At 37.5% G+C, this 240,665-nt stretch overlaps 1 protein-coding gene and 1 non-coding gene across 37 annotated transcripts; both read right to left on the bottom strand.

Annotated features, from left to right (window-relative positions):
• Positions 1–64,120: 64,120 nt before the first annotated feature.
• Positions 64,121–183,719, bottom strand: SNCA (synuclein alpha). Of its 36 annotated transcripts, none has more exons than XM_070612658.1 (8): positions 183,615–183,719; positions 180,823–180,973; positions 171,574–171,615; positions 166,172–166,314; positions 97,964–98,029; positions 68,111–68,194; positions 65,764–65,867; positions 64,121–65,343 (listed from the first exon to the last, which is right to left on the bottom strand). In XM_070612658.1, the coding sequence occupies exons 2-8, from the start codon at positions 180,941–180,943 to the stop codon at positions 65,274–65,276; spliced, it is 630 nt and encodes a 209-aa protein (XP_070468759.1). In that variant the 5' UTR covers positions 180,944–180,973; positions 183,615–183,719; the 3' UTR covers positions 64,121–65,273. The 36 variants fall into 36 exon arrangements, with proteins under 36 accessions (XP_070468759.1, XP_070468727.1, XP_070468730.1 ...); XM_070612626.1 differs by having other exon boundaries at positions 183,493–183,626; XM_070612629.1 differs by lacking the exon at positions 183,615–183,719 and adding an exon at positions 183,105–183,188.
• Positions 84,023–84,125, bottom strand: LOC139082687 (U6 spliceosomal RNA). The gene has a single exon (XR_011538898.1). It is a non-coding gene; the product is annotated as a U6 spliceosomal RNA (small nuclear RNA).
• Positions 183,720–240,665: the final 56,946 nt, after the last annotated feature.

The following is a 240,665-nucleotide window of genomic DNA, read 5'->3' as shown; positions in this document are numbered from 1 at the left end:
AAGTAAAAAATTACAGAAAAGCTTCTAATACCAATATGGTTTGAAAGGTCTCTTGGGAAAAGTAGAAACTTTGGTAAAAACATAAATTAAAAACCATCATTGGGTCGGCTCCATGGCTGAGTGGTTAAGTTCCAGCGCTCCGCTGCAGTGGCCCAGGGTTCAGATCCTGGGCGCGGACATGGCACCACTCGTCAGGCCAGGTTGAGGTGGTGTCCCACATGCCACAACTAGAAGGACCTGCAACTAAGATATACAACTATGTACCAGGGGGGATTTGGGGAGAAGAAGTGGAAAAAAAGAAAAAGAAAAAGAAAAAATAAAAACCATCAGAGGCCTGACTCAAAATGATAGACTGAGCACGCACATTGTCTATCCTGCCAGCAATTTTATTGATGTTACAAAAAGAAAAAAAAAACATATATGAAGCATAAACCTGTAAAACAAGAGTGAGTTTCAAAAATAGGCCAGATACTATGAAAAAATCTAGAAGATAGAAAGTAGATAGGATCAGATGGTAGAAAAACAGAGATAGAGAAAACCACAACCAAAACATGTGCAGAGATACGGTATTGGATGGGAAAGGGCAGTTTATCCCACAGAGCGCAGAGAAATGCCATGTTCAGAATAAACAAAAACATAAAGCAGGAAGGACATCTAGAGCAAGAATCAGGATGATTCAGTCAGGGCTGCCATCAAAACAGACTCTGCAGGCAGGGCTTTTTCCTGCTCGTGAACGTGGAGGAACTATGGTCAGCTCAGTGATGGTAGGTTTTCTGCACGAGTCAGTGTGATCCAGGAGAGAACAGAGAGAATGGAGGCAAGAAATTAATCAAAGAAATAGTAAGACAACATTTTCAGAGGGGAGAAAAGATATCTCTTTAGATTTACAGGGTCTGCCTCGTGCCAAACAGGATCAATAAAAGAAGAGTCATACTGAGACATAGCCTAGAGAAATTTTAGAAAACTAATGTATTAATTTCCTAGGGCTATCCTAACAAATTTCCAAGAACTGTGTCGCTTAAAACAACAGAAATTTATTCTCTCACAGCTTGGAAGGCTAGAACTCTTAAAGCAAGGTGCTGACCAAGGCATGCTCTCTTTAAAGGATCTAGTGGAGGATATTTTGCCTTTTCCTAGTTCTAGTGGTTGCTGGAAATCCTTGGTGTTCCTTGGCTTGTAGACACATCACTCCAATCTCTGCCCCTGTCATCACATGGCATTCTCCCGTGTGGGACTGTGTCCAAATTTCCTTTTTCTTATAAGGAAACCAGTCATTGGATTAGGGCCCACTCTAATCCAGTGTAAATTCATCTTAACTTGACTACATCTGCAAAAACCCTATTCCCAAGTCAGGTCACATTCAGAGGTACAAGGGCTTAGGATTTTAACATATCTTTTTGGGAGACACCATTCAACCCACAAGACCTAAAAATAATTTTAAAAAGAATCAGAATCTTCTACAATGATCATCACCACCAAGAAAGGCAGGTTACTAATAAAGAAATAAAAATAAAATTGGCAATGGTCTACTCATCGACAACACTGTATGAGAAAATAAAATTGAGTAATGTTTTGAAAGTATTGAAAAGATATAGTTGAAAACTCAAATATTATTCCCCCCAAAACTGTCACGCAAGTTGAGGACAAAATAAAGAGTTTTTCTAGTCATGTAAGTCTTCTAAAAGTTAGCCCCTTGGACAAAATGCTGTTTGTTGGTGGACCCAACCCCCATTCCCATCCTGTTTTCCCATAGTCTTCTTACAGCTAAGCTTGCCCGCATTATATAATTCTGGCCAATTATAAGTGGAATTTTGTCATGGATTTCCTTGGAAAGATTTTTATTTCTTGATGCAGATTCTACTCTTTTCCTTTCTTCTTCTTTCCTACTAGACAGCTTGCATGAGACCTGTGGCAGTAACTATTCTGTAACTATGAGGAAAAGAAAGTTGCAGAGATGTTGGCCTGATGTTTTATAGTCCTGAACCAAGCCTAGAGCCATCTACATCCAGTCTTCTAGTTATAAGACACAAATAAATCCTTATTTGTGTAAGCTACTGTTAGATGTGTATCTCACTTGCAGGCAAGGATATTCCATTAGATCCTTCTTGAAATGATTATTTGAGGATTCATTCCAGCAAAAGGAACAGAGAATCAAAGAGAAGATAAGATGCAAAGCAAGAAACAGTAATGATCAAAGAAATCAGTAAATTTATAGTTAATGGTATGTGTTGATGAAATTATGAACAATTTAGTAACCTTTTGAAACTTAAATCCAAGATGCTTTCAGGTGGTTATGCGGGAGAGCAGTAAAGGAAAGTATAAATGGGATAAGACTTCTGATGTATTTGAAGCGCTAAAATTAATTGTACATTTACTAACTGTGAATAGAACATAAGTTTAAATTTTTATTAAGAAATAATATGGTCACAAAAAGAATAAAAAAGAAATTATTTAACTTCTAAACCAATAGATAGAAAAACACATTCAAGGAAACACAATTATTCCAATGAACGGAAGAAAAAGCAAGACAGAAATGAAAAACAAAAGCATGATGAATAAAATCTTACAAAATAAAGTGCAGAAATCACTCTAAACATGTCACTTCCCAAATAAATGTTCAGTAAATTACTCTATTAAAAACGATGTTTAATCAAATTTAGCAGTGGATAAAATAAATAGCACAAGCTGTTTGCAGGAGGCGTACCTAATACAAAATGAATTAGAAGGCTGAAAATAAAGATGTAAAAACAGAAATCTCAGATAACTGGCAACAAGAACAGCAGAAATGGTGATATAAATAACGTACAACAGAATGTATTACAGCCATAAATCTTTGACACCAGATAATATAACATCAAGACAAATTAAAAAGGGATAGAAATATAAAGATAATTTAATATTTCTCAATTTCAATGGAAGACATAAACATTTTTCTCAGAAATCAACAGACTAAACATACAAGAATTAGAAAATGAAAGATTGAACAAAGCAATCATAAAGCTTTATTTATAACCATATATTAAACTTTATATCCAAGCAGGAGAAGCTTTCCTTTTAAATCATCCAAGGGATATTTATAAAAGTTGACCACACATTAAGTCACTAAGAAATTCGCCAAAGCATAAATTATATCAATATTTTCTCTTTATACAATATATTAAACTAAAAATTAAAAAGAAAAAGAAAGCAGGGAACAATTATAAATTAAAATTATTTAAAAAACTTGTCTACATTAGCATCAAAATTTAACAAAATATGTGTCATACTTATACATAGAAAATACAGAACATTGCCGGAAGAAATCGAAGACCTAATTAAATGCAGAGAGAATTAACGTTCATGGATTGGAAGACTCACCGTTGTTAAGATTTAAATTTTTGCCATAAATATATTTATTAATAAAACTGTTTAACATTAAATAAGCCAAGAGTTCAGAAAGTACATTAAGTTCATGTAACATAAGAGGAAAAAAATTGTGGAATATGTGAGGAAACAAACTAAAACAAAAAGTGATCTGATCAATAAAAACCAATGCTAGTTATCTTAGAAGATGAAGAAAGTAGACAACCATTGGAAAATGCAGTAAAGAAAAGGAAATGGGTCAAACACTAGGTATGAGAAAGGGAATATAGCTATTGATACATATTTACACTTTTTAATACAAAGGAATTTACATATAATTATTAGAGATTAGTTTGACAATCTAAATGAAATGGATGAAATCTTTGGAAAATATTAACTACCAATATGACTCAAGAGATAGAAAACCTTACGAATCCAATAACTGTAGATAATTGTATGAGTTAGGTATTATCAATATTATTTAATAATATCATAATATCAATATTATTTCCATTTTAAAAATTAGCATCCTAAGACACAAGAGGTTGAGTAACGTGCTTAGGTAACATAACCAATAAAAGGTTGAAGTCTGTCTACAAAATCTATGATATTAAGCACTATATTATGCTATTCAAATAAAATTTTGGTTTCATTCCTGCCATAAATAAGATTTTATACTTCAACTTAGGAAAGATCCCTGCAAGTTATACACAAAGAAAGAAAAACAAAGCTTTTTTATTTATACGTGTGTAAGTGCCATATTATGACCCATTTACCTTCAATCATCCCAGAAAATGCTAAACAATTCATTCATCAATTCAATAAGTACTTATCAAACATCTATTTACCTATCAGGCAAAATGGGCACTGGATATCCAATGGTGATTGAATCACAATTCTTGTCCTTAGGAATTCTCATTTTAAAACAGAGTTAATTTATATTGTCATGTTAATAATTTAATAACTGTAGTAAAATAGCAATAATGATTGAACAAAGTTCAATAAGTGGACAAAGAAAGGAATGACCATGTGTGGAAATCAGGAAATAGCCATAATTTTCTGAACATCTGCTGAGTTCTAGTCAAAATAATATAACGGTGGTAAAAACTTATCAGAAAACTAAAAATATTTAAAAATTATAAAGTATGCCATAACATCCCCCATAATGCCCAAAAACTACCACTGATGAAAACTAGTGACTGGAAATTGTCATTTTCCTTCAATTCATGGTTAGAACTAATTCGTTGTGAAGACTGGCCTCTCAACTATTTACCTGAAGGCACTTTATGTATGTTAATGCATTAATCTCCACAATGTTGTTATGAGGTAGACATTTTTACCCATTTCACAGATGACGTAACTGAAGCTCAGGGACACTAATTATCTTTCTCTAAAGAATCTAACTACAGCAAACAGAAGAACAAGAATTAAACTCCAGGTTATTCTTCTTGTGTCTGTGAGAAGATGGGGGCAGTGCAGGAAGATGATATTGTTCTAGCTTGATGATCCTGGAGAAAGATGTGGAAATTATGGGACGGGAGCTCCCTTAGAGTGACATCCAGACTGGACCAAATGGAGTATGATAAACAGACTACAGTAGGTAGAAAAGGTCTTGGAGGAAGTTGCAGATTCTGGGGTGTAAAAGGGGAAGAAATGGGATGTCTGCAGTTCCTAAGTGCACATTTTCTGTGAGAAGGGAGTTGAGCCTTTACTAAGAGTATTTGATATGTGAAAGAGAAAGCTGGCGGGAAGGCAGGTAAACAGAAGAGAAGGGTGCCCGAGGACAGGCCCAGAAGACTAGCTCCGCAGACATCCCTGCTTTGTCTAAGATTTGTGTTGCTTATCCTCACCTGGCGGTGGAAGCTGAGGGACAAGGCAATGCGGTGTTTACAGAAACTTTGTTGTGTTCAGATGGGAGTATAGGCTTAAAATCAGCCTTTATTATAGAGGTGGCATTTTTTCTGGGAGATGTGGTTGCTTGAGAAAATTATATTAAGCCGGAAGTTCTTAAGTTCTCGGGGGTAGTCAGGGTGTCTAAAGGGGGACTTCCTGGAGGGCAGAGTGGGAGACCTCCGGAGAGGAAGCTAGGGGCAGGATCAGACGGGCTGTCAGGGAGGTCATGGGGTTTCTCAGTTTCCCCTCCCTTATGGACCTTGGCCCATCAGCACACCACGTGGTGAGGAATAAAAGTTGGTTGAAACATGCTTTAATTCAGGTGGAAGGCCTGCAGGCAAAGGAGGGGTTCCTGCCTGTTGTGGTCCGGAATCTCCCTTTAATAATGTATTTTCTCTGAGATCGCATTTGAAACATTAATAAGCCCATTCCCCTTGAGATCCTTTTTACTTGTTATATCTCCTATTATATAACCTAATTTTCTTAGTTGTTTTCTACTTTCAGGGCAAGTGTCAGCTATAATGGCGAGGTTGGAAAAGCTTGGTTTGGGCTCTCTTTTCCCAATTCCTGTAACTTTCTTTCTCAGACCCACTCCTCCAAGGGCCTAGATTACTCATGCTGTCACTCTCAAATATACCTAGCCTCCTGTCATCACAATTGCTTGTCCCTTGTTCATTCCCTTACTAATCCTGTAGGGGAAAAACCCTTACCCATGTTGGAGGATGGTAAAGGTCGATGGATTATACCTACCAGGGCCGTTTGCATTTTAACGAAAGATACCTGAAGCCTGAAGATCCTTATCATGCGCAAATAATCTTTAAAAGTGGAATTTCAGATGCCCAGCCAGGCTGTGGCAGAGATTTGTAAAGTTGAAGAAAAAATTTTCCTTGTGTGCTTTTTTAAAAATCTGAGAGAACTGGACCAGAATTTCTTTACAGGTCCTATGGGAACTAGCACTGTTTTGATCTGCATTATGGAATACTGGAAAGATGCATTTCCTCCAGATGTACGCCTAATTCTAATACAAAGGATTACTACAAAGCAGTATACTTCATCCGTGCAGAAGGTGAGCTCTAGCTACTGCCATCGAATACATAATGCAAACAATGCCCACAGCTAATTTTACGACAATCTACCTTTAAGCCAAGTGAAGCCAGGTGATCCTCCATTATGGAGTTTTCAGAAGAGACGTGGGAACTTAGTTAGACAGACTGAATAGCTTTCCTTCGTTACATTGGAATAGCTTTTCTTTATCTTGGGAGGAAGTCTAGAAAGGTGATAGCTGTGACAACTCACCAGGTAAATTAAAATAGCCATCTGTTTCAAAAAATAAAAAGCATTTTTCAGAGGATCAGGCAGAAATATAATAATCACAGCCAGGGCTGGTATTTTTAGTAATTGTCATTCTTATTGGAATAATTCCTTTCTGTCACTCTTCAAAGCACAGGACATTCTTTTTTTTTATAAGCACATACATTTTTATTGGACCTTTCATAAAACATGACACATTTCTCTCCAACTCCCTTTGTTTTCCATTCTCAAACTAACCTCTGATGACTTCACTATTGATAACTATTTAAAGATAATTTCCTAATTGACATTCTTACCAAAATGGTAATTTCTCAATGACAGATGGTAGCTAGCTTAATATCAATTATTAATTGGGGATTTTTTTTCTTGTAACACAAATTAGGCCAAATCAACCAGTTATGAGCTTGTACTATGTGTTCACATTTGGATGACAAAATATAAAATGGAAGAAACGAATCGTTTCTGAGTGTCTACTGTAGTTTTAGCATTTAAACATAACCTCACTTGAAGTTCAGAGAAGCTAAGCAAGCTTCACAAAATTATGTAGATATATAGCTTTAACCAATAGATTCAGAGGTCAACTTCAAATCTGTATAATTCGAAGACTGAGAAACAACCCAGCAAAACACTCTGCCTGCAGGCAGAGAAAGACCTCTCCAAGCACAGAAAGCAAGGGGAAGACTAAAGAGCGAAGGGAATGCCTCCACAATCCAAAACGCTTCAGACGAACAGGTAAAAGGAAACGGATAGCCCAGTTGCCAATAATTCTGTGACAGGAAATATGGTGGAGCTTGATCTTCTAGAAGCAGAAGCAGAAGAAGGAACTTCCTATGGATCCGGATCCTGGGGGCTGGAGGTACGGAGATGTTTATAGCTGTAAGAACGGTTTCGGTATTGAGGTGCTCTGTATGTGGAAGACAACCCAGGAGTGAGCAAAACTGTCATTGAGTCTTCGGGATGCCCCTTGCCACCGCCTCACTCCCCATGATGACAACCCTAGGTTTAAGGTCGTGGTTAACTTCCAGCATCATAGAGTAATCTGCAAGATTGGTTCTTTGGACATGAGAAGAGTAGCACCCTCTCCCAGAGGCAGTAGGTAAGGGCTGTTTTGGAGTACAGCATGCGGATGGCATAGGTCATCCAACCTCCCCATCACGGTCCTTATGCATGGAGAAAATGGATGTCTGTGCACAAGAGGAGAACTGAAAACGTTGTATCTGTGAAACGCTCTAATACAGGGAGCTCAGGCCTGAGGTGGCATGGAATGAACACAGTTAGAACTCTGGGGAAGAGGGGCATCTTCACCTCCCTCTAACTAGTGAGAAACTACTGCTAGACCAGCAGCCTCAGTTTATGCCTCAGCTCCTGCCACAGATTGGTCAACCATTCTTGTCCCACAGCTGTAGCATGCAGCCTTGAGAACAAAACAGAAACAAGCAAGGAACACTTCCCTCCAGGCGGATGCTGGTTGGAATATCTGCTGTTCTGTTAGTGGGATGATGCTAACAAGGACAAATACCTTGGACAAAATAAATACTGAGTTCCACTATTTATCAGGGAATTGTAGACAAGATGGATGAGCATGACTATTGTTGATTGGAGGTTCAGAGTCATTTAGGTTTTTTTGTTTGTTTGTTTGTTTGTTCTTTGCTGAGGAAGATTAGCCCTGAGCTAACATCTATGCCAATCTTCCTCTATTTTGTATGTGGGTCACAACCACAGCATGGCCGCTGATTAGTGGTATAGGTCTGAGCCCAGGAACTGAACTGGGGCCACCAAAGCAAAGTGTGTCGAACTTAACCTCTAGGTCATGGGGCCAGCCCTGGGAGTCATTTAGTTTTTTGGGGGCGTTTTTTGAGCACCTGAGCTGACATCTGTTGCCAATCTTTTTTTTTTTCTTCTTCTTCTTCCCAAAGCGCCCCCAGACCTAGCTGTTTATTCTACTTGTAGGTCCTTCTGGCTCTCCTATGTGGGGTGCCACCTCAGTGTGGCTTGATGAGCGGTGCCAGGTCCATGCCCAGGATCCGAACCTGTGAAACCCTGGGCCACCAAAGCAGAGCATGCGAACTTAACCACTCAGCCACGGCACTGGCTCCTCATTTAGTTTTTATATATTAAAAATAACGTTTTGTATCCTAAGCTGGTAAGTGGAAAAAATCAGTTAAAATAGGTACATCCCTTTAGCATCCGTCTGTCAATTTCCCTATTCAAATACTATACAAACATGACTAAAATACAAGCTTTCAAATATTTCTGACCTTGAACTTAAAATGATACATTTATCTTACATTGTGAAGCAGAAAATACACACATATGTATAAAATGGAAATAAAACCTTCACAAAACAATGCTTTCCCTGATCACATGCAGTGCACTTTAACACTTTTTCTTATTTTATTTTATTTAAAAAAAAATTTGTAAAATAGATTGGAACCTGCAGTTAGAAAATCACTGGCTTAGATTAGTTCATCAAAGAGAAACTAAAACTGGCTGGATATGCTTTGACTGAAAGAATAAACATGCATTGGGTCCAAGGAATCACCCCATTTTCAAAGTGCTCAGAAGCATCTTTCTAATACACCATTTCAAAATTAGTTTTGGACCATTTTAATTATGCTTGTAATAAAATTAATATCTTCCTTCTTTAAACATCCAGTCTCTACGCCATTTCTACCTTCCTACAGGTTTCATATATTTCTTCAAATTTCACTAGCTCTCGTTCTCTGATAATGTCTCAGGTTTCTTTAATGCCCCATCTTATCTATGTATTTTATCTATGTGTCTAGACTTGGTCTCATTCAAAGAAGTTCCTAAGCTAAAATTTCGTTTTTTAGTAGACATTTTTTAGGCTGGTTTTAGGATGACAGCAAAATTGAGAGAAAAGTACAGAGGTTTCTCATAAGCTCTCTGCCTCAACACATGCATAACCTTCACCACTATCAAAATTCCCCTGCCAGAGTGGTACATTTGTTACAATTGGTGAACCTACATTGACACATCCTTGTCACCCAAAGTTGATAGCCTATGTTAGAGCTCACTCTTGGTGTTGTACATTCCATGGATTTGAACAAATCTGTAATGTCATGTATCCACCATTATAGTATCCTACAGACTAGTTTCACCTCACTAAAAATCCTCTGTGCCCTGCCTACTAGTCCTTCCCTCCCCCCTAACTGCCAGCAACCACTGACGTTTTTACTGTCTGCATAGTTTTGCCCTTGCTAGAATGTCAGATAATTGGAGTCATACCGTATGTAGCCTTCTCAGATTGGCCTCTTTCACTTAGTCGTATGCATTTAAGATCCGTCTATGTCTTTTCATGGCTTGATAGCTCATTTCTGTTTTAGCACTGAATAATATTCCATTGTCTGGATTACCACAGTTTATTTATCCATTAACCTACTGAAGGGCATCTTGGTTGCTTCCAAGTTTTGGCAATTATGAATAAAGCTGCTATAAATATTCGTGTGCAAGTTTTTCTGTGGAGGTGTTTTCAACTCCTTTAGGTAAACATCAAGGAATGCAATGCTGGATCATGTGGTAAAAGTGTTTTTAGTTTTGTAATAAACCACCAGACTGTCTTTGAAAATGGCTGTACCATTTTGCATTCCCATCAACAATGAATGAGAGTTCCTGTTGCTCCACCTCCTTGCCAGCATTTGGTGTTATCAGTGTTCAAGACTTTAACCATTCTAATAGGTGTGTAGTGGTATCTTATTGTTGTTTTAATTTGTGTTTCCTTGATGACATATGATGTGGAGCATCTTTTCAGATGTTTATTTGCCATCCGTATATCTTCTCTGGTGAGGTGTCTGTTAAGGTCTTTGGCCCATTTTTAATTTATTTGTTGTTTGTTTTCTTATTGTTAACTTGTAAGGGTTCTTTGTATATTTTGGATAACTCTTTTATCAGATATGTTTTTTGCAGATATTTTCTCCCAGTTTGTGGCTTGTTTTTTTATTCTCTTGACATAGTCTTTGTTGCTTTCTTTTTTCAATTAAGGTTATGAAAGTTAACATCCTTGTGAAATTACAGTTGTACATCATTATTAGTCATGTTGTAGGTACACCACTTCACCCCTAGTGCCCTCCCCCCACCCCCCTTTCCCCTGGCAAACACTGATCAGTCCTCTTTGTCCATATGTTAACTACCACCTATGAGTGGAGTCATACAGAGTTCGTCTTTCTCTGTCTGGCTTATTTCACTCAACATAATATCCTCAAGGTCTATCCATGTTGTTGTGAATGGGACGACTTTGTCCTTTTTTATGGCTGAGTAGTATTCCATTGTATATATATACCACATCTTCTTTATCCAATCGTCAGTTGCTGGGCACTTAGGTTGGTTCCATGACTTGGCTATTGTGAATAATGCTGCGATGAACCTAGGGGTGCATGGAACTTTTGGAATTGCTGATTTCAGGTTCTTAGGATAGATACCCAGTAGTGGGATGGCTGGGTCATAAGGTATTTCTATTCTTAACTTTTTGAGGGATCTCCATACTGTTTTCCATAGTGGCTGCACCAGTTTGCATTCCCACCAGCAGTGTATGAGGGTTCCCTTTTCTCCACAGCCTCTCCAACATTTGTCACTCTTGGTTTTGGATATTTTTGCCATTCTAACAGGCGTAAGGTGATATCTTAGTGTAGTTTTGATTTGCATTTCCCTGATGATTAGTGATGATGAGCATCTTTTCATGTGTCTATTGGCCATCCATATATCTTTGGAGAAATGTCTGTTCATGTCCCCTGCCTATTTTGTAATTGGGTTGTTTGATTTTTTATTGTTGAGTTGTGTGAGTTCTTTGTGTATTATGGAGATTAACCCTTTGTCGGATAAATAACTTGTGAATATTTTTTCCCAATTAGTGGGCTGTTTTTTTGTTTCAATCCTGTTTTCCCTTGCCTTGAAGAAGCTCTTTAGTCTGATGAAGTGCCATTTGTTTATTCTTTCTATTGTTTCCCTCACGTGAGGGGTTATGGTGTCCGAAAAGATTCTTTTGAAGCTGATGTCAAAGAGTGTACTGCCGATATCCTCTTCTAGAAGACTTATTGTTTCAGGCCTAATCTTTAGGTCTTTGATCCATTTTGAGTTTATTTTAGTGAATGGTGAGAAAGAATGGTTGATTTTCATTCTTTTACATGTGGCTGTCCAGTTTTCCCAGCACCATTTGTTGAAGAGACTTTCTTTCCTCCATTGTAGGCCCTCGGCTCCTTTGTCAAAGATTAGCTGTCCATAGATGTGTGGTTTTATTTCTGGGCTTTCCATTCTGTTCCATTGGTCTGTGCATCTGATTTTGTACCAGTACCATGCTGTTTTGATTACTATGGCTTTGTAGTATGTTTTGAAGTCAGGGATTGTGATGCCTCCAGCTTTGTTCTTCTTTCGCAGGATTGCTTTAGCAATTCGGGTCTTTTATTGCCCCGTATGAAATTTAGGATTCTTTGTTCAATTTCTGTAAAGAATGACATTGGAATTCTGATTGGGATAGCGTTGAATCTGTAGATTGCTTTAGGTAGTATGGACATTTTAACTATGTTCATTCTTCCAATCCATGTGCATGGAATGTCTTTCCATCTCTTTATGTCATCGTCGATTTCTTTCAAGAAGGTCTTGTAGTTTTCATTGTATAGATCTTTCACTTCCTTGGTTAAATTTATCCCAAGGTATTTTATTCTTGTTGTTGTGATAGTGAATGGGATTGAGTTCTTGAGATCTTTTTCTGTTACATCATTGTTAGCATATAGAAATGCTACTGATTTATGTATGTTGATTTTATACCCTGCAACTTTGCTGTAGTTGTTGATTGTTTCCAATAGTTTTTCTATGGATTCTTTGGGGTTTTCTATATATAAGATCATGTCGTCTGCAAACAGCGAGAGTTTTACTTCTTCATTGCCTATTTGGATTCCTTTTATTTCTTTTTCCTGCCGAATTGCTCTGGCCAAAACCTCCAGTACTATGTTGAATAAGAGTGGTGAAAGTGGGCACCCTTGTCTTGTTCCTGTTCTGAGAGGGATGGGTTTCAGTTTTTGTCCGTTGAGTATGATGTTGGCTGTGGGTTTGTCGTATATGGCCTTTATTATGTTGAGGTAACTTCCTTCTATACCTATTTTATTGAGGGTTTTTATCATAAATGGATGTTGGATCTTGTCTAATGCTTTCTCAGCATCTATTGAGATGATCATGTGGTTTTTCTTTCTCATTTTTTTAATGTAGTGAATCATGTTGATTGACTTGCAGATGTTGAACCATCCCTGTGTCCCTGGTATAAATCCCACTTGATCATGGTGTATAATCTTTTTGATATATTTCTGTATTCAGTTTGCCAAAATTTTGTTGAGGATTTTTGCATCTATGTTCATCAGTGATATTGGCCTGTAGTTTTCCTTCTTTGTGTTGTCCTTGTCAGGTTTGGGGATCAGGGTGATGTTGGCTTCATAGAATGTATTAGGGAGTGCTCCATCTTCCTCTATTTTCTGGAATAGTTTGAGAAGGATAGGTATTAAATCTTCTTTGAATGTTTGGTAGAATTCTCCAGAGAAGCTGTCTGGTCCTGGACTCTTATTTTTGGGGAGGTTTTTGATTACTGTTTCTATTTCTTTATTTGTGATTGGTCTATTCAGATTCTCTATTTCTTCCTGATTCATTTTGTGTAGGTTGTATGTGTCTAGGAATTTATCCATTTCTTCTAGGTTGTCCAATTTGTTGGCATATAGTTTTTCATAGTATTCTGTTATGATCCTTTGTATTTCTTCGGTATCTGTTGTGATTTCTCCTCTCTCATTTCTAATTTTGTTTATTTGAGATTTCTCTCTCTTTTTTTTTAGTGAGTCTGGCTAAGTGTTTGTCAATTTTGCTAATTTTTTCGAAGAACCAACTCTTTGTTTCATTGATCCTTTCTACTGTCTTTTTTGTTTCAATATCATTTATTTCTGCTCTTATTTTTATTATTTCTCTCCTTCTACTGACTTTGGGCTGTGTTTGTTCTTCTTTTTCTAATTCCGTTAGGTGTTGTTTGAGGTTTTTATGTAAGATTTTTCTTGCTTATTGAGGTGAGCCTGTATTGCAATGAATTTCCCTCTTAGGACTGCCTTTGCTGCATCCCAAATCATTTGGTACGGTGTGTTTTCATTTCCATTTGTCTCCAGATAATATTTGATTTCTTCTTTAATTTCTTCAATAATCCATTGTTTGTTCAGTAGCATGTTGTTTAGTCTCCACATTTTTGGCCCTTTCCCAGCTTTATTCTTGTAGTTGATTTCTCGTTTCATGGCATTATGATCAGAAAAGATGCTTGATATTATTTCAACCCTCTTGAACTTATTGATGCTTGCTTTGTTTCCCAAGATATGGTCTATCCTTGAGAATGTTCCATGCGCGCTTGAGAAGAATGTGTAACCTGCTGTTTTTGGATGAAGTGTCCTATATATATCTATTAGGTCCATCTGATCTAATTTTTCATTTAATTCTATAATTTCCTTGTTGATTTTCTGTCTGGATGATCTGTCCATTGGTCTTAATGGGGTGTTGAGGTCCCCTACTATTATTGTATTGCTGTTGATGTCTCCTTTTAGTTTTGTTAATAGTTTCTTTACAAATTTTGGTGCTCCTGTGTTAGGTGCGTATATATTTATAACTGTTATGTCATCTTGGTGGAGCGTCCCTTTTATCATTATATACTGCCCCTCTTTGTCTTTCTTTATCTGTTTTGCTTTGAAGTCTACTTTGTCTGATATAAGTATGGCAACACCTGCTTCCTTTTGTTCATTGTTAGCTTGGAGTATTGTCTTCCACCCCTTCACTTTGAGTCTGTGTTTGTCTTTGGGGCTGAGGTGTGTTTCCTGGAGGCAGCATATTGTTGGATCTTGTTCTTTGATCCATCCTGCCACTCTGTGCCTTTTGATTGGAGAGTTCAATCCATTCACGTTTAGAGTGATTATTGAAACATGGGGGCCTACTGTTGCCATTTTATCACTTGTTTTCCAGTTCTTTTGCATTTTTTCCTGATGAAGAGCTGTTACTTTGTGTTATTGTCCTTCTGCTTATCTCCTTTGTTCTGGATTTTGTAACCCCTTTCCTTTCTTTGATTTTTCAGGAATGAGGTTCGTCCTGAGCATTTCTTGAAGAGGAGGTTTTGTGGTGATGAACTCCCTTAACTTTTGTTTATCTGGGAAAGTTTGTATTTCTCCATCGTATTTGAAGGATATTTTTGCTGGATAGAGTATTCTTGGCTGCAGGTTTTTGTCCTTCAGAGTTTTGAATATTTCATTCTAATCTCTTCTAGCCTGTAAGGTCTCTCCTGAGAAATATGCTGATAGCCTTATGGGGTTTCCTTTGTAACTTATTTTCTTCTGCCTGGCTGTCCTTAGTATTTTCTCTTTGTAGTTGACTTTTGCTAGTTTCACTACTATATGCCTTGGGGTTGGTCTTCTTGCGTTAATAAAGTTTGGAGATCTATTGGCTTCTGTCACATGGAGTTCCATCTCTCTTCCCAAGTTTGGAAAGTTCTCAGCTATTATTTCTTTGAACAGGCCTTCTGCCCCCTTCTCCTTCTCTTCTCCCTCTGGTATACCTATAATCCTTATGTTGCATCTCCTAATTGAGTCAGATAATTCTCGGAGAGTTTCTTCATTTCTTTTTAGTCTTAGTTCTCTCTCCTCCTCTTCTTGACATAGTCTTTTGCAGAGTAGAAATTTTTAATTTTAATGAAGTCCAGCTTATCGATTCTTTCTGTCATGGATCACTTCTTTAGCAGTGTATCTAAAAAGTCATTGCCAAGCTCAAGGTCATTTAGATATTTTCCTATGTTGTCTTCTAGGAGTTTTACAGTTTTGTGTTTTACATTTAAGGCTATGACCCATTTTGAGGGGTTTTTGATGAAGTGTGTAAAGTCTGGGTCTAGATTTGCTTTTTTGAATGTGGCTATCCAGTTGTTTCAGCACCATTTGTTGAAAAGACCATCTTTGTTCCATTGTATTGCCTTTGCTCCTTTGTCAAAGCTAAGTTGACTATATTTATATGGTTCTATTTCTCGGCTATCTGTTCTGTTTCAGTAATCTGGTTGTCTATTCTTTCACCAGTACCATATTGTCTTGATTACTGTAGCTTTATAATCAATCTTAAAGTCAGAGAATGTCAGTCCTCCAACTTTGTTCTCCATCAATATTATATTGGCCATTCTGGTTTTTGCCTCACCATATCAATTTTAGAATCAATTTGTCAATATCTACAAAGCAATGAGCTAGGATTTTGAATGGGAAGGCATTCAATCTATGGATCAAGTTGGGAAGAACTAATATCTTAACAGTATTGAGTCTTCCTGTCCATGAACACAAAATATATCTTCATGTACTTAGTTCTTTGATTTTGTTTATCAGAGTTTTCTAGTTTTTCTCAGATACGTATTTGTACATATTTTGTTTTATACTGCAGCATTTCACTTTTGGGGTGCTAATGTAAATGGTATTATGTTTGTAATGTTAAATTTTACTCTTTTATTGATGGCATATAGGAAAGTGATTGACTCTTGCACATTTAACCTTGTATTCTGCAACCTTGCTATAATCGCTTATTAGTTCCAGGAGTTTTTTAGCTGATTCTTGCCAATTTTCCACATAGATGATCATGTCATCTGCAAACAAAGACAGTTTTGTTTCCTCCTTCCTAATCTGTATACCTTTTATTCCCTTTTCTTGTCTTATTGTATTGGCCAGGACATTCAGTAAGATGTCAAAAAGCAGTGGTGAGAGAGAATCTCTCTGCTTTGTTCCTGATCTTTGTGGGGAAGCTTCGTTCTCACCATTAAGTATGATGTTAGCTGTTGGTTTTATGTAGATATTCTTTTTTGAGTTGAGGATATTCCCTTCTATTCCTAGTTTACTTAGGGTTTTTATTATGAATAGGTGTTAGATTTTATCAAATGCTTTTTCTGCATCTATTTATATGATCATTTGATTTTTCTTCTTTACCTTATTGATATGATGGATTATATTAATTGATTTTCAAGTGTTAAACCAAGCTTACATACTGGAAGAAATTCCACTTGGTCATGGTGTATAAATCTTTTATGCATTGTTGGATCCAATTTCCTAATATTTTGTTGAGTCTTTTTGCATATATTGGTCTGTAGTTTCCTATTCTTGTAATGTCTTTATCTGGGTTTGGTATGAAGGTAGTGCTGGCCTCTACCTTCATACTGATTCAGAATGAATTAGGAAGCATTCTCCTCTTTTCTATCCTCTGAAAGAGACTGTAGAGAATTGATATAATTTCTTCCTTAAATTTTTGGTAGAATTCACCAGTGAACCCATTTGGGCTTGGTGCTTTCTGTTCTGAAAGATTATTAATGATCGATTCAATTTCTTTAATAGGTATAGACCTATTCAGATTGTTTCTTCTTGTGTGAGTTGTAGCAGATTGTGTCCTTCAAGGAATTGGTCCATTTCATCTAGGTTATCAAATCTGTGGTCATAGAGTTGTTCATAGTATTCCTTTGTTATCCTTCTAATGTCCATGGGATCTGTAGTGAAGTCTCCTCTTTCATTTCTGATATTAGTAATTTCTTCCATTATCTTCATTTCTCTTTTTTTGCTAGTTAACCTAGCTAGAAGCTTATTGATATTGGTGATTTTGGTTTAATTGATTTTCTCTATTGATTTCCTATTTTCAGTTCCATTGATTTCTGCTCTTTTATTTTCTTTCTTGTGCTTATTTTAGATTAAATTTGCTCTGCTTTTATTTATTTATTTGTTGAGGTAACATCGGTTTATAACATTATATAAATTTCAGGTGTACATCGTTATATTTCAGCTTCTGTGTAGACTACATCACGTTCACCACCAAAAGTCTAGTTGCCGCCCATCACTGTACAAATGTGCCCATAATATCTTTCACCCTCCCCTCATTCCCCTTCTCCTCTGGTAACTACCAATCCCTTCTCTATATCTCTTTTTATTTGTTTTCGTTCTTTTTTTATCTTCCACATATGAGTGAAATTGTACAGTATCTGGCTTTCTCCATCTGACATATTTCACTTAGCATAATACTCTTAAGGTCTATCCATGTTGTTTCAAATGGCAAGATTTCATCTTTTTTTATGACTGAGTAGTATTCCATGGTGTGTGTGTATATATGTATCTATAGAAGATGTAGTGTGTGTACATACACACACCATGTTTTATTCATCCATTCATCCATCAATGAGTGCTTAGGTTGTCTCCAGGTCTTGGCTATTGCAAATAATGCTACAATGAACATAGGGGTAAATGTATCATTTAGAATTAGTGTTTTCGTGTTCTTTGGATAAATGCCTAGAAGTGGGATAGCTGGATCATATGGTAGTTCTATTTTTATTTTTTTGAGGAATTTCCATACTATTTTCCATAGTGACTGAAACAATTTACATTCCCACCAGCAGTGTACAAGGGTTCTCTTCTCCACATCCTCTCTAACCCTTGTTATTTTTTTGTCTTTTTAGTAGTAGGCATTTTGATGGGAAAGAGATGATATCTCATTGTGATTTTGATTTTCATTTCCCTAATAATTAGTAATGTTGAACATCTTTTTGTGTGCCTGTTGGCTGTCTATCTTCTTTGGAAATATGTCTATTCAAATCCTTTGCCCATTTTTTAATCGGGTTGTTTGTTTTACTCTTCATTTTCTAAGGTGGAAACCCATTAGATGATTGATTTTAGATCTTTCTTTTCTAACATATGTGTTCAATGCTATAAATTTCCCTTAAGTACTGCTTTTGCGGCATCCCACAGATTTTGATGTTGTGTTTTCATTTTTATTTAGTTCAAAGTAATTTTTTTTTTCTTTTTTCTTTTGCTTGAGGAAGATTGTCGCTGAGCTAATGTCTGTGCCAATCTTCCTCTATTTTATGTGGGATGCTGCCACAGTGTGGCTTGACAAGTGATGCTAGGTCCATGCCCGGGATCTGAACCTGCAAACGCTGGGCTGCTGAAGAGGAGTTCATGAACTTAACCACTACACCACTGGGCTGGCCCCCAAAGTAATTTTTAATTTCTCTTGAGAGTTATCTTTGACCCATGTGTTATTTAGAAGCATGTTGCTTAATCTCTAAGTATTTTGGGATTTTCTAGCTATCTTTCTGTTATCGTTTTCTAGTTTAATTCCATTGTGGTCTAAGAGCAGACATTGTGTGATTTCTATAATTTTACGTTTGTTAAGGTGTGCTTTATTATCTAGAATGTGGTATATCTTGACGAATGTTCCATGTGAGCTTGACAAGAATGTGTATTTTGCTGTTGTTGCATGAAGCAGTCTGTAGATGTCCATTACACCCATTTGATAGATGGTGTTGTTGAGTTCAGCTATGTTCTTACTGATTTTCTACCTGCCAGACCTGTTCATTTCTAATACAGTGGTGTTGAAGTCTCCAACTGTAATAACAGATTCATGCATTTCTCCTTGCAGTTATATCACTTTTTGCCTCACATGTTTTGCTCTGTTGTTAGGCACATACATGTTAAGGATTGTAATGCCTGCTTGAGAATTGGCCCCTTTATCATTATGTAATGACCTGCTTTATCTAACTCTCCTTGCTCTGGAATCTGCCCTGGCTGAAACTAATACAGCTACTGATAAGTGTTAGCATGGTATATCATTGATTTACCTTTCGTTTTCTGGTGAGGAATATTGGCCCTGAGCTAACATCTGTTTTCAATCTTCCTCTTTTTGCTTGAGGAATATTGTCACTGAGCTAACATCTGTGCCTATCTTCCTCTATTTTACATGTGGGTTGCTGCCATAGCATGGCTTAACGAGCAGTCCATGCCCAGGATCCAAACCTGTGAACCCCAGGCTGCTGAAGCATGAGAACTTAACCACTATGCCACCAGGCTGGCCTCATCATTGATTTACGTTTAATCTATATACATCTTTATATTTAAAGTGTGTTTCTTGTAGACAACATATAGTTGAGTCTTGTTTTTTGGTCCACTCTGGCAATCTGTCTTTTCTTTGGTGCATTTAGACAATTAATATTCAACATAATTACTTATATAGTTGAGTTAATATCTACTATGTTTTCTGCTGTTTTCTATTTGTTGCCCTTGTTCTTTTCCCTCTTTTTGTCTTCCACTATTTTTCTGCCTTTTACTAAACATTTTCTGTGATTCCATTTTCTCTCCTGTCTTAGCATATCAGCTGTACTTCTCTTTTACTTTTTGTAGTGGTTGCTCTAGAGTTTGCAATATATGTTTACAATTAATCTAAGTCTACCTCAAATTATAGTATACTATTCATGGGAGTGCGAGTACCTCATAGTAACAAAATAATCCTAATTCCTCCCTCCCATCTCTCCTATCATTGCTGTCATTTCACTATCTTTGAGTATACAAAAGAGTGCGTGTGCATGCACACATACATAAATGCATACATAATCAAATACATTGTTGCTATTATTATTCTTAAGAAACTATTATTTGTTAGATCAATTAAGAATAAGAAAAATAAAAGTTTATTTTTTACCTCCACTTCTCCAAGGCTCTTCCTTTGTTTAGATCCATGTTTCTGACCTATGTCATTTTGCTTTTTTCTAAAGAACTTCTTTCACTATCTCTTGCAAGGTAGGTCTATTGGCAACAAATGCTCTCAATTTTTCTTTGTCTGGAAAAGTCTTTTTTTCTCCTTAATTTTTGAAGAATAGTTTTTCAGAGAGTAGAATTCTAGGTTGGTGATTTTTTCTATCAAGACTTTAAATATTTCTCTCTACTCTCTTCTTGCTTGTGTGGTTTCTGAGGAGAAGTCCAGTGTTATTTTTATCGTTGCTCCCATATAGGTAAGATGTTTTCTCTTCTGGCTTCTTTTAGGATTTTTCTTTATCTTTGATTTTCTGAAGTTTGAAAATAATATGTCTAGGTGTTAGTTTTTTGGTATTTATCCTGCTTAGTATTCTCTATACTTCTTGGATCTGTGGTTTGGTATTTGACATTAATTTGGGGAAATTCTCAGACTTTATTGTTTCGAATATTTCCTCTGTTCCTTTGTCTCTTTGTTTTTCCTTCTGTTATTCCCATTACACGTTACACCTTTTGTCATTGTCCCAGAGCTCTTGCATGTTTTGTTCCATTTTTTTCAGTATGTTTTTCTCTTTGCTTTTCAATTTTGGAGGCTTCCATTGAGATATCCTTAAGCTCAGATATCTTTCCTCAGCAATGCCCAATCTACTAATGAGCCCATCAAGGGCATTCTTCACTCTCGTTATACTTCTTTTGATCTCTAGGATTTCTTCTTATTTTTTTTCCTTAGAATTCCCATCTCCCTGCTTGCATGCCTATCTGTTCTTGCATGCTGTCTACTTTATCCAATACAGCCCTTAGCATATTACTTATAGTTGTTTTAAATTCCCAGTCTGATAATTCCAACAAATCTGCTGTATCTGAGTCTAGTTCTGATGCTGGCTCTGTCTCTTCAAGTTGTGTTTTTTGCCTTTTAGTATTCCTTGTAATTTTTTCTTGATAGTTGGACATGACATACTGGGTAAAAGGAACTGCTGTAAGAAAGCCTTTAGTCATGTGGTAGTGGTCATGAGCAGGGGTGGCGGTGGGCAGGAAGCCTTCTGGAGTCGTGTGATTAGGTCTCAGTCTTTTAGTGACCCTGGCCCTCTGGATCATGAACTTCAAACAGGCTTGTCAGCTCCCCTGCCTTAGGTGAGGTAGGATGGCTAGAGTGAGCTGAAACTGTGTATTTTGTTACATATTTTGTTATTTATTGGCTCTGATAAAACCCCAGCGGATTGAGCTCTGGTTAAATAGCGTCTCCTGAGGGCAGATTATGTTAAGAAGGACAGAATGCTCTAATGCATTTCAAATTGTTTCCTTTTTTGCTCCACCCACTGGAAGCATGAGGGGATTTTTCCCTAATATTCACTGTGAGAACCTGATAGAGCTTCAGGAGGTAAAAACTCAAATAAGTGTGGGGACATTCCCCCTCCCACACCAATGGCTGAGTCTCTTCAGAGGTTTTATCTCTCAGACTTGTCCACACTGAGACTCCAGCAATCACCAATTACAATTCAGTATTCCCTCTCGTGGTGCTGGTTCCCATGGAGGTTGCTGCTCATGAGTTTCTGCTCCAGTAAGTTGCGATTCTCTGTATTTGCCTGTTAGTCTTTCTAGTTTTGGGGGCAGCGGTTTTCCCTGTGTCCTCACTTCTCTTACAAATCTAAGAAAAGTTGTTGACTTTTGGGTTTGTTCAGCTTTTCATACTCATTGGGTAAGAAGTTAAGGCGTGTTGTTAGGGAGGAGTGGCAATTTCCAAGCCTCTTACGTGTGGAACTGGAAATCAGAAGTCTACAATTTCTTTTAAAATATGTTTATCTGTTCTTTCCAGTGCAAATTTGTCACTAATTTTTTCAAAAATAAAATATGTGATTTCACTTTGTCATTGGTGTATTTTGGACATTTTTCCAGATAACGCTATTTTTCCTCTCTCCAAGATTCTGCTGACATCTTTTCCAGGCCGCCCTCAGTAGCCACATGAGAATCCTCACTGAAACCGTCCTGCTTATTGTTCTAGACATTTCACTAAGCCTGGACAATAAACGTTAAAGCTTACCAAGAGTTGTTCGTCATTTAAACCTCTCATATTAAACTGTTATTTCTGTTCCTCTGAATTGTCATTCATGTAATTTATCCGGTAACTGCTGCTTTCTAACTATTCATAAATATTTACTTAACTTTTGTCACTTAATTTTGTGTATGCTCATGGTGCTGATATTCTAAATATATTTTAAAATTCTCAGATGAAGAATTAGCCTAATACCATTTAGTACAGCATTTTTAGGGATTTAAAAAATTGATTAAATTTTTATGTATTTATTTGTATCTGTTTTAAAATAAATTTATAATTTATAAATGTTAAAATTTATTTATTCATTTTTATTTACTTATTTCTTATAATTGATTATAATTTATGTTACATACAATAAATACATAATTCTTCTGTTTACTTTTGACAATTGTGTACATCACCCAAAATAAGAAATAGACATTTCTTTTCCACAGAAAGTTCCCTTGTGTTCCTTTCCAGTTAAATGTTTTTCTTCCCAAAGGCAATCACTTTCTGATTTCTATGTTAAGAACTGTGAAGAGTCTGTGATTTTGCTCTTCTTGAAAGATAGTAAGTTATCCTGCCACAGTTTCACAGATTCTGGCAGAAGACAGGAGTTATAATAATAGTGAAACAGTTTTGAATTGCAAGCAAAAAAAGCAAAAATAATTACAGCTATTAAAGCAAGGACAAGGATGAAAATGTCATAAGAGGTAGTGAACAAATAAGAGAAGCGTTCAAAGAAACATCATGTATTGTGTTATGGACAGAATGTTTGTCCCGCCCAAATTCTTATGGTGAAATCCTGCCTCCCAACGTGAAGGTATTAGGAGGTGGGGCCTTTGGGAGGTAATTGGGTCATAAGGGTGGAGCCTTCATGGATGAGACCAGTGCCCTTGTGAGAAGAGACCGAGGGCTCACTCAGGCTCTCTGCTTTCTGCCACGTGAGTAGACAACGAGTCAGTAGTCTGCCACCCAGACAAGGGCCATCGCCAGAATCCAACCGTGCTGGCACCCTGATCTCAGACTTCCAGCCCCCTGACTAAGCAGACTAGTTTCGTGTTTACCAAATAACTTCTAAGATCCTAAATTTCTTTCTTTGATTCTTATTCTTATTTTGAACTACATTAATTTAAAAGGCAAGAGTCCAATTTAGCATATCACAAAATTAGAAAGACATATGTGAGATGATTTGATGTTTTTTTCAGGAAAGTTTTTCCACTTACACATTAATATAAAAGCAGTCTATGAGTGCCTAAGGTTGCTAGCCCATGATGAGACCTAAGCCAGGGTGACTGTCACCTCAGAAGGAACCAATAGAACTTGAGGTTAGGATGATTCAACTGAACAAACCCTTAATAGTGCTTAGAAAGAGGGCATCTTTTTCTGAACACTTGGCTTTGTAAGAATTTTTCTCCAAATTTGGATTATTTTCTTTCAACCATATTTTTAAAAAGTAAATGTGATTACAGAATGGTAAGTCACAAAGCCAAGGATAATTCCATGTCTGAAAATTATACATGGTTATTAATAAAAAGATTTTAAGGCAGAGCGAATGATCTAGCCTCCAAGTTTATATTTGTTCATTAACTCTGAGTACCATTTTAAAAGTCAAGACCAGACAAAGATTCTGTGTCTTCCTTATTAAGCTCAAGGCCTTTTTTTTTTCTTGGTGAATGTTGATCACCATAATGGGCTCTAAGAATTGAGAGAACTTGTAGAAAATTTAGAAAATTTAGAGATAATTTTAACACTAAAAATAGAGAATACTGGGTAGGGAGAGGGCATGTGGGCAGACCTGAAACAATGGGCTGTGTTTGTGGTGGTTAGGTTTGTACAGCTGATTAAGCGATTATTTTAAAACTACACTATTTTTAATGTAATTTACTGTCTATATGAACGTAATCACTTGCTTCCCTCTTGGAAATTTTTTAAGAAACTAATTTCACGTTTCAATTTAATTTCTGTCAGTTTGATACTTTTTGATGACAGATTACAAAGTGCCCAATTTTGGGGAGACGGGTTTCACACACATATTTTTATGTATGTATGTATGTATGTATTTATTTTATTTCCCTGGGTTTATTGACCGATCTTGGTATTTTTATATTACAAAATAGGATTCGACCACCTTGGGAGAGAAAGTCATTTGTCCTTTAAGCCGAGAGCCATCAGGTGATGCAGTCCTGGCCCGTGATACATCAGTGGAAGTCAGTGGTTAGAGCTTTCTCAAAGCTTTTTAAAAGGATCTAATTTAGCTGGTTTATTCAAATGGAATTACCATCAGAGAAATAATTTTACCATCAGAAATTAATTAAAGAAGGCCAGAAGTCTCTCTTTAAGAAAAAAAATCAGCATTTAAAATGAAAATCTAATGATAAGTTGGAAAGAAACAGAAAAGAACCTAGGGAAAAATATCAAGTGATGGATCTGTGCACACTTACTAAGGCAGAGGATGGTCATTAGCCTTGAGGAAGTACATGGCGAAAAGTTTCTCCACACAGTAATTCTTTTTTTTTAAATTAATTAGTTATTTTAAAATTGAAGTAACATTGGTTTACAATATTATACAAATTTAAGGTGTACATCATTATATTTTGACTTCTGTATAACTATATTGTGTTCACCTCCAAAAGTCTAATTGCCATCCATTGCTGTACAAATGTGCCCTTTACCTCTTTCACCTTCCTCCCACCTCCCTTTTCCTCTGGTAACCACCAATCTAATCTCTGTTTGTTGTTGTTTTATCTTCCACAAATGAATGAAGTCATATAGTATTTGGCTTTCTCCATCTGACTTATTTCACTTAGCATAATACCCTTAACGTCTATCCATGTTGTTGCAAGTGGCAAGATTTCATCCTTTTTATGGCTGAGTAGTGTTCCATTATGTGTGTATATATACATATATATATATACGCCACATCTTTTTTATCCATTCATCCATCAATGATCACTTAGGTTGTTTCCAAGTCTTGGCTATTGTAAATAATGCTGCAATAAACATAGGGGTACATATGTCTTTTTGAATTAGTTTTCGTATTCTTTGAATAAATATCCAGAAACAGGATAGCTGCATTATATGGTAGTTCCCCCAGTATCTCCTCACTAAAAGAGATATTTTTTGAGGAATTTTTAATTTTTTGAGGAATCTCCATACTGTTTTCCATAGTGGCTGCACCAATTTACATTCCTACCAGCAGTGTAAGAGGGTTCCCTTTTTTCCATATCCTCTTCAACACTTATTATTTTTTGTCTTTTTAATAATAGCCATTTTACTGCGTGTGAGATGATATCTCATTGTGGTTTTGATTTGCATTTCCCTAATAATTACTGATGTTGAACATCTTTTCATGTGTCTGTTGGCCATCTGTGTATCTTCTTTGGAAAGATGTCTGTTCAGATCCTCTGCCCATTTTTTAATCGAGTTGTTTTTGTTGTTGTTGCATTGTATGAGTTCTTTATATATTTTGGCTATCAACCCCTTATTGGACATATAATTTGCAAATATCTTTTCCTGCTCAGTAGATTGTCTTTTCGTTTTGTTGATGGTTTCTTTTGCCATGCAGAAGCTTTTTAGTTTGATGTAATCTCATTTGTTTTATTTTTTCTTTTGTTTCCCTTGCCTGAGTAGACATTGAAAAAGATACTGCTAAGACCAATGTCAAAGAGCGTACTACCTCCGTTTTCTTCTGGGAGTTTTATGGTTTCTGGTCTTACATTCAAGTGTTTAATCCATTTTGAGTTAATTTTGTGTATGGTGTAAGATAGAGGTCTGTTTTCATTCTTTTGTCTGTGGCTGTCCAGTTTTCCCAACACCATTGTCAAAGAGATTTTCCTTTCTCCATTGTATGTTCTTGGCTCCTTTGTCAAAAATTGCTGTCCATAAATGATCACACAGAAATTCTTTCAGATGAAGTTTGTTAATTCTGTTTTTCAAATCTTATTCCATTATTTATTTTTCTGTGCTTTATACGGGCTCTTCCAGCTGAAGTTTGAATTTGCAGAGTCCATTTGTTTTCAGAATGGATCAGGAGTATCTCCTACCGTTCCCAAAGTTGTAGCCACAGCAACAATTACATTCCAGTCTGAGGACTGTGTTGAAGGGATTTGCCTCCACTCAGTATTGCCAGACTAGCTGAGTCCTAGCTCTCGTGTTTGATTTATGTATTATGTCTTCAGCTTGTGTTGTCAATTGTTTCTGAAGGCTTTTAGGCTTCTTTCTCACAAAAGAGGTGATTCGATTAAACGAAAGAAGTCAAAGCAATACATCTGTGTGACAATGATTAAATCTGGAATTCTTCTACTGGTGCCCTGAGAAGCTTTGGCAGCACTAGTTCTGCTCTGATGGCAACTCTGCTCTAAGGGGCTGGACTCCCTGTACTGCTACTCGATGCCTCAGTGCCTGCCACTTGCATCTAAAATTGTGGTCTAGTCAGGAGATACTGGGGAGAAACAAGAAATTGTGGTCTAGTCAGGAGAAACAAGTCAGTTCTTTCATCTAACGTGTTGACCCTAAAAGGGAACTGCTGCTTCTTCCAGTTAAAACCCAAGTGGTAATTTAAGATGAAATCAGGAACATTTCTTTTTTCATTTGCCAGTACACAAAGAAGCTGCCTAACAATTGCCATGTAACAATCAGTCCCAAAACATGGTGGCTTAGAACAACAACTATTTATTTAGCTCATATATCTCCAAATTAGCAATTTGGGCTTCACTCAGCTGGGGCTTTTCTGGGCTAATCATGGGTGAATAATCTATGGCCGGGTTGGTTAGGGGCTGGTTCGTCCAGGATTGCCTCAGCTGGGGCAGCTCCTCTCTTCACGTGGGCTTCTCTCATCTTCTCTCATATCCAGCAGGCAAGACGGCCTTGTACTCATGGTGGTGGCAGGGTTCTGAAACACAGTGTAATTTGCAAGGCCTCTTGAGCTCTAGGCTTGGCAATGATACACTCACTCCTACCACATTCTCTTCACCCTGCCAGCCAAGACACAGTGGTGAGGAAATAGACTCCACCTATTGATGGGAAGAGCTGAAAATCACATTGAAAAGGGCATAGATACAGAAAGGAGTGAGTAGTCTGATCCCTTTGGCAAACTACCATACTTGCTGTTGGCCAGGAAGATTGGTTGCAGGTCAACACTGGAAAAGCTGAGCTTTGTTGAGGGCAATGACTTAGCTAGTATCACATTCACGTAAGAGATTACTTACGTGGTGTGGCATGGATATGAGGTAGGAAAGTGCCTTCACGTCAATTTCATCTTTGTCAGCAGATTTTACTTTTAAACCACGTGTTGTTTTGTTGTTACTGTTTTACTGAGGGAAAATAAGAAATATTTCTAAAATGTGGCAGCATGCAACTATGCTTCAGTCAACACTTAATAAAAATTTCCTTGAAACAAGAGAAAAAGATGAGAGACAGACAATCGAGACTGTTCTGCTAGACTAGCTTCTTCATGTTGAAAAACTGTCAAGTCTTTGATTCATTCAGATGGCACTTGTTTTTAGTATAATAATGAAATTGTTGCTATAGTCTACTGGATTCTCTGCTATTATTACTTTGTTCAAGCAGGATACTGTGCTGAATTGAACCATGAGATGAATTATATTGAACAACATCAACAATGGAAATATTCTGAGGTGTCATCTGAGTTTTCTGTTTAATTCTCTTTTCAGTTATTACTTTGATACCAATGTAATGTTTTTCATTAGATGTCAAATCATAGAAGAAGACAATAAAGATGAGTTAAGTTAGTGTAGTTTAATATAATAAAGAAATCAGGGCCGGCCCATGGCCGAGTGGTTAAGTTCGTGCACTCCGCCTTTGGCGGCCCAGGGTTTCACTGGTTCGGATCCTGGGCGCGGACATGGCACCACTCATCAGGCCACGTTGAGGAGGCATCCCACATGCCACAACTAGAAGGACCTACAACTAAAAATATATAACTATGTACTGGGGGGACTGGGGGAGAAAAAGCAGGGAAAAAAAAAGAAGATTGGCAACAGTCATTAGCTCAGGTGCCAATCTTTTAAAAAAAAAAAAAGATAGTGGCCTCAGTAAAAGCAGTGGGCGCTACATAGACCTCCCAGGTCCATTCTTTGACAATGCAGAATGTGTTAACTGTTCTCGACACATTGCTGTGATGCGCAAGGATCATTTTTGAGCCTGAAAACGTGGGATTTGAGCATGACTTGAAGCAGGTAAAGGAGAAAGCCGAGCAGACAGCAGAGGGAGAGAATCCCAGCAGCTGGAAAAATCGAGTTGGGTGGGTTCTTGGTCCTTTAGGGACAGCAAGCTGATCACCGTGGCTGAAGAAATTGGGTTCGGGGAAAAAAGATTAGGTTGAAGGGGCAAAGAGGGGGCGGATCATGTAGATGTTGTAAGCTGCTGTAATGAGTTTGAGTTTCATACTGAGATACGGGAAGACAATTATAAGATTTTGAGTAGAAGACAAATGATTTGTTTTTATTTACAGAAGGAGCACTTTGCTCTGTTGGAGTAGAATATGTATGCGTTGGGGATGGTGGTGGATAGACAGCTATATAAGGAAGATGGGGACAAACTGGGAAGGGTCAGATCCATCCCCTGTCCTTCCTCTGATCAATTCTATATATTAGAAGTCTGATCCTTGCAAAGTGTTTTCCCGGGGCCCTTTGACAGCAGGTTGCAAGCTGAATTTGACCGAGGAGAAACGCTGTCATGAAGTTAAAGACAGGAACAAGGGAGAACCAGGGAATTGCTCCTTTTCTGCATTTGCTTTGGGTTGTACCTCCAGTGGCTGCTGCATATGCTCCAAGGCTAGTCCCTGCTGGGTAGACCACTCTGGTTGCCACTTGGGTTGCGTGATCTTGGCTCTGGGGTTCCACTACTACTACCTCTAGGCATAGGGTAGCAACTGCCTATAGTCACTAATATCTGGATTCTCTTAACTCTTCTGTTTGTTCTTTCAGATATTCTAACATTTTGTAACTAATTGACTTCTATTAATTTCCCAAAGTAGGTTCTGTTATTCCAATGATCTTGACTAATAGACTGGGCTATTACAATAATCTAGGTTAATGATGACGGTGGCTTAGAACAGGGTGGTAGCAATGGAAGTGATGAAAAGTCGTTAGATTAAAGATATATTTTGTAGGTAGAGTCAATAAGACTTCTGATAGGTTCTGTGAGTGTTGTGAGAGATATGAGTCAAAAATGACTGTAGTGTTTTGCCTGAAAAATTAAAAATAGTATAATTTCCATTAACTAAGATGAGAAAGATATAGATAAACTAAGAGTACAGTGGAGGAAATCAGGAATTCAGTTTTGCACATGCTATGTTTGAGATGTCTGTTACACACCTCATTGGAGATGTGAAATTTTCAGGTGTGTGTGTGTGTGTGTGTGTGTGTGTGTGTGTGTATGCTGTTCAGAAGAGGGGTCCAAACTGGAGATATAAATTTGGAAATGAACAGCTTTTATAGTTATCTATTCAAGGTTGAGACTAGAGGAGATCATCCAGAAAACAAGCATATATAAAAGAGAAGACTAGGAAAAGTGAAAGAGAGCTCCATTTACCACACCTTCAATTATTTAAAATCTTATAAATCAATACTGTCCAAAACAACTTCCTGCAATGATGGAAATGTTCTATATCCGCACTATCTGATATAACAGCCGTATTAGTTTTATATTTCTACCATAACAAATGATCTCACACTTGATGGCTTAAATTATACAAATGTAAATCTTGCAGTTCGGCAGGGCAGAAGTCCAGCCTAGTCTCACTGGGCTAAAATCAAGGGGTCAGCAGTTACGTGCCTTTCTGGAGGCTGTCATGGAGAGCCTACCTGTTCTAGCTTCTAGAGACCACCTGCATTCCTTGGCTCAGCTCTTTTCCTGCAACTTCAAAGCTGGTAAGCCTTGGTGAGTCCTTCTCACATCTCATTACTCTGAGCTTTTCTTCTGCCTCCTGCTTCTACATTTAAGGACCCTTGTGATTACATTGGGCCCACCTGGATAATCCAGGATACTATCCCTATCTCAATGTCGTTAACCTTAATCACAGCTGCAAAGCCTCTTTGACCTTGTAAGGTGACATATTCACAGGTCCTGGGGATTAGGGTGTGGACATAACTTTGGGGATCCCTTATTCATCCTAGCAGTGTGGCCACTATCACCGTATGGTGATTGGGCACTTGAAAAGTGGCTAGTACAGCTGAGAACAAGATTTTGTTGCTTTATTTAATTCTACTTAATTGAAATTGAAATGTAAGTACCCACATGTGGATAGTGGCTGCCTTATTGGCTAGCACAGATCTAGAGGGACAGGGGAGTGAGCAGAACAGGGAAATGAGTGCTATCACAGACCAGCATTAAGAGCCCACATGTGGTTCGTAGTCATGAATTTTGAGTAAAACTTCTGCATGGTTGTAGTTCTACAGCCATTGTTTAGCTAGTGATGGTAGCCATACACTTAACTTGAGGATACATTATCAGAAAAAGAACTGCAAACCAAGGAAGAGGAAAATTTTGGATATGAGAAATAGTGTTGAGCAGAAGGGCCAGAAAGTTCACAACTCTAAATAACTATTGAGCCTGCCACTCCAAGATTTAATATAATTCTTTTTTTTTTTGAGGAAGATTAGTCCTGAGCTAAATCTGCTGCTAATCCTCCTCTTTTTGCTGAGGAAGACTGGCCCTGAGCTAACATCTGTGCCCATCTTCCTCTGCTTTATATGTGGGACGCCTACCACAGCATGGCTTGCCAAGTGGTGCCATGTCCACGCCCAGAATCTGAACTGGCGAATCTCGGCCTGCTGAAGTGGAACGTGCGAACTTAACCACTGCGCCACCAGGCCGGCCCCAAAATTTACTACAGTTCTTAAAGGAGGATTCATAAAACAGAAGATCCATGATGAAATAAACAGTTACAATAATTTATCAAAATTCAAATGATTAATTCTTGACTGATGAAAAAATGAATTGAAATATTTTGTTCCAAATTTAAGGATAACTAATAGAATAATAGAAAGAAGATATAGAATTTGCAATTCATTAGAGAAAAAGAGGTAACAAAGTTAGATTAAATACAAAAAGTTTTTAAAAATAGCCTTCAAGGGGCCAGCCTGGTGGTGCAGCGATTAAGTTCCCATGTTCCACTTTGGTGGCCAGGGATTCGCCAGTTTGGATCCTGGGTGTAGACATGGCACCACTTGGCGAGCCATGCTGTGGTAGGCGTCCCACATATAAAGTAGAGGAAGAAGTATACGGATGTTAGCTCAGGGCCAGTCTTCCTCAGCATAAAAAGAGGAGGATTAGCAGCAGATTTAGCTCAGGACTAATCTTCCTCAAAAAATAAAGAGAAAAGAAAAAAGAAAGAAGACACTTAGAGAAACAGCTGTTCATAAAGACAATAGAACCCTGTGCCAGGGCCAATACCAATCAGATTAGTTCTCCATTTATAATGGAGGGAAAAAAATCCATCACCAGACATTTATAAAAAGTCAGTAACACAAAAGAGAAACACAACCAGATTATAACTTTTATTCAATGGCCTCTAAAAAGCTGGGTAATTTTGAGGATATGTTGCAAAAAAATATAATTTTGTTAGGAACAACAAAAAGAAAGATAATAAAAAATGCCAGAAAAAACCTTAAAGCTTCACGAAGAATGGTCCTGCTATTAAGCAAAGTAAAATGTGGCCTGATTTTGAGTTATCAAAGAAATGTAAGGATAAAGAGTCTATTTGAACTTGATGTTTTCAGAGTCACAAGGGTCATGGCATTAGACCCACTGAGAAGGAAATGTAAATTCTAGTACACTGCTTGGCTCAGGAGTGAACAAAGACATAATAATGAAATTACCATTTTTTTTTCTTTTTGCTGAGTAAGATTTGCCCTGAGCTAACATCTGTGCTAATCTTCCTCTATTATTTAGTTTGTGGGCCAGCAGTGCAGTGTGGCTGCTAACAGAGCGGCATAGGTCCACACCAATAGGTCCACACCAAGTAACTGAACGCAGGCTGCCAGAGGGAAGCGCTCTGAACTTGCCACTAGCCACCAGGGCTGGCCCCAGTTTTGAACATTTTGATCAAATTGTAACTAAGCACAGGCACATTAAATGTAATGTTATTGTCCTTTTGACGTTACAATAATGAAAGTATCTACATGGAAGTTTGAGATGAGAAGAAAATTAAATGGTAGGGTCAATAACATCCTCCCATCACCCAGTGGGTAGTTCAGATCCTTGTCTGAAGTTACTGTTCATAAGAAGAATTGGCTTAGGAATATTATTTAAAATTACTAAGGTAACCACAGAGGAGTTAAAAATAAAATATTGTGTGACAATGACAAAGGCAAGAAGAGACAGTGAGTAATGAGAGCAGATCCCGATCATTCAAAGAGAAGAGACAATAGATAATGTCTAAAACTGTTAATCCAAAAATTAGAGATATAATTATTTTATTCAGAAGGAATAAAAAGGAATATTCTGTGGTTAAGGAGAGAACCGACAGAATGGCACAAACAGAAGTGGAAAAAGAAAATAGTTGCCTCTGAGAAACGTGATTACGGATGTTATAATATTTTATAGTGTCAAAATCTGCCTTTAAGAAAGAGAGGATATAAGAAAAGCAACTTTTTATTTGAAATTTGTGTCCTCAGAGAATGTCAAGAAATTAACGTATCCAAAAAGAATAATAGCTGCTGTTTGAAAAGAGCTTTTCGGAAAGTTAAAAATATCATAGCTTTCTAAAAAATTGTTTTAGTTTTGATTTTCTCTTTATCTCAGAGTTATTTAGAAGAGTGTTTCAAATTAAGTAGGTTTATTTATTTTATTACTTTTTCTGTCTTTTCCCCGTTAAACCAGAGTTTTATAGAAATGTAATGTAATGCATTGAAGTTCTACTTTTGAGAACTTTTAGAGATTTTCTTTGTAGCTGAAGAAATTTTTGTAACTGTTCCATGGGATTTTAAAAAGAATGTAAATTATTCTTTTCGTCGGGTATAAAGATCTGTGAAACCTAGCTGTATTATGATACCGTATAATACTATAAAACGGTATTAATTTAGGTTATGTATAATCATTTCTTTTTTTTTCTTTTTCTGCTTGTTTTCTCCCCAAATCCCCCAAGTACATAGTTGTTTTTTTAGTTGTGGGTCCTTCTGGTTGTGGTATGTGGGATGCCGCCTCAACATGGCCTAATGAGCGGTGCCATGTCCGCGCCCAGGATCCGAACCGGCAAAACCCTGGGCCACCTAAGCGGAGCGCGCGAACTTAACCACTCGGCCACAGGGCCGGCCGTGTGTAACCATTTCTGAGAGTGGTATGTTAAAGCCTTGACCCTTGTGGTTTTGTCTGTTTCTCCCTCTACCTCTCTATATTTCAAAGGCATGTTGTTTGTAATACAACCATAGTTATTTCCTATTTAGTCAAAATAAAATATCTACTTCAGCCATTAGAGGTTTGCTTTTTCATATTTAAAGACTATTTTTTCTGAGCAGTTTTAGGTTCACAGAAAAATTGAGAAAAAAATACAGGGAGTTCCCATATACTTCCTGCCCCCACACTTGCATAGCTTCCGCATTATCAACATCCCCCACCAAAGAGGTACATTTGTTACAATTGATGAACCTATGTTGACACATCATAATTATCCTAAGTCCATGGTTTATATCAAGTTTCACTCCTGGTGTTGTACCTTCTGTGGGTTTGCACAAATGTGTAATGACATGTATCCATCATTATGGTATCAGAGTATGTTCACTTTCCGAAAAATCCTTTGTGCTCTGCCTATTCATCCCTCCTTCTCCTCAACCTCTGGCGACCACTGATGTTTTTGCTGTCTCCGTAGTTTTGCCTTCTCCAGAATGTCATAAGGTTAGAATCACACAGTGTGTAGCCTTTTCAGATTGGGTTCTTTTACTTAGTAATACACATTTAAGGTTCTTCCATATCTTTTAATGGCTTGATAGTCATTTCTTCTTATTGCGGAATAGTATTTCACTGTCTGAATGTACCACAGTTTATGTATCCATTCACCTATTGAAGGGCACCTTGGTTGTTTCCAAGTTTTGGCAATTGTGAATAAAGCTGCTGTAAACATCCGTGTGCAGGTTTTAGTGTAGACATAAATTTTCAACTCCTTGGACTAAATACTGAGAAGCATGAATCCTGGATCACATGATAAGAGCACGTTTAGTTTTGTAAGAAATGGTCAAACTGTCTTCCAAAGTGGCTGTATCACTTTTCATTCTCACCAGCAATGAATGAGAGTTCCTTTTGCTCTGCATCTTTGTTGGTATTCAGTGTTGTCAATGTTCTGGATTTGGGCCGTTCTAATAGGTGTATAGGGTATCTCGTTGTTTTAATTTGCATTTTCTTGATGATATATGATGTGGAACATCTTTTCAGATACTTATTTGCTGTCTGTGTATCTTCTTTGGTGAGGTGTCTGTTAAAGACTTTGGCCCATTTTTTAATCAGGTTGTTGTTTTATTGTAGAGTTTTAAAAGTTCTTTGCATATTTTGGATAACAGTCCTGCATCAGATATGTCTTTTGCAAATATTTTCTCTTAGTCTGTGGCTCGTCTTCTCATTCGACATCATCTTTTACAGAGCAGAAATTTTTAATTTTAATGAAGCCTAGCTTATCAATGATTTCTTTAATGGATTGTGCCTTTGGTGTTGTATCTAAATGCCATCACCATACCCAAGGTCATCTAGGTTTCCTCCTATGGTATCTTCTAAAAGTTTTATAGTTTTCTGTTTTACATTTGATCCAAGATCCATTTTAAGTTAATTTGTATGAAAGGTGTAAAGTCTGTGTCTAGATTTGTTTTTTTGCAGGTGGATGTGCAGTTGTTGCCATTAATGTTTTCACCTTAAATTTTATTTTATTGACTATAGATGCTGTCAGTTATACATCCTTTCATTATTATTAATTGCTAGATATATTTTCCTAATTTCTGTAATTGTTTTTAAATGAAAGGAAGAAGGAGAAGCTTTTACAGAATACTGGAGTAAAACTCTCTAAAACCATTCCTTCAGAAAAGAAGCAGGGTTGGGTAAGGGTTAGGGTTAGGGTTGGGTTAGGGTTAGGGTTAGTGTTCTGGTTCGGGTTAGGGTTCGGGTTTGGGTTTGTGTTCAGGGTCCAGTTTAGGGTTAGGGTTAGGGCTAGGGTTCTGGTTCTGGTTCATGTTCGGGTTCGGGTTTGGGTTCCAGTTAGGGTTTAGGGTTAGGGTTCGGGCTAGGATTCGGGTTCGGGTTTGGGTTCTGGTTAGGGTTTGGGTTCGAGTTTGGGTTAGGTTTCGTGTTCGGGTTTGGCTTCTGGTTCCAGTTAGGGTTTAGGGTTAGGGTTCGGTCTAGGGTTCGGGTTTGGGTTCTGGTTAGGGTTCAGGTTCGGGTTACCGTTCGGGTTCGGGTTTGGGTTGTGTTTTGGTTTCGGGTTACGGTTAGTGTTTGGTTAGGGTTAGGGTTCGGCTTAGGCTTAGGGTTAGGGTAGGTTTAGGGTTTGGGTTCTGGTTTGGGTTCCAGTTAGGGTTTAGTGTTAGGGTTCGGGCTCGGGTTGGGGTGCGGGTTGGGGTTGGGGTTCACGTTCAGGTTCTGGTTAGTGTTCGAGTTAGGGTTCGGGTTCGGGTTCGGGTTTAGGGTTCAGGTTCGGGTTTGGGTTCGGCTTAGGGTTAGGGTTAGGGCTGGGTTCGGGTTGGGGTTGTGTTCCGGTTTGCGTTAGTGTTTGGGTTCCTATTTGGGTTCAGTTTCCGGTTCGGGTTCGGGTTAGGGTTCGGGTTCATGTTAGGGTTTAGGGTTCAGGTTCTGGTTTGTGTTCCGCTTAGGGTTAGGGTTGGGGTTGGGTTAGGGTTAGGGTTAGAGTTTGGTTCGGGCTTAGTGTTCAGGTTCGGCTTCGGGTGTCAGGGGTAGGTTTTGGGTTCAGTTTCAGGTTCGGGTTTGGGGTTAGGGTTCTGTTTCGGGTTTGGGTTTGGGTTCGGGTTCGGGCTGGGGTCTAGGGTTCTTGTTTGGGTTCGGGTTCGGGTTTGTGTGCGGGGTCTAGTTTAGGGTTAGGGCTAGTGTTCTGGTGCAGGTTAGGGTTTGGGTTCGGGGTTAGGGTTAGGTTTCGGGTTTCGGTTCAGCTTCGGGTTCCAGTTAGGGTTTAGGGTTAGGATTCGGGCTAGGGTTCGGGTTCGGGTTCTGGTTAGGGTTTGGGTTCGGGTTACGGTTAGTGTTCGGGTTAGGGTTCCGGTTCAGGTTGGTGTTTAGGGTTCGGGTTCGCATTCGGGTTCTGGTTTGGCTTAGGGTTAGGGTTAGGGTTAGGGCAGGGTTAGGGTTTGGGTTTGGGTTTGTCAGGTTCCAGTTAGGGTTTAGAATTAGGGTTCGGGCTAGGGTTTGGGTTCGGGTTGGGGTTTGGGTTGGGGTTTAGGTTGCGGTTGGGGTTCCAGTTCAGGTTCTGGTTAGGGTTCAGGTTGCCCTTCGTGTTCAGGTTCGGGTTAGGGTTTGGAGTATTGGCATAAATTATCAACTTTTTTGGAACTCTAGAAATGAATCAAAAGCTTCCAACAATCAGAAAAAAATTTATTTTAGAAAAATTATTGAATCTTGGTATAAACTACGAGCTTTATGATGTTTTAGGAGCCTTATTCCCATTTTCCTCTCACTGGTTCCATGGTAGCCTTGAAAACCATAGACTTGCAATTGCAACCATGGTAGCTGTGAAAACCACCAGCATAGAAGTCAATGGAGGGAGAAGAAGGGGCTTGGAACTCCCCCCAAACCTCATCCCATATTATTGTCACCATTTGACCTTTATGGAAGCTGCTGAAGAGCTCCATTCTCAGGGCTTATCTTTATTTGACCTGGTTTAGAACTGGTTCTGTGAGAATAGCCATGACCACAGGGTATGTGTCTAAAACGATCATTGACAATTGTTTAAAATCACAGCTTCCTGAGGTGGATATACCACTTGGGGCTAATAAAAAGCTAACAAAGAAATTTAAAAGGGAAAACTGGGGAATGAGAGGACTCTAGAGGGCTTTGGAAAGCTCTATTTATTCCTGGTAATCTAGAAGACCAAACACTTGTGCAGAACTGTGAGCATGTCTAGGAAATGCCTGAGAAGGCTCAAATTTCTCATCTGTGGCTGACCTTGAGTCTCTGCACAATCAGGAATTGGAGGTTAAGGCAGAGTTGTAAATTTTCTTCTGGAGTGTTGAAGATGTCCTCAAACATAAACTCAGAGCCCCTCACAAGGGTTATGAGACATATTGGTCCAAGACATTTAAGGAAATCTCTGTCTAAACATTAGCTGATGAATAAACTAACCAAACAGAGACTTGAGTGGCTGCATGTAGTAAAGAAAACAGGCTAACTGAATTAGTTCAGAAAAGTCACAAATGAACAACAGGAAAGTCATAAACAAAGAGAATAAACAACAACAGCAATAGCAGCAAACCCTGGAGAGTAGAGGGAGTCTGATTTCCATCTGATTTCCAGAGTTTCCACAATGTGTTATTTTAAGTGTCTCATGTTTGAACAAAAATTATGAGACACACAAAGAAACAAGATGGAAGTATGGCCCATACATAGGAGGAAAACAGTCAACAGAAACTGCCCCTGAGAAAGGACAGACGCTGGACTTACTAGTGAAAGATTTCAAATCAGCTATTATAAATATCTTCAAGGACTAAAGGATCCTATATTTAAAGAATTAAAGAAAAGTTTGAGAATGATATCTCAAACAGATAATATCAATAGATAGAAATAACAAAAAAGAATGAAGTAGAAATATTGCACTTAAAAACTAAAATAACTGATATAAAAAATTTACTAGAGAGACTCAGTGAAAGATGTGGAATGGTGGAACAAAGAATAAGTAGACTTTAAGAAAGATCTTTTGAGATTATCCAGTCTAAGGAACAGAAAAAGAGAAAAAAATGAGTAGACACCAAGTGTACCAGCACTCATAAAATGGGAGTCCCAGAAGGAGAGGACTCACAGAAAGGGGCTAAAAGAGTTAGAAAATAGGTTAGTAGAAAGGAATTTTAATGAAAACACCAAAAATTGGTACTAACAGTTAAATGAAGAGACAAAATACAAAAGAAATATACAAAACCCAATAGTTTTCATATACACGTCATTACCAGTCAGATACTATCCTGAAAAAGAAAACATGTAATTCATATAGTATCCAGTAAGTAATGTTTGCAAATATTTGAAATCTATATAGTAGATTGTGTTAGTAAACATCCAATAGAAATAAGCATACAAGAAAAATGTTACTGATAAATCAGCAAAATAAAGACATGCAATACAATGGAAAAATAGCAAAGCATACAAATAAAATTTATTAGTTAAATAATTTAAAGTGGCAAACCACTTTAAAAGTGTGAAAGGTGATAATTTTGTGAATAAACAGGAAAATAAAAATTAAACCAGATCCCATTCTGTATATAACTATGCTATTCAATATAGTAGATACTAGTGACACATGGCTATTTACATTTAAAATAATTTAAATTAGATAAAATTTAAGATTCTATTCCCTAATTATGCTAGCCAAATTTCAAGTGTTAAATAGACATATATAACTAGTGGCTATTGTATTAAACAGCACAGATATAGGACATTTCCATAATTGCAGAAAATTCTATTGGAGAGAGCTGATCTATAAGATTTAAATTAAGGTGGGAAATGGACCCTGGTTTACTACTGGTGGGAGCGTAAATGTGTCTAGCCTTTTTGGAGAGAAATGTGGCAATATCTATCAAAGTTAAAAGTGGACTAAGTATGTTATTTTTTACGGAACTATACCATAATCATACTTTTACATATATACAAAAATTATAGTAAAAGGATATTAATACCAATATGTTTGTAATAGCAAGTATTTGGAAATACTGTAAATATCATTGATAAAAATTTAATTTATATAACCTATTGGGTGAAAAAAACAAGTCATAAAACAATATGAATAGTATGATATTGTGTGTGTGTGTGTGTGCTTCTGTATAACATCTGTGAGTATTTGGAAAGAAATAGGCTTTTAAGGACACCCAGTAAACTTTTATAAAGGTATAATGGTCAACCTTAGAGTTAAAGTTTAGAAGAGAGTGTCATGTTTTGCTCTTTTGCTGTAGTGTTAGAGTTTTATTCCTTTTATAATTATAAGAAAGAAAGAGTTTAAAGAAGGCAGGTGGTGTTGGAAGCAACGTCCTAAGTGTTTTTTCCCCCGCTGTAGAGATTTCATCCATATCAGGAAAATGGTGTTTGGTAAACTGCCTCATATGCTAAGAAATTATGAGTGTCATGCATCCTTTGTCCTCAAATATTTTTGCATTTAGATGTGCAATTCTCAATAATAAGGAATTGCACATGCTTGAGAAGAAACATAAAAGAATGCCTTCATATTTTCTAATGCAGTGCTAACTATGCTGCATTCTAATAGAATTCAATCAGTGGCTTGATTGTAGCTATAAGAAAACAGCAGCAGGTAAACTAGTATGCAGTGCTTCATGTCTGTTGTGCATGCTCTTAGCTGTAAGCCTGATTCATCTGCTGAGGGCTCAGGGTGCCGTACCCACTTATGCAGAGCTATTCTAGTACGCACTCAAGAGAATGGAAAAAGAATTTGAATTGTTTTTGTAGAAGTGAGGTATATATAGGTACTATTCTAGCTAGAACCTTAAGTCAACCAGTGGAAAAAAAGATTTCATTGTAACCTCAGTGCTTACAGTTGAGGCATTAAAAAATATATCCAGTTCTCCTTTAATATACACAAATGATTTCTGGTGGGAAAATATTTATATACTGTACCTCCCCTTCACTTTTCATATTAATTTTAATAATTTTAGCATTTCTTATGAGTCACACCTAATATTTGTGAGGGCTTTTATTTTACTATATACGTGACCATTTTTATATTTTCTCGATTAAATTCAATATTTAATTGAAATTCGATATTTCTCTCCGCATTTTGATTCACTACTTTCCCCCCACTCCACCCTTAACTCAGGTGTGCTAGTACATTTAGGTTCCCATCAAATTAGTCCGTAAAGACCAGCCCTTTCTTCTCATGGCTTAATGTTTCTTCCAACAAAATTTAATTATTCCATGTTTTATAACCTCAGGATGTTTGTTTCAGCTAGTTTTCTGTTGGGAAGTAATGTAAAACATTGGTGGTACCAAAAAACCTTTTCTGTGATGTTTCTATCTAGCTATAGCCAGTAGAAATAAAAACAATGACAAAGTTATAGAAAGAGAAGCCAGCCAAGGAGGTAGAGCCTTTTGAGAGGGGATCTCTGGAGTCCTTTAAGACATATAACACAAAAGCCCTTGTTGGCCCTGAATAATGTTCTAAATTAAGTATTAAACTTAGTACATCCAATGTGTTTTATTTGTAAATGTTGAGTTTACCCCATTCATCATATTTCAACAAATGAGAGGGTGGATATGTTACTAGGTACAGCATTATCCTTGTCCAGTTACTTATTTAAGCTTGTTTCCAGGATCTCAAGGTTATTTGCCAAAAGATGCTTTCTCACAGTACAACATGAAGGGATTTTGTGAAATTCTATATTAGTACTAAGAATCACAGATTGTTCAGAAAAAAATAGTCCTCTCTATAAAAGGCTGTAGATACAAAAACAGCAACCCCAGAGTTAGAACAGTAAAGAAGATTTAGATGTCAAGGAGTCCTCTTCAAAACTGTACTTAGATTCGTGTAATAAAACCAACCTGGGACCGGGACCCTAAGCACTTTTTGCTGGCATTGACAACAACTAGCTATGTGTTGTCCAAGTCGCCTAACTGTGTTGGGCTTCCTTACATCATTTGTAGGTTGACTCCTTATATCACTTATGAAATGATGGGGAATGAAAAAGTAAATTGCTAAAGTTTTCTCCAGCTGTACCACTGTATGAGTTGAGGTTCTCCTCCTTCTTACTAAAGACTTTTTTAAAATTAAACTTTTGTTTTGAGATAATTGTGAATGGACATGAGGTTGTAAGAAGTAATACAGAGAGATCCCATGTACTCTTTACCCAGTTTCCTCCAAAGGTGACATCTTGTGAAAATATAGCACGGTATTGCAACCAGAATATTTACATTCACTCAATTAAGATACAGAACAGCTCACTTGAGATTTGATTCCTTGATATTGATCAGGTAAAGCGATTAAAATTTTTGAGAGCTTACTGTGTGTGTGTTTTATATGCTTTTATTCATTTAATTCGAATTATAGGCTGCTTTTGAGATGAGGCCAAGTGGAAGAGTCAGGTTCAAGGTCTGTCTGACATCACAGTCCTCATTCTTTCCACTACAGTTTGCTGCCCCTGGAAAAAAATCGCCAAAATTTTATCCTAGCTTCACATGGCATTGAGTTGCACCGCACATATAACTGGGAATATCCGTGCATCTGTTTCCATCAGGGAGCCTTTCCTTGTGCAGCTTGCAGAGCCACGGATCTAGGGAGATTTAAAACATGTCCAGGTCTAGGTCGCCCAGCCCACCAGCCATTTAGTCAGGACGGAATCTGCAGCGTCTGCCTTCTGGACCCCTCCTATCTGTTCACCTTTTGTACCGTAAGAGCCTCATTCTCTGACTGATAAACGATGGCAGAGCACAGCAGAGAAAGAAACAAGGACACTTTGAAAGGAGTCGTTTGTATGTCCCAAAGGAAGAAAAGAAGTTTTACAATAAAATCTGCTCAGATGAGTTACTTGCTTGTGTAAGCAAACAAACAAACAAAACAACTCATGTACTTTACTATGAAAATATAAATGCAAAACCGAAAATCGTGTTGCTTGGACAGTCTTCTCCCCTCACCCTTCCAATCTCCTAGGGTAGCGAACACCAAAGTCTTTCTGAGCCTCTAGGATTCTCAGCCCATTGGTGCCCAGCCCTGAGAAGTACAATATTGGAGTAAGAATTTACACAACAAATATGTATTGAATGTCTACTAAGAGTCAGAATTAGAACAATGGGGACATATGACGGACCAGAAAGAAACAGCCCCTGTCCCCTTTGTGTGTGTAGGGGGAACGCCCAGAATTTTAATGAATAATTATACAAATAGACGTGTACTTATGTTCCATATGCTTTATGGAGGGAATCCACAAGGGATTATGATGATGTATAAAAGGGCAATGTAATGGAATCTAAGAGTTCAGAGAAACCTCTCTGAGGAAGTAACATTTAAGTTGAGAACTGAAGGGTGAGAGGATAGCTTTTCTGCTCAGAAAGAAGTCTTGTGGCCTGGGGACTGGTATCATCTGAGTGCTTGTCCGTTCACTTAGCAGTCAGTTCTGCTGTCCACTGAGTTCTTACCCAGGGTTATCAGCTGGAGCACTTACACGTGGCCTCTCCTTGTGGCCTAGGCTTTCTCACATCCTCCTGATAGTTAAGTCTCAAGTTGACTATATTAGTCAGGGATCTCCATAGGAACAGAACCAGTAGGAAAGAGAGAGATTTTTAGTAAGAGTTTTAGTAAGAGGAAGTTTTTTATAGGAATTGGCCCATGTGGTTATGAGGCTGCGAAGTCCCACAATCTGTCATCTGCAAATTGTAGAACCAGGAAAGCCAGTGGTATAATTCAGTCTGAGCCCACAGGCCTGGGAGCCAGGGGACCCAATGGTATCTCCCTCTCTGAGGCCAGAAGCCTGAGAGCTAGGGGACCACTGGTGTAATTCCTGGAACGTGAAGGCCAGAGAACCACGAGCTCCAAAGTCCGAGGGCAGGAGATGATGGATGTCCCAACTCAAAAAGAGAGAGCAAGAATTCACCCTTCCTTTGCCTTTTTTGCTCTATTCGAGCCCTCAAAGGATGGGATGATGCCAGCCCACGTTGGAGAGAGTGGATCTTCTTTACTCAGTCTACTGATTCAAATGCTAATCTCCTCTGGAAACATCCTTACAGGCACACCAGCCATAATGTTTTGCCAGCTGTCTGGACATCCCTTAGGTGAGTCAAGTTGACAAACAAAATTAACCATCACGTTGACCAAATGCCTATCATTCACTATCATGCCTTTGTCTTTGGGACCCAAGGTCAACCTGCCTCACATCCTTATTTTTTCAACCATCACTCAAATGTAGGCTCTTGGGACTAGTCTTATTCTCACATCAATACCACTTCATGTTTCTGTTTCCTGACTCATTCTCTCTCTCTTCTATTCTTACTAAACTTCTTCCCTAAGTCTACCATTCCATTATTAATGGACTCCAGAGGTTCTAAAACTCTTGACAAAATATTTTGTGTACCTTGGATTTAAATGAAATCTTATTTGCCTTAGAAGTCCTTGATTAACATTTTCTTCTTTCAAGCAAAGCTGCATGTTCTCTCTTTTCTTATCTTTCAGGGTTGAGAGGCAGCATCTGAACACTCTGTGCTCCTCACTGTCACTTTTAGACTCTTCGTCTTCTTCCTTCTTATAAAAATTTCATGCTCCTTCACGGCTCATGCCAATCAGCTCTATGATCTCCATCTCTATTAGGGCTAAAGAGCAACTCAGAAGCTCTTTTTTTAAATGGTGTTTATTCTCTGCTGTAGATACCATGTTCTAGCTCCAAAACCCTTGGGATTTATGCTGCAAAATTCCTACTGGGGCTTGCCAGAAATTCCACACAACATATTTTTTCCACCTCAAATAGTGGGTCACATTTTTAAGTTTGAAACTGTAAAGGACCTGAGATGTTGCTCCACTTGCAAGTTAACAAGTTAGCTGGCCTTTCTTCTGTCTACGGATCTATCTATCTATCATCTTTCTGTCTATGTATCTACCTACCTACCATCCATCTATTTATCTACTAACAGAAACTGTAGATCTCCGGATGAGAGAACAGGCAATTTATTCATAGAGCATCTTAGCAATGCCCTGACTCCCCTTGGGGCAACAGAATGAAGGCCAGATATCACTTGTGCATGCAGAGGTGGCACTACAGAAGAGGAACCCTGAAATTACGACAGCTAGAGCTAATAGGGTGGCTGACACATCTGCCTTCCTTCTCGCCAGAGGGAGGCTTTTGCTCTGAAATATGAACAAATCTTCTCCAGGGAGGAGAAGAAAAGGTCTCTAGCTTTTTTTCACTACTTTGGAATTTAAACAAATGGCTCCACGGGAGATCTATCTTTAGGGTTGCTATTCAATCATCCTCTATTCAGAAAGCCTGGACCATGCAGAAATGTGAAAATATTAATAGTTTCACAAGACTAAGGCCCAAGTAGTAGAACTGCTTTCATATCAGCCCGGACCTGCTGCAGGGCACTTTCCTGCCCTGGATCTCACTCAAATTTAACAGCCTTTCATGCCATCCACTAAAGGTCACAGCACTATGCCCTTCACTGGGATATTCTGCCACAGACCCAAAGATGCTTTCTTCACATCGAAGTCCTTTTAGGTGTGAAATGCAGTTATTTTCTAGGGGACACCCCAGCATTGTCCAGACCATTGGGCCACTCAAAATTTTACTAATGTAGTGGGCCCTGATTCTTCACAGGATTTATCTCCCATCCTCTGGAGTTCATGCGTTTAAACAAAACTCTAACATATTTGCGACTTCTTGTTCATCTGGTTCCATTAACATGATGTTATCCACAGAGTGTAATAATATGGTGTTCTGCAAATGTTCAGAGAGTCTGGATCTCTTCCAAATATATTATGTGAGATGACAGGAGAGTTAATGCAGCCATAGGGAAAGACCATTAAAGTCTACTGCTATCTGTTCCAAATCACTGCAACTTTTTTTTAATCCTCTTAGTGGAAATAGAAATGAAAACATTTGTTAGACCAATGGCCACACACTGTGTGTCTGAGTCTACGTTAACTGTCCATATTCCACACAGCAAACAGAATTCATCTGCTTGACTAGTGAATTAATTTAGGATATAATGGGGATGGTCACCTCTTCATTCTTTGAGACTTTAAAGGTGATACCCATCTCTGCCATTCCCCTCAAGATGTAATATTGTTTTTGATTTACTAACTTGGCCAGTGGGGGTGGGGTGGGATGGTGACAGTTTCAGATGTTTCCATGTGGCCTTCTCCACTGCAATATAATCTACTAATCAGGAGAAGGAACTTATGTGGGAGTTCTAAGCACAGCCAACAACATCCATACCAATGATATATTCAGGGCCAAGTACCAAAGAAATGACCACTGGGCGGTTCTGGGGACCCAGTGAACTCCCTGTGAGTCACCTTGGGATAGTATTACATTTATTATATGCTTCACATTCCTGAGCATCAAGCTAACTCGACTCAGTGTCCAGCCTTCTTTGAAATATTTTTGTATTCCATTCTTCTTAGTACATGGTCACTTGAGTAAACGGCTGTAAATCTCCGTAAGGAAGGACTGTGGGGATCATTTTTCTACACGCTTGCCCACTTTTATGGTTTTGCAGCGTCCTTCCTCCTGAGGATCTCAGTCAATGTATTTCAGGTCTGCAAAATGGCTCAGGTCCAGAACCTGGGCAAACATTTAAAATATTTTATTGGGCCTGGTGTCCTCTGCCTCTTTTCTTGATTTCTTTTGACTAAATGGATTGAGCAGTACTCTTTTTTTTTTTTTTTTTTTAAAGATTTTATTTTTTCCTTTTTCTCCCCAAAGCCCCCCGGTACATAGTTGTGTATTCTTCGTTGTGGGTTCTTCTAGTTGTGGCATGTGGGACGCTGCCTCAGCGTGGTGTGATGAGCAGTGCCATGTCCGCGCCCAGGATTCGATCTAACGAAACACTGGGTCGCCTGCAGCGGAGCGCGCGAACTTAACCACTCGGCCACGGGGCCAGCCCCTGAGCAGTACTCTTGTTGGTTACTCATCTTGGTTGCCCCTAGGGAAGCTATGTTTATGAACCATTTCCATGGTGCCCTGTGGTTCAGGTCCCCTTGGGCCACCCCAGCCTTGCAGCTGATTGAGTTCATTGTAATAGCCTAACGTTGAGTTCATTGTAACTTGTGACAGTTAAGTGCCGCCACCTAGCCTCTATTATTTTGGGATTCTGCCATCCCTAATTCTATTATTGAACCCAGTTGTAACAGAATCACCTGCTGTTTTCTCTCACTTACAGAGAAGTCACCACTAAGTTTCTTAATGAAGCTGATGCCCCTTTCCCTGGAGCATAATTTATCACTTTGGTAGAAGTGTCCTCCAATTCCACCCATGGGACAGGGTCAGCTGGTAGATTTTCTAACCTTACATAGATATCCATGTAGCAGGCCTGCATCCCCTATCTAGTATAGTTACTCATTTCTGCTTCACTTATGGTGAACCAGCGCTGTCTCCAAATTTCTAAGTGCCATCCAGATTAGAACTAGAACCATCCAATTAGCGTATTAAGAATTAGCATATTAACACCATCTTCATAGGTCCTTGCCAGATTATCAGATCCCATATTATAGGAGAATACTCCAATGTCAATAAACTCTTCATTATCCAGCCTTCTGTTCCATCCACCCCCTCCCCCCGCAATTCCATGGTCTGGCACCCTCAGGATCCAGTCCCATACATCATTTCAAGGCTCCTGCTGGTGTGTGTTGGCTAAATCATGCAGCTTTTTTTTTTGAGATATTGTCCATTTCCTCTCTTCCACTTCCAGCACTGCACTGGCCATGCTCTATTGTTGCTACTTCTTGGTCTGGTGGCCAGGAAGGGATGTGGGCCTAGAGTGTTATGATGAGAGGGGGTGCAATCTAGAGGCTGCTGCATTGTCTTCAAGCCAGGGAAACTAGAACCTTTTGATTCCTCCTCTAACAGGGAGGTGTGGAACCTTCCTGTGGATCCAGAGGGTTCAAGGGAATCTGAGGCTTCAATATTCTGTGTCCACACGGCCCCACCCACGTCTCAGAGTCCCACTGCTATCCACTTGGAGCCTTGACTTGATGTAGTTGAAACTTCACCTTCTTTGGACATCTGCTGCTGGCCCAGATCCTCTGCTTTTTCTGTCCTAGGCTATAAAAGATAAGAGTGACTTTCTATGCAGCCCAGGAAGACCTCTGACTTTCACATTTCATTTTAATTTGTGAGAGTACCCTCAGCCTTCCAGTAGATTTCTCTAATGCATCAATTATGCTCAGCCAGAGCCATCTGATTCTATTGTCCTTATAATTAGTACTGCCACTGAACCTTCCAAAAGCCTGATATGTCGTACCAGCCTATGCAGTTCCCTTTTCTGGTGTCTCATGCATTTCAGCTGGAGAAAGTTTAATAACAATCAGTTGCATGAAGCTTCGTTCTATCTACTTGTTTGATACCTTTCTTTTCCACTAAGCAAAATTCAAACTGAACTGCAAGCTCCTACTTCGGTGTCGGGCACAGCGTAATTACTCTACTTATTAAATATGTAAATGTTAGATTTCTTTTAAGGCCTAGGTGATGATTTTCACCAAGTCCAATAATTTATTCCTTTGTAATATAGTGCCAATAGAACAAAGCTAATTTTAATAGCTTCTATATTTTAATTGGGTTCTGTCTATTGGAATGTATCTGATGCACAATAAGAAATAGGTTGCAGCTAAGCCACTAGTTATCAGTGATCTAAAACTAGCCTGGTCAGGCCAATCTGATGTGTTGAGGTCTGATTCAGATGGCTCCAGGCCACAGCATTTGCTCAAGCTTGTTGGAAGTAGACACCAGGATCCTTCATAAAGGCCTGTCTGCATATAATGAAATAAACTCTAGGCATAGTTGTAGGTTAATTTTAGAATCAGCTGTATCAATATTAGTTGCATCAATCATATTACTCATATGGAGAAGTTAACAACATATACACACACACATATATATATTTCCTATTAAAATTGAATTGATTATGACTCGTAATGGATACGAGCAAAATTCTGGTAATGCTGCCTTAACCCGTGGAACATAATGGAATCAGTTTTCATAGCCTTCCTTATCTATACTCACAGAAACCTCTGCCTTTCGTTTCCAGTGCAATTCCTTTTGAGGCAGCATAGCATACCATCACAGAGGGAATGCCATTCTGGCTAGTTTGAGTCCTTGAGGGTGAAGGTCAAGGGCTCAGAGTTTAATTGATTTTCTTCTTCCGAAGAAAAAAAGGACAAGAAAGATGGAGCTTGTGGAAAATCTCTGGTGTTTCCACACATGCCATTTGCCAGCGTGCAAAACAGCAAGGCTCTCATCTCCTCACACACCTCCATGCTTGGTTCCCGTCTTCCATGCACTGCTGGTATCTGGCCCTGAATCTAACACACTGCTGAATGTACAAAAGGATCTGTTGTATTTTTTGTCATTTCTGTTCTTGACTGAGCCCCACTGATATTGCTCCAGCTCGGCAGTCAGCTGCTCAGACAATGAGAGCCTGTCTCTTCATCTTGCAATTTCCTACTTTCCGTTCTCCACTCCTATGATCCAACAAAAGGAATTCATTAAAGGAGTTAAGTGCTTGGTTATTATCAGAGGAGGGAAAACAAACTTAGCTATTTTTGACCACAGAGGTCTTTCACAGCCACTGAAGTCAGCTCTTCCCTCACTTACAGTAGTTGTAAGGATTCATCCACAATTTCTACTGGTCACCTCATTATGCCACCTTAGAATGGGCAGACAAGTAACTATGATTTGCTTTGTTTAAAAATCAAGGGCAGATTGTGTAATCACTTGAAGAACTCAGTGTTTTGTTCTTTTCTTAAGTGCCACTTGTATAGTCACTGAATTTCTTAGCAAGTTCTGAATGTTAATACCAGTAAGGCTGATACATGAGTATTAAATTTCCTGGAGAACAAGTGAAAAAACTTCTCTACTAACACCATTAAGTACGGTCAGTAACAGAGTAAAATTATTTAATTTAAGAGCAGTCAGAAGCTCTCATGTTTTGTAATGCGCAAAAGGAAACCCTAGCTTATTTCTGAAAAGGGGTCAAACCCATGTATTTTTGACATATGCATTATTATACAGAAAAGTTACTTTATTCTTTATCATACCTTCAAGTTTTCAACTTTCTATAAAATTTAACAGTTGTATGATTACATTTTACGTCTAAGACTTTGCAAAAGCACAAAGGGGAAAAAAGGAACATGAAAGCCCACTGAGCCGAGATTTCTTTTTTATCTGAATTTACTTATATAAACAAAATTGAATGCATTTTGTGATGTTTCTCTCTGTGCACTACGAAGAAAGACTGAGCACTTATTTTAGCTGTGTTGCTGAACTGGGGAATAACCTGCCCATAACTGGTGAACAAATATTCTTAAAGTTACAGTGACCAACTTTAATAATCATTAAAATTAATTTGGTAAACTATCACACTCATTTCTTTTTGGCTGTAGGAAATAGCTCTTGCATTCGTGTCTAGCTGACAACCATTCTCCCTCTCTGGAAATGGCCCCTGATACAGCAGACGGTCTCCATCAGTTGTGGCTGTGTCATAGTCCCTACTTCATCTGCTACGGTTGATGGTGTCCGAGGTGGACACCTCATTTAAATAGTGGCCATCACAGGATCCCAGGAACTCAGGAAGTTGAGCTGAGAGACACAGAATCTGGGAGCTTCTGGTCATTGAATTTTATGAATGTAGTGCCCTGAGGCCTATGAACTCCCGCAGCTGGAACCTGCTCTGAGGTCTGCTTACCCGAGATCCAGTTGTTCAGCTCCAGCTAAGCTTCTGTGAGATGTGCCAGTATCTTCCTAAAAGTATGTTTGTTTACTCTAGCTTCAGTTTGTGTCTACTACTTGCAACCAAATGAAACTCGACTAAGAAGTCTATTTTTATCACCAATATATACTTGTTTTCACATTGTAAACACTGTGATCTTACATTTTTCCCGCTTAGTAACGAATGTATGACAAATATTTTTCACTGAAAACTTGTTCTCAATTAGAATGTTTGTATTAACCCTAATGAAACAAAATTTCAAGGATATCCATACTAGAAAATCCATGCTTAATATTGCAGTTTACTGAAATAATATTAACAGAATATGCCCTTAATCCAGTATACAGAGATAGTCAGTCAAAAATCTAATGAATTTAAATAAATTCAGTTATTGTATTTTAGACAACTATATTCTTAGAAAGCTCATTTCTACTGCTCAGCACACCACATTAATTTTTGATAATTCAATGTTCTATCTAATGATAGCAGTATAAAAGATGGTTGTTAAAGGACCCAGTGTGATAAAAATCAGCTCAGCATTTTAAATATTGTTAATGTCTAACATAGAGCTGTTTAACATAGATTCTCAAAAAATAGTCGTGATTCTTTTTTAATTGTACAACCTCTTGACATTTTACAAATGAGGAGTAATATCAGCTTCCAAAGCAACCTTTCGGCCAAATTTAAAATAGCATTTTACGAATGAGGAATCAAATAAGTGATTCCCTTTCTCATTTACTACACACCGAAAAAAAGCCACTTATCAAAAAATGCATCTTATTCTTGGTGGATAAAGTAGCAGCTATTTTTGTCCTTTTCTCCCTTGCGAGATTGTCAGCTTCTTCCAATCTTGCAACAAGCCTTCCCAAATGCATGTGTTCAGTCTCATGCTCATCGTGGTCCTCCATAAATATTGTTGAATGAGAACTCACCTCTCTGGGAGGCTAATGAAGAACAGATGCAGGCAAAAACAAGAAGAAGGAGGAAGCTGGAAAACATTAGTGTGAGCAGAGGGAATAAAAGAAAAATACCAGTTGTCAGCTTAAATGGAGTCGTGGATATAATTGAACAGCTGATAGGGTAGGTAGGTAGGAAAGAAAAGCATGATCTGCAATCTTATTTTCTTTCTTTAGGTTACAACTGTGATTCTTGTAGAAATAAAATGTGTTTGCAGTTCATGCGTATGGGACATCAATCCTGTAGGCCTTTGTAACACTGGAAGCAGTTATATAGAATGAGTCAGGAAGTATGGCAGTGTAGACCCACTATTACTCAAGTTTAATTAGGAGAGTGTTTCTTTCTTTCTTTTTGGTTTTGTTTGTTTTGACACAGATTTACAATGGATTAAATTTCAAATCCTTGCAATCTACAGATAAAATATAGCTCTTGGCTAGACTTAACATTTTACACAATCTCACCAACGACTCTATAATTCCTGGAGCTTGCAGATAAAACGCTCTTTTTTCCCCCATCTTTCACTGTTTTTCCCTATATGCCTGCTGACTAGCTAGGGAGGAAGTAGTAAAGATCCTGGGACAACAGAGCAAGGCAATATATATATTTTTTTCAAAAGTAATTTGCCCAGATGATTAAAGAATATGTGGAGAATTACTCGTCCAGTTGGGACCTGCCAGTCAACTTACCCAGTTGTGCAAAACTATGGTTATTGCTTGTTGGAGAATACCATAGTGTCAAAGGCACAGTTGCTGTTTCACTCACCCAAAATTGGCTGATTTGAATTGAGTTATAAAATTCTCAGTTGGTCATCTATCACTGAGTGTTTGCTCAGGAAGTGCAATCTTAAATCATCTTTTCCCCAAGTGTGCTCTTTAAAGTCTTGGAGCTGGACAATTCTCCCTAGATAGAGCAGATTCCCTGGCAGGTGAGTTTTTGAAGCACTGCCTATCATATTACACTCTTGGAGATGAACAACGCTCTTTAAAATGTTAATGGCTCTAAAAACTACTGCAGAATAGAAGTTTAATTTATCCATCAAATTCTTTTATATCTGTTTAACTCCCCAGGAACTGTTGTTTTATGGAATAAATTTTGTGAAAGTAAGTCAGTGGTTCTGAGATGTGCCCAGTAGTTACACAATATTACCCTTCTTTGATTTCTTTCTTTTTTTTTTTTTTTAAACGTACATGTTCAAAGATTTTATCTTTTTCCTTTTTCTCCCCAAAGCCCCCCGGTACATAGTTGTATATTCTTCGTTGTGGGTCCTTCTAGTTGTGGCATGTGGGACGCTGCCTCAGCGTGGTTTGATGAGCAGTGCCATGTCCGCGCCGAGGATTTGAACCAACGAAACACTGGGTCGCCTGCAGCAGAGCGCGCGAACTTCACCACTGGGCCACGGGGCCAGCCCCCCTTCTTTGATTTCTTAACCTCTTCTGAGTCACGCCCACTTTAGAAGTGGATGAAGACCATAAATGTTTTTAGCAAGAAAAAGTTACATAGACAAATGGACATTAAATTTTACATAAAATTAAAAATTTGCATATATAATGGTGATAGTAAAAATCCACCATTGGCACCATGTTGAGGAAACCTGAAGGTTCTGCTTCACTCACAAATTAAGCTTCCTTTTTGGAGCTGCTACTTTGAAGCATACTTAGCTGTTGATAACTTCAATTTTGCAGGTTTACTACTGCCCTTTTTTTTTCTTTTTTGAGGAAGATTAGCCCTGAACTAACTACTGCCAATCCTCCTCTTTTTGCTGAGGAAGACTGGCGCTGAGCTAACATCCGTGCCCATCTTCCTCTACTTTGTATGTGGGACACCTACCACAGCTCAGCGTTTGCCAAGCGGTGCCATGTCCGCACCCAGGATCTGGTCCCGCGAACCCCAGGCTGCCCAGAAGCGAACGTGCAAACTTAACTGCTGCGCCACCGGCCGGTCCGCTACTGCCCTTTACTTAGTGAAATACCTGCCTTTTGCCTCTGTCATTGCCACTTTGGACAGATACAGACGCTATTGGGGAACCAAGAACAAGGAAGCCAAGGTTGATTTTCCCTCTTTGTATACATTCTGAAATGCAGTATTTAGAATACAAAATTTTAAATGCACTTTTTTAGTGGATAAAGTTCAAGATACATTAGAATTTCCTTATGCCATTTGAATTACTGATATTCAGAAGCATAATATTGTTAGTTCAACAGTAGGTAAAACATTTCTGTGTTCTGTTGCAGCCAAAAGTAAGAAATGCATACTATATGTGGTTAGTTTGCAGTCTATTTTAAATATATGTCTAAGGATGGAGTACGTAAAGTTTTTCTATTTTTCTTTATCCTCCATGTAACTTAGGAGGATGTAAGTACACTAAAAAATTTTGCTTTGCAATTTAATTAAAATTTATTTGCCTATGTACTTCTTACTGAATCAAAAGGCTTTTTGGAAATTATCAAGTTTGCTCCAACATAACGTACAGGAAGTTATTTCTGCATTAGTAACAAAGTTGGAATCTTTATTTAAAACATTTTTCCTTTGGTTTCTTTTGCTCTAAGCTCTTATTGCTCAAGATGGTTTTTTTTCTTTTTTTAAAAATAATATTCACCATAGTAATATAAGGAATTACTACCTTTTAAGCCCAGAGGTATTTTATTTGGAATGCATATTTATTTGAATAATATTTATAACATTTTAATTATGTTACACCTTACTCTTAAAATTTTGACTTTTTCTTGTAAGATTGAAGATGAGAAAATGGAAATGATGAAGTACTAAATATTAAGAGTAATTTAATTATATTAGAGTTCATTTAATCTTTTCAACAAAGTATGTAAATAGCATTATTTTTAATTTACGTCTGATTTTCAGAGAGACTAAGATATTTCCTGGAGTCACATAGCCAGCATGTGGTAGAGCTAAGACTTGAACCTGGAGGTTCTGATTGAAAAATAGCCAATATGTTTTTATTTTTTTAACAACTTCAAAATAACTTGCAGAACAACTATTTGGGATAAGGTTGTCGAAAGAAATGAGACTTTGTCTTCAGAGAAGCAGGTTCCTGAGGTTAAAAGTATAGTAACTGCTGAGTTAGCTTGCACAGTGGCTAGGGGTAAATTTCTTCTTTTTACTTTGGTGTCTAACTCTTTCCTCTGTGTTCCCATGCTGATGGTCCCTGTCCTAGGATCTACCTTCATGGCATGTCATAGAGGAAAACACTCTCATAATTTTTAATGCAATATACACACACGTTATTTTACGTCCTTTCCAAAGTATGTCCATTCCCTAACCTCAGTTGTGAAGGACCTTAAGTGGCTGGCCTAGTTTGGAATCTTGTCTCTTGTATATTTGCTGAGTTCACACCTGCTGCTTCTCCATCTGCTACAATTTTAAATCAGTAAGACCTTCTCGAAATATGTAGAAAATGTCAAACATACTCCCAAAAAAGTGCTGTCTTCTTTTAAGCTGATGGTGTCCTGAGATGACGGCGGGTTTTTCTTCTCCTGAAGATTACCACTCACCTCTTTCTTTACAAGGGTCTAGAGTCTCTCTCTTTATTTGAAGGATCAAGACAACTTGGTCATGGTTTAAAGAACAGAGAAATAGCATTTCAAAAGTAAATGTCATTCTACTTGAAGATAGACACTTGAAAGGTTATCTATGCTATACTTAGAAGATATTAATTGTGCACCTGAATGGCATAACAAATTTTAACCCTGTTTTCATATTTAGTGAATGTACAAATGGGTTTTTTCTATGTCAGTCTTAATATATCCAGTACAAAATATTTTATGTTTAGAAATAACATCTAATAGCTGGATTTATTCATTCAGATATTTACTCTGAGCAAGATTATACCTAGAACTGTACTATGAGGGCCCAAAACTGTGTTCAGTAAGGAATTAGATGAAATTATATTTGTGTGGGTGTATGGGTCGTTCTTAACTTAAATATTAAGTTCTTATTTTTTGTGCTTAAAATTAAAACATGGAATTTTATGTTTATTTTCTTGTGCACTTATATGTAAATTTATTGTACTTTTCTTAAATTACTTCAAAATTACATTTTTTTCCCCACAAGCAATAAGGAAGGTGTCAGAGTAAGAGTGAATGCAGTGGCTCAACGTAGCAGGAAACAGTGAATACTGAATCTGTTTTATAGAAGAATTGTCAATATATAGGAGCATTATTATGCTTCCAGTGTATGTTGGATTTTAGTGTTAATATTTTTTATTTCTTCTAGAGGCGCATACTGGAATATTGCCATGAGTTAGGGTGGAATTAACCTATAATAGTTTTTGCAGCTATACAGTTCATTGGTTGAAAGTTTGTTTGAATTCTATCCAAAATGGCCAAACCATGCAATCTTGGGTGTTCACTTCTTTATAAAATGAAGGCTTTGGACAGTTATAAAGTCAGATGATTTTCTGATCCCCAGCCAATCCATAGCTTTGTGGTCACAGTGGGGCAGGGCTTCTTTACCACTGGAAAGAGCTGGTGGGGGAGGAAATGTAGACTCAATCTTCTGATAGAGCTCTCAACACTGTGTTTAACCAGACTGTGAGGAACAAACTGCTGAGATTGACTTTTCTTCCTACATCTGTGTTAGATCCTAAATCTTGCCCTGGTCTCACTTGTAATTGTTTTGTTCCTTTTAAGAACCTAGACTCTTTTAAACTATTCTCTTTTTGCTGTCACTTGGAGAATCTCACTATAGCAATCCTACTCACAACTCCTGTCTGAATGTAACAGGATGAAGGCATCCACCAAAAAGAACACTAACTAAATAACCACAGGCAACATGCATTCAGTCAGCATTCCACCTAGGAATCTGAACTTTTTCAAATGTGTGCTTTGAGGATTTTCAGAAAGCACAATGCCAGTCAATCCGCTTCCTGGAATTCACGTTAGAGGGCTTTGATTTTTCCCTGACAGAAAACAAAACAAAGAATGAACAAAAGTGTGCATTGTATCTTAGAGATTGTGAGGCTCAAATACATGGTGAAATAGCATTTTTCATATTTCTGCTTCACCTTGGCCTAAGATACGTATGAAATTATTTGACTCTGTACAGAATTATCAACACCAATTCCTCTTTAAAATTTTAAATTTCTCAAAGTATCAAGAGTATGGTAAGAACTTTGCTTATTATATTGCCAAATGCCTCTGAGCTGACATTTTGGGCTTCTTAGTTTTATGTGGTGATAGGGTGTGTTAAGTAGACCTTATTGTTAATCTCTTCAGAACTCCAGTCTTTTGGTCTGTAGCCTGACCTTGGTCTTGCCAATCTGCTGAAGTTTCCCACATCCCGCTATTGAACCCCTGGCTTGGGACGGGGGAGTGCTGCTGCCTGCTGTCGGACTTCCCTCATGCTGCCTGGACAAATAGTGCTTATTCCTCTGTTCTTAGTACTGCATTTCATTTGCATGCTTCTGGCTTCTTGTTGGACCTTGAGTGAACTGTCATTTAGTGAATGGTTTTCTTCCTGTTGTTTCTGTATCTAGACTTCTTGTGAGCATTTCTTTCTCCCCATAGATGATAAATTTCAAAATGTTTCTCCTCCCACCATGTCCTGTACGACAAAGGTCTGAGCCTTCTATACCTGAATGTTGTGAGATGCCTTCACAATTGAACAGGTCACTCTACAGGGCCTTCTCCTTAAGGAAAAGCAATGATTTGATTCTGTCACTGAGTAGGCAGCACTTGAGACTTTGGCTCACTGCTTCTAGAAACCTAGAAGAGAAGATAAACTACAACATTTGACTCTATTCTCGCCTAATGTGGGTCTGCACTGAAGAAGGCAGTGTGCTTTCCATCCTTCAGATGGCCTGGGACTTTCACAATTTCTTCCTCAGGAAACGTCCTGGTTATGAATATATCTTTGAATATAGGGAGTTATGATTGGGACGGCTCCATTTGACTGTGTTATGTTTTTAAAAGAGATGTTTGGTGATAGTTTTCTACTGTATATAAAAATAAAAATTAAAATGGCTCTTCTGGCCCTCTCCATAATAATAAAAGCCACAAACAACAACAATAACAAAAGATCTTCTTCCTGCAGACATTGAAAATTATATAATCTTGTGTTTCCCATTTAGATTTGGCTTCCAAGAAACTTAGATCTAAATGTAGGGTTTCAGTGTATTATTCTCTACTATATTCTCAGTAGAATTATTTCTCCATTGTCTATAAATGATTCTCACTTAAAAAACAATTTCAGCTTTATTTTACAGTCGGTGTGATGGGTTTTTTGTCTGTTTGGTGGTGTGCTTGTTTGTTTTATTGTAAATCTGGTTTGAATTTTTTGGAGATAAATTGGATATAAATAAAAAATGTGTTCAGAAGTCAGAAACATTATACAGATATGAAGTGTTAAAGATTAAAACATCAACACCTTCATATTGAACACATTCCACACTTAAATACACAAGATAATAAATTGGTCTGTCTTAAACTGGTGAGGGACGTGTGCAGGAGTAGGGATGAAGAGGTTTGTCAGAAAAGAAACTGCTCGGGGAATTCAAGTCAATTACAAACTGTCAATATGAGTTATCATCTATAAAAAGCTGCCTATTATGTGGAAATCATTGTTATTCCAGAAAGAATTACTTTGAGCAGACTGTTTCTAGTACATCCAGGAATTGTTGGCATGAAAACGATGACTAAAGCTATGTCTAATGGTCTGGAACTAGTGCTGATAGTGAGAAACTGACAGAATGTAGTATTCAAATGTCTGTTCTTACCATGGGCAATGACAAAACAGCCAGATCAAAACTCCTTACCATTGATTTGCAGACCTGTTCTTAGACATGACTTGGAGTTGTGCTAGACTCCTTTTCAGAATGGCAACCAGTACCCACCAGTACTTCATCCCCAAACATTGCTGTGATAATCAGAGCTCAGCATCAGTTATTAACAATATATAATTTACAAATGCTTTAAATCACGTGTGTTATTTTGGTTTAAATGAGATTAAGAAAATCGTGGAAAAGGTGTTTTATCTCAGCTTTATGCTTTTGTTCATCATTTTCAGGCAAATGGCCTAGCTGAAAGCTTGGTACTAGCTGCTAAGGGTGCCCATGGCTGATTGCCATGGATGTTTGTCAAGAAGATTTGCCAGATTTCTCATCGTTCAACATGGTATTCCATCTTCAACAGCAAGAGCCAGTCCTGTTGAATTACAAATGCTTGGCACCCTCTCAAGACTTGCGCTGACCATTTCCATAGAGATTTGGGTGAGGCCTTATACAGCACATAATATATCCTAGATGCTCATCTGTCTGAATTTAGTCTTTGGTTATTTTTATTGCAAGAGTTGATCTTTGTTAGGAAATATAGTATTGAATAGTTTCCTGTTACTCTAATTTAGTTCCCTAGGCTGTGTCAAACAGTCCAGAAGATAAAAGAACATTGCGCATTGTCCTATTGATTGACTTAAATGCATGCTGCACAGGATGAGGCAGAACCATGGCAAGCATCTTCCGCGCTCACTCGTTTTCAGCAATGATTCCCAGGGAATCACCAAAGACATAAAGAGAAAACAAACAATACTTTTCCTGGAACCGTTGTAATTGCTGGTATTTCTGTTGCTTCTAGTGTAATGCAGAAATTGTCATGTAAGATGTTGCTTCCTTTTGGGTCAAAAATGGGATTTACCAAATGGCAGGAGTACAGGGGAAGAGAGTGGGAAACAGATGAGATTTTGGAGAAGGATGGAAATTCAAGTTGGCTGTTTTTTTCCCTGGTAATTGATAACAATCTGTTTTAGACCAGTCAGTTTTACTTATATATATGCTTGTCCTTTTTTCTAGTGATCAGAACTAAAATCAGTGAATATATGAATATGTCGTACAAATATAAATACCAAAGGCATCTCACTTGGACGTGAAGATATGTGGCTTAATGAGTATAGCTGAATCTTAAAATAGATGTGTTCATAAAGCTAGTGTTTATGGATTTGGTTCATATTCACCTCTTATAAGCTATGCTTTCCCAATTTTTTTTGGTTCTGGTTGATATTCTATTAATATCTGTACTGGTTAATAAACCATTAAAATGATCCCAGAGCTATTAGTAAAAGCCTCTGCTCCAGTCTCCAAAGTATCTCTACCACCATCCTGATTTGATTACTTTTCTTTATGTTTATATATTTATTATTACTTTTTGGAAATACAATTGAGATATTATATTAGTTTCAGGGCTACAACATAATGATTCAATATTTGTATATATCACAAAATGATCATCACAATAAGTCTAATCAACATCCATTACTACACATGATTACAATTTTTTTCTTGTGATAGGACTTTTAAGATCTACTCCTTTAGCAACTTACAAATGTACAATACAGTATTATTATCTACAGTCACCATGCTGTACATTATATCCCCATGACTGACTTATTTCATAAGGAAGTTTGTACCTTTTGACCCCCTTCATCCATTTCACCCACGCCCTACTGCCTGCCTCTGGCAACCACCTATCTATTCTCTGTATCTGTGAGTTCCCTTGTTTTTTTTAGACTCTACATGTGAGATCAGACAGTATGTGTCTTTCTCAGTCTGACTTATTTCACTTAGAGTAATGCCCTCAAGGTCCATCCAATTTGTCACAAATGGCAAGATTTCTTTCATTTTTATGGCTGAATAATATTCCATCACATATATATATTCCATTATATGTGTGTGTGTGTGTGTGTGTGTGTGTGTGTGTGTGTGTGTGTGTGTATCTCACATTTTCTTTATCCATTCATCCATTGATGTACACTTATGTTGCTTCCACGTCTTGGCTATTATAAATAATGCTGCAATGAATGTGGGGGTGCATATATATCTTTTTGAGTTAATGTTTTCCTTTCCTTCAGATAAGTACCCATAAGTGAAATTGCTGTATCATGTGGTGGTTCTAGTTTTAACATTTTGAGGAGCTCCATACTGTTTTCCATAGAGGCTTCATCAATTTACATTCCCACCAACCATGCACAAGCGTTCCCTTTTCTCCACAGCCTCACCAACACTTGTTATATCTTGTCTTTTTGATAATAGCCATTCTAACAGGTGTGAGCTGATATCTCATTATGGTTTTGATTTACATTTCCCTAATGATTAGTGATGTTGAGTACTGTTTCATGTACCTGTTGGGCATCCGTATGTCTTCTTTGGAAAAATGTCTATTCAGGTCATCTGCCCATTTTTCAATTGGATTGTTTGGTTTTTTCCTACTGAGTTATGTGAGTTCTTTATATATTTCGAATATCAAAACTTTATCAAATATAGGATTTGCAAATATTTTCTCCCATTCAGTAGGGTGCCTTTTCATTTTGTTGATGATTTCCTTTGCTACACAAAAGGTTTTTCGTTTGATGTAGTACCACTTGTTTATTTTTACTTTTGTTGTCAGATCCAAAAAATCATCACCAAGCCAATGTCAAAGAGATTACTTCCTGTTTTCTTCTAGGAATTTTATGGTTTCAGGTCTCATTCTCAGGTTTTTAATCCATTCTGAGTTAATTTTTGTATGTGGTATAAGATAGAAGTCTGGTTTCCTTCTTTTGCATGTGACTGTCTAGTTTTCCCAACATCATCTATTAAAGAGACTGTCCTTTCCTCATTGCATGTTCTTGGCTCCTGTATTGTAAATTAATTGACCATGTATGCATGGATTTATTTCTGGGCTCTCTGTTCTGTTCTATTGATCTATGTGTCTGTTTTTATATCATGTTGATTTGATTACTATAGATTTGTAATATAGTTTGAAATCAGGAAGTGTGAAGCCTCTAGCTTTGTTCTTCTTTCTCAGGATTGCTTTGGCTATTATTACTGTTTTATATTAAGAGAAGATATAAATGAATATATCTGAATATTTTAAATATTTGTTTTTTTTTTAAAGATTGTCACCTGAGCTAACATCTGTTGCCAATCTTCTTTTTTCTTCTTCTTCTTTTTCTTCTCTCAAAGCCCCCACATACATAGTTGTATATTTCAGTTGTGGGTCCTTCTAGTTGTGGCATGTGGATGCCACCTCGGCATGGCTTGACGAGTGGTGCCAGGTCCGCACCCAGGATCGGAACTGGTGAAACCCTGGGCCACTGAAGAGGAGCACGGAACTTAATCACTTGGCCATGGGGCCAACCCCCTGTTATTTCTTACTTACCTTTAAAAATACAGTGTACTCTACTACTCCTACTACTACCACTGCTGGTACTACTACCACTGATAGCATCATTGATTCATTGGTCACTTACTATGGGCCAGGAATAGACCTAAGCATTTTACTTATATTAAATTATTTAATCCATACAACAATGCTATGAGGTACTATTATCATCATTTGCATTTTTATAAATAAGGTAACAGAGGCACCAAGAGATTAAGTAACTCGCTCAAAGTAAGGTAGAAAGAGACATAACCGGGAGTGAAACCTACATAGTCTAGTTTTAGCATCCAGGTTCCTCACTAGCACTCCTGCCAGCCTAATTAATCATGCATCCCTGACTTCCTAGGTAAAGAGTGTTGTATTCTTTTCTAAGATAAACACAAGGACTTGCTACTATTATTTGCTTATATTTGACTTTACTGGAGCCCAGCTTAGCTTTGACATTTGCAGACACGGGTTAGCTTTCATCTCACTGCAAGATATAAGGCAACCTGGTATTTAGTTTACCTGCAAAAGGCAGTTAGGAAGCCCGAGAGGAACCTAATTAAAATGCAGCACATTTCCAAGGCACCATAGCTTGCTGTGTTGCCATAGAAACAGTGGGAATTTCTGGTCACTGACCTTTAAGGGAATCTGAGGATACATTTTCATAAGGTTCATAAGAGAAGCTATCCCAGTACATATAGCTGCAGGATCAACTTTGGAAATCCCCTATGCGATCCTGCCTGACTTTAGAAGTCTATTGTAGCAAAACTTAGAGGCTTAAACTCAGGCTCTTTTTGTGTGTGTGTGAGGAAGATGGGCCCTGAGCTAAAATCTGTTGCCAGTCTTTATCTTTTTGCTTGAGGAAGATTGTCGTTGAGCTAACATCTGTGCCAATCTTCCTTTATTTTTCATGTCGGACGCTGCCATAGTATGGTTTGATGAGTGGTCTATAGGTCCATGCCCAGGATCAAAAATCGCAAACGCTGGGCAGCCGAAGTGGAGCATGTGAAGCCAACCACTACACCACTGGGCCAGCCCCACAAACTCAGGCTTTTTGAAGGGAGGGTTTTTTAACTGCTTCCAATATACCATCAGTGCTACTGGATTTAAAATAATCAAAGATACTGTTGTAGCAGCAAAGAAAAATTAAAGGAAATCTTAGATATATAAGAGATATTGGAACTAAAATAATATTTGAAATAGTTTTAGTGTTATATCTATTCTATTGCATTTGGATTCTTCAGATCTAGGCTTACTTTAAGGATAAAAAATAGCATTACTGTACCAAAAAAAATACTCCCAGAAAATCAAAGCTTATTATAAAATGTTAACGTGTTATTTAAAAATATAAATTCTTTTTTGTGTGTGTGAGGAAGATTGGCCCTGAGCTAACATCTGTGCCAATTTTCCTCTGTTTTATGTGGGATGCAGCCACAGTATGGCTTGACAAATCGTGCTAGGTCTGTGACCAGGATCTGAACCTACGAACCCCAGGCCACTGAAGTGGATGGCATGGACTTAACCGCTACACCACTGGGTAAGTCCCTAAAAATATAAATTCTTAATTCATGGCTTTTCCAATTTATTCATTTATAAATTGTCACTGCATTACTAAATATGTATAATTGAAAATCCTAGTTATACTTTATTATATATACATATAAAATATATACATACATATGTTATATATATAGGCTATTTGACAGAAGGCAAGTGCCCATGATTCAACAGAAAATATGACAAAGTTTGCCTTACTGTTGCCTTATGTAATGTTATTACATTAATTTTTTTTCCTTCTACTGAAAATAACAGTTCCATCATCAGGATATGCATAGTTTTGTTATGAGAAAACATCAATAAGGAATCAGTGGCAGACTAATTTCTCCTAAAATTAGAAATATATTTCCATATATATAAGTACCACTTATTCCAGACATAGACATCTAAAGAAAAATAGAAATATACTTGTAGTTATATATAGAAAAGAGAGGCCACTACCTCATTCCCTAGACTTCTGGAGAGTTCTCTTACATGGTTGTATGTCCTCTCCCTGAGAGACAACATGGCCCAGGGGCTGAGAGAGCAGACGGTGGTCATATATTGATTGGGACTCCGCCAGTCAATGTGGCTCTGCCACTTACTAGCTGTGTGGCTATGAGAAAGTGACTTAGCCTGCCGGTGCCTCAGCTTTCTCATGTATAAAATAAGGATAACAATGGAATGTCTTAGGACTGTTTTGAGAATTAAATGAGATAATATTGATAAATCACTTACATCTATTCTTGACACATAGTAACAAAAAAAGTATTTCCAGTTCCAGGGAGAACACACAGGGAAATGCCATCCCTGTTGCAGTCCTGCCCAAGACAGAAAGAACATACTGGGATGAACCCATCCCAGAGAAAAACAGAGCCATCAGTGGGTGGACAGAGGAGTCTATCAAGTTTGCGGTTAGAAAAATGTTTGTATTCCTCAGTATGGATGTAGACAGCATTATCTCTGAGAATTAATGGTTGTCCTTGAGATGGGTGTGTGTGTTTTTAATCCACTAGTTACCTACTGGATGAGCCAGAAGGATGAGGAAACATTTGCATCTCACGCTGGTGGGGAGATTTTGAAAAAGATCCAACTTGGAATGCCAAACCACATATTAGACTGTTGTGCTGCCAATTGCATGCCACAGCCCACCCCAGCCGGTTTTGTTAAAGCACCATGGAGTCAGATGATGCTGAATAACTCAGACTTGGGGGAGTGATGTCTGCAAAATAAAGCTAGGGCCAGACTGACCCTCAGGCCACTTGTCAGGTGGATGTCTCAGCAGTGGATGGAGACAAGCTTCCTGAAAAGGCTTGGGTGCCTTACACAGCTTTTCAAGGGCTTGGCACAAGATAACTACTCCTGGTGTTTCTCTTCCCATGGTATTTTCTATGCATATATAGTACTACAAGGCTTTTTGTACAAAGATATTTTAATTTTCCATGTTATTTTCCTAATTAGGAACACTTATTAATGTACCTAAACGAAACAAGAGACTTACTACTTCTCTCCAATTTAAGACTACACAGGCAGCTTAACACGTGTCATAGTCTTCCCAATTAGGCAAAACAGGAAGTGTCTATGGTGATCATGCTTATAGTGCTTATACTCATTCCTCCTTCCTTCCTTGCCAATGCTCAATATACATCAAATTACTCATGATTACATGTAAACTGCCTAGCACTTCTAGAATGTTCTTTCTTAAAATTATACTTTCTACTGGTGACTTTAAAAATGACTGCCGTTTTTCTCCTGAATAATTAAAAAGACAAACCAAATAATTTTTCAATTAATTTATATAGGGTTTCATAGTCAAGTTTATTGTCAGCCGCCATGGGGAGTTAATGGATCTTCCCTAAAGAGAAAAACCTGTCCTAAAGAAGGATCCTGAAATTTATATTTTTAGCAGAATTTAAAGGAGTCCATGAAATTTTTATAAATCTGGAGAACTGACACTTCTTAAGGTGATTCTCTGGTAGTTCCCAGAGACGTCGAAAGGTATTTCCTGTGTGAAAAAAACGGATTTCTGATTGAAAAAAAAAAAACAAAAAGGAAATTCTGGGAATTCTGGGTTAAACAAATTTAACCAGGTTCCCTCAGAGCCTTTAATGTGCTAATGCGTCTTATGAATATGTAAAGGAGATGTAGTCAAAATCATTTCTTATACTCAGCATCCCATGGCACCCACTTTTTCAGTAGCCTCTACAGGCCCCAGTGCGCCTCAAAACATACTCTGGGCACTGTTGCTTCAGGGAATTCCCAGAGCAAAGGGTTAATGTTCCATCCCACATGTTTAACGCCTCTAAAATTCCTCCTCTTTCAAATGGCTGTCAAGAACTTTATATTTAAGTTAATTGTGTCAGTTCTCATTTCATGTTGCTTATAAACATGATTTTATTATTAAAGTGAGATGGGATTAAAAAATAGGGTTTTTGTCATGAGATCACATTTTAATTTTCACCATTTATATACAAATACAAGTTAATAAAACACATCACAAAACAGTAAAATTTCCTAGTTAATATTTATAGGTGCATAGTTCATGCTCACATGTGTTTAAGCATTGTATATATTAACAAATTTCACAACACATCATTCTTCTTAGAATCATTAAAAGACACCTAGAAATCTCACATATGAGAGTAAATCACAATTTCTTAACAACAGCAACAAAAAAATAGTGAAGATTTAGAAATAAGTGGTAGTCACTTAGGTGTTTTAAATTTGTTTTAATATTTTAGATTTGAAGCCACAATATCCACACAGCGCACAAGGACCCTGCTACCATATATTCACTTCAGTGGGAGGGAAGCACCTAAATGCTGAGTAGGGGCAGGTACAGACACTTCAATCACTGCTGATGGAAGAGTTCAGAATACACTGTAGAAACTTTGGGAGCATGTCATGACTGGGCATGTTGGAACTGAGCACTCGTACAGGATGGAACATCTGTCAGCAGATCTCAGGGAAGTGGGAGCAAAGATATTTCTTAGGCTTCGGGTTCATAGTCTTGATACCCTTCCTAATATGAGGAAAATCAGAAAGACAACATCCAGCGTTAGTGCAAGTCATCAGGAGTCAAGGATTTAGGGCAAACGAGATAGGACATGGCCCACCACTTTGAATAAAGGTTATACTCAGCAGTTCTGGGAGTATTCTGCTACACACAATATAATTTTACTTTTAATAGTTTTGTCTTCCTGTCAAATATAAAAGTGAATTTTGCTGGTGGTCAGAGTTAGGGTGTCTGAATTCTCCTTGCAGATGTGCCGTTTATCAATTGTATGATGTAGTCCTGTAGGACAAATTAATTGCTCTATCTTGCTCTCAGTTCCCTCAACCGTACATTGTGAGAGCCAGATCAAGTGGCCTAAAAGGCCTCTTCTAGGGCTAAGATGCTCTAATTCTTAGAAGGAAATGAAGACATTTAAAGGCAAGTTACATTTTCTCTCCTTTCACTCTCCCAGTGGAAATTTCTTCTTCATTCATGGCTTCAATTGTTCCTTCTATTCCAAAGCCCAGCCCCATACAATATATGGGTAACATCTACAATAAAAATATGAATGGCCTTAAGTACAGTGGTCAGATTGGCCCTGTTAAAGAACAAGTAGAATGATATCAGGATCCTGCTTAAAAACAAACATACCTTCAATAACTCAAGTTACTTTCTGAGTAAAGTACAAACTTAAATGGCAAGGTTGTTCTAGTACTCTACCAGTTGTCTTTGACCCATCTCTGTGGCCTTAATCTGTCACTCTTCTCTGTTCCCTAAGCTTGAATCCTATTGAATTACTCACTGTTCCTCAGACACCTCCTTCTGCATTCTCAGATGTGCGCGCCTTCACTTCTGATACTCCCTTGTGCTAGAATGCGCTCTCTTCAGTTTGGCCTCTCCTAACTCCCATCCCTCCCACTCAGATCAACACCACCTCTTCTATAGAGCTTCTCAACAGATATAAACAGATCCTGTAAAATACTATACTTTTTTGTATATCTTCTATTTTTGTGCCTGTGATATCTGGTACATAGAAGATAGTCAATAATGTTTGCTAAAGGAATCATGATGGATAAATAAAGGAATAAATTTGTATTTGTTTTTATCAAACCTACCAGATTGCAAACTCCTTGTGTCCTGGTACTATCAATTACTCTTCTCGTATTTTCTATAGTGTTTAGCATTGTGCCCTGCCTAAAAAGACCCAAAAATATTGGGAAAATCTAATTTGGTAAAGAAACAACTTAATCTCAATTTCTATAAATGAGATTATTATCAATGTGCCTTTTTTAAAAAATAAATTGAGGGCCAATCTATTTTTTTTTAAGGTATGCTTTTTGGTGAGGAAGATTGGCCCTGAGATAGCATCTGTTGCCAATCTTCCTCTTTTTTGTTTTTTTCCTCTCCAAAGCTCCAGTACATAGTTGCATATCCTAATTGTAAGTCATTCGAGTTCTTCTATGTGGGATGCCACCTCGGCATGGCTTGATAAGCTGTATGTAGGTCCATGCCCAGGATCCAAACCAGCAAACCCCAGGCTGCCAAAGCAGAGCATGCGAACTTAACCACTGGGCCATGGGGCCAGCCCCTCAATTTGCCTTTTAACGATGCCATAAAGAATACACAACCTAACTCTACAACACACTTTGATTTTTAATGAAGTAATAATACATTTTCTTTGCCTGTGCTATCTGGTTTTTGTATCAGGGTAATATTGTCCTCATAGAATTAGTTGGGGAGTGCTTCCTCCTTGTCTACTTTTGGAAGAGGAATTAATTGGTATTAATTGTAATTAATAGGTATTAATTATTCGCTAAGTGTTTGGTTTTTTTCCTTAAGATTGGCACCTGAGCTAACAACTATTGCCAATCTTTTTTTTTTTTTTTAATGCTTTATCTCCCCAAATCCCCCCAGTACATAGTTGTGTATCTTAGTTGCAGGTCCTTCTAGTTGTGGCATGTGGGACACTGCCTCAACTTGGCCTGATGAGCGGTGTCATGTCCGTGCCCAGGATCTAAACCAGCGAAACCCTGGGCCGCTGTGGCGGAGCGCGCAAACTTAACCACTCAGCCACGTGGCTGGCCCCTGGGTAGGTTTTTTTTAAACAATAATTCAGTCTTGTTATAGGCCTATTCAGATTTTCTATTTTGTCTTGAGTCAGTTTCATTCACTTAGAAGCATTTTCTAATTTCCCTTGTGACACATTTTCTATTAAAGAAACTTTTATTCAAATTAAAATAAAATTGTCAAATTATGCTGTTTAAAACACTAGACTGAAATATATCAATTGTTGCAAACCAAGCATTTATCCTCTTTCTACTGTATAATTTTGGTAACTTTTATTTTACTATGCAAATATCCCACTGGAAATGTATGGCAAATAACAATAGCTTTCTTTTGTCATTCAGTTGATTTCTCCAACCTTCCATTTGAGAATTTATTTTATAATATAAGGATCTAATAAGATAATTCTCTATGCGGGGATCGGCAAACTTTCTGTAAAGGGCCAGGCAGTAAACATTTCAGGCTGTGTGGGCCACATCTGGTCTCTGTTGCTGCTGCTTCCCCGCCCCCCGCCAACACTTTACAGATGTAAAAACTCTTCTTAGTTTGTAAGTTGTCCACCCAATCCATGTCCTGGATTTGGCCAACTTGTGCATCTAGAGAGAAAATCATTCTGAGGATAAACATAAGAGAAATCTGTCAGTGACAGATTTTTGGTACTGCTTATAAGAAAGACCCAACTTGAAGTCCTAAACTTTATTCTCACAGTTTTACGTATATAAACTTTTACCTCAGAAGGCATTTCATAAGCCTCATTGTCAGGATCCACAGGCATATCTTCCAGAATTCCTTCCTGTGCGGCTCCTTCTTCACTCTAATATTTAAATGGAAAGCACAAAAAGAATATCATGGGCACCATTTCTCACTTTTTAAAATCAAATGTATTTTGAAAACTTCTTATATATAACACCGGCGGGGATGCTGTAAAAATAGCACTCCTTAATATTACTGCTGGCGCTCTCAACCATACAATGCCTTTGGGAAAACATTGTGGTGGCATGTGTTATTAACCCTAAAAACATATGAATTTTTTCCCCAAGTAATTCACTACCCAGGAAATAGTCCAAAGTTGTAGGACAAAGATGTTTTTCACAGGATGTGGTAGCAATAACTCTTTTAACTAGGCAGAGCCAATGACATCATTAACCCTCTCTTACTATTTAGATAACTTTTAGTGACCATTAAGTATGAGGAAAATAAGGTAAACTTCCTATTTAACTGACAAGTAGAGATTTATTTTTCTAACCTAGTTTGTTAGAAGATTTTATGTAGACTGAACAAATAAATGTGACAGAACTGTCATTTGATTATCAGAAACGAGGTGCTACTGTATAAATAAGACTAGCGAATGTTACTAGATACGTATGTGCGTGTATTTGGGCATGTTTATGTACATCCTTCACAGTTTAGCCAAGTAACGTTGGATGTTCCTTGTGAATTCATTGGCTAGATTGATCATATATTGGGATCAAGTGAAATCTATCTCTGTTAATTTAAATATTGATTCACTCAGGTTGCAAGTATAAAATAACCACTTGTTTAAAAAAGTATATGCTTTCTGAGCATGCATTTATCTAGTCCTTTTAAAACTGCACTTTTTAATTTCTACTGTTTATGAAGTATGTATCACTTATTTTGAACTAAATATAAGGCATAAAAATTGCACTCATTTATGTAACTACTATACTTTATATATTCTTGAGAAATTATCTTAAACAAAAGTTTAAAAGAATTATAAAATTGGCTTACTTGTGGGCAAGAGTTTGTGAAACCATAAAGGAAATGCAAATATAATATTACAAGAGAGATCAAATAAGTGAGGAGACGAAAAGTAAGCTACAAGAATAAAGACATATAGATAAAAGGAAGCAAGAGAGAAAAAATGGAATAAGATGGAGGATGAAAAATCAAAGATGAACCTCAGGATGTTCAATAACCATCAACACGTCACAAGAATAGGCCTATACTTTCAGAAAGCTTTACTCACTAAAGGAATATATATATTGCTTTCACAAATATGACTGCTTGGCTTCTTAAGTGTTCTCTCAAGAATGAGAGTATTGATTTGATTAAAATAAAAATACATTAATATTAATAAATTATCATAACTACTGTAAAAATCTGATAAATATCTGAAAAGCAATAGGATATATTGGAGTATATGAGGAAGCCATTTGGTTTAAAACTAATTTGGTCTGTCTGACCTTGTTTTTCCAAAAGGGCACGATGTGGCCTGTTGAGCATGCATGGTACATCTGCTTTAAACATTTACTATGTCCCAAAGCCAAGAATGATCCCCTTTAATATAGGGATGTAACTTCCCCCCATACTGGCATTTCTTTAAGGACAAGCATCTCTTTCCGGAAACTAAGGAATAATTACTGATCTGTTGTGCTCACCTTGTGACCACTGACCACCGACCTGCTGTGCCAGCTAAGCATCTCATGACAGTAGTAAAAGAGATATTCCTGTCATATGTGATGCATGCTCTTTGTTCCAAGATGGTATATAACCACTCTGAACACCCCACTTCTTTGGTGCCCTTGCTTCTTTAGGGAAGGAAGGCCCTGGGCTATAGACTTCAAACCTGGCTCATAATAAACTCACCCCAATTTTGATTTATAGATTGATTATGGATTATTTGCATCAACAGATCTTAAATAACCGTATTACATTACATGAAGTGGAAACAGTTCACAGAACTCCTATGAGGCAGATTATCCATAGCCACATCTTCCCAAGGAAACTTGGGCTCAGAGAGGTTTAGTAATTTACTTAAAGTCAAATTGGCAGAAGTGGCTCCTGACTGTGCTCTTAACCACCACCCTGAGTTTCTCCAAGAGTTTCGGCATTCAAGATGTTTTCTTTAATTGAATCATCTATAGACTTCAGTAACTGAGAAACAGGACATTCTATTGTGTCCTTGACTATACCCAGTCAATTTCTTTAAGACCTAGTCAAGAGTCTATTCCTAGTAAACAAAATTCTCATAATTTGATTGCTGAAATCCATCAAAGAAATTTATTCACAAACCTTCTATGCTCTATGGGGCCATTACATCTTATATATTACAAAAGTTTACCCAGAGGGAAAACAAACAAACAATATTAGTTAAAGCACAGGTGAGAACTGTCTTTATCAAAACACTGATGAATCACCTGCGCATATTAAGAACCAACGAGGATGAAGCGGCAGTATAAAAGGTAGGCTTACGCTTGTGATGATTCCCACAACATAAGGAGCCAAAATTCTTTAAGAACAGGGATAACTGATATTCAGTTTCCTATTTTCTATCCAGTCCCGTGCTGCAATAAAATTTCACCGTCCCGTCCTGCCCCTCACACATAACCTGTTGTCCCTAAATCTTCACCAAAGTTTGCTACACAGTGGTCAGAATAGGATGTTGTAGGACAAGAAAAGCATAGCAGGAAATAGGTTATTTCATGAAAGAATTTAGAACCAGAATTGACTAGGAGAAATGTAGTCTCAGGAAAACCATCAAGCATGTATTGCCTTTCCTGTATGAACTGTACCTTAGGGTACACAAATAGTTGATGAGTACAAGTTCTTCTTTATAGATGTAATCTAGCTAAGGAAGGAAAGGTAGAATTAGGGAAGGAATCTAGCCAATGATCATCAGTGGCTGCTAAGGTGACATGAAGAGATATAACCACATTTTGTGCCCCCATCGGAAGTACACATTGCCACCTATAAGATATCCTTGCCAAACATTTGAATTTGACTCACATCTAACTATCACTAATCTGACAGTTTACAGCAAATATAAGGGGCTGAAGAATGTGTTCATATCATTAGATGCAATCAACAAATTTCTGACTGTGGGAGACGACACAGGACAAATAACACAGCTAGTTCAACAGGTAAATTGCAAGGAAAAGAAAGGTTTAAGGAAATCTCTATATCAAGGCCTGGAGAGAGCATCAGAAAATTGCAACTTAAGAACGTTATTTTATTCTTCTTTGGATCCTGATTTAAGCAAATATGAGAAAGAAATGTGAACAGTGACTGTATATTTAATAAAGAGTTATGTTTATTTTTTGAGTATGATAATATATTAGAGTTTTGCTTAAAAAAAAGAGTCCTTAACTTTTAGAAATTAAATAATTGAATATTTAAAAATCAAATAAGATATCTAGGTATTTGGTTTGAAATGATCCAGGTTTGGGTGGGAAGAAATGGGTGGAGTATAGAAGAAACAAGAGTCTATTACTTGATTGTTGTGAAAAATTAGACCTATGCAAACAATAAATTTTTTAAAGTGTATGTTTATTTCAATAGTTATTCTCTAACTCTAATACATTTTTCTGAATATGATTATGTGATCTAAATTTGTCAACTCCATGATATTAATAGATTTTTAAGCTTACTAAAGTATTTGGCAGCTATTCCAAGAGAGGATATTACAAGTAACAATTTAGACAATCACCAGATATCATTTTATCCATATACCTGTATATTCACCATTTTATAATCCTCTGTCTAAAAACATTGAGTGTTTTCTAGAAAGATCTCAATAAATTTTGATTTGAACTCCAATTTAGAACTGTGCCTAATTACGCTTTGAGTGTTATAAAAAAGAATAAAATTTTGTATCTTATGGATATTAATAACTTGTTTTCAAAACATAATCATATCTGAAAATATGAAGTTCAGCTTCTATTCATTTTACCGCAAAGAAAAAAAACCCAGTATAACAAATGTCGAACACATTCAAACAACTTGTTCCCAAGTTTTCATTATAATATTTCAAGCCAGAATATGTTAGGGTAATAAATTGTATGGGAAAAATGTCTGGATTATGATATATGCCTGCAAGTTTAGGAAGAGAACTTGTGTGCAAGGTTCCAGAGTAGACAGAGTAAGAGAACACCTTTTTTCTCTCTGATAGGCCCTATCTCCAGAATAGCTCTGGTTTCCTTTTTCAAGTGGGATTGTTTTATGGAAAATGAAAGAGGGTAAGTTTAGCATCTTATGTCTACATATGACTCATGGAAAGAAAAACGGTTATCAAAATATTATAATGGGGGGCCAGCCCGGTGGCGCAGTCGTTAAGTTTGTACCTTCTGCTTCGGTGGCCTGGGGGTTCGCCCATTCAGATCCTGGATGCGGACATGGCACCGCTTGGCAAACCATGCTGTGGCAGGCATCCCACATATAAAGTAGAGGAAGATTGGTACAGATGTTAGCTCAGGGCCAGTCTTCCTCAGCCAAAAAGAGGAGGATTGGGAGCAGATGTTAGCTCAGGGCTAATCTTCCTCAAAAAAAATTACAACAGAGTGGCCCTCCATTGCTAATAAGGAAAGGCATGGACTTAGAGGCTGTAGGGAGCAGAAATGTCTGGGGCTTACCTCTCTCACTCTAAAAAACAAACTCAAGTTCTTTTTAAATGAACCTGTTATGTCAAACAGCTGATACATAACCAATTACCAACTGATGCTTGCCTAGGCTAAAGTTGTCTCTAAAATGGACCATGAGATGAGGCTTCACTGCTATGACTTTGTTGGGAAGAGCAATTCCAGGAAGTGAAAGTGAGGGGAGAGGGAAGCTTGCCAAGGAGGAATGAGAAGCAAAGCAGCATGGGGAGAGTCCCAGCTGACGGCTCAGCCCGCTTTAGGGCAGGGCCTGGAGAGCCAGCCAATGTGCTGTGGCATCAGAGGACACTGGTGCAGCCTCCCTGACTCTCAGCACCTCTGACAGTCTTTCTATTGGCAATGTAGGGGGAGAATTCCCTGGATGAAAAACTTTCATATTTGGAAAACAGAGTAGAGCTTGTTTCCTTGCTCAAATTCTGATTCAAAAGGCAACCAAATTTCATTAACTTTGCTTATTTGTCCTTAATGTCATTAATTTGTCATTAATGTTTCACATTGTTTTAACTTTTGGTTAGCATACTTACCTTTATGAATACTACTATATACATACTATTGCATTTTATTTCATGTTTTAAGCCATATTATATGAAGATATGTTTAAAAACAAGACAACAGGCTCAAAATGGAGTTGCTTATGCTAAGCCCACGTCACCAAACTGAGACTTAATTACAGTTTCTCCTCTTCCAGAAATGCAGTCTTAAAACTGTCAATCAGAAATCGTCTGATCAACACTAGTTAGTAATCCTATAGACCCCTGCTGTCTCCTAAAGGAAAGTAGGCTTGCAATAACCAACTTGGTTTTTTGCCTAGCATAATTTCCTTGTTCCCACTGCCTTCTGCCTATAAAAGTCTTTGTACAGCTCTTCAGAGCTCTTTTCTATCTGCCAGATGGGATACTGCCTGATTCCAATCAATTTTTGCTCAAATAAACTCTTAAAATTTTTAATATGCCTCAGTTTGTCTTTTAACAGTTCTGGTGTCAGAAGAGGGAAGGAACTGAAGGAGACACCTGAAAGCCCTTAGGAGCAATGAGCAACCAGGCATAGGGACCTGGTGAGCCCCTTGAACTTGCTGTTTTCCTACTGTCTCTGGAGGTCATGGGTAAGTCCCTTTCAGAACCTAGCTCTGAAGTTTTTGCACTATGAGCTTTCGAACTTTGAGCATTTCTTTCTCTGGACTGGGCCTGGAAACCTGCCAGAGCTGGACTGGGTCTGACTTAAAAGCTGGAGTGGGTCCGGGGTCATACTGGGTCCAACTTAAGCTGTACTGGGTCCAGCGTGAGGCTTCCATGAAATAAACTCTTGTTTTAAGGCCGAACAAGCAGGTTAACCTTGCCAAAGATCATCTTAAATTACAGCGGCCACAGTGGAGAACTTTTAACCTAGATAAGTTTATCCATTTAGGAGGTACCCTAGAGAAAAAGGGGTCTCAGCCAAGCACTCATCAAAAAGGGTAGAGGGATATTATTTTTCCTCCTCTCCAGTTTCTGGTGACCAGGATGAGACCCACTGGGATACCCACTCACTCCAGAGCCTGCAGAAGAGATCCCAGGAAAATGGCAGAAGCCAGCAAAGAGTGAGGATTCTTAGAAAAGTCAGCTCTCGCAGATCCCGATCTGTGGTGCCTGGTCAAGAAAGAATGGCAAAATTTCACACTGCCCCTTCCTTTCCAAATTCAGACTGGCAGGTCAAAAACATTTGTAAGAATTAGATCTTTAATTGTGACTCGTGAATTTGCTTTCAGGTAGCTATTGCTCATCGATCCTTGCTATTCCAGGGACAGCCACTGGCTTCTTGTCTGTCTCATTTTGTGTCCTGAGAACTTGGCTTGGCAACCCTCAGGTTAAGGTCCCTAAAAATAAGGTTGGATAGAAATGTGGGTTGTACTCCACTGTGGCTGGGGTCCGACCAACAGTTGCCAGCTCCCAGAGGAATTGTCTAATTCTTTCTTTTGGCTACTTTTGGGAGTGGCTCTGGTTCTTGGGAGGGTAGTACCTTTTGCACCCTCTTTGAGGAAACCTCTTGCATCCACAGGGTTGTGCAATACTGCCAGGAACATTTACTGTTTGTCCCGGCTGAAACCTGACAAGGTAATCAAAGGGATATATATTTAGTAGTTCTATGGTCAGAAGTTGGCCAAATTGGAAGCTGATACTCAGATCTAGATAGGAACTTTTTCTTAGGCCTCCTTCGATTATCTAACATGAGACTATGTACCCAGAGGGAACATTCTGAATTCTCTGTGGAAGGATTTAATAAAACCTTCCAAGACACACAACTCTAAATCTAGAACATAGCAATCTTTTGATTTTATCTTAGTTGAAGATTTTCTTTATGATATAAAGAAGCAAATTGAAGATAATATAGTTGAATTGGTGGGTCTGCCTCTTGATATCATTCAGGTTGCAACCCAATTCTTTGAAGAATTAAAAACAATGTACTTGCCTTACAAATCGAGTCTTTATGAGAAGAGAAATGGGGCTCTGGAACCAACTCAATGCCCACTTATCCTTTTTACCAACCCCCAAACATCCCCTATATATCTCAGAAGGCTTGCTGATATGGTAAAAGATATGGAGCTAGGGAAGAAGTCCTTCTTGGTGGAAATTTCATTCTTTCTCTGTGCCTGGAACCAAAGTAATTCTTATCAGAAGGAGAAAATAAAGAGGAAAGGCTATTTTGTAAACTAGGCTTTTGAAAAATCTTAAAAGTTTCTTTCACAAATATTAGTAAAAAGCTTTAGCCATCTAAGTAGGCAAGCTTAACTTATTCCACTTACCAGGAATACAATTTGGATCCAATTGTGGTTTTGTAAACCAGTGAGTTTTGCATTACTGTACCTGTCTCATGGCTAAAATTTTTAAACAAAAGCTATAAGATCTCTATTTGTATTGGTCTATAGGTTTATGTATGTCTATGTATGTTTGCTATAAATGTGGGATTTTTTTTCTACCTATGGATCATATTGCCAAATTAATTTGCAAAGAGTTCTATTTAATTGGCTTAAAGACAAACAAGCAATTATATAATCAAGTATGCTCTCAGAAATATAAAAACACCCAAATGTTTTCAAGTTCACATGATCTAGGATAATCTTTGGTAGTTTAAAGCTAGTTTAAATTTGTTGGATTAATTAAAACAGGTATGTCTTTAGAGTTATCAGCATCAAATATAATACTTTTATTCTACCTAGGTTAACAAAAATTAAACAAGGTCATGTTGTCTCTGTTACAGAATTTTCAGCAAGAAAGATAACTTAAGATGATGGTTAGCTGTTTAATATTTCATGAAATTTTCATGATTAATCTAATCAAAATTGTTAAGAACAAGTAAATTAGATACAAAATAAAAGTTTATAAATGGTCTTTTCAACAATAATTATGCTTTATGGTATGTCTACTTAAAAATGGTTTCCAGAATCTTTTTGCTAACTTGAAACCTTAAAGTTATACTGAGATTAGTTAAATAATGGATATTCATTGAATATCTAGATCATTTCCAAATAATACAAAATACTGAAGCATTAATTATTGATCATAGGTTTACCCACTTTTGGCCTTCCTTTTACAGAGAAACTAAAGATATTGGGTCTATTAGTAAACATGTTTTGTGCCACCTTGAAAAATTTACTATGAGGAAGAATGTGCTTCTTAGAAAATATTAAATGTACTTATCAATTTGCCAGTCTACAGAATGCTAGTGTAACAGATAGTCCACAATTACTTACTTCTTAGTTTTCACTAGGAATTAAGGATTCAAGACTTTACAAATTAAGAATATAAGGTTTAGGAATTCTAATCAATATGTTATTCAAAATATTTAGGAGTAACAACAGTGAAAGGAAACAACTGCCCATGAAAAGTACATAAAGAAAGTAAAACGATTAATTGTTCCAGAAGGAGAAAGAGGAAAAAATCTGAATAGATGTAAAAACGTTGTAGAAGGTTTATGGAAAAGGAATCCTGGGAAGGGAATTTTATGTGTGGTCAAACTGGCTAATATTGGAATGGATTTATTTAAGTTTTTAAAAAATGACTTTTAATATCAAAAGTACAATGGTGCCAAATTAGAATTTGGTTTTCTCTCTGTTCAAAGAACAAAGTTTTCTTAGATTATTGGTCTGCTCTTAATAAGAAATTGGAAACAAAGAAAGGCTTTTCTTTACTTTTTAAGTAACTCTCTTGGACAGCAAAGATTTTGTGTCTTACCAAAAAATAACCTACTGTGCTTCACATTGTCTTTTTCAGGTCTTTGATTACTTAAGAGGGCCCAGTCTTCTCAATATTAAGAAAGCTAAGTTTTGTTCACAACTATGTAACCTTTTGTATTTGCTTTTAACATCTTCTATTGTCACTCTGGTCAAACAAGTAATTAAGTATTATTTCATAATGATCTGTGATACTAACTAATCAAATGTTCAACCCTTTTGACATTTTCTCAAAATCAGATTCTAAATGGACTCTTTCTGATCTCAAATCAACTTTGAGATTCCCAGAGGGCCCTTGGAAAATCTCAGAGAATTTGTCTCTTACTTTGTAAAAGAGAAATGTAAAACTAATTGGGTTTATTCGGTATGTTAAATTACATGGGAAGCATTGTCAAATAAGTGATGGTAAATCTTCTTAGGTTATATGGATATATATGGATGCATGTTATTAATATTTACTCTAGAAATTGTATGAAATTCCTAAAACTCTGATATGTCCTGATATGTTATTAGTCATATATTGCAGTTATTATCTTAAAATGTTATATATCACAGAAATAACCAAATTTCCTTATCAATTCCATTATAATGAATTCCCATCAGATCTTTAACCATGGGCATTTTTAAGTCTTTCATCACTTACAAACAGTTATTGTTTTACTCTGATGCTTTTGCAGAAGTGAGATTCATGGGAAGGACCTACCAAGTACATTTGACCACTGACACTGCTGCCAAATTACATGGTGTTGAAATTTGGGTGCATATTTCACAACTGAAGAAGGCTGCATCTGACATCTGGTCCTGTGCAAATGCTGGAGACCCCAAAATCAAATTGATGGGGAAGAGAAGTAGCCAGCATTGAGGTAGACTGCTTCCTCCCAAGATGTCAGATCAAGAATGTTTCTTTCCAGTGCTCCTTCCCTCTCTGATTATCCTTTTCTTCATTCTTATACCATGAAAGTCTTTATGCTTCTTTTTCTACCTTTGCCTTGCTCTGGCCTGGAAAGATAATGCCATTGTTAACACATCTCAGGCCATTGCACAGGGGGGTAATTCAACTTCCAAATGACTGTTAGGTTTGCTACAATGCTGGTGATTCTATAGTTCTTCCTAGCACAAACCTCTCCCTGATTTCCAGTGCCTCTGTTTCTCTACAACAAACTCAGTCTTCTCTCTATCATGTCGGGCTCCCTAACCCCAGGGGTTCATTTTCCTGTCTCTGGTTAACAACTGCAAACCCTGGGAACTTTGCATACAGCCTCTGTACAAAGAAAGGGGCACAAGGCAAGGGTAACCAAAATAAAACTACCTGTGTGGCCTACAGACCCTTACATTTTACTGGCCTCCATGGCTGTCACCATTCCTGTCCCAAGATCTAGACTCAAATGGGAAATACCAGGAGGCATACATGATTCAAAATTTCTTTCCTTTGTCAGATCCCCTGGGGTCCTTGTTAAAAATGCAGGTTTCTAGGGCCCTGTGAATGTCTGATATGCTTTTCAGAAATCACTACCTGACGTCACCAGCTGTTTGTAAGTTCTGTGCCAACATTTGGTACAGAGGATAGCAACATAGTTGCTGTCAGTGTGAACACATAAAAAAAGCCTTTTTTTGTTAAATCTTCCATTTTGAAGTCTATGAAAGATTGTCAGTAAATGGTCAGGGTGTTCTAAATACTCTGAGAAGCAATACCTGATGATACTTATAGTAACAGGGCTTCATCCACTACCTGGCATCTACGCCTCAAGCACTCAGAGCATCAGAAGCACCCTCTTCCCCACTGTTTTTACACCACAAGATATTTTGGGTGGGACCATTATTTTACCGCACTGTGGAACAACATTAATCAACCCCAAATAACTCAGCACCTCAAACTGTTGGGGATGGAGGAGAGACAGTAACCTTAAAAATAAGGGAAGAAACTAAACAAAGAACTCCAATAAGAGGGGAAAAAACAGTTCAACTTAGCATTCATCTTAAAGAATCCAGTGTTTCTGATATGAAATCAAGCTCAGAACTCCTGTTTAAGTGCAAACAGCATAGACTTTTTAAAAATGTGCATATCATGTACTTTCCATCTTTAAAGGGAGAGGATATGATATGTGTGTAGATAGCATAATAGTGTATCCCACTAAGAGAAAAACTAAAAAATTTTTAGTTTATTGGAAAGCTATAAAACTAAAAAACTAAAAACTAAAAAATGAAGTTAGCAGGCATGAGAATCTTGTGTAAAAGTAAGGTTAAGAGGGGCTGGCCCCGTGGCCGAGTGGTTAAGTTCGCGCGCTGCACTGCAGGCGGCCCAGTGTTTCGTTGGTTCGAATCCTGGGTGCGGACATGGCACTGCTCATCAGACCACGCTGAGGCAGCGTCCCACATACCACAACTAGAAGAACCCACAACTAAGAATATACAACTATGTACCAGGGGCTTTGGGGAGAAAAAGGAAAAAATAAAATCTTTAAAAAAAATAAAAAAAATAAAAAAAAAATAAAAAAAAAAGTAAGGTTAAGATATATTCCATATATTCAATCTTTTGTTGTCAATTCTTAGTGTTCTAATGATGCCATTTGAGGTGGGGAGTCAAGGGCATCTGATTCAAAATCAGGTTAATTTTAATTTTTTTTAAACGGCTAAGGAATTTTATAAGGAAAAGAAGTTGAACAAAGTTTTAAAACTTTGGACAATGTCGTTTAACTTTTAAACCAAAACAATATATGTAGTTCAGAAATACCAATATATTTTGTCTTAATATTACGTATAGGAAATAAAAATATAAAAATAGTATAATGGCCATATTTATTAGTCACAGGCTATGAAGAGTGTATAAATGCATTGTAGTAATTAAATGCTATGACATGAGAAACCATGAAAATTGACATGTTCTGGTGTAACCAACACATACACAGACATACACACACTACACTGAGCCACTGATTATCTCTGGGGCTACCTTCTGAGACCATCTTGAATCCCCTAATTAGAAAGGGCAATTATAGCATATGATTTTCATTACAAATTACTTATGCCACAACAAGCAAAACCTAGCAAGAAGGCTGAGTGAAGATGCGGCTCCTGCTAGGCTTTCTTATTGGTGAAGTGACCTACTCTTTTCATCAGCTGTGTTGCACATCTACTCAGATTGTGTCTAGCAAATTTACAACTTACTATGTCATCAACCATCTGAATCACTTGGGAAAAGTCAAACTGATGAACACCATAAGTCATATAGTAAAGACATTGTACTATATATAGTTCATACCGACAAGGAACCTTTTCCGATTGAAAATGCAAATTTATTTTAATTAAGTGATACTTTTAGAGAAACAGTCTTACATAGAAATAATATGTATTTAGAGCCATTCATGCTCTACTTTGGATAATCTATTAGCATATTACTCATTTGCTTGCCTTTTGCCTTTCTAACTATTTCTTTAGTCTTGGTAAGCCCCTCAGAGAGAAAGAAGGATGAAGGGAACAGATGAAATGAAAACTAGTTTATTTGACTGCTTTGAAAAGGTTTGGAAGTGGAGGAGAGAGTAAAGTCAATACATGAAATCTATTTTGGAGTTATTTTTGGATGCTATTTATCACTATTAGCCTCAAATCCAGTTTTAAATACATTCCACCATAAATTACAAAATAACTAGTCTATAAATCAGGAATCAGTGTGAAATCACTTTATAGAAGAAATTTTCCTTATATAGTAAAGAAGTAGTAGTTTATCTTAAATCCTCATTCTCTTTGGTAAGCATAACAAGCAGCTCAGTGACTGCCATATTTCTGACAGTGCCATGTAATTAGCTGACTCACCTAATAAGACTTCAGAGCAGAGTAACATTGCCAGCTGTTTTTCCTGTCACATGGAATATAGAACTAGTTGCAAATACTAACATACAATGGGAAGTCTGGGAATAAACTATTTTCAGTTTTCATGTCTAAAGATTAATCCTCCTCTTCCATTAATGAAAAAAACCACTACTCTATATGTTTAAATATATATTTAAAGTTGATTATTTCAAGTTTGCCTAGATAGGATTCTTGAAGATCAGCCCCTTGGGGAGTGATTGAATAAGACATCAGAATAGAAGTGGGTCAACCTGAGAAAGAGCTACTCTTGTCTTGAGCTCGGAAGCAGCCAGTCATTTCAGCTTTGCAAATGCATTGACATATGGAGGCAAGTATTAAAACTAGCAACTAGGTGAGGAATCAGTGGGGAGTGTAGGCTTTGACAAAGAAAGAGATAGAGAGCCTGCTTCTATATTTTAGGGAATTTAGTGAATGCTGAAAGGCTCCTGGGAAGAGGAAATTTGCTGTCAAGATCTTAGTGAGTCAAAGCCTAGGTGTTGGCTTTCAAAAATAGGTAGGAAACTGGTCTTAATATCTGACTGGGAGAAAATACTTCAGGCAAAACAAACTGCTCATACACAAAAGGGTGGATAGGACTAACAGGGCTCTAAGAGTGAAGGCAATAGCTTCGAGGCTAGTGGATATGAAACCCGGGAGAAGGATCTTAAAGAGCAAGATAAAGATGTGTCTTCTTCATCTAAGAGAGTAAAGACTAGGAAAGGGTATATAAAGTCAAAGCAGGAACAAGGACATTCAGGCGAATCTGGTAACCTGAGGTTCCAGGAGTCTCCTTATCGCTGGGAACAGATGCCAGTCAAGTGTAAAGGGCTTTCAAGATCGGGAAGGAAAACTCTTCAAGTGGATCCGAGCCTTCAAGTTGAAATATCTTTGTTTAGCATGTATGACAGACAGGAGGCCCTGAGGAGCAATGCCCCACAGACCTCAGTAGTCAATTTCAATAGCTGTTGCAATTATTCTACCCTGTAAATTCTTTCATTGTTAAGCTTGGTCACACAAGTTGTGGTCATTACTCGCTTTTGGTTACTCTGAATACCTGTATCCATGTCTCAACAATCTGAGATAAAGGGGAAACTGCTTACCAGATTATCATGAAAAAGAATGGGCTGGATGTATTCTAAGAAGGTCATTCAAATGAAATATTACTAAAATGCTTAATTTTCTGTCTTACTCTGACATGGAGTAACAATGATAGTTAAGATTTATTTAGGCCTTACTCTCTATTTGGTACTGTTCCAAGAGTTTCACATGCATTATTTGATCCTAAAAAATAATTTCAGGGCCAGCCCCGGTAGCCTAGGGGTTAAGTTCAGCACACCCCTCTTCGGTGGCCTGGAGTTATGTTCCCGGGTGTGGACCTCAACCACTCATCAGTGGCCATGCTGTGATGGCAGCTCACATACAATAAAAGAGGAAGATTGGCAATGGATGTTAGTTTAGGGCGAGTCTTCCTCAGAAAAAAAAAAATTCTGTGAGGATGTTACTATTACTAATTCTCTATTTTATCAATGAATGAGCAGAAATAGGCAGTCTAGCTCCAGAGTCAAACTCTTGGCTGTATTATGCAACATAATTTGTCATGCTTCTTGAACAAAACCTCTTATATACCAAAACATTAAGTTGAGCTGCTTACACAAGATGAAATTAAATTTCAAAAAATTAATACTCTCAAAATGCAATGTAAAATATTTTATGATTAAATATCCGAGCTATCTCTGTTACTACTTAGAAGTTTGTTGCTATTTTTATCAGAAAAAAATAAGAGGCTAAAAGAATTGCATATATGTGATATAGTTACAAGGGAAAAACCAGACAGAATATATTTTTTACTACATTGTTATTAAATCTGCAAACACTAGGTTGATTAACTTTTTGTTATAGGGAAAAATGGCTTACTATGAATTCAATGCAGAACATTTTTCTGGTTTAGACCTTTTCATTAGAGTGTGTTCTAACAGAATAAAGATGATAAAATTGTCAGAAATAAATTGGTCATTTTTTTCCTTAAATACATGGCACAGAAACTACAATTCTTTAGACTAGATTGAAATGTCATCACTTGAGTTTCTTTCTGCACTCCTTTTGACCAATTAATAAAACTTTTGCTTGGGTCACAGGACTTATCTTCCTTAGCTCACCACTGGAAACGGTAATCTCTCTCCAGCACCAAGTTCATTTTGATTATCACATTAAAATGTAATGGTCCATTAAGTCCATGGATGGATGTTACACTTAGTCATGATGTTTATTTGTTTATTTACCCTATCTTATTCCACAGAGAATTTGAAGGGGAATAAAAGATGATTTCTTCATCACAGCAAACGAACAACCTCTGCTTTGTCTAGTGTTATCTTTTTTCTTTCTTTATTTAAGCACTAAATGTTATTTGTGTTCTTTTAATTACTTTTAAAGCATCCATTATTTCGGGATTACATTATTGAACTGAATAAAGTAATACAGAGTTCTGTATTTAATTTTTTCAACCATTCTCCCTGCTTTAATTTGGTTCATTTATATCTCCCTTCGGTTTTTATTGAGTGGGGACTCCTGATTTCTGTATCAGAGGGAAAGAAACAAATATACACAATATTCTGTATTTACGATGCTGCAACTCTCTCTACGGTTGCAGTAGTTGGGTTGGGTGTGTGTGTGTATTAGAAACCATTATCAAGGATGATTCCAAATCTGTTGAGGAACTAAAACTGTGGTTCCACAAGCACTCTAAATCTTTGTTTCATAGTTCCCTCCCTCCGACAATTGTATACACTATTTGTTGTTTGGAAGACCTTGAGAAAATATGCTTTTAAAAGCATGGGATTTGGTGGCCAATTGACCTAGTGGCAGATAGTATCTGTGAGATTGTGAGCAATTTAGATGTCTCAACTGGAAAATGGTAATAAAACCTTTCTCAGACTGTTGTTGTGTTAAATGAGATGAATACATAAAACAGCCTATAATGACCAGTGCACAGTCATAATAATACCAAATATTTACTGAGCATCTACTAGGCCTTAGACTGTCTTGAGCACTTTATTTTTGTTATCTAAGTATCCCAATAAATGCATATACTGTCTCAATACATATCACCCACTGTTGTTATATTTTCATCTTATTGCTAATTTTATTTTAGCTTTTTTCTTTATTTTCATTAAAATATAGTTGATGAGAAATATTATGTAAAAATATGGAATGCTTCACAAATTTGTGTGTCTTCCTTACATAGAGGCCAGGCTAATCTTCTCTGTATCGTTCCAGTTTTAGTACATCTGTTGCCAAAGCAAGCATTTTTTTTTAAAGATTTTACTTTTTCCTTTTTCTCCCCAAAGCCCCCTGGTACATAGTTGTATATTCTTCGTTGTGGGTCCTTCTAGTTGTGGTATGTGAGCATGCTAATTTTTATAAAAGCTTTACTAAGAAAATATTGAAACAAAAAAAACTGTTTTAAGAATGGGAGCTTTTGCCTTATTTCATTGATTAGCTACATTTGACTCTCCAATGAACCTCGTGTTTTGCCTTTCTCTAACCGGGCCACAAGTCCTCCTCTTTGGTCTCTTTCCTTCAGCTGCCCAGAATACAGTGAAAACACTTAGTACTAAATGACAGACAGGCCTTGTTGTATCCTGAGCACATCCTAGTGACATAGATAAGAAGCAAATGCTACAAGTGCAGTGTTCTAATCATTTTTAACTGAAGACCTACAAGCAGAAGCAAAGCTATATTTAGACTGTACTGGGGGTGAGAAATATTCACAGTGCCAGTATTTGAAGATGAACATACCTTTTTTGATATCTATAACACTCAAAAAGAAGCATCTCTTATCCTTGCAAGGATATAATAATTACCTTCCCAAAATTGAAGTAAAACAAGATATATATTACAAGTCATGACCCTTCTCTTGTAGCCTCTTGGGTCAACCTCACAAAAGGGTCAGTAGTGTACCTGTGAAACTCTAGACTGCTCTGTCAGTCAACTACAGCCTTAACATAAGAAACACAACACAGAGGAAAAATATAGAACACTGAGATCTTAGAAACAGCAAATACCAATAGCGTAACAGTAGGATTTATGACAATAAGTCACAATAACTGGTAGCACTGTGACTTGCATCCAAAAATATGCAATATGTTTGGCTTTAAGGAGTTATAAGATTTTGGGAGGCAAATATAGAATTAACATTCTTTTGTACTGAGAATTGACATAATAATGATGATTTTTGTGAATTATTTATCAATAAGCACTTTGAAGTTATAATAAAACTATGATACAGAAAATGTTGTTTCTCTACTTCAGAGATAGAGGTTCCATAAATTTTGCTGCCAAATATGCAAGCTTATTGCCAATACCAACATACTCAACTAATCAAAAGAAAGTAATTAGCAGTATAAATCCAATAAACATACTTGTTACACATAGTGCATTATATTGTAGAATGTACAACATTATATAAGACACGGTCCCTTTACCTCAAGCAAACTCAAGTCTAGATAGATAATAAGAGATACGTAAAAGCAAGTAAAACACAAGGTAGTAAATGTGATACAGGGCAATAGGAAGGTAAATGTAAAATGTTCAGAATGGGATGAGATTACTTCTGGCTAGAGGAAACATCATTAGAAGAAGGTCTGAAAATCTTGGTCAGACTGGGAACTTCAGAGAGAGAACACATGGACAAAAACGTAGTGGTTGGATGTGATTTGTATGGTTGGAGCATAGGATGTGGGCATAGATGAGTGCCCTGAAAACTATTCAGTGCAGTTGGAACATTTGAACTGTTCTGTGTAGAATGCCAAAAAGTTATATAGCACAATTTTGTTTTAGGAAGAATGTTCTGGCAATGATGCACATAGCACTTTGGAAGGAAGAGAAGCAGAGATGGGTGGATCATGTAGGGGATTAGTCACAACAACAATCCAGAGAGACGTAGATGTGACTAGAGGAATGGGAGTGGAAATGGAGCAAAGTGATTGATTTTGTAAGATGATATAGAAGTTGAATGCACAGAATTTAGCAACTATTGTTCAAAAACCATGCTAAGTCTGAGATTTTATTCTACTTACAAGCTAACAAGTTAGCCTGCCACAGTTTTATGGATACTGGCCAAAGACGCAAGTGTCCTGGGTCAGAGACAAATGACTTTATTGTTCATGATAACGGCAGTAGCCAGAGTATCATCATTTTCTTGAGCTGATTCCCCCAAGCCCCACTTCCCTCAGGGAACTTCAGGTGAAGCCTACACAGCCAGTGTGTTGAAGAGGAGTCCATGCTAGGGAACCTGACTCTTTTATAACAGGCACTAAACATGTCTTTCCCTTGCTCCAGAAAGAGACATTATCTCTCACCAAGGCTGTAAGCATACCTGCCCTTTGCTTTAGAGGGAGAAACTATTTTTACCTTCCAAGGCTGTGGACTATACAAAAGTCCTTGAAATATAGTCTTAAACAAAAGGTAGTTAGTGCCTTGCTTGCAAAATGTGAAGAAATGCAAGACCCTGGGCCTCCCAACACTACTTGAATGTGGACAGATGACACAAGGACAACAGGTAAAAATGATTAGGTTTTGAGTTTCACTGACTAGAAAGATGGGGAATATTATTAGCAATAGAGAAAAAGAAAATAAAGTAGATTTTAGGGGCAAAGTCCCTTTTTCTTATGTTGAGTCTCAGGCGCTTCCATAAATAAATGCTGAAAATGAGACTAGAGTGGAGATTTCATAAATATAGATATACTTTGAATATTTACTCCATAGAGGTATTTGAGGATCTCATTAGAGTTCACAAAACTAAGAGAAAAAGAGGCAAGTGAAGGAAAACAGTACGGCATCACCTGAAGAACCTTCTTAGTTAGGAGGCAAGGCAGGAAAAGGAGGGAAAAGCAAAGGCAAAGAGATGGAAGATGAAAAACAGGAAGTAACAGTGTTTCAGAGGCTAAATGCAAAAGGCCTCTTACTAACAGCTTGGTGCTGCTACTGGTGTTTCAAGCACTGAGAAAAGCAAATGAGGCAGAGAGCTGCCCACGTGCACTTTCAGCACTAAGTATTTTATGCGTGGGGGATACATACATGTTTAATAGATGTTTGTTTGTTGAATAGTCCAGAAAAAGACAGAGGAAGAAGTCATATTTCAGGGGATAAAGGAATAAGCAAGACCGTAGGAGGCCACAATGGTGGACAAGATTTTGCAAAGTTGTGAGCAGACAAAGTTGTTGTTGGGACAATTAGTTTTGAGGGTGATGGGATTTGTGATGAGTAGGCTTTTTCATTGTTTTTGTTTGTTTTGCTTTTCTTGATGAAGAAATGGAGAAACTTGTTACTGATTCCAGTGGGAGTAGAATTTGGCAATACACAGCAGAGAGGGATTGGTTGATAGAGCAGCTTCTCAAATGAGAGGGAAAGGACCGCAGGCAGGTGAGGTTTCCTGTGGGAGGCGGCGGGACATGCTGCAGCTGTAGATGGAGACAAGAGAAGTGAAAGGAGCCTGCGACACAGAGTCTATGTTCTCAGTAGAATAGGTAATGAAGTCATAAGAAGAAGGTTCTAGGACTGGGAAAGGCAGAGGAGAGAACTTAGATTTATTTATTGACTTATCTTGTAAAGTAGTTAATCATCTCATTTTATTGAGGATAAACATGAATGTCAGAGACACATTTTTGCCTAAACTCACAAATATGATTAACAGTCAAGCTGGGTTCAAAACCATATCAGTCTTAGACTAAAAGTAAGTTTTTAATCTCTGTGGTCTCGTGGTGGTCTTAAGGGCAGTGGAAAAGTTTCATAATGGACTTTCTGAAAAATAAGATAAAATATCAATTAGGAGGAAATAAAATGAATGCTGAGAAGAGGTGAGTGCCAAGTGGAATGTTGAGTATCATCACTTTTTAGTTGAATCAACCAGCCCATCATCCTGATTTTTCTTTTGCAGGCAAAGGATTTAGCCTACGTCTTGAAGCTTTCACATGGACTGAGTTCATTGTGAAGTGTTATATGGCGACAATGTAATAGTGTTCAATAGATAAAGAAAAAACACCACCACCTCAGAGAATTCTACTGCCAGAGTTCCCTCTAGGGCGACTCTCCAGGCCTCACAGCTAGTTTGTAAACAAAGAATTTGGGCGGCCCGGTTACTTTACATTAACAAAAGCCTAGTCTAAAGTACATATATAATACCATATTTGTATATAAAACCTTCTATTCTACCCAATTCCTAAATCATACAATCAAAAATTTTCAATTCCAAGTATTTGGAAACAAGAAAAAAGTCACTTTGACATAAAATTGACATATCTAAAGGAGACTGTGCATAATGTGTTTTAAAATGAGAAAAAAATTGAAATTTGATTTTTGAGATTAAAATCAATTCAAGTCTATATTAATTATTCTGAATGTTGTATTTGTTTCACACCCTTCTTCTATACAAACTTTGGTTGTTTTGCTTATCCTCATTCTAGATTCCTCTGACTTTTGTTTAATTTTGATATCTCTGAAAGTTAAATCTAGGAAATGATTCAGTCGTCTCTGGCCCTAACTTTCCCAGTGCTGGCATTCTCCTCTTAGCTGTGGCTTTTCCTATCCCATTTTTCACAACTCAAAACATAATTTGGTGTGGAGTACTCATGCATCCCATCTCTATGGAAACCAAGACGTAGGCAGGACAAAGATGATTTTATTAGAAAGTCCACTCAAGCAGAAAAGCCAGTGCACACAATTTACTTTCCTGGTGGGCTCAGCAAATTTAACCTGGGAAAGAATGGCTGCCTCTGTCGAATTTTCCTAGGCAAGTGGAACATTCGACAACCACTGAATGTTCCAAACAAAACAAAACAAAAGCCAGGTGGTGGAACTGTGCTGGTGTCCTCACGTGCTTATGCCCAGAAAATAGCAGGTTGGAGCTTCTCTATGATTGTTACTGTAGCATAACAATTCTTGCCCAGATTGGACAATCCAATCGTTTTAAACCGTTGTATCATCATCACAGCATAATTATTACCAAGTAGAAAATAACCACTTCTTCATATGCAATTTTTTAAAAAATCTCTATAAATAGATAAAAGTGATTCCCGCCCATCGTTTCCTTTCCCCTGGGACAGGGGACCCAGCACATCAAAGGAATTCATAGAGTTCCTTGGAGCAACTGTGAAAACCACAATGATCAACTAAATAATTGTTTCCATCAAAAGAAAAATATAAAGATGTTATTTCAGGAAAAAGGCAGCATGACATAAAAAGTCCCAGTAGTTAAGAAACTTGAAGCCACTTTTAATGCACTACTGATAAATTATTATAATTTGACAGGTTATTTATATTTCATCTGCATACTTGTAAGAGGAGACTTTCCAAACACACATCCCCACCCGTTACACACAGCTGTTGTAAGAAAGTATTCAGCTGAGGGTCTAAATGTGAAAGCTTAGACCTTCCGTTTTATTTTCTTCACGTCCTAGCACAACATGTATTGAACGAGTTAATAAATTAATGAAGAAGATTGACATGGGTTGATTTTAATCATCTTCAGAACCGAAATCATTTCCATAAAATATTTAAAGATGAACCTGCACATCCATTACCCCTTTGTCTCTCTCTAACTGCCGTCCCAATTTCACTCTTAGCTCCTCAGCCCTGGGTGTTAAGCACCGCTCTCTCCTCTGGTCCTCTCCTTAAATGTCACAGCTATTTCTGGCAGGTGAGCTGACTGCCTTGTTAGTGTGAACACACACCGCTGTGGAGTGCAAGGCACCTGAGAGAAAAGGCTGCCAAAATAGGGAAATAACAGGAAAAAAAGACAGAAGCTGAAAATATAACATCTATGCATTTATCTACTTATAATCTAATTTATGTGTCAGTCATTTTAAAAAGAATATAAGGTATTTAGAAAATACAGTGTTGCGTCTGCCTATGCTTAATGCTGTGGCCGCTTAATACAAAGCAGTGTCCTTGCTTGGTCTCACAAAGGACAATTTAGAAGTGAGAGCTCAATCTCTAAGGACGGTTTATACACTCTATCTTGAGGCACACCAAGGAGATACAGTTTATCATTTTCAGAAAACACTGCCATTATTCAAGTCAATGAGAGGGCTGATGGAAGATTTTTTAACGTTTTAGAAAGATCATGAGGGCAAGCTGGCTTTTAACAAAAATAAAGTATTTTCATGCAGTTTCTGACTGACTGAATTTATAAAGTCCAAAAATTCACTCGAAGGCTCAAGTTTTTTTTTATTGCAATGGGAGAAAATTGAATATTACTTGGACTATCAATTATGAAATGAAGCAAAAGAGAGGTCTTGCTAATGGCTGGTTTTAATATTCATGGATATGATGGTTCAGCATTTTCTCCCATGTTTCCCACAGCGATGCCACTAATTAATGATCATCTTTACAAATTGAACATATCATTGTCTGATACTATTTTTTTCTTTGCCGAGTTACTACTTCTTATTTTGAATATGTTTTTATTATTCCACTCCACATTTCTCTATTTCTAACAAGCATTTCTTGATTTTCTTTTCATTCAGTCCTCTTATTTTCACTGGAGCGGCCCCCTCTTATCCACAGGGGTTACATTTCAAGACCCCCAGTGGATGCTTGAAACTGCGGATAAGTACTGAACCCCATATATGCTATGTTTCTTCCTATATCTACATACCTATGATAAAGTTTAATCGTAGGCACAGTAAGAGATTAACAATAATAATAAAATAGAACAATTATAACAATATACTGTAATAAAAGTTACCACAGACCTTAGCAACCTCAACATACACTTTTTTTTCCTTCTTAAGTTGAGAACTTTCACCTTTTCAACTTAAAGGAAGCACCTTACACTTTTCTTTCGGCATATTTGAATTGCCAGCATCGCTACTCTTGCACTTTGGGGACATCATTAACTAAAACAAGGTTTCCTGAATGCAGGCACTGCCATATCACGAGAGGTGATCTGACAACCAGCACAGCTACCACGTGACTAATGGGTGGGTAGTGCATACAGTGTGGATACGCCAGACAAAAGGATGATTCACATCCCAGGTGGGACAGAACTGGATGGCACAAAATTTCATCACACTACTCAGAAGGGCATGCAATTTAAAACTTATGAATTGTTTATTTCTGGAATTTTCCATTTAATATTTTCAGACTGCAGTTGACCGCAGGTAACTAAAACCACAGAGAGCAAAACCATGGTTAAGGGGGGACTACTGTACAGAATTTTAAAAGCCTGACAATTAAAATCCTTCAACTGTGAATTCAGCAGTGTTTTGACTTCCAGGGATCCATCTGACATTAGGCTGACTTTGTGAAGCATAAACATCAACATGAGGGAAAGATTTTTATTAAAAAAACGCCTGAATCAAAATAAGAGGTCAAATTTTGCAGGGTATTTTGTGTCTTGAAAATCTTCCCGCTATAATTACCTGAGGTCCTTGGGCTTATTATTAAGGGACTCTTGCAATTGTCCCTTTTCTCTACATAGATCACCACATTAATTAAGAGAGGATCACTAGAGACAGGTTTCTGCTCCGCATCTTTAAGTATTTTTAGTTCTTCATTTTCAAAAGAAAAAAAATGCATTAAGCAAAAGGTTGCTTCTCAGCCAAATTTTCCAATATACAGATATTCTCAAAAAGATCTCTGGAATGTGCCTTAATAATCTCATTTCTGCACATTTTTTTAAAGGAGGTCATTATGAATTTTGCACATCTTATAACCTGTAATGTTCAATCTGATTTCAATTGAACCTGTAAAAAAATACGAATCAGGTGCTTTGGATCAAGATGCTGGAGTTATATTTACACTATATCACAACTCTAAGGTGTGAAAGCCTAGTGAGAGAAGAAGCAAACTGATAATTGATTAGCCAGAGAGTGGTAGAAATCTACCTAGAGGGGCCTTTCTGGGTTGATGCAGTGATGGGAGAACCTGGCTCCTGGCTCCAGGAATGCCAACCAGAGTGTGTCTGCCCCTAAACTTTGGAGGATGTCTTCTTACATTGTGCTGCATTAAATAAAAATACAAACAAAAGCAAGCAAACTGAGGGATAAGAACTGCTTCAGTTTCCACACCAATTTCCTTAATGACTTTTTCTAAGGCCAGCTCACATGCCCACGTAGGGGAGGAACTATTCCTCTACCCTCGTAGTTCTTCTGGCAGGTCTAAGAATTAAATTGACATGAGACAGGGTAACAGGAGAAAGTCAATAAATTTAATAGCATGTATACATGGGAGAAACCCAGGAAAACTGAGTAACTTGCCAAAATGGCCAAAGCCACCACCTTAAATACTACCTTCGGCTAAAGACAAAGGAGGATGTTGGGGGTAGTGGTTTGAGACTTCAAAAGGGAGGAAGGCAATTTACATGGAAATGGAAAAGCAAATGTTTGATAAACAAGTGTTTGCTGGGCCATGATGCCTTCCCGTCTGTCATACCTAGGGCTATCTATGGTGACAGCTCCTTCCGTGGACAGGTCTTCTGTCTTAAATTCTTTCAGGCAGTTAAGGGGAAGGTCAAAGTTTCTTTCTGAGTCTTTTGTTCCTAAAAAAAACCAATCAAGCCAAAGAGACACATTGTGGGGTGGCAAATTCTGATCCCCCACACATACTGGAAGAGAAGGGATCTGAGAGGAGTAATCTAAAAGTCTCCTTCAACACCCTATCCTTAGATCCTAGAACAGCGCATGCACCTAGTAAGTGCTTTGTAAATACTCATTGAATGACTACCTCTTCTATGATTTTTGCATGATATTCTCCATCAGAGCTAATCTCTCTCTCCTATGTGCTGCCCTAAACACTTCCTGCACGGATCTATTTCAGCATAAACTGCCGTGTTTTGAGATTATTGCTATAGGTGAATGTCTTCTACTCGACTGTAAGTTCCTAAAAGAAGGGACGACATATTCATCTTTATCTTCTACAGTGATTTGCCCAGTGCCTAGAAAATAATGCCAGGAAAAATTGAATAAATAAATGTGTACAATACATCAGTGGAGAAAACAGAAAATCAAGAGTTACTGAAAAGTTAATTCAATTTAATTGTTTTTAAGTAGGAATCCCTCAGTGATTTATAACAGAAATTAGAAGTCAGCTCCAAGTAAAAAGAAATAGTATTGCCCCCAAAAGATATCACAATTTGTTGTATAATAGGAAAAAGGTTTGGTACTAAATTTTTATATCACATTTTTTTCTATTTATCTGCCTTTTCTGTAGGGCTAATTATAGAGCATGAAGAACAATGTGTACGGGTATGACCTGAAGTGCAGACTCGCAGGCTTTGTCCCTTAACTACTGAATCAGAATCTTTGAGGGTGAACCAATAGGAATTTGAATTTTAAAAATAAGCTCTTTGGGTGATTTATAGAGATTAAAAGTGGCTCTTCATCTGCTGTTGTAAAATTTTACAAATGCATTGGCTGGTAAGTTTCCTTTTTCTGTGACAAGAACCTTTTCTTTGCAGAAAATAAAAAGGTAATCAGCTTTCCTGAGAGCACATGCTTCCAGAAAAGCCCCAATCGCTGTGCCTCTATCATCTGAGGCAGCAAGAGTGGCTTCCACCCTCAGCCCTTACTCCCTTGCAGAAGAAGCTGCCAAATCCCATTACAGATGGTCCATTTTCATTCCCACTGTTATATATGGAACTCTCACAGCAGCTTAGGAATCTGGATAAAGAAGGAATGAACAGAACTTAAAGTACTTAACAACCAAGACTGGTCTTTTAGAATTACAAAATTGAATGAGTATAAACAACGTTTAAATGGAAAGTGTCTGGGCTACAAATAATGGTAGGCTAGATAACGGTAGCTAATATCTTTTGAAGATTTACTACTTGTTAGATACTCCCTAGGAGCTTCCCCATAACTTTAGGACATAGGTACTAGGATGAGACCCACTCTACAGACGTAACTAATTTACCCCAATTCTCTGAGCTTGCAGGAAATGGAAGCAGGAGGCTTGGTTCCAGAAGCTATGCTCTGAACTACCAGGCCACATGCCTCTCAAAGCACATGTGGATGCCACATGGCCTCTCAAAGCACACGTGGACGCACGTGGGTGTGCGTTTAGTCATCTACCCATACCAGGGTGTTATTCATGTTGAAACTGTCTACGAATGCTTACTTTAATGGTTGGAATTTCAAGCAAACGAGAAAATATTTGTACCCTCTAAACCATTAAGATTTTCGTGGAATTCCTTCACAGCCCGCATCCCTGTGTCTTTCAGCAGTAATGTAAAGTTTAACAGTTAGGTGGGAACTTCTATAAGCATGATTCAAACAAGTACAAGAACTATCAAAGAAAAAACTTTCTCCTTTTAACATCTACTCATAAGTCTCTAGTTCCCTCTGAATTTGATTTTAAATCTTGACACATTTCCCAGAAACTGCTATCTTCTAACTGACTTCTATTAAAGGGTTTAGAAAAAGAAAAAAGATTGTATACAATGCAGGTGATTGTTATCACACTATTTCATTCTCCCATTCTCTCTCTAGAGCATACCACTTGCTCTAAAATCAGTTAATAACAGTCTCTCAGCATGTTTGGTTGGTTAATGTACATATGCACAAATAGGTAACCCACTAGGACCAGTTCGACTGACCCCGTCTTACCAACTGAGTAATTAAAAGTCATCTTTCAGGAACCGAGAGTTCCCGTTTGTCCAGTTCAGGCTGGTTGAGACCACCAACCCATCAACTGGGCCTGCACAAAGGCTGGATGAGTGAGCTTTTTGATGTCAAGAGGCTGAAAACCCCACCCTTAGATCATCCTAACACCATCATTTTGTGAACATGCGTCCTATGAAAAGCCATGAAGCTTGACTGCACTTACACAGATCATCAATTACACCTCACTTCTCCCTACCTCCAATCATCTATCTCCACACTTCGGACTGCCCTGCCCTTCATCCTGTAAATTTTGCCCTAAGCTCTGGATCAGGGAGACAGATGTGAGAGCATATGCCTTCTGTCTCTTTGCAGAATCTCACAATAAAGCTGTACTCTTTTCTCAAAGGCTGGTGCTGTAATAATTGGCTCTTTATGTGCATTGAGCAAGAGAACCCCCCACTTTGTGGGGTAACAAATACATGAGTGAATATATACACGCACACACACATCATAGACTAGAATGCTTTCTTGGAGGTGGTTTTGGGGGCCTATGTGACTTCTCTATTGCTATCATTTAAAAGTTTCATAACACTTGCACTCATGAGAAAAATTATTAAAAACTTGGGAATAAAGAGGACTATACACGTCCTTTAAATGTTATGTTTCACAGACTCACCCAATGATTATTAAATTATCTAAGAAAAAACATTTGAGTTAGACTTTACTATTAACTTTTTGATTAGAGTCCAAACACCTTGAAAGTGTATGTTAATCTGTAGACTTTTGTCTAGTAGAAAACATAATTCAAAAGGCTTCAGCTCATGGGCCAGTAAAATGTTAACCAGTTCTGTGTCTATTAGCCAATTCATTTCAGAATTCCTTTGACTCACTGTTTCTATAAATCTTTATTCCTCAAATTCTCCTTTGAATCAGTCTTATCAGATTACTGATTCCCATATTAATTAGTTGAATAAAATCTTTGAAATGTATTTATTTTACTTTTGCATGAAAGTTATTTTCACTTTTTGAAAACTTTCCACACAGTAGAAAGGCTAATTTGCTAGATTCAACTGAAGTATTGTTGAATCATCTTTTCTTCTTTTAGTTTTAACATTCTATACAATTTTTAGAAATTGTTTTAGGCTCATATTTATAGTCTACCTAAGTAATATAATCCGTCACATAAATAGGTAAGTAAACTTCCTTGAAAGCTTCCCTACTTAAAGGTAAATACATTAAAAAAATAAGAACTATTTTCCATATCCGTAAGCCATGCTCAATAGAAAGACTCCGTAATAGGAACTCTATAAGACTATGCGGAATTTTTTTTTAAACACACATCTCACAGGGTGTTGCTGTTAGGTTGTTTTTATAAATTATATTGTCTCTTCATTTCCCTTTTTATTTGGAGTACATTACATACTTCGGTGGTTTCAGAGAAAGCATGTATCTTAATCCAAGCATATTTTCTGGAGAGTACAAGATAATATACCAAAATATGAACAAGAGCAAAAGCTCCCCATCCAATCGAGTGGCCTCAGAAGGACAAATGCCAGAGGAACTAAAGTAATGAAGTCCTAACATTGAGGAAGCCCTGGGGAAGCGGCCGCTCCGTTTCCCTTTTCAAAAGCTTTTCATATAGAGCATCTGCCCACTCCCCTGTAGAGATGGGGTTAACTCCATAGAGATGAGGTTAACTCCCTAGACAGCTACTCATTCTCTTCCTCCCCTCCCCAGTGTAATACAAACCCAAAGAGATTAATTAACACTTGTTCCAGGAAGAAACACAGACAATAGCATCCGATATTGGAATAGTCCTTTGTGAATAAGTATAAGGCTAACGGAGGAGGAGGGAGATATTTTCAGAGAGGAAAAAAGCACTGGACTTGATTGCTTCAAGTCGAAAGAAATTGGCATAAGTGGTAACAGTCTGAACAAAACACTTGAAAAAAATAAAAGTATGAAAAAAACAGTGAAATTTTGTACTGAGTGTCTACTGTATTTGTGGCGATGGTCTGTTATCTGAAGACGCTAACATAAAATGAAAGTTTCACCTAAAACATCTACTATTATAGCATGCACTGAGGATCTGAGGACCTTAAACAAATGGATGGTTGTCATGCTACAGGCAGACATATGAAGGCACCAATAGAATGGGATTCCTTTTTAGTATGAGTCATTTTATATAACACAGTTATAAATATAGTTTATTTTTTCAAAACAAAATATAGTCAGACTTAAAATCTCTCTGCTCTGGGATAAACACTTGACAATCTAAAGTAAAGATTCCTTGTTTTTTGAAGAAATCTATGAAAGCAAGTGCTTTTTACAACTTGACTGAATCTGAGTCTATTTCAATAAGTAAATTCCACACTCACTTTTGAGCGATGACTTCAGAAGCTGTCAAGACCTACCAGTTACAATTTGTGTACAGAGTTAGTTTCTTTAAAGAAACTAAAAGGGTTTCATGGACATTATCTAGCAATTCCTTCTCACAGCATTCCAGGAAGATAAAAAACGTGCATGCATTAAGTCAAAAGGTATCTCGATGTTTCCCATTAGTGAGCTGCATCCATGCAATAAATCCCGCTGTTAGCAATATTCCCCAATAAAACTTGATATTCATAAGTTCATGCATATCCAAATTTACATTAAAATTTAAAATAATGAATCTTTTAACATTGTGAAAATGGATATATGCTCATTTCATGACCAAAATCACCACCACCATTCCATTGTTCCTTTTTTTCAGTTTCTTGCATATTTTTAGTTACAAATCATAAATGACATAAATAGGACAATGCTAATCCCTTCATATAAAACTTCAATATCTTCCTACAAGCCTATACATAAAATCTAGACTTCTCAGTATGACTTATAAGATCTGGGATAGTTTGTATCTACAGCCTCCATCTCTTCCTATCTCTCGCATTCACTACATTCTTGCTACTGTCCCTTTCCTGTCTTCAAACACACCAGATTCTGATTCTCCCCTTCTCAGGGTCTTCATATGTGAGCTTGTTCCGCCTTGGATATGTCTGCCCCACATTCTAATCACCCCGGACCCAAAATTCTCTCTCTTATCACATGGCTGACTCCTTCTCATCCCTCTGATCTCAATTTAAATGTGACCTTCCTGGATAAACTTCCCAAAAACTGGATTGTCTCACTGAATCCAAATGGCTAATGAGTTTTTGTTCTCATTACATGCTCCCTGTGCATCTCTTTTATGATGCTTTGCTTGGAAATGAGAGGAAGGAGGTTTCAGACAATGGAAGTATTGGTGTAGAGGTGCAAGAGGGGAAATAGTGTCTGTTCCCCAGCCCGGCTCTGGAAACTTAAGGAGGGGGAGAGAGAAAAGTTCAGCAAATGCTGAGGCAGTGTTTTAATTGAGGTACTCAGGGCACAAGAAGCAAGGTCACTGGCAAGAGTGGTAGTGGCATGATTTCTCCCTTAGAAACTTGAAGGCAGCAGGTTTGAAAGAGGAAAGCAAAGCAGATGGAAGTGGACAGACTTGTTCTTGAGCACATAGGATATACCCTTGGAGACGGCCATAAATCACCAGGGAGACTGTGAGAGGAGGTCCAAGCTCTGCTGCCGGAGTTCTGCAATGGAAGGGAATCACGTTTATCCTCAGGCTGTCAGGTCTGAAGATGCTTAGGTTAAGTAAATGACCCCTGAGATGGTACAGTCAGTGATTATCAGCAGTTACGGACCTGTCTCTATACTAAACCAGATAACAGCATCCAGGAATGGTCAAAAGCCACAAATCAATCCCACTGTCTTGTCATGCACCCGAGAAATGCTTCTCTCTTTCCTAACAGCTACTTAATGGATACTGGCAAGCTGTCAATTAGACAAAGAAGTGAGAATAAATGTTGCTCCCCAAATTTAAGGTGAGTCATCAGTCAGACTTGGTATTGTCAGGGAATTTAGTCTGTTTTCTAACTGGCTTTATTTTAGCACAGTCATAAATCTAGCTGTAATTAGTCTCTAACTCCAATGACTCAACACATTTAAGCATTTCATTTGACTCTCAACCGGAAAAAATTGCAACTGATTAGACAATACTGATATGCTCTCGCTTGCATGCATATGATGCTGGCAGTATAACATGTGCTTTTGGTATCTGTTTTTCTTCTTGTGGTATTGAGAGATTACCATGAAGGATCTTCTCTCTCTCCTAGTCCTCTCTGAGTCTACTGGGATGCATTCGAGAGGAAGTGAATATGATAGAGTTTGGGGCCAGTGGTTAGATCTTTTTCCCCGAATATGAGACAAATTAGCTTGCATGGAAATTGAACAGAGCAGGAGAAAATAATTTTTTTAATAAATTTACTTAAATATCACCTGAGTCAATGAAGAAACTATATATGTTCTTAACTGACAAAGATTATTTTTAACCGAGATAACAAGCAAATTGCTGTTTTAATCACTAGGATTACTATTTAAAACAGATAGGCGAACATTTACTTTTTAATCTGGAAACAAATTAAAGCAAATATTTTATATTTAAGTCACATTTCACACATTTTAAAATGAATAGTACATGTTTTTAAACTTTGAAAATGTATCTGTTATCTGTAGGTATTTCTGCATACGTCAAGATTTTCATTTCTCCAAGGATTTTTATTCACCAACAGAATCAAAATAGCTTTGTAAGGTTTCATCATGTTAATTTAACATGTAAGTTTTTAAGAATTATCTTGTAAAGGAGATAATAATGAAGTTTAAAGTAAGAGGCATCATCTGTGGACGCTCCATTTTCAGATTCCAAGAAAACCATTAAAACATTTCTAGCACTGAGAGTGAATCAGATGGGTTTGTGCACTCGCTTGTGTGGCCATATTGTATAGCAGTGGGGGGTTTAGAGTTATAAGGTTCAGTCATCCATTTAGTCTCCAATTGGAGCTCAGGCAAATGAAATTTATGGTTATGAGGAAAACTTTCAAAAAATGTTGCTCTATTTGGTAGACCCATGTTAAAAATTATTCAGTGGAACTAAAAAGTCACTTATTTTGAAAATAAAAAGGCACAAATATACAAATGAAAAAGAAATTAACTGGAAGATTTTGAACGCTTTCTTTCAATATAATTACCATAAAATGCAAATAGAAAATAAATCAACATATATTTGTTAATGTTATATTTACCATATTTTCATTTCACGTGTTCTACTAAAGCAAATACATGAATTTTTTGTATACAAAAGAAAAACCTCCACGAAGTATATACTATCTGACCACAGGGTAAAATTTTCTATGATTATTAGAATGGGAAAAGTGTGAACACTTAGATAGTTTTCATAACTTTAAATAATTAAAATATATTTAATAGAAAAGGAAACCCTATTTTGCCAATAGTTTGAAATCTTAAATATATACATGAATACAAAACATATGATGTCAGTTTGTCCTGAAAATAAGAGCTTTAAAAGAATTTAAGCTTAAATATTCTCCTAAATGCTTTGTGAGACTTAAGACAAAATCTTCCTTCAGAGGTCCTGACAAATGGGGATAGAAGAGAAGCAAAGATGTTTAGAGAGTTCAGGGAAAGTTGAAAAAGGGCCTTTGTCAAATATTCCTTACATTTTTAAAGAATAAATGGTAGATAGTTTTCTAGGGAGACTGCAAAATTGCTAAAATTAAATGTTTGGATATAAATGTGGAAAACAGAGTTAGCTACCTTATTTTTAATTTAATATTTTCAAAGGCAAATTAAAAGCAACTATTTTTTTCTAAAAGTCCTCAATTCTAGATGCATATTATAGGAAACTTAGACATATAAGAATAGTACATTTTAAAAGTCCTAGATGACATACAATATAAACATAAGTATATTTACAAATGATGCATTTGTTTTCGTTTTAAGTGTAGTTGTCTAGAATTTTCAATACCTCCTCCCTTTTGACTTGTTTTATCTTGACATTCAGCAAAAACAAGTGTTAACAAAATTGGGAAAAAAATTAAGTAAATTGGTGCCTGATAGCATAAACAATAGTAATGTGAGATGGGAACTTTATGCATTATTTGGACTAATAAACTGTCTAATGTTCTAATAATAAACATATTGTTTATCCACCAAATTGTGGCCGTCATCATGAGAGGCTATTAGCAACTCAAAATAGTGCATTACACCTTAATAAAGGGTGCTTTTGTATAGGCATTTGCTCTTATTGTTGGTCATTTATTCTCCAAATATCTTTTAGGTGCCAGTTACAAAGATGGCCAGAAATTTAAATTCTGTGTATATAATAAGGAGAGCTGAGTAGTCACTCAATAAAATCAGGTGTATAATACCAGAAAGAGACTTATCTTGAGGCTAAGGCAATATGGACAATGTATTTCTTGTTGGAACCATTTCCGTGTATAGTCCTTAAACACTTGACACTCATTTATACTGGGGGTTTATTACTTCTCTTCACCTCTAATGTCTTAAGCACAAGTATACACACTTGCAGCAGTATGTCTACATAAGAAATTTTTGATGGAATGGGAAAGATGGAAATACAGATGTTTATTCCAGAGATGCTGAAATGGTTTATAAAAATTCTATGACTATAAGGAATACATGCATAATGCAATATATCAGGAGAGAACAACACTATCTTTAAATAAAAACAATACATGTGCATTTTGAGAGGTTGGGATTCACTGGTCAATGTCACTTGACTCACAACTGACAGCGTTGGCTTGAAACAGATTTTAAAACAACGTCTGTTTTAATGCAATAAATCCTGACAAGGAATTTGTTGGAGCTGACCATGGTACCTCTTCATAGTCAGAATGTTTATGAGAGGAAAGGAAGATTTGAAATTTGGGCTCTAGGGGCTTGCTATGATCGTTATTCTAAACAGTTAACTTCAAAATTGAGTTTGTCATTTCTATCATCAAATACTATAAAACATGAGGTAAAAGTAAATGTTAGGTAATTTAAAAGCTACAATAAAATTCATTTCAGAAAACTGCTGATTTCCTAATATATGCACTGTTTTCAGCATCTTTGAAAGTGTAAACTCTATCAGTATGACTAGCAGATGATGAGCAGGTGGTCTGTGTGATATTATCCATTACACAGTCAGAAATCAAAGTCTTTATTTTCACTTTATAAGCTGTTTGGGAAGAAGGTGTATGTGTGTATGTGTGTGTAATAGGGAGCAAGAGGAGATTAACTTATAAGCCATTATCTGATGCAAAAACAGACATGTCCTAAGTCATCTATGAGGAGATGGTTCGATAACAGCTAGGCATTTGTATAAATCTTTAGGGACCTGGTTTCTCTCAAGTGTGACAGAACACTCATCTTAACCACCAGCACTCCTATTTAAAAAGATCACATTTAGCAAATGGCTCTGGTGTTTTAAGTTCGCTCAGTGACAGATTTGTTTTTAATCTGATTAACATTATCTGAGAACTACAAAATGAACTTCAATTAAAATCCCTTTTAAATTTTGTCTATGTGAGCCCCACCAAGAATGGTCTTTGAGTGTACTATAAAAATGATCTTTAAAACATTCAAAGATGATTATGAAAGAGATGTTTTGAAGCTATTGAAAATAACCATTGCTCAATGCTGTTCTGTGCACCCCTAGTAACACTATACGAAAAGACAAAAGTTCATCCCAGAAAAACAATGCTATCTAGCCGCCAGAATCCAAATGGATTCAGCATAAGTGAGCAACACGTGAAAGAGATTTGTGCTGAAAAACAGTGATGCTCAAGTACAGAGGCTAAGGTTCTCTCTCAATTCCTTTCCACCTTCCTTCCCTGTCTATTCTGTCTGACATCTAATCTTTTCATAATGCTGTATGTGAAAAAAGTTCCTGTTACAGAATTTTTAGACATACATTGCAAATTTCTCTAATTATGCTCATGTAATCACGAACTCTTCACCAGGCGACGCTGGCTTCTTTGCCTACATGCCCATTGGTTTTCTGGATCAGGGAGTAATTTACATCAGGAATGGCTCCCCCATTTAGGGTCCCTGGAAATAAATAGTGCTGAATTAATTAGGACTCTATATATTCTCATGGAGTAAGAAAATATAATCAATAATCCTTTTGAGGAATCCTATATAGAAACATTTATAGAAAAAAAGGCTTTTTTTACTGTGGCATTCTTTTTATGAGAGGAAAAAGACAAAGGTTAACTCCACACAGAGGCAATGATCTAAATTAGACACATTTATCCATATATTTCCAGACCTGTGACTGAACTCATTCTTTTTAAAAAAAATCCTTCTTTTTTAATAATACAGACCCTCTCTTTTATAACAGGATATTTTTATACATGTATACTATCATCATTTTCATTATTTATAGTTACACACATCTTCCATTTAATTTACTCTTTAATCTTATTTATTTGGTATACTTGTATTTATTGTCATTAATAAAACATGTAAATACAATCTACCAGCATTAGGCAGGAAATATTTAAGAGGTCTTAAACTCTTTTATGCCAAGAAAGACAGTGGTTTGCCAAGAACCACAAGCTTTTTAAAGTTAACTTTGATCTGGGCCAGCTGAAGGTTCAGAAGAGGGCTCTTTGAAGAGATGGCAAATGAATAGATCAGTCGATTGCCTGGTGGGTTATTCTCCTTCATGGCACTTAGCTGGAACATTTGCCTTTCCTCATAAAGCCATAATAGACAATCACCACGAACCTGAATAGGCACAGCCAGTCACTATCCTGAGGTCTAGACGTGTTTCTGAACAGTATGGTCACTGGGGATAGGAATGAGAGTGGAACGTAGACTGGATGTGTGTCCAGGTATGGTTTGGAGCCAAAGGACAGCTATGAGAGAGTGCTCCTAAAATGACATCAACTATTTAGGAACTGGGTCAAGAAAGCCTATAATTATATATCTACTATATTTACAGAGCACTCATTCATCAGAGAGCTCGTCCAAAAAAAGAGATGACAAAAAATAAATTCCACTTCTTTCTCAACCCCAAAGTACATAAAACTTGGCATGAGATATTTCCCAGTTAAAAACAGTAATATAATCTAGCATCAGCTTTAATTTCTAGAATATTCATTTTCTGCTACAGTAAAGTGACAAAGCCATTTGTATTTCATGCACCTATGTTATGTCTTATTCTTTGTTTTTCATTTAGATAAATAGGCCTTTATGCCCTAGGTACTATAGGAAATCCCAAAGCTCAGAAAATCACTAATGAGAATGGAAGGAATTAAGCATCATGAAAGCTGAAGCATGCAGCTCCTATGCAACAATGCTCTGAGCTCATGTAACAGTGTGATCAGTGGAGCAGCTGTTCCATCAGCTTTACTGCAACCTGAGTCTCACATCCTAAATTGGAAATAGCTATTCTTAATAAAGGTGGTAGCTTTATGCCTTGCAAAAAAACCAGTTGTCAAACATCATTTTTAAAAGAAGTTAACCCTTTGTTTTTTCTCAGACCTTTTCTCTTCATTCTCTTCTTAGTATCTTCAATAATATTTCAAGCATAAGCCTACATAACAGTGTAAACTGTAGGCTAAGTACGATGCCTCACACATTGTAGGCACTTGACAAATATTTGTTCATTAAATGAATAAGTGAAGTTTGAATGGGAAGTTATATAGCTGAATTTAAAATGGGTTTAGAGGTAATCTCTAAATTAGCTGAATGATGTAGGGGTAGCACACTGATATATTCTCACTACTAAATTTCATATTATTCCTTAAGGAAAGCTGATGTTGGAGAGTTATACAGTTGATACATGCATTATCTATAGCTTCTAATATACCCATAGAACATGTTTTCCTAACATCTAACTTTTAAAATATAAATTCTACAACATTTAAACCTGTAACACTTTTGATTAGTCTTTTAAGATCAATATTCACTTTCCATAAGGAAAAGCCTATTAATGTGTACAATATAACAAAATTTAGTACATACAAATCATACATACTACCGCAAAAAAATGTGTAAGAATGCAATTATGATTATAAAAATGAGCATACCCAAACAAATGAATGCATCTTTCCGTAAATCTTATAGGTACCAAGGAATAGTCAACTTTAAAAATCCCACTGTGGGGCCAGCCTGGTGGTGCAGCAGTTAAGTTCACACGCTCTGCTTCATTGGCACGGGGTTTGCTGGTTTCAATCCCGGGCACAGACCTACACACCGCTGATCAAGCCAAGCTGTGGCAGGTGTCCCACATATAAAATAGAGCAAGATGAGCATAAATGTTAGCTCAGGGCCTATCTTCCTCAGCAAAAAGAGGAGGATTGGCAGCATATGTTAGCTCAGGACTAATCTTCTTCAAAATAAATAAATAAAAATTCCCACTGTGTAAAATCAAATGGAAAAATGATAAAATAACTAAAGCTGTGGTTAGTAATGTAATTGCTGCCTAACCACAAACTAATTGTAATAGCTATGCTGGAACCTGTATATTCTCTCCCTTAATCTTAGCTAAAGAATATTTATACACACCTTACTATGTATAACTATCTGAAACAAGATCATACCCTTGAAGAAAAAGGAAATGGAAAGATATGAAAGCTCTCACTTATTTCTAATCCCAATAGACATTATTTCATTGATATTCAGTTTCTGTATAAATTCACGTAGAATATGAATATTCCTTGTGGCTCAGTTTTACTGACAAACTACACAAATCATTTTTGGTCTGTGTGGTATCCAGAGATGTGTACTGTTAATTGGCATCATTAAGTAACATTTTGAAATAATGATGAGTTTAAATGTACTCGCTGAAGGCTTGATTGGACATTGACAAATTATGTACTTGATCTCTAAAGAGATTAAATTCATCTCCTCAGAGTCCAGAGTGCTAACCATTACAGGATGGAACCTACTTAGATTCAATTCATCTCTTAACAGGTTTTGTCCTTATGTTATCTGTCGCAAATATTGAACCCATTTCTTTTAATGCAAACTTTATTTTCATATTGGAAACTTAAACTATAATTTAATAATTTAAGGATGATTTGAAATGCAATGCTACCCACTGCTGCCTCTTACCTTTTGGGTTTATTATAGACTTTTTTTAGGGATAAGAATTATGTGGAAACCATATGCTGCAATTGCCCTAATTTTTAAGCCCCAAAATTCTCATTTCCATTTTGGCAAAAGAGGCCAAAAAATGTGATTAGCTTTTTTGATCTGTCTTTCCTCTACCCCAGTTCCCTCAAGACCCGGGCTACATTATTCCCGAGATTGTAGGTTTGCACTTTGCAGCCATCTTTTAATTTTCCATCACTGTCTTCAAACATCCTATATAGCCAATTCTTTCTAGGTCATTCTCTAACTTCTATTTTATAACTATATGTCTATATTTATCAGAATATTTTAAACATGAATATAATGTCAATAGGCTTCCCTTCATAATAATAACCACCACTGAATTTGCAAATGTTAAGCTAAACACTTACGTAGCACTTAGCAAGTGTACTTTGCTAAACACTTTATTTAAATCCTGTGAAGTAGGCATAATTTTTATCCTCATCTTATACAAGAAGAAATTGAAGCAAATGAAGATTAAGGCATCTTGCCAAGGTCTCATAGTTGGCAAATGGGACTGTTTGACAGTAAAGAGCAGTCTTTCAAACACTATACAATGATGTTTCTTCTATTTTCACTATAAACGTGTTATTACATGGTCTTTATATTTCGGATCTTCAGCTCCACATTTACTTATCATGCAGTCATGACCTTAGGTTTTCACTTGCATTGGAAGCCAACTGCTAGAAAATTAGTCTGCCGGAGAAAATGAAGCTAGGCCAGAGAGTACCTGGACGTGTTCATGAGATTTGGACTTGATTTTGCCTGGGGTGGGAAGTCACTGAAGCGTTGTAGCTGGGGATATGCAGAACTGCATGTGAGGAGCTCTAACTGAAAACTAGGGGAAACATGAGGAGGCCCTGAACTACGTGAATATTGATAAGCTTGGGAGAAGAGACAGAATCAGAAAATATTTGGAGAGTGCAATGTCTAGGTCCCTGTGATTGACTGGATGGAGGCATGAGAGGAGCTGTTGATTGCCACATCTCAAATACTTAGGACTATCACCATAACTGCACTAGAAGAGAGGTTGCTTCCTGTCTCGGCCTGGACTGACCCCTCCCAGTCCCTGCTTCCCCAAGCAATAGAACTCCAATTTCCCTGTCACCCAACATATCTGGATCATAGAAACAGGAGAGAAAATGAGGAAGTCTGAGGCTGTCAGGCTGTGACTGAACAGGTGGCTTGTGTATTGGCATATATCTCAGTCATTGACAGATTTGCTTCAAATAATGTTCTTTATAACAAAAATCTGGTCAAAAATAGGATTTAAATGGTTTCTTATATTTCCAAGTAAAACTCTTCTTTGCACTGAAGCAGCATTCAGCGCAGCATGGATGCTTATCAAATTTAGATGACTAATTGTCCTGGCTATGCTTCCATAACCTACGGGGATCCATAGCTCACTCATACACACACACATACTATATAATTAAAATCATGTGATTTGCAAGACAGTTACCTATTTGCAAAAATAAAACAGGCAGCATAACTCTTTACTACTTCATCAAAAAAGCCAATTTTAAAATGCTTCTTTCTTAGATTTACTTATGAAATCCTGCGACAAGCCATGCTCCATACCAGACAGGTTAGCCCAGGTTAGGAGGACTCTGGAGTCACATAATGATCAACGAGGCTAACACTTAAATAGGTCAACACAATATCAAGTGATCAGGTAAGAAGCAAAATGAACTAAATCACATTGCAAAACAATACACTAAGAAAATCTCCTCAAAACATTTTGCACAGAAATATATTTGTCTATGTGCAAACATAGAAAAATTTCTGGAAGTGTACACCCAAAACTTTTAATAGTAGTTTTATTACAATGAAATACGTATTTTGGATGGAAATATATTTTGTTTCAAGAAACGGTTTTGATGAGAAGATGACAAAAAGATTTTCATTTATTTACCTCATATGTTTATGGTTTGGGGAGCGGGGAGAGCAGAAGACAATTTAGGAAAAGGCAGATCAAGCCAGGGACTAGCCCAGAGCAAGGCACACAGTAGGCGCTTCACGAATAGCTGGTGAATGAAGAATGAAAGTCAGGACACAGCAGTTAGGGCTTTTATGCCAGTGACACACAAATTGACTTGGCAAGGTGCTCCCTCTACGTGGTGGTTTTGCCTCTGGTTCCTGACTTTGAATATTTTATTCCCGGGAAGTGCAGGCCTACGTAATAAAAATCTACCACACACAAAATTCCCTGGACCTAAAATACCTCTACGAGTTCTAAGAATTTAGGCTGCTTTCACTTAGCTAGATCAGACGCTGGGACTGGGGCTGGAGGGCGTCTACCTCCTTCAGGAAAGTCTTTGTAGACAAATGCAAGACTCTACCTCTTCCCCATCAAAGCTTCTGTATCTCAACATGGACACGAGAAGCCTGACACCCAGGGGTAAGGACTCAGATATGCTCTCATTTGAAGCTGGAGTTGAACTATCTTGTCCTAAAAGCACATGCCCAGACTCGAGAAAAGCTTTTTTTTTTTGAGGAAGATTAGCCCTGAGCTAACATCTGCCAATCCTCCTCTTTTTGCTGAGGAAGACTGGCCCTGAGCTAACATCCACGCCCATCCTCCTCTATTTTATACGTGGGACACCTACCACAGCATGGCCTGACAAGTGGTGCCATGTCTGCACCCAGGATCCAAACCAGTGAACCCCAGGCCGCCAAAGCAGAACGTGTGAACTTAACCGCTGCGCCACTGGGCTGGCCCCCAGAAAAGCTCTCTTAAATAGACCTGTAATTTCCCCACTTAGGAGGATTTTAGGGACTCACTTTTGATAATTCTATTCTCCATTTCCAGAGAGGTAATAAAATTCAACACCCATTAAGTGCTCACTATATGCCAAGCATTTTTCTAAACACTTCATAGCTTGTTTGAGGTGAGCAGCTCCATTGTCCTCCATTTGGGAGACTTGAGAGAGAGGCACAGGGACTTGCCCAAGATGACACAGTTGGCAAATGGGAAAGCAGAATTCTAACACCAGCAATCCACCCTGTAGACCAGTGTTGTAACACGTTTACTACGTGCCTCCTAAGAAACCAGAGCAAACCAAGAGTAGGCTGTGTCCTATTAATTTGAAATCAGCAGAAAAAACCTCAGGAAAAAAAAAATCCAATATTTGACAGGAACATTATTTTAAGCAGTCATAGAACATAGTTTGTTTAAACAAAGTAGTCTTTTTATGAACCTTGCATGAGAAACTTTCAGTGCGTTTTGGTTGTTTTCCCCAGTCTGTGAGTGAACGGCCTTTGTTCACTGGAATACTTCACATGCTTTCTCCCTCTGGTGTAGGTGTGTTATTTCTATACAGACACCACAGTCCCATGGGTATCTGCAAATTAAGCTTCACTTTTGTTATGTTCTGCCATTGCAAAGCAGCACAGGAAAGAGATGTATGTGAAATCATGCTCTCTCATGTCTATAAATAAAAATCTCTGTTACATAATGTGAAAATATGCCATTCTCATTAATCTATAAACTAAGATAAAGCTATCATTTGAAGATAAAGCTTGGTAAATGGACACCCTGGTGATACTAAGTTCATGACTTGCCTTTTAACATTTGGATTGCAAATAAATTTGGGAGCTAATGTAGAGAGTACAACTGTTGAAAGCATGTCTGTAATTCTAATTACTAGGTCTTTGATCAAAGGCTAGTTATTTAACTTCTCAAAATGCCTGTATCCTAGGTTATTATGAAGATTAAATGAGATAATGTATGTAAAGGCCACAATCCAGTGCTTGGTATGTATAAAGACTCAAGATACGTCAGTGATTACAATAATTTAATACCAACTACCAGTAAACCTAGTAGTTTAAAAGACTTTCTTTGATTCAATGACCCTCAATTTTCCATGTTTTTCTGGTTTCTGATATTGGGATACATTTTTTAAATTAGTATATATATTCCCATCTTAGTATATATATTCCCATCTTCCCAAGCTCTTCCAAAAATACTAAATCCACAGTATATCTTATAATTAGGTATTAGATTCAAGAACATATGGAAATAGCATTATGCTGTATGTTTTGTCCAGTGGCAGAAATCTAAGGGCAACTAACCAAGGGATGAGGAGATACTTTTCGCTCTGAAGATTTACCCTCCAAAGCCGCTCTTTATCTTGCTACATCTCCCCCAACAGTGCTAATTCTGTCCCTATACATATTGTCATTCAACTCTTCAGTAAACATCTGTCTGTGACCAGCACAGTGCAAGCTATTGGAGACTCTGGGAAGAATAAGACGCTATCCCTGACCTACAGGATCTCGCGAAGTTCAGTAGGGGTAACAAACCCGTGAAGGCCTTCCTACAGCACAGTTGTTGTCTGGAGCAATAGATGGGGATCCGAGGAATGGACATAATACAGAGGAGGGAGGGATCTGCTTGTGGAATTCTCCTTGCGTGTCTGAGTGTAATTAAAGCGCTAGCCACTGGTAAGATGACGAGCTTGAGTTTGCAGATCATGTGATTTCCTTGACCTTGAAGTTACTGAGGGTATTTCTCACTGAAATGTGGTGACATTGTTAATTCCTTGTATGAAAGAGGTACTGCTCCCAATCACAAATTCCCTGCCTCCTAGAATCTCCAAGAGCCACAGATGAGCACACAGAGGGAGTGACCTGCTGATCTAGGAATAACCCCGGTGTCAGAGAAGCAGGTGACCAAGCAGTGGTTGTACTCAGGGGCCGTGGTACCCCTTGTGCTGCCAAGCACAGAGCCAAGGTGCCAAATCCTTACTTAGAAAACTGTTGCCCATGTCGGTAAGAATCTTGCTATTTGAAGTGTTCCCTGAATTGAATTTCTTACTGGATATTCCTCTAACGCAATCTGAGGAAAGAAAAATGAGTGTGGAGCTGTTTTTGAAAGTGATGAGAATTTGTTGTAATTCTTTAATTCAAATAATTCATTTTAATTCTTTATAAATATCCTCTTTTAAGTTATCATTGTCTTGTGTATTAGCTATCCTTAGATATATAAATTATATACAAGGCTTACAATTGATTAAGCAAGGACAGACTTGAAAGTACAAAACAAAAGGAGTTATTTTAAGGACAGAAGTAGATTCTTCTCCTCCAAGAACAGCTAACATTCTGTTTCTATTTTATCTTAGGCTGAAACATACATTTTGGTTATTACCAGTATTTCCACAGGGTAAGATTGATGTCACAAGCATTTTAATCCTTGCTGAAAGAGTTAAACAAAAATATTAGGTGGTGAGATTAAGAAAGAAATAAGGTAAACAAATAGTTGGCTACAAAAGTGACCTTTGCAGTCTTTCAGTCTATTGAAAATAGACTCGATATTTACATGGAGAAGCAATTCCTTTATAAACTTATTTATCTAAATTAAGAATAAAGATGTAAGCTATAAATATATATCAATAAACTGGTAAAAATTAAGGTTAGAAATCTTTAACCCTTACCTTCTTCTGCTTTTGAGATATATGTTTTCTTCTGTATTTTCAAATACGCTCGTGCTCAATCAATCGTAAGCATCTTGAAACTATGCTCAGAGGCATAGCTCATCTTCAACATTCAAGATTCACCTTGATCTGGGTGGAGTTACAGAGGTCACCAACTATCACCAAATTGAGTGTTAACCAAGGAAAATTTTAAGAATGCAGATGCCAAAGCAGGGCAGTACGGGGCAAGAATGTTTTAAGTTCCTTTTTCCACATCTATTTTATATTACAAGATTTGCAGTACTTTCAGAAATTTCAGTGTTTAAAATACATATGTATATAGAGTGCTTTTTACTGAGGTAATCACTTAAAAATTATGACATGTAAAGAAAACCAGAATGGAAAATGACTAAGAATAAACAAAGGAGCCTTCTGAAAAACGAGAGGGGGTCACGTCTACTCGTGATGCTGCCTCTTGCTTCCTGCTACTTGTGATAGAATTGTGTGGCCAGAACCAGAACATTCCTGGCATTTGGTCTGGAATCACTTTGAAGGGTAAGCCTGGTGCTGTGATACTAAGCACAGACAACTTGGCATTTGGCTCCAAAAATATGCTGGAGATTAGCTACTTCTTCCCTCAGCAACAGGCTCCCAGCCAAATAATTTTTAACCAAAACTCAAAACCCAATTTTGTTTCAGCTACTGAGATCCTATTTCAAGTTGCTGTCAAGATGGGGAGAGAGTAAAAACCGACACTTGTGCGATCCCAAGACAAGCTAAAGCCATACAATTTCCGCTTCTAAATCCATACAATTTCCGCTTCTGAATTAAAAATAAGACGACATAGAGGGAAGAAAGTGTGATATTTTCAACCCACTTAATTGGTTTCTTCCACTTAAAGTCTGAGTGTGTCAAGTTTTTTTTAACCTAGACTTGGAAGACAGAGCATAAACATTTTAAGCAAAATATTAAACTTCTAAAATAGTGAATCGCTTAAAATCAAAATCCTAGACCTACCTTATACTGAGTCTTCAATTTATTTCTTACAAAAAGGGAAGTTGAATTTTATTTCTAAAAAGCGGAGGACAAGTGAATAAAAGACACTTTGCCTCTTTTGTACACAATACTGATATTCTTTTAATGCTATGTAAAAATTCTGTTTATTTCCAAATGACAATAAAATGAAGCATTTTTCTTTAATATATAATTAGTAAAATTTAATTAAGAGTTATAGAGTATCTTCCACCTCACGGTGTAACTGAGAAGCTGAATCTCTTTAACTAGTTTTTTTTCCTTTAAACATGAAGATTGTTCCACATCTTAGCTATATCTTTAATTAGAAGTTAGGATCTAGGATCTAGCACCACCATTAATTTAATCTCTCCTAAAATTTTAAATATAGTAAATATGGCCTGATGTCCAAAGGATGTAGTGTTTACTGGCCTATAACAGTTGTATTGAGTTTTCATTGAATATACGTTTCCTTCAAAGGTTTTGTTTTATGATCATATCTCATAACCCCCCTCTGAATCCATGAACACCCATATAGGTGTATAACACAAAGACGTGTTAAACTTTCTGTGTGGTATGTCCTTTCTGTTTCTTTTCAAATACCATTAACTTACATTTTAAATTACTATAATTCATTCTGTTTTCAAAAGTCAAATCATATTTATATTTCTATAAAATGAAAATGGATAGTCACATAGCTGAAAAAGCTTTTAAAAGTAAATGAATTTTAAATTCCTATTTTGGCAACAAAATTCTTAAGATTTTTTCCTAAATTCTTTTAGTATTATGCCCATGTAGTTTTTTTTATGTCTTTTAAGTTAATTATGCTAGTTTCTTTTTGCTGCTGTAAGAAATTACCAAAAAATGTAGTGACTAAAACAACAAAATTGTATGATCTTACACTTCCGGAGGCCAGGAGTCTGAAATGGGTCTCACTGGGCTAATATGAAGGTGTCAGCAGGGCTGCATTTCTTTCTGGAGGTTCTGGAGTAGAAACCATGTCCTTATCTGTTCCAGCTTCCTGAGTCTGCCCACCTTTCTTGGCATCGCCCCGTCTGGTGTAGGGCTTTCCTTGGACAGCCAGCAATGACTGACCGAATCTTTCTCAAGCAGCATCTCTCTAACACTGACTCTCCTGCCTCCCTCTTTCACTACAAGGACCGTTCTGATTCATTGGCCCCACCTGGATAATCCTGTGTACTCTCCTCATCTCCAGGTAGCTGATTAGCAAATTTAATTCCACCTGCAACCTTATATCCCTTTTCCATAATGTAACATATTCACAGGTTCCAGGAATTAAAATGTGGACATCTATATGGGAGGAGCAAGGGGGAGGAGAGAGCATTCTTCTGCCCAACACCTTAACGTATCATTCTTAAAAGAAAAAGAAAATTTGTTTTGTAAATAATAAATTTTTAAGTATTATGTCTTCCATTTCACTCAGGAATTTAGTTAGAAATTAAGATTTACAAAATATTAAGTAGTGGGGCCAGCTCCGTGACCTAGTGGTTAAGTTCATGTGCTCCGCTGTGGCGGCCCAGGGTTCCGATCCTGGGCGCCAACATGGCACTGCTCTTCAGGCCACGTTGAAGTGGCGTCCCACATCCCACAACTAGAAGGACCTGCAACTAAGATATACAACTCTGTACGGGGGGGGGGGGGGGGCGGGTTGGGAAATAAAGCAGGAAAAAAAAAAGATTGCCAACAGTTGTTAGCCCAGGTGCCAATCCTTAAAAAAAAAAGGAAGATTGGCAACAGTTGTTAGCCCAGGTGCCAATCTTAAAAAAAATATATTAAGTAGTAAAATGTACCAGTACTAGCAGTAAACATCCAAACTAATTCTAATATTTCAATAAAATTAAGTAATAGTGGTAATTGTATCACACCTGACACTGGCTTATTACAGTTCTTACTCATCAGTGGCTGATTGACAGCTGACATCTTTTCTTGATTCCTGGTCTCTCCTACAATCAGAGTAAAGAGTCCACTACAAGACAAAAAAAAGTCACCATCTCATCATTTCCCTATATTCCTTTCTCTTCAACAGACTCTATGTTTTGAACTATTACACTATACCAGCTCTAAAAAAATCACTGGGCCACCTTCTTTTTGGAATTTTTTGGGCAATTCTTTCTTTCTCTGTTTTTAATTAGTATAAGGCATAACTTTTATATGACATCTCCCAATGACCAATTATTCTACATGAAATGGTCAGTGATTTATTTATCCTGCGAATTATAAAAGAGTTTCAGGATTTCACCAAAGACTGAACTTTGGAGATAGAAGTCTGCCTATTTTTCTCTTTCTGGCATTCTGCTACAACAAACACACACACACACACCAGGTTCTGATAATTATTATTTCTTTGGTTTCAAATCATCTCCCTACCCAAACCACCTGTCCACACCAATCTTCTGATTGCCTACGAGTCTCTTGTCGGATCACCGCCATCAACAGCATCTCCACTTTCAGTGCCCTGCTTTCCTGACACATAGTAACAGATGAGGTGTTGACACTGATGAGAGAAAGAGAGAAATTGCAATTTTGAAATATCTTGAAAGTATATTGGGATGAAGCCACCTTCCCCTAAGTAAGAGACAATTTGCTGGTGGTCTTCTCTCTAGGCAGATAAGAGCATCTTGGCAGCAAAGAATTGAACCAGGTCTTCTCCAATCCCCACAAAGAAATTGCTTTATGCTCTTTAAAATCTTTTGTTCCTAATATTTAAATTTGTTTACAGTTTTCTAAATATATGAGGGTTTTTATTTGTTTCATCAAAGAGACAAGTATGAAAGAACAGAATCTTCTGGTATAAGTATTTAGAGTTCAATCCACACTCTGAAGGAGGGAATGAGTAGAAAAAAAGAATGATAAACAAAAACAAATGACTTTTTTCCTCCTCCTCTGACAAATAGAAATGGCAAGCAATATGATATTGGAGCATATGAGGAAGCCATTTGGTGTAAACCTAATTTGGCCTGACCTTGTTCTTCCAAAAGGGCCTGACCCCGGCCGTTGAGCATGCATTGTCTATCTACTTTAGACTATGGCAAGAACAAAGGTCCTTGAGATGAAGGTGCAACTTCCCTCCCCCTCCCAATGTTGGCATTTCCTTAAGGATTAAGCATCTTTCCTTAGGCTAGGAAGTGATTGCTGCGCTCACCTGTGACCACCCAGCTCAAGACAACAGACTTGCTTCCTGCTGCACCCGCCAAGATAGCAGACCCACTACCAGCTATGTCCATCAAGCGCTGTGCCGACAGGGCAATCTTGTGACTATTGTGGGAGGGACATTTCAATCATATGTGAAACATCCTGTTTGGGGGGTATATAACCACTCTGTATACCTCACTTCTTTGGTGCCCTTTCTTCCTTGAGGAAGTAAGGCCCTGGGTCATGGTCCTCAGATTTTAGCTCAGAATAAACTCTCCCAAATTTTCATTTATAGGTTAGTTATGGATTATTTTTGTTGACACCTCTCATATCCAGTCTGTTAAATCCTCTTGGTTATACATCATAAGCATCATGCTTTGGTCCAAGATGACATTTTTCTCATATCTGCATCATTAATCATCAAAATGGTCTTCCTGTTTTAGTCCTGCTGCCCCTGAGTCAGCCCTCGAAGGGGTCACTCTCAAATAGAAAACTTCAGATCCCTCAGGAGCTTCTCATCACCTGGGGGCCAAGGCAATTCTCTGCAGCCCCACTGAATTTTCTTATCTCAACTCCCGCCTCTCTTCCACATGCATCCCTTTTGTAACTGACTCTTAGAGACAGAAAAGTCACAGTACATCTTGCCTTTTCCTGAATTTAATTTGTGCTGTTTGCCGCCACGTTTTTGCACGTCAAGCCATTTGTAGAGCCTGCTTTCACTTCCCTGTATACAGGAAGGACTACAGATCAGATCAAAAGGAACGTTAAAAGTGCCACTCCTCACAGCAGCCCCTTGCCAATTCCTCAGATTCCAGCCTGTGCTGGATACACAGTTTGCTGTGGGCTTTGGTTCATTTTGCGCCAGTGTGTTGCCTTAGGTATGCTGTGCCTTTGTGCTTTCTGCCTAGGGGTTTCTCCAGTGTCACAGATAAGATGGGACCCCTGCAGAACTACAGGGAGTTAATATCCTAGTGGCAGCTCTCAAACAATGGCAGACGAGCTGATGAATAAGTGTTTCTTCCTCTTGTCCTTCAGGCAGGTAATTCAGGGAAGCTGTCTATGGGATTCCTCAGAGGTTGTAGAGAATTAGAGGCCCTGTTTTCCCCAATAACATACCTTTAGATTGGCTTTTTCTCCTTCCCTGTCACACTCTCTCCTGTTCCTTGGGATTACCACCCAAATAAACTACCTGTTTTCTCCATTATATGTCAGACTCTGCCTTCAGCGCACTCCAACAAAGCTAAGCTAAGGCCCAGCTCCTGTTTCAACACATCTTATTTCAATGCTCCCAGGTCCCTGAACCTACTTCTATTATAGAACTTGTCATAGAAATTTCTTTAAGGGTGAGGTTTCTCCTGTTCATTTTTGAATCTCTAGTGTTAATACAGTCCCTGACAAACTACAGATGTTCAGTACATGTTTGACGATTAAATAAATGAACTCATAATTCTCATTTATGGACTTTTTTTAAACTGTGAGCTTTGGGATACAGACCTATAAAACACACCTGTAAGTGTTATAGCACCTAGTACCGAGTGACGGCTCAAAAATATTTGCCAAATGAAGGAAGCTGATTTACCGAAAGAATAGTCATGGCCACAGTCAGGAAAAAAATAGTACTGCCCCAAATGTAAGTTCTGATAGGTTGTGAGGGAGAAAGAAAGACAAGACGGGCACCTGTGCTCAGGCTTCACATGGAGAGATACGAACCTGGGGAGGGGAATATGTGGTCTGAAGGAAAAGGGGCTAAAAGCAAGCGTCACTTTCTTTCACCTCTCAGTCAGCCTTGCTGCAGAGCAGACCCAAGACAGCTCTGCCTGGACAAGGTGCCAGCACTCTGACCATTTACAGTTTTATTCTTCAAGACCCAGAGCTTTAAGTATCCAGTGCTCCCCAAGTTTGCTTCTTTGTCTTTTAAAGTTTCAGGAAAATATTATAGGGGAGCACAGATATCATGCATAGTTCCATGTCCCTTTGACCCTCTGATGGCTGTAGCCAGCCTTAATTGTCATTCATGGCCTCCCCAGCCAATATTCACTAATCCACCAAGGAAAGCTTTGAGATTCGTAATAATCCAGCCAGAGTCTTCTGACCATTTCCTTTATCACCGTTCTACAGGTTTGAAAATGAATTTTATATTTATGTGATTGTACGGAAAATATAATAAAACCTTTTACTTGAAGGTACAATTCATGCATATTCTTACAACTATATTAGCAATAGCCTTAAACTAATAGTGTTTATTCAGATGTAAATGTAGATTCCAGTATGTTGGTTAGGGGAAGACAGAACCATGCCTTATCAAGTTCGCAGAAAAGATACGCATTGTGGTATAAAAATTTGAAATTATATAAAAAGCATTATTAGAAATAGCTAGCAAAGTTGAAGTATTTTTGTAATCATATCACTTTATGTGATCTGAAATATTCTACACAATAAGTATTTCAAAAATTTAGTTAATTCCAAAAATATTATAACATTTCTGTGTTTTTTATGGAAAAAATACTTTTACCTAGTTTTAAATTTTTCAGTTTAGGGAAATAATTTATCTACTTGAAATACTTATAAAGATCAATGGTTATAGCAAAAATTTATTAAAACATAGGTAAAAGTTCTACACACACCATGATTAGAGAAAAAAGGCAATAAACTTTTCATATCGGATTCTGAGAGTAAGGAGAATTCACTTGTTCACTGGTCTAAGATTGCAAAGGAGTTTGGAGGCAATGGGGCTGGCTGGGCTCCTTTGTCAAATCAGGAGTACGAAAGAGCTTGTAAAGTGAAGATTTATATTTTTTCAGTCCACAGCTGAAACGATCAGTTGAAAGCATTGTGCTTTGTTCAAAAGTGAGTATTAGGCCTGATTAGCTCAAATACTCAAATTTTCATTCACTTCTTAAAAACCATTCCACACTTAGTCATTCTTCACACTTCTCTCTCTCTCACCCCTCTCACACCCAAACTGTTAACTTTTTCTCCACTCTCACATTTGCAATCTGGTTCAGACCTTCAGTGATTTCTCACCTATACTTGCGCTTAATTTTTAAATTGGAATTCTTATCTGTAATCTCCTCCCTTAAATCTACATATGCTATCAGAGTTTTCTTTCTAAAACCCAAAAGTGATTTCACTACTCCTCTGCTGAAAAACTGTCAACGTGTCCATGTTGCTAACAGCTGGAGTTCAACTTCGCGTGGCATGAAGTCACTCTCCATGTGGCCCAACCTACTTCCCAGCTTCACCTCCGGGTATTCTCTCTTGGGCTCTCAGCATGGTGTTGAGGATTTAAAGGAGAGTGCAACAGCCATTGGTCTCCTTGAGCTCATAGTCCAACCGAGGAGATAGACAAGCAGATCATCGTAAAACAATCCGGTGAGTGCAACGACAGAAGCGTGCACGGGTGCCACGAGAGCAAAGAGGAAGCACATATAATAAGCCAGGCTGGAGGAGGGGAGGCTTAAGTGAGACTTCCTGGAGGCTTCAATGCCTTTGGGAAGTCCTGAAGTGCAGGGAAGAGATGGCTGAGAGAAAGAAGGCAAAGGAGAGAAAGCACAAGAGCACCGAGGTGAGAAAGCTGCTGATGTTCCAATGACACTTCTGTGATGCTTTCCACAGTCTTCTCGTTCAGAGTTCACCTCCTGATTCTCAGTGTTCTCATAGAGCTTTACACTTACTTCCATTACGGTACCTATCACATCGCATTATAATACTGTGACTGAGACACCATGACCTCCACTCGTCTGTGTATCTCCAACCCACAGAGTGACCTGCACCCATGTTCTGTGAATTTATGGGGTACATAAGATTGGATGCATAACGGGGTCTGGAAATTTTATGATGTTTTATAGCGGAGTCACAAGGAAACTGGGAGACAAAAAGTCCTGGTTGTTAAGAAGCACATGCTCATAAACTGTTAAATATTATAAATTATGTTTAAAAATTAGAGGCGAAAAGATTAAAATCACAAAACATATTCCAAACAATTTAATATTTGGAGTCTTAAACTATTGCAAGTTAGTTATAATCGAGACCACAAACTACCCCACACCATTTCTCTGAAATTGCTGTAATTGCTAAACCCACTGATTTCCCATGAAGCTTATCCACCTCTCACGTTCGACAACCAGCCTGACTTAAGGCTCTAGATACTTAAGTAGTTTAAAATGCCTACCTAAGATATCACTGTAACGGGCCTCTTCCCTATTTCTCTGTCCATAATATGTCTTTAATTCACTTCTCCTTGGTAGTCAGACCTGGGACACCACATCATCTTCTTATTAGGTTCCCCATGTAAATGCCTAGGAACCGATCCCTGGGCATCTACCTTTTTATCTATATCTCCCTTAATATTCATCTGCTTACAGCCTAATAGTAGCAGCCTGGCTCACAGAATCATCTCCTTGCCATCTGTGTCCCACAACATGCATAAAAATTCCTGCAGGGCATGCAAGGCCCTGACCCGAGAGGGGTGTCTTTAAGCCTATATTCTGGGGATGTAGATCCCCTCCCAAGGTGCCTCAATCTGTACACCTAGAATTCTGCTTTGAACACCGTTTCTCAATGCCAAGTACTTGTACTAGCTTAGGTTGGGTCCATGCCATATTCCTATGTAAACTGAAACCCGCTCCTTGATGGCCATCCAGGACTCTTGTCTGTACTATCATGGCCCTCCGTTCCCGCCTCACAGATGCCTACTGGTGTGTGTTTGTGTATGGATGTGCACACATGCACATGTATGGTTTTCACTGGACTCCTGAGAAAGACTTTTCATGGATCTCAATCACATGCTTTGTCACCTTTTTGTAAACCCTCAGTGTAGACCTCTGGTACTACCGGGTTTTTTTGTCTTATGCTAAGCATTTTGGATGCTGGTTCTTTTTTCTGCCTGTTATGAGGTGTACATCCCTAGTTCAAACCTGATCACAAAGATATCCAATGTTAAAGACGACAAAAATTATAAAGAGTTTTCCGGAAACGTCTGAACGTACAGAATAGTTTGTGGTCAATACCTCAGAACCAATCACAAATATTTCACCTATTATTTATACTGGAGGCCTTAAGAAACACTGCACCAGCCTACCATTTTGTAAAAGGTCATCAGTTAGTAACATGCAAATCATTTTTCTAAAGTCTTTCTAAATCTGTTACATAAAACAGGGAAAATACTGTTTTAAAATTATTACGCATGGGCCATTGTTAGCAGAATTTTTTATCTTAAAGAAAGTACCCTTTAAGTATTTGACTGCTAGCTATAAATAATTACTCCAAAATCTGAGATTTCAGATGAACCTATTTTGGCCTTCAAATTGTCATTTCTACCTCTAACCTCTTCTTTTTTCAAAGCATTCTGTGCTTTGCCATTAGATTCATTACTCGAAACCTTCAACTTCCTCACGTTATTTCTCTCCTTAAAAGTTTTCAAGGATCTAGTCAAATCTCACTGTTCTATGACTAATTCCCAGACAACCAACCCTTTTCTATATTTATTCTACTCCAAAATTATTGTCTATATTACTCATATAATATTTTATTTAACATGTTGATTTTAATTTTTTATTTGATTATTAAATAGTTAAAATATTAGTTATATTACTAAGTGATTTGTTTAATTAATTAATTAATCTATCTCCCCTTATCAATTAGATTAAAAGGCTTAAGGGCAGTTGAGCAGAGGCCTGCTTCATGATTGCTGCGTTGAATCATACTTCTTTATGTAGAGAGCCTTGCACATGGGGCCTCACAGATGTGCTTACATATAATACAAAACCAACAACAAATCAGTTGATTGATGAATCAACTGGTTGTAGTTTGTAACAAGATTTACATAAACAATATCTTGTAGGAAAAGTGCGAAATGTTTCACTAACCCGTAAAAATGCAACTGGAAGTCTTGTGGTTTCCTAGTTTGCACTTTGCTCATAAACTCAGCCTTTACAGACCCACAGCTTCACACCAGGTATCTCTCTTTCACACAAGGGGAGAGCATCTCTAAGCCTGACTAGTTGCATTGCAACACAAGCCGTGGTCATAAGACAGGTAGTTATCTCAGTACCACTCAATACGATTCACGGAAAAAGCAAATTTTGTGTCCCAGTGAGTATAGAACCCTGATTGTAGCTCACATTTAATCTTAAACAAGAGGCCTTCTTCTGTGCTCAGTTAAATGACTCTATAGTAAGACAATAGGGCAGTATTTCGCCCAATGGCAGTGGTACCGAACTTTACTTTGGGATTATATACTGGCCTTAGATATTTTTTTAAAATCCTTTATACTTTGTTTCTAAACAAGGGCATAAAAGAAAAATATTTCCTAATATTTATTTTATAAACATAATTCTCAAAGCAGATATAGCCAAATACTTGACTTTTGCTATTTTTCTTCCAGATACGCATCTTTTATAAGCACAGTCAGAAACCACTTAGAAATAGTCAACCTAAGCAACATAAATGTCATTTGGTTTCTTTCTCAATCTCAGAGGGGACTATTTCATTAGGAATTCATCATTAAAAATAATAATATGGAAGGTGTTACTTTTACAGTTTTCTTGTCTTTAAATATGGTGAAATCATTTCAGTAATGTGACAATGAGTGTGATCTAGAAAAGACAAAACACCTTTAGATTTGAGGACATATGGTTAATAACCGTGACAGCAAATAACATATCCAAGGTTAATGACCTACATGCTGAACTTATTTTAATTTTTAAAAGCCACTACCAACTAAAAATATCTTGCTTTAGCTGAACCAAGATTTATAAGCCTTTAAAAAAAGTTTCTTTATACCTTTAGAACAGTACCCTGGCTATTGGTCTCTCTGGAGCAACAGTGGGATCCTGTGTGAATACAGCACCCATATGGAATTGGTTGCTTCTGCATGCATGGGCAAACATGTTGTGTCATACTAAGACCTTAAATACAAATTTTCTAGGATTATTTTATTCCTCAAAATCCCAAGCCTAATTCTAATTGCCCTTAGACTAATTGTCCACTTCCATCAGTGGTTAAATTATTATTTATCTGCTAACCAAAGGCTACTTTAAGCTCCCATCACTATGATGTCGGAAGAATCTGGTAAGACAAAAAATTATGCTTGTTCCAGTTATCTAGAGAATGTTAAGAAAGATTTTTAAGAGTGAGAATGGTAGCTCCATGTTCCAGTTATTTAACGTATTCCACCTGTGAACAGGCAAGACAAACAGATAGGGTCTGCAACGAATTTTCAAACTTCTATTCTCCTATTGAAATTTTTTTACTGAGATGACTTGAGAAAATACACATTTCTTCCTAATCTTTTTGTTTGTTTGTTTGTTTGTTTGTTTGGAGGAAGATTAGCCCTCAGCTAACTACTGCCAGTCCTCCTCTTTTTGCTGAGGAAGCCTGGCTCTGAGCTAACATCCGTGCCCATCTTCCTCTAGTTTATACGTGGGACGCCTACCACAGCATGGCTGCCAAGCAGTGCCATGTCCGCACCCGGGATCCGAACCAGCGAACCCCGGTCCGCCGAGAAGCGGAACGTGCGAACTTAACCGCTGCGCCACTGGGCCGGCCCCTCTTCCTAATCTTGACACACATATTTTTGATGGAGCATACACTCTTACTTGAGCTAAATGACCTCACATCATTATGTACCTGTAACTATTGTTCTTGTGGTCAAGTGAATGGGCCATTGGTAATCAAGCCAAACAAATTTTGCTTTCACACCCAATCTTAGCATTAATCTACAGACACGGCTTTTGAATGGCAGAAAAGATATGCTCTATTATCTTGAGCCCAAATTTAAGTATAGCTAAGGTTATATTATGAGAAAAACTTTTCATCATTTTCTGTTCACATGTGGAATGAGAAATAGATTTAAACATTTCATTTTCTCTAGCTTCAATATCCACCTTTATCAAAATTTTTAAATATTTCTTTTGAAGAAGCAAAACATAATATTTGCCATTAAATCTTAAAAGTTTTATACGTAAATGGATACTTAAGAAACTGTATTCTTCACTGTGAGTTTATAAACTATATAGAGAGACCTCTATAACGATAAGCCTTTTTCCAGGACGAAAGTCTCAAGACAGCTGTTTTTCCTTTTTTAAAACACTGACCTCCAGAATGGAGAGGGGAGTAATAAAAACTACTTATACTATTTATATGAGACCTATATCCTTTTTCAATGTGTTTATTTGAAACACTTTAAACTATAAATTTGACATAGATAGTATTATAGTTTATGGTCTGTGATTTATGGTAATCTTTGGGTCATTTTTCTGAGTTAATTTTATAAGTGAAAAAGCAAGTAAAGTGACTAAGAGAACAATCTATGGTGTGGAAATAACTTTAAATGACAAGAAACTTGAAGGACAACAAAAAGGCCAGGTTAGAGCTAGGCAAGATGGAAGAAAATATACTGAAAAAAGAAGAAAAAGAAGAGAAAAGACTGCTGTGGCTTCTCCTCATAATCCTCCATAACAGAACGGCAGAAACTAAAACCAAAGGCAACTCAACAGTCGTCAATAATTATCAGCTGAAGGAATGGATGGACAGTTGGATAGATAGACGGGTGGATGGATGCTTGTACCTGAGGACCATATGCCATCTTGCATAAGCAGTCCAACTCTCTTAGACAAATCCCATGTGACATGCCTCCTTCACCGGTGAATAAACAGACTTAAACACAGGCACTAGGAGAACATGGCATAGCAATGCTCAGATTGTTATAAGAGGAGGAAAAACGCTTGAAAGTTCCTTGTTGAAGTACCGTCTAATATTTCTACTAATGAACAAGAGCCCTGCCTTGGAAAGAAACATTCATGTCGGATGCCATCACTATCAGTCATCTTGCAGATAAAGGGGGGAGGACGATTATAATTTTTTTTTAAAAAAGTTCCTTCTAAGATCGGTTTGGAATCGGGGGCAGGGAAGATGTACCCCCACTGCTTAAAAATATGAAACAGACCAAGGGAAAGACATCAACAGCAGGGCCTTCAACACTTTTGAAACATGGAAGCCTTAGTCATTTATAAGATTCTAGCACTAGGGAAAGTGACACTTATTCTAGCGCTCATCCTACTACCTTCTAGTTTTGTGACCGTGAGTAAGTGAGTTAATTACTCTGGGGCTAAAAATGAATCTGAATGAGGGCCCATGGTGGTCCATTCCAATGCTAAGACTGGTGATTCTGCAGCCACAGTTACATATGAAAAATTCCCTGGCATTTTTGAAGCTTTGCAAGGGTATCAGAAATTCAATATGTGTTTATAAAATACCTGTGGTAGTATTTTCTAAACATAACAATGCCATGTGTGTGAAGAGATGTCTTTACTAAAATTTCCCTTAAGTGGTTCCTTCTCAAGGTAGAGGAAACTGAACAAATTTTAGAAACTCATTTAGGACTGATCATCATTCCACTTGATTATAAAATTTAAGAATCTAACCATTTACTTTTTAAAATAATATATTTTATTGGAAATATCTGGAGTTATTTGATCAGTTTAATCTATATGCATAAATTCACCTTAAAGAAATTCTTTTTCAGAAATATGAAATGGGACTATCAACCAGTATGTATCAAGCAATGTTTGCTCTTCTAAGATAATGTGGGAAAAGATTGTGAAAATCTAGCAGCATAAGAGAGATTGATCCCACAAATCATCTAACATAGGTTTGGAGGATGGAGTGGCAAAATTTTACTGTTTTTAAAGAAACAAGCTGTTCTTCAGGAGCAAGAACACTGAATTCTATGGTTTTCTCCCTCCAGTCCCACTATGCCCCTGGCATCATACAACTGCCGCCAATCAACTGCATCCAGAAGGTGGGACAAAATGCCAAATCATACTTTGGGCAGGATTCCAGAGATTCTCAGATGGTTTTTCTCTTTCCCTTCTTTAAAAGGGTACCATACAAGCTAGGTTTATTTTGAAATGTCCATGAAAAACAGTCAGATTTTTCTTGAAAATGGCCCCACTTAGAGATGAAATGTTTTGGGAGATGCTTCACATAAGTGCATTTGTTCATTTTACTGTTTTAAATCTTGTTCATAAATCTGTCCTCTATAAAGAGCTTCAAAATTTCACCATATTCTGGGGGCCAGCCCTGTGGCCGAGTGGTTAAGTTCGTGCACTCTGATTCGGCGGCCCAGGGTTTCATCAGCTGGGATCCTGGGTGCGGACATGGCACAGCTCATCAGGCCATGCTGAGGCGGCGTCCCACATGGCACAACCAGAGGCACTCACAACTACAATATACAACTATGTAGTGGGGGGCTTTGGGGAGAAGAAGAAGAAGAAAAAGAATTTCACCTTGTTCTGACATTACTGTAAAAATATATCCAATATGTTCATTGATAGACAGTGGTCAATATATTTATTAAGTGAACTGTTTTATTCATTAATTTTAAGAAATGTTAGAAGGAAACCAATGTAAACTGAAATTGAAACTAAAGATCATTCAATGAAGTTGAACATTTTGTTTATCAAAAACTAATGATTGTAATAAAAAATACCACTTGTGAAGCAGTTTTCCATATATGTTTCCATTTGGTTCTCATAACAACTCTGCTAGATAGATAATATTATTCTCTTATTACATATATGATTCAGGAAGGATAAATGACATGAATAAAGTCAAAGAGCTCTTAGATTATGTAATACTGAATATAATACCTAAATTATTTCTATAGGATCAGCTACCTCCTGATATCAAAAGACATATTCAGTTATATGACTTTGTAAAATTCTAGCTTTTTAGTGACTTCATATGTGTTTGTTCAGGAACCTACTGAAAAAGCCAAAAGGCAAATGCTAAAAAATGAGAAATATTTACTAAACATGATGCACTTATTATATATCAGGAGTTTTCAATATTTTGAGCAGCAGATATGCATCTTCAATATTTACTTCTTCAATCTTTCCTAAGGACTTGATGAAGATATAAACAAAGGTTTAAACGTAAGGATGTTTATCAAAACATTATTTATAACACATAAAATTACACATAAACAGTAGCATTTTATTCACAAATAAATTGAGACTCAAAAAGGTCGTGTGATTTGCTCATAGGCACAGCAGTAGTGAGGGACAGATTTGAGTCTCAAATCCATGTTAGCTAGCTCTGGATGGAGAACTCCCTCTACCAGGACGCTCCTTATACTGTACCCTAACTGCAGGACTGAGGGTCTGCCCAGTTGTTTGTTGGATATGTGTATGGGTTTATGTATATAATAGTGCTTAAAATTATTCCTCTTCTAGGGGCTGGTCCCATGGTGTAGTGGTTAAGTTTGCATGCTCTGTTTGGGCAGCCTGGGGTTCACCAGTTGGATCCTGGGTGCAGACCTACACAACACTTATCAAGCCATGCTGTGGCAGCATCCCACAAATAAAGTAGAGGAAGATTGGCACGGATGTTAGCTCAGGGCCACTCTTCCTCAGCAAAAAGAGGAGGATTGGCAGTAGATGTTAGCTTAGGGCTAATCTTCCTCACAAAAAAAAAAAAACAAAGGTACCCAAATTAGAAAGAAGATAAATTGTCTCTGTTTGCAGATGATATGATCTTATGTATAGAAAACCCCAAAGATTGCACCATAAAATTGTTAGAACTAATAAACAAATTCAGTAAAGTTGCAGGATACAAAATCAATATACAAAAATTGGTTGTGGGGGCTGGGCCCTGGCTGCATGGTTAAGTTCATGCACTCTGCTTTGGAGGCCCAGGGTTTTGCCAGTTCGGATCCTGGGCGTGGACATGGCACCACTCACCAGGCCACGTTGAGGCAGCATCCCACATGCCACAACTAGAAGGACCTGCAACTAAGATATACAACTATATATCGGGGGGGGGGGGGGGGATTTGGGGAGAAGAAAAGAAAAAAAAAAGTAGATTGGCAACAGATGTTAGCACAGGTGCCAATCTTTAAAAAAAAAAATTGGAAAAAAAATTTAGTTGTGTTTTTATACACTAACAACAAACCAACAAAAAAAGAAATTAAGAAAACTATCTGATTTACAACAGCATCAAAAAGAATGAAACACTTAGGAATAAATTTAACCTAAGAGCTGAAAGATATGTACACTAAAAACTGCAAGACCTTGATGAAAGAAATTGAAGAAGACAGAAATTAATGAAAGATATCCTGTGTTTATGAATTGAAAGAATTAACATTGTCAAAATGTCCATACTAACCAAAGCAATTTTCAGATTGAGTGCCATTCCTATCAAAATTCTAATGGCATTTTTCACAGAAATACAAAAAATAATCCTAAAATTCCTATGGAACCACAACAGACCCTGAATAGCCAAAGCCATCTCAAGAAAAGAACAAAGTTGGAGGCATCACACTTCTTGATTTCACACTATATTACAAAGCTATAGCAATCAAAACAGTATGGTACTTGAATAAAAACAGACACATAGATCAACGGAACAGAATAAAGAGCCTAGAAATAAGCCCAGACATATCATCAAATAATCTTTAACTCGAAGTCTCCAAGAACACACAATGGGAAATAGTCTCTTCAATAAATGGTACTGGGAAACCTGGATGCCCACATGCAGAAAAATGAAACTGGGCTCCTATCTTATATCACTCACAAAAAATTAACTTGAAATGGATTAAATATTTAAATATAAGACTTGAAACTGTAAAACTCCTAGAAGAAAATGTAGGGAAAAAGCTCCTTGATATTGGTCTTGGCAATGATCTTTTGGATATGATACTAAAACCACAGGCAACAGAAACAAAAATAAACAAGTGGGACTACACCAAACTAAAAAACTCTGTACAGCAAAAGAAATGATCAACAAATTGAAAAGGCAGCCTACGAAATGAGAGAAAATATTCGCAAACCATATATCCAACAAGGGATTAACATCCAGAATACATAAGGAGCTCACACAACTCAATACAAAAAAAAATCAAATAAGCCAATTAAAAAATGGGCAAAGGAGGGGCCGGCCCGGTGGCGCAGCGGTTAAGTTCGCACGTTCCGCTTCTCGGCGGACCGGGGTTCGCTGGTTCGGATCCCGGGTGCGGACATGGCACTGCTTGGCAGCCATGCTGTGGTAGGCGTCCCATCTATAAACTAGAGGAAGATGGGCACGGATGTTAGCTCAGAGCCAGGCTTCCTCAGCAAAAAGAGGAGGACTGGCAGTAGTTAGCTGAGGCCTAATCTTCCTCCAAAAACAAACAAACAAACAAACAAAAAAATGGGCAAAGGAGGGGGCCAGCCTGGCGGCGCAGCAATTAAGTTCTCATGTTCCGCTTCGGTGGCCTGGGGTTCGCCAGTTCGGATCCCAGGGGCGGACATGGCACCTCTTGGCAAGCCATGCTTTGGTAGGCGTCCCACATATAAAGTAGAGGGTAATGGGCACAGATGTTAGCTCAGGGCCAGTCTTCCTCAGCAAAAAGAGGAGGATTGGTGGCAGATGTTAGCTCAGGGCTAATCTTCCTCAAAAAAAAAGAAATGAGCAAAGGATCTGAATAGACATTTTTCCAAAGAAGACATACACATGGCCAACAAGTCTATGAAAAAGCGCTCAACGTCACTAATCATCAGGGAAATACAAATCAAAACTGCAATGAGATGTTACCTCACACTTGTTAGGATATCTATTATCAAAAAGACTATAGATGGGGCTGGCCCCGTGGCCTAGCGGTCAAGTTTGGTACACTTCTCTTTGGCAGCCTGGGTTCAGTTCCCCAGGTGCACCCACACCATTCCTCAGCAGCTATGCTGTAGAGGTGACCCACATACAAAATAGAAGAAGACACAGATGTTAGCTCAGGCACAAATGTTAGCTCAGGGCGAATTTTCCTCAAGCAAAAAGAGAAAGATTGGCAATAGATGTTTGCTCAGGGTGAATCTTCCTCAGCAAAAAAACCCCAAAAAACAGACAAGAGATAACAAGTGTTGAGAAGAGTTTCGAGAAAAGGGACCCCTTGTATACTGTTGATGGGAATGTAAATTGATACAGACATTATGAAAAACAGTATGGCAGTTTCTCAAAAAACTAAAACTAGAACTACCATATGATCTAGCAATCCCACTACTGTGTGTATAACTGAAGACAATGAAATCAGTATCTTGAAGACATAGCTGCACCCACACGTTCATTGCAGCATTATTCACAGTAGCTGAGATATGGATAAAACCTAAGTGTTTGTTGATGATGGCTGAATGAATAAAGAATGTGTGTTTGTGTGGAATATTATTCACTCATGAGAAAGAAGGAAATCCTGCCATTTGTGATAATATGCATGAATCTGGAGGAAATTACGCTAAGTGAAATAAGCCAGACAGAGAAAGACAAATACTGTATGATCTCACTTACATTGGAATCTAAAAAAGTTGAACTCAGAACTATAGTAGAATCGTGATTGCCCGGGGCTGGGGGCTGTGGGAAATGGGGAGATGCTAGTCAGAGGATACAAACTTCCAGTTGTAAGACAAATAAGTTCTGAGGATCTAATACACAGCATGGTGACTATAGTTAATAATACTGTGTTATTAGTATTGTATTAATAGTGTATTGTTACTTGTGTTCTCACCACAAGTATAAAAAAAGAAAATAGTAACTATGAGGTGATGGATGTGTTAATTAATTTGATTGTGGCAATTGTCTCACAATGCATATGTAGACTAGGTCATCACATTACACACCTTAAAAATCATGGTGAACAATCTAAACATACACAATTTTTATTTGTCAATCATATCTCAATAAAGCTGGAAAAAATAAATATATTTTCAAGGTCTTTATCTCCACCAGCAATCACAATGTATCCTCTGGTAAAAACTAAAACCTGAATGCAGAACTTCTCATTCATATCACAACTAAATGACTGAGTAAAAGGGTCTTAAAATTAAGTTCATTAAAGGGTTAGGGATCAGCCAAAGTCAATCCTTTACCTGATTTGTCTCCATAAATAAACTTTTCTTTCCAAAATAATACTTCGGATTCCTCTAGGAAAATTAAATGATAGGAAGGACAGAGAAAAGATAACTCAGAGATAATAAATAAAAGCAAGTTCTGAGCTAACATCCACAGAAGCTTCCAATGCTCTTCTGGCATTAGATGCTGCAAAGAGTGGATTATTTCCAAGAAGCCAAGTTCAAGCTGGTACAAAAGCTGTACATTAATTACTTGAAAAAATTCCCAGTAGGGCAATGTCTAAATATATTTCCGTGAGCTTAGTATATAGATTTGTTATAGAAGTGATAATCTAGCCAAGAGAGTACCTGACCTCCAAAAGACATCCACTAATAAAATAAGGAACATTTGGACAGGAGTGGATAAGGAAACCTGCAACACAGATGGGTTCCCCACATTTTGGCCAGGTCTGCACACAGATCAATCTTCATGGTCAATTCGGTACAAAGCAGTCAACATGATCAGTGGGTTGTAAAAAATGTAGCACTTTTGTCACTAACATGCTCTACACTTGTCCTGGTTATAAAAACATAGTCTCTACTCTCTGAATGTTTAGCAGGTATAAATATGTTTAAACATAGAAAAGGAAGGCTGAAAACATTAAGAACTTTTTTTAACTACAAATATTAACTCCCAAAACCAAACACCTTCTTCCGCTCCTTGACGTAACATTCAAAGATGACTTTTAACCATCCCACAGAAATGTATTGTTAAAATTGTACTCATGAATATTCATTTTACTTAAGTGACTCAAGCCCTATGTAGGTATGATTACATTACACATATTCATCCTTTGTGAGCTCATTGACAGAAGTGACGATGTCTGCTTACAAAAATCTCAATATTCCTATCACTTAGCTCAGTTTTAACCAAAAAAGAAGAAAAAAGGTGTTCAATATACAGTTCCTGAAGGGAAGAAAATCTCCTTCTAGTTAGCATCTATCCACAAACAATGCTTAATAATAGGTTGTATCAGAGTTTGCTAGCTTTCCCCAAAATCTGTTTCCCCTTCTTTGTCAGGGCATGAAGCTATATACTACATTTTCCAGTCTCCCTTGAATTAATTGTGGTCCATATCCAATGGAGGGAGAAGAAACAGTGTATGCTACTTCAAACTGGGAATGGATGTGTCCCCGAGAGGGTGGTGAGACTGCAAAATGGGTGGAGTTCGGGTCCCTCGATCACCCTGTTGAGGAAACTCACCAGCACAAAACATCTACCACGGACTTAACGTGAGTGAGTAATAAAATTGTATTGTGTTTGAGTATTTTTATAGAAATTCATCCTATGGTATTTAATATACAGATGTTCAGCAGATATTCACTGAATGATCATTCTTTTTTTGTGTGTGGTCTGATTTTTTAAAAAACTCAAAATACATTCAAACCTACAGAAAAGTATCAATAGCAGTACAAGGAATGCCAGGATCCCCTTCACCCAGAATCCCTAATTATTAGCGTTTTACTCTCATTTGCTTTCCCTGCCCACCATACGTATGTGTGTGTATATGTGTGTGTGTGTGTGTGAATATATGTATATAGATACACACATGCACAATATATAGAGATATTTTTTTCTGACATGAGGGGGCATTAACCTTAATACTCTGATATGTACCTCCCTAGAACAAAAAGATTCTTCCACACTGATACATACAACTCCCACAACCAGGAAGTCATCACTGATGCTACACAGCCATTCAGGCCAGAGTGTCCTGAAATTGTTACACACTTATCGTTTGTTGGATTACTGGCTCAGTCTGATAAACATTCCCACCACCCTGGCTGCCTCTCCCCCTCATCCCGGCATCCCTTTGCCTCTCCCACTTTGGCTACTGGGCACACAGCAGCTGACCCCTGACGGCAACTCCTTCCCACAGGCTTGCTCAGACTTCAGGCGCCCACGTTTGCACGTCTCCATTCCAACAGGGGAGGGAAATGAGAAAAGGAGGGGAAAACAGGAAGAGCAAGGGAAGATGGATGAATTAATTCATTTTTAATGTAACGCTACACAAAAGGAAATGTTAGCAAGTAGCATTTTTGAAAGTTGGCAGTAAAAACATCCCCCAGAGACTACCTAACATGGACATTTATGTTTCCCTCAAAATTCTGTCTGAATTGAGAAGAATAACCCGGGAGGTCTGAGAAACAAATCCAAGTCAGCTGCCTAGACTTCTAATTCTCTCTGATACCCGGGGTCATTCCACTCACTCCCTAAACAGCAGGATCAAGCACTCAAAGCTGAATTCTTCCCTCAGACTGAAACCTAAATCTTTCTTCTTTTGTTCCCTTAATTATAAAACATCTTCCTAGGCTTGAGACAGTCTAAAGGCCGCGTGAGAACGCTGAACATCCTGTCCAATTGTCTAACAGCATAACTCAGATTACCAACAAGCCCTCCTTTATGTGTGCTTAATGTTTTTATCTTTTTATTTCCTTTATCTCAAGCCAAAACACTGCTTACTTATAAAATATATGTGTAAGCCAACATGATTTTTTTTTTGTCAAAGCAAAGCTTTTATCTGAAATATAGCTACAGAGGAAAAGAGGTTTATAGGAAGTGTAGAGTACACATTCAGAAACATTTTGTCTCATAGATGTTTCAGTAAATGCTTCATTTCTAGGTAGGAGGTATAAGATTCCTGCTAAAAATATATTCCCTTCCTTAAAGATTCACAATAGATTCCCAAAATTCTCACAAATGAAGAAAGAAAGGCTAGTTAGCAGTATCTTTTTTTTCTTTTCTTCTTCTTCTCTTCATTTTATTTTTTTATTTTTTTGCTGAAGAAGATTGGCCCTGAGCTAACATCTGTTGCCAATCTTCCCCTTTTTGCTTGAGGAAGGTTGGCCCTGAGCTAACATCTGTGCCACTATTTTGTATGTGGGTTGCCACCACAGCACAGCTGCCAAAAAGTGGTGTAGATCCGCACGTGAGAAGTGAACCCAGGCCGCCGAAGTAGAGACTGCTGACTTAACCACTAGGCCACAGGACCAGCCCCAGCGGTACCTTATTTAATGCAATAATAATTTAGATTCTTTATATGATTTCAACATCTATTCATTATGTTAAATAATCTTACACAAATCTCTTGATTAATGTACTATGTACAAAATTTTATCAAGTACTTTGATAAATTAACATAAAAGTAAGAGTTTTCTTCAGAATCAGCAATACTACTGCCAAATTGGGCTAAAAAGAACCAACGCATGTTAGGATATTTAAGAAAACAAATTATGACTTCCAATTATAACAGGAAGAGAACATTGTTACCGAGGGCACTGTCCCCTCACTTATGAATGTGTTTCTCCCAAAAATGTGTTTGTAAGTCATTTGCTGGAACAAAGACCTTATTTCCACCACAGAAATTACATTAAGGATTTTTTGAGTCCTCAAGGCAAGTCCAAAACAGTCTCTCTTACTCATTATGTCATGAAAGGATAACACTGTATTATCAGTACTGTGTATCTAACCAAGAAATGCTAAAAGTCCATTCTCAAGAGCCAGGTTTCCCTATAAGTTCTAGTTGTACTAGTAATCCTAGTTCTCAGTGGTAAGATGAGAAGTCCCGAGGTTCCAGGCAGGAGAGGGGGGTTCCTGGGTAAACACAGGGATGCTGCCAAAGGGAGTTCGTCTTTCTGAGCAACCTCAGGCAGCACCCGTGGTCCAGTTCTTGGTCGGTGGTGAATGCTGCCTAAGTCTCTGAATCCTAGGGCTTTAGCAGCAACTGGCAGGGACAGGACAAGTGACGGCGGAAGCAGAGCGAGAAGAGGTCCAGCCATGGCCAAGGACAGTGGAAGTGTGAAAGGAAAATTCCAGCAGCAGCCTATGTGAGTAACTGGATCCCCACCTCGGGGAAATCACTTCTGCTGTATATATATGTATGCACACACACACACATATTCCTCAGGTACCAATTTAATATACTAATTGGGACAGAGCAAGCTAGCTCAAAATAATAGTTACTATCCAATATTTTTACTGGTCTAATTCAGTGTTTTATAGCATGCTCTCTGACATTAGTGAGAATTGTTTGTATTCTACGTATTCAAGCAATGTTTTGGTGCATAACTGCTATTAAAGATTTTGTGCTACGTAATATTTGTGGTCTCCATTCTCACCTATCTCAGGGGACACACTGACATAATCGAGACAGCTCAGCATGTCATATGGAAAAATCTCATAAAATAAAGGTTAAAGATTAAGTAGGATAGTCACTGAATTAATTTGTTTTTCTTAAGAGGAGTTACTCCACAGGTCAAAACTAAAGTCACTGATAGATATGTTTCTCATCCTGTTCTCCGAGCGTGAGGAGACAAGTCGTTGATTTCCTTTGGTGGCTTTTTTCTTGTCTCAGAAGAACGCGTTAATAAATTCTGCACAGCTGTGATTTAGTAGTGTGACAAAAATGAAGAATGTGTTTCCCCGTCGACAAAGAAAACACAATACAAATCCCCTCCCTTCGCCGCCCTCCCCTGTCATCACCACTTAGCCCGGTGAAGTGTTTTTAATCCCAACCACTTCCAAAGGTAATGATGGACTGCTGCCTCAAAATCATGCTGATTAGAATTTTCCAGCTTTTGGTAAACATACCTACTACTGAATTGCTTGCTTCTATGTTATATGGCAATGGTTCCTACAGGTAAAAATGTCTCGCAAACAAGTAATTTTGACCTGGCTACCCTCAAACATGAATACTGGCCCCTCCACATTGCTTTCATTTGGAAAAACGAAAAGGGCTTTCCAACTTCAGGAAATCAGATCTTCCTAACTTGTACTAAGAATATCACAACATTTTCTCCCTTCTGGATGGTTTGTATTGTGGAAGCTTTTGAAGAAAAATAAAGACATATAGAATCTAAACATTACTTGTGTTTATTTCTAGAGTGCTTATTTTTTATATTTCGTTCTTTAAATGAGTGTTCCTGACATCCCATACATTTAGAATATTTGTAATATCAGTAAATTTCCACCTTGGAGACCATGGAGAGTTATAGTTTTACAGCTGGGAAGACCCTTAGAGATCCTGTAACACACGTCCTCATATTTACACATGGAAACAGGCTGCACATGTCTAAGTGACTTGCCTACGCCTACGCTAGTGGTGGAACTGGGTTATTAGCCCATCTTGTTCAATTTCTCCCTAGTAAAATCTGGGACACAGTATGCAGCAAATTCCTTCACAATAGCCCAACGTCTGGCCAGAGAATCATCGTGTATTAACACAATCTCTTGGTTTACTTCTGGTGTGGTTCACTATTCCCATAGCTAATTCCCTGGTCACAACTCTGTCACTAATATACGGGTAACATATATAAAGTGTGTCAATGTAGCCTCTTGATATTTCCATCATTTCTTTATTTTTACAGTAGTCAGAGTCTAATCTATCCTTTAGCTTGCATTTTCCTCTGAAAAGCCTACGCATGGATCTCTTCTTGCCTTTTAAGTTAGATTTAATCCAATACAACACTTAGTTTTCCTTATCTGAGAGCTGTTATCTACCAGTATAGACTCTTTTACAACCTCTGCTTCAGCTGGGAAATCTCCCTATATCTCCTTACATGGACGCCCCTAATTTTAGTCCCTAAATTTCGATAATGATAATAATATTACAACATGCATTAATTTACGTCAAATAGTCTCTTTGGTGCTATAAATCCATTCTCTTCTTTAACATGTACAATAAATCGTAGGCATTATTTGTCACACATATTTTACTGTTCTATGATATACATATTTTGACTTTGTATTATTCTGCTGCCGCTGAAATGAATTACCACAAATTTAGTGGCTTAAAACCACAAAAATTTATTAGATTAGAGTTCTGTAGGTTAGAAGTCTGACAGGGATCTTACTGGGTTAAAATCAAGGTGTCCCCAGGGCTGTGTTCATTTCTGGAAGTTCTAAGCGAGAAACTGTTTCCTTACTTTTTCTAGTTTAAGACCATTCATAACTCTCATCACGATCCGGCATTCTATATATTATACTCATTTTGCGTTTATTGTTTGCCTAACCTCTGTGAGAATGTTAATTCCTTGCGGACAGGACTTTTTATTTGTTTTGTCCAGAGCTATACCCTCCTGTCTTAGAACAACACAGTAGGCACTCGGGCAGCATGAGTTAATGCATGAATGAGCCAAGATGTTTGTTCTGCCACTTTGTAACTGTTATCTATGGGAAGAGAGATATGTTAAGCCTCAATTTTCTCATAAGTAAACAGGGGGTATTACTACCAAGATGTTTTGAGGATTAATCGAGGTTATGTTTGTGCACACCTAGTAGCGTGATGCCTGGCACATAGTATGAACAAATGGTATTATTATTATTAACTAAAATAGCATTCTCTTTTATTTTCTTTATAGCACCTACAGCTATGCAAATTACCTCGTTTATTTCTTTACTCATTTATTATCTCATGAAAGTAAAATCTTGCATACTTCACCTCTGTACCTAGAATAGCGACTGGCACAAAGCAGGAGCTGAAGAAATATTTGTTTAATCAAGGTTAGTCGTGTGTAGGAAAAGAACCTTACAGGCCTTCTATTCTACAACTTAAAACTGTGCCCACTTCTACAATGGCTCTGTCATGTGTTCTCAAGCATTCAGTTTCAGAACTCAATTTGGGGTGCAGAGTGGTGGTTGAGTTGGTGGTGGGGATGGAAGAAGCTTTGGCTCTCCCTATTATAAAGGTTCTTAATGTTTTTTGTGTTATTTAACCCCATTAGAACCTGGTGAAAGCTGTGAACACTTCCCCCAAATTTCACAGCCCCACATAGTCAGAGCATTTTGCATAAAACGTCCAAACGCCCAGCAAGGCCCTGAAGATCATCCATTGATCTAATAGATGTTCACAAGACTCAGATTAAGAACCTTAGGACAGGCTTTGACCTAGAGGTTATAGTGTGTGGCTAACACAATATAGTATGTTGATGTAGCAGGAATAAGATTTAGTGACAGAAGCAGTGAGAAAGTTACTATCACAGGCCAGGTGACATATTCTGAAGACCTGAATTGACACTGCGTCTGCGGAGTTAGAGAGAAGACACAAGCAAAGCCAAGTCAGCAGTCTGGGTGTTTTGGAGAGTGAGGGAGAGGAAATCACCTTTCACTCCAATATTTCTATCCTCTCTAGACCCATATTTTGTATATTTTTTTTTACTTAAAATGAAAAGTAGTCACAACATTGGCCATGGGAAGAAACTGTGAAGAACCAAATAAAAGTCCCGGAGCACTTTAATGTACTTTCCTCCATTTATTCCCACACAATAAACTTAAAGCTATTTTAGCTCTCCTCACATTGCAGTCTGGACCTCATTCACCACATGATTATCATTTCGGGATTCCTTGACCTAAAAAGAGCGGACTTAACTGTTAAAATGTCCATAATACACGTTCCCATGGAACTGCTTCAATTACCACTGCAATACAGTACGATAACTAAAAATATCATCAAGCCATGCAGTGGAGATGGTCTTCCTACTTCTAGTGCCAGGGTGCTAGAAAGGACCCTGAGCGACTCGATCGTCAGACAGACAGAGATAAAAAGCAGCGGTTCACTTCATGTGAAGTAGCCACACTGCTTACAGGTCAGGGTAAGTCCTGTTATCTTTCGATGGAGGACTGACACCTAAAATTGGTTCAAATATATATGGAGGGATAGACTGGAAACAATCAAGTCCTCCTCTTCAATATTCCAAGAGAAGAAAACAAACCCCCAACCCTGGAAAAGAAAAAGTCCAATTTGGAAGCCTTTGTATTGTATTCCAGTGAAGCTAATTTACATTAGAATAGAAAAATCTAGCTTGAGGTCTGCCCCTATAAAAGGTGGTGAGAACTCAAATGGCTCATGAGTCTTATTTGTCATATCACTTCATGGACGGATATTGAAACTCAATTTTTTCTATTATTTTGCACCTTATGGAAAAATATTTAGGAAGATTATAAAAAGAAAACTTTTAAGAAGTACTCTTTCCAGTTTTCCTAAAATTTGTCAGTCAGCATTATTTATTTTACATAATAAACAGATCATAACTTTTACTTTTTACTAAAAAATACAGAAAGCGAGAGAAGTAACCCACTAAATAACAATAGATTTATTTCATTTGGGGCTCTTCTACATTTAAAGACTTCGTAAAATGCTGAGAATTTTTTAAAAATGAGAAACATATAATCCTTGCCTTCAAGAAGTTCCTTGTCAAATTTTGGAAATAAGTTATTAAGCAAAGTTACTGTGCGTCAAAAGCCATAACATTTGGGGCCGGCCTGGTGGCGCAGCGGTTAAGTGTGCACTTTCTGCTTCTTGGTGGCCTGGGGTTCGCCAGTTTGGATCCCAGGTGTGGACATGGCACCCACTGCTTGGCAAGCCATGCTGTGGCAGGCGTCCCACATACAAAGTAGAGGAAGATGGGCACGGACGTTAGGTCAGGGCCAGTCTTCCTCAGCAAAAAGAGCAGATGTTAGCTCAGAGCTAATCTTCCTCAAAAAAAAAGAAAAAACCATAACATTTATGAAAAGATCTGCTGAGTGTGCTAGGGAGCACCAACCATCCAGAGAGGAAATGTGGGGCAACAGAGGCAAGAGGTGAGTTGGGGGAAAAAGCCTGACCTGCTACATGGAGGGGCTTGTACAGCTGGTCAATACCTAGGAGTGTGTCCTGAATCTGAAGGAGAGCTGCGGATGGGTGTTAAGCAGGAGACAGCTCTGACAATTATGAGACACGGATTTGCATGGCTACAGAGAGAGGGCAAAAAGGAGACTAGAAAGAGAGCATTTCAATTGTCCACCTAAGAGATTCTGAAGTCTCGAGGTGAATTCTAGAAACACAGTATATAGAAAGTGAAATCACAGAACTCTGTGATTACAAGTGAGAGATGAGGGGAGGGAGAGGCAGAGTTGAAGATGACTGAAACGACAGATTATGGTAGAGGGGGAAGTTTAAGGAGTAATGGGAGTTTATGACCAGTGAGGGAAATCACCCCTGAGCCACCAGCATAACTTCAGTCCACATGTTCTGAAAGTTAAACATCTCGTCTAGGAAAGAGATCCTTCCTATTCTCCTTCTCTGGACCCCTTAACAGATCTTCAGTGTTTAACTCCCCTGGACAAACAGTCTAGTCCCCTTATGGAGTCAAAACTTTATATGGGGAAAAACACTGTTCTCCTTTCAAATGTATGTTATTATTAGGCCTTTTCTATAACATTTTTAAAGTTTGTTAACTGAGGACAACGTCCCCTCCCTTGCTAAATGTCAGAAGCAGGGATCTTCTGCTTTGCTGATCACAGGGCAATTAATTTTGGGAGAGAATGTAGTCTTAGATTTGTTCTCATATTTCAAGGAAAGTCTGTAATTTTAAAAGGTCAGCTCTATCGAGGCATAATTTACCTACAATAATATGCACTCATTTTAATGTACATTTCTAGAGCTTTGATGTATTAATAAACCCATAAAACCACCACCACAATCAAGAAATCATATCTTCCCATTATCTCCCCCAAATTTCCTTTGTGCCCTTTTCTAGTTAATCCCCTCCCCCTCCTCTGCACTGACCCAGTACCATGTAGCCATGGCCCACACATGGCCACCGTACCATGGAGGTACAGCTCTTGGATCTCTACTCAGAAGCCAACCAGCATCGGGCAGACCTGTCAGTCTCCTGCTGCTGCAGCTATGGGATCCATGCAGGATAGGAATCAAGGCCAGCCTCCAGCCCGTGACTGAGAACAGCAATAAAATTAGGGCCCGGATTCTTCTGTTCCATCTATGACTCCTCAGTAAGCAATCTTTGTACCAGAACTCCCTGTTGGCAGCCAAGCCCTCCTCAGAGCCGCACTGCAGCCGTAGGCTTTCCCAACTCAATTCTGCCTCCCTTTAAACAGGTCGCAAAACTGGGTGGTCTGAAGTCTTTCCAGGCCTACTTTTGCTCCTGTTCTCTTTTGACCTTTGACAGGTATTGCCCCCAGTGAATCTCTTATAATTCTAACACCATCTTGGCATCTGCTTCCTGGATGACAGAACTGATACACACCTCTGCCTCCAGCAACCACTGATCTACTTTTAGTCATTGGAAACGTGATTTGTGTTTTGTAGAACTATAGCGTGTACTCATTTGTGCCTGGCTTCCTTCACGCAGCATGATATTTTTGAGATTCATCATGTTGTTGAAGTTATCTGGAGTTCATTCCATTTTTATCGCTAAGTAGTATTCTACTGTAGGAATAGAGCACAATTGTTGATTGACAATTGGGTTGTTACCAGTTGGAGGTATTAAGAATAAAGCTGCTGGGGCCAGCCTGGTGGTGAAGCGGTCAAGTGTGCACGTTCCGCTTCTTGGTGGCCCAGGGTTCACCGGTTCGGATCCCGCATGCGGACATGGCACTGCTTGTCAAGCCATGCTATGGTAGGCGTCCCACATATAAAGTAGAGGAAGATGCGCATGGATGTTAGCTCAGGGCCAGGCTTTCTCAGCAAAAAGAGGAGGACTGGCAGTAGTTAGCTCAGGGCTAATCTTCCTCAAACAAAAAGAATAAAGCTGCCGTGAACATTTCTGTACAAGTCATTGTATGGACATATATTTTCATTATCTTGGGTAAATACCTAGGAGTGAAATTGCCGGTTATGAGTTAAGTTTATAAGAAACTGCCAAATTCTTTTCCAACGTTACTATAGCATTTTACTTTCCCACCAAAAGTATATGACAATTCTAATTGTCCCACATCCTTAGCCACATTGACAATAACAGTCTTTTTAATTTTAGCTGTTGTAATGGGTATGTAGCTATATCTCATTGTCACTTTATTTTGCCTAACAGCTAACGAATGATGCTGAATATTATATATCTTATTTTGTCCATTTAAAATTTTTTTCTTATTGAGCTGGAAGAATTCTTTAAATATTCTTCATACATGTTCTTTGTCACATATGAATATTGTGAATATTTTCTCCCTAAATATATCTTGCTTTTTAAATTTCTTAGTAGTGTCTTTTGAAGACTGGAAGATTTAATTTTGATGGTGTCTTTTTTTTTTTTGGAGGGGGTAATTTTTCATGTGTCCTATCTTAGAAATATTTGCCTAACCTAAGGTCACAAAAAATGTTTCCTTTTTCCTCCCATGAGTTTTATTGTTTTGGTTTTTATGTTTAGGGCTGTGATCCACATATAGTTAATTTTTGCATATAGTATGAGGAAAAGGTATAGGTTCACTTTTTTTCCATATGGATATCTAGTTGTTCCAGTACTGTCTGTTGAAAAGACTTTCCTTTTCCCAATGAATTGCCTTGGCATCTTTGTTCAAAAATAAATTAGCCATAAAGGAGAGGGGCTATATCTGTATTCTGTTACAATGTTCCCTTGATCTGTATGTCTACCCTCAAGTCAATACTACACTGTCTTGATTATTGGAGCCTTAGAATGAGTCTTGAAATTTGTTAATGAAACTCTTCTAACGCTGTTGTTTGCTCTTTCAAACTTGTTTTGGCTATTCTAGTCTCTTTGAGTATCCTTATAAATTTTTAATTAGTTTGTCAACATCTACAAAAGACCCTGGATGGATTTTTCTTAGCTTTTAGTATAGAAGTTTTCTATGTTTTTGCTAAATCTATCTCTTAAGTAGTTTATTATTTGACACTATTGGAAATGACATTTTTAAAAAATTCACTTCCTAACTTTTTCCCCAGTATATAAAAATTCAATTGATTTTTGTATACTGATCTTGTATTTTATCTCGCAAACTTGAACAACTCATTACTTGTTTTTTGATTCCTTAGGAAACAGAGCATTGGTAAATACAGACACTTCATTCTCCTATTCCAATTTTTATGCCTTTCATTTTCCTTGCCTGCCCTATTGTATTTCTAGAACCTCCAATACGGGACCTCCGATGACTTTGTTGAATTTATTTGCATATAGTTGTTTCTAATATCCCCCTCAAAAAGAAATGGTGAGAGTAAGCATCCTTGCCCTATTCTCTGTTTTGGAGAAAAAGTGTTTAGTATTTCATGTTCAAACGTGATGTTAAGTTTTTGATAATTGTCCTTTACTAGAATGGGAAAGTTCCCTTCCATTCCCAATTTGCTGACTTCTTTTGATCAGGAATGGGTGTTGTTTTTTCGTCAAATGCTTTTCTAAATCTATGGAAATGATCAAATGTTTAATGAATTATATCAGTCGGTTTTCAAATGTTTATCCAACCTTGCATTCACAGGACAATCCCCACTTGGTCACAACGTACTATCTTTTTCAAATATGGCTGAATTACAGTAGCTAAAATTTTAGTAAGAAATTTTGCTTCTAACGTTGTTCGAATTCATGAAGGATATTTGGCTATCATTTTCTTTCTTGCCGTGGGTTCATCAGGTTTTGGCATCAAGGTTATGCTAGCCTCATAGAAGAAGTTGGGAAGTATTTCCTAATTCTCCATCTTCCGGAAGAGTTTGTTTAACACTGGAGTTATTTTTTTCTGTAACTATTCCATGTAATTCACCAGTGAAACCATGAGGCCAGGAATTTTCCTCATGGGAAGGTTTTAGATACTTAATACAATTTCTTGAACAGATAAGTAGTAGTCAGATTTTCTATTTCATTTTATGCCAATTATGATAAGTTACATTTTTAAAATAACTTGTCATTTCACTTAAGTTGTTGAATTTATTTGCACGAAGCTGCTCAGGCTATTCCCTTGTTATCCCTGTAATGTCTGTAGGATCTGTAGAAATGAATATTTTCTAATAAATGAATGTAGAAATGAATAAATTTCCGTCATTGGTAATTTGTGTTCTCTCTTTTTCTTCATCAGTCAACCCGGGGCCCATCAATGCTTTTAATCTTTTCAGAGAATGAATTTTTGGCTTTTTAAACTTTCCTCTCATTATATTTTGTTTTGTATTAAATTAATCTCTGCTCTTATTTGTATTATTTCCTTTCATCTACTTTAGCGTTAATTTTTTCTTATTTTTCTAGCTTATTAAAGTAGAAGTTTAGATCAATAAATTTGGGCCATTCTTCTTTTCTAATATAAGCATTTAAAGCTCTAAATTTCCCCCAGCATTGCTTTGTACAAATTTTTTCATTTTCATTCAGTTAAAAATAATTTCTACTGTCCCCCGTGATTTCTTCTTTGAACCATTGCTTATTAAGAAGTTTACTGATTAATTTCCAAATATTAGTGGACTTTCCAGACATCTTTATGTTACTGATTTCTAGTTTAATTCTGTTGTGGTTAGAGAACATACTTTGTATGACTTCAGTCCTATTAAATAAATTGAGAATTATTTTATTGCCTAGAATATGGTCTTTCTTGGTCAATGTCCTATGTACACTTGAAAAGAATATGTATTATTCTTACTTGCTGTGGAGTGTTCTATAAATGTTAATTAGGTTATATCGAGTGTGGAGGTGCCCAGTCTTTGGCAGGTGAGCACTCCTTTCTCTTCTGCAATAAATTCTTATAAATCACAGCTTATATTATTGTTTTCAAAAATTCTTGTCTTTGTTCCATTACACCAATTTTGTTAAGAAGGAATTAAAATGCATGCTACACATAATGCAGGAAATTGGTAAGTTTTTCAAGGAAAACTTTTTAAAAAGACAGAACTCAATACATTTCCAAACTATAGCTTTCCTGGGTATTTGAATTTCTATTTTTCTTTTTAGGCTTTTAGGTGAAAAATTATGACTCTATATGCTTAATTAATTGGCTTGAGTAATGAAGGTAAGCAAAGAGATTAATAATAATAAAACCAAAGTGTTCATGAATAATCAGACAATAATAAAAGGATCAGACAGGGTCCCTGTGGCCATTGACAGATAGATTTAGGATGCTATAGGAAAATTTTATGTAGTATAAATGTTATCTTGTGCAACTTCACATGAAGTTTCTCGTAAATTATTTGGTAGTCCCTAAATGGAAGGTCAAATGTCAAATTCTGTTTTCCTATTAAATTCTAAATCAATGTCTAGAAAATAGAAAACTTACAATGCACTTGGTAACTTTCCATTATTTATCTGCAAGTTTTATCTGAAATATTAACTTTAGTTTTATTGATAGAGAAGAAGCTAAGATTTTTAAAGGACTGAGATACCAATAGTAATACTTATCATGTTTTGAGAGCTTACTATGCACCATTTATATTCTAAGTGCTTAATCTCATTTAATCCTCATAGCAACACTCTGGAATTTATTATCATTATCATCACTTTATAGATGAAGAGACAGAAGTCCATGACTTTGCACAGACAGCACAGGCTTTCTGACTCTTGATCCAATGCTCGTAACCACTGCTCTGCACCGCTCCTCACTGGAAGGAGAGTTCATTTTGCTGAGCCATTTAAAGATTCCATGATGTTTAATCAACATATTAAACATTTAGGTTAAAAACAGCAAAAGCTGGAACACAAGCTGTACCAAATTTAAATAAACACCCCAGGGGTTTGAAATATTAGAAGAATAATGGGCACTTCATACATGCAATCAAATTGTGCAACATGTAGTACGCAATCCAAAATGTTCCTGGAAATCACAGTGCTACGGAAACAAGGGTAAATTTGAATACCACACACTCATTTTAAAGAAAAGTTGCACCAAGACAGAAAATTAAAAGCATATAAAGGTGTATAAACATCCTTGGAATTCTGCAAGTGAGTACAAATTACTTGTTAAGTATTCACATAACTTGGATGCCCTCACGTACCCTTACGAGTTAGTCAAAAGATGAAAACCTGTAATTAACCTGCTCTCTCCCATTACCATTGTTAAACTGTATATATACACATAAAAACCAGCTTTAAGAATAATATACCATCTGACAACATTAAATATTTTACCTTATTACATTGTTTGTAGTACACATGGAATACTCATGTGCATTATTGTCTAGAGCAGACCTGTCCAATATTATTATTATGGAGTCACACATGTAATTTTAAATTTTCTAGTCACATCACTAAAAGGTAAAAAGAAACAGGTGAATTTTATACTTTATTTAACATAACATTAAAAATATTACAGTTTCCACATGTAATCCCTATAAAACTTGTCAAGAAATTTTATGTTCTTTTTTTCATATTAAGTCCTTGATATCCAGTGTGTTTTTCACACCTGCGTCTCAGTTAGGCTAGCTACATGTCAAGTGCTTAACAGCAACATGAGTCTAGTGCCTACTAAACTGCACAGCGCAAGTGTAGAGATCAACAGGAAACACTGAGTACCCATCATATGCCAGAAATTGTATTAGCTGCTAGGGAAACCAAGAGGGGAAAAATCACAGTCCAATACTAAGATAATTACAATGAAGTTGTGAAAAATGATTTTGTACTGAAAAGATAATTAACACCAGCAGCCATCGCTGAGAGGCTCAACAGAAGTAACATAGGCAATAGGTCCTGTAAGAATTTATGGAAGGGATTTTTGTCACCTGGGGCAAAAAGTGTGTGTCTTAGATAAAAGGATTTTAGGCATAAAATATACACACATACGTGAAGGCAGGAAAAGCCTGATATGTTCTGGTAACAATGGATGAGCCAGCATTCAGAGCTTATGAGATAGATATTGAATTTACTGGGTGTTCAAAGGTTAGCCAACTCCTAAATGTATCAATGAACAAATGACAAGAGATATAACACTGGAACAAAAAAAGGTAAACATAAAATATCAATCTAATGATATAAACTTTGGCTTCTAATGAATGAGAAGCCAGTTAAATAGGTTTGAATGGGAAATGATGTGTGAAGTGATAGTCAAAAGTTTACTGAGAGGAAAAGGTAAAAATAGATGAGCTGAGAACACACAGGCATGCGTTGATAAGAGTCCCTCCAAACCATAATGAAAGAGATGGGAGAGAGATCAGAAGAGAGTATGAAAAAAATAAGGATCCTAGAATAATTTTATAGGTAAATGTGACAAAGAGGGGATTGTGAATACACCAAAGGTTTATACTGTGGGTCATAAGGAAAATATTGGTGTTGATGGCGATAACTGATATGGAAGGGCTCCTTGTTTGGAGGAAAGAAGAAGTTCAACTTTAGATCTGTTGAGATCAAAGTGATAGTGCGATATCTAAGTAAAAATGCGCAGTGGACAAAGAAAAATATGAAAGGGTATATTAGGAAAGAGATCCTGGTAGAAATGTACAAAGGGATAAATAGTCATGAGAATATATGACATTTTGGAGGGAAAAAGAGCAAAACTCCAAGAAAAGAGTCAGGAATCTATACAGCAGATTAATGGCTTAAATTGTAAAATTGTGAGAGACAGTTTTTGTAGAGAAGGCTTTAGGGAGTAAACTAGGGATGAATAAAAGAATCAAACGTCAGCTGGGTAGAAAGGCCATGGATACTGGTGTGCGCAAACACACATAGCTGCGCAAATGTCAAGTTTACTATCTTACGTGGCTATATTACTGTGTACGCCACAGCCTTTAACAGCACGTAATGGAAGCAGTAGAGGATTGCCTGTGTAGTCATGAGATCCTTTGTTATATTACATTCTCGTTCATGTTTTACATAATAGGACTAACTGTAATCTGAGTATTGTGTGTGCCCTTTATTAATAAATCCTTGTATAAATCTCACAAGGATTTCTCTAAAGGCAAACCTGGCCTGCTAAATATTAAGCACTCCCAGTTGAATTTTAATAAATTCCATAAAACATTACCAGATATATTTTTCAGACTCCTGTATTTTCAGTGCTATCTCCTCCCATGTCTGCTATTTTTACTGGTTTCTTTCGTGGAGTATACTGGTTTCTTCCATTTTTCCCTTCAGAAACTCCACCCCACTCTTGCTCTGCACTCTGGAAAGATGACCTCTATGGACTACATCAGGGGTTCTCAACCTCAGCACTAGGGACAGTTTGAACTGGATACTTCTCTGCTGTGGGAGGATGTCCTGGGCATTGTAGGAGGTTTAGCAGAATCCCTGGCCTCTATCCACCCAATGCCAGTGGCACCCCTTTTCTTGCTCCCAGAGTTGTGACTACCAAAAATGTCCCTTGGGAGCAAAACTGCCCCTAGTTGACATCCACTGGGTTACATCAATGTACTCCTTTGCCTTTTGGTTGTCATGTGTGTTTGGCCAATGGGAGCACTAGAAGGACAGCACAGGGAGGGGGAAAGTGAGATGAGGTGATTTCGTTCCCAAATATTCACTCCCCGCCGGGTCAGTGCTGGCAGGCTGTGTTACTCAACAATCACAGCTGCGCTCAGGCAGCCATCCATACACAGCCCTTGCTTGTTCATGTATTTATTCTCTCTCTTTCAATCTCTCTCTCCCCACTCAGAATCTGGTAATCTCTCTCCTGCCCCTGCTCACTTAGGCCCAGGGTTGTAATTGTGCCCACTGTTATTATCCTACAGTACTACACTATTTCCTGTGTTTTTCCCAACTTTATCCCAACCTTCATAATTAGTCACTTTATAAAAGTCTCCACAAATTACCTAATTTGTGTGCACCATCTGTTTCCTGCAGAAATTATAATTGATACAGGGTAAGTACGTATCAAAATATTTATAGAAAGGCAAAATATCAAATAGTCATTAAGGTGTTTTCTCCACATTAACCCCAATCATTGCAATGTTTTGTGCACACAGCCTTATAATAACCACTGATTGATACCTGTATGACTTTTATACTTTGATTTCATCCGTGAAAGCTAGCTATGAATAGAAAGACCATTAAAAACACTTCCTTGTCCTCATTACTGTCATGTGAAATAGGGACACGAACTTACAATGAAGAGTGGCAATCAGGTGGAACTGTAAAACAGCACATTCCAAAGAAAGAAGTATTGGGATAAAAGAAAGGAGACTGTTTCACTATTTTATAGTCACACCTTATAAAGAAGCATGGAAGTATACATAGATGTTTGTTTATTAATTTAGTCATGCAGTCACTCATGAGTCAACAGATTCCTGGGGCCTATTGTTTTTGAAGACATTGTGCTAGATTTTGCGGAGGTTACAAAGGTGATTAAGATGTAATTTTTATCCTCTGAAGAACTTAAAATCTCCTGAGGTGCCGAAAAACAAGTGAGACTCTAGGCAGAAGTGATATTTATACATTAAATCACCCTGATGACAAAAAGAGCATTCTCAGTGTCTGCCAAGGGGCCACATCATGGGCCTACAATACATATTAGTTGAATGTGCCGTTAAAGGAAATTTGAAGGAGGAAGGAAAGAAAACCCACATGATGCCTCAGAGTGCTGCGTGGGAGCTGTCCGTATAACACGCTTGTCCCAGTTTGTCATTTCATTCCCGGTATATCTTGTGTATGTCAATCTTCTGTGATTAAACGAAATATTAACTGCTTTATGTTTCCTTTGAAGGAACACATTAACTAAAAATTATTTTGAAATTCAAATAATTTCCATATAAATCTCAAATTCAAATATTTGTATACTGAGTCTTACTAAAGTGAAGCACAACCATACATGTAGGACAGGGGAAATGACGTGAAATAAGGTTTCTTCTATATTGGTGTTGGATCTAATTTGGGCTTTAAAGTGTTTTAAATAGCCTTTATGTTTTAGAGAAGTTTTAGGTTTACAGAAAATACATAGAGCTCCTATATCCTCCTTTTCCCTCCTTTTCCCCAATTTCCCCTGTTATTAACATCTTGCATTCGTGTGGGACATTGTTAAAGTTGATGAGCTAATATTGATCCATTATTATACTAACGTCCACAGTTTCCCTTGGGGTTCACTCTTTGTGTTGTATAGTTCTATGAGATTTCACAAACACGATGGCATGTATCTGCCATTACAGTGTCATCAAGAATAGTTTCACTGCCCTAAACGCACTCTGTGCACCACCTATTCATCCCTCTGTCCCTCCCCCGAGCCCCTGGCAGCCACTCATCTTTTTACTCTTTCCATAGTTTTATCTTTACCAGAACGTCATATAGGTGAAATCATACAGTATGTAGGCTTTTCAGACTAGCTTATTTCACTTAGAAGTACACATCTAAAGTTCCTCCATGTGTTTTCATGGCTTGATAGCTCATTTCTTTTTATCATCAAATAATATTCCATCGTCTGAATGTACCACAGTTTATTTATCCATTACCTATTGAAGGGCGTCTTGGTTTCTCCCAAGTTTTGGCAATTATGTATAAAGCTGCTGTAAACATCTATGTGCAGGTTTTTGCGTGGATGTGTTTTCAACTCCTTTGGGTAAATACAGAGGAAGGTGATTGCTGAATTTATGGTTAAAAGTATGTATAGTTTTGTAAGAAACAGCCAAAGTGGCTGTACCATTTTGCATTCCCACCAGCAGTGAATGAGAGTTCCTATTGCTCTACATCCTCACCAGCATCAAGTGCTCTCGGTTACTTTTAAAACTGCAGATGAGAAGGGGTCTCTGAGGAGTGGAATTTGCTTGCCCTTTGATGAGAGACACTTGCATTTGTGAAGGAAGTCTCCACCTGTGGGGGGTGTCTCCCTCTCTGCACCAGGAGGAAGGTGGGATGGCCTTATCTCTGGAAACTCTTAATGGGGAAGGCAAGGACTTAAGTTGTTTGCTGTCTGGTAACCTCCTGTAACTGAACCCCCCCCCCCAACATCCTCCTTTGTCTTTAGCTGAAGATAATATTCAAGCGGTGGCTTCCGCCATTTACTTAATCTGGTTTGATTCTTATCTAAAAGTTATAGGACCACCCAATGACCAGACCCTACCCCCAATAACCAGACCCTACTGGCACTGATAGCATTTTAATAACTCTTTTTACATATTCTATCCTTTGTCTTGTAAACAGATAACTCACATACCTATGCCTTAAATTTAGCCTTATTCTCCACCCGTGTTTGCAGCAGCAGCTCTGACTGCCCATGGGTCCTGTCCCCATGCAGCAGCAGCAGCTGCTCTTGCCTGTGGGTCCTGTCCCCATGCAGCAGCTCTTTACTGCCCATGGGTCCTGTCCCCACGCTATTCCACACTATTCTCTAAATAAAAGAGCACTACTGCCAGACCTTGAGAGTCCAAGAAATCTTTCTTTCGACTCCTTGGCTCACTGACCCTGCATCAGTACGACAAATGTCCTTTGGAGTATTAAGGAAGAACAGGAGAGGACTATAAACCTTAAGCTCTTTTGTGCCCAGCCGTGGGCCCGTATTTATCCCATGTGGTCTCTACCACATCTCTGAGATGTGAATTTTATTGTTCTCACTTCATACAGATAATGTAACTGAGTAATGAAGCAATTTGTTCATGGTCACACAGCTAATGAATTCAGTGTATTCTATTCTTCATGGAAAGTTGGAGAAGGCTACGTTACATATCCTTAACTGGGGAGGCCATTGCTAGAACTCAAATTTCTAGAATTCAAACTGCATCACATACAATAGATTACTTCACAGCTTATCGATGGTGGGGAAATGTGGACTCTCTTTACAGGAGATCCTTAAGGGGAGGATTTCTGTTTTCTCAAGAATCAGTTTTAGACATTGGCCTTGTGCTCATATTGCTGTTTTATTTTTTTCTTCTATCAACCAAAAAAGAAAAAGAACAAAAGAAAGAAAGGAAAAAATAGACACACAACAACCTCATTCTATTTGTGACCTTAAGTACCAAGCAAGACTGAATAGAATATTAAGATAAATTTGCGGCAGATTTAGTGTCCTCTCTGTCTCATTTTCATAGTTGCCCAGAAGTTCAGAGGCTGGGAATGATTCCAGCCTGATAAAGAGAAGAAAACATTGAACTAAGCGTCTAAAGCCTAAAACAGTTCTGGGAAAACTATTAGCTTTACTGAGATTTGTCAGAACAACTGTTACACAGAGATGCTATGTTCCTTTTTTCTAAGATCTAAGAATAATTCTTATTCATTCTTGTAACCTAGAATTTACCATAGTGTATGTCACTTCACAGAAATTTATTAAATATTAGTTGAATATTAGATATGAAAGTAGGTAATGATGTAAAGAGGACCTCACACAACTATTGTGGGCTCACTTACACTCTAGATTTGCCTATAAGGTTACTTTTCAAATAGCTTTGCTGTGAGAATCATTACTGGTTGCTATCTAGGGGCTCACCTTCAACCTTCATTCAAATACAATGTTTAAAAAGAATGCAAGCTAAAAATGCAAATACACATCTAACTTAGATCACATAAAGGATCTGAAATGGACAAAAGATGGCAAGTTTCAACACCTACACAATAATAGGTCCTGAAAAGAAGTATTGACTCTATCAGCTTGTGTGAAATGTGCCGGAATAAAACCAAGCAATGGTATTCTCAGAAACAATGCACCTTAGAAGAATCAGTGTCAGTCAAGTACATTATAATAGTATCATGCCAACTCTTCTCCCAGTGAGATACAGAGAAAACAACCTATCTTTACAGGAAAGCTCTGATGCTGTATTAACTGGTGATTGTATTTAAAATATTTAAAACACATTCCCTAAAGTAACAAACGTAATTCCCAAAACAATAAATTTTCTTTCAATAATCTGAAAAGGAACATACAGAAAACTAATTAAGAAAGGAATATTCAGAATTGAGAGAGAAGTTCATAAGACTAACATTAAAAGCAAGTCAAAAGTTAATTTGAACAATGAATAATACAGACCTATAATCAAAAGAAAAGGGAAAAAGAGCTCATGAAAAACACTACAGGAATAAAAATTTTCAAGATCATATTTTATCAATTTTTAAAGATTAACTTTAAAGAATTAACCTCGATGGCAGCCAAAGCTTACCTCTGTGTGTTTGGCTGATCTAGGTTCAATTAAAAGTTTGAGTAGAGAACAACTACATGAAAATTTGGGGCTGAAAAAATTCTACACAAAATACAATGAATAAAGCAACAAAATTTGGCACACTGATTCACAGAACCAATTTCCCAATATTTTTAATGTGGTGGAAAAAGTATTAATTCCAAGCCAGTATCCGAATTTGTCTGGGCATAAAAAAGTGAAGATGACCGCCATCACTGGGGGTGCCATGACTTCTACACCAGTGAGGGAGAACGGCCTGCGTGAGGGCTCTTCAAATTTTACGACATAAATGAGAGGTCTGAGGACAGGAAAGGAAAGGAGTGGCGGCCCTCAAGCTATCTCGTTTGCACAATTTTCACTGGCATCTAGATCTGAGAAAGAGATTTTGAATGAAGAAGGAGTACTAAATATATGGAAAATTCCCATCGAATGTGAAGCTAGTGCCCCTCACACGTAATTTTTCTGTAGAATATCAATTGATTCCCTCCTACAGAGGAGGAATTGTTAAACTAAAATGGTTTCAAACAGATCAAACATTACAGCAGGCAGAATTTATCTGCAGTTTTGAAGGGATCTTCATGATTGTAAAGAAGATCCATCATACCCAAGGATACCTCCTGAAATTAGAATTTTCTGGATAAATCAGTGTAGCCGTGGTAAAATAAGTTACAAAGCCTTCCTCTTGAATCTTGATCAATATTCAGAGATGACTGCTCCACATCACAAAAGCTAACTAGTTTTTAATGTTTTTCCCTGCTCCTAATGAATCTTTATTGCTGAAATATTGCAGAAGAAATAAGTAAAGGAGGCTGGCATCTCAGCCAGTGCCTCTCAGAGGTCCATATGGCTGATGAGTCCAGGCAGTGACAAATGACATGCTATTCTCCCGTGTGCAGCCTTTCTCTCCCTCTCATCTTCTTGCAACTGAACACTGTCACATTCCTTGCAGAGGAAACATACATTTCATAGCCGTCCTCCTTGCATAAAAGGCAGAGGGAGACGGCAATTCCTTTTTCAATCTGCATAAACATCTCATTGTATTATTCATACATCAATTACCAAGAGAAAGCACTGAGTATGTTGCTTAGATATAAAACGTGGAAAGTTGTTTTGGAAGGCATTTACTTTCAAAGGAAAACACATAGTGGAGATTCAGGAGCAAAGGATCATCCTTTTCAAGAGCAATTGGAAGCTTCCTGCCTTGATATTTCTAATCTTCTTTCTGGCATCTTACACTCACCAACTGCCTAATATTGAATGCATGTGGTTTTGCCCATCTGTCCAACAGTCAATCTAATTTATGTGATTTACTAAGAAAATATTTAATGGAATATGAATAATGTATAGTGACAAGCAGTTTTTAAATTTCCAAGACTTATTTTATGAGTAAAATGGTTGCTTTGTTCCTAAGGAGAAAGTTCATTTCATGTATCTATGCACAATCAACTAGGTTGCTATAAAAGTAGGAAAGAGTAAGAACTTTTGTGATAAATATGAAAGATACAAGTCATTTCATTAGAATAGGCTCATCTTCCACGATATACCAAATCACTAATCTGCACCAAAATCACATAGAAATCTGAAGTAGAGAATGATATCTTTGCCAGTTTACACATTCTTGCCATTTGTCTTTTTAAAATTAAGATGAAATTTTCTGAGTAGTCAGCTTTTTTGAAAAAGACTACGTCACTTGTCTTTGCTTCCCGAAGAAAGAAACAGTTGACATTTAAATGAATGAAACTCATTTCATATGTATTTATTGAGTATTGGAAATGTGCTTGGCAGGTCTGAAGAACAGCATGGAGGAGGCCAGCGTAGCTGGAGGGCAGTGTGCAAGGAGAAAAGGGATGGGAAACAGGACCTAAGGAGGGTTGGATAATTTAAACCACAGTAAGGACTGGGATTTCATTCTCTGTGAGGTAGGAGGCCACTGCACGGTTGGGAGTAGGGGAGGGATGATTTGGTTTCTGTTTCAGAAGAATTTCTCCGACCAGTGGAGAACAGACTAACTAGGTTGTAGGAGCGCAAGCCGGAAGATCAGTCAGGAGGCAGGGGAAGGATTCGGTGAGAAACGATGAAGTCCTGGCCCCAGGGGTGGCAGTGGAGAAGGAGATGTAGTAAGACCAGGGATATATTTGGAAATACAGGTAAACTGATGAGCTAAAGGACTAGATGGAGGATGTGAAGGGAAAAGAATCCAGGATACTTCCAACGGTTTGGCCTGAGCAACTGAATACATACGGAATATCTGCAAAGGCTGTGAGAGCTAAGCGAGGAGAAATTATATGCATTTTAGCTCTCAGGGAGAACCGTTTAGGGTTCTGGAGGCTTGAGGTGGATTTTCTAGCCTTGAGAAAATTCAGACAGGAGGCATTAAATCCGTCTCAAAGGTGAGGCAGAGTAAAAGTTACAGACTGTATTAGATAACTGGGAGGTATTTCGAAGACACTTGTCTGCCCAGACTGAAGAGCTTTGTTGAGTAATTGTGAAATACATGGTTTAAAAGAAGGGGAGGCTGGATAAAATCGGGCCTTGAATAACAGGATTAGGCCTTGGGACTTGAGTCTATAGTGGACAGCCACTAGCTAATTTTCTAGAACTAATCTGGCTAGTGACTTCCAAATTTCCAGCACACTATATTAAAGGAAGTATAGCCAAGAACCATTTCTTGAATTCCAAAGATAGAGATCAATGTAGATACATTTATAAAACGGTCCAACTCGGAGATCAAGCAGATTTCTAAGGAAAATGCTACCATAAATTCCATTTTCCACTCCCCACCCATTCATATACATATGTGTGTGTGTATATATACACACACACACATACGACAATACACCACAAGTCATAACGTAAACCAGTACCTCCACACACACCAAAAGTCAGTCTTCTGCAGCTTTTTTCATAATGACATCAAGTCATTTCAAATAAGAGAAGAATGTGCCAAGGAGGGAGGAAATTTCATTCCCCCAATAAACAATAAAGTCACAAATACTTGTCAGATATAAGAAATACAGTTTTGTTTTCTCAAATAGTTCCAGGATATTTATTAAATAAAAAATAGGCACTTTGGTGAATTTTTTTCTCCTAAAGTTTTCATTTTCTTATACCTAGTTGACTATATTTTTTAAGGCTGAAAAACTCATTTCTATTTGCAACTGAATTCCACCTCCAAATACACACATCAATGGTTCAATCCTAGTTACGTTTCGATAAATTCTTAGGTCCAAAATATAACTTATTTTAAAATGTGACCCTAGACATTTGAGATGATCAGATTTGTTAGTTACTATTATCAAAAGACAGTACCTATTAATGAGGTGATATTCAGAAAAAGCACACTGAAATGAAAAAGGCAAAACTTTGAGGATACATGAATATAAGAGGATGACAGCTTTCTCAGAGCCCGAAAGACTTAGAATAAGATTTTGCATAGTCAGCTTGTGAGTAAGGCCCCAAATGATCAGATATAACGTGCCAAAAACGGGTGAGCAAATCGATTATTCAGCTCACTTGGGCAGTACAACCCATTACTCCTCAGAAATCTTTGTTCAAATTTGGACGTGGTACCCAATATTATTAGATAGCAAAAAGAGAATTGCTGGAATGATATTATAATTTCATTTGATAATTGGGATCAAGCAGAATAAATGAAAGAAGTGTACTATAACCAGATTTTTTGAGAAATAAGACACTATGAGTGCTATGATACCTCACTCAGAATCAGCCTTACTTCACACCTGAAGGGAAGAGAAGGAGGCTGGGGAAGAACTCTTCAGGCAAGGTCCATAATATTAATAGACTAAGAGACTCCTACAAACACTTATCCTGATTAACAGGTAGATGTCAACATCTAGAGCACAAGAATTTGGTCTTTATATGTCACTATAATTATGATGATTCCTGCATCATATCTTACACATAGCATGACTTTAACAAATATGGATCAGATGAATGGATGAGTAAATAGATGAATGATTAAACAACAAACTCTACAACTATAACTGTATTTTTAAGTATCTGTGGAGATAAAATTGATTTTTTCGAATCAGTGCAACAAATATAAGTGGGAACTGGGACACTAAGAAGGGAAATGAGCCTCTTGAAGTTCTAATTGTGGTTAAAGCAGCAGAATGCTTAGTCACGTAAATGCTGAGTAGTGCAGAATATCATAAGTACCAATATTATGTTTTTATTATGAATCTAATATATTCTTATTAAAGGAAATTGAAGAAAATAGAAGTAAGCAAAGGGAGACAATAAAATGACTCTAATCCATGATCCAGAAATAGTCACTCAGTTGCAGTGTTTCCTTAAGGACAATGTGGGAGAGCTTTTTGTGGTGGTTGCAATGCCTGGGGAGCATTACTGGTGCTTAACAAGTAAGGCCCCCGGCTGGGAAACATCTTACAGTGAATGAGACAGTTCTCCAATACAAAGAATTATCAGCTGGAGTGCTTCATTGAGAAAAACTGAGAGCCTGGTACATTTACTTCAGGTCCTTATACATTCATATGCTGCATACAGGTTTGGTTTTTTTTTTAATAAAAGAGGTTATACTATACAAACTGTTCATACTGTTCTGTAATCTGTTTTTTTCACTTAATGCAGCAAGAGCATCCTTCTACTCCATTAATTATTCTTCTACACCAAGATTTTATTGGCTACTCAGCATCCCACTGTATGGATCAACCATAATGCATTTACTTAACTAAGTCTCTATCGTCAAACTTCTGGCATTTTTCTTCCATTTTATATTATAATCAATGCTGAGATGAACATCCTTACGTTTACATTTACGATAATTTAAGTTCTTGGAAGTGAAATTGCTAATTCAAAGAATATGCATAATTTCAACGCTTTTAATACAGATTTCCGACATGGCCTCAAGAATGATTTGTATTAATTTATTCTCCAACCATATTGTTGGCGATTGAATGAATCTCTAATGCAACGTTGCTGAAAATGTGAAACACAACTGAGGGCACTGTGACCCTGGCTAATAGCTGGTCCCTTCCCTGTGCCACATCTAAGTAGAAGGTGCAAGGATTCCTGTGAAATAAGCTCGCAGGTGAGACAATGAAACTAAATTGTAAAAGTTCAAGTGCCAGACCCTTTCATGATTTTTCCATCAGTAAAGTATAAAAAGAAAGAAGGAGAAGAGATTTTCAGGGACATAGATTTGAAGGAAAGCATTAGAGTTTGCCTTTTCCCCTGAACCTCCCTCTGTGGAAGGCAAGTGAACTGCCAATGTCTGTGAATGGGCAAGACTCATTCCCCGGTGGGCTGCTGCCTGAGGAGCAGACCTGGTAAGCTCTCCCACCGCCAACAGAGTGTGAGCAAACAACTAGACAGACATGGGGGCATGGAAAATTAGCTTGAGGAGAAACTCTCTGGCTTCCTTCACTTTAATGAACTTCCCTGCCTTTGAGTAGAAGGGAAAGGGGCCAAGAAGATGCCTCAGCCAGTTCTCACATTTGCACACTACTTACATTTGCCCCCATGTAGATCAGGAGGGGCTTAAGTCAGGATTTGTACAAAAGCTTCACATGAATGAAGAGAGCTGTTTCTTCAGCCTTCTCCCAAGGTACCTCACAGAAAATAGCTAAAAACGAATAGGATTTGGATACGGGACACTGAGTCTAATAACCTCTCTAAATATCTCTAATCCAGGGCCTAAAAAGTAGCCTTATTAAGAAAAGGAGGAAAAGAGTGAGTGGAGACAGTTAGTCTTAACCTGGGGCATCTCAAACCTGTGTTCCACTGAATACCCAGAACCATTCTCCTTGGGTTTGGCATCAAAAAGACATTAGGAAAGACAGAAACTACACCCCCAACAGAAGACATTAGGGCTCTGAGATTTTCTTCAGTTTAAAACAGAAACTTTTTAACTTTGTTTACTCCAATGGATGCCCAAATTGTTTCTTTCTAGTTGTAATATGTGTAATATTCAATGGAACCACACTGGGAAAATCTAAGGAAAAATAATACTAGTGTGATTTCCTTTTATTTAGCTAAATAAAGTAGAATGTTCAATGATGGTTTTTCCCCCGTTATGTGTTTACAATTTATTTACTAAATATCATCAGACCATAAACAAAGATGGAAGACACCCTCTATAATCATATATCTAACACAAGTCTTAGAGAAAATGCAAGCTCTTCTTAGCAACATGTTGTAACTGCATAATGCATGACAGTTGGTTGTTTATCTTTTGTCTGCATTATCTCATTTCATTCACACTCTGACTCTGTGCAGTGGCTGGTCAGTTACAGATGAGTAGTTTGGGTTTATAAAGGTTAAATGAGTTGCCAGAGGTCTGGCAATGCGTAATTGAACAAACTGGCCTAAAATTCAAACCATTAAACACAGACTCGAAACATTTTGAACTCATTTAATCCAATGCTTTTATTTCTCAGATGAGAAAATCGGTGCTCAGACGGCTGAGAGGACATCATTCAGGATAGGGAGAGAGAAAAGACCAACGCCATGTTCCCTGACATGGAGCTCATGCCCTCTACACTGTCACACTTTTCCTATATATGACCAAATCAAATGGTGTAGGTAGGTAACCCAGGAACCCCGTACAAAGATAAAGGCCAGCTGGGGCTATTACGGCGGGTCAAACAACAGATAGAGAGCAGGTTTAGTTAGAAAACTTGTGAATTGCCTTTGTTGCAAACTCACAAATGTTTGTCTCCCTTTGCAGAAAGAATACAATTGAAGAAGGATTGTTACTACAGGCGTTTATCAGAATTTAGTGGAGATTACTATTTTAAGGGTGCCTACATATGTCATAATGTTAGAAATTAAAGATGAAATATTTTTAATGCTATTATATGCTTTGCATGACAATTAATCTCTAAACTCAGTGACATAAGTAGGAAGCACACGCCTTCTCTAGTTCCCCTAGAGATAGCAAATAATACCCAATCCACTGAGCAAAGCCTGGGCCTTAAGGCAAAGCCTTATGCACATACTCCACGTAGCGTGAAATAGTATGGTGTATATTGAAAGGGCAATTTTCTACTTTTTTGAGAATTCTCAACAATCAGAATAAAGTGTATATACACGTGAATTGGAGATGATTTGCTATTATGGCTTGTCAGACTAATATCATTCCCTTGTAAGCACAGACAGTTAAACTCTATTTGATCTCCTTAAGTTAAAAGTTGACATTATTCTTCACAATCCACAAAGCTGCAACTGAATTCATTCTTATGAATTGAGTTCCAAATAGATTTATCATACTGTGTTAGCGTGAAGAACACAAAAGAAAAGTAAAACAGTTTACACTTCTAATCATATAAAAGGAAGATAAAATATACATTCCTCCTTTTTATTTTTCACTTATTCATTTAATTGTTTATTTATTCAACAAACATAATTTTTGGCTCAGTGTTGTTTGTAATAATGTACACTATAGGCTTAAGAGGAATCAAATACTACTTTTGGAATTTTCAAAATATCTGTTTGTTGATTCCAGAGTCACCTTGTAAAGAGGGATATTTAAAGTGTGACTTAAACATTCAAATGTTCGGTTAAGTTCCCTATGAAAGAATTACCTCATATTTGAATTAACAAACTACTCCTTTTCCCCTCATACAAGAACAATCAGGTTGAGGAGACGCGCCATCCGAGTCTAGTTCCCATAATTATGTATTTGCATGCAAAACACAATTGGCGTCTCATTTACCTTATTTCTGTTCCTCTGAATTCAAGTAAACATATTTTGTCCTAGATTTTTTGTATTTTGAATATTTTGAGAAACATAGAACCTCTTTTTCTATTTTCTCTTGTTAAAGCAAACACCGCCATCAAATGTCTTCCTGAAAATTAGAAAACTAAAAGCCTATGTTTGAAGGGGAAAAAAATCAAAGTGTTCTTACTTTTTAGGGACAAACAAGTTGATTATCATTGAAGTTTGAGATAAGAGTATCGAATGTCATAATAAATAAACACATCTATTCCCTTTATTCCTGTCATCTAAAGATACAAAGTTTATTTTTCTAGATTTTCCTTTGAATTACAAAGTGGAAATATGGCTCAGTTGGTAATAGCAGTTTAAAAAGAAACTAAGTTTGAAATCATCCTACATATAATAGTATCTGATTAATGAAACAGTATCAAAAATATAATTTCCTCTTTGCGTGTGAAGGGACGTTAGCAGTAGATGTTAGCCACATGCACAATGAAGATGAGTTCATAAAAATATGGTCACTACTCTCACTTTGCATTCAGCAGGATTTAATCCACGTTAAGCGTTTATAAAGAAATAAGCCAATTGCACAAATATAATTTAAAGCTGTTTGTTGGTGTGCCTTGAAGCAGTTCTATCACACTCTTCCTGTAAGACATTTCTCTAACAATCAAAACTATCACCACAATCAGTTCTTTAAAGACTGAAATTGGATTTGTAGTCATGTATATACTGCAGGGTTGTAATGCTTACAGATTATTAAGCGCTAGTCCTAGGACTCAGGTGCAAGTATTTTTATGTTCCTGTGTCTAAACAGCTAAAATATTGTGGCTCTTATCTCTATGGGTGTGTGGTAATTTCACAGTCTATTGACAAAACAAAATTTAAGGTATAATATTTGTTGAGAGAATAGGTCTCTCTCATTTCTAACAAAAAGCATTTTTCTTCCTATGATGGATATACACTTGTTACAAATATATACATGTATAGATCTTCTCAAAGACCAGAGATGCTCCTTTTTCCAAGGTAAATATGTCAGTTGCCTTGCCTGGACTGCACATTTCTTGAAAGCAGGAGCCATCCATGTGTTAGCATTCCCCACAGTGCCCAGCTGTGTGTCCGGCACACATGAAGCATCCATTAAATGCCTGAATGCTACTGAATTTTAATGAAAACATAACCATAAGTCTATGTTCCTTACAACTTTTTATATAATTATAGTATGCTTTTCCATTTACAATCTTACAAGATCAAGAGTCATTAGGAATCATGATTCATCTACCCTGAATCTAGTGAAATATTATTAGATACAGAGAGAATCCATCATAATAGATATGTTGCTAAGTGGAAAACAGTTTATGCAACATTAGTAGACTTTCATGTGAGAATAAAATATTGATTTTTACACACCACATTGCAAAATGTAAATGATTATACACATTTTGAAACAAATCAATTAAGTCAATTAGGTTTTTTCTTTAATTACCACATTATGCTTTAATCTAAGATTACAATGCTATTAATAGCATACATGGCTCCCACCACAAATACAAATCAGGCAATTAATTGTGCCACAAAGCTTTTAGTTTAGCTTTAAATATAACTAACAGTCATGTTGGTTTTCCCTGAGGTCAAACGCAAAGGCAAGACTCAAACTGCTAATTATTTGAGACAATATACTACATCAACCATTATTATACAAAATTTAAGGAGAAAGTTTACTATAAATTAAAATATTTCACTAATCTTGACCTCTCTTATTATTACCTTCTTATAAACAACATTAAGATTGCACCTGTGATAGATGTATGCTTCTTCAGAGAAATCTGAAAGGTTGCCTGTGACCTGTGGCTTATTTGTGAAATCAGCATTAAGTATGTTAGTTGATGGCAACATCCATCAACTGATTAATCATTTAATGGGAAAGTCCATAACACTCAAGTGTTTAAAAATAAATCTGCATCAAGCTAAATATGATAGCTCTGGTAAGTCGAAGGAAATAAGCAGAAGGATGCTTAAATGTTAAAGATCATAATGTCAAAGCTGACATTTTCTATTCCTACTTTGTTTTATCCATCTAGCCTACACTTGGTTCGTTCTCCTCTTAGGAATTAAGGCAGGATTACAGAGTACACACACTTCTCTCCACTTGAAATCAACATTTTCTGGATAACTGTGCTGGGGATAGTAAAAATTGTTTATAATCTGATCTAATTTTTCCAAAATGGCACTGTTTAAGAACTTCATTCTGATTCTAAAAAAAGTAAATAAACAGATGAACCCGAAAATTTAAGTATATGAGGCTATAAATATTTCAAGCTTATTTCCTGCCCCAAATCTAACAATCTCCATGTAGATAGGTCGGTGCCTAAATGGGATGTGGTAATGAAGCTAACTGCTGTACTATTTGTCAGGCAGTAGCTTTATAGTTTATTCAGAACTTTAACTCTCTATAAATCCAGAAAATTATGAAAATTGAGAGCTCAGGGACACTGAGGATCCCACTCTTCTAGGGCATTCCAGATAGCATTAAAGAGATGCTCGCTTCTTCAGCAAGGATTTATTTGAGCAGTAACCACATGCAAAGCTCTGTGGAGGGGTTGGGACAGAGCAAATGTTCTAGTGATTTGCTGTATGTTGTAAAAATAGATGCACTAAAGAACAATGCTTTCTCAAGGTAATTCTTTTATAATATTCTTGGAACAAGCACATCATTTATTCTCAACAGAAGTGGGAAACATAAATTTTATCTATTTAACATCACTGTTTGTTTAAACGTCAAACTTGAATACCTCTGCCAATGCATTTGTAGCTTGTTTCTACTGTGCCAATCAAATGAATGAGCTTTGGGAAATAAATTGTATGGCTGACAACCTCTTGTGTTTACAAAGGTAAAAATATACATTGGTAGATATATTATTCTGATGTGTTAAATACAGAAGCTAATAATAGTTGATAAAACGAATTCTTAAAGTTCAAGACATCCTATTTGTCCTTTAATCTAATGTCTTATGATTAGAAAGTATTACTAAAGGTGGCTTCATTCATATGATCAAATTCACAAAAACACTTAGGTATCTGTGGTCATTTAAAAAAAGCAAACCAAGAAAACACAAAATGGGGGAAAGAAAGAAAAGAAAGAAGGAAGGAAGGAAGGAAGGAAAGACTTGTCCCCTCATCAACCAGGCGTTGATAGACCAAACACCCTCAATGGGTGTGAGAGCTAAACATCAACACAGCCTCTCCTCTTGTGGTATTCCTGATATTCAAGGAGGCACCAACCACCAAGATTATACCACAGCCATTAATCCACTTCAACAAGCTAACACCTCATAGCTCTGCTTATCACATCCCTCATCCCCCAAGCCTCATGAAATGCATCACCAAATCTTGTTCATATCACCTCCTACAAGGTCTTTGAATTAATCCATTTCTTTCTCCTTCCCCCACCAACACCTTAGTATACACAATCATCTCCTCTTTCCATCTCAGCCCACTAACTGGTCCCTGGTTTCTACTCTTCCCTCCCTTTAATCTGCTTCCCACCCTGCAGGCAGAGACAGCTTTTCAACATGTAAACCTATAACCTGACATCTTTGCTTAAAATGCTTTAATAGGTTCCTTTATTCTTAGACTAGAGACCAACATTTTTAAGATGGCCAACCACGAAGCTGCTCCTGCATTTCCCTCCAGCCTTTTCCTCCTCATTTTCTCCGCTCCAGCTGCAGTCGTCTTTGGTTTGCCGCGGTTCCCTCCTCCCACATGAGATTTCCTCATGTTGTTGCTTTTGCCTGGAATGCTTTTCCTCCGACTCTCACTATTTATTAATTGCCAGTCATTCTTTTAGATTTCAACTCAAACATCACTTCCTCAGGGAAGCCTTTGTGATGCTTTCCCTTACCCCAGCTTCACGCTAGCTGGGTCAAGTCCCTTTTTAGACATGATTGGCATTATGTACTCCGCAGACTTTATCACGGTTATAATTACATACTTATTGTGTGGTGATTACAGGATCATCTCACTGATCTTTGTCACTAGACTACAAGCTCAATGAAGAGAAAAGCAGTCCATGGTTTTTCTCATCATTTTAGCCTCAATATCTAGCAAAGTTTCTGGCACATAGTGAGTAAGTATTATTTCTTGAATGAAGAATGAGTCTCTCAATGGGGTCATTAACAAACAGTTAAAGCAACGATAAATTTCCATTCACTAGAATCTCTTTGATCAGTTTGAAAGATTAAATTAAATTATTTCAAATTCTATGATGAACAAATTCAATGATTTTCTTTAAACTCCCTAGAAGTTTTGGCATCCCATAGATGTAACCACAATGAAAGTTTATTAGTGTCTTCCTTGAGTTATAGAAACTCAGAACTGGACTGCTAAATTGGGCTTTAACTATTTTCTAGTACAGTTCCCTCATTATATGAGAAAGAGTCTTAGGAGATCTTCAAAAGGTCATCTAGCCTTTTGGTGACAGAGCAGGAATGAAAATCAGCCATTTAAACTCCCAGTTCAATGTATTTTTTCCTATAACTATGTTGCAATTTCTAGGTTTTATGGCTTCATTTTCATATTAGAAATTTGGAAGAACCTATAAGTACCCAGAAGAGAAATCTCCAAATGGTTAATTTTCTCACATCATTTAGATTTATGCTTTAAAATATTAAAATAAATAGGAATATTTTTAGAAGGGTAAAAAACAAGCCTAATTTTGTAAGAAATGAACTTGTAAAAACTTCCATGCCTTATTTGTAATTTTCATGGTGTGCCTTAAATGAGGGTGAGAAAGGAATGATACATTTCCCATTTCTTAATATTCTCAAGCAAAAACTTGTTCTAGTTAAGTCTGGTTGCCTACAACTCAGTTTATAAAAACCCAAAAGAAAGGCAGGTTTTGAGGAAGTGGCTGGGGAAGTGACATAGTGATGGAAAAGCTCCACTGACATCCAGTCTATTATATCTAGCTGTGTGACCCTGGACTCTTTACTTCCCCTCCGTAGATTTCACTTTCCTCATCTGTACAATCAGGAGATTGATCTAAACCATGGCTCTGTCTGTTGATGAGCTTCCAAGATCCCACTAAGCCCGTTGGTGTGTGTATGTGAGTGCACATTTTTCTGGGAAGATTGGCACAAGGGTCAGGGACACAAAACAGGTTAATTGCCTCTGTACTAATATATGAGGTCCCTCTTAACTTTCAAAATGTAATAAAGCTATAAGTGTAATTATAATTTCTGATGGAAAATAGGACTTAGTATAATTAGCAGCATGAGTAGTAAGATTATTTGAAAAGCATATTCTGCACAAAGGAATACTGCTATCATTAACCATACACTCAAGGGTCAGCTGAAGAATACTAGAGCCCAGTCCAGGTTTTCCATAATTGGCATCAATTGCCCCAGACGATGTAACTACATGTGATAAAATCTCAATATGTCACATATTTTTATTATCAATATGTTAATGATCCATCAAAGTCGGTCTACTACATAGGATTACATGGAGCAGATACAACCCAGAGCAGACGCCAGCAAATAAAGTTACTTTCTTACAGTTTTCAGGATATCTATTCCAAAACCACTTGGATTATAACTTTGGATGGTCGAATAGCCACAGTTGCTATACTACACATATAATTACTAAAGACACAGAAATAAAAGTTACCCTGCTTATTCATGTATTTCCTTCCTTACTTTCTTCTTTAATTTAATAAATATTCCTTAAATGTCTACTGTGTCAGGCACTCTTCTGGACACTTGTGAAATATCAGTGAACAAAATAAATATATTCCACCCTCATGGTGCTTATCTTTTAGAAGGGGAGGAAGAAAATAAACAACATGTATAAAAAATATGTAAATTATTTATTATTGTTAAAGGTGATGAATGCTTTGGACAAAAAATAAACAGTAGGGAGATTAGAAATACCAAAGGTAAAGAGAATGGTTCCAGTATTAAATAAGATCCAGTATTAAGTAGGACCCCACTGAGAAGGTATCATTTAACAAAGACCAGAGATGAGGGAGTGTGCCAGACAGAGGGAAGAGGCAGGGTAAGGGTATGCTTGGTTTGTTCAAGGAATAGCAAGGAGGCCACTGTGGCAAGGAAGGAGCAAAAATCATTCTGCTGCTGTGGTCATGAAATTTGTAAAATTTCATCTTCCAGTCAACACTTCATTTTTTATTACTTAACTGTTTAAAATGAAATTCATATCTTTTGTATAATCTTACTAGAATCTCATCTTTGTAAAAAAATGCAGTCAAAATTCTTCCGAGAATTTTAAAATCACCCCAAACCACGATCTCTGGTTGGTAAGCAGTTTAAGTCTCTCAGTTCCCACAAACATATATTTGGCAAAGAACTGTTATATGACAAGCAAATATGCCATTTAATAAGAGATGATGTCATTATGAAGAAATCAAGTAAAAGACCTTCACTTTGAAAATTTAGAGATTGGGCACAAAGCATTTGTTATATTCCAACAAAAAGAAATTCCAAGATTCTTAGCTAACATGAAAGCCCCCATTCTTTCTGAAATGTCACTGTTTCTTTGGCATTTATTACACTGTTTATTTCATTAACTGTCTTCCAGAAAATGAAACAATCATGACCACTGTACAGTTATCATGGCATTTATCTGGGTTAATACCCTCAAAAAGAATACACACATAAAAGTAGCACATTTTTACGAGGGGAGGGTCAGTCAGCCCTCCCCCAGTACGCATCTTATTCCTGCCTAGAGCCTTGCATGAAAATGCACTGTGGTCTCCCACGCCTACAAATGTAACATAAAATGTATGCAATCATACCTTGCCCAAATGGTCCTTTTTGCCAAAGCCAGTGGCAGCTGCAATGCTCTCTGCTCCCTCCACTGTCTTCTGCGCTACTGCTGTCACCCCTGTCACTACCGCCTCTCCAACGTTCGTCACTTGCTCTTTGGTCTTCTCAGCCACTGGGATAAATCAGGAACAACAGGTTAAGGGATGGTGGAACGACAGCGACTTAAAAGTAATTTCACTTCTAAAGATCTATGTTAGCACGTACCGTAGGCAACTAAAGAGTTAGAAGACAGAAAAGCTACAGAGATTTCTAAGGGAGCATGGTTTAGCCAAACATTGAATCTTTGCTAAGATATTTTGTTGTAATCATACAGATATTAAAAGGTGTTCCAAGTTTAACGATCACAAATTTAGAGCTATGAGTGATTTGGGTTTGGCTTGCATTTTATCAAGGAAAGTTTACAGAAAGCAAGGCTTACAGGTGCAGTTATAGCTGCATCAGACTCAGCACAAAATTTCTTTCTTTATTTCAATTTCAATGCCAATTCTTGGATCTCACTCAGGTTGTTCATTTTCACCACACCTTCTGAGGCACACAACACATACATGCTCATGCATGTTACTATCAGAAATGAACAGCGGAGTGAGGGATGGTTACAAAGGAACTTTGTTCTTCCTATAAAAGTTCAGGTAGTTGAAACAGAAGGAGTTTTAATAATAAGATTGATTTTCAATGATTTTAATGGGAACAAAAGAGTTAGACATTAAGTAAAGTATGAAAATTAAGAGGCTTGTTGAGCATGTGCACAATTTTTTTCATAAAACACAATACGACATGATGATTCAGTAGATTTTTTTAAATAAGCTAAAAATTTAGAGAAGATGGTGCAAATAGTTTGGGATTAGATTTAGACAAAGATTTAATCTCATATCAAATATTCTCCAGGACTAAAACCGGATATAATTGCTGAATGAATCTTTTTATATTACCTCAACATAATTACCACATACAGTAAGCTCCAATAAAAACATTTGTTTCAATTAAATGAAGAGTTCTATGAAAAAGCAGCAGAAGACAAGAGATTCTTCTCTTTAAATAATTTCAAGGTCAATAGAGAACTAAAACAACACCTCTTCATGCTAAACCTTACAACATTTAAGCTCATAAAGCCTGGGTCTTATATCTCTTATCTATATCTAGGTGGTATTTGCCTTAGTTTCTTTTTGCCCTCCAAACTCACTTTTTGTCTGCTTTCTCCCTAACTTTCAGGAATTTTTAGTTTGGAGTGATATTCTTCCTCAGGCTCTCTCCTGAGCAAACAGAGACACATTTTCTTGTCATGCTTTATGCTTGTATGCATCTTCTCTGGAGAAGTCCAAGCCTGAGGAACCGGAGGATTTACACGATATCAGCTGCTGAGGGTTATTGTTCTGGTCATATGACTATTATACAGTTCATGTCACCAGTTGGGAGAGGCAGTGGTTAAACAGTGTGGACAAAGCAATTGGGCTTTGAACAGACTGTGTAGGTCCTGGAAGCTAAGGCAGTCTGTAAGGAGAGAGGCTTACCCCACTGTCCCAGGCAATGAGCGGAAGCTGAAGAGGCCCTAGAGTCTAAACCCAGAGAGCGGGCACAGCACGTGTTGCTGGATATTTGCCTTCGGCCACTTCTGGGGATAGGGCTGATGCCTCCTAAAGAGTAACGGCTATTCACAATGAAAGCTCCATTTAAATGCCAGTGAAAAGCTATACTGGAAATTCATGTTTTTAAACATTTCCAGAATGTTGATCCTTTAAAAATGGTGAATTATGGGGTTTAAGTTCTCATTTTTTTCTTTTCTAAGAACACGAATAGAATATTTTGCTTGAAAATGAACATTTTCTTGTTATAAAATCTCAAAGACAAAAATAAACTTTGATGTTTTTACAAACTCATAATTTTTCTGCCAGCCATGAAAATTTATTTTTACATCTAGATAATTCTTTATATATGTATGAACTTTATTTTTAATGCACATAAACTGCACAGTAAAATGTACTTTGTACATTTCATTAGGTTTCATCATTGTAAAAATAAGTCAATTAGTTATCTTACAAAAAGAGTGTTCATGTAGAAATAACAGACACATTTTAAAAGATTTCTGTAGGATTGGATTTATCTAGTAGATTAGCCACTGACCTTGAACCCCTATTTTCCCCTGTTAAGACCTTTTACACTGTTTCTCTGTTCATTGACATTCCAAACAAAAGGGGGACAAAACAAAAGGAAAGGAGACACACCCAAATTAATACATTTTGCATCTCATAAATGGTGTTTATTTTTAAGGGAAAAAACTTCATAAGAAGGATCAAAAAGATACTTTCCACGCAACCAACTGATGGTATAATATTTTAACTCACTTATGTTTTCCCCCAAATGTGCCAGTCTTCCTCATTTTGGTCAAACAGCTCCATCTGGCCAGAAGCCTTCATCCGTCTCAGCTATCCCTCTATCTGTTTACTCAGCAAATTCAAGCTGGTGTGTTGAAACTCACTCAATGTGAAATTCCATGTTAAAAACCTCTCCTCTTTCTGTGACCCCATAAAATTTCAGATAAATCTCTACTATTGAACTTTTTACATTGTGCCATAATTATTCATTTTCCACTAGTCTGTTTGTCAACTTCCACCAGTGTATTTTGAGTTCATTAAAATCAGAGATCCTGTTTTATTTTTCTTTTTAGTATTTTACAGTAGATGCTCAATAAATAATTTTAAATACATCAAAAGGAATTTTGCATATATCTGTAATTGAATTTATACATTAATTTCAATAATAAGATTTATATTTGACTTTCATTAAGTTAAAAATAAAATTCCAGAAAGAAAATGTAGCATCAACTTTTAGAATAGATACAGTAAATCTAGCCTTTGACATTAAACAAAATTATAAAATTAAGAAGATCTAGTTTTGAATTGGTGTACAAATTATAAACTTGAGGAAAATAAATTTATGTTATAAAACAATTTAATAAGGAAATTTAAATTATAACATGTTGAAAATTAGTTGTGTTCATTATCATGTAATAAATTTATGTTTATAACAATGAATGTAGATTTACTGAAGTCTGTATTTCCGCAAAAATAGCTAAAAGGATAGATCTTGGGGAAGTTTTTCTTTTAACATTAGCTGACAATGTTATGTACTACACAACAGTTTCTTGCTTTCCTGCTTTGACTAATAACAATAATAAATAACATTTATTTAGCACTTATTATGTGACCATAATAAACATTTTAGACTAAGTATAAGTGACCAATTCTCCCTTTCCTAAGCCATTGGGGTAATTACCTTAAGCTTATTGGAAATTTATAGTGAATAACCCTATTAAACAAATTAAGTAATTCATTTATGTGATATGGGAGAGAGAAGCTACTTACTGTAGCTGATTTATCCCAAGGGAATTCTCATAGCCAGACTATTTCTGACAACATTTTTGATATTTTGCTACCGCCAGAGTGGTTGATTGTTGCGACGGCTGCAAATATTGCCCACACCGAAATCGTCATGGCCTTTCCGCCTAGCAGCATTTGCATAGTCTTCTGTGGAATGCTAGTTTAGTTCAATCCTAGTAACTACTGAAATAAGGTCAAAGAAATTTGAGAAACTCTAGATTAAACTGAATTATGCAAATTTCTTTAAGTAGGACATCTCAGATTCTTTAATATGCTAAACAAAAGACATGATACGCAAAGTTTCTCAACACTATCAAATCATGGAAACATAAGCTGGTGGGCTATGGTTTTTCAGGAAGTGTTTTGTAAAATATTGCCTTATCATACAAATTTCAGTCACACACATACACACACACACAACTGATGATTCTATTATTCTGGAGAAGATGCAAAAATTCTGACTTTTTCAACATATCCCCTCCATCAGATGACAGTATTAGTTGTATTTAATTTTTACCACCGTCTCTGAATCTTGCCACATGCTTATCTGCTTTCTAAACCACATGTCTTCAACTACTAAATGGAAGGAACAGCACTAATCGGGGAAGGCCCTTCAGATAATACAGTCTCCAACCGTCTGTCATTCAGTTCTTATTAAAATCATGCTTAATAACATCATATTTATAGAAGGTCCCAGAAGGCAACATATTTACTTGCCTCGTTATCAGCATTACATAGTTGATAACAACAGAGCAAATATAAGCTGCATGCTTTAACTTAGCTTCTAGCAGAATCAGTTTCAAAGGATTGTGTTTTAATTTCACACTCTCATTTTTATCAAAAACATGTGTAAAATAGTTGTATGATTTACTTTTCTCCACTAGCTATAAAAATGTTGCTCAAGATCGATCTATTCTAAAGGGATAATAAGTAACACCTGTATAATACATACTATTTGCCTTCAGTATTCTAGGTGCTTTGTGTACATTAATTCACTTAATTCTTTTATGGATGAGGAAACCAAGTCACATGGAAGCTATGAATTTTGCAGAAAATTACACAGCCGGTAAGGGGTAAGCAGAAATTTGAACCAAGGAGTTCTGGCTCCAGTGTTTATAGTCTTAACCACAATACTGTATTATTAATACTCCCTTTTGATTTTCCCTATTTCTAGTTTATAATGCAGTAATAGGAACATGTTATTTCTCTGAGGCACTATTGTGTTTACTGCTTTCTGATCATATGAATTATATTTCTGGTTATATATCTTGTCTTACCACACCTGTCAGGAAGTTTGAAGTACACACAGCATGAAACTCAATTACAGCAAATCCGTAGGCTCTTAAGGTTGTTAAATTTTGCTTCTCTTTTCAGTTTTCTATTTCTATCACTATCATCTTCCTCCTCATCATCATAACCTCCACAATTTTCATCCTTTTTGTCATTTCTTTATTGTAATCTTTTTATAAACCTATTCAAATTCTTGGTGAAATTAGGCCAAACAGAGATAAACACAATAAATAATTTACTGGTCATCCCAAGATGTTTCCTAAAATGTCTTCTGAATCATCAAGGAAATGTTATAATTAGTACTTTAGTGTCAGAATATTTCAGTGTACTCTACAGAAAACTGTGCCTTAATCCTTTGAAAAATGACAATCCTTATATGTTATTTATACTAGCAGTTTGCCAGAACATTAAGTTGGTCAGAATACTCAAATGCTATACTACTATAAATTAAATATAGCTGGTCAATTCAGAGTCATCGTTCTCCACAGTTAAATATATTGTGTTTTATTTATTTATAATAAATATTTACCTATTTTTAAATATTTAGTAAAGAATTAAGGTTAAACAAAGCTTGATGTTCCCTTAGAATGCTCCTCTATAGGCACAGTGGTTGTTTACAACTGCACTCTGAGCGATCAGTGCTGGGGCTATACGGCTTCCTAAATATTTTCAATACCATCCTTGGTTAGAAGCCCCAGGGAGCTTACCTGTTGTCACACCGTGAACCACGCCTTCCTTGGTTTTGGAGCCTATAGAAACAAACAAATTCAAAACATAAGTCTCAAACTGGCCTTATAGTGCTGATTAGCTCATTTTAAATACAACTAATCAAAAAATCTCAGTCTTCAGAAGCCAATAGATAAAGATATCCTCAAAATAGGGGGCAAAAAAGCTAAAACAAGGAAATTCAGTAATTACTACAACACATAGAAGAAACCAAAGCTAACAGAAGGTTCTCCCCAATTCATAATTTACCACAAAATGGTACTTTTGATCCCCTTGTGTTCCACTTCACATATGAACTTACAGAGGGAACAAAAGGTGAGATAACACGGGGGCTGGGTGGGGGATGACTGGATTCAGAACGGAGAAGCCTTACTAAAGCGCAGTGCAGCAGAGAGACTGGCTAACCCATGAAACACGAGTAGAACAGGGAGGGCAAGAACGAATCAACATTTCTTGAACACCTATTACGTAAAAGGCATGTTACATCTCATCACAGTTGATCTGTGTAACATCCATTTCACACGGGTGTTTTATGAAATTTTATATAGTATATATACAAATTTTTATATTTCAATTTATACATGAAGAAATTGCAAATCAAAGTTAAATGATTTGCTTAAAGTTGCACAGGTCATAACTGGTTACAAGCACATTCAAATTAAGGTCTCTGTGACCCTAAATTCATTCTCTTTCCACTAAGCCAGGCAAACCTTTAGAGGGAATGCAGTATTTCATTGCTCAAGTGTTACTAATGCTAGTTTCAAGAAGAGGTACGATAGGAATTTCCCTAAAATCTTGACCATTACTATACTTTTATACAAATAATTTATTAATATTTGTCATTAAAACTAAATTTGTTAACAATTTTATTCATAACTTCTCTAATATTGGATTTTTCAGTGTAATTCATACCAGTTTTTCAAAAGAATGTTTTTGGAGAAAATAACAATGGATTGGAGACTCATTTGGAAACTACCCTATAACTCAAATAATGTAGTTCTATCAGACATAGAAGAACATAAGGAAATGAGGACATAAAAACTGGGAAATGATTTAAACCTATATTTGGATGTTAAAATAGTTACCAAACTTCAGTTTTCAAATGCAGTGTTTTACCAACCCTTACTGAGTATACCAGGAATAACTGTAAACACATTTTAAAACAAATAAAAAAGTGTAAGGGAGCCTCAGATTCATCAGTAAAATTAACACCTGAGATTAATTAATCTCTAAGAAGCTGGTTCTTTAACCAGAGTGCAGCAGAATCAATTGGAGAGGGGGCGGGGTTAAAAAGGCTGACTATTGAGTCAGAGCCCCAAACATTCAGTAAATAGCAGGTAGAGATATCTGCATTTTTAATAACCCTCATGATCTACTGCAGGCAATTCGTGGATCAAATTTGACAAACACTGGTCTGAAGCAGTTTCTAGTTCTAAACTTATTTAAAATTTAGAAGTACATGTCTGTGATTTAAATAATCATATGATCAATAAGATGATCTAGATAAATATACAGAACCACATTAAAATGTTCATTGAATATTTTCATGAAAATATATAAGTATGGCATTAAGTGAAATTTGTATGCAACATATTGAAGTTTATATTTTAGAAAATAGTCAAGGAAAATTTCTACATTTAATAAAACAATTTAAATATATTCAAGATCTTCCAGGGGCCAGCCCCATGGCCGAATGGTTAAGTTCACGCGCTCCGATTTGGCGGCCCAGTGTTTCGCTGGTTTGGATCCTGCGTGCAGACATGGCTCATCAGGCCATGCTGAGGCGGCATCCCACATGACACAATTAGAAGGACCCACAACTGAAATATACAACTATGGACTGGGGGGCTTTGGGAGAAAAAGCAGGAAAAAAAAAAGAACCTCCAGTTTGAATATATTTAAGGACTTTCAATAAAAACAAAACATAAAATAAGCTATAGCTTTGTAGTTAAGAATGTGGGTTCTGAATTCAGATTTTCTGGATTTAAATTTTCACTCCACCACATAATAATCAAATATATAGCACTCAGCCAACATGGAGGTCAAAGGAAATAACACAGACAGAGGCCTTAAAACAGTGTTTAATCCATATTAAACACTTAGTGGTAACTGCTCTTCTTCTTTGCATATAATGTTTGTAAAGGGATTTTCAGTTTAAAACATAGAACAAATCACCAAATCATAAATTCATATAAATGAAATTGTGCAGTTGTTAAATATGTTAAAGGATACAGGATAGTATTTTATATGTGTGATGTTGTGTGTGTGTATGAGTGTACTTTGCAGGCAATGCTCACTTTAGGTAGTATGTGGGATCATGAAATGACTGTGACAAGCTGAGTTCAAACTGTGGAAATTGATGTTAATAATCAATGAGGAAATTATGATTAATCAGTGGTAAAAATTACAATTGTTCCACGATCCTTAAAGCTTTTGTCAAAACATTAAAATTTTTCTTAGTCATTTATAAATGTATAGATAACTGAAAAAATTAGTAAAACTATTTACTTAGTATACTGTAATTTAAAACATTGAGAATTAAAGTGTTTTATTTCTTTGTAAAAAACTTAGTGAGTCGTTTAAACAGTGCCCGTGTTCTCGTTCTCACTGTATAACTCCCTATACGGGGCGAGCATCTTTTCTGTCTTAGTGAATTGTCATGCTCCTTTGTAAACCTGGATCAGTTTCCAAAATGTTACACTTTGCACTTTTAATGCCATGATGTATCTCTGGCAGCTCCTTTAACGGGAGGTGTTCTTTCAGCACCGCTTCCTCTGGAACATCTTCACCTTGTTCACCACAACCAGTTTGCCCATGTATGTTGACACCTTCACCTTCAATAAGTTCCTCTGGTTGCATACTCAGAGTTTCTTGAACTGTGGCAATGTCAACCTTCCCATAGTCAGCTATTTCTTCTATAAATAAATCTATGTTTGATTCAAATTTTCCTTCCAGCATTTTTCACTTCATTTCTTTGCTGCACTTTCATCTTTTTTGGCCAATTTCCTCTTTCAATTATGCATTTTTATAAAATATCTTGTGGGTTTGTCAGTGCGAGACAAGGAGGCAACATAACTATGGGCTTTGCTGTCTGTAGGAGGTGAATAACCGATGCGCAGTGACCAAACAGCAACAAACTTTGAAAGAAGTGATGTGATTTGATCATGGATTATAATGGATTTCTGTTACTTATGTAATGCTTTGCGGGCTGAAGAGTTAAGAGCTAAGTTTGTACTTTATGCAATCACTTACAGTTTATGTACTGTGGTAACAGAAATTGGAACTGTGCTGTTATTTAAATGGTGTTATTTAACTAACTGTGGTACCTGAAATTTGTGTGTCCTGGAACTAAATAATGTGAGGACAGCCTGTATTGGAGAGACTATTTCTTATCACTACCCACTTGCCACTCCTTGTACCCCATATTTAAAAAATGACTATATAAAGAAATGTTTAACAGTTGGTCTGTGGTCTTTCCTCTCTGCCTCAGTAGTACCCGAGAATTTGACCTTTGGCTAAATCATGGAACGTATCCTGAATCAAAGATAAATGAGGGTCTTGACAGGGTCGCTTCTTATCAAACCAATTACCTGTTGTTTGCTGTCAGCTGTTTAGTAGTATTTGTAATTAATGATTAACCTTTAACTGATAAGTATTCTGTAATTAAAAAGACACAGCTACAAGATAGGTGCCAAGTGGCTATGTGACTAGTAAGATATAAAAGCTGAAGGAACACCAGAACCGATGGCTCCCTGAGCTGAGGCGCTCATGGTATTCCACCTTCTCTCTCAGGGCTTCACGAAGCTGCAGAGTGAAGGTTGGAAGTAATGCGTGGAAGTTGCAAGAACTCAATTATACTGTTGTTGTGCGTGTTCTGTCAACTTTCTCAACTTGGTGCAGGTGAAGTATATTGTGACTTGAGAATTTGATATCAATCCACGCTCATGACCACTGCTGCTTATTAGGCAAAGTGGCATTTGAAGAGTTTTGAAGATCGTTTTCTTGCCTTTACTGTTATAATACTTGCCATTATATAAAGAGAACTAATTTTTTTCTGCTTTGAAATTTGACTCTCAATTTATAATTTCTGAGCCATTTTATTGAGAATATCTTTGTCTATTAAACTGAGGTGTATTGAGAAAATTTGTGTATAAAGATATCACAAAAGGAGAACAAATCATAAAAATAACACTGATTCTTATGGTAGTTCTTCAATTAGTTAAAACATAGTTGCCAAAAGTATATAATAAAGGAATGCAATCACTTTTCTTATGAAGTTTATGAAAACAGGGTGTCCAACTTTCTCAGCCATGGTAAAATTTGAAAATTTTCTTTAGTCACTCCCAATTTTTCAAACTAGTCACTGATAATAGTTTTTGCAATGAAGAGTGAAAGATGAAAAGAAAATATGTTCGAAAAGTACTTATTCTGTTGGAGAGTTTATTTGATAATAACCATGGCTCCTATATATAAAAATGTGCTTCATAAAAATTCTCAACAAAAAATGAGCAAATCAAATCCAACAATGTGTAAAAGAACTATTCATTATGACCTAGTGGGATTAATCTCAGGTATGCAAGGCTGGCTAAACATTCGAAAAGTAAAGTAACCAATCATATCCAACACTTATTCATAATAGAAACTCCCAGTAAACCAGAACTAGAGGGGAACGTCCTGAACTTGATAAAGAATATCTACAAAAAACCTACAGCTAACACCATATTTCATGGCAAGCAACTAGAAGCTTTCCTACTAAGACCGGGAACAAGGCAAGAACGTTCTCTCTTACCACTCCTTTTTAACATCATACTGAAAGTCCTAGCTAATGCAATAAAATAAGAAAAGAAAATTAAAAGTATACAGATTGGAAAAGAAGAAATAAAACTGTCTTCCTTCACAGATGACATGATCATCTATATGGAAAATTCGAAAGAATCAACCAAAAAACCTCCTGGACCTAATAAACAATTGCAGCAAGGCTGCAGTATACATGGTTAATAAAACTCCGTCACTTTCCTATATACCAGCAATGAACAAGTGGAATTTGAAATTAAAACAGAATACCATTTACAGTAGCAACAAAAAAAAATGAAATACTTAGGTATAAATTTAACAGAATATATATAAGATCTGTATGAGGAAAACTACAAAGTTCTGATGAACAAAATCAAAGAACTAAATAAAGTGACATTCAGTGATCATGGATAGGAAGACTCAGTATTGTTAAGATGTCAGTTCTTCTCAACTTGATCTATATTTCAATGCAATCTCAATCAAAATCCAAGCAAGTTATTTTGCAGATACTGAGAGATTCTACAGTTTATGTTGAGAGGCAAAAAGCCCAGAATAGCCAATACAATATTGAAGGCAAAGAACGAAATTGAAGTACTGACACTGTCTGACTTCAAGACTTACTATAAATCTACAATAATCAAGACAGTATGGTATTGATGAAAGAATAGATAAATAGATCAGTTGAACAGAGTAGAGAGCCAAGAATTAGAACCACATAAATATAGTCTACTGATCTTTGACAAAAGAGCAAAGGTAATACAATGGAGCAAAGATAGTCTCTTCAACAAATAGTGCTGGAACAACTGGACATCCACATGCAAAAAAAAAAAAAAAAAGAAGAAGAAGAAGAATCTAGACACAGACCTTACACTCTTCACAAAAAAGTTAACTCAAAAGGGATCATAGCTCTAAATGTAAAATGCAAAACTGTAAAACTCCCAGAAGATAACATAAGAAAAAAACCTACATGACTTTGAGTACGGCAATGAGTTTTTAGATACAACACCAAAGCATGATTCATGAAAGACAGAATCGATAAGCTGGACTTCATTAAAATGTAAAACTTCTGCTCTGTGAAAGACAGTATCAAGAGAATGAGAAAAGAAGCTACAGACTCAGAGAAGATGTTTACAAAAGATACATCTGAAAAGGGACTGTTATCCAAAATACACAAAAAACTTTTAAAACTCAACAACAAGAAAACAAATAATCCAATTAAAAAATGGGCAAAAGACCTTAACAGACACCTCACCAAAGAAGATATAGAGACAGCAAATAATCATACGAAAAGATGCTCCACATCACATTTCATCAGGAAAATGTAAATTAAAACAGCAATGAGATATCACGACACACCCTATTAGAATGGCCCAAATCTGGAACACTGACAACATCAAATGCCAGTGAGGATGCGGAGCAACAAGACCTCTCATTCACTGCTGGTGGGAAAGCAAAATGGTACAGCCACTTTGGAAGACGGTTTGGCTGTTGCCTACAAATCTAAACATATTCTTACCATACGATCCAGCAATTGTGCTCCTTAGTATTTACCAGAAAGAGTTGAAAACTTATGTCTACACAAAAACTTGCACATGGATGTTTATAGTGGCTTTATTCATAATTGAAAAACTCGGAACCAACTACGATGTCCTTCGGCAGGTGAATGTATAAACTGTGGTACATCCAGACAATAGAACATTATTCAATGCTAAAAAGAAATGAGCTGTCAAGCCATGAGAAGACATAGAAGAACCTTAAATGCATATTACTAAGTGGAAGAACCCAATCTGATCAGGCTACATACTATATGATTCCAACTATATAACATTCTGGAAAAGGCAAAAGTACGGAGACAGTAAAAAGATCATTGGTTGCCAAGGGCTGGGGGAGGGAGATGAACAGACAGAACACAGAGGATTTTTAGGACCCTGAAAACATTCTGTATGATGCTATAATGATGGATACCTGTCATTATACATTTGTCCAAACCTACAGAATGTACAACGCCAAGAGTGAACCCTAAGGTGAACTATGGACTTTGGGTGATTATGATGTGCCAATGTGCCAATTGTAATGAACGTACCACTCTGGTGGGGGAGGTTGATAATGTGGGAGGCTATCTATGCATGTGTGTGCGCAGGGAATATATGGAAAACCTCTGGACTCTCCTCTCGATTTTGCTGTCATCCTAAAACTGCTCTAAAAATAAAGTGTTTAAAATAATTTTAAAGTGTGTTTTATTACTCATATGTTCTGTTTTATTATGACATTCTCACAAAAACTCTGCAAGGTAGTTGCATTTATCTAAAACATATTTTTACAAATGAGGGAAGTGATGTTTAGAGATGTTAAGCAATTTCCCCAGTAACAAGTGGTGCAGCCTAGGCTAGAATTTAAGTTTGTCTGACATTAAGTCTATGTTCTTTCTAATTTACCAGGAGTCAGCAAACTACAGCCTATGGGCCAAGTCAACTCACCACCTGTCTTGGTAAGTAAAGTTTTATTGAAGCACAGTTACGCTATTATCATCTATGGTTGTTTCACAACCAAACAGCAGACTTGAGCAGTTGAGACAAAGATATTATGGCCTAAAATATTTACTACCTGGCCCTTTATGGAAAAAGTTTACCAACACCTGAACTATAATATTACGTCTTCTCATGGTCACTTATCCTAAATCCTGTGTCTGAGTTCAACTTTTAATTAGACGTCAGAAACTAGCCAATAAACAACTTATAGAATGAACTATATGATTAATATCATGATAGGTATTAAAGACGATTTTTTTAAAATGTGACATGTAAGGAAATTACAATTTTATATAATAACCTCAGAGAAAATAACAGAAATAACCTCTGAAAAATAAAATCATTTTATTTGCCCAAACTCATAGCTGACAACGAAAACAAACAGTTTTCCAGAGATAAAACATGTTTATTACCTGGAAAAGAGTAATGTATTAAATTGATATTCAATAATTTTTGGACTCAGTACAAACTAATGAAATGAGTATTAGCATCCTAAAAAATCTTACTAAAAGTTACTAAGTTATAAAGTAACTGAAATCAAAGAATAGTTGCAAGCATGTATTTGCACAACTTGGAAAACAGGACAAATATAAAGATACATGTTATCTGCATGTCACTCATTCAGTAGTCCAAATTCCATCTAAAAAGATATAATTCACACTTCACAGAAACACTTATTAACTCATCAATTTTTTCCTCTTGTAAAACACTTTAATGATTTCCTGAAAAAATGTTTTAAGATAGAGAAAGAGTAATTTCGCTGAAGATTTGTGGTAAGATAAAGTCAACATAAAAAGAGTCTATGAACAGTGAGAAAAAATAATATGAGAAGCATTCATAAAAATCATTCCAAGTATAACTTTTCTCCTGCCCATCAATGTTGGAGAGACAGGGTGGCTTCCTTTCACCTCCCAGACGTTGGCACAGCACCCTCGGCCACCCAATACGCTCATCCTCCACCTTCCTGCTCATCCTGCCTCTACTGCTGCTACAGCGGCCACCAGAGAACAAGGAAGAGCTCAGAGGAGTAGAGAAGCAAGACAAGAGGCAGAATAGCCAGTGGTGAGTGTGTGCAAGTGTGTCCGAGTGTGTGCACGTATCCCTGTGGATGAGTGTGTGTATATCTGTTTGTCTATTTCTTCCCTAAAGAATTTCAAGTGGTTTGTAAAATAACACCCAACCTAACACAGTTCAAGATAAAGAAAGAGAGTCAGGGTCTGCATGAAAACTTCCAGGTGGGAATAGGAACAAGTAGGAGTGATAAGCATCAATCTCATTATTGGCTACGTGTGTGCTGTTTGATAAAGGAACTATATCAATCTCTCCGAGATCTTAGTAGCAGGTCTCAAGCACTTCCTTAAGCTCTTAGTTCCCAGTTTACCAAGTGGTCACAAGAAGTAACTCCACCAAAGACTTTTCTGTCCTTTCCTTTTTAGGGTCACAGCAAGTCTCTTTTTACATATCCCAGGGCCATACCAAAGTCTCATTTTAAAATAAGAATACACTAAAATTATCAAATATTATTCATGATGATAAAGAAATCAAAGGCTCATGTATGATTTTGATTCTTAAGAATGTTCTTGATTATTTTTAAAGACTGAGTTTAAAAAACTGTCATCTGAAATATAGCCACTTAGTACAGAAACATTCATTAAAAAAAACCCGAAAAAGTCCTTAGTATTATCGCAAAATTAAATAATTCGGTAAAACAAAAACTTAGCCCCACTTTTTACTATTAGCTCAAGTATACACATTCACCTACCCACACATACCTCTGACTCAGTACATCTTTTTGACACGTGACGACGCAAAAATGAATTAAGCGAGAAATACCAGCATTTAGAGTATCAATCATCCTAACCCATCAGCCATAAATAAACATCCAAAAGACATTGGAGGCTTACCTACCTACATAGAGAACGCCCTCTTTGGTCTTTCCTGCTGCTTCTGCCACACCCTGTTTGGTTTTTTCAGCAGCAGCCACAACTCCCTCCTTGGCCTTTGAAAGTCCCTTCATGAACACATCCATGGCTAATGAATTCCTTAACACCACACCACACTGGAGAATACAAAATACACTTGGAATGAGAATTCTTGAGTAAAACAAAACAAGATCAGAATCACGCGAGGTAAAACCGCTGAAAGATCAGTCGAACTCCTAAAAGTGTGAGACTCTTTCAAGGGGACCCTTATCTCAGCCGTTGGACAAAGAAGCCTTTTTATAGCTTTTGCATTAAAAATTTAGTACCCTCCCATCCATCTTGGCTAGCAAAAGTCTAGCCGCCTAAACATGGGTCAGGATGAATCGTTGGAGCTGTGCTTGCATTTCCTAAGCGAGCTGCATGAAAAGATGGACCTCTTTCAACTTCTTGCCAGGGTCCAAACTGTGACAGTATAAGCTAGAAGTACGTTTAAAAGACAGGTCACAGGAAAAGAAAGGGAGCTAGAGGCATGGGACCAGGGGCACTATTAAAATGAATCCCAGAAAAGGGCTAACAGGTTGATCATGGAGAAAGCAGGGAAGGGAACTACTCACTCTGGATGTGGCAGAACCTCAGGCCAACTGTGAGCCCGCCCGCCCTCGCTCTAATCCACCCGACTCTGCACCCCTGCCCGCAGCTATCTAGCCGAGCAGGCGCCCGTTCACCCCCGCCGGCAGTCAACCCCGCCCGCAGCTATCTACCCGGAGCAGGCGCCTGTTCACACCCGCCGGCCCTCCAGACGCGCGCCAGCCGCCCGAGGGGGCGTTCTCAGCGCGCGCGAACCTGCTACCCACCCCGCGCCGGCACCTGTTAACCCCTTCCCACCTGTTGACTTGCCCTCTCTGCGCTTCCATTTAATTATTTGCCAAACACAACTTGTTTACTTTACAGAGAGAACCGAGAGGGCGGACTGGGTATTTAAAGCAAGAGAGAAATTAAAGTTGGATGCTCACGCTCCATCTAGCATCCTCGCATTTCCCAAAGGAAAAGCGTATCCCGGAGAAGCCAACCTCTCAGCCTTTGGGGACGAGAAGAGGGAAGAGTCAGGTCAACCTACTTTCCTTAAGCTCACCAAAGTGATAAGTACCCACCTCGGAGAGACCTGACACAGCGGGACCTCAAGGCAGCACCAATCCCCCGCCCCCACCCCCACCCCCCAGGCGTCCTCAATGACTCCTCTCCAACCAGGTTTTCTCCAGGATTTCCAAAGCTGCCAGTTTAGATCCACAGGTACTTACCTGAGTCCCTCTGCTCCTCAGAACTCCGACTTCTCCCCCACCCCTTTAAAAAAATTTTAAACAATTTCCTGATTATTATTTAAATAGGTAGAGGGAGACTAAGGAGCGGACAGGAAGGGCGGAGGCGGCACCAGGAGAGGGACGGTCCCCAGGGGAGGCTGCTGTCAGCACAACCCGGCAAGGAGAGGCTGGGGGCGTGGGAGGCGAACCCGTGAACTGTAGTCGAATTGCCACTCCTCGGCCCCCGCAGAAGAGAATCCGAGAGAAAGACACAGAGGGTAGGAGGGGAAGGCGGGGAGAGAGCGCGATGGATGCTAAGGGCAAGGCTTGGGCCCCAGGTCTGCTCTAAGGCCAGCACACACCTCACCCCGCGTCGCCGCGCTCGGTCGCTCGCCCCCTCTCAGGTCCCCTTCCCGTCGTCGCGGTCCTCCTCCTCCTCTTCTTCCTCCTCCTGCTCCTCCGCTCACCGCCCCCGCAGCTGATTTGTCAGCGCCTCTCCCCGCCCCTCTCCCGGCACTCGCCGCTTTCCCCGCCGCGTGCACTTCACTCCTCTTCTAGGATGGGGATGGGGGTGGGAGGAAGGCTGTACCTCCAACTCCAGCCGCCCGCCTGCTCCTTGGAGGCGGGAGGGTGGGGTGTTCTGCGCTTCGCCTCAAGTTCAGGGTCACGGGGACTTTTGTGGTGATTGGGAGCGGTTAGGCTTAGGCTGATGTCTCTCCCTCTTTCCCATCCCCCCTCCCTCCCTGTCTCCGCCTTTCCCTCTGGTTCCTCACGGGGAAGCCAACCTAGGGGAGCGCGAGTCTGAGGGATGGACCACCAAAGATAGAGCCAATCTCTTGGGGAGCTGCCGAAGGAGACAGCTCAGGAAGGGTGCTCACAGAGGCATCGCCAAGAGTACGTTTCCCTCGGATCGCTGAAATTTGATTAGTGGTCGTAGGACACAACCTTAAGGTTGCTTTTATTTAAATACCTTAAAGATTTTCGTTTGCTCTGAACCTCGCGTGATCCCGAAAGGGTCCCGCGGGTGGAGAGGAGACTAGTAAGGAAGAGTTACAGGTCGAGGAGGCGGGAGGAGGCTGGTCAAATCCTCTTCCCACTCCACTATCACCATTTTCTTTTCCACCAATCGGCGGCTGCCAGACACCGATTTTTCCTATCGGCGGAACAAGGAATAGACATTCCTCAGCCGTCGAAACCAAGCAGTTGTATACAGCTTTTCGTTCTCGAAATGGAATTTACTTTCTAGATTCTAGTGCCTGGATGGAGGAGACAAATCCCGCGTGGCTTATTCTCCCGAACCATCATATCCAATTTCTTCTTCCACCCCTTCTGAAAGGGAGATTCTACACACCGCTCACCTGTCTGACTTCTGGTTCACGTTGCCCTCGGAGCTGACACCCAGCCCCATCCCACACAGACACACAGGCAAACGCGCGCGCAGGCTTCAAGACAATTTTTGCATTGCTTAACGTATTTTCACCTCTTTCGGAGCTGGAGGAAAAACAGCTGTTCCAGGATCACACCAGAATGGAGTACCAAGCTCCTCCCTCTGACAGAATGCCTGTGCTTTCTTTGCCTGGATTGGGAGGACGATTTTAGCCCTGGAAGGGAAAAAGAAGTCTTTGCTGTATGCTTTCATTTTGTTTTGTGTTAATTTTTTGTAGGAAAAAAAATGCTGTCTCTGATCCTTGTTCTCACTTGGGTTCTGAAATTTGAGTAAAATGCAATTTAAATCTGTGAAACAATTGTTTGAAACCCAAAGGGACAGGAAGCAACTATATTTATTGCTTAACAACTCCTTGCGCTACTGTCTGTCCTTTTGAAAAGCAGCCTTTCCAAACCTCTCAGACTGTACTTTGTTTTCTTGTGATCAGAGAAGAAGGTTAACCTGGGGGCTGGTTTGCCGTCTGGTTTTGAGAACTAGAACAAGTTACGCCCTCCTCTTCAGTTTTCTCTTGTAAAAGGAGAGGAACCAAGATGACCCCTCTCTTCAACTTCTTTATCATGGAAAATGCTCAAACATGTGCAAAAGGAAAGGATAAAGAGGTCTCGTGTGAACGTCACCCAACGTCCACAACTTTTCAGAGATGATCATGTTTCGTCTATGTGCCCAGCCACTGCCCATTGTTCATCACTGCCACCTCTCTATTCTTTTTCACTAAATCCCAAGAACTACATATATCTTTTCATCTGTAAATATTTAAGCATGCATCCATAGAACATAAGAACTATTTTAAAATAATGACAATAACTTTTAGATGGTCTTTTTAAAAATTGAAGTATAATTTACGCAGAGTGGAATACTCAGATCTTCTGTTGCTTTAAATCAGTTTTGAAAAATCCATGCAATAGTGTAGCCCACACCATTATGAAGACCTAGAACATTTTCATCACCTCAGAAAGATCCCTTGTGCTGTCACAGTTATTTGTATTCTAGAATTTCATAAAAATGGAATCATACGATATGAACTTTTTTTTATCTATCTGGCTTCTTTCACTCAGTATAACATTTGGGAAGTTCATTCATGTTGCTGCATGTGTCAGTAGTTTATTTCTTTTTATTGCTTTTGATTGTTTCTTTTTACAACTATTAATAATAAATATCTTCTACTGTGACCCATCACAAATAAGCACCTTGAGAGATTATTTAATTATTTATCGTTTAACAAGGACCCTCTTGAGACCTAGTGCTTTAAATCAAAGGGGTGAATAAAATGACAGATATTTTAGGGCCGTTGCAAACCAAAGAGAGAATTATTTTGGAGCAGTTGTTCATTCTTGTGCTTCTTACAGCATAGCATGATTCCACACTTTTATATGGCACTTTATGCTTGGCAAAAGACTAATGTACTGTATCATTTAATCATAACAAGTGGGTAAGTTAGGTTTTATTGTGTACTTTTTATAGACAGGGAATCTGAGGCTCAAAGAATGTTCGAGACAGCTCTTGAAGTGGCAGAGCTGAGATAATCTAGCAGAAACTGTTCCCAAAGGCACAACTGTCTTCTGAATTGGCAGTTATTCTCTGGAAACTTACAGATCGGGTGTAGCATGGGATGGGAGGAGAAAGGTGGGACCATGTTCTGTTAAAAATAGCCTTCGAGTTTGGATGAGACAATGAATATCAAGGAGAATTTACGTGATTACAAAGCAAAGCATTCATATTTGAAATTTTGCCTTTTCTATGTCAATAATTCTCAGTAGGGGAAGATGATTTCTCACCACCCACAAAAAAAGAAAGAAAGAATTGTAAAACAACTTTTGCCATTTTGAATTATAATTCTGTGTTTTACTCTTCTTTTCACCCCTCAAAGTGACTTGCACACAGCGAGTATTCACTAAATTTTTAATGATAATATTAATAGTGACATTCTTCATGTTCTACCTGCAGTCTCTTAGCTCTGTATTCTTAAGGAAGCAGAACTACTCAAGAACAAAGAAGGGAGCTGGAAGTTAATAAATATGTTTTTCCTTTTCATCATTGATTGATAGCACGACCTTGAATACAATTTTAACTCTCTAAATACAACTTTGAAGTTTAATCTCATTGAATTGCCTGTACCTCCTGAGGAGTATGGAAGAATAACTTATTGGGAAGCGTTGCTGATGTGCACATTTTGTTAATGACTACTATATGCATGTTTGGTTTTCTCTTTGATATATGAAATTTACATATTTTGTTACCTTTCAATAGGATTATTTTATCTGGGTTTAAAACAGTAATTTAACTATAGATTAATATTCTATGAAATGCATGATCAACTTAGACTCTCTTTGTCCTGTTCTCCATAAAAAAGTTGATTCTTTAGGTGTGTCATGTGATAAGCTTGCACTGTAGAATGGAATGGCATGAAAAATAAAGAAGCTGTCCATGACCAAGTGATTAAAGAGAGGGGAAGAATCGATTTAATGTGTTTAAGTGAGGAAAATACAATCTTTATTAACTTTGCATAATATTCCATATTTCTTGTGAACACAAGGGGCAATTTAATATCAATTCTTGGGCCACCTGTTTCTTATTCGCTATCTGAATCTTCCTCTCATCTTCTGCAAATGTATGAGAAACACAAGGTAGAGAGGTCTTGGAGGCTTCTCTTGTAATTTCATAGTGGGCACAGAAGAGAACACTTAAGGCACGGTTGGGATGGCATCGTGTATGATTTTGGAAAGCAGTTAAGCTTGAGACAGGGCAATAGGTTTACTCCAACGAGATATGAAGAGCAATGAAGAAGAGTATCGTGTTCAAAGCAGATTCTGTAATTTGACCCTATGGGCACTTCATGTTGTTTCTACAATATCACAGGCAGCAAAAAATAACAGACATTTATTCCAGTACAAAGTAGTTTATCATATTTACTAAAACTGTAATATAGCCTCAACAATGTAGAATGACTATAAATTGTGACCACAAGAAAGTGCCATGTGAACTATGTAAAATTCAATTTAAATATCCCTGTGGCTTTTGTGGTCATAAGAATATGAAGACATGCAAGATTCCAGGATTAAAGACTTTAAAGCCAGATACAAAAGATATTTAGATGTTTTAGGATCTAAAATGTTCAAATGACTTTTGTATTAGAAGAAAAAAACATGTTTAGGAGTTCAAGAAATGCACTAAAGCCTGGTGAGCATAACACACTTCTGAGAGTTGAGGTCCTGGGTGCAAGTTAAATACAAGGACTTAACGAGGCGCTACGGCTTCGTAGCAGTGACTGAGAACAGGGATCCAACCCCTCTAATCTCTAATCTTCTCACCTAGAAAGTGGGGGTGATGTTCTACTTGTTTCGTGTGGTGGTTGTAAGGAATAAATAATATGGTTCTTAGCAAAGAACCAAGCACAGTGGCCTCTCTCAATACAAGTAGCCTTTATTAATATCCAGCCCCCATGTTTTAAGGTGCCCTAGGAAGCACTTTTTTTCATTACAGGAGTTTTCAACATTATTCCCAGCCCTCAACAACCTCCCACCCCATCCCTAACACACCTCAGGTATCTGATGCCTCCCCATCAATAACCTTAGCTTACTATGGTAAGTAAAAAATTTCCAACCAGGGATGGAAGATATGGGGCGATAGAATGGGGGGAGTCAAGGGGTGTTGATAGGTATCATTAATTTAAACATCTCTTTTCTCTCCTTAATGTGTGGATTACAATAACAACATCACTCATAGTAATTTGCTTCAGCAACCTGAAGAAATATAGTAATAGTGATAGAATTAACAGTCACTATCTTTTACTGACAGTTTTACATTCTCAGGACATGGTTTCTTTAAAGGGGCGGTGGCAGAGCTCTGTATGAATTATGTTGATTTGCCAAGGGAGAAAAATAAAATGATACAACAAGTGATGTTCCCCTTTTGCCAGACTCCTTGTGACAGCAGCTCTGAAAAGCTTCAGAATGAATATCCAATTTAGAGGTAAACTCAGCCTTCGATGTTCCAAGTGAGTGAAGAATGGACAGACTGATAAGACAGTGACAGATCTACTTCCACTTTTCAGCACCATTTGTGTTCAAAAAGGCAGAAAATGGATGAAAAAACATTTCAGGGGAATTTATGTTTTGTGTAGTGTTTTGAACTGAAGTTATAATGCCTTCATAAACAGAGAAATTATAACAAATTAATAAAATGAGCATGTTCCTTTCAATACCTAAATTATCCAGGCATCTAATATTATTTCCTCTCTAGATAATTTGACAGTATGAAGTGGCATTTAAGAAATTTTCTTCAATGCTATATAAAAAGCACATCATTAATGTTTTCAAAGCTTGTTATCCCACCTAAAATTATATTAAGAGATTAACAAAAGGAACTTATTCAGAGAAGAAATTATTTTTTAATAATCACTTGATAAATACTTAACATCAAAACATATCCATGTCAACAAATAGATTTGTAACATCATTTTGACTAAAAACATTACATTGTATCGTTTTTCATCAATTGTCTGTTTTCAGTTTATATTTATTTTTAACTTTGTAAGCTTCAGGAGTGCAATTTCTCTTCCATTATCTTCACAAGAATGGGAAAAAGCTTGTCTATACATTCAGTCTAATAATTCTTCAAATATATTTAAATATTATGAGTAAGTTCTTAAATCAACTTCTCTGTGGTAAACAATGATCATTCTTTAAGGCTCATGGATTCTTTTCTGAGTCCATTTCTATTTAAAGTCCCCTTAACTTTCTTCATTAAAATATTGGACTAAAAGTTGTTTTTTGTTTTTAGATCAGGACAAGAAGAAACTCCAGGTAATCTGATTACCACAAAGAAGGATTTTTTGATAGTAGTGGCTATTAAACATTTGAGAATGGTTAAAAGATGAATTTATGTATTTTTATGTTACATTATCAAAATTTAAAGTGCAAAAATAGATCTGCTTAAATATGTAAATCTCTAATTCCTACAGGAAATCTAACTAGATGTTTCACAGATATGTCTTTAAACACATGTATAACAAAGAGAAACTAGCATTCATACGTCTTCACATAATGTAATCATCAAAAGGAAAAACTAGTTCATATGAAAAATCTCCCTGATGTTACTCAAATGAGTGCAGCAGATTGTCAAGTAAGGAAGTAGCACATACCCACAAGATCATTAAGATGTAGACAAAAGAATGTAACACACACACGTACACGTAGTGCAGATGGCATGTACAGTAAAGAAAGAACAGTAGTGAAATGATTGACCAGTCTTTTCAAATGTAAAAGGAACTTGTGGTTAATGGCTTAGTTTATCTCTGCGTGAGTGTCTATAGCAACAATCAATTAAATGAGAATTCAGTCTCCTTAATCATCATGGATTATGGTCTTCACTTGTAGGGAACATTTAAATAGTTAACACTCTCAAGATATGTTAAAAATCAAGGAGGCTTTTTATGACAGGACAGACTAAAATGATATTCTATAAAAATAATTCTCCCTTATCTTTTGTCATTACAAAAATAGTATATGTTCATTAAAGAAAAGTAAGTAAATGCTCATAAGGAAAAGGGAAAAACAAAATATCAGCATGTTCAGAAACATGAGATAACCTGTTGTGTCTCCTATTAAAAATTGCTTTTTCTAAAAGAACATTTGAAAATATATATAAAAAATGTCCATACCTTTTGACTGAGCAATTTCACTTCTACTAATATATTATAAGAAAATAATGCATTCAAAGAAATGTATTTTGTGCTATTTTATACAATTGTAAGAATTCTCTTGCGTTTTCCATACAAAGTTTTTACCTTAGTAGTTTTCCAAGTTAAATTTCTGATTAGGTTCTTATCTAAGGCCACTTACTCTCATCAATTGGTAATGATGAGGCATGCTGTCTCCGTATTCTTTCTTCTTAAGCAGTACACAAGGAAGGCAGCACCAAATACTTGCAGTTTGACCTTTTTCTCCACTTGCTCTCTGCTCTTTAAGAGGTAAAGGTTAGCTATATTTACCTCAGAAATTTGTGAAAATGGATTGAGCTAATGTACGTAAATAACTGTTAGAATGGTACGTGAAAGAGCTATTTCTACTTAACTTATAAAGTGTATTTTAGGGAAAAAACCAAGAAGGATAATCATTTTACTGGTCTTTTTCTGAGACAGACGCAGCATATGATGAAACAATGTTTCCACAAATAAAGGATGGATTTAGTTCTGAATGTGGAAGAGCTACTAATTGGATGAGAAAGAAAGTGAAGTTATAAAAACTTTCTCATTTAGGCAGAAAAACACCAAAACAAAGGTCAAGCATCCAAAAGATTCTACTTAGAAGCAAAGGAGAATTGGCCCAAGTGTATCTTCTATTATTACTAATTTCTCAAAATAATTTGTTTAAAACCATTCAGTTTTACTATCTGTAAAACTAAAGCTCCTTAACAAGTGATTGGCATCAGGATGGGAAACTGAAGGAGGTAGAGTCAACCATTTGCAACATACAGCATATGCTATCAGGTTTTAAACTAGAAATCTAAGCAAGTCTGAAAATCTGAAACAGATTAGAAGAGCCAAAAGTTAAATCAGAAATAATAATATTTGAAAACATTAAAAATTCTTCTGTCTAAAACAGTTCTCCTCCCTTCCCAGCATTGAAGGCAGCTCTAGCAGAATAGTTGCAAAAGATCTATCAGATTGTATCAGTACACCAGGCGTACCTTGGGAGTCATCAACTGAAACAGCTGAAGAGCTTTCAACTTTGGTTTTATATACACAACATTTAGTTAATAACCATGTATATGTATGCAATTAAAAGAGTTGTTTAGCATAGGTGTATTTAAAATACGCTGCTTTTCTTCAGGCAGTTTAGAATCTTGACTGAGAATATTGCACATGGTGAGATCCCCTAATCTTTCTTACAAAGCTGCAGAGTGCATCCTGCAGTAGTAGAGAGAGACTTATCTGAAGATGAGCAGAGGCCCACAGGCGTCTTGTATCATCAAGGCCTAAAAATGACCTACAAGAGTGGCAGAGAAGGAGAGAGGTAGTGAAGGAGCGCACGTGCTCCTCTCCATTGTGGAAAGAGTCGGCATCTCAGGGACTACTCTCCAAGAAGGGACAAACAGAGTCACTTGTCCCTGTTAGAGAAAGTGAGCATGCTCTTTAATTCCTACCCAAACAAGAGAACATCGCAGAACTTGCGTTCTATTGATTCCTGCTTATAGTAATTAGCTAGCAACATCCATGGAATTCTTTTTTACCTGACAGTTTTCTCCACTGAAGCACTGGCTATTTGGCGTAGATAATTTGTACCCTCATGATCACTATAGTCCTAATTCTCAAGATTTCTTCCACATCTTTCTTTCCCCCAAGAAAAAAAATGAATTTAACACCTTTCTGAGTAGAACTTAATTGCATAGAAAGAAAGTTATACCTTTTAGAGTGCTAATTAGAGCCAGTAATAACATGACAAGTCTCACCTAAAATCCTTTCGAATTGTTCTGTCAGTATTGGAATGGTGTTGAGCTTTTGCACACTTGCTGAATGTGCAAATTAATTCTTTTTCTATGGATTTAGTGAAGACATTATGAGGAAATTTCCCATATGTGAATTGTGTATTCTGATTGGCATATTGAAACTTTTAATGAAGGTAGAGAGCAATATAGAAACTTCTCTGAATACGCAGAGGATAGAATTTAGAAGTGTCACATAATTACAGGGGACCTCTAATTTAGCCAGGATTTTTCCTTCCCTCTTTCACCTTGTTTCTCTCAGTCTTTCCCTTGATTCCTCATGACTTTCTCTTTCTGCAATATTGGTCTTGATTTAAGTAGTAGAAACTCATTCACCAAGGCACAAATAGCCAGTAAGTTAACATTCACGTGGTATGGGCTCAATTGTGTCCCTCTCAAATCCGTTTGTTGATGTCCTAACCTCCAGCCCCTCAGAATGTGACTGTGTTTGGAGAAAGAGTGTTTAAATAGATAATTAAATTTATATGAGGTCATTGGGGTAGGCCTAATCCAATATGGCTGGTGGCCTTAAAAGAAGAGGAGATTGCGACTCAGACACACAGAGAAGGCAACATGAAGACACCAGAGGAAGACAGCATCTACAAGCCAAGGAGAGAGACCTTAGGAGGCACCAGCCCTGCTGACAGAGTGATCTCAGACTTCTAGCCTCGGAATAAGGAGAAGTAAATTTCTGTTGTTTCAGCTATCGGTTCTGTGATACTTTGTAATGGTAGCCTTGGGAAACTAGTACATCACGGTAACAGTTATATTTTCAAAAAAACCTGTGTAGCCACATGACGAGCCTTGTCATCATACTTCGTCCAGGGAATCTGAAGTTTGTAGAAGCTGTGTGACTAGCCGAAGATTAACCAACCAGTATCACACCAGTAGATGATGTGGAGGCCATATTTTTACTATATATGCTAATTCCTTCGTCCACTCTCTCATAATCAATTATGCCAGGGAATAAAATACATAGAATTAGCACCATCCAATTTTCTCCTTAAAAGTGCTTGTTTTGGGGGGCCAACCCCGTGGCCAAGTGATTAAGTTCACCCGCTCCGCTTCAGCGGCCCAGGGTTTTGCCGGTTCGGATCCTGGGCACGGACATGGCACTGCTCGTCAGGCCACACTGAGGTGGCATCTCACATGCCACAACTAGAAGGACCCACAACTAAAAATACACAACTATGTACTGGTGGGCTTTGGGGAGAGAAAGGAAAAGTAGTCTTTGAAAAAAGAGTGCTTGTTTTGTACTCTACAGGCTTCACAGGGTGGAGAACAAAATATGGGCATAAAGGACAAAAGCTGGCATTATGAATATTTTAAAATAAATATGCACAACTAAAAATAAGGTTCTGAAGCTTGAATTTAAGGCTCTAAAACCAGCCTCACCAATATCAGCTGACTGTATCATCTCAGCTCTCCTTCTGTAAAGAGGCGGAGGTGGGAAGGTTAACCTAAAAAATCATTGCTGTAATAAGCAAAGTTGAGGCCTGAGAATTTAAAGAACGGAATTATAATCAGGTTATGAAGAACGTGCTGTCAGATTTTACCATCCTTATCAGAACCAGCTGGAGGATCAAAAGCATACGTTACTAATTCTTGAACTTCCTACCCTGGAGGCCTTTCCATTCTAAAATGCCCAGACAACTCAGTAGAAAGAATACCTGTTGATTGATACATAGGGTAGAACTAATAGAGAGCGTCTCTTATATTCTAAGGGATTGACCTTTTAAGCGTATTTTGGGGGGCATTGAAATTCTGATTGTGGATCAATGTGTTACTAAATATTCAGTTCAAGTCCATGGCTGTTTATTGAACAACCAAGGGCCACACATTTCTTTACATCTTTAGTGGTTGGCCTGTGCCCAGAGAAACACCCAGGAGGTCCCCAAGCTCTTCTCCCCGCCACTAATCTCCAGTCTATCTACAGGACTCAGCCTCTCCTTTGGTTCTATCATTTCTTGTTGTAGGAAACTGTCTACTTGCTCAAGGACCCCTTTGAGGACTGGGGTCCTGCTTTGACCTTGACAGAACCTGTCTTTAGAACCTGGCAATTTGCTCTAAAAGCTTCCTAAATTCAGATTACTGCATATGTGAAAAGATTCAAAAGTTATTTTGATTTTGATTCAAAATGTTACTGAAATATTATTGTATTATTCTAGTCTAGCCATTTGGGATTTTCATTAGAATAAGATTGATTCAGGCATTTTAATTCTTTCCATTTTCTTACCCACAGTTTGCACTTTTACTGATTTTATTATTCATACTCTCCTATTAATGAAACTAATTTATCCAGACAGTAGAATTATCTATTTTTGTAGGGTGAAGAAACTTATCAGAATAAGAAAGAACAACTTTGAAAAATGCATTCATCTCTCTCTATTCTTTTCACCTGGATGTTGAATTGTTTATTTCCCGGACAGCTCTGAAATTCTCAATCCTGGCAGAAACACTTTTCAGAGACAGAGCTGTTGGAGATTCTGCAAAGAAAATGAAAACTTGAGAGCCGTCATTCACTAGGGTGTAGATTCATGGATCCTTTGGGAAACATTAGACTACTCTGGTATCATCCTAGTTTTATACTATATTCCTCAAATTTCCTGTCCTTCCAACTGCAGTAGAATGCGCTGTGTATCCTGTTGTGTATGCTCAGTGACGAGACTGTGATTCAAGTGGAACTTTAAAATAAAGGCAGGTTCACAGGTGCTTAAAAGGAGCTCCAGGAATAGAGATATTTACAGAAGCAGGAAAAATTTTGGCCACATGAAGGGTTAGTCTCCTTTGTACACTAAAAACCAATATTGATGAGCCTGATTAGATTACAGTCACATTTTTCACCATTGGACATGGTAAGTAGAGGAGCTTGACTTCAGTGTTGGGCAGATTCAGGATGCAGGATGCTGTTTCATGAATAAATACTACAACATGGTATTTGTGCAGTAAATAATAGTAATAACATTCTCGGTGGCCTGAGGTTTGCCGGTTCGGCTCCCGGGTGCGGACATGGCGCCGCTGTCCCACATATGTGGGACACATATAAAGTAGAGGAAGATGGGCATGGATGTTAGCTCAGGGCCAGTCTTCCTCAGCAAAAAGAGGAGGATTGGCAGTAGTTAGCTCATGGCTAATCTTCCTCAAAAATGATAATAATAATAATAACAATAACAGTAATAAGCTATTGTTCATTTTTATAGAGTCCTAAGTATAAGATATATCTTATTCATGCCTATTTAAAGTTTTGATAAAAAGTAATAATTTACTAGTATTAATGCCGATTTTACAACTAGATCCTCATTTGGGTAATCAACTGAACAGAAGATGATAATTCAACTGTTCTCTGATGGTATTTAAATCAAGACATTTAACATTGAATTGAAAATTATACTAAGATATTACATTACTTTTCATGAACACCAGATACTCAATTCTTTATGGATTATCACAAAATAAGCGCACATTAATATCTGAACAAGTGAATTTGCTGAGCAAACCTGATGATGAGAACCATTTTGCTGAACTTACAAAACATCATCGTGCCAGATACAAAGTTGCTGCTCCAAAATCCAAGTCTATTTTTCCTTTCTTTTCTCTCTGGTACTGGCGCTGGGGTCCACAAATCCTGTTGCTTTGCCAGCTGTCCTCCTGGCCTTTGTTGCTCCAGTTTTAAAGGTGATACTTGCTTCTGGTATTTATTCCATTATGTCTTTTTTCAGTCCTTCAATACAATATAACCAATTCTTATATTAAATTGTCTCTGTTGAAAACCTTACTATTGTTTCTGTTTTCCTGGCTAAAACTTTATTGAGGTATCAGTCATTTGGATAAAAGAAAGTTAAGACTGTTCTGAGCTAAGAAAAGTAAAGTTATAGAATAGTTTATAAAAGTTTATCTTAAGAACATAAAAAGCAGATTGAATAAACAAAGCTTTTAGATTATTAGTCTTATTTAATAACTAGAATAGTTAACAATAAACATTGTAATTAGTCAAATTTACAATAATATTTCTAGTGCTTTTTCAATGTTATTTTTGAAGTTCTTTTAATAAGGGAAGGAAAAATAAATTTTAGTCTGAAGTCAATCAGTTACTTCAGTAACTGAGTTAAAAATTTCAATTGGGAAGATATGAATAAAAATAATTTAATTCTTTTAGAATTCCACAGTGGAAATTCTCTGAATCACAGGTTAAAAAAACTCAAGATAGTGTGTTGTCTTTCCCTACTTGTAGGTAAAACAAACAAGAAAATATGCGAAGATTAAGAACCCATCACCTTCCATAGGTAAAAAAGAAAAGGGATAATATTTCTTGAACACTAACTTGCAGCAGGCCATGTGCTCATTGCTTCATATAACATTTAGTTGTCACATTAACTTTTGAGGTATGACTCATTAGTCACTTTCTCTCTTGCCCATGGAACATGAGGAAACTGAGTGCTTAGAGAGCTTTTAAGAGTTGGTCCGAAACTCACCAACTGGGAGAAAATACTTGCAAATCATATATCTGACAAGCAGTTAATTTCCAAAATATATAAAGAGCTCATACAACTCAACAACAAAAAAAACAAATAACCCGATCGAAAAATGGGCAGAGGATGTAAACTGACATTTTTCCAGAGAAGATATACAAATGGTGCACAGAGTTCATTGACCTCCTCGCCTTCCATAGACACTGGGCCTGGGCCCTATATGAAGGCATGTGTCTGGGCTCTGGGCCAAAGATGACCACTTCGGCCCTGACTCTAAGGCACAAGTTACAAAGAATATGTTCTGCATCATGTTCCTTGTCTGGGCTGGCCACCCCGGCAGGCACCTGACTGGACTTTAGAAACATCCCATCTGTGGGAACGAAAAAGATAGAAGCACCCCACCCGTGGGAACAAGAAGAAATAACTCAAAGTATCCAAATGTCTGAAACCCTGAGTTAGAACCTAGAGAACTTAGGATGAAAGGGAGTCACAGGCATAGAACAATTAGAAGTCTCACTGAGGAGAGGACGCTTTGCCTCAGACCTGGACAATCGGCACTCTCGCCCGCCATACAAACTATTGAGACTTCCCCGGCTGATTGTGGTGTGGATGTTGTAAGCACCGATTTGTTGTTCCCCTTTATCCCTGCTCCTTTTTCTGTTTCTCTTTATCAATAAACTTTGATTGCTTAAAGAACCAAGTAGCCTTGGCAGTACCTGTCATTCCTTGCCCTTTGGGGCTGCGGACAACAGATGGCCAACAGGCACATGAAAAGATGTTCAACATCACTAATTATTAGGGAAATGTAAATCAAAACTACAATGAGATATCACCTTACACCTGTCGGAATGGCTATAAGTACTAAGACAAAAAACAACAAATGTTGGAGAAGATGTGGAGAAAAGGGAGCCCTCATACACTGCTGGTGGGAATGCAAACTGGTGCAGCCACTATGGAAAACAGAATGGCGATTTCTCAAAAAATTATAAATAGAAATACCATATGACCCAGTTATCCCACTACTGAACACCAAAGAACATGAAATCAATGATTCAAAGAGATTTATGCACCCCTATGTTCATTGCAGCATTATTCACAATAGCCAAGACATGGATGCAACCCAAGTGCCCTTCAACTGATGAATAGATAAAGAAGATGTGGTACATATGCAGTGGAATACTACTCAGCTGTAAAAAAGACAAAATAGTCCCATTTGCAACAACATGGGTAGACCTTGAGGGTATGATGTTAAGCGAAATAAGCCAGACAGAGAAAGAGAAACACTGTATGATTTTACTCATATGTAGAAGATAAACACATGGATAAAGAGAACAGATTAGTACTTACCAGAAGGGAAGGGAGATGTGGGGGGATGGGCAAAAGGGATAAAGGGGCACATATGTATGATGATGGATAAAAGTTAGACTATTGGTGATGAGCATGATGCAGTCTATACAGAAACTGATATGTAATAATGTACACCTGAAACTACACATTGTTGTAAACCAGTATGAGCTCAATAAAATAATTGGGGAAAAAAAAGAAAAGAGTTGGTTTCAGATTTGCACCAGATCCCCTGCCTCCAATCCCTGGGCTTTTTCTATAAATTCATCCTAACCTACTTGGTACTCAATACAGTCATTACAGGGAAGAACCAGTCCAATCCTTACTTGCCAATATGTGTCAATATGTGTCACGACTCTATTACATAACATCTTCAGAATATGCCAACTATCGCCCTGTTTATCCAAGGGCTACTTCCATCTCCCTCCTCTGCTTCCTCCGCTTCTCCATCTCCAGCTCCTTCGCAAATTCTAGCTCCTCCTCCTCATTCACTTCTCAAATGTTTGCATTTAAAATTGTGAAAGGTTCAAGAGTTGCTTTCTTACTAATGCATAGTTACATTTTAAAAAAATTCATGTAGTGTATGGCATCTATTATATTTGTATATATCTGCATGTGTACGTATATATGTATATATAATTATGGCAAACTCAGTGATTGGTAGGAATTCATAGCGGCCATAATTGTCATCACCTCTATTAGTTTCTAAAACGGCCCATCCCACGGTAGATCTATTTGATATTTTAGTTGGCATACAGTCTAAATTAAAATACGTGATTTTAATTAATAATACCAAATTAAATTCTCATATGTGTTTAAACATTTTGTTTCGTATCAATTGTCAAAAAAGGTTTTTGAGAAACAGTCAAGTATAATAGTAGGTCGCGTGTTTCTCTGAACTCGTTTTAGTAATTTAATAGAGCCATTACCTGAATGCTTCAGTCGTCTCAGACATTCTCTCTTGTTCTTTAAAACAACAAATTACTTTATTATTTATTGACAAAACACTTGAACTTTTAAAATTCTTAAAGTATGTCTTCAATTCTTTGAGATTTAAATTTTAAAAGTATTACCGTGTTTTTCACCTGATTTAACATTTTAAGTTTCAGAGCTAGCAGGTGTGAAAAATCTCCAAATGTCAAGGAAGATTTGCCGTGCATTAACACTCAGTGTTTACTTAAGATCTGAGGAATTCCCACAGGACAAAGTGCCAGACAGTTTCTATCCAGAGAGTGTACCGAGTTCAGAGGAACTAGCAGTAAAAGTATTGAATTCGTAACGCTAGATTTAAAGCTAGATTTTAAGTGATCAAAATGACAAATGGCTTCTCCCAGTAACTTTCTCAGTAAATATGGAATGTTCACAAGAAAGAAGAATAGCATTTCAAGTGGTTAAAGTAGGATTTTTTTCCCTCAAAGTAATAACTTAGTGTAAGACTGCTGGCTTAAGACCTTCATGGTGATGTCATCACCCAGGATCAGGGAATATCTCCTCCCGCATCTCCAAACACCTTCTTCTGCAAGCCCCATATCCACTTGACATCCACCCTCCAGTATATTATGCTCTTAGGATTTGGACCATTCCAGACCAGTTTATCAACCAACCTTAAAATTTATACACTATTGGAAAGCTTTATGATGCTTTAGGTAACAAAAACACTCACATGTTTGGAATAGCTGAACTGTTGCTACTACAGTTAAATTCAGTATTGTCACCAACTGTAGCTGTCAGCAGTTTTTTACAGGACCCAAAATGATAATATGTACAAATTTATGTTTTATTGCAGGAAAGTGATATGATATAACAACAACAGTAAAGTATATGCATCAAAACCAAAGACTGACTCCCAAGAAGACAGATTCAGAGAGGTCAGGCATGGACTCCTATTGTCTTCCTTTCTGTAAGGGCCGTTTTCTTCCTCTCTTGGATTAAGAACTACTGACGTGCACAGAATTCCTCTGGACCTGGGAGTGTTAAATGGAGTCTAGGTCACTTTCTTTTCGCTCTGCTGGTCACATAGGCATATTCTTGCTATGTTACCATCCCCAATGGCATAACTCTCCCGGGGTCTCACTGAGGCTAGGTGAAATCATTGATCTTACAGTTAGCAACCAGCAATGCTGACAAGCTGATACAAACCTCCCCGAAATTTACCTCAGACTCATGGTTATAGAGCAAAGCTAGTAATCTGTACGTTTCATGCTTTGACCAGGTGTCAGAGATATGCAGGTAGATCTCTTACTCTACCACAACTAAGGCCAATTCCAGGGTCACTGGGATTAAACATTATTGGATAGTGTTTGTAAAATTTTCTGTGAGGTTTGGTGACCCTCATGCCTCCTGTTTGTCTATGTTCCCTGGTCCACAGGGAGGACAATAGAAGCCCACACCTGAACTCTCTGGACCCCTTCTGGGCAGACAGTCTTTGGCTCTGATGCATATACCTAATTTAATGTTGTTGCTATATTGTACCACTTTTCTGCAATGACACATAAAGTTGTAAATATTATCATTTTGGGTCCTATAAGTTTTCTTTGGCAATTAAACCCTGTCCAACCCCTACCTCTCTTGTGCACACTCTCAAATTATGCTGTGTAGACAGTTACTTATTTTGCCTATTAATAGAATAAGTCCTCATTATGTCCTAAATACAATCAAGCATAATTTCAAAATGAGAAACAGAGTTTTAGAGCATAACTTCATGCCTTTTCTTATCTCATCTCTTGCTATGTTCACCTTCCTGGTAATTTATGCTCCAACAATTGAAAAAAAAAAAAAAACCTGGCGTTCTCTAAACAACATGCAATGAATCTCCTTAAACCTGCACCTAAGTTTACACTCTCCATTAATCTGAAGTTTCTTGTCTCCTTGTCTGAAAGAGGCCTGGCCTTTTCCTTTCCATTTACTCCCCATAGCAGGGACTTCTCTCTGTTGGCAGCCTCCTCCCATGAATGGCTTTTTGCCTCTTTCTGGTCACACTCTGGCCTTATGTAACTGGATTAGGAGTGGATTCATGACATTTGTTCAGCTACTCAGCATTTCTCTTTAGGGAATTGTAGATATGGAACAACTGGCTACTCACTTGTCTTTGGGGAGCTGAACTGGATGGTCAGTCTAATTTTTCTATTGAGGTAACCATGGTTAGTCATGGCCAAGCAGACTGAGTAAACAAAGAAGCTAATTTATAGAGAGAGGAGTGAAGAGCCAAAGGGAAAAAAGCCATTTTGCCCCAGAGAGAGAATGAGAGTGACAGAGCATAGCTGCCCAATGGCTTTCCCAAATTCATAGACCCACTTATACTTCCCAGAACAAGGTTACTCAATATTGTCCCGTGTATGTAAATTCCTCCTTACCTGAGATAGCCTGAATGGATTATTAAAAGAATATCCTTAGAAGAAACATCATAATCTCCTTAACGAATTCCTATTCATTCTTGAAATCCCAACTCAGACTTGACTTCTGTTGGGAAACTCATGATGATTTGCATAATTTCTTTCCTCTTATTTTCTCTCTTTTTAATTACTGCCTCCTCAGTATCGTTCTCAATAAATTGTATATACTTATATTTTTCATAATAATTATATAGAACATAGTATTCTACAATTATTTGTTTAACAGTTTGTTGAGTGTGACTTTCCCTCATACCCAGAATTTTGTCAAAGACTCAAAACTGAGGAATAAACCGTGCAAGCAATCACATTCTAAAGAGATTCACCAATAATTGGGGCTAGACACTTTTCCCCAGACTCACTTAAAGGTGAAACTATTTCTTTTATATTCCGTACCTTTCAGATAAGGAGAGGTCTGGATAGCTCAGTTGGAGATTGTTACAGGAAAATCACTCATGGTGTTAGGATGTTCAGAAGTGGAGACTGTGTCTGTTGCTCTGGTTGGGTGTTTTCTAAACTACAGAATCTACAAGCTTACCTGACCTGGTCAACAAAATTGAGATCTGACATGGATCCCTTTGAGTTAAAAGAGGGATACAGTCATAGAGACTAGAGCCAGTTTCTGATCCAGAGATTTCTGAAAGTGGAAGCCACATGTTATCTGAAGTCCTTGCAGGGACTGTGATAGTGTGTGCCTGAGAAGACCTGGATGAGTGTCTCTCCATGACAGTTCTCTGCAGCCCCAAAGCATGTGTGACAATACTCCAGAACCTCTTGTGCCTCCATTGTAGGAGAACAGAGCTTGCCAGATGGAACTGTAGGGTTCCTCAGAGGGTCACGAGTGAGGCACCTGGAGTAGAGCTGTCATGTGCAAACCCCTGGTGAGGGATGACACTACTCCTCCATAAGGAACAAGAGACCAGGAGAGAGTAACACTGCCCACAAACACTACACAGGGAGTCACGTATCAGCAAAGGCTACTGGCAACTGATGGAATCATAACAAAGCAAACTGAGGCCAGAGATATTCTCACACTACACACAGGCAACCAATGTATAAGTTTATCTCTGCTGACTCCAATGGGAGGGAGAGGGGGAGGGTACCTCCAGAGACACCATACTCCCACTTCTCGTCGGGTCTTTCGAGCTACAGGTCTGGCCTAATGTAGGGGAAGAGAAAGTTTTGAATTGGTTATTCGAGTGAAAATTTAACATCTCTTGGACTAAATTTAGTAACCAAAATTTGTCAGAAAGTTATAATTTCTACCCAGATTCTGTTAAGGGATAGGAAAGAGAAAATGAGCACAGTGTGGTTAAAGGCAACAAAGTGATTTAAAATCTTCACATTTACATTCAGTCCAGGTGAGTTTGCTCAGTAAAGTGGCCACCTGGGCTTACATCTTTGCCTTGTCCTTCTGAAGTCCTGAGTCCTTGAGGTGGAGCTTGGTCCTCTTGGTGTCAGCGTTCACAGTTCCTAGCCCAGAACCTGAAACTTAAAAGGACTAACTCCAATAAACGTGGGATGTAACCGAATAAACTTTTACGCATTATGCCATGGTTTTGTGAAAGGCATTATCAAACTCAGATGCCTTTAACTGAATATATTTCTTATTCTTCCAGTTCCTACAATCCTATGCTGTCCTGTAGCATTTTTTACTCTTGATAATCCTCTACAGTTTGAAATCCTCAAGCCTAAATTTCTACAACATGGTTCTTTCATGATTATTTTCTTGCCTCTCTATTTCTTCCTAGTCTTCTTTATAGACTCCTCCTTCTCTATCTATTCATTACTCCTCTAAAAAGTGCTTCTCATCCTGATGTTCCAATTTTGGTGAATCGCAGTACGAAACACTAAATTCTCTAAAACAAAAACTTGAATTTATCCTATGGCCATCTTTTTCTTCACCTTTCATATCCAATCAGTCAACAAGTCCTTCAAATCTATGTCCTTAATGTGTTGTCCATCATGGATCACCCATTTTCCATAGTGGAGTCTAAATTTGCACCCTGTTCCACTTTTCTGGATAGCTGAAATAATCTTTGTTGCCCAAGGGCAAATATCTCCCTCATTCAATTTGTCCACTGCATGGCTACCAGGCTCATCTTCCTGAATTTCTACACTGCTCAAGCCCTTCCCTCATCTGGCACTGATCAGAGTCTCACCCTTGTTTACAGGGACCGATCAATAATCCTCTCTGGGCTCTGGTCCCTATGGATCTGTCTAGCCTCATGTCTGCCTCCTCTTGTGTCCTCCTCCAATTCTAGTGAATAGTCACATCTTCCTGAATATGCATAGTTATTTCATACTTTCACACCCAGGCCTGGAATAGCTTCCCCCAAATTGTACTGTCAGAGAAACAACTGCTCATCTTCTTGGACTCAGCTCAAGAATCATTTCTTTCATAAAACTGTTTCCTTTCCATGCCCCTGAGACTTGATCGCTTCCTCTTTTGTGCCCTCACAGTATCTTGAATCTAATTCTGGCATCTACTTGTAACACTTGTGCCCTTACTTGGTTGCATGTCTGTTTTATCAGTTTCTCTGGCTCCAAGCATTACCAGGACGTTGCTCAACTAGTACGTAGTAGGTGGTCAATGAAAGTTTGTTGAATGAGTAAATGAACATGTTAAAAAGAATGTCAAAAACCATATGGCTATATTCAATAATCTAAGGATGGTACACATAGAATATCATTAATAACAAAAACTTTAATTCTAAATGCAACTATTCAAAATTCAATAATCATCATTAAGTACCTACTCAATGCCAGGTATAGAGTTGAATATTCAAGGTATGAATACGTGAAACATGATGTGATTCATTTTACTTAAAGGGCACACTCTCGTGTTATCCTGTAGATGTTTGGAGGTGATGAAAGCTACACTTAGGATGTTGTTATAATGATCTAGAAAAGAATTATGAAAGCTAAAGAGAAGGCACTGCAGTGGGAATGTAAAGGGAGAAAGTAGATTTGAGAAACATAGGAGATCATCAATGATATGGTTTAAGATAGCTTGGACAAGAGAACTGAAGGAGAGGGAGAAGTCAAAATGGCTTTCTGATTTCTATCGTGGAAGTATGTGAGGATGTTAAGAGACCCCCACAAGAAGATGGCCCAAGACATCTTTGGTAATACTTTTAAACCACCATCTTGGACCCTCCTTCTCAACTAAATGAATGTTTTGTTTAAAAGAAAGAATAAATGAGGGGCTGGCCCCGTGGACGAGTGGTTAAGTTCGCGTGCTCCGCTGCAGGCGTCCCAGTGTTTCGTTGGTTCGAATCCTGGGCGCGGACATGGCACTGCTCGTCAGACCACGCTGAGGCAGCGTCCCACATACCACAACTAGAAGAACCCACAACGAGAAATATACAACTATGTACTGGGGGGCTTTGGGGAGAAAAAGGAAAACATAAAATCTTTAAAAAAAAAAAAGAAAGAATAAATGAGACAAATCTATTTTGCTATTGAAAATGTGATCTGAACTAATTTGAATAAAGCCTACTATTTACAATATTTGTAGAACATATTAAGGTTTATTGCCTTTTGAAAACATATTTAGCAGTTTTAAAACAGATTCAGCTTTTTATAATGCCCTCTGAAAAACCTTTTCCGTCTGGGAAGTTGGCCTCAGCATTCACGTGCCTCTGTGTATACTCTTCTCTTACTATCCCTGTGACTATTTGGGACACAGTTTTCCAAGGCAGGGAGCATATCCTATTATTTTTTTCTAAGAAGTGCTTTGTCAAATCCCTAGAAAGCTTTAGGCACTCAATAAATTTTTGTGATTGAAGTAAGCACCATGTACACACTATTTTTGTAGAAAAAGCCATTTCAAAGTTTTAAGTTGGAATGTCGGTGTTCACTGTGTGCCTATTAAGTGCCACGTATTGTTTTGAAACAAAGATCTGTTTACAATCTGGTGTCAGAGGCAGTCAAAAAAAAATATTATATAATGTAAGGTAGAGGTGATTAATTTAAAAATAAGTAAAGCAGCGGCATTGATGGGAGAGTGCTGGAGGGAGGGAAGTGGCTGTTTTTGATGGTGTGTCAAAGAAGAACTCCTGAGAAGGTAATATCTAAACAGAGACTCTAATGAAGAGTTGGGGTGAAGATGTGAAAATAAGAAGAAATAGTGTTCTACACAGAAGGAATGGTCTGCACACAGAGCCACCACTGTGAAGACAGAATCTTCCGTTCCTTACAGAGACTGCATCTTTGGAATAGTAGGATTCTCGGCTTCTCTGGGTTTTCTGGTAGCAATGGAGGCTCCCGCTGTTTGGATTGGGGAAGAGAAGACCTGTGTATTGGTGAGCACATGTGGATGGAAATTTAAAGCAGAGCAGGCTAAAGGCTCCAGGGAAAAGAGCTCTGTGGAGGTGGGGAGGAGATGAGGAGAGGTGAAGAGAGAAATACATAGGTAGAAAACAGGCTGGTCCTGGGTGTACATTTGGGTTCAGGGACGAGCATTTCCCTAAAACATAGAGCACAATGCAGGAAACGCATTGTGAAAAAATTTACAACTTTATTTTTTAACAATAGAGTCAGATCTGGTTTCTATAAGAAGAAACGCTTAAAGGTAAAGAAAGTACTTATTGATATCAGATTTCTTTTTTTCGCTACATGATGCTAAGAAAAGTCTTTTGGTTGGTTTCCCTCTAAACACACTAAATCAGAGGTTCTCAGTGGGCCTGGGGTGGGGCCTGAGAATGTGCATTTCTAATTTGTTCCACAGATGAAGCTGGTGCTGCTGGCCCAGAAACCACACTTGGAGAGCCACTGATCTAATCTCATGGAAATGGCCAGGTGGCTGGTATCAACCAAACACAAGCTAAAGTAAATTACGATTTTACCGCTTTACTTTCAGTTTCTCTTAGCACCTTAGACTATTTGATGAAAATTACTTTTTCCCTATAGTAATCCTGTGAATATGTAGGTTATAAATCTACTCTCATTCTATCACCCCAATGACATAAAGATTGCTAACATCACAGTGAGTGTTTATTGATACGCTGTTATGGCTCGGGCAGTGATCTAAGTGTTTTAAGTGAATGAACTTCATTCAGTCCTCTGGATTGGGTTGGGTATTAGTAATGATATTCACTTGGCAGATACGGAAACAGAATCACAAAGGCCATAGGTTGGGGCAAAGGACCCAGATTGGGCTGATCCAGAGTCTTGTTCTTTTCCACAAGCTCTTCTATTCTGCTTTAGGCAATGAAGCAGACAATACATTCACAAAGGGATCCTGGACATGCCTAGGGCTACTGCTCTTTTTCCAGCACTAACGTTCCTGGCCTGGAAACATCAGGTCCTTTAGGCAGTGTCATGGTGTAACAGCACATTGTTAATCCCATGAAAAGCACATTGAGCTGCTGTGCATACTTATACATTTAAATGGCACTGGGTATTTCAATTTTACCATCCACAATTCATTCCCTAGACAGTAAGGCAGCCTTGTGTACATCTCTGTTTATGGGCTCTGCGGCACAGATCCCAAAGCAGGAGTGGGGAGCTATAGCTCAGGAATATATGACAACGCCCCAAACTTCAGTTTGAAGGCCAGCCTCCTCTCACAAGTCAGGGGAGTTTTGTGGCTGAAATCAGTCATAAAACAGAGGTCACTAAAAGGAGAAAAGTAGGATGTAGCCTTTTTCAGGTGGTTTTTAGTTAGATACCTTTTCATACGCACCACACACTCTGTTGACATAAGAGATGAACATGCACAACTGAGGTGTCTGTACCTTCAAACGGGTCACGAGGGAGCTAAAAGTTACAGGTTAAGTAAGCAGTTTCTTAGGCATTAATCATAAGATAATCAGAAAAAAATAAGGATTGAAAAGTGAGGAGGATGAAAGAAACACTTTCCACTGCATGCATATTGCCCTGGGGTTACCTTTGGTTAATAAGGACCAAGGTGTTGGCAGGCGAGAGCAGAAGTGTATGAACTTTCTAAATTCCATTCTGGTGGATTGAAGAAAACGGTACCTATCTTTACTCTTAGGGAAAAACAGTTTTCTTACATTCCTTGGGTTTCCATAAGGAGGGATTTTCCCTAAATTCCCTGAATTCTTTCCTTAACCCTTACTCTACTCCAAGGGAGGGGGGTAATTTAAATAATGGGTAAAACTGGGAAGCATACATTACTAGGCTTGGCCCAACTTCTTCCTGTTACCTCTTGGGGAAAAGCTGTTTTCCCTCTATTTCCTCATGACAAAAGTTTGTACCTCTGACCCTGCCATGCTTTGGAATGACGTCCTCAAAATTCTCTAAAACCTCCTGCCTCCATGGCTGGAAAGCACCAAGTCAGCGGAGCTTTCCAGAAGGGACACCCCCAGCCTGGAACAGGAGTTCCATGGGCCAGTCTCTTTTCCTACTCTCTGTTGCTCTATTCCTCTTCCATATGGAGCCAACCAGATGCCCAAAAGAGCCCCAGGGCTCAAGTTTATAGATTTGTTCTGGGATTCCATGGTCAGGACTGCTCCAAGAGGGTGGCCTGGCCAGTGGATCACTCTCCCTTGGCTGGAGAAGTATTTCTTTAGTAAGGTGGCATGATTGGTCAGTCAGAATCTTGCTGACAAACATATTTAGGTGATCCACTCATGTTGGACCCAGGACCAGTTCAAGGTTCTGGGCTAGCTACCAGCAATTGCTGATGCTAGGGGCTTGAGCTATATGTCGGGGCTCTTGTATGCACTCTCTCCTGTCTGTGCCCCCTTCTGGGTGCCACCTCTGGTTTATAGCACTACAAGAGGCAGAAGTGCTAGAAGGCATCCTTTGCCTTATGAGCCCCACAGCCATTATGCCACTGACTCTGCAGGCTCCGTGTCACCCAGCAGGCAAATCTCCAGGGAGAGCCACACCTGTCTCCTCTGAGGGCTTTCAAGACAGTTGCTCCACATCACTTATGGGTCTTTCTGATTGGTGTCCTCTCTTGCTTCTTCTTAGTGTGATGAAGTCATGTTCTCATGAGTTGTTTTTAAACTGTGCTGGAGGTGGGAATGGACATTTTTTACACAAATGTGACTGCTATTCTTGCTCTGTCCTCCGCCCGCCCCCCCATCTTCCCTGCTGGTGGTGATGTGAGGTCAACATTGAAGTCTGGAAATTTAGTGATTGCATCCTAAAGAGTTCAAGAGAAGACATAACTGAAAGATGTGTGGCTCTAAGTTTACAATACAAACTTCCAAACAGTAAATTTAACGTGAGGGAGAAAAACAACTGTTGCTGCATTTTCCTGCATTTTTGAAGACCTGTATATGTGGTCCTCATCAACAAAGCACAGTAACAACACTTGAGAGCTTTTAGAAGTTAGTATTCACAGGCAGCATGGTGGATGATGCAGCACCACGAGTGATTCTGTAAGTAGCACTAAATAAACGGTATCAGGGAACTGCAGAGGCAAGATGATCCACATCATTTCGGTACAAATGGGTTCTGAAGAGTCATGGGTTTCTGAATAATAAGCATCGCTACCTTGTTCTCAAGGTGGGACATGTGAAACTGGCCGGGCATCATGCTTTTGACAACAAACGTGGAGACATAGTTCCTAGATCTGAACAGGAAGAATGATGTCTGATGCAGTGAAAAATCTTCTCATATACTAATTGGAAAATAAAAAAATCATGTGCCTCTTCTCTATTCTAAACTTCATCAATAAATTACCATGCCCCATAAGGACCTATGGATTTTGTAATACATTTGTAAATTAATTTTTCTTTAGACAGGAACGCAGAGCACCCCAGTGCTCTGCCCTAAATCTTACCTGGCGGGCCTGTGAGGAGGCCTGTGTCAGTTTAGTGCTATTGAGGATTGAGGGGGTAAATTTGCTCATTTCTGAGTCTCAGTTAGTAGGCCAGTTAGCTAAATTAAGCTACATTTTCTAACCTAGCTTTCAGTACTAATACTGGTAATATTTTTATTTCTTCTCTATCTTCTCTTTTGCCTTATTCTCAGTTGGTTCAGAATCTAGATAAAGAAAAGCAGTGCTGGGGCCTGCCCAGTGGTGCAGTGGTTAAGTTCGCACGTTCCGCTTCGGCAGCCTGGGGTTCACTGGTTTGGATTCTAGGTGCAAACCTACGCCCCGCTTGGCAAGCCATGCTGTAGCAGGTTTCCCACATTTACTGTAGAGGAAGATGGGCATGGATGTTAGCTCAGGGCTGGTCTTCCTCAGCAAAAAGGGGAGAATTGGTGGTGGATGTTAGCTCAGGGCTAACCTTCCTCAAAAGAAAAGAAAAGAAAAAGAAAAGCAGTGCTATATATTGGGCTCATTTAGGCACTAAGACCCACTTGATGTGCATTCTTTTTGTATGGGAAGATAAAAACAAAAACAAACCTGAAAACCAAAAAAATATAAAAACGTTCCAATCAAGTGAATTTTTTATATATTTCTCTGCTCATCAAGTCATTCCTTTTTTTGCTCTGAAGAAAGAATTAACCCGTTATTTGGGTTCGAAGCCCAATGCAGGTCTCCCTGGGCCAAAACGAAGGGGTTGACTGGCTGCATTCCTTTCTGGAGGTTCTAGGGGAGAACCTGTTTCCATGCCTCTTCCTTCTTCTAAAGGCCGCCCACAGACCTTGGCTTATGGCCCCCTTCCTCCATCTTCAAAGCCAGCACTGCTGCCTCCCTCAGATCATTATTTCATGTAGTTCTATCTCCCTCTCACTACAGCCACGATCTGACTAGTCCTGCCCAGTTAATCCAGGGTAATCTCTTTATCCCAAGGTGTTTAACCTTAATCTCGTCTGCAAAATCCCTTTTGCCGAGTAAGGTAACATATTCACAGGTCTCAGGGATTAGGAAGTGAAGATCTTTAGGGGGACCTTATTCTGGGGTGGAATTGCTAGAAATAAGATATGCATATCTTCAGATTTAGTAGACATTGCTAGTTTTTCAAAATGGTTTTATCAATTTGCACTCCTATCAGTAGTGTATGAGAGTTGTTAACACTTGGTATTTTTGTCCTTTTTGACTTTGGCTATTCTGGAGAACATTACTAAGCTGAATACCTCAGTTCTCATGATTCCAATTTTCTGTGCTTTTCAAAGTACTGAGTCAAGAATTGTAAAGGGTGTGAGGTTTCACCCTACTTGCAGCTAACATGTTAGCCTGCCACAGATTCATGAATGCTGGCAAAAGACAAGGATTCCTGTGTCAGAGCTGAAAGACAGTTTCGTACTTATTAACAGCTGGAGCCAGAGTATCAGCATTTGCTCCAGTTTCTCATGCCCTGATTCCCACAGGACAACACAAAGAGGACCAGATGTTGCCTTTGCATCACAGGAGAGGAACACTTATATTAAGGAAAACGAATCTTTTCTAGTGGAGACTGTGCTTGTCTGTCTTTTGCCCTAGAATAAGACGCTACAGCCAGGTTCCAATGCTGTAATAACACCTGCCCTCTGCTCTGGAGGGAGACTCTATCACCATCCTCTAAGGCTGTTCCTCATACAAATACCCCTGAAAATATATTCTAGAACAAAGGCAGTGAGTGCATCTGCTTCCAAGACATGTAGAAAGGTGAGAGACATATGGAGAATTGTCTCTCAACATGTTCCCTACCTTTAATCTATTAGTGGGATTGGTGAATAGATTATGATGCATTCAACAAAAGAGATTCACCATATGGCTGTATGGCGTATGCATGGGAAGTATTACAAAAAAAGTTAAAGGAAAGCCTTGCTTCCTCAGGAAGATTACAAACTAGTAGAGGATAAAAAGCATATACGAGGATGGTATTAATAATAAGTAGAATGCGCTAAGCATGTATCAGGAAGGCTTTCTCCGTATACAAACAATTCCAAAACTTACTGTTACTAAACTTTGTTCCTGCAGTCTTTGATTTATAAAAGTTTAAATTGTTATATCATCAAATCTCTCCGTTTTTTTAAATGTCTCTTGTGTCCTGGAACTTAATGGGCCTGTATGAATTGTGTAAATAAGTCTTCTTTGAAAGGAAATGAGGAGACATTTGTTGCTGTTTGGTTTAGGGAAAAATCCACAGTAGGGATCCTGCCAATAGACCTTTATGGACAACTGGAAAGGAAATAATGGAGAAAGGGTGGACATTTTAAGTGAAAGAAAAAGAGGTGTTTAGAGCAGATTCAGAGAACTCACAGTCTATTTTTACTAAAATAGACTAAATTTGGACAATAAGAAAGAGTACAATGTTAGATGGCCAATTCCCCTGAGTTTTTGCAAGTGCAGGAATTTGTCTTAATTCTTCACAAATAAAAATGTTTCATCCATGGCCTGGAGTAAAACATGGTCTTTGATTTATTGAGCTGAGTAGAACTGAATACTGGAATTTAGTATTGAGCCTTAAAATCCTTGAATGCATGTGTGTATGTGTATGTGTTGGGGTTGGGGATGCATCAGGGAAGGCCCAGAGATATTGACTTGCACTAGCAAAGCTGATGGCAATTCATGGAGTGAATTGTGTCAGTAACAACAAAAGGGAGAGACTATACAGGAGCAGATCTCCGGATCGAAAGCAAGCTCAACTAGAAGGGACGAGGAAAGGAGTGGTTGAAGACAAACCACAAAACCTTTATCTCACCAACAAAAATCATGTATTCCTGAGTTAATTTTTTCTCTTGGGCCTCTGGGAAAATGGTGTAGTTTTAATTGTGAGAAACAAGGTGGGAAAAAACTTGAGTTATAAGGAAAGCTGAATTCATTTTTCTTTTTTTTTCAACAGTTTAATGAATTGCTGGGATAAATACTCCCTCCCACACTTGGCTTTCAAGCCATAGATTGCCCTTCATGAAGGAAGGATGTGCTTTCTCTAAGACAGCCTGGCACAGGTGCTGAGAGGTTGGCGGGCTTTATCATTTCCCGACACATGGTGAACCCTTGATATCTCGATGCTCCTGCTAGTTACTTAAAATGCTGGGTGGGACCCTGTGTCTGAAGTGGGAGGTGATGTGGACCAACCTGACGTAAAGTTGACAAGGCTGAATGTGAATGCCTTAAAACAACAGTCATACTCAAATTATTTTCACTCTGTCTTTCTGTGCGTAATATTATTAGAACGTTAGCCCTAACATCAATAAAACTGAATAAGTGTTTCTAATATATTTCACAACTGGACATTTTTAAAAGTTTCATTTTGAAATAATATGAGATTTACAAAAGAGTTGCAAAGTGTTGAATGTTCCTGTATATTTTTCACTCAGTTTCTCCTAATGTTAACATCTACTATAACGATAGTACATTTCTCAAAAACGTGAATATTTTAAATTTTGGTTTTGAAATATGAAAGTTTCAACTGTGGTCCAAAGTTTAAAACTTGCCTTATCTTTCACAACTTTATACCCATTTACCCATATGCATATGTCATACATGCATGTGTCTTGAACAAAATAATGTTTTTCAAAATATATAGACTGCAACATTGTATGAACTATAGGAACATAACCTTAGTCTGTAGGTTACTTTAAATCCCTAGTGACATCGCAATTGGCCATGTTCTCTTTCAGATGGCCTATATCCAGTGAAATGACTTGTTTATTCTGTTAGTGAATTGCACTAATTATAATTATAAGCAGTTCAACCAATGAACTAAAATTTAAATTTCTCCTGTTTAGACCTTTAAATGTTATTTCATTGTGAAAACAAGATGAAAATTTAATTAAATCAAATAAATTACAGAGCTGCTAAAAATGTGTCAAATTAGTCAAAACTGTTTTTTGCCAACTGAGAAGCAAATATTCCTTTCTACTCTGGCTATTAAGCAAACCCTGCAGCGATGTTTTAAGATACACGGTTAGAAATGTATCATTTATGCTGTGAAAATAATGCTTAAATTTCAACCATCCCAGTTACCATAACAACAGAGTATCATGTAGTTTCCTTTATTTTAGTTTCAATCAAATTCATTTGGATTTGATTGCCACAATCAAAAATGAGAGCCAGACAATTAATACAGCATTTGTACTTCCACTCAAAAGTAAAGAACCATGTTTGTGTCCACTCTGACTTTTTGACATTGGTTACACAGGTCTCCGTGTTGACAAATGCTCCGGGATAATGCCCAGGTAGAGTGGAGAAAGGTACATTTTCTATCATCTGTTGCAGTTCGGCGTGGTATGAGATTTAGTTTTGGTCAATGAAATATTAGCATAAGTGTCATATGACGACTTCTGGAACCTTTCTTAGAAGACAGCTGATGCATACCTTTTTGCCTCCTTTTCTTCATATATTTCTTCATTCTACTTCCTGAAACACAGACATTATGGGGAGAACTCTTAATGCTGTTTTGGACCCTGAGGACATGGGACATATACTAGAGATGGCAGAGCAGTGGATTAGATGTAACTTTGGTCTTTGAGAATTTTCTGGAACAGAGTTGCCATCCCAGCACTTGACTATCTCTGAATTTCTCCACAAGAGAGAAATTATTTCTATTTCATTTAAGCCACTGTTATTTTGGACTTTACTGTTGTTTTCAGTTGAAACTAATCCTAATGTGCCACATCCCTATGAAAAGTGGAAATAGGAGAGAGAGCACTAGAGATCCGCATTTTTCCAGGAAAACTGATCTTCCGTCATTCACATTCATGCTTGTCTGTCACCTGTGAGCACTTGAGTCCCCTACTGCAGCTCTTAGTCTCTCGGTGGCCTCTGGACGGTTACCAGGACGATAGCAGCTTTCGGTGCTGTCACTTGTACCCTTACCTGACCCCCCATCAGAGCTCTCAGTCCACCTCAGACAGCACGGATTTTTGTCTTGGTTTGTTGGTTGGTTTGTTTTTGAAAACATCATTGCATCCCAAGATAATAACACCCTGGACTTCTGCACCAGGAATGGGGAGCGATTTACTTAAGGCTTTTTGTTTTTCAGTTCGGGGGAAAATAGGTAAAGACAGTTAAATCTTACTCTTGATGTTACTAAATCTGCAGAGCAAATGTACACTGTTTATAGTATAGTCGAAATAGTTGAACCAGCCATTTACATAAATTCAGTAGAGAAGTGAAAATAGTGAATGTATAAACTGCAGTGGCGGTCTCTTTGAAGCTACACATGCAGAGATATTCTGAAATAGAAAAAATGTATTAAATGGGGTTAAAACAGTTTCATTATATTCAAAATCTATTTTGTCAAGCATAATGAGAATTTGAAAAGAATGAGGTAGGAAACATGGAAAAGGATAAATTATTAATACTTTGCTAAGTGATGAGAACAAAGATATATGATAATTCACTCGAGTGGTACAGAATACTAAGAGGAAAAGAATGTTTTAAAAGAAAAAGGATATAAACAAGAGAAATGGAATAAAGGTAGATCAAGAGAATATTTTAGGCTAAATTTCAAAAATGTTGTTCTAAGAAAAGCACTTGGCACGACAGAATGGGACATCACTGGGACCGCCCACAGTGAGATGTAACAGAACACATGACCTTGAAGTGGCAACTCCACATCTGGCCCTAGCTGGCAGCTCCAGGAGGCACCAGAGTAGGGAAGTCATCAGGCTAAAGTTGCTGACTCTGAATTCTCCTATCAAAGAACTCGCGTTCACTGCAAAATTTTACAACAAATGAATCTGCCCTTCTGCCGGACTGGAGGGTGTCTCTTCTGTAAGAGCAAATCCTTTTTTCCGTTTTCGTTTTTCTTCTCCTCAGCTCTTTCCCCTTATATTCTACCCAAAAGTTCTTGAGGGAAAGAAAAGGATAATTTTGCAAACTTTATTTTCTTTTATTTCACTTTTTGAAATCGATGTGACTGTCAGGCCCTGGGCTTCCCAGTGGCCCCTCAGTTCCAGTACCCTTCAGTTCAGGCTTGGCCCTCTCAGGCCACCCTAATCCCGACTGATGCTCAGAGGAGATTCTCCTGGCTTTAAAGTGGAGTGTTCCACTGCTATTAGTGCAAGTTAATTTGATTATGAGCTTGATTTCATTTGTTTTGATGTTAATGCCTCTAAAATTTGATCAATCGTCTTTTCAACTACTGTCAGATATTAGTTCTGAAAAACAGTATTTTGTTCATGATATTGCAAACATTTTTCTTCAAGACTGAAAGTCAATAAAACTGTAATTCCTAAATTAATTGTGTTTCTGAAGTTAAGACAGACATTATGATGTTTTTAAAAAAGAGTCAAAAAGTGAAAAAAATAGAAAAAAAATTGTAGTGAATCTAGAATTTGATACTGCCATCTGTTGTTTAGAAACAAAATTGCACGTGCATTAAAGCTACGATTTCTTTCTCTGCTAATTTTCAAGAAAAAAATAGCATAAGATTATTTTTGCCCATGTTATCAATGCATTAAAAAGAGAGAAAGCAATGGTCCTTTATTCGTGCTGTATTTCTGAATTTGGACTCAAGTGACTATGTCATTTCTTTTATATCATGTAAAGTGTTATAGCTTTGAAATTGTTATAAATATAAATATTACGTATCTACTTAAAATTTAGCAACTATTAAAAGAGACAATTAGTTCAGATTAAGTTTAAAAATGAAAACTAAAATAGCAGACATAAGACATAACAAGGATACTTTCAGTTTCAAAAGATAATGGACCTTAATTTGTGTACAAACGTTAAAGGTGAGAACGGCTTTTCATTCTGAGCAATGAAGATAATCAACAGTGAATGGACATGTAACTATGGCAACACATAAATATTTATAGTAGCAAAATAAACGTTAAATAAATGTTGCTATTCAAAAGAAAAAAAGAAAATTCAACTCATACATGATTGCTGCCTGTGGTTATTTATTACTAAAAATCCTGAGTTTATTTCCATATGTTAAAAAATAAAACAATTCTAGAATAGGCTCTAGATCTTGGTTAAATAAAAGCAAAATCTTGAAGAAATGTGTTAAGCCCTCTCTTTCATTTTCTTGTTCATAATCAGCTAATATTCTGTATATATAAATTATTTATTTCTTCATCTCTGTCACCTTCACTCTCCAGTTTGTCAGAAAGATTTGTTGGTATGATGAATTTATTAACATACTAACAGATGAAAGGAAACTCAGGAAAGTTCTGAACAATTTAGGTTTGTGATGTTACAAAAGGATAATTAGTCTGGGATACATTTCAAATCACTTTATGCTGTTTTTCGCAGAGGCAGTTTAACATTCCGCAGTAGGTCATTTCAACCTAGCTTGAGTCAGAGTCTTTTCTAATGTTATCAAATTTGCAAGTGGAATTATAAAACTACTTTTTATTTTTTCATTTTTTTTGAGGAAGATTAGCCCTGAGCTAACATATGCCACCAATCCTCCTCTTTTTGCTGAGGAAGACTGGCCCTGAGCTAACATCTGTGCCCAGCTTCCCCTATTTTATATGTGGGACACCTGCCACAGCGTGGCTTAACAAGTGGTGCCTAGGTCCGCATCCGGGATCTGAACCAGCAAAACCCTGGGCCACCCAAGTGGAGCACATGAACTTAACCACTCGGCCATGGGCCGGCCCCCTACTCCCACTTTTATCCCTCTGTCACTCACAGGCCTATGTGTCTAAAGTGGTCCACCTTGTCCAGTATATTCTTCAAAATGTCCTCATCAGTGATCGTTTTTGCTGCTGAAGCAGAATGTGCGAACTTAACTGCTGTGCCACCGGGCCGGCCCCGCCCCAAAACTACTTTTTAGAGTTAGATTTTTCTGTATAGTTATTCTAAGAGTGCTCTTAAATGTTAAAAAATGGAAGATTCCTAGGTTTTTCCAGAAAGAAGAAACATGTTCAATCCTTGACACTATTGATAGCTTATATAAGGAAAGATTTCATGAAGATTATTTTCTTCTCTTATGTTTAACCCTATGAGATTCATTAGTAATAAGCTACTCACAGTAATGAATTTATTTTAGAATATTTTAAGTATAACCTGACAAATCAGTATGTAAATTATATTTACATACTGTATTTTAACAAGTATGTTAAATTGTATTTAAACAAGTCTTTAGTCTTACATCTCTCCAGCAGATATAAACCCCAAAGGAAGTGGAATTAGACTTCTGCTTCTGTGGAAAATGGAGTAATAGGGATTGGCTTTATCTTCTTGTTTGATACAACTAAAAACCCAGAAAAACATATAAAATAATGGCTTCCTCGACATTGGATATTAGCAACAGTGATCACCGATACATGAGAAACAAATGAAGTGAGCCCTATGGTTGCCCCAGGTTACTGCCTGGAGGGAGAGTCTGGGCCATGGCACCAGGAGGGGATCCTAAGCAGAGCTGAGGGTTCTCTTTGAGTTAAGTGAATAGAATTGAGAATCTGGGGAAGCAAAGGTGGCTAGCATTTGCAGAGCAGAGTACTGGAGAGAAGGAGCTGCACAGAGAGAAAACTCCAGAGTTCTGCAGAGGGCCAGCCTCAAGTATGTAACTGAATATTGCTGAGCATATAGATATGAGGGAAAAGCTGAGGCCAGTGAAAGAAGCATGCAGAAGATTTAGAGGGAACACATTCTTAAGATCACATAGGGCCAGGAATAGTGCTTGTTCCTAATACCCACAGTGGAAAACCACATATTTCACAAGACATCAGAGTACTAGGAATTGTCTTGCCTCAGTAGTCAAGAAAAATTAGCCCTTAACTAAATGCTTCTCTGGTTGCACCTAACAAGACTAAAAGCAAGAACTCAAATGAACACACTGTTTCCAAGTAACTTAATCGTATCCCAAAACAACACTTAAGAACACTTAAAGGAATACAGGAACATCCAGCACGCCCCAAGGGAAGACTCGCAACGTCTGGCATCCTACTGAAACTTGCCAGGCAAGCAAAGATAAAGGGGAAAACAACCCATAACAAGGAGGAAAACAAATCAATTAAAACAACCCTGCAATGACACAGAAGAAAAGATAGTAGACAAGGATATTGAACACTTTTAACTGTATTCTACATGGTCAATAAGCTAGAGGTAAGATTAAACATGCTAAGAATAGACATAGAAGATATAAAAAAGACCCAAGTCAAATAATATCTAAGATGGGAAATAGACTGGATGGGATTAATGGCAGATAACACATTGCACAAGAAAAGATTAGTTAACTTGAGGACATAGTAACGGACATTATCCATAACGAGGCACAGAGTGAAAAACAATTTTTAAAAAATTAACAATGCACCAAAGAACTATGAATGGGATAACTTCAACTTACAACTTACATGTGTAATTGGAATCCTCAAAGGTGGAGGAAAAAATGCATAATATATAATTATATATATATATTTGAAGAAATAATGGTCATTTTTCCCCAAAATTTTATGAAAACTTTAAACCCACAGATCCAAAAACCTCAAGCATAGTAAAAGTGAAAAATACCTCTGTGTACCCCAATATTAAATTGCTGAATAAAGAAAAACTCTTCCAAGCAGCCAGAGAATAAAGATACAGGCTGTATGGGAGAAGAAAGATGGATGTCAATAGATGTTTTTTCTTTTCTTTTCTTTTTGTCTGAAACAATGCAAGCAAAAGAACTTTGGAATAAAATCTTTATAGTATTGAAAGAAAAAAGCTGTTAACCTAGAATTCTTCACCCAGTCTAAAATATCTCTCAAAAATAGTAGTGAAATAAGGCTGTGTCAGACATACAAACTCTGAAAGAATTCAGCAGCAGCAGATCTGCACTACAGGTGATGTGAAAGGAAGTTCTTCAAGGAGAAGGAAAATGATATCAGATGAAAACGTAGATCTGTACAAAGGAAGAAAGACCACCAGAAATGCTAACTACATGAGGAAATATAAAGGCTCTTTTTCTTGTTATTTAAATCTCCTTGAAAGATAATTGTTAATTCAAAAATTCATAATAATGTTTATAACGTGTGTAGAAGTAAAATGTATGAAAACAATAGCACAAATTCTGGAAGATTAGGAAAGGAAGTATACTTTTGTAATGTTCGTATACTTTACAAGAGTACTAAAATGTCACTTGTAGGAAAGCAGTGATGTTAAAGATGGATACTATACATCCTACAGATACTAAAATGAGAGTGTAAAGAGTTATAGCTAACAAGCCAACAAAGGAAAATCCTAAAGAGTACCATAAAATATACTTGACGAATTCAAAAGAAAGCTGAGAAAGGGGGAAAAACAGGGTGAGAGGGGATGAGGAACAGACAAATTGGACAGAAGACAAACAGCAAGATGCTAGATTTAAATCCAATCGTCTAACAATCCCATGTAACGACGAATCACAATAATGTAAAGGTCTAAATATCCCAGTTAAAAGGGAGGCAACGTCAGATTAGAGAAAACAGCAAAACCCAACTACGTGCTGCCTACAATCAATCAAACATAAAAACACAAATAGGTTACAGGTAAAATGGTCGCAAAAAGTCTATGCTAACATTTATCCAAAGAAGGGTGGAAGGGTTATATCAACATCAGGAAAAGCAGATTTCAGATAAAAGAATATTACTGGTGATGAAGTTTACGTCATAGTACAAAAGGGTTCAATTAATTATGAGGACGTAGTGAGCTTAAATGTTTAAGTGCTGCGTCATTTTCCATTGCTGCATAATAAATAACCACAAACTTAGCGGCTTAAAAACACCTATTTATTAGCTAGCAGTTCTGTAGGTCAGTCTGGCCACAGTTGTCCTTACTCAGTTTCACAAGGCTAAAATCAAGACGCCAACTGGGCTGTGTTCTAATCTGGAGGTCAGGGTCCTAGGCCAAGGTTACGTGATTGTGGCAGAATTTCCATCCTGCATCTATAGGATTGAAGTCTCCTTCTTTGCTGGATGTCAGCCAGAGGCCATCCTTAGTTCCTAGAGTCCATCCGTATTCATTGCCATAGGGCCCCTTCCATCTTTAAAGCCAGAAACAAGGAATCTATCTCACACAGAATTCCTCTCATACTTCAAATCTTTTTCACTGGGAACCATGTCCCTTTTAAAGGCTCACCTGATTAGTCCAGGCCCACCAAGAATAATCTCCAAGGATTATACAGGGCATGGACATTGTTGGGCAAGATCCTGGGCACTATCTTAGAATTCTGCCTATCACATGTACCTAGTAAAAGAGCTTCAAAATACGTGAAGCCAACATTAATAAAATAGTAAGGTGTAATAGACAAATCCATGATTGTAGTTACAGATTTCAATACTCCTCTCAATAAGTTATAAAATAAGTAGAAAGAAGTTCTGCAAGGATATAAAGGACTTAAGTAACGCTATCAATCAACTTGACCTAATTGATACTTTTAGAACATGTACTCAATATCAGCAGAATACACACTATTTAAAGTGTGTATTGAACATCTAAGATAGACCATATCCTGTGCCATGAAAGTGTCAATAAATTTTTTAAAGATTCAATTCATAGAAAGCATGATCTCTGAGAAAATGAAATTAAATTAAAAAATCAATGATAGAAAGGTCCTCCAGAAAATTCCTCAATGTTTGGGAACTAAATAATACACATGGGTCTCAATAACACATGGGTCAAAGAAGAAATAAAAAATGACATTCAAAGTATTTTCAACTGAAGGAAAATGAAGACACAACATATAAACATTTGGGATAGATAAATGAAGTAGGGACATTTCCAGCACTAAAATTCTATATGAGAAAGGAAAAAAAAAACAAAATCGGTGAAAATAAATGCAAATAAAACCCAGAGTAAGTAAGCAAAGGAAATAATAAAGATCAGAGTGGAAATCAATGAAGTAGGAAATAGAACAAATACCAGGAATAAAATAGATGAAATTACTACAGAGTCTACAGATACAAAATGCATAATAAGAAAATCTTTTTTAAAATTTTCTGTCAATAATTTCAACAACTTAGATTAAATGGGCTAACTCCTTAAAGACATTAACTACCAAAGCTCACTCAAGAAGAAATCAATAGACACCCTGAATTGCCTTGTTTTAATTAAAGAAATTGAATTGAAGTTACTGTTTTAAAAACTTTCCCATTAAGAACTCCAGGCACAGATGAATTCTACAAATCATTTAAGAAAGAAATAAAACAATGTCAGGTGTGGTCAAGAGGTGTAATAAGTGGAACTCTCATGAACTTCTGATGAAAGTGTGAAATGATGCAAGAAGTTTGGAAAATAGTTTGAAAGTTTCTTAAAAAATTAAATACTGCAAGAGCTAGCCATTCCATTCCTAGGTATCTTCCCAAGAAAAATGAATGCGTATGTTTATACAAAGACTTGTACACGAATGTTCATAGCAGCTTTATTTGTAATAGCCAAAAAAGACTGGAAACAATACCCATGTGTATCAACGGATGAGTAGACCAACGAATTGGAGTATCTCCATACAATGGAATTCTACTCAGCAGTAAAAATGAAGTACTGATGCATGCAACAACACGGATGGTTATAAAAATAGTTATGCTGAGCTAAAGAAGCCAGACATAAGAGAGTGCTTGTAGTATACACTCACTCATGAAATTCTCAAAAAAGAAAACTCCTCTATAGTGACAGAAATATCATCAGTGTTCGCAGGAGGATGGGGTATCCAGCTGGGAGGGAGTAATTACAAAAGGCCTGCAGAAAGTTTTAGGGGTGATGGATACGTTCATCATCTTGATTGAAGCGATGTTTTCACGGATACATACGTATGTCGAACTCACCAAATCATATAGCTCAACCATGTGCAGTTATTTTATCGTGATTATGCCTCAATTTATTAAAAAGCGAAGGCATGCAAATTGAATTTGCCATTTTTTCTATTTGATTGGCATTAAATTGACTTGGACTCCATGTCCTGGAGTTGTCAAAAATATTTCTAAATTCATAGATACATAAGCATACTCTAATTCCTACCTTAAAAAAAAAACTTAGGGGCTGGCCCAGTAGCTCGGCAGTTAAGTTCTTACGTTCCACTTCGGTGGCCCGGGGTTCACCGGTTTGGATCCCCAGTGCCGACATGGTACCGCTTGGCAAGCTGTGCTGTGGTAGGCATCCCACATATAAAGTAGAGGAAGATGGGCATGGATGTTAGCTCAGGGCCAGTTTTCCTCAGCAAAAAGAGGAGGATTGGCAGCAGATGTTAGCTCAGGGCTAATCTTCCTAAAAAAAAAAAATCACTCCCAGGCTGGCTAGGTGGCATAGTGGTCAAGTTCACACTCTGATTTCACTCCCCAGGGTTCACAGGTTCCATCCTGGACCTAGCACTGCTGGTCAAGCCAGTGCTGTGGCTGCATCCCACATAAAATAGAGGAAGATTGGCACAGATGTTAGCTCAGCAACAATCTTCACACAGACACACATGCAAATTCACTCCCAATGTAGGTAAACCAAACTAAGATATAAAGTGCAGATTCATACATGCAGGAAAACTTTTGTTCAAACGAGTCTGAAACACTTTAATTGTATTCAATATCTATCTAAAGAGTTCAAAGAGAAAGGTACCTTTAAGGGAATCAATTAGTCAGAAAGCAGAGGTCCTGCTGGAGTTTGGCCGTATATCTATGTTCATCTAGAGGGAGTTACACAATTTGGACGTGGAGAGAACCCCAGTGGTGTGCCGGAGCCAGCTCACACCAGCTTATGAAAGCAAATTTGCACTCAGTAACATCATGTTGGCAGCTTAGTACTCCCACCAAGGTAGTCATGGCAGGAGTATTTATCTAACGGAAACTGGCAAATGACACAAATCAAAATTCTCCCCTGCTCCTCCTAGAGAACCAGTTGTTAAACGTGTGGCCACCACTGACTTTAAGGATCGTTAGCTAAGCCCTGTTAGTTTACACCTAGGGAAACTGAGGCCCAGTTACTTATCCAAAGCACATTGCGAGCTAGTGCAAAAGCACTAGTTTTGGTTTTCTAAACCAAAACAAAAGAGTTCTTTAAGTGACTGTAATTGTTGTCATTTAATTAATTTTTTTATCTTGCTGCTTTCTCTTCTCCTCTATATTCTTTTTCTGTTGAGATTCTCTTACTTAGAAACTGTTTCTGACTCTGATATTTGTTGAAATGGTATCTAACTAGTTGATGTAAAATTATATATGATGAAAATCTTGTCTCTGCATTTAGGTACAAGCCAATCCAAGGCCACACTCAGAGGAAACAATCTCAGAAAACAGGAAGAATCACAAAGAAATAAGGATATTTCATTCAGAGAATATTTCTGTGAAGTACAAGATTATACATTTATTAAAGACTCAATAACACTTAAAAGTAAGATAAAGATTCTGATTTCAGATTTTAGACATCTTTACAACTATCAACTTCTTAACTGTAGCATTTTGTTATAAAAATTTATATTTATAGACCTCATAATTATATTTAATATATTTAACATATTATATTATGTATAACATTATTATATATAATATATAATCATATTTATACATATATTTTTATATATACAATTTTTATATGTATAGATAAAATTGATTAAAATATCAGCATTATACATACTTGGGAACCCACTCTCACTTTTCTTTCTCCTTCTTCTTCTCTCCAAAGGCCCCCAGTACATAGTTGAATATTCTAGTAGTGGGTCCTCTTAGTTGTGCTATGTGGGATGCCGTCACAGCATGGCTGGATAAACCGTGCTAGGTCTGTGCCCAGGATCCAAACTGGCAAAACCCTGGGCTGCCGTGGAGCACGTGAACTTACCCACTTGGCCACGGGGCCGGCCCCCCACTCCCACTTTTACCCCTCTGTCAGCCATAGACTATGAGTCTAAAGTGCTCCCCCTTCTCTAGTATATTCTTCAAAATGTCTTCATCGTTGATCATTTTCACATGAAAACATTCATCAAGTCTTGATTGTCACCATGTTTAGAACTTATCTAAGAAATTCATCATAAAGTACAAAAAAATAAAAAGCTTAATTTTCCGAATGGGTTATTTTAAAACATACCTCTTGACCTGAATGGAATCTTATGGTGTGAAAAGTTGTCTGTGATATTTTTGAACAAGGAGAATGTTTCTGTGAGTCCTAACCTATTTGAAATAAGCCGTGTTTGCAAGACTGCCCTTTTTCCTTCAATACTCTCTCCCATTCTCCAAACTCTTGCCTAGTAATCACAGGTAGGAATATAACAATTACTATATTTCTACTCTTCTATCTTTCAAAATCTGCCCTATTAATTTATTCAGCAAGTACCGGAATTATTACAGTGACTAAAGCAGGAACAAAATTCTACCTTCATAGAGTTTACATTCTTGTGGGGAGGGGGGACAACATAAAAAATTATAAATACATTGTGTAGTATATGAGATAATAAGTGCTACAAGAAAAATAAAGTAGAAAATGGATGCAGAATATTGGGGCAGGGCATGTGGATGCTGCTGTTTTAAATAAAATAATTAAATGGAATGTATAACATGATGACAATAATTGATAACACTGTATTGTAGAGTTGAAATTTGTTAAGAGAGTAGAACTTAAATGTTCACACACATCAAAAGGTGAATATGTAAAGTGATGGATTTATTAATTAACTCAGTGGGGAGAATCCTTTCACAGTGTATACATATATCAAGTCAACACGTTTACACTTTAAATATCATACAATTCTGTTGATTATACCTCAATTTAAAAATAATAATAAATAAATAAATAAAATTAAATAATCTGGGAAAGCCTCAATGAAGTGAGAATTAAGGAAAGACCTAAAGGAACAAGAGTGCTCCTGGCAGAAGAAACAGCCTGTGCAAAGGCCAGAGCATCCGAGGAAGCCCGTGTGAAGCTCACAGTGAGCAAAGAGCAGAGTCTGATGTGGTTGGGCAGAGCTGTAAGGCTTTATATGCCATTCTAGACAGGCAATCGAGTGGTCCAGAGACAATGACACACATCAAAATCACTATGGAGGGATCCTTCCCTCTAAATCACCTTCTGCAAGAGCTGTAACGTAAATAAACAAAATTGATGTCATTTGAAAAACTACCAGAATATTTCTTTTTTTATGCATTCCTAAGCAATCAACTTTTCATTGCTTTTGAACTCAGTCTTCCTTTAAAATAGATTAATTAATTAAATTAAAATAAAATTTTAACATAAAAGAAAACATAAAATAATAAAATGAATTCCCATATGCCCTATAACCAAATGAAAGTATCAAGATTTTGACAAAATTGTGTTCTTTATTCTTTCTTTCCTTTGCTGAAATATTTTAAAGCAATTGCAGGTCTTGTCATTGCACTCCTATACCTTAGTCTGCATCTCTAAAAACAGAGCCATATTCTTATGTAACCATAAGACCGTGATCACATGCAACTACATCAGATTATTCATGTTTACCTAACACCCTCTTCATAACCAAATTTCCTTGATTTTTCAAATTGCCTTTTTGCAATTGGTTTCTTTGCACCAATATCCAAACTCAATGACACTTCTTAAAGGGTAACGACAATTTTACTATCGACATAGTCTTACATTGTATTTTTAAAATATTTTAATCTTGGGTACTAAATTAGAGAAGGAATTGAGCAGTTAATAAGCATCCTAAATTCTACATTATATGTGAGTTTAAATGAATATGCTCAAAAGTAATGCATTGGTATTACTTTTGTTACTCTTATTACTAATACAACCAACCAGCCCTGGTGGTTCAGTGGTTAAGATTCAACACTCTCATTGTCATGGGTCTGTTTCCCCATCATGAAACCACACCACTCGTCTGTCGGTTGTCATACTGGGGTAGCTGCGTGTTGCTGTGGTGCTGAAAACTACGCCACCGGAATTTCAAATACCAGCAGGGTCACCCATGGTGGAGAGATTTAAGTGGAGCTTCCAGACTGAGACAGAAAAGGAAGAAGGACCTGGCCACCCGCTTCTGAAAAACTTGGCCATGAAAACCCTGTGAATAGCAGCAGAGCATTGCCTGATACAGCACTGGGAGGTGAGAGGATGGTGCAAAAAGACCAGGTAGGGCTCTGCTCTGCTGTACAAAGGGCCACTAGGAGTCAAAATCAACTCGATGGCATTAACAACAAACTAATGCAATTAACTCATTATACCATCACCAACATAGATCTGCTGTTCTGCTATTTTTTTAAATCACAAGAGGGATTAGCTTACATACACATAGCTTAGATACAGTAAACTTTACACGAAATAGCTAAAGAAAAGAAAATAGAAAAAGAAGCCAGGTGCTAACAACGTAGAAAATGACAATGGTCCCAGCAGGGAGAAGTGGAGGCCCAGCGTCTTTCAAATAAGCATTTATTCTACATAATGCAACTACAAATGATAGGTCTTAATTCCAACATTATTGTAATTCATTTACAAAGCAGCATTTGATTTAGGCTGTACAAAGACTTGGCAATAAAATCCACCAGAACTTTTACAAAGCCTTCAGTTTTTCCTTCATGTATTTCCCTAAAGTTTACACATGTGTTTTTACAAAAATTAAAAGTTTCTCTCCCTTTATAGCCTAAAATCAATGATAGCATCTCTCTTTCTCTTCATGTATGTTTTAGTTTTGGCCTTCCTTTATTAAATACTCTTGAATAGCAAACCATTTGGTGTAGAGAATGTGGAAAATGATTTGGTGCTGATGACCCCATTTATTAAACAACAGAAAAATGTCATCTTGTGTCCTTTCCCAGTGCATGTCACTGAACCTGAACTGAACAAAAGAGACTCAATCTTAATTAATCATCTTCTCCTCCTTTTCCAACAACCATTTGCTGACTGATGGTAAATTTATTCATGGCCTTCAAGTTTGAGGGAGAGGGGAAAATCGAAAATTCTAAGACATTCAAGTCACCGTGTAAAGATTTCATAATATACATTGATCTCTGACTGACATTGGGTATTATGACACCAACGTCCCACAGCTAAAGCTGCCTTTCCACCTTCACAGATATGCTTTAAATGTAAAATATTGTGTTTTTCTACTTTCACAGATAAGCTTTGATTATAAGCATGTTTTGTCACTTAATAAACTTTTGGTAGTTTTATATTTTTTTCTTCCCGGTGGTCCAGTGTGGTCCCTGGATTCTTTTCTGTAAAAGTATTTTATGGATATTTAATAGATAAAATATTTGTTTTCAACTAAGTTGTATCTTAAATGCAAAAATGAGTCATTGTGTTCACTCAAGGATGTCTCTCTCAAGTGGATGGTTCAATTGTCCCTCCTAGGCAGGAGACATTACTTAGTCGTATACAAAGACAGAGATAAAACAAATGTTATCATTGACAATAACTTTAATATGTATTGAACATTTTCTAGATGGAAATCATTTTGCTAAACCCTAGATTACTTCATTTATACTTCACAACACAACAATCTTACGAAGCAGGTACTGTTGTGATCCCCAGTTTCCAGAGGAGACAACCGAGGGCTGGAAAGTTAGATTAACTTGGATGTCAGATACCTTGCTCACACTGCTCCTGAAGACATAGACTCTTCCATCTTTCAGGAAACTTAGGGTCTTAAATGGAAAATAGTCTTCTTGATGTTCAGCTCCAAGCTGAAATGTATTAGTATGGCTGTCTACGTGCTAACAGAATCATAGAATGTCATAGAGTGTCATATTGGGAGTTAAACGTACAGGGGTACAAGCAAAGTTTTTGCTCTCAGGGAGCTTCTATTTTAATGGGAAGACAGCCAGGCAATAAACAGTACATCCTATAATACCAGAGAACGCTAGTGCAATAAAAAAATAAAAGCAGTGTACAATGAACATTTCATTTAAGGATGACCAATATTTTTGAGCACTCATATGACATTTCGATAATGTAGTCTACATTATGAGTTTTGACCTTTCCCAAAATGGAAAATAGAAAACTTACTTTTCCAGCCACCTTTCATCTAGGATGCAGGCAATATCTTGGGTTCTGTCAAACAGATACACTAGCATAAGATTTCAATATGGAACTGAATATCATGAAAACATTTGTTTCATTCAGGACATTGAGTTTCTTGATAGATGTGGTGGTGGAAGAGTCCAGGTCCTCAGGAACAGTACTGGCCGATTCTGGATTCAGGTATTTAGTCCCCCAAACACTGGTATGAATGGAGTCCTAGCATCATTGGTATAAGTTGTGGCATTGGTGTGATGTGTGTTACTTAATATCTTTTAATACATTTCTCACTTCATAAACTGTACGTTGTGAGTTTTATGGTTTCCAACTAAGAACTATGGTGATACATGGGGATGGATGTAATAGATTGGTCATAAAAGGACACTTGGAAAAGGTGATACATCAGAAAAGACAGAAATGTAAAGCAGCGAAGCAGACAGAGATGAAAACAGAGAAAATAGTAAATAAAAAGTCCTGAAATGGGTGTCAGCTTGATGTATTTTTGGAGCAGGAAGAACATTGGTATGGCTAAGAGGAGTAAGCCAGGTGGATAGTCATAGGCAATGGGATCAGGCAGAGAGTCATGAGAAGCTTTGAAGATTATGACAAAGAATTTGGATTTCATGGTGAGTGTAATAAGAAGTCACTGGGTTGTTTTGAGAAGCACTTTTATAATATGACTTACATTTCAAAAATTTACTCTGACTGATGTACAGTACTGATTACAGGGAAACCAGAGTAGCAGTGAGAACCACATAGTCTAGGAGAGAGACAATAATAGATTAAGCTAAATTGGAAATAGTGGAGATCATAGGAATAAGTTAGACTTCAGATATAATTTGAAAGTAGAGGTGCCACTTTTGTTTGTGTAGTGGATATGCATTGTGAAAGAAAACAATTGGACAAATTGTGGTCATTTACTATGAGTGAGGCCGCTTGAGGAGTTTTTATTTGTTTGCTTGTTTTAATATGTGGATAGGGGAATAAAAAACTCAGTTTTGAACTTACTCATGAGATACCTAAACAGATATTTCAGGTAGGCAATTTTCTATGCCTATGGGGCGTTCAAGAGAGAATATTGGGTTAGAGCCATAAATTTTGGAGTCATCTGCACATAGATGGTATTTAAAATCTCCACATACAAGATGACCCTTTTGGTACTAAGAGGAGATAGGCAATGCAAAAGGGCTGTGTACTAAGCTGTGGGACATTCTAACTTTAGGGCTGGGGAGAGCAGGAGGAGTAAGAAAAAGACACTGAGAAAGAGTGGCCAATGAGATGAGATGAAAATGCGGGACAGTCTTGAAGAAAGTGTTTCTAGAAAGATGAGGTCAACAGCCACGTTAAATGCTGCTGATAACTGGGATAAGATGAGCCCTGAGAATTGACCATTAGTATTTGGGAAGAAAGAGGTCACTATTGGAGTCAGATCAAGGAGATTTTGAGAATAACTAATGCAAGTGGAATAAGAAGCAATGAAAATCTCACTTGCAGGTATGGAGAGACTAGAGAATGAGGAAGTGGGCGCAAAGAGTGTATAGTCCACTGGTTTTCTGTAAAGAACAGAGAAATGGAGTTAAGTCTGAAAGCACAGAGGTTAGCAAGGATTTTTCTCTCTTTTTTTTACCATATTCACATCGACGCAGAAATCCATTAAAAATTGCAATATGTGATTTTGCCAACTTTTAAAAGTTTTATTTTATTTATTTTAGCTGCCATTACCAATGGCTCACTGAAACACAAATCAAATGGCTCCTGCTATCTTGATAGCAATGCACCAAATTTCATCAAAACTACTCAGGTTATTAAAAAATGGTTTTAGAGTAGACAGACAATTTTAAAGTGCTCAACAGTTTACTTGAAAGAAAGACTTCACTTCATCTTATCAAAAATGTTTTGTTTTTACATGCTAACAGGCTATAGAATGAAAACACGTGATCATAAATATTTTAGGTTAAGGGTATCCAAATTTTGATGCTAAAACAATGCTTAAAGTATTTAGAAAATAAAGTAGAGAGAAGACAACAGCCAAGAGAAGATCAGGGAAGTCTGATATTCCCAAATTAATAATGAAGCAAGGTCCAAAGGCTTTTACTTTGGCCCTACTATATATATACTGGGCAATACGCTAAGTGCTATAGGGGACACTCATAATTATGAGACATGGTTCTATACACCAAACGACATACAGACAGAATTGGGAAAATTAGTACGCATTAAGAACATAATAAAGCAAAATAGTAAGTAAATGGGCAGTATAGACAATACGCGCCGTAAAGTTCAGTGCAGGAAAAAGAACGGTGATCTGGAATCATTAGTTATCCTCTATGAGAGCCCGAAATGAGGAGCATGCACAGAATCTGGAAAGGCAAGTAAGAGGGGAAAGAAAATTCTCAGGAGAGAGAAGGAAATTTTAGAGTAATTTAGTAACAATTCAATTAAAAATACTTTTCTTGACTCCCGTTGTGTTATATGTTTAAGAGCAGGAATACAAACACAGTGAAGTTCCTCACCCGCTAGAGTGACTATAGTCGTAAAGACATACTGTAACAGGTGTCGATGAAGAGGGAGAAAATGGAAGCCTCGTATGTTGCTGGTGGGTATGTAAAATCCTGCAATCACTTTGAAAAAGTCCGACAGTTTTTCAAAAAGCTAAATTTAGAGTTACTCTATGACCTAGCAATTCTACTCCTAGGTGAATTGAAACATACATCTACACAAAAACTTATACACAAATGCTCTTAGCAGCACTGTTCATTATAGTTAAAAAGAAGAAACAAACTAAATGTCCACCAACTGATGCATGGATAAACAAAATATGGTACAGTCAGCTCTCCACATTGGTGGGTCCCACATCTGTGGATTCAACCAACCGTGCATCGAAAGCCTTGCAGAAATTTTGGTCCTGTCCAAAATATCCAGGAAACATTCCATCCATGCCAAAAGGTCTTCGATATTTGGTCCTGTCCAAAACCATTTGGCATGGACAAAAGCTCATGGACGTTTTCAACAGGACTAAATGTCAAGGACCTTTTGGCGTGAATCAAATGTCTTATGGACGCAATGTCTTATGGATGTTTTGGACAAGACCAAGTGTTTGCTCATCAATCAAAAGGCCCTATGGTGGTTACGTCTGTCCGAAACATATACAGACTTTTTTTTCTTGTCATCATTCCCTAAACAATACAGTATAACAGCTATTTACATAGCATTTACATTGCATTAGGTATAATAAGTAATCTAGAGATGATTTAAAGTATGCAGGAGGATGTGCATAGGTTATATGCAAATACTGTGCCATTTTATATAAGGGACTTGAGCATCTAAGGGTTTTGGTATTCATGGGGTTCTTGGGACCAATCTCCTTTGAATACTTAGGGGTGGCTGTATATACATACAATAGAACATTATTCAGCCATAAAAAAAGAATAAAGTGCTGGTACATACTGCAATAGGAATGAACCTAGGAAACATTATGCTAACTGAAAGAAACCAAACACCAAAGGCCACATACTGTATGATTCCATTTATAGGAAATTTACAGAATAGGGAAATTCATAGTGACAGAAGGTAGATTAGTGGTTTCTACGGGCTCAGGGGAGGGGAAAATGGGGACTGACTGCTAACGGGTAGTGGTTTCTTTATGGGATGATGAAAATATTTTGGAATTAGATAGTGGTGATGGTTATACAACCTTGTGGATATACTAAAACCCACTGAAACTGTAGACTTCAAAAGGATGAATTTTATAGCATGTGAACTATCTCATTTTTTTAAATTGGGAGATATTCCAAATTCATAAACAACAACAACAAAAAGATGAAGACCTTCTTCATGTCTTTGTGTTTTGGAGTCACGGAGGAGTAGAAGCAGATGCAAAAGATGGGGAGATAGTGGGTAGACTAGGCTGACTGGAGAGGAGTGTTTAGGCTCCTGAGGGCATAAATAAAGGTGAAAACATGGGAAGTGACAATTTTATTATTTTTAAAATAAGTAATATGATGTCAAGGATTAGGGAAGACTGAGAGATCCAAGTCAATTCATTACAGGCTGCAATACGTAAAGAAAGCATTATTATGTACATCCCCATTTAAGAGATAAGAAAACCAAGATCTACGTACCTGAAGAAGCTCGCCTGAGATCATATAGCAAATAAATGACAGAGTCACAATTTGAACTCAGATCTGCCTGACTCCAGAGTCAACACCCAGGACTATTCTTTCTCACCTTGAATGACATATTTTATCACAAAGAAATTTCCAAAATAAATAAAATCGCTTTTATACAGTAGTACCAAATTTTATTTTTCTTCCATTGTCAGATGAAAAGTTAAATTTGAGTTATATTTTACTGGTACACTAGTTTCTTAGGAACCAATTGATATTCACCAAGTGCAAAGGGAAATGTCAACTTCTTTTAAGATGATTTATTCCCTTTGAAGTTGAATCATTTTAAAAGTATTTACTCTAGAGAATTGTATAGAACACCCCATTTTTCTTAGACCTTACCAAACATATCTAAGAAGGTATAAAATTATATTTATAGTAGACATTCAAGCAAAGAGGGAAATTGAGGCACTGAGGATACTTTTTTAGAGTCCTGTTCAAGGTTATTTAGAACAAAACATAACATTTTATACTGCTTTTCTCTTCTGCCTTCTAATATAAGTTGTTGAAGGGCCATTCAAGAAGTAGTCCCATTGTTAAGGTATCTTTGTCATCTTCTGTTCTTCCATTATCTCTTAATCATACTCACAGTGAAAATTTGCCTAAAAATGATAACTTTACTATAATTATTTATTCATTTTATGATTCAACTTTCAAAATTATTTTCAAAGACAATCTACAGTGCTTGAAGCTCTGCGTCAGTTGCTACATTAGTTAGCATTTGGGTTGGATGCCAATCACTGGAAATCCCCATTCACTGTGGCTTACACTGGATAGAAGTTTACTGCTCTCTCTTATTCAGGAAGTCGGACATGGTCAGCCCCGCATTGCAGTGACACATCGCAATGTCCAGGACCCAGGCTTTTCCATCCTAGTGCTTTGCCCTGTGTGGATTTTGATTCCAAGTTATTTTCATGATTCCAGGTGATTGTCAGAATTCCAGTTATTCGATCCAGTAAAAAGGAGGAAGGGGCAAAGAAACATGCAGATATGTTTTTTTCCTTTAAGGACACTTTCTGGCAGTTAGACACACAATTTCTGCTTACAACCCACTGAACATAGTCACAGGGCCACAACTGACTGCAGGGAAAAGTAGGAAATGTGATCTTCATTGTGGATAATACAGCTAAAAAGAAGGGGTTCTATTACTGTGGAAAAGGGGGAAATAAATCTTGGCAGGTGTTGCAGTTCAGGGTCCCTGGGGAGCAGATTCTGAAATGGAGATTATGTTCAAGGAAGGTTATTAGGGAGTATTCTTGGGATCAACACTTATGGAAGGTCGAGGAAGGCAGTAGTTGTGAGTACAGGGAGAAGGTGAGCTGCTCTGCCGTCCCAACAAAGACCTAAGCTAACCCATCAGAATTGTTCCCAGTTGGAGTGAGGAAGCTGAGTCTTCATCTCATCTTTGATTACTTGTTGCAGACTGATGGTGGAAGGAGGCGTGGCACTGGGTAAGACAGTAAAAAGCGCATCTTACCCCGGACATGTGAGGACCTTATATTCCAGTCACAGTCCAAACAGCTCTAACATAAGGTAGAAAGGATTAAGTGTTTAAGAAAAAAAAAAATACAAATAAAGAGCTATACGCATTCAGAAGTTACTTTTTGTCCACTCCTTTGCAATTCTTATGAAGTATCTGCTGAGTGTTAAGCACTATGCTAGGCTGTATGATAAAAACAAACGAATATAATGGACATGCTCCTTTGCCATCAAGGAATTTAGTGACTCATTTGGGAGAATGACTAAAAACAAGTAAACAAGTAAACTAACAGCTAATTGTGATATGTTGCAGGAAGGAAATAAACAGTAAATGAATGAGTAACTGTGAAATACATATTTGAAGGAGATATTCACAGGGAGTACGTAATCACATAAGCTAAGAATTGATGATGAGAAGGAAGCAGCCTTGGGAAGAAAGAGCAGATAGATTTCTAGGCAGGGGGTCCAAAATGTTCAATAACAAAGTGACAAGTTAGAGAAGTGAAAGAATGTCAGCATGACTGGAACATAGGGAGCAAAGAAGAGAGTGGTGTGAGACAAGGGTTCAAGTGTTAAGAAGATCATTCAGTGCCTGAGAATCTGGGTTGTGTTTTAGGCACAATGGGAAAAACGGGAGTTTAACACACACAAGAGCGTACATAATCTGATTAACATTTTACATAAATTACCTCTGGCTGCAGTAGAGATAGGGATATTTGGGGATTGAAAAGGCTCCAGAAAACTTGACATAAGTTTTGGGAATTGCTTTGAACAGTTATTTAATGAACACATAAATGTGAATGTGCCACATTCTAGAGATACAGTGATGAGATAAGAAAACAAAGCTTTTCCTTCATGAACCTTATTTTCCACAAAGACATTCTCTCTCTCCCTCTATTCACGTACACACACACCCCCCACGAATTAATGAAAATGAATGGATGAAAAGTAACCTCTGAATAACTCCTATAGCTCTTTATTTCTTTTCTTTTGGTTCTTTAAAGTGCTTATTTCCTTACCATGTATTAGAGTTATTTGGGATATATATATATATGTATATACACACACATATGCATACATATATATGTATACATATGTATACTAAATTATGTATACATTCTATATTATATACATGTATATATGTGTATATATTATGCATACATCGTGTATATATACTACACATAGTATATATGTAATACTACATAGATATATTGTACATAATATGCTGTATACTAAATTATGCATTAATATTAAGAGTTTTCATGTTTTTGAAAATATTTGAGTAGAGATGCTAACTTTACTAGAATAATTGGTACAGTATAATCTTAACTTTGTCATGTCTAATACCGTGCATCGCGTCCACACAATATTTTCTGTTGAATTCACATATTTCTGTTTATATGTTTCTATGAAGATTTTATATTTTTATTGTAGTGAACAATTATTGTTTTAAATATCTTTGCCTCTTTTTCTATTTTATGTGAAATTATATCTATCCAAGCATAAGTTCTCATTTTAAAATGTAATGTTCAAGTCAAACATTAGTGTCAAAGCACAAATATTTTTATTTATCTATGACATTATTTAATTCATTCTATTTGTGAAGGAATAATATATTTATAAAGCAATTCATAAGTTTTCTACCTTGACTTTAAATAGGATAGGCTAGTGGAGCATAGAGGAGAGCTGAATGCAATGCTCTTCATGACGTTTAAAAATTGTATTTTCATAGAATTTTGAGTTATTTCACATGAGAGATTTATGATAGTATGTTATGGTTCTACCCATTTCACAAAAGTAGGGTAGCTAAGGGAATGCTCACTTCATTCAAAAAAAAAACACCCTTCTCTATTTGTTGATTTTTCCCAAATAGACCTTTTTTTTGTCTCTCAAAAGCAGAACACTGGAAACTCACTGAAATTTAGGTACAACGACACTTCCACCCATAAGCTTCTAAACTTTCAAAAGTGTTTCAGACAGAGATCTGAACGTGCTAAAATCTGGAGACTGCTTTTCAACAATGAACAATGTGCTTCCTCGAGGAGTCTCAGCTGATCAGAGAGAGAAAAATCTCTAAGGGAGCAAAATAGATGTGGGGAAGCACTCAAACTTAGGTCAAAGCTGCCACTCCTTTGAGCTACGGAAGCAAACACCACATATTTATTGCGCATCGTTCATGTGCAAGGTTGGGCCTGAGGTGTTAAGAAGACGACAAAGCACTGGGCCCTTCCGCCAACTCGCAGAGGAAGATCTCTTTACTCAACAGAGGGAAAGTGACAAATGCTAAAACAGAGGCAGAAGCTACCTGTAAAGGGATTCAGCTGCCTGAAGTTTCTCTCCCCTGCAGAAAAATTCTCTCTGAGGTGCAGACTCCCAAGGACTCATTTTCCCTCCAAGTACAGGAGCTGTATGAGGAACTATAAAAGGCTTTAGCAAAGAATTGGGGTAGATTTTTTTCAGTGAGGTGTGACTGACTACAAAATACTCTTAGGAATGCAACCCGGGGCTGCCGTAATGGTATGAAGCAAAAAGCTAGAGCAGATTACCCGGCCTTCCATCATTTTTTTTTTTTCTTGTTTCTAAATCAAATAGAATTAAGTCTAAATCTCAATATGCAAGATTTATATATTATGCTTGATTTCAGTACTGGCTTAAATATTACTAATTAGCAAAATATAGTGCCATCAAGATTTTTGAGAAAACTCTCTTGGCCTCACATTATTCAGAACATTTTAATCACAGTGGAGACTAAACCCTCAGGTTTGATAAGACGTTTTAGTTGGAGCTCCAGGATCATGTGCAGCCCTGAAAGGGGTGACAGGCATCTCAGTTTCTCGGTCTCTGGGCTTCTGTTGCTAGGCATTCACAGAGAGAATAATGGCAGGGCCAATTTAAGGGTCCTTTTCTCCCTCTGCCCCTCTTAAACTCCTGTTTCCCCGGTTCTGAAAATCAGTGAATATTAGGAGGCAGCCTAAAGGGAGGCCAACAGAGCTTTCCGCAGGTTAGCGTCTACTTTATATCCCTGGGCAAAGAATATTAAGGTAAGAGCTACTCAAGATTTTTTAAAAATTAACATTCTGCTCGACAGAAGTTTTTTAAAAAAAGTAGAAGTTTGCTATTGTTGCTTCTAATGAGATTACAGGTCTATTTTGAGTATTAACAGTGTTAGCACTTTGTGGAACGTCCAAATAATTTTTTTTAAAGCATTAATTTTCCTTTAAAATCTGTGACGCATTATAATCCAGTAGCACTGTGTGTAGAGAAAATCAACTGGCAGAATTGAACAATATATGTAGCCTGAAGAAAAGCATTCATGTTGAAAACTTCCCGTGTTACCATTGCTTGTGGCACACTCAATTACTTAGCTATCCTTTAGTCGATAGATAAATCAACCACTAAATCAACAGATTCTGTACTGTGAAACTGTTAATCCTGTGGATGTAGGATATCGCTGCTTTAATTTTACAGAAATTCTGATTGCTCTGGGTATAGAAACCACGGGGAGCACAGTTGGTGCACTTGCAAATACAACTGCTTTCTTTTCATTTGAAACCATCCTCTGTGTTTGCTGTTTCTGTCCGTTTTCTAACATAACAGAAATTGTCTTCCATGTGTTAACAAAAACTAAGAATCTAAATTAATACGTGAGATCAGGTTAATCTGGGGGAGGTCTAGTTTAAGACCTGGAGATGATAGACCTGGGCTCCAATGGCGGTTCCGTCACTTTTCAGCTGGCGTACCTTAGGTAGTTACTTGACTTCTTGGTGAAATGGGGATTATGACTCACAGCATCACAGGTTGTTAGAGAAATTCAATAAACGAATACAGTTTATATGTTGCTTAATATAAGACTTAGCCCAGGAATGAACAACTAACAATTATAATTATCAGGAGAAGGTAAATCAGTTTTAATCTGTCCTCCTATTGTCAATAAGAAGGAAAAACTTAGGAAATTTATATGTCCAATGAGAATTTATAGTACAGTGGAGCCACACAGAAGGCTTAGAGTGAGAATAACGCTGCCTTAAGGATCAAAGAAATTGAAGGATAGGTGGCTTTAGGGTTTGGCTATGGCAAAAGGAGAGAAAATATAATGGAAATGAAGCATAGAATCGATCAGGTGTAACTCTGGTTTCTTGATGTAATAATATTCCAACTTTTACCAATATATTCCTTTACGTTGTATAAAACCGTCTCATATGCGATGACCCACGTAATCATCTCAGGAAGAATAGAGAGGGGATAACTGAAGGTTGGCGAGGTCAGGGGACGCATCTAAGGTCATTCAGCAGTTATGTGACAGAGCAGAGATGAGAAAAAAGATCTCAGCTTCCAATCTGATACTATTTGCCACGCTGCCTTCTTTCTACACTGTGCTGAATATGGTTTTAAAGGAAATAATGAAAGGATTCAGAGGGAAAGGGTCCGTGAAAATATGAGAAAAAGTATGTGCTTTGTTAGGATAGGGTAGATGTGCTGTAGTCAAGAGAGAGAGTACTGTCTAGCGGAATTTGGGAGCAGGAGCACTGATAAAGGTAAGGGGAAGACATCTGTTGGCTGCTTCAATGCAGATCTGGAGAATTCCTTTGCCTATATTCATAGACATATTTTCAGTGGATGATTTCCTTTACTTTTTTTTTTAAAAGAACACCAAACTTTAACCACTAGGCCATCAGGGCTGGCTCAAAATTATTTCTTCTAACTGTAAAAGTAAGTGTTCCTCTTTTGCATGAAAGCTAACGTGTTTATGAATGAGTTATATGCCTTTTCTTTTTTTTTAACTGAAGGACTGAGACAGGAATGTTAATTAAAGGTGTTTTGTGTTTGTCAAAGTGCCCATGGTGAAGGTAAGATGTCTTATGCTAATGAGCACTGTTACTACAACTCTATTCTAGTAATGGCTTACCTAGCGCTGATTCATATTTTTACCCAGCTAAATACTGTACACCTTCTTTAAGCCATTGATATATTGTGGCAAGTTGTATACTGAATCCATTTCTGAATTTCACTGTATGATTTAGCTTTTGAGAACTGAACAGTAATGATACAACTAATGAAGGAGTTGAGTATAATAAGTTATGCATCACAATTAGTGGGAATACTTCAGATGAATGTAAAGCATTTTGTGAGCTATTTTTGTTCTGATTATAATACTTGTCTACAACATCTGGTCATTTTCTAAATTTATTACTAATAACAGTTTGTCAGCAGCCAGGGTATCTCTAAATTTAAGCTGTTTATTTAAATTAGGGTATTATATTAACCATTTTCCTGCTGCTTGAAAAAAAGCAACCCTCTCAGAAAGATTACTTTTGTATTTCGGTGACATTTATGTGTAACAATCACGTTTCAATAGAATGACCATTCTTCTTAATTTAACTCATATAAAATGGGGGGGGGGGATCTTATTGGCTCTTCATTTTTCCATCTTAAGTGGATTTTGTAATTGGAAAAAAGCAATTGTTGGAATGCTATTCAATGATTTATTATTAGGTTTTCGTTGTTGTCTTTTTGTAAATCCATATTCCTGATATTGAACCATTTTTATCAATATTATTTTGGCTTCACGGTAAATATACAAATATATATGTTATTAGAAACAGTACTTAACACTTTTCTCTTTTGATAAAATTAGAGTAAATTTTCTAAGTCTAATTTTAAATTTAACTAAGTTTACCTGGTTTTAAGAGAATGTGTATGGAGACAGAGTTAGGTATAGAAAAACTACTAACTCGGTTTTAGAAAACCTGGACTTCAGCCCTGATTCTAACAGTGAAGTCTTCTTAGTGTCCTACTGTATTTTTTCCCTCCATTTCATGTTCTAGGCGTATTAAATTTTCAGTAAATATCAATTCAATTTAAGTTGATGCCCTGCCCTGTCGATCATCTCTGCTCTACAGATGAGTATATGTATTAGGTTTGTTGTATTTGATAAAGGAAAGATTATGCTCTTGATTTAAGAAAGATGAATACACATCTAGAAAGGGGCAAAAATTCTTGATTTCAACTTTATTAAATTCTTTTTCTTTCACTTTAAAAAATTAATATGTAAATTGCATACAGTAAAATGCACAGCTCTTAAGGATATTGTTCAATGATATTGACAATTGTATATACCCAGTACACATAACCCAAAGCAAAATGTAAACTATTTTCATCATCCTAGAAAGAGCTTTTGTGTCCTTTTCCAAAAAACCTTCCCACCCCCAGAGGAAACTACTTTCTGATTTCCACCACCATAAATTAGATTTTCCTGTTCTTGAACTTCATATAAATAGGGTGTGACATAGGTATTCTTTTTTCTCTCAGATATCTCACTGAACCTATTGATTTTGAGATTCATCCATGTTACTGCATATATCAGTATTTCATTCTTTTTTATTGCAGAATAGCAACCCGTTGTATGAACATTCCACTTTTCATTTATGTCTTCTTCTCTTGATGGCCATTTGAGTTGTTTCCTGTTTGGGGCTACAATTATGAATAAGGGTGTCATGAATATTCTTGTACGAGTCTTTTTGTGGACATGTTTTTATTTCTCTTGGGTAAACACCTCAGTGTAAAATTCCTTTATCAAGGGTGGGATGTATGTCCCACTTTCTAATTGCCACACAGTTCTCCAAAGTGGTGGTACCATTAAGCTTCCACTGGAAATACCAGCTTTCTGATTGCTTTACTCCCTTCCAACATTTGATGTTGTGAGTCTTTTCAATTTTAGTTCTTCGAATGGCCAGGCAATGGTATCTAATTATTGTTTTAATCACTTTGCTTTGATAACTAAAAATGCTGAGCACCTTTTCATGTGTATGTTGGTCATTTGTATATCTTCTTTTGTTATGTGACTGTTCAAGGCTTTTGCTAATTTAGTAATTGGATTATCTTTTTATTATTGATTTATAGGAATTCATTTTATATTCTGCATGGATAATTTATTCAAATATCTAAATTCTTCTCATTTTCTCCAATGTGGGGCTTGCTATTCATTTTCTTACTTGTGTCCTTTGATGAGGTGAGGTTTTTAATTTTGAAGAGGTTCATTGTATCTGTTTTTTTATGGTGCATGCTTTCTGTGTCTTATCAAAGAAATCTGTCTCTACACCAAGATCATGAAGATATTCTCTTACATTTGCTTCTTGAAGGCTATGGTTTAGTTTTTATATTTAGTCTATGATCCATCTTAAATTAATTTTGGGTTTGGAGTACATCAGAGGTGAAGAGTCTTTTTAAAATTTACATATTTATTTGCTCTAGTATCTTTTGTTAATAAGATTTTTTTATCATTAAACTGGCTTGGTGCTTTTGTCTAAAATCAGTGTGGATTGATATCTGGACTCACTATTGTCTTCCAGTGTTTTTTTTAGAGAAAACTCGCTCTTAGCCTTACAGTATTAGGAACACCAATATCACACTGTACTGATTACTATAGATAAAGTATTGAAATCAGGTAGAGTGGGCCATTCCTTTTAGTTCTTTTTGAAAATTGCTTGACTATTTTAGATGGATTCAATCATGAACTTGCCTAAATTCACTAATTAGTAGGGTTTTATTGTTTTAATTTTTGAGGATTACATAGAGATTCTGTGTATGTGAGTATGTCATCTCTATGTAACAATATTTTACTTTTTTCCTTTCCAGTCACTCTGCTTCTCATTTCTTTTGTATGCCTTGTTGCAGTGACTGGGACTTCTAATACAACACTGAACGGAAGTTGTAAGAGCAAACATTTTTGCTTATTCTATTAGGGGAAAAGCATTCAATGTTTTATTATTAATAAAGATGTCATCTGTGTGTATTTTTTAATGATTTTCTATTCCTAGTATGCAGAGAGATTTTAATATGAACTAATGTTTAATTGTCAAATGCTTTTACTGTATCTATTTAGACATAGACACATACATTTTTTTCTTTGGCTAACATGGTAAATTACCTTGCTTGATTTCTGAATGTAAACCAACCTTGAATTCCTGGAACAATTCTCATGCGGTCATGATATATTAGCCTTTTACATAGTGCTATTGTTTAGTTATAGTGTCTTTGTTTTCATGTCTGTGAAGGACCTTAGTCTGTGGTTTTGTTTTTCTTGATTT

Source organism: Equus przewalskii, chromosome 3, assembly GCF_037783145.1.
Source record: "Equus przewalskii isolate Varuska chromosome 3, EquPr2, whole genome shotgun sequence".
Lineage (NCBI taxonomy): Eukaryota > Metazoa > Chordata > Mammalia > Perissodactyla > Equidae > Equus > Equus przewalskii.
The sequence above is the reverse complement of the archived record's forward strand: the minus strand, read 5'-3'. Positions and strand labels throughout refer to the sequence as shown.

Bases quoted from the DNA above. Each gene is read 5' to 3' on its own strand.
- SNCA (XM_070612658.1), bottom strand. From the start codon at position 180,943: ATGGATGTGTTCATGAAGGGACTTTCAAAGGCCAAGGAGGGAGTTGTG. The intron at 68,195-97,963 runs GTATATCCTATG...TTTAAATATTAG, and splicing joins ATTTATGGCCGTCTCCAAGG to AGTGAAGAAGGAGCCGCACA. The intron at 65,868-68,110 runs GTAAAAGTTTAT...TTTTTATTGTAG, and splicing joins CTTATGAAATGCCTTCTGAG to ATGTTACCCATATATTGTAT.